Source organism: Saccopteryx bilineata, chromosome 2, assembly GCF_036850765.1.
Source record: "Saccopteryx bilineata isolate mSacBil1 chromosome 2, mSacBil1_pri_phased_curated, whole genome shotgun sequence".
Lineage (NCBI taxonomy): Eukaryota > Metazoa > Chordata > Mammalia > Chiroptera > Emballonuridae > Saccopteryx > Saccopteryx bilineata.
This window is the reverse complement of record NC_089491.1, coordinates 168,143,142-168,363,903: the sequence shown is the minus strand read 5'-3', so window position 1 is coordinate 168,363,903 and position 220,762 is coordinate 168,143,142. Positions and strand designations below refer to the sequence as shown.

General features: G+C 38.3%; 1 protein-coding gene, 1 non-coding gene and 1 pseudogene across 3 annotated transcripts; 1 reads left to right on the top strand and 2 right to left on the bottom strand.

Annotated features, from left to right (window-relative positions):
* The first annotated feature begins 85,948 nt into the window (after positions 1 to 85,948).
* Positions 85,949 to 200,996, top strand: LEMD3 (LEM domain containing 3). Of its 2 annotated transcripts, XM_066258343.1 has the most exons (13): positions 85,951 to 87,570; positions 127,011 to 127,048; positions 134,198 to 134,264; positions 137,513 to 137,580; positions 153,787 to 153,866; positions 153,953 to 154,098; positions 155,602 to 155,703; positions 155,810 to 155,912; positions 156,565 to 156,743; positions 196,808 to 196,889; positions 198,351 to 198,456; positions 198,542 to 198,620; positions 198,832 to 200,996. In XM_066258343.1, exons 1-13 carry the CDS (start codon positions 86,037 to 86,039, stop codon positions 198,993 to 198,995), a joined length of 2,748 nt encoding a protein of 915 aa, XP_066114440.1. In that variant the 5' UTR covers positions 85,951 to 86,036; the 3' UTR covers positions 198,996 to 200,996. The 2 variants fall into 2 exon arrangements, with proteins under 2 accessions (XP_066114441.1, XP_066114440.1); XM_066258344.1 differs by lacking the exons at positions 134,198 to 134,264; positions 137,513 to 137,580 and having other exon boundaries at positions 85,949 to 87,570.
* On the bottom strand, positions 120,330 to 120,405 carry TRNAG-ACC (transfer RNA glycine (anticodon ACC)). Its single transcript has one exon. It is a non-coding gene; the product is annotated as a tRNA-Gly (tRNA).
* A 15,414-nt stretch (positions 200,997 to 216,410) lies between the features above and the next one.
* On the bottom strand, positions 216,411 to 217,558 carry LOC136323032 (small ribosomal subunit protein uS15-like; annotated as a pseudogene).
* Between the last annotated feature and the right edge of the window lie 3,204 nt (positions 217,559 to 220,762).

Sequence of the window (220,762 nt, the reverse complement as noted above, 5' to 3'; positions counted from 1 at the left end):
AGGGACAGACAGGAAAGAAGAGAAATAAGAAACATCAACTTGTTGTTGTGGCACATTTAGTTGTCAAGCTAGTGACCTTGGGCTCAAGCCATCGACCTTATACTTCAAGCCAGTGACCTTTGGACTCAAGCCAGCAACCATGGGATCATGTCTATGATCCCACACTCAAGCCGGCAACCTCAGAGTTTTGAACCTGGGTCCTCAGCATCCTAGGTCAACACTCTATCCACTGCACCACCACCTGGTCAGGCTAAAATATTTTTAAAGAAATAAAAAATATTGATGTTTCATCAGGACACAAAAAGCACTAGCCATAAAAAAAAAATTGGTAAATTGGATTGTATTAAAATTAAGAACTTGTTTTTATCAAAAGATAACATTGAAAGTGAAAAGAGAAGCCATAGAGTGGTAGAAGATACTTGGATATATAGGACTCTTATCCAGAATATATAAAGAAATTCTACAAGTTTATATGAAAAAAGAAACTCAGAATACAAATGTGTTATTTCAATAACAACTACATAATTCATTTGAAAGCACTTTGCAAACTGTAAAGCCTCACCAGTAGCTGGTATTTTATGACTTCTAGAAGGCATGGTCTGAATAGCTGACTCTAGGCCTGGGAATGAAGCTGCTCACTCTGAGGTCATTCTCAAAACAGACAAGTGGGAAGGTTTCTTGTTTTGATCACTGATATCTGAAGTCTCCAAAGCACTATGAATCTTCCCTCCTGATTCTTCTCTTTGACATATTGCTGATTTGAGTTCTTTTCCTTCACCTAGTCCATATACAGAAAGTTATCACAGACACAGGCATCCTAGAACACAGACACCTGAGGCACTGGAAAATTCCAGGAGTAACAGAAGTACTACATAATGAAGCTTAATTCAGAATAAGTTTCAAAAAGACAGCAAGATAATTTTGACATATAGCTTTGATAAGGCCTAGAACAGGAAGAGGTATACCATCCTCACCCATACTTTTGAGAGGATTGTTTTGGTGTCTATGTGACTGCTACCTCCACAAAATAACCCTTATTCCTTCTGTCCCTGAGCCTTTTTCTCTCTGATGAGGCTGAGGTGCAGCAAAGACCTAAGGGGTGGGGTGAAGACATTTAGTTTGCATATCAGTTCATAAAAGAAAATCTTAAAAGGGTGATGATTCACAAATATTCTAGAAAAATATTTTAGTGAGTACTCGGCAGTTTTTCTAAGAAAAACACCAAAGATATATATGCTACCTATCTTTATCTTTATATGATCTTTATATACATATAGCTATGAATATTATGTGTATCTATATATCTATATTCTATATGCTCAATGATACGAAATACAATATTTAAAAATAAATAATATGTTAATGAGATCCAAGATGGTAGCAGAGTAGGTGGAAGTTACACTCACCTTGTCCTAGGACCAAACTGAAATTACAACTAAAATATAGAACAATCTACCTGCATAACCAAATGAAGACAAGTTGAACAAAAGTCTTACAACTAAGAATTTATAGAAGAAAGCATATCAATACTGGTAGAAAAGGCAGAGACGCAAAAAGGTTGGTCCTGCTCCCACACACAGTGCCTAAGAATATGGAGGACTAGCTCAGATGCAAATATTCCCCCTGAGGAGCATGGAGTCTCAACCCTGCACAGGTTCCCCAGCCCAGAATGTCAAAGCCCAGAAGAGGCACCCATATAACAACTGGCTGTGAAAATCAGTTTGGATTCTGTCTATCAGGGAGAGAAAGAAGTCTGCTAGATACCCATGTATCCTCTTAAAATCTCATTTCCAGCCATTCACTGGGGGCTCCAACAGAGGGAGGGTGGAGCAGAGGAGAGTTGTGTGAGGAGAGATGGGTTTGTAGCTCCATGAAGCAAGCTGAAGGGATAGCCTTTAAGGTCTCGGTGCTGAGTCCCTTTCCCACACTGTGGATGCCATCTTTCTTGAGTGGAGAACTCCTCTTCATGGGCATTAGCCTGGGGGAATGCAATAGCCCCACCTTCCAGGCTCCCCGTTGCCCCACCCTGTAGAGCTCACACCCTGTGGAAGTATCAACTGCCTGAGCATAGGATATAGAGGTACAGGCAAACTCGGGGAGGGGGAAAATCAGTGACTAAGTTCTGTGACTCTGAGGAAAGAGCCATTCACCCCAACCTCCTGTGATACTGAAAAGTAACCCTGCCTCACAGGAGAACCACTAGCCCCACCCTCTTGTCTCCCTATTGCCCCACACTCCTGACTCCTGGTAGGCCACTCTGCTGAGCTTGGGCTTGCCAGGAGGTCTGGGAAGAATCTGGGACAGACTGAGTTGTGTGGCTTTGAGATCGGGACCATTCCCTTTACCTACCCCTCGAGGCTGACCAGTAGGTAGATTTACTAGCCTCACTTTCCAGATACCCTGTGGCCCTGAGCTGCGAAGCTCTGGTTCTCCAGAAAGTCCAGGCAGACGCCAAGACAGACTGAGTTGTGTGGCTCTAGGACTAGGGCCATTTTCCCTCACACACTAACCAGTTCAGAACCCTACTTTCACATGGCCAAATCTTGGTCTATTTGGGCCTGATAAACCTTGCTGGCCTCACCCTGACAACTTCCTGGAACCCCGCCTTACCACAAAGGTCTGCAAGCACCCAGTGTGGGTGGCAGCTAGTCTTGGTGTATCCTGGGACACCTACTGAGTGGCTTCAGACCCAGAACTAATACCAAGTTTGAATCTCTATCAATTTGGTGAACATCACTCACCCCTATCTGGTAACTCACTGAGAACCTAACTTACGCAATTCAAGTGTCACCAAAGGATCTTCCAATGACTGAGCCTAACAGGCAGCCAGCAAGCAGAGGCAGGTGGAGGCAGTCAGAGGTGGATCTTGGGGTACTTTGGGCTATTTATTGACCTGCCCCTGGGCTCAGTGATGGTGGAAGCCAGCCTTGGTGTGCAGCTTGGTCTTTCTCAATAACACCCCAGTCAAGCAGAGGCAGCCACAGACTGTGGATTGCTTTGTAGCACCAAACAGGTTACTCAGGGCTAGTCATAGGCAATGTCTAACAGTGACCTGCACCAGTGTCCCTCCAAAGAGGCCCCAGAATGAACAGAACAGGATCCAATTAGCTTCACAAGTGGCACATCCAAAAGGAGATCTCAGCAGGCTCCAGACCTCACTGAAGTGAATTCTGCCTCATGTGGTCAGTACCTGCAGAGGAGCTCATACATAGTGGTCAAAGTCAATCTTCACAGTCAGCCAGCCTGAGGGTAAACCCCACACACAAATGGGTCAACAACTATCAAGACTCAATTACAACAAGAGGTCTCTCATACCCAAAGAAGGGACATTTCTGGAGCACCCAGCACAAGTGATAGAGGAGGCAGGGCCACTGGGTCCCTAGGACACCTACGACATAAGGCCACCCTATGAAGACTGGGTGACATAGCAGATTTACTTAATATACAAAAACAAAAAAGGCAGCCCAAATGGAGAGACAAAGAAATATGCCCCAAATGAAAAAAAGGAGAAATCTCAAACAAACAAACAAAAATGCTAAATGAAATGAAAGCAAGCAATCTATCAGATATAGAGTTCAAAACAATGTTTATAGGGTGCTCAAGGAACTTAGGGGAAGAATGGATGAAATCAGTAAGAACTTAAACAAAGAGAAAGTAAGCATGAAAAAGGATATAGAAATCATAAAAAAGAACTAGTTGAAAAAGAGGAATACAAACTCTGAAATGAAGAATGCATTAGTGATTTGTATGAAAAGTAGCAGAAAATACCTAATCAGCACAGTGATCAAAATGGCTGTGCTCCAAGAGCAACAATGGATGGTCATAATGAGAACTTAAAGAGATAGCAAGTATTAAAAGACATTGGAGAGAAATGGCGCCATGAGGAGCACAACCGACAAATCTCCCCAAAATTTCAAAAAGTTCATCAACCAGAGACAGTAAAATCTATCCTTGGAGCATCTGGGAGTTCCACACACTGAAAACAAAGGTAGGATCAAGCAAAAAATTGACTAAATATATAATCAACCTTGAAGGAAATAAGTCAGACAAAGAAACACTCTGCCTTCCTCATTAATCTGAGCAAAGGCTGCATTCACTTGGAACTGAGGGTGGGGGGTGGGGTGTAAGGGAGTGGAAGAAACTAGGCTGCGGAACGAACATTCATTCAAGCCAAGGAAAGAGTGTGCCTGTGGTGAATCAGCCCATGCGAGCAGCAGCTGCCAGCAGCACGCAGGGAGTGCGCCAAAGCAAACTTCCCTACACCCGAGTTTCTCTGGATGGGTGGGGCACCTCAACCAGCCATTCAAGCTAACAATCAAGCATCAGTGGAGGGGCACGCGGGCAGCTTGCAGTCCTTTCTGAAGCAGATCGGTGGATCCAATCGCTGAAATTAGCTTAACCCACAGTCTGCTCACCTCCCAACTGACCTACGTGGCTCTAACTGACGAGATCTCTCTCAGTTTAGTAATCTAAGACAAGAGGCGTGATATTATTTTTTAATTAATTTTAATGGGGTGACATTGATAAATCAGGGTACATATGTTCAGAGAAAACATCTCTAGGTTATTTTGACATTTGATTATGCTGCATTTCCATTACTCAAAGTCCAATTGTCTTCCGTCACCTTCTATTTGGTTTTCTTTGTGCCCCTCCCCTTCCCCAACCCCCTCCCTCTCCTCCCCCCCATCGCGTAACCCCCACACTCTTGTCCCTGTCTCTGAGTCTCATTTTTATGTACCACCTATGTATGGAATCATATAGTTCTTAGTTTTTTCTGATTTGCTTATTTCGCTCAGTATAATGTTATCAAGGGCCATCCATGTTGTTGTAAAAGATCCAATGTCATCATTTCTTATGGCTGAGTAGTATTCCATAGTATATAATAAGTACCAAAGCTTTTTAATCCACTTGTCCTCTGACGGACACTTGGGCTGTTTCCAGATCTTTGCTATTGTGAACAATGCTGCCACAAACATGGGGGTGCATTTCTCCTTTTGGAGTTGTTCTATGGTGTTCTTGGGGTATATTCCTAAAAGTTGGATAGTTGGGTCAAAAGGCAGTTCGATTTTTAATTTCTTGAGGAATATCCATACGGTTTCCCACAGTGGCTGCACCAGTCTGCATTCCCACCAGCAGTGCAGGAGGGTTTCCTTTTCTCCAAATCCTCACCAGCACTTATTCTGTATTGTTTTGTTGATGAGCCATTCTGACTGGTGTGAGGTGATATCTCATTGTGGTTTTAATTTGCAATTCTCTAATGATTAGTGATGTTGAGCATTTTTTTATATGCCTATTGGCCATCTGTATGTCCTCTTTGGAGGGCATTTCTATTCATTTCTTTTGCCCATTTTTGGATTGGATTGTTTGTCTTCCTGGTATTGAGTTTTACAAGTTCTTTATAAATTTTGGTTATTAACCCCTTATCAGACGTATTGTCAAATATGTTCTCCCATTGTGCAGTTTGTCTTTTTATTCTGTTCTTAATGTCTTTAGCTGTGCAGAAGCTTTTTAGTTTGATATAGTCCCATTTGTTTATCCTGTCTTTTATTTCACTTGCCAGTGGAGATAAATCGGCAAATATATTGCTCCAAGAGATGTCAGAGAGCTTACTGCCTATGTTTTCTTCTAAGATGCTTATATTTTTACTGCTTAAATTTAAGTCTTTTATCCATTTTGAGTTTATTTTTATGAATGGTGTAAGTCGGTGGTCTAGTTTCAATATTATGCAGGTGGCTGTCCAATTTTCCCAACACCATTTGTTGAAGAGGCTGTCTTTACTCCAATGTATGCTCTTACCTCCTTTGTCAAATATCAGTTGTCCAGAAAAGTTTGGGTTTATTTCTGGGTTCTCAGTTCTGTTGCATTGATCTATATGCCTGTTCTTATGCCAGCACCAGGCTGTTTTGAGTACAATGGCCTTGTAGTACAACTTGATATCCAGAAGTGTGATACCTCCCAGTTTATTCTTCCTTTTCAAGATTGCTGAGGCTATTCGTGTTCTCTTTTGGTTCCATATAAATTTTTGGAATATGTGTTCTATATCTTTGAAGTAAGTCATTGGTATTTTAATTGGTATTGCATTGAATTTATAAATTGCTTTGGGTAATATAGACATTTTAATGATGTTTATTCTTCCTAACCATGAGCACGGTATGTGCTTCCACTTGTTTGTATCTTCCCTGATTTCTTTTAACAATGTTTTATAATTTTCCGAGTACAAGTCTTTAGTCTCCCTGGTTAAATTTATTCCTAGGTTCTTAATTTTTTTGGTTGCAATGGTAAAGGGGATTGCTTCTTTAATTTCTCTTTCTGACAGTTCATTGTTAGTGTATAAAAATGCCTCTGATTTTTGAGTATTAATTTTATATCCTGCCACCTTGCTGAGTTCATTTATCAGGTCTAGTAGTTTTTTGACTGAGACTTTAGGGTTTTCTATATATAATATTATATCTTCTGCAAATAATGATAGTTTTACTTCTTTTATAATTTGGATGCCTTTTATTTCTTTTTCTTGTCTGATTGCTGTGGCTAGGACTTCCAGAACTATGTCAAATAAGAGTGGTGAAAGGGGGCACCCCTGCCTTGTTCCTGATCTTAAGGGGATTGCTTTTAATTTTTTCCCATTGCGTATGATGTTGGCTATGGGTTTGTCATTAATGGCCTTTACCATGTTGAGGCATGTTCCCTGTATTTCCACTTTGCTGAGAGTTTTGAGCATGAATGGGTGCTGGATTTTATCAAATGCTTTTTCTGCATCTATTGAAATTATCATGTGGGTTTTCTACTTCTTTTTGTTTATGATATGAATCACATTGATTGATTTGTGAATATTGTACCATCCTTGCCTCCCCAGAATAAATCCCACTTGATCATAGTGTATGATTTTTTTCATATATTGCTGGATCTGGTTTGCTAATGTTTTGTTGAGGGTTTCAGCATCTAAATTCATCAGGGATATTGGCCTATAATTTTCTTTCTTTTGTTGTCTTTGCCTGGTTTTGGAATCAGAATTATGCTCACCTCATAAAAGGAGCTTGGAAGTCTTCCTTCCTATTAAATTTTTTGAAATAGCTTGAGGAGGATAGGAGTTAGTTCTACTTTGAATATTTGGTAGAATTCACTTGTGAAGCCATCAGGCCCAGGACTTTTCTTTTTTGGGGGTTTTTTGATAACTGTTTCAATATCATTTTGTTGTAATCAGTCTGTTTAGGTTTTCTGATTCTTCCAGATTGATTTTTGGAAGATTATATGTTTCAAGGAATTTGTCCATTTCATCCAGGTTGTCTAGTTTTTTGGCATACAGTTCTTCATAGTATTTTCTTACAATATTTTGTATTTCTGTTGTGTAAGTTGTTATTTCTCCACTCTCATTCTAACTTTATTTATTTGAGTCCTCTTTTTGTGTTGGTCAGTCTGGTTAAAGGTTCATTGATCTTGTTTACCTTTTCAAAGAACCAGCTCGTGCTTTTATTGATTCTCTGTATTGTTTCTTTAGTCTCTATGTCAGTGTTTCCCAACGTGGGGCCAACGCCCCACAGGGGGGCAATTCGATAGTTAAGGGGGGCAATTTGAAAATGGACTCGACATGACTTTAACTCTTTTCGCCCCAGACCATTTAAATGCAATGCTAGATATCGGTGCCAAATTTAACAAAAAATGCAATTCTTAAACAATTGCAGTAAATAATTATTAAGTATAATTTCATTTGACGAGACCAAAATATCAACTGGGTGATTGGCATCATCAAGTAAACTTCGTCCTGGGTTCACCGGGAGCGTGCCGTCTGACGCGGGGAACCACGGACGTTTTAAAAATTCGCTAAACAACGCAGTTATTCTCACCTAATTGGACCATCGCAACTTCTGTAGTGTTTCACATCATTCAGTTGGTGTTAATTTGAAATAAGTGTCAGTCAAAACTGTTGTAAAAGCTCGTTGATCTAATAAATATACATATATATATAGTATAGATATAATTGGTAAGTATTTGATTTTATTTTTATCAATATTAAACTCTTTATTAAGTACTTCTTGCATCGGGGCTAGAAAGCACTAATATTTTATAAATATTATTGGGGCTATAATAGTGCATGCATGACAATTTTAATTTTAGAAGCATAACTTTCCAGAAAATTTTGTCAAGTGGAAAAAATATAGATACCTTTTGATTTGTGGTGGTAGTGTAGTAAATGTGTTATATACATTTAAATAAATATGAACTTTTAGTATATGTATACTCTATGTCACATTGAATATATTTTAACACATATTTTAATATTAGTTTTTAATTGATCTTATTTTTATTATAGCCCATAGTAAAATGAGTGGTGCAAGCAAGAAAAAAACTCATCAATATTCGGAGGAATATTTAAAATTTGGGTTCATACCCGCTGTTCACGATGAGCGGATTCCTTTTTGTCTTTTATGCCACCAATGCTTGACCAACGAATCAATGAAACGAGGTCATCTTGAGGCTCATTTGAAGGTGAAACATAGTGCTCATATTAATTCAGATTTGAGTTACTTTAAAACTTTAAAGAAAATTTTTGAAAAAAGAACAACATTAAAGTCTCTATTTACTGCTCATACTTCAACTAATAATCGTGTTCTTGAGGCTAGTTATCAAATTTTTTTATTCATCACTAAAACTGGAGAAAATCACACTATAGGAGAGAATTTAATAAAACCATCAATATCAGCATTTCTTAAAACGGTTCTTGAAAAAGATGACAAAGATGTAAAAGCTATGCCACTCAGTAACAATTCTGTTAGCAGAAGAATAGACAAAATGAGTGAGGATATTGAAAACAACTTATTGAAAAGCTGAAAACAAGAAAATTCTCCTCGCAAATGGATGAATCAACTTTGAGAGACAGTGAGGCAGTATTGATAACTTACGTAAGATATATTGATAAAGGACATTTTGCTGAAGAAATGTTGTTCTGTAAAAGATTAGAAAGCACCACTACCTCCAAAGATATCTATAATAAGCTAAAAAACTACTTAGATGTCAATGATATACCAATGAAAAATATAACATCTTGTGCTGCAGATGGTGCTCCCAATATGATGGGCAAGAAAAATGGCTGCTTAAAATTGATGAAAGATGCGAATCCAGAAATGATTCTTGTGCATTGTGTTATTCATAGGGAAAACTTGGTAGCTAAAAACATCTCGCCTGTTCTGAATGAAGTATTACATACAGTAATAAAGTGTGTTAATGCCATTAAAGCTAGTGCCAAATGCAAGCATCTTTTCAAGCTATTTTGTGAAGAACAAAATGAAGACCATGTGAGACTTTTACTTCATACTGGAAGTAAGATGGCTATCTAAAGGAAACTGAAAAGATTTATGGAACTGTTTGATACTCTTAGTGATTTTTTTAAGCGACAAACCTGAAATGAAGTAACTGTTAACAATAGGTGGTAAAGCATTTGTGAGTTATTTAGCCGATATCTTTGAAAAACTAAATATGTTAAATAAGCAACTTCAAGGAACAAATAAAACTCTTGTCGATGCAAAAGCAAAGATAATTGGTTTCATTACCAATATTGAGTTATGTCAGAAACATATTAACAACAAAAACTTTAAACAGTTTCATTGGCTCCAAAAATGTGAAGTAACTGATACCGCTTTACTTGTTATTGTCAATCATTTGAATATTCTATCGGCTGATTTAAAAGAAAGATTTTCTGATTTAAAACAAATTGATTTCCCAACATGGATGATGCAGCTAATGTTAGTGGATTTGTCTGATATATCAAATATGCAGTATCAAGAAGAACTCGCAGAATTGCAAAATGATGAGTCAGTTAAAGCTTTATTTAATATCAAAGGAGCGATGGCATGGCTTTGTGAGGAAACAGAAATCAAATACCCAAATTCAACCAAATGTGCAAGAAAACTATTGCTACCGTTTCCATCTTCATTTTTAGCTGAATGTGGATTTAGTGCTGTAAATGATTTACTGGTAAAAAAATAAAATCAGCTGGATATAACACAACGTGGAGACTTGAGACTAAAGCTAACCAAATTGGAACCTAATATAAGATCTCTGTGCAGCAAGCAGCAAGTGCAAGGATCACACTAGATTAAAATAATAAATTAATATAGAAAAATCTGCATTAAAATTATTTGGAATTTAAATTTCTGTTTTTCATTATATGTTTTGAAATTTTACTTACTGTGTTTTGTTAACAATTTCATAGTGATTTCTTCCTAGAACCTATCATTTATGTTTATTAAGTGAACAAATCAATTTTTTAATGTTAAAAATTATGTATGTTACATGGGGGGGGACATAAAAATTTTAGAATGGTTAAGGTTGGGCATGGCACAGAAAAGGTTGGGAAACACTGCTCTGTGTCATTAATTTCTTCTCTGATCTTTATTATTTCCTTCCTTCTACTAGCTCTGGGCTTTACTTGCTGTTCTTTTTCTAGTTCTTTTAGATGCACGGTCAAGTTGTTTATTTGAGCTCTTTCTAGCGACCTGTGGTATGCCTGTAATGCTATGAACTTCCCTCTCAGGACTGCTTTTGCTCTGTCCCATAAATTTTGAGTTGATGTATGCTCACTATCATTTGTTTCTAGGATTTTTTTTTATTTTTTCTTTGATCTCATTGTTAACTCATTCATTTTTTAATAACATGCCATGAGGAGTGCGACCGACAAATCTCCCCCAAATTTCAACATGTTCATCAACCAGAAACAGAAAAATCTATTCTTGGAGCATCCAGGAGTTCCACACACTGAAGGCGAAGGTAGGATCGAGTGAAAAATTGACTAAATATATAATCAACCCAGAAGGAAATAAGTTGGACAAAGGAACACTCTGCCTTCCTCACTAACCTGAGCAAAGGCTGCTTTCACTTGGAACTGAGAGTTGGGGGGGGCTAAAGGTGTGCAAGAAGCTAGGCTATGGAATGGACATTTGTTCAAGCCAAGGAAAGAGTGTGTCTGTGGTGAATCAGCCCAAGCGAGCAAACTACCACACCCCGTGTGCAAACGCCCGGGCACCACGAGCAGCAGCTGCCAGCGGCTTGTGGAGAGTACGACAAAAAAAACTCCCCTATGCCCAAGCTTCTCTAGGTGAGTGGGGCACCTCACCCAGCCATTCAAGCTAACAATCAAGCATCGGGGGAGGGGCACGTGGGCAGCTTGCAGTCCTTTCTGAAGCAGATCGGCGGATCCAGTCACTGAAATTAGCTTAACCCACAGTCTGCTCACCTCCCAACTGACCTACGTCGCTCTAACTGACGAGATATTTCTCAGTTCAGTGATCTAAGACAAGAGGCATGATATTATTTAGTGCCTCTTGCTAAAGGGGTGGGGGCAACTTCTGGTTGGCAGAGCTTTCATAATCAGGGATATATGCTAAAAAGAGGGACTTGGCAGATGTTAAGACCTCCTGTACTGCAGGCAGCGACTAGGGCATCTTCTTCCCAGCCAAAACAGGTTACAAAGTGTGGAAAGCCCAGGGAGAGTGGTCCCATAGAGTGCTAGGCATGCTGAACAGCCCTAGAGGCTCATAGAAAGTCACCTTGAGAGCAACTGGTTCCCAGCCCCGCCTGATTACACTGGCGACTCTGACTGCCAGAGCCTTACCCAGAGCCCTGCGTTGAGTGGGGATTTGCCAGCTCTTTGAGCCTCTTACTCCCCAGGCAGAGGCAGAGGCAGAGGCAGTGGCAGCCTCATAGCTGGATCATCAGGTTGCTAATTCAGGAAGGAGAGACTAGGAGAGAGGCTCTGGGAAAACAGACTCTCTCATTGTTGGAGCCTGCAAATGCTAACAAGCCTTGACTACTACTATATGACATCGCCATAGAGTTTCATCAACTGTAAATATCTACCTAAGCATGCCACAGGGGCAGAGCCTGGGGTAGAGTCACCAGCCAGGAAGAGGGAAAAGAAAGAAAAAGGAAGAGGAAGTTAACCTCTCAAAATCAAGAAAAATCCACAGACTTTATAACTTGTTCCACTAATTTTTTTATTTCTTTCATCTTATTGCCTTTATTATTATTATTTCCATTTCCTCCACCTTGGTCCTTTTATTCTCTGCCCATCTTATTCTTTCCTCTTCTTGAACTACACTACCCATAAGTGTTACATTTTATTTCTTTTCTTCTTCCTTACTCTCCATGAGGATTACACTCCCAAATCTTAACTCTCTCTCTTTTTGTTTTTTTTCTTCTTTCTTCTTTTCCTTTTCCCCTTTTTCTTATTTCTCCTTCTCTATTAGTTTCTTCTTTTCTCCTATTACTTTTCCTCTAATTCAATCTTCAATCACAAACAAATTATTTAATTTGGGACTCAAGATTTTTTTATGTGTGTGGCATTTTGGGTGCTTTTTACTTCGCTTTTTAACTCATTAGCATTCCTCCTAACCCAGGATCTCCATTCTATTTAGTTTTTGCTCCACTTAATACAATAGTTATTTTTTTTACCTTTTTCCTCTTTCCCTCTATCCCTCTCATTATATCTCTTAGTCGACCATCACTTACAAGCAAATCATTTTATACTTGATCCAAATTTTTTCCTTTTTTGCATTTTGTGGGTCCCTAATTCCCTTTTTTTGCCCCTTGAACACTTCCCCCCAACTCAGGCCCTCTGTTATAGGCAGTTTTTGTTCCATTTAAGCATAATATAATTCACAGTTCATCACAATATTTTCCTAAGGAGCAGGGGAGAGCAGGGGAAGAGAAGAAAGGAAAGGGGGAAAAATAATAAATTATTATTGGATTTTTTTGTGTTTTCCAGATTTTTCCATTTTTTTAAACTTTTTATTCTTTATTAATTCTCATTAGTGCTCTCAACAAGACCACCCTCAGATGCCATTACGAAAAAAGAAATCAAATATCATGGATACAAAAGATAGAGAAGTAGCACAGACAGATGTGGAAAAATCTATGGAGAAAAGACTTAACATATTGGAAGCCTTGGAGCTAAATGACAGAGAATTTAAAATAAAAATCCTAAAAATACTCAGAGATATACAAGAAAACACAGAAAGGCAATTTAGGGAGCTCAAACAACTCAATGAACACAAAGAATATATTAGCAAGAAAATTGAAACTATAAAAACAAATCAAACAGAGATGAAAAACTCAATTCATAAACTGAAAAATGAGGTAACAAGCTTAGCTAATAGAACAGGCCAGATAGAAGGTAGGATTAGTGACATAAAAGACAAGCAACTTCAGGCCAACAAAGAGAAGAAGAGAGACTCAAAAATTTTAAAAAATGAGAACGCTCTACAAGAATTGGCTGACTCCATCAAAAAGAATAACATAAGAATAATAGGTATATCAGAAGGAGAAGAGAGAGAAAATGGAGTGGAGAACATACTCAAAGAAATTATAGACGAGAACTTCCCAAGCCTGTGGAAAGAACTAAAGCCTCAAATTCAAGAAGCAAACAGAACACCAAGTTTTCTTAACAACAACATACCTCTTTCAAGGCACATCATAATAAAATTGGCACAAACCAACGACAAAGAAAAAATTCTCAAGGCAGCCAGGGAAAAGAAGAATACAACATATAAAGGAAGGCCTATTAGTTATCATCAGATTTCTCAGAAGAAACTCTACAAGCTAAAAGAGAGTGTACCTCAATATTTAAAGCCCTGAAAAAGAGGAACTTTCAGCCAAGAATACTATACCCATCAAAGCTATTCTTCAAATACAAAGGAGAAATAAAAACATTCACAAATACAGAAAAGATGAGGGAATTTATCATCAGAAAACCCCCACTCCAGGAAATACTAAAGGGGGTTTCTCAACCAGATTCAAAGAACAAAACAAAACAAAACCACAAGTAAAAGCTCCACCAAGGGATCTTGATAACATTATACGAAGTGAAATAAGTAAATCAGAAAAAACCAGGAACTGCATTATTCCATACGTAGGTGGGACATAAAAGTGAAACTAAGAGATGTTGATAAGAGTGTGGTGGTTACAGTGGGAAGGGGGAAAGGGAGAGGGAAAGGGGGAGGGGGAGGGGCACAAAGAAAACTAGATAGAAGATGACAGACGACAATCTGACTTTGGGTGATGGGTATGCAACATAATTGAAAGACAAGATAACCTGGACTTGTTATCTTTGAATATATGTATCCTGATTTATTGATGTTGCCCCATTAAAAAAATAAAATTATATATATATATATATATATATATATATATATATATATATATATATATATAAAAAGCTCCACCAAGAACACAATAAAACCAAATTGAAAACAGTGACAACAAAAGTAAAAAAAAGGGGAGAGGACAGAGATTAACAGTAGCAAAGGACAATGAAGTGCAGAAACACTCATAAGATAGGGTACTACAATGACTATGGTAGGTACCCTTTTCATTACTTAATGTTAACCACCCTTGAAAAAACCACCACAGAAGCACATGACTTAAAAAATGTAGCAACAGAGGAAAAGAATATTGAATACAAACAAACAAACAAAAAACCTCAAATGATAGAAAAACAAAAGAGAAGAATCAAACAAGATAAAAAACTAACAGAAAGAAATTTATAAAATGGCAATAGGGTGCCCTGGCCGGTTGGCTCAGCAGTAGAGCGTCGGCCTAGCGTGCGGAGGACCCGGGTTCGATTCCCGGCCAGGGCACACAGGAGAAGCGCCCATTTGCTTCTCTACCCCTCCGCCGTGCCTTCCTCTCTGTCTCTCTCTTCCCCTCCCGCAGCCAAGGCTCCATTGGAACAAAGATGGCCCGGGCACTGGGGATGGCTCTGTGGCCTCTGCCTCAGGCGCTAGAGTGGCTCTGGTCACAACATGGTGATGCCCAGGATGGGCAGAGCATCGCCCCTGGTGGGCGTGCCGGGTGGATACCGGTCGGGCACATGCGGGAGTCTGTCTGACTGTCTCTCCCTGTTTCCAGCTTCAGAAAAATGCAAAAAAAAAAATGGCAATAGGGAACCCACAAGTGTCAATAATTACACTAAATGTAAATGGATTAAACTCACCAATAAAAAGACACAGAGTAGCAGAATGGATTAAAAAAAGAAAATCCAACTGTATGCTGCCTACAAGAAACACATCTAAGCAACAAGGATAAAAACAAATTCAAAGTGAAAAGCTGGAAAACAATACTCCAAGCAAATAACATCCAAAAAGAAGCAGGTGTAGCAATACTCATATCTAATAATGCTGACTACGAGACAGAAAAAGTACTCAGAGACAAAAATGGTCATTTCATAATGATTAAGGGGACACTAAATCAAGAAGACATAAAATCCTTAATATATATACACCAAACCAAGGAGCACCAAAATATATAAGACAGCTACTTATTGACCTAAAAACAAAAACTGACAAATATACAATCATACTTGGGGACCTCAATACACCGCAGAGAAACGGTCATAGATCGGTCATCCAAACAGAGAATCAATAAACATATATAGGCCTTAAACAAAACACTAGAGCACCTGGATATGGTAGACATCAACAAGACACTTCATCCCAAAGCAACAGCGTATACATTTTTTTCTAGTGTACATGGAACATTCTCAAGAATTGACCATATATTGGGCCACAAAAATAACATCAGCTAATTCAGAAAAATTGAAATTGTACCAAGCATATTTTCTGATCATAAAGCCTTGAAACTAGAATTCAACTGCAAAAAAGAGGAAAAAAACACCACAAAACTGTGGAGACTAAACAACATACTTTTAAAAAAATGAGTGGGTCAAAGAAGAAATAAGCTCAGAGATCAAAAGATATTTACAGACAAATGAAAATGACAATACGACATACCACAACCTCTGGGATGCAGCAAAAGCAGTAATAAGAGGGAAGCTCATATCACTTCAGGCCTATATGAACAAACAAGAGAGAGCCCAAGTGAACCACTGAAGTTCACACCTTAAGGAACTAGAAAAAGAAGAACAAAAACAACCCAAAACCAGCCGAAGAAAGGAAATAATAAAAATCAGAGCAGAAATAAATGAAATAGAGAACAGAAAAACTATAGAAAAAATTAATAGAACAAGGAGCTGGTTCTTTGAAAAGATCAACAAAATTGACAAACCCTCGGCAAGACTCACCAAGAAAAAAAGAGAAAGCACTCATATAAACAAAATCCAAAATGAAAGAGGAGAAATCACCACAGACATTATAGATATACAAAGAATTATTGTAGAATACTACAAAAAACTATTTGTCACCAAATCCAACAATCTAGAAGAAATGGATAAATTCCTAGAACAATACAACCTTCCTAGACTGAGTCATGAAGAAGCAGAAAACCTAAACAGACCAATTAGCAGGGAGGAAATAGAAAAAACTATTAAAAACCTCCCCAAAAATAAAAGTCCAGGCCCAGATGGTTATACTAGTGAATTCTATCGAACATTTAAAGAAGACTTGGTTCCTATTCTACTCAAAGTCTTCCAAAAAATTGAAGAAGAAGCAATACTTCCAAACACATTTTATGAGGCCAACATAACCCTCATACCGAAACCTGGCAAGGACGGCACAAAAAAGAAAACTACAGACCAATAACTCTAATGAATACAGATGCTAAAATACTAAACAAAATACTGGCAAATCGAATACAACAACATATTAAAAAAATAATACATCATGATCAAGTGGGATTCATCCCAGAATCTCAAGGATGTTTCAACATACGTAAAATGGTTAACGTAATACACCATATCAACAAAACAAAGAACAAAAACCACATGATCTTATCAATAGATGCAGAAAAGGCATCTATTGTGTTGTATTTGATAAAATACAACACAACTTGATGTTTAAGACTCTCAACAAAATGGGTATAGAAGGAAAATATCGCAACATGATAAAGGCCATATATGATAAACCATCAGCTAACATCATATTAAATGGCAGAAAACTGAGGACTTTCCACCTTAAATCAGGAACAAGACAGGGTTGTCCACTCTCTCCACTCTTATTTAACGTGGTGCTAGAAGTTCTGGCCAGAGCAGTCAGACAAGAGAAAGAAATAAAAGGCATCCATATCGGAAAAGAAGAAGTAAAGGTATCACTTTATGCAGATGATATGATCCTATACATCAAAAACCCCAAAGATTCTATAAAAAGATTACTAGAAACAATAAACCAATACAGTAAGGTTTCAGGATATAAAATTAATGTACAAAAGTCCATAGCCTTTCTATATGCCAACAATGAAATATTAGAAAACGAACTCAAAAAAATAATCCCCTTCACGATTGCAACAACAACAAAAAAATACCTAGGAATAAACATAACAAAGAATGTAAAGGACCTATATAACGAAAACAACAAAGCATTGTTAAAGAAAATCGAAAAAGATACAATGAGATGAAAAAATATTCCTTGTTTGTGGGTAGGAAGAATAAATATAATCAAAATGGCCATATTACCCAAAGCAATTTATAAATTTAGTGCAATTCCCATCAAAATTCCTATGACATTTTTTAAAGAAACGAAACAATAAATCATCAGATTTATATGGAACTATAAAAAACCCCGAATAGCCAAAGCAATCCTAAGGAAAAAGAATGAAGCTGGGGCATTACAATACCTGACTTCAAACTATATTGTAGGGCCACGACAATCAAAACAGCATGGTGTTGGCAGAAAAATAAACACTCAGACCAATGGAACAGAATAGAAAGTCCAGAAATAAAACCACATATATATGGTCAAATAATTTTCGATAAAGGGGCCAACAACACACAATGAAGAAAAGAAAGCCTCTTCAACTAATGGTGCTGGGAAAACTGGAAAGCCCCATGCAAAAGAATGAAACTCGACTACAGCTTGTCCCCTTGTACTAAAATTAATTCAAAATGGATCAAAGACCTAAATATAAGACCTGAAACAATAAAGTACATAGAAGAAGACATAGGTATTAAACTCATGGACCTGGGTTTTAAAGAACATTTTATGAATTTGACTCCAAAGGCAAGAGAAGTGAAGGCAAAGATAAATGAATGGGACTACATCAGACTAAAAAGTTTTGCTCAGCAAGAGAAACTGACAACAAAATAAACTAACAGCCAACTAAATGGGAAGTGATATTTTCAAACAACAGCTCAAATAAGGGCCTAATATTCAAAATATACAAAGAACTCATAAATCTCAACAACAAACAAACAACAATCCAATAAAAAAATAGGAAGAGGACATGAACAGACACTTTTCCCAGGAAGAAATACAAATGGCCAACAGATATATGAAAAGATGTTCATCTTCATTAGTTATTAGAGAAATGCAAATCAAAACTACAATGAGATACCAACTCACATTTGTTAGATTAGCTATTATCAACAAGACAGGTAATAGCAAATGTTGGAGAGGCTGTGGAGAAAAAGGAACCCTCATTCACTGTTGGTGGGAATGTAAAGTAGTACAACCATTATGGAAGAAAGTATGGTGGTTCCTCAAAAAACTGAAAATAGAACTACCTTATGACCCAGCAATCCGTCTACTGGGTATATACCCTCAAAACTCAGAAACACTGATACGTAAAGACATATGTAGCCCCATGTTCATTGCAGCATTGTTCACAGTGGCCAAGACATGGAAACAACTGAAAAGCCCTTCAATAGAAGACTGGATAAAGAAGATATGGCACATATACACTATGGAATACTACTCAGCCATAAGAAATGATGACATCAGATCATTTACAACAAAATGGTTGGACCTTGATAACATTATATGGAGTGAAAATAAGTAAATCAGAAAAAAACAAGTACTACATGATTCCATACATTAGTGGGACATAAAAAACGAGACTAAGATACATGGACAAGAATGTCGTGGTTACCGGGGGTGGTGGGGTGGAGGGACGCGGGAGGAAAGGAGGGAGAGGGGAAGGGGGATGGGCACAAAGAAAACTAGATAGAGGGTGAGGGAGGACAAGCTAGCTGACTTTGGGTGATGGGAATGCAACATAATTGAATGACAAAATAACCTGGACATGTTTTCTTTGAATATATGTACCAGATTTATTGATGTCACCCCATTAACATTAATAAAAATTTATTTAAAAAAATAAAACATTGTGAACGCTTTTGTTGAAAAAAAAGAGATATTGAAGTGATAAAATAAGAACCAGTCAGAAAGGACAAATGGAATATCGGAAATGAAGACTGCACTAGAAAAAGGGCTCAAAAAGACTGAACTCGAAGAAACCTCTGTGACAACATGCAGAGAACAACATCCACATCATAAGCGTTCCTAAAAGGGAAGAGGATGAACAAGGGATGGAGAACCTGTTTGAAGAAATCATAGCTGAAAATTGCCCTAACTACATGAAGGAAAACGTCACACAAGTTCAGAAAGCAGAGAGTCCCTTCCCTTAAGGATGAACCCAAGGAGGCCCACAGCAAGACACATTATAATGAAAATGCCAAAGTTAAGAGACAAAGAAAGAATACTAAAAGTTGCGAGAGAAAAGCAGTTAATTACCTACAGAGGATCCCCATAAGGATGACATCTGACTTCTCAAGAGAAACACTTGAGGCTAAAGAGATTGGCAAAAAAATATTCAAAGTGATGCAAAATAAGAACCTACAACTAAGACTACTTTATCTAGCAAGGCTATTGTTTTAAATTGAAGGAGAAATAAAAAGCTTCTCAGAACAAAAAGTGACTCAAGGAATTTATTACAACCAAACCAGTACTGTAATAAATGTTAAGGGGCCTGCTATAAAAAGAGCAAAGGAAAACGAAATAGAGGATTGTAGATTTAAGGAATAAAATGGCAATAAATAAGTACATTTCAATAATAACCTTAAATGTACATGGATTAAATGCTCCAATCAAAAGACATAGGGTAGCTGTATGGATAAGAAAACAGGACCTGTGCATATATGCTGTCTACAAAAGAACCACCTCAAAACAAAAGATACACATAGACTGAAAGTGAAGGGACGGAATGAAGTATTTCATGCAAATGGAAATGAAAAAAAAGCTGGGGTAGCAATACTTATTTCTGATAAAATAGCCTTTAAAGCAAAGAAGAGATAAAGAAGGTCACTACATAATGATAAAGAGAGCAATCCAACAGGAGGATATAACCATTTTAAATATTTATGTGCCTATTAGAGGAGTATCTAAATATATAAAGCAGATTTTGATGGACATAAAGGACAAGATCAACAGCAATACTATACTAGGAGGGGATTTTAATAACACACTAACAACAATGGACAGGTCCTTCAGACAGAAAATTAACAAAAAAACAGTGGCCTTAGATGACATATTAGATCAACTGGATTTAATTAATATCTTCAAAACATTTTACCCTAAAGTAGCAGAATATACATTCTTTTCAAGTGCTCATAGTATATTCTCTAGGATAGACCATATGTTAGGACACAGAACAAGACTCAATAAATTTAAGATTTAAATTGTATCAAACATCTTCTCTGATCACAATGGCATGAAACTAGAAATCAGCTACAATAGAAAAGCTGAAAAACATTCAAAAACTTGGAGGCTAAATAACATGTTATTAAGTAACGAATGGGTTAACAATGAGATCAAAGAAGAAATAAAAAATTTCCTTAAAATAAATGAAAATGAACATACAGCTACCCAAAATCTATGGGACACAACGAAGGCAGTCCTGAGAGAGAAGTTCATAGCATTACAAGCATACCTTAAGAAGCAAGAAAAAGCTCAAATAAACAACTTAACCTTGCACTTAAAAGAACTAGAAAAAGAACAACAAATAAAGCCCAGAGGATGTAGAAGGAAGGAAATAAAAAAAATTAGAGCAGAAATATATGGCATAGAGTCTAAAACAAACAAACAAACAAAAACACTACAAGAGATCAATGAAACCAACTGCTGGTTCTTTGAAAAGGTAAACAAGATTGACAAACTTTGAACCAGACTCATCAAGAAAAAAAGAGAGTCTCAAAAAAAAAAAAAGAAGAGAGGACATAAATAAATAAAATTAGAAATCAAAGTGGAGAAGTGACAACTGACAATGCAGAAATACAAAGGATTGTAAGAACATACTATGAAGATCTATATGCCAAAGAATTAGACAACCTAGGTGAAATTGATAAATTCCTAGAAACATACAATCTTCAAAACTCAATCTGGAAGAATCAGAAAACCAAAATAGACCAATTACAACAAATGAAATTGAAAGAGTTATCAAAAAACTCCCAGCAAATGAAAGTCCTGGACCAGATGCTTCACAGGCGAATTTTGCCGAACATTCAAAGAAGAACTACCCCTATCCTTTTCAAACTATTTCAAAAAATTCTAGAGGAGGGAAAATTTCCAAGCTCATTTTATGAGGCAAGCATCATCCTTATTCCAAAACCAGGTAAAGACACTACAAATAAAGAAAACTATAGGCCAATATCCTTGATGAACATAGATGCTAAAATTCTCAACAAAATATTAGCAAACTGGATCCAGCAATACATCAAAAAGATCATGCATTATGATCAAGTGGGATTTATTCTGGGGAGGCAAAGCTGGTACAATATTCACAAATCAATAAATGTGATTCATCATATAAACAATATGAAGGATAAAAATCACACGATTATATCAATAGATGTTGAAAAAGCATTTGATAAAATTCAGCACTCATTTATGATTAAAAGTCTCAGCAAAGTGGGAATACAGGAAACATACCTCAACATAATAAAGGCCATCTATGACAAACCGACAGCCAATATCTTACTTAATGGGCAGAAATTAAAAACAATTCACTTAAGATCAGGAACAAGGCAGGGTTGCCTCCTTTCACCACTCTTATTCAGCATAGTTCTGGAAGTTCTAGCCACAGCAATCAGACAAGAAAAAATAAAAAGCATCCAAATTGGAAAAGAAGTAAAACTATCATTATTTGCTGATGACATAATACTGTACATAGAAAACCCTAAAGTCTCAGTTAAAAAATCAACTAGACCTGATAATTAAATTCAGCAAGGTGGCAGGATATAAAATTAATATTCAGGAATCAGTGGCATACTTATACACCAGCAATAAACTGTCAGAAAGAGAAATTAGGGAAACAATCCCCTTAACTATTGCAACAAAGATAAATAAATAAAGCATCTAGGAATAAATTTAACCAAGGAGATAAACAACTTTTACTCAGTAAATTATAAGACATTGAAAAAAGAAATCAAGGAAGGTACAAACAAGTGGAAGCATATACCGTGCTCATGGATACAAAGAATTAACATCATTAAAGTGTCTATACTTTCCAAAGCAATCTACAGATTCAGTACAATTCCTATTAAAATACCAATGGCATACTTCAAAGATTTAGAACTAATATTCCAAAAATTTATATGGAACCATAAAAGAACACGAATAGCCTCAGCAATCTTGAAAAAGAAGAATAAAGTAGGTGGTATCAGACTTCCTGATATCAAGTTATACTACAAGGCCATTGTAATCAAAATAGCTTGGTACTGGCATAAGAACAGACATACATGTCAATGAAATAGAACAGAAAACCCTGAAATAAACCCACACCTTTATGGTCAACTGATATTTGACAAAGGAAGCAAGAGTATACAATGGAGTAAAGACAGTCTTTTTAATAAATGAAGTTGGAAAAATTGGACAGGTACATGCAAAAAAGAGAAACTAGACCACCAACTTACACCATTCACAAAAATAAACTCAAAATGGATAAAAGACTTAAATGTAAGTCATGAAACCATAAACATCTTGGAAGAAAACATAAGCAGTACACTCTCTGATATCTCTCATTGCAATATTTTTGCCAATTCATCTCCATGGCAAGTGAAATAAAGGACAAAATTTACAAATGGGACTATATCAAACTAAAAAGCTTTTGCACAGTAAAAGACACCATGAACAAAATAAAAGGACAACCCACTGAGTGGGAGAACATATTCACCAATAGATCTGATAAAGGGGTTAATAATCAAAATTTATAAAGAACTTCTAAAATCAACACCAGGTAGATAAACAATACAATTAAAAAATGGGCAAAGGACCTGAATAGACTCTTTTTCAAAGAGGACATACAGATGGTCAATGGGCATATAAAAAAATGCTCAACATCACTAATCATCAAAGAAATGCAAATTAGAACCACAATGAGATACCACCTCACACCTGTCAGAATGGCGCTCATTAACAAATCAACACACAAGTAAGTATTGGAGAGGATGTGGAGAAAAGGGAACCATCCTGCACTGCTGGTGGGGATGCAGACTGGTGCAGCCACTGTGGAAAACAGTATGGAGATTCCTCAAAAACTTAAAAATGGAACTGCCTTTTGACCCTGCTATCCCACTTTTAGAAATATATCCTAAGATCCCTAAACACTTATTCAAAAAATACATGCACTCCCATGTTTATTGCAGCATTGTTTACAATAGCCAAGGTCTGGAAACATCCCAAGTGTCTGTCAGTGGATGAGTGGATTAAAAAACTGTGGTACAGAATGGAATACTACACAGCCATGGAAAAGAAGGAAATCTTACCTTTTGCAATGACATGGATTGACCTGGAGATTGTTATGCGAAGTGAAATAAGCCAGGCAGAGAAAGACGAATATCATATGATCGCACTTATATGTGGAATCTAATGAACAAGGTGAACTGAGGAATGGAATAGAGGCGCGGAGTCACAGGGACCAGAGGGACAGCTGTCAGAAAGAAGGAGGTTGAGAGGATGGGATCAGAGAAGGTGAAGAGATTAGTGAAATTATATATATATAACACATAGATACAGATAACAGAACAGAAAATCCCAGAGGGAAGGGGGGAGGGAGTTAGGAGGAGAAGGACAAAAGGGGTGTAATGGGGGGCACTTGGGTGGGGGTGAGTGTGTTATATTAAGTGGGACACTTGAATACACGTTAACATAATAAATTAAAAATTAATTAATTTAAAAATTACATCTAGCTATTTAAAGAATATACTTGTATAGAAAGCAATTCGTATCAAGTTTATAAAAGGCAAATTTTAAAACTATATTATCAATTCTATTTTTATAAATATACATGCATACAAGTATTTGAATAAAAAGATTGAGTGATTTAAAAATAAATTTCAAGTTGTGTACTATCTACTATTCCACATTGCATCTTTATTTGTGTCTTATGTGCCCTTCAAGACTGTAACTTTCTTGAGGTCAGGCACTCACTATATTTGTACTTTAAATTTTCCTAAGTCAGCCTGACCTGTAGTGGTGCAGTGGATAAATTGTTGACTCGGAGTGCTGCAGTTGCTGGTTCAAAACCCCAGGCTTGCTGGGTCAGGGTATACACAACAAACAACTACTATAAGTTGATGCTTCCCACTACACTCCCCTCCTGTCTCTCTCTCTCTTTCTCCTCTCTCTAAAATCAATAAAATCTCTTAGAAAAGTAAAAATAAGTAAATAAATAAATTTGCCTGAGTCCACGTGTTCAAAAGGACTTATATAGAAGGAGGTTGTAAACTGAAGAATTAATTTCATTACCAGAAGATAATTGTTTTATTAATTAAGTATAACATTTAAATTAATTAATTAAATGTGGTAGTAATACTAAAACCCATGGGAAATAAATGACAAAAAATTTAAATTGGAATATACCTGTGATTCAAAATGTTCTATCAGAAAAATGTAAATATACCAGCAAATCAAATTCTGTTTTAATAAACTACTTGTGTAATCATTGCCATTTGACCTACTCTTTCCAATTTTCACCTCAACTTGAACCTTATTCCAAGCACACCCACATATAATTACAAAATTGGAAACATTCTCTAACTATGGTTTTCTATTTTATTCTCAAACACTGTATCTTTAGCATTCCCTATATTAATCAGTATAGGTATGCAGTTAGTCATGGATAACTGTGTAATAGCCTATCGTATCCACTGTTAAACATGTACTTGTTTCTAGTGTTTTTGTTACTGTAAATTATACTGCAATGAAAACTCTGGCACCTAAGTCTGATCTGTATCTTTGATCATTTCCCTGGGATAAATCCTTACATCAGCCAGGATTTTAACAGGAAGTTGGTGGCATATTCAAAATGCTTACTTTAATTTAATGCATATTTCTTCATTTAATACAGGGACAGATTACAAGCAGTGTGGGCAGGGTTAAGGCAATGAACAAGGAATGGTGAAGCCCTCAGGGACTGGCAAACAAGCCCTTACCATTCCTGAGGGAGAAGAGAAGGTGGAGGTGGGAGATATGGTATTTGTGGAGCACAGAGAAAGCCTCAGTGGAGCAATACTGGCTGCCCCACAGGGAACTCTAACCTTAAGGCTGTGCTTCTCAAAGTATGTCCTTTGCACCCACAGCATCAGCAACACCTGGGAACCTATTAGAAATACAAAATCTCAGGCCCTACCCCATCCCACTGAATCAGAAACAAAGCACCCAGATGGTTCTGATGTGCTAAAGTTGGGGAACCGTTGGATTCAAAGAACAAAGTGACTCATGAAACCATGGAAGCAGGAAGAGAACACATGGCAGGAAGTAATGTTCCCAAATTTCCCTTATTCTGCCCTCTCTTGCCTTTCAGTATCTTCATTGGCTAAACCCAACTAGAAGCTAGAAAGCAAAACAGCCCTGGGATCTAATTTATGAATGACAGAGTAGGACAGAGATGGGTAGAGCTTGATATAAATGGGCAAAAGAAGAATAAAAGCCCAATCCCTAAATGTAGAATCACTGGACAAAAATATAAAGATTTTTAAAAATACATTTTAATACATATTAGCAAGTTGTTTTTCCTAAAACCAAAACAAAACCTCATAAATACACACTTTTACCAACAGTGGCTAAGACTGCCAGTCTGGCAGAATTCTTGCTAATTTTGAGTATGAGTTTTTAAAAAGTCTGTTCTGAATTTGTAAATTAAAAATGGTATCTCAGTCTTTATTTGCATACAGGGGTCCCCAAACTTTTTACACAGGGGGCCAGTTCACTGTCCCTTAGACCGTTGGAGGGCCTCCACATACAGTACTCCTCTCACTGACCACCAATGAAAGAAGTGCCCCTTTCGGAAGTGTGGCGGAGGTGGGGGTGGGGGTGGGGGGGTGGGGGGGGGCCGGATAAATGGCCTCAGGGGGCCACATGCGGCCCGCAGGCCGTAGTTTGGGGACACCTGAAGGTGATTTTTAAAAACATGTTTATTGCCATTTGCATTCTTCCTGGGTATTATCTATATGTTCTTTGCCCACTTTTCCATTGGGATGCTATATTTTCTAATTTGAAGGAGTTCTTTTTCAATACTAAGATGATCTCTTTTCTCTGTCATGTTTGTCGCAGGCATTTTTTCTCAGATTGCCACTGGTCTTTTATTTTGGATGTATGGAAATTTTAGGTTGTCAAATTTATTATTTTTATTCTTTGTGATGTGTTCTTTTAATTGATTAGCCCTTTTCTTCTTTAAAAAATATTTCTTTGGACCATGATGATGATTCATAAGTTGGCTTCTATATTAGTTTCCTATTACCACTATAACAAATTGCCTCACAATTTGTGGCTTAAAATAATAGACTTGCCTGACCTGTGGTGGTGCAGTGGATAAACTGCCAACCTGGAATGCTGAGGTCGCTGCCTTGAATCCCTGGTCTTGCCTGAGATACAAGAAGCAACTACTGCAAGTTGATGCTTCCCACTTCTCCCCTCTCTTTCTTTCTCTTTCTCTTTCTAAAAATCAATTAAAAATTAAAAATAATACTAATTTGTTATCTTACAGTTCTGGAGGTCAGAAGTCCAAAATGGGTCTCATTGGATTAAAATCAAGGTGTAGACAGAGCTGTGTACCATCTGGAAGTTCTGGAGGAGAAACTGCTTCCTTGCCTCTTCCAACTTCGAGAGGCTGCCTGCATTCCTTGGCATGTGGTCCTTCTCTCTGTCTTCAAAGTGCATCACTCTAATCTCTGCTTCTGTCATCAAATCTTCTCTAACTCAGACTCTCCTGCCTCCATCCATCTTTCACCTATGAAGACCCTTGTGATCAAATTGGGCCCACCTGGATAATCCAGGAGAATCTCACCATGTCAAGATTCTTAATCAAATGGGCACAGTCTCCAGTCTCTTGCCATATAAGGTAACATGTCCACAGGTTCTGGGGATAGGGCATGCATATCCTTGGGGGCCATTATCCTGCCAACTATAGTGCATAACTGCCCATCCTAGCCTCCTGTCCAGTGTAGAAACCCACCTAGGTACATTGCCTTTACCTCTTCCAAGAGATATTTTCTAGACACTCTATTCATTTATGTTAAGGACCATTTTATTATCCCTTTTCTTTTTTAAATCACCCACAGAATATTAAACTATTTTTTTGACAATAATAATTTTTACCCCATTAGCCCGAAGAGAGTTGCTATGACCAAATTCCCCATCCTCATAACTTATATTCCCTTATACTTACCATTTGGATGAATCTTATGAACTATTTTGAACACCTATAGCTAATTTTTTTGTAAAGCTAAATATGTATCTGTCAAATGTCACACTATCTCTTTATTTATGGTAACTTCCTTTTTTTTTTTTTTTTTTTTTTTTACAGTAACAGAGAGAGAGTCAGAGAGAGGGATAGATAGGGACAGACAGGAACGAAGAGAGATGAGAAGCATCAATCATTAGTTTTTCGTGGTGACACTTTAGTTGTTCATTGATTGCTTTCTCATTTGTGCCTTGACCGTGGGGCTGCAGCAGACCAAGTAACCCCTTGCTCGAGCCAGCAACCTTGGGTCCAAGTGAACCTTGCTCAAACCAGAGGAGCCCGCACTCAAGCTGGCGACCTCGGGGTTTTGAACCTGGGTCCTCCGCATCCCAGTCTGACGCTCCATCCACTGCGCCACTGCCCGGTCAGGCGGTAACTTCCATTTTTGCATCACACTCAAAACATAAAACCTTAATTTCAGAGGAGTTCATCATATTCCAATATTCATGATTTAAGAAGTATATCCCTATTCATTGGAATGAACATTTATGTTTTCACTCACCAACATTATGCTTAGTGTTGGGGATATAAATAAAAATAGGGCATCCTCTTTGTCCTCAAGGTCAAGGGGAAAATATGGTTCCAATCATCTTGGTCATATATTTTCAAATCAAAAATAAAATAAGTTCCTATGTTTGCTTGTCTTTTTTCTTAACACATAAGCTCATTGAAAACTTAGGATCTGTGTCCTGTATGTGTATTATATATGCATGTTTATAGATGCACTAGATATTCTGAAAAGAGAATATGATATAGTGAGTTTATAATAGTACAATTATTATATTGATTCAAATCTTGGTTCTACCACTTATTTGCTCCATGATCTTTCATGAGTATTTAATTCTGTGAGCCTTAATTTACAGATTTGTAAAATGTGGGTGAGAGTACTCATCTCACCAAGACTTTGTAAGGATTAAATGAGGTAAATATGTAAAAGTGCTTAGAATAACTTGGTATACAGTCAATTTTAAAATGTGTGGGTGAAGTCAGAATGCAAAGTAGAGCTAGTTGCCCTTATATCATAGATTGATTAACAGCATACACTCTATAGCCAAGCTACTTGGTATAAAATGCCAGCTCTATCATTTACTAGCGGTGTGACCTTGACTATAAAGTGGAGATAATCATACTTATTATTATTAGAGTCATCACAAAAATCACATGAGTTACATGCTCTAACACATTTAGCACGCTCAGAAGAATGCCTGTTAACTGGCATAATTGTTAGCTATAATTATATAGCTCCTTAAACTTATAGTTTTGCAAATTAGGGTATTGTATATATTAGTTATATTAATTAACACAGGTATATTAATTTTATGAACTAAACCTACAGTTTCTCAACATCAGGTATTTCAGCTTCTAGTACAGTATGATACAATGGAGTGAACAGTGTCCTGAGCTGACCCACACATATAAGCAAAGCTGAACAAGGTACCACTCCAGTGAGCTGGTGTCCTCCTCTGTGAAAGGGCAACACTATTCTCTGTTTAACCCAGGATTCTTTTATCATCAACATGCTAAGAAATATAAGTATCACAGATGATCAAAATTTAAATTCTGATTACTGGATATTTTACTTTGGATGAGTCACTGGACCTTTCTTTCCTTTCATTGTATATGAATGTTTTTAAATAGAAAAAATTATTTTTGTAGCTTGCATCATGGTTTTTCTTAAGGTAAGGGAGAGCTGTTTTAATTTGGGAAAGGATCTTTATGGTGAGTTGAAATGCAAGTGGGACCTAACAATATCTAGTGAAAAGGGAAATTTTAACTGCTTAATGGAGAAATAAACAGAAATTAGGGATGAGGGAGAACATAAGAGAAGAGAGGATAAAAGGGGCATGAGAACATGGCAGGAGGCTGGAGGCTGGAGAAAGCTGGCCAGTAGAAGTCTAGGATGAACAAATAAAGAACTCATAGGAAAAGGCATGTCTATGTTCGCATTTCTTCTATGTAAACCCTCTTTTCCTCCCAAAGATGTCACTGAGGTCTGTTATGTCAACACTTACATGTAAGTGTGTGAGTGAGGAATGAAGAGCCAGCAATGGAAATACAGTCTACCCCACAATCAATTCTTCCTGACACTGTGTGAATTTAAAAACATCACAAGACAATTACAATAGATTTGGAATTTCAGGTGGTCACGAGGAACAAAATGCATGGTGGCCCAGAGAATCATCCTTCTATACCATATTAGAGGGAGGCTGACTTCAAGAGATTGAAAAAACAGTGTACCAATATCTTATTTCCTGCTGTTGTAAAGAGTAACTGGAATTTCTCAAATATAAAGTTAAAGGGTTTCCTATATAGGATTGTTTTATTTTTGTTTTAGGGTTTGTTACTTTGTTTGTTTTTTGCTCTTTTTTTTTTTAAAACGGGGGTGGGGAGGAGGACAGACAAGGACAGATAGACAGGAAGGGAAAGAAGTGAGAGCATAAACTATGATTTGAAGCTTCTCACTTCTCTTAGTGCTCATTGATTGCTTTCTCATATGTGCCTTGACTGGGGGGCTCCAGCAGAGCCAATGACCCCTTGCTCAAACCAGCAACCTTGGGCTTCAAGCCAGCAACCTTTGGGCTCAAGCCAGGAACCATGGGGTCATGTCTATGATCCCACACTCAAGCCAAATGAGCCTGGTGCTCAAGCTGGTGACCTCAGGGTTTTGAACCTGGGTCCTCAGCATCCCAGGCCGATGCTTCATCCACTGCGCACCACCTGGTCGGCTGTTTTTTTGCTCTTGACTTAATAAAGATGCAGAGAGTGCCGAATAAGTGCCAGGCACTCTCCTAAGTGCTGGGGATACAGCACTGAACTGAACAGAACTTTTGGGGTAGTGCTGACATGGGAAGAATAGAGACCATTACAGGCATAAGTAAAATATACAGTTTGTCCGTAAAGTCATGGTGCACTTTTGACCAGTCACAGGAAAGCAACAAAAGACGATAGAAATGTGAAATGTGCACCAAATAAAAGGAAAACTCTCCCAGTTTCATACCTATTCAGTGCAGTTCGATGTGGGCTCATGTACAGATTTTTTAGGGCTCCTTAGGTAGCTATCCCGTATAGCCTCTACAGACTCGTCACTGACTGATGGCCTACCAGAACAGGGTTTCTCCACCAAACTGCCGGTTTCCTTCAACTGCTTATCCCACCGAGTAATGTTATTCCTATGTGGTGGCACTTCATTATAAACACGCCGATATTCAGGTTGCACTTTGGTCACGGATTCTAATTTAGCGAGCCACAGAACAACACACTGAACTTTCCTCTGTACCGTCCACATCTCGTCTGGCATGGCCGTGGGCTGCTCCGCTGTGTACACGGTGTTACATCATCATCTGTGCATGCGCACATGCTGCCACATCATCCTACAGAAACTGTGAGGGTTTTCCTTTTATTCGGTGCAGATTTCACATTTCTATCGTCTTTTGTTGCTTTCCTGTGACTGGTCAAAAGTGCACCATGACTTTACGGACACACTGTATATCAGATGGCGATACATGCCACCGAACAAAATTAAGGAGAAAGGGGAGATCAAGAGTAGCAGAGCAGGGTGGGGAAAGGGTATGATTTAAAGCAGAGGGGGACAGGAAACCCTTACTACAGAAATAAAGTTGAGCAGAGACCTGAAGAAGGTGAGGGAGCAAGCCTTGTGGATGTCTGACATCCAGAAAAACATTTCGGGAAGAGGACACAACGGATGTACTGGCCTTGAGCTGGGAGAGTGATGGGTTGGAAGCTCAGTGGGGAGCCAATGTGGCTACAGCAAAATGAGCTAGGGGAAATTTGTAGAAGAGGCCAGACAGTGTATGTGCTGGGGAAAGCATGATTGTACAAGCAGAGGCTCTGCACCCTGACTGCATACCGTAATCACCTGGAAAGCCAGCTGTGTCTGGGCTAGGACAGGACCTTAGCATGGGTAGGTTTTAATCCCATGTGATTCCAGTATGTAGCCAGGATTGCCAACCACTAATGTGAGCACTGTAAGCAACTGCTGTGCTTCATCCTGAGAAGGAAAGGAGGCTTCTACAGGGTTTGAAGCAGAGAAGTGAATTATGTTTTGAGTTAGACTTTAGATTCCTGGTTGAAAATGTGTGCCGTCCAGTTATATTTAACATATTTTTTTAAACCACTTTAAAATTTCTTGAAACAGCCAGTGTAAAAAATTTAAACAAATACCATATTTCCCTATGTATAAGACATACCATTTTTAGAAAAATCTGGGAGTCTAAAAAATGGGTGCGTCTTATACAGTGATTGTGGCATTTCAAATGCCATAGATAGAACTGAGGATGAGGCAATATATGAAGACAGTGATTCGTCATCAGACACAGATGAGGACAAGCTAATGGATGGGAGTTTTGACAGTGATGAGAAGTTGTATAAATTTTGTGTTGAATAAAACATGAGTTCAATAACTTTATGTAATACATTTTTTTTTTCAAATTTTAGGCCCCCAAATCAAGGTGCATCTCATACATGCGAGCGTCTTATACATGGGGAAATACGGTATGTAATGCCAGTGCCCAAGGCCAGGCAGGTCCACATTGGATTCAGGCAGAAGGTAGAGAAACTGTGGAGCCAGAAATTGTTGGGCCGTTCCGTTTAAAAAAGTCTCACAACAGCGGACAAGCACACAGGCAGGGGAAAACTGCTTCTCAGGCAAAGAGACAAAGATGACCCCTCACAGTGGCGGGCAGGCAATCTGCCATCTGCAGTCCCCAATCTCTCTGAGCACAACCACCCAAATAGCCTTATATAAGCCACACACACACAAGTGGCACAGCCACACATTCACATACCAATCAGGCAAACTGCTTGCAGCCGGTAAACCAGCGAGCAAGCCTAACACAGCTGCCTCATGTATAACTATTTGAGTTCATAAAAGTAACTGGCACATGACAGTTGCTAAATAAACATTAGTGTATTGCATGTTTAAATGTTTTGTTATGGTTTCATAAAAATATAATAAGAAAAGTATAGCAAAAATGCTGTATGTTTATAGGGTACTTGGTAAAATTCTGTTTAACCCTTTGAGTAGTGAGTTTTTTTCATGCTCACTGACCCCTGGGAGTGAGTTTTCTTTCAAAAGATAAAATTAGTTAAAGTTACAGTTTTATTAACTTAAAATTATGTTTGTTTGATAATCAATTTATGGAAACAAGAAGAACATACATTTGCCTTTTTTTAATGTTGCCTTACACATTTTTAAAATAAATCGATCATACTCTGGATGGTCAGGAGGCACAAGGACATACATAAATGTTTGTACTATCAAACATTTGTAATATCAAAGAGTTAATATTATCCTTCAGTTTCTCATGGAATTTTTGTGGGGAAGCAGCTTTGTTAGGCTTGCTCACTGGTGTACCAGCTGCAAGTACTTTGCCTGACTAGTGTGTGAACACATGGCAGTGCCACGTGTGTATAGCCTATGTAAGACTATGGATGCTGGCACTCAGGGTGGCAGATAGTGAATTGCGGATGGCGGATGGTGAATTGCCTGCCCACCGCTGTGAGGGGACATTTTGCTGTTTCTTTGCCTGAGAAGTGGTTTTCCCCTGCCTGTGTACTTGTCCCCCATTGCGAGACTCTATTAAATGGAATGGCTTTCTGGCTCTGCAGTTTCTCTACCATCTGCCCAAATCCAACGTGGACCTGCCTGGCCTCGGCCACCAGCATTACATCTGGCATAATGGGCAGGATTCAGAGCAGGTTGGGATGGAGCTGCCTACACCCTTGAAGGGTGGAATAAAGGAGTGGCTGTTCCTGTTGGGGACCATGGGCAGGGTGTTTTTTACAATCCTATGAGAAGAAACCGAGAGCTCTGTGCAAGAGGCTGCACGAGGTCAAAAGCTCCAGGATGAGCTGCAGACTGAGCAGTAATGACAGCATGAACTGGAATGAGTGCTGGAGAAGGTGGCCAACCAGGTTTGAGAGCTGCAGTGTGAGATGCAGGCTGAGCACCAGCAGCACCTGGAACTGGAATGCTCTCTGGAAAAGGAGTTATAGGTTCATGAGCTCCAATTTGTCCTGGAAGCAGAACATTGGCACTGGCAGTTGAAGAAACAACTGCAGGTTCAAGAGCTCGAGTTTCAGCTTCAGGTCAAGAGCCAGCAGTCACAGGAGTCAAAATGGTCCCCAAAGCAGCATCTGTGTTGGCGAAGTGATTCTGAGTCAGCAGAAGCAGGCGTTTCCAACTCTTACACTTGTGAGGGGGAGGCTCAGGCTGAAGTTGCCCTTCACAGACTCAGAGCCTGGCCAGTGATCACCCAGAAGGTAAAAACCCAGCAGCCAAGAATCCCTCAGGGACAGGCACAACCCCCTCCACAGGTAGTGGAACACCCTATGGTCCAGCCCAATACCCAGACAAAGCTGATAGGTTTGGCAGTGAAATTCAGGCAGAAACCCACTGAGCTCCTGGCAGCCTGGTTGTTGTGGTTGTGGGACATACGGGTGGATGGCATCATGCTCTCTGGAACAGAGATGGACTATAAGGCTGTGAGGGCTGCTGCCTGTGCTGCCCTCCAGACTGCCAAGAGAAATGAACCTGTAAAAGTTAATCAAACACAGATGTGGGTAGATTTTATTGCAGCCAGGGAAGATAGGAAGAATTAGATGGCAAGTCTACTAAAGTCTTGTTGAAGCTGTGGTGGCAGCTTGAGTCAGAACAGAGGTTCCAGACACTGAAAAAGTGGGGGAAGCAGGTGGCCCCAGCATCTACAAGGAAAATGGCTGGTGTTCAGGTTACAGAATCCCAAGACCCATTATCTCAGTTTGAATAGAGGGAAGGCCGAGGGACCCACCCAACAAGGATGGGTGAGGGGCCAGAGAGCCCATGTGAAATTCACAATCCACTGGTCCACTTCTAATGTGTAGCAGGTGTTGGCATTTGTAGGTAATAGGTGCTTTTTTTGCTGTAGCAGCAAAGAGAACTATGAAGGCGGCACAGGCCTTGAATGTGTTTGACTTCATCAGGCCTGTGGGGGGCTGTGTTAGGTTTGCTCGCTGGTGTACTGGTTTGTGGCAATAAACAGTGCACTTCTGGAAAGGTGCTGAGGTCCATTAATAAATGGAATGGCCCAATGCTTTCTGACTCCAAAGTTTCTCTACCATCTGCCCAAATCCAATGTGGATTTGTCCTTCCTGACCTCAGCCACTGGCATTACAATTTTATTAAATGATACATAGTAAATAAGAAAAGAATACACATATACATATTTTGTTTCTGAGTTCTGACTATGTGAATAATAACTTAATGCTTATCTACAAAACCTTGCCTGGGATTGTATATAGTGCCTATCTGTGATAAGCGGAAATTCCTGTAAGGATAGTAAATAAGAATCATCCTCTTTATTTATCAGGATAGTTACATGACAAAAAATTTTTTCTCTTTTAGGCTAAATGCCATTTACAACAATTCCCTGCAACGTGTTTTATTGTCATGTAAATTATGTGCCATTTTCAATCTTTTATTATCAAGAGAAGGAGGAGGAGGAGGAGCAGGAGGAGGAGGAGGAGGAGAAGGAAGGAAGGAAAGAAAAATATTTTGTTGATAGTGGAAAACATTCTTTTCTGTTTATGGAGTATTTGACAAAATAGCTATAAAATGTGAATTTCAATACAGTGTTTTAAATATGTAATAACTCTGGGAACTCTATAAAACTGAGATCCATCCCCATTCACTAGGAGTAATACTCCTAGGGATCATTATTTTTAAAATGTATGTATTATAATCATAAGAGAAATTAGATGAACAAAAAAGGGAAAATTAGATCTTTCTAGTATGAAACTGGTAACATAAATCCAGAACAGAAGATAGTTTTGTTTCAAAATGAGTAACTGAAATAAGTGATAGGTATATTTGGTTTATACTGAAAAAACAAAATTTTTTTTTCCATTTTGAACAACTTTTATTATATGTTTAGTGTTCTCTATACAAAAGAAATCAGTTAAAAAACAAAACTTTTTAACATATATTTCTCCTCTTTTAATTTGTAATGTTTTATAATGAAACGTATCAAGGAGATGCAAAAGCAGAGAACATAATATAATGAACTGCCATATAACTATCATCCAGCTTCAACAATGATCTCTGCTAATATTCCTTGTCCTGAAATCAATTCTTTTCTGATTTTAAAATGTCTCTCCAGCTTTATTATGAATAGTGTCTGCATGGTATATATTTTTCTGCCCTTTTATTTTTAACCTACCTGAGTCTTTATATTTAAAATATTTTAAAAAATAGACAAATCTGTTGAGTCTTCCTTTTTTAGATCCAATCTGACAATCTCTGCTTTTGAACTGAAATATTTAAGCATTTATAGTTAATGCAATTAAAGATATGATTAGCTTTAAGTCTACTATTTTGCCATTTGTTTTCTATTTACTAGATTTCCTTTCCCCTTCTTTTAGATGGTATATTCTATTTTATCTCCATTATTAGCTTATTAACTATACCTCTATTTTTATTTTTTAGTTTTTTCAAGAATGTACAATATTCCTCTTTAATTTAGTACAGTCTACTTTCAAATAATACTGTAACAATGTATATACAATGAAGAAACTTATTACAGTATACTTCTATTTCCTCCTTCTTATTCTTTGTGCTATTGTGCTATATCTCTCTATTTTTTTTATTTAAGCATAGTTAAATCCATTTACTTTAGCTTGAATTGTTTCTAAAGAGAAGTCTTAAGCTTATTCCTCTGTAAGTAATGTGTCTTTTACTGTTTACCTGCTTTAAAGAATTTTTTCTTTATAGCTCATTTTTAGCAGTTCAGTTAAGATATGCTTTGGTGTAGTTTTCTTTGTGTTTATCATGCTTGTGGTTTGTTGATTTCCTTGGATCTATTACTTTATATAGTTTTCATCTAATTTGGAAGTGTTTCAAATATTTCTTTTCCAAATATTTTTTCTCTCCTCTTTCCTCTTTCTGGAACTCCGGTTACATATATGTAGGCTGCTTAATATTGATTCACAGATTGTGAGGGTATTTTCCCCCGGGTGTTTTTTTTCTCTCTCTGCTTTTGGTTTAGAAAATTTCTAATGCTGCCTAGTCTGTGATGGTGCAGTAGTTAGAGTGTCAACCTGGAATGCTGAGGTCACTGGTTCAAAGCCCTGGGCTTGCTCAGCCAAGGCACATATGACAAATAATCAGTGAACAAAAAAGTGCAGCAACAATGAGTTGATACTTCTCATTCCTCCCCTTCTCTCTTCTTTCTCTGTAAAATCAATAAATCTGTTTTTAAAAACTCTTTAAAAAAAGAAAATTTCTAATGCTATGTCTTCTAGTTTATTGATCTTCTTCTCTTTTTTTTATTTTTTTATTCAGGCAGAGAGACAGACTCCGGCATGTGCCCCAATTAGGATCCATCTGGCAAGCCCACTAGAGGGCGCGGTGCTCTACCTATTTGGGGAGTTGCTCAGTTGCTCAGCAACCGAGCTCTTCTTAGCACCTGATGCAAAGGCCATGGAACCATCCTCAGACCCTGGGACCAACTCGCTCCAATCGAGCCATGGCTGCAGGGGGGGAAGATAAAGAGAGAAAGAAAAGCGAGAGGGGTAGGTAGGGGTGGAGAAGCAGATGGGTGCTTCTCCTGTGTACCTTTACCAGGAATTGAACCTGGGACATCCACATGCTGGGCCGACACTCTACCACTGAGCCAACCAGCCAGGGTGATCCTTTTTCTATAATACCTAATTTGCTCTTAAGCCCATTCAGTGAATTTTTCATTCCAGAGACACTTTTCAGTGTAGAAATACAATTGTATCTTTTTTTAAAGCTGTCTTCTTTCTCCTCATTATATTCATGTTTTCCCTTATGCCTTGAGCATTTTTAAAGTGGGTGCTTGAAAGCCCTTATCTTTGCATTCCAGTATTTCTGACATTTCTTGATTTTTTCCTATTGACTCATGCCTTCTAATATATATATTATCTTTCTTCTTCACATGCCTGGTAATTTTTTATTAGAAGCTAGAAAAAATAAATTTAGGTTTTAAATGTCTGGATTTTAATTTCTTTCTTTAAATATACATATCTTGTATCTGATATCTTGTTAAATATCTTTAAATATCCTGTATCTTGTTTGGAAGGAAATTAACTTACACATTCTTTTGAATCTCGTTATTAAGCTATATTAGAGTGTATCTAGTGTATTTTTTACTCTAGAGCAGGGGTAGTCCACCTTTTTATACCTACCGCCCACTTCTGTATCTCTGTTAGTAGTAAAATTTTCTAACCGTCCACCGGTTCCACAGTAATGGTGATTTATAAAGTAGGGAAGTAACTTTACTTTATAAAATTTATAAAGCAGAGTTACAGCAAGTTAAAGCATATAATAATAATAATTACTTATCAAGTACTTTATGTCGGATTTTCACTAAGTTTGGCGAAATGAATCTCTATAAAACAACTTCCTATAGTTAAATCTATCTCTTTATGGTAGAGCGTCGGCCTGGCGTGAAGGAGTCCTGGTTTCGATTTCCAGCCAGGGCACACAGGAGAAGCACCCATCTGCTTCTCCACCCCTCCCCCTCTCCTTCCTCTCTGTCTCTCTCTTCCCCTCCCGCAGCCAAGGCTCCATTGGAGCAAAGTTGGCCCGGGTGCTGAGGACGGCTCCATGGCCTCTGCCTCAGGCGCTAGAATGGCTCTGGTTGCAACAGAGCAATGCCCCAGATGGGCAGAGCATCGCCCCCTGGTGGACATGCCGGGTGGATCCCGGTCGAGCGCATCCAACTTCAGAAAAAAATATCTCTTTTTATTTATACTTCGGTTGCTCTGCTATCGCCCACCATGCAAGCTGGAATGCCCACTAGTGGGCGGTAGGGACCAGGTTGACTACCACTGCTCTAGAGCATGCTTAAATCTCCCATTAAAGAATTATCCTTTTGGGGTCTCTACCAAGTGCCTCAAGTGCTCAACAAGATCTCATCACTTTGACTGGTTGAAACTCAAATGTCTCCTGGCTCTGTGTGAGCTCTGGGAATTTTCCACCTTAGAGCTTGTCAGTAGTTCTGTTTCTAGCCTTCTAAAGATTCCCCCTCTGAATTTTCAGCTTAGTATTCAGAAACAGATTCAAGGGGACTTCTATGAAGACTTCTTGAGATTTTTTTCTCATCTGTCCTCTAAGTCTTTTGCTCTACAAATTTTGGCTGCCTTAGTCTCCCCAGCCTCTGCCACCTCAGAAACTACCTTGCTGTACTTACATTCCCTTACCCTTATCCACAGTCAGGATGCTTCCAAAAGAAATCCAGAGTGATCACTGGACTAAGTAAGCAATTTTTTTTCTTTCTTCTAGGGTTTACAAACTTGCACTTCCTATTGTCCAATATCTTAAAACAGATGCTTCTTATATTGTCTCTTGTCTCCAATTTTTTAGTTGTTTGCAAGGGAGAAGTCCAGTACCAGTTACTTCATCATAGCTGGCAGAGGAACTTTCAGCTTCCATAAATATCTACTCATGGCCAACCTTGTTTCATCTATATCTCCAAATCCATTCCCATCTTTCCTAAATAATCACTGATACTACCAATTTTAAATTGATGGTGGGTGAGATGATTGCAAGCTCAATTATGAGTGATTACTTGAGGGAGTACTATTTGAAAGTTGGTTTTGTGCTACAGATGCTAGAATGTACACTGGGCACCAGTGCCCTCTTACATCTTGTCTTCTTCAAATCTATGGTTCAAATGACAGTAAATAAAGGGGTTTTTGTTTGTGTTTTGGCGTTGTTTTTATTTTATTTTAAATCATTTGAATTCACCGTGAGGCAGTTTTTTAAAGTGATATTTATTTTGTTCTTTTTTAGAAAGACAGTATACTGGATTTGAGTGACATATTCTTAACATAGCCATCAACTAATTATTATCTCAATGTTATATATTCTTGTTACTTATCTGTGTAGCTTAATTGGTTGAATAGCTGTTAGGCAAGAAAATTTAAGAAGCTAATAATCATTTTGACAATTATTATTTGAAGTTTTTCCAAATTAAGGCATTCATTAGTATAAGGCCAGGGACGAGGCTGTGACCATACAGTTTCCCATTGGATTCGAGCACATGGTAAAGGAACTGTGTAGTTGAAGAATGGTGGGCCATTCTATTTATTAAAGTCTCGTAACAGTGGACAAGAAAACAGGCAGGGAAGACCGCTTCCCTTTTTCTCTAGATTCCCCTGCAAAACAGGCTAGGGAGGAAAAAACCCTTCTCCAGCAAACAATGCCCCCTCCCAAGCAGGAAGGCAGTCCGCAATTTGCAATCTGCTGCCCTGTGAGCAAGCACCCACAGCCTTCCATAAACTACACACACATGGCACTGCCCCAATACAAGTGAGTAAACCTAAAAGAAACCCACACACACACTTGTTTATCCAACAATTAGTTAATGTTTCTCCTTTAACCATTTTAGTTGCCTACAGTAAGTGAACTAAATATTTCTACATGTTAAAATTTCCCAAAGTAGCCTGACTACGTGATGGCACAGTGGATAGAGCTTCGGCCTACTGAGGACCCAGGTTCAAAACCCTGAGGTTGTTGGCTTGAGCATGGGATCATAGACATGGTCCCGTGGTCACTGGCTTGAAGCCTAAGGTCACTGGCTTGAGCAAGGGGTCACTGGCTCAGCTGGAGCTCCCGGTCAAGACAATATAAGAAAGCAATCAGTGAACAACTAAGGTGACCCAACGAAGAATTGATGCTTCTCATCTTACTCCTTTCCTGTCTGTCTGTCCTTCCCCCACCCTCTCTCTTTCTCCCTGTCTCTCTAACTTAAAAAAAATTCCTGAGATGACGTCAGAGTAATGGCACTGTAGGAAGCGATACCAATAAATCTCCCCCAAAACTCAACAAGATCAACCAGAAACAGAAAAACCTATCCTTGGAGCTAAAGATGTTTCGCAATACACCCGAAGGTATGGTTGAGCGAAAAATTGGCTAAATATATAATCAAACCCCAAAGGAAATAGGGAGTAAGAAATGCTCTGCCTTCCTCACTAACCTAAATAGGGCTGCTTTCACTGGGAGCTGAGAATATAGAAACTAAGGCGGGCAAAGGGGGTGAATAGATCCAGGCCGCAGCACAAACGGCCGAACCAGGCTTTGGCATGGAGATCCAAGCCGAGGAAAAATTGACTGTGGCAACCCAGGCAATAAAAGCTAACACTTGCGCCAAACCCAGACAAAGAAAGACAAGTGGGGCAGCCATTTTCCCCGATCTTCTGGTCGGCACGCGCAGATAGTGGGCGAGAGATTCCTTCAAAAGCCCCGGGAGTGGGCTCCCATGTTATCCCACAGAGAGGCAGAGTCAGAGGCCTTTGTGTGGGCCGAAAGCGGAATCTCCGGGCTGCCCCAGTGCCCTGAAAAAGCTGCGCATGGGAAGGGAGCGAGAGCCAATTCCAACGCTGGAACTTTTCCGTGCAGGCGGGGGTTTCACTCAGAGGGTGAGGCGGCTGGCCTGATATCCTGGTCTGCGCGTGCACATAGTGACCGAGAGATTCCTCCGAGTTTCTCGGCAGTGGGTGCCCGTGTTATCCCACAGAGGGGCAGAGTCAGGGGCCTTTGTGTGGGCCAAAAGTGGAATCTCCAGGCTGTCCCAGCTCCCTGAAAAAGCCGGGCACGGGGAGGAAGTGAGAGCCAATTCCAACACTGGTACTTTTCTGTGCGGGAGGGGGTTTCACTCAGAGTATGAGACTGCAGGCCTGATATCCTGGTCTGTGCACAGATAGTGAGCGAGAGTTTCTTCCAAGCGCCCCGGGAGTGGGCGCCCGCCTGTGTTACCGGACAGAGTGGCAGAGCCAGAGGTCTTTGACTGGGTGGAAGCCCCGCCTGATTATGCTAGCAGCTCTGACTGACTGAGCCTTACCCAGAGCCCTGTGCTGAGTGGGAATAGAGTGGGGAGTTGCCAGCTCTTTGAGCCTCTTACTATCCAGGCAGAGGCAGCAGCAACCCCATAGCTGGATTATCAGGCTACTAATTTAGGAAGGAAAGACTAGGAGAGAGGCTCCAGGAACACGGACTCACTCACTGTTGGAGCCTATAAATGCTAATGAGCCTCGACTGCCAACGAGACTGAAGCACAATACATGACATCACCATAGAGACTTATCAACTGCAAACCTCTACCTGAGCGTGCCAAAGGGGCAGAACCCGGGGTAGAGAGTCACCGACCAGGAAGAGGGAGAGAAAAGAAAAAGCAAGAAGATAACCTCTCAAAATCAAGAATAATCCGCAAACTTTATAACCTATCCCATTTTATTATATTTGTTCGTTTGTTTCTCTTATCTTCATTCCTGATTTTTTTTCCCTTTCTTCCTCCAATTTGGTCGTTTAACTCTCTGCTGCTCTTACTCTCTCCTCTCCTTGAACTAAACTACCCATAAGTGCTACATCTCCCATTATCTTTTCTTTCCTCTTCCTTTCTCTCTATGAGGGTTGCACTCCAAAACCGTTAACTCTCTCTCTCTCTCCTCTTTTTTCTTTATTCTTCTTTTAGTGGTACACTCTTTTTTTTCTCTCTCTCTCTCTCTTTCTTTTCTCCCTCTATATTAGTTTCTTCCTTTCTTCTTTACGTCTTCTCTCATTCAAACCTCAATAACAAACAAATTATCTTATCTGGGACTCAAACTTATGTTTGTGGCATTTTGGGGGGTTTTTACTTCACCTTTTTAACTCACTAGCAGTGCTCCCATCCCTGGCTCTCCATTTTATCTAGTTCTTGTTCCACTAAATACAATAGTAATTTTTTAATTGGCCCCCCATTTTCCTGTTTCCCTCTTATTCCTCTCATCATAACTCTTAGTCAACCAACACCTAAAAGCAAATCATCTTATCCTTGACCCAAATTTTTTCCTTATTTGCTTTTTGTGAGTCCATACCCTTCTTTTTTTTCCTTTTTTTTTTGCCCCTTTATTACTTCTCCCCAATTCAGGCCCTCCATTACAGGCATTGTTTGTTCTATTTAATACAATATAATTTACAGTTCACCACCAGATTTTCTCAAGAAAGAGGGGAGAGGAGAGAAGAGGAAAAAAGGAGGGGGGGGAATAATTTCCTTTTTTAAATTTTAATTTATTTTATTTTTCTTTATTTAATTATTAACTTTTAAAAAAACAACTCTTTTTGATTTTTTATTTTTTTAATTTTTTATTCTTTATTAAATCTCATTAATACTATCAACAAAAACACCCTCAGATGCCATTAAGGAAGAGATAATTGAATATCATGGATACAAAAGAAAGAGAGGTAACACAGATAGATGAGGAAAAATCTATGGAGAAAAAAATTAATGTATTGGAAACCTTGGAGTTAAATGACAGAGAATTTAAAATATAAATCCTAAAAATACTCAGAGGTATACAAGAAAACACGGAAAGGCAATTTAGGGAGCTCAGAAAACAACTCAAAGAACACAAAGAATATATTTCCAAGGAAATTGAAACTATAAAAACAAATCAAACAGAGATGAAAAACTCAATTCATGAGCTGAAAAATTCAATTCATGAGCTTAGCTAAAAGAACAGGCCAGATAGAAGGTAAGATTAGTGAAATAGAAGACAAGCAACTTGAGGCACAACAGAGAGAAGAAGAAAGAGACTCAAAATTTTTTTTTTTTCTTTTTTTTCCTGAAGCTGGAAACGGGGAGAGACAGTCAGACAGACTCCCGCATGCGCCTGACCGGGATCCACCCGGCACGCCCACCAGGGGCGACGCTCTGCCCACCAGGGGGTGATGCTCTGCCCATCCGGGGCGTCACTCTGCCGTGACCAGAGCCACTCCAGCGCCTGGGGCAGAGGCCAAGGAGCCATCCCCAGCGCCCGGGCCATCTTTGCTCCAATGGAGCCTCGGCTGCGGGAGGGGAAGAGAGAGACAGAGAGGAAGGAGGGGGTGGGGATGGAGAAGCAAATGGGCGCTTCTCCTATGTGCCCTGGCCGGGAATCGAACCCGGGTCCCCCGCACGCCAGGCCGACGCTCTACCGCTGAGCCAACCAGCCAGGGCGAGACTCAAAATTTTTAAAAAATGAGATAGCCCTACAGGAATTATCTGACTCCATGAAAAAGAAAAACATAAGAATAATAGATATATCAGAGGGAGAAGAGAGAGAAAATGGAGTGGAGAACATACTCAAACAAATAATAGATGAGAACTTCCCAAGCCTGTGGAAAGAACTAAAGCCTCAAATTCAAGAAGTAAACAGAACTCTGAGTTTTCTTAACCCCAACAAACCTACTCCAAGGCACATCATAATGAAATTGGCACAAACCAACGCCAAAGAAAAAATTCTCAAGGCAGCCAGGGAAAAGAAGAATACAAAATATAAAGGAAGGCCCTTAGATTATCATCCGATTTCTCAACAGAAACTCTACAAGCTAGAAGAGGGTGGACCCCAATATTTAAAGTCCTGAAAGAGAGGAACTTTCAGCCACGAATACTATACCCATCAAAGCTATCCTTCAAATATGAAGGAAAAATAAAAACATTCACAGATACAGAAAAGATGAGGGAATTTATCATCAGAAAACCCCCACTCCAGGAATTACTAAAGGGGGTTCTCCAATCAAATACAAAGCACAAAAAAAAAACAAACAAAGCCACAAGTAAAAGCTCCAAGAAGAACACAATAAAACCAAATATAAACTGTGACAACAACAAAAAGAAAGGGGGGAGAGGATGGAGATTAACACTAGCAAAGGACGATGGAGTGCAAAAGTACTCACAAAATAGTGCACTACAATGAACAGGGTAGGAACCCTTTTCATTACTTAAAGGTAACCACCATTGAAAAAACCACCACAGAAGCACATAATTTAAAAAAGATAGCAACAGAGGAAAGATGTATGGAATACAACCAAATAAAAACAATAGAAAAACAAAAGAGAAGGATCAAACAAGACACAAAACTAACAGAAAGCAATCTATAAAATGGCAATAGGGAACTCACAAGTGTCAATAATTACACTAAATGTAAATGGATTCCACTCACCAATAAAAAGGCACAATAAAAATGGATTAAAAAAGAAAATCCAACTGTATGCTGCCTACAAGAAACTCATCTAACTAACAAGGATAAAAACAAATTCAAAGTGGCCTGACCTGTGGTGGTGCAGTGGATAAAGCGTCGACCTGGAAATGCTGAGGTCGCCGGTTCGAAACCCTGGGCTTGCCTGGTCAAAGCACATATGGGAGTTGATGCTTCCAGCTCCTCCCCCCTTCTCTCTCTCTGTCTCTCTCTCCTCTTTCTTCCTCTCTGTCTCTTTCCTCTCTAAAAATGAATAAATAAAAAATAAATAAAAATTAACAAAAAACACTCATCACTTAAATATTCTGAGGGTTTGGATCTTAAAAAAAAAAGCAAAAACAAAAAAAACCCAAAACAAATTCAAAGTGAAAGGCTGGAAAACAATACTCCAAGCAAATAACATCCAAAAAAAAAGCAGGCGTAGCAATACTCATATCTGATAATGCTGACTACAAGACAGCAAAAGTACTCAGAGACAAAAATGGCCATTTCATAATGGCTAAGGAGACACTGAATCAAGAAGACATAACAATTCTTAATATATATGCACCAAACCAAGGAGCACCAAAATACATAAGACAGCTACTTATTGACCTTAAAACAAAAACTGACAAAAATACAATCATACTTGGAGACCTCAATACAATGCTGATGGCTCTAGATCGGTCATCCAAACAGAGAATCAACAAAGATATAGTGGCCTTAAACGAAACACTAGAGCACCTGGATATGATAGAGTTCTACAGGACATTTCATCCCAAAGTGACTGAGTATACATTTTTCTCCGGTGTACATGGATCATTCTCAAGAATTGACCATATGTTGGGCCACAAAGACAACATCAGCAAATTCATAAAAATCGAAGTTGTACCAAGCATATTTTCTGATCATAAAGCCTTGAAACTAGAATTCAACTGCAAAAAAGAGGAAAAAAATCCCACAAAAATGTGGAAACTAAACAACATACTTTTAAAAAATGGGTCAAAGAAGAAATAAGTGCAGAGATCAAAAGATATATAGACAAATGAAAATGACAATATGACATATCAGAATTTATGGGATGCAGCAAAAGCAGTGATAAGAGGGAAGTTCATATCACTTCAGACCTATAAGAACAAACAAGAGAGAGCCCAAGTGAACCACTTAACTTCACACCTTAAGGAACTAGAAAAAGAAGAACAAAGACAGCACAAAACCAGCCGAAGAAAGGAGATAATAAAAATCAGAGCAGAAATAAATGAAATAGAGAACAGAAAAACTATAGAAAAAATTAATAGAACAAGGAGCTGGTTCTTTGAAAAGATCAACAAAATTGACAAACCCTTGGCAAGACTTACCAAGGAAAAAAGAGAAAGAACTCGTATAAACAAAATCCAAAATGAAAGAGGAGAAATCACCACGGACATCGTAGATATACAAAGAATTATTGTAGATTACTATGAAAAACTTTATGCCACTAAATTCAACAACCTAGAAGAAATGGATAAATTCCTAGAACAATACAACCTTCCAAGACTGAGTCAAGAAGAAGCAGAAAGCCTAAACAGACCTGTTAGTAGAGAATAAATAGAAAAAACCATTAAAAACCTCTCCAAATATAAATGTCCAGGCCCAGATGGCTATACTAGCGAATTTTATCAAACATTCAAAGAAGACTTCGTTCCTATTCTATTGAAAGTCTTCCAAAAAATTGAAGAAGAAGCAGTACTTCCAAACACATTTTATGAGGCCAACATAACCCTCATACCAAAACCTGGCAAGGATGGCACAAAAAAAGAAAACTACAGACCACTATCTCTAATGAACACAGACGCTAAAATACTAAACAAAATTCTAGCAAATCGAATACAACAACATATTAAAAAAATAATGCATCATGATCAAGTGGGATTCATCCCAGAATCTCAAGGATGGTTCAACATACGTAAAACGGTTAACGTAATACACCATATCAACAAAACAAAGAACAAAACCACATGATCTTATCAATAGACACAGAAAAGGCTTTTGATAAAATACAACACAATTTTATGTTTAAGACTCTCAACAAAATGGGTATAGAAGGAAAATATCTCAACATGATAAAGGCCATATATGATAAACCATCAGCTAACATCATATTAAATGGCAGAAAACTGAAGGCTTTCCCCCTTAAATCAGGAACAAGACAGGGTTGTCCACTCTCTCCACTCTTATTTAACGTGGTGCTAGAAGTTCTGGCCAGAGCAATCAGACAAGACAAAGAAATAAAAGGCATCCATATCGGAAAAGAAGAAGTAAAGATATCACTTTTTGCAGATGATATGATCCTATACATCGAAAACCCCAAAGAATCCACAAAAAGACTACTAGAAACAATAAGCCAATACAGTAAGGTCGCAGGATACAAAACTAACATACAGAAGTCTATAGCCTTTCTATATGCCAACAATGAAACATTTGAGAACAAACTCAAAAGAATAATCCCCTTCACGATTGCAACAAAAGAAATAAAATACTTAGGAATAAACATAACAAAGAATGTAAAGGACTTATATAATGAAAACTATAAACCATTGTTAAGGGAAATTGAAAAAGATATAATGAGATGGAAGAATATTCCTTGTTCTTGGTTAGGAAGAATAAATATAATCAAGATGGCCATATTACCCAAAGCAATATACAAACTTAATGCAATTCCCATCAAAATTCCAATGACATTTTTTATAGAAATGGAGCAAAAAATCATCAGATTTATATGGAACTATAAAAAACCCCAAATAGCCAAAGCAATCCTAAAGAAAAAGAATGAAGCTGGGGGCATTACAATACCTGACTTCAAACTATATTATAGGGCCACGACAATCAAAACAGCATGGTATTGGCAGAAGAATAGACACTCAGACCAATGGAACAGAATAGAAAACCTAGAAATAAAACCACATATATATAGTCAAATAATTTTTGATAAAGGGGCCAACAACACACAATGGAGAAAAGAATGCCTCTTCAATAAATGGTGCTGGCAAAACTGGAAAGCCACATGCAAAAGAATGAAACTGGACTACAGTTTGTCCCCCTGTACTAAAATTAACTCAGAATGGATCAAAGATCTAAACATAAGTCCTGACACAATAAAGTACATAGAAGAAGACATAGGTACTAAACTCATGGACCTGGGATTTAAAGAGCATTTTATGAATTTGACTCCAAAGGCAAGAGAAGTGAAGGCAAAAATTAATGAATGGGACTACATCAGACTAAGAAGTTTTTGCTCAGCAAGAGAAACTGATAACAAAATAAACAGACAGCCAACTAATTGGGAAATGATATTTTCAAACAACAGCTCAGATAAGGGCCTAATATCCAAAATATACAAAGAACTCATAAAACTCCACAACAAACAAACAAACAATCCAATAAAAAAAATGGGAAGAGGACATGAACAGACACTTCTCCCAGGAATAAATACAAATGGCCAACAGATGTATGAAAAGATGCTCATCTTCCTTAGTTATTAGAGAAGTGCAAATCAAAACTGCAATGAGATACCACCTCACACCTGTTAGATTAGCTATTATTAACAAGACAGGTAATAGCAAATGTTGGAGAGGCTGTGGAGAAAAAGGAACCCTCATCATACACTGTTGGTGGGAATGCAAAGTAGTACAACCATTATGGAAGAAAGTATGGTGGTTCTTCAAGAAACTGAAAATAGAACTACCTTATGACCCAGCAATCCCTCTACTGGGTATATACCCCCAAAACTCAGAAACATTGATACATAAAGACACATGCTGCCTGACCTGTGGTGGCGCCGTGGATAAAGCATCGACCTGGAAATGCTGAGGTCGCCGGTTCGAAACCCTGGGCTTGCCTGGTCAAGGCACATATGGGAGTTGATGCTTCCAGCTCCTCACCCCCTGTCTCTCTCTCCTCTCTCTCTGTCTCTCTCTCTCCCTCTCTCTCTCCTCTCTAAAGTGAATAAATAAAATAAAAAATAAAAAAATAAAAAAGACACATGCAGTCCCATGTTTATTGCAGCATTGTTCACAGTGGCCAGGACATGGAAACAACCAAAAAGCCCATCAATAGAAGACTGGATAAAGAAGATGTGGCACATATACACTATGGAATACTCCTCAGCCATAAGAAATGATGACATCGGATCATTTACAGCAAAATGGTGGGATCTTGATAACATTATATGAAGTGAAATAAGTAAATCAGAAAAAAACAGGAACTGCATTATTCCATACGTAGGTGGGACATAAAAGTGAGACTAAGAGACATTGATAAGAGTGTGGTGGTTATGGGGGAAAGGGGGGAAAGGGAGAAGGAAAGGGAGAGGGGGAGGGGCACAAAGAAAACTAGATAGAAGGTGACAGAGGACAATCTGACTTTGGGTGATGGGTATGCAACATAATTGAACGACAAGATAACCTGGACATGTTATCTTTGAATATATGTATCCTGATTTATTGATGTCGCCCCATTAAAAAAAATAAAATTATTTTAAAAAAATTCCTAAAGTAGTTTCAGAAGGCTTTAGAATAAATATTATAAATAGCAAAAAGCCTTTAATGCCCAAACCAAAACACTGACCTATAGTAAACACCTTATAAAAAGCATAAGAGACATATTTTATGTCAATAGAAGTGACAATTGCAGTACATTTTTCTTCTGGGAATGTAAATGATGTTATTAAGAAAACATTTTTTTCTTAGTAAATTTAGGTGGTAGTATAATATGAGTAATGGTATTTTATTTTATTTTATTTTACTTTAGAGGTATAATGCCAGCAATGAATGGAAAAACTTAAATATTCACAGAATTCTTCCATATTAGTATAAAATTAGTAAGGTGGTTGTAGTAAAAGTCAGTAGAATTAACTGGCTAGTTTTTCATCTTAACTGCCAATAACTTGCTGGTTGAAATATAGTTCGTTTATTGTCATGAATTCCACAAAAATATTTTTCTCTCTACATATCTGACACTTATCACAGGGGAATTATGAGAATGATTAGTCAGTCTAGATGTGAACTATACTCTGGGGGCATGAAAGTCATCAATGGTTTCTATAGCCTCTGTGATCGCAACACTGAGACCCAACACTGCTATTTTGGTTATCTTATTTATTGTATTTTATTTGTGTGTTTTTCCCTGTGCTTTTAAACATTTTAAAATTTTAAATGCAGTAAAATTCATTTTCTTTTTTCTTTTCTTTTCTTTTTTTTTTTGGTGTGTATGTCTATAAGATCTGACAAATGCATTGAGTCATGTAATCACTGCCACAGTCAAGGTTCAGAAAGTTAGCACCCCACCCCCACCCCAAATTCCTTCATGCTGCCCTTCTGTAATAAACCTTCTTGGGAACCCCTAGCCTCTGGCAATCATTGATGTGCTCCCTGTCTATAATGATTTTCCAGAATGTCACATAAATGGAATCACAGAGTGTCTAGACTTTATGACTGACTAAAAGCTGCTTTTTTTGTAATAGATATTCTGGTATTCCCACTTCACTATCCTCAAATAGAATACAAAGACAGTTTATCTACTCTGACAAATATAATTTCAAAATAACAAATAGTGCTCTAACATGTTTAAGGGAAGCAAAAAATCAACTATTAAATAATGTGTATTCAATATGAAAATGGTTGAGCAAGGCTATTCTTGACTTAATAATCAGATGCTGAATCTACTTTAATGAAAAAGCTTGGTCTTAATGGAAGTTAGAAGATCAGAAGCTATTACATATATAAAGTACAGGGAAATGAAAAGAAGCAGAGGTGTGATGTAATTTTTCCAAATGTAAATAATTCTTGGTAAAGATCCAAACAAAACTAAATATAATCTTACCTCTCACAGAATATTACTATTCCCAGTAGTTTCATTTCTGGAAAATTCAGTATACAATAAAAACTATGTGTTATAAATGAGTTTTCATCTACATGAATCAAAAGATATGTAGACTGTGGGACAATTCATGTGTGGTCTGGTCTCGTGCATAGGATGACATCGACCATCCCTGGCTTACACCATGTAAGAGCTCAAAGTACCCTCCAATCATTGTAACAAACAATAATATTCCCACAAATTTCAAAAGGCCTCCGAGTGGTTGACTATTGAGACTCACTGGCCAAGATGAAGTAACTCTCATGCTATCCAATATTGTCCATTGAGTATTAATGTTTGCCAATCTTTTTTTTTTTTTTTTTTTTTTTAAGCAAGAGAGACAGAGAGAGGGACAGGAAGACATAAAGGGAGAGAGATGAGAAGCATCAATTCGTTGTTGCACCAGTGACCTCAGGTTTTGAACTTGAGTCCTCAGTATCCCAGGTCAACTATCTATCCACTGCGCCACAGCCTGGTTGGTCAGTCTGTTTATCAATCTTTTGATTATTGATTTGTTTCTGCAAATATCTTCATAGTAGGAAAAAAGAAGTCTTGGAGTGATAACTTTTGCATTCTAGTTCCCAGAAATATATTCCCCTTAATGGAAATTAATAAAGTATCATTTTAGTTTATCCCAGTTCTGTTTTGAGTTTGCTTGGTCTGAAACAGTCTTTGAGATCCTGATCAGCTTAGAAGTAACAAAATTGAGATTTGTCTGCCCAAAATTAACTTCCTATTATATACTAACTCTGCCAAGGTATTGATCCCACAATAAATCTTACCTTCACAATGAGTTAATCCAGTGGTGAGATTCAAATAATTTAACAAACGGTTCTCTACCCTAATGACTGTTTTAAGTATAAAAAAGACAGTATACCAAAAGGTAGTTTATTATTTCACGCATTTAATACTTAAATAAGAATAATAAAAGAGGTACACAAAACCAGATTATGTTATAGAAAGAGTTTTAATATAGTAATGAAAAATACTAAATAATACCTGACAAAAAGCAATACAAGTTGTTGTCCCCGGTTGTTTGGCACTTTTCAGTTTTACGTTATACGTTTATTTACTGAAGTAACAAAACAATGTAATTAAACTGTAGTATTTTATCAAAGGTATAATGAATTTTATGAAATGAACAAATATTAGTTTCATCAATTTCTTTTTCACCTATGGACAGAAGAAACATTACTACAGGGGTTTAGAATGCACTGTTGCACAGATGAACGTTAAAACAAAGTAAGGAATGTAAATTTGTGATTTCCACATTGAGTGGCTACCCAGGCACCCACTTTAGATAGAACCCTGACTACAAGTGCCATTTTAACACTCAGTTTGCCGAACTCAACAAAAAATTAGGTATTGGTTCTACCGAACTGGTGTGAACTGGCTGAATCCCACCACTGAGTTAATCTCCCTTGAAATTTTGAATGTGTTCTTTTAAAAACTCATGAGTGCACATTTTTAAAGTTACTATGGGTACAAATGGTATTTTGTATTTTAGCTAAATAAAGCCAGTCACATAATCTGGCAATTTATTAAAATTTTGATTACGTATTCCCACAAGTGAAAAGAAAATGTATCATGCTGAGATAGTCCAGGGAAAGATGCCTCAGGAAACTTGAGTGTTCTCAACAATGAGTGCAAGATAGAAGAATTCAAATTTTATTTTGATTATCAGTTATCAATAAGGCAACTTCCACAATATATCTTATAGAACCCTTGGTAAAATTTTTTAAATGATAAGATTTTTGTTTATTTGTATATGGAAAGAGTTTTTAGTCACAATGCTGTCTGAGCTTCTAGTTGTTACTGCTAGGGTAGCACACAGATGAGGAAGCTAGACCTATGCCCCCATAGTCCTTTAATGGGAAAGTTTTTATTGCAATAGCCAAAGGGAAAAACAAAATTTTCTCCTAGGAATAAATTATATTAGTGATAAAAGTCCAAGGCATTCATGCCATTAGGACAGTCTGAGTTAAGAGTTAATTTTTGCAGACTGCCTATAGTAAGTTGGAAGAGACTAGTAACGTATAAGAAGGAAATAACCATAGCCATTTGGCCCCAAATATTGCATTTCTATCAAAGTAGATTTAACAGACACTCATAAAATACCTATTATATTTCAGTTACTCTAAAGAGGGAAATATTACTTATACTAAATCTGAGTTGAAGTAGCTAATCAAAGTGTCCTCAAATACATGTACTCAATTGATTGGGTAGAGTGAGGAAGAACCGTCGTGATTCCACAATCTGCCTTCTTTCCATTAATGTACATTGCTTCCCAAATGGTACTAAAAGCCAAAAAAAAAAAGGGGGGGGGGACAAAGCTTATGGATATGATAAATATTGTAAACAAAGTTCCAAACAGCATACAATTCCTTGGTATTATTGCAAACAATGAGAGAAGTTTTTGTAAAACTTGATTTTATCAAGTTAATTGGTAGCTAACCTTTAATAACATACTACTGCAGCTTCCAAAGCAGTCATCATTCATGGGGAAACATGACATTTTGATTCAATCTCTTTGCTTAAAAAAAAGAAAGCATTAAATATCTTTCAAATAAAGAGAAATAACTTCACTACTTTTCTTTTCTTTTTTAAAAATGTTTCAGTGAGAGGAGGGGAGTCAGAGAGACAGACTCCCACATGTACCCCAACCAGGATTCACCTGGCAAGCCAGCTAGGTGGTGATGCTCTGCCCATCTGGGGCCATTGCTTTGTTGCTCAGCTGCTCAGCAACTGAGCCATTTTTTTAGCTCCTGAGGTAGAAACCATGGAACTATCCTTAGTGCCCAAGGCCAACTCTCATGAACCAGTCAAAGCATGGCTGCAGGAGAGAAAGAGAGAGAGAGAAGAGGAAGGGATGGGGTGGAGAAGCAGATGGTCGTCACTCCTGTGTGTCCTGACTGGGAATCAAATCCAGGACATCCACATGCCAGGCTGATGCTCTACCCCTTAACCAACTGGCCAGGGCAACTTTTTCTAATTAATACATGTTTATTATAAAAGATTTAAATAATACAACCAAATGATATCAAAAAGAAAGTAATGTTCACATAAGCAGTGTCCTGATATAAACCAAATATGTTAAATACCTAGACATATTTAAACCATAGTGTAATTATACCGTTGCTTACACCACAATAATCCATGCTGGTTTGCAGCTCTTTTTAAATTTAAGATAATGAGGACTTTTATGTCAACAAATTCCATTTTAACTCGCAGCATGACATTCCACTCATTCAATTTTAATGATCATTGTTTCTAATTTTTTAATACTTTAAAGTTTGTCAAGAACATTCTTGTGATATATTCTATGCAAACCTAATTATTTCAATAAATTCTCAGAAGTAAAAATTCTTGTTAAAGAGTATACCTATTTAAATGTTGATACAAGATACCATGTTTCCTTCTAGAAAGGTTGCACCAATTCCTACATTCACCAAAGCATATGCTATCAACTATCTTCATCTTTAGTAAAAGGTAGAAGAGACTATCTCATTGTTTTTATTTGAATTTCTGTGATTATCAGTGAAGTTGGATACTTTTAAAATGTTAAATGACCATAGTTTCCCATTTATTTGTATGTGTAAGTCAATTACCTAAAGCTTTACTCAATATATTTTTTTATTTTAAATATTTTAATTAAAAAATGATTTCAATTACAGCTTACATTCAATATTATTTTGTATTAGTTTCAGGTGTACAGCATTGGGTTTGATAATATATACTTGATAAAATGTTTCCCCTGATATTTCCATTACCCAATAACTATGTATAGAACCATACATAGTTATTGCATTATTATTGACTTTATTTCCTATACTGAACTTTACATCCCCATAACTATTTTGTAATTACAATCTGTACTTCTCAATCCTTTCACCTTTTTCACCCAGTCCTTCAAACCCCCTCCCCAGCTATATTCAGTCTGTTCTCTGTATCTATGAGTCTGTTTCTGTTTTGTTTGTTCATTTATTATTTTTCAGATTTTTACATATAAGTAAAATCATATCATATTTGTCTTTCTCTGACTTATTTCACTTAGCATAATAACCTCTAGGTCCATCCATGCTATCACAAATGGTAAAATATTCTTCTTTTTTTCTTATAGTGGAGTAATATTATATTGTATATATGTACCTGTACTTTTTTATCCACTCTTGTTGATCACTTGGTTTGCCTCCATAGCGTGGCTATGGTAATTAACATTACAATGAACATAAGGGTGCATATATTCTTTCTAATTAGTATTTTGTGTTTTTTCAGGTATATGCTCAGAAGTAGAATCACTGGGTTATAAGGAAGTTCCATTTTTAATTTTTAAAAAATATTTTAAATTGATTTGAGAGAGAGAGGAAGAGGGAGAGAGAGAGAAAGAGAGAAACTGATTTGCTGTTCCACTTATTTACACATTCATTGGCTGGTTCTTGTATGTGCCCTGAGCAGGGACTGAACCCATAACCTTGGCTACTGAATCAATGCTCTAACCAATTGAGCTACCTTGCCAGGGACCATTTTTAATTTTTTGAGGAATCTGCATATTGTTTTCCACAATGGCTGCACCAATCTGCATTCCCACCAACAATGCACAAGGGGTTCCTTTTCTCTACATCTCCACCAACATTTGTTTTTTTTATTGATGGTAGATATTCCAACAGGTTTGTAGTGATATCTCATTGTGGTTTTAATATGCATTTCTCTGATAATTAGTGACACTGAGCATCTTTTATAAGTCTATTAGTCATCGTATGTCCTCTTTGGAGAAGTGTCTATTCAAGTCCTTTGCCCATTTTAAAAAAGTTAATTGTTCCTATTTATGAACAGTATATGCTTCCATTTGTATGTATTTTCTTCAATTTCTTTCTTCAGTGTCTTACAATTACCAAGTACTGGTCTTTTACTTCCTTGGTTAAGTTTATTTTTAGGTATTTTATTTTTTGTATGCAATTGTAAGTGGGATTGTTTTCTTAGTTTTCCTTCCTGATAATTCATTATTGGTGTATAAAAGTGCAATCTATTTCTGGAGATTTATTTTGTATCTTGCTACTTTAGTAAATTTATTTATCAGTTCCAGAAGTTTTTTGGAATCTTTAGGGTTCTCTATATACAGAATCATGCCATCTGCAAATAATGACAGTTTTAGTTCTTTCTTCCTATTTGGATGCCTTTTATTTCTTATTCTTGCCTGATTGTTGTGGCTAGGACTTCCAGTAGTATGGGAAATAAGAGTAGTGAAAGTGGACATCCTTGTCTTGTTCCCGGTCTTAAGGGAAATGCTATTAGTTTTTCCCCATTGAATCTGATGTTAACTGTGGGTTTTATTAGGTTGAGATATAAGGCCTTTATTATGTTGAGATATGTTCCCTCTATTCTTATTTTGCTGAGAGTTTTTATCATAAATGGGTGCTAAATTTCATCAAATCTATTGATATGATTATATATGATTTTTTATCCTTAGTTTTTTGTCTTTGTGATGTGTCACAGTAATTGATTTGCAGATACTGCACCAACTTTTCATCCCAGAAATAATTCCCATTTGATCATGGTATATGATCTTTTTTAATGTACTACTGGATTCAGGTTGTTAATATTTTGTTGAGTATTTTTGCATCTATGTTCATCAGTGATATTGGCCTATAATTTCTTTTCTTTATAGTGTCTTTATCTGGTTTTAGAATTAAGATAACGCTAGCCTTGTAAAATGAACTTGGAAGTATTCCCTGTTCTTTAATTTTTTGGAATAGATTGAGAAGAATAAATAGTATTTTTTTTAATCTTTGGTAAAATTCACCTGTAAAGCCTTCAGTCCAGTACTTGTTTGTTGAAAAGTTTTTGATTACTGCTTTAATAGCTGTAATCAGTCTGTTCAGATTTTCTGTTTCTTTTTTATTCAATTTTGTGAGACTATATATTTCTAGGAATTTATTCATTTCTTCTAGCTTGTTTAATTTGTTGGCATATAATTGTTCATAATATTTCTTTATAATACTTTGTATTTCTGTGGTGTCAGTTGTTATTTATCCTCTTTAATTTCTAATTTTATTTACTGAACTCTCTTACTTTTTTTCTAGATGAATCTGGTTAAAAATTTATCAGTCTTGTTTATCTTTCCAAAGAACCAACTCTTGGTTTTATTGATCTTTTGTATTTTTTTTACACTCTATTTCATTTATTTTTGCTCTGATATTCATTTTTTCTTTTCTTCTACTTACTTTGGGCTTTTTTTTGTTGTTCTTTTCAAGTTCCTTTAAGTGCAAAGTTAGAATGTTTATTTGAGATTTTTGTTGATTTTTGAGGTAGGCTTATGCATTTTCCTCTTAGGACTGCTCTCTCTGTGTCCCATAGATTTGGGGTTGTTTTGTTTTCCTTTTCATTTGTTTCTTTTTTATTTTTTTATTTATTCATTTTAGAGATGGGGAGAGAGAGAAAGAAGGGAAGAGGAGCAGGAGGCATCTACTCTCATATGTGCCTTGACCGGGCAAACATGGGGTTTCAAACCAGCAACCTCAGTGTTCCAGATGGATGGATGCTTTATTGACTGTGCCACCACAGATTAGTTGCTTTTCATTTGTTTCAAGGTATCTTTTGCTTCCTTCCTTGATCTCATTGTTAACACAATCATTATGGAAGAAAGTATGGTGGTTCCTCAAAAAACTGAAAATAGAGTTACCTTATGACCTAGCAATCCCTCTACTGGGTATATACCCCCCAAACTCAGAAACATTGATACGTAAAGACACATGTAGTCCCATGTTCATTGCAGCATTGTTCACAGTGGCCAAGACATGGAAACAACCAAAAAGCCCTTCAATAGAAGACTGGATAAAGAAGATATGGCACATATACACTATGGAATACTACTCAGCTATAAGAAACGATGACATCAGATCATTTACAACAAAATGGTTGGATCTTGATAACATTATACGAAGTGAAATAAGTAAATCAAAAAAAACCAAGAACTACATGATTGCATACATTGGTGGGACATAAAAACGAGACTAAGATACATGGACAAGAGTGTGGTGGTTATCGGGGGTGAGGGGAAGGGGAGACACTGGAAGGAAGGAGGGAGAGGGGCAGGGGGAGGGGGAGGGGCACAAAGAAAACTAGATAGAGGGTGACAGAGGACAATCTGACTTTGGGTGATGGGTATGCAACATAATTGAATGACAAGATAACCTGGACATGTTTTCTTTGAATATATATAACCTGATTTATTGATGTCACCCCATTAATATTAATAAAAATTTATTTATTTAAAAAAATAACATGCTATTTAGTTTCCAAGTGTTTGAGTATTTTTCAGTTTTTCTGTTGTTGTTGATTTCAAGTTTCATGGCATTGTGATCAGAGGAAATGATCAATATGATTTCAATCTTCTTAAATTTGTTGAGACCGCTTTTGTGCCCTAACATGTGGTCTATCCTAGAGAATGTATCATGAGTGCTTGAAAAGAATGTATATTCTGCTGCTTTAGGGTGAAAGGTTCTGAAGATATCTATTAAATCGAGTTGATCTAGTATGTCCTTTAAGTCTGCTGTTTCTTTGTTAATTTTCTTTCTTGAGGATCTATCTAGTGATGTTAGTGTGGTATTGAATTGAACTGCTTTTAGTTAGAAAGTTTCCATTTCAGACCATCCTGTGTGGTTACTTTAGGTCTCTGCATCTGCAAGGCCACAATGCAGACTTTCCCTGAGCTTGTCAGTTTCAGTATGTGGCCCCTTTTTGTCCACAGATTTTGTCACCATTTGTTGAAAAGATTATCACTTTCTTTACCAAATTACCTTGACTTTTTTTTTTTTTTTTTACAGAGACAGAGAGAGAGAGTCAGAGAGATGGATATATAGGGACAGGCAGGAAGGGAGAGAGATGAGAAGCATCAATATTTTGTTGCAGCACTTTAGTTGTTCATTGATTGCTTTCTCATGTGTGCCTTGACTGTGGGGCTACAGCAGACAGAGGAACACCTGGCTCAAGTCAGCGACCTTGGGCCCAAGCTGTGAGCCATAATCAAACCAGATGAGCCTGGACTCAAGTTGGCGACCACAGGGTCTTGAACCTGGGTCCTCCGCATCCCAGTCCAATACTCTATCCACTGCACCACCGCCTTTGTAAAGAGGCAACTGACCATATATGTGTGGCTCTATTTTGGAAATGACTGTTTTGTTCCATTGATGTATAACTCTATTCCTATACTGATAATCATACTATATTGATTATTGTAGCTTTAGATTATATCTTTATAATATTGTGATTTATAATAATGTTACCAGTGAATCGATGAAACTTTGATTCTTGCCTTGCTTTAGAGAAAGAATTCAATCAAGTGACAAAGTATAGCAAGCAAAGAAAGCAAGGGTTTATTGGCCATGCAGGAATATACTCAGAAGGCCTGAGCGGGCAACTCACTTATGAGAATGAGTGTCCCAATTAGTTACAGAATTTAGGTATTTATGAGTTTTACTTCCTGGACTTCCCCATTATCATTTTTTCTCTTTCTAGCTTCTTCTCACTTACCTATATTCATTGTATTGCTATGTGTCTGATACCATATCAGGGAGCTGGCGACCATCAGTCTGGGTGTGGTGAGGTAGATTCTGCATACCTGGAATGCATGGTGGCAATTCATCTCTCCCCCTCCTTTGCCTGTCCTGATTCATGTCTAACTAACTACCTAACCTAACAGTAAGAAATAAGAAATATATACATTTATTCTTCATCGCCATTTCTGTCACAAAGCTCTTAAAACACTTGGAAGGTCACAAGTGACTAGAATAAAAAAAAAATAGTGTCTTTTGTTATGTTAATGAGGTGACAGGAGAATGCCCCTAGATCTTCCAAGAGTAGGGTAGGGGTTGGTCACCAGAGGAACCAAGCAGACATGTGATTATAGGGTGAAACTTTTAGTTCTTCCAGCTTGCTGAGAGGGGCTGGAGGCTGAATTAATTGAAATGATTTAATCAATCATGCATATGTTAATGAAACCTTCATAAAAGCCCAAAAGGATGGTATTTGAAGAGCTTCCTGGTTGGTGGGGTCCTGGGAGAGTTGCTCGCCTAGAGAGATCATGAAGTTGCTCACCCTCTCCCTATATCTTGCCCTATGCATCTCTTCCATCTAGCTGTTCCTATGTTATCTGCTATTATAATAAACTAAGGCGAACAATCATCCTCCTTTAGGGAGGACAGTCCTTCTTTTGTAAGTTCCATCCTCCCTGGAAAAGTGTCCTCCTACATGTCCTCCTTTTTGATATTGGAAGACTAATCTGTAAATGTCCGTATTCGATTGATGCAGAGTTGATCCATTGTGTGTAATGTGACGTATATTTGTATTTGACATGACTATTCATCAAAGATCAGTACAGTGCAGGGAGACACAATTATGAAATGCATACACTCCGCACAGGAGACCTTGAGAGAGCACACAATATACCAAACACGCAAATAGCTTTGTGTATTTCTTACTAAAACACAACACAGCACATACGATATTTTAGACTCATGATTATTCTTTCTCAGTGAATATTCAATCATAGACAGGTAAGCACAATTCATGTTTTATTAATTCATTATTTATTTAATAATATCCAAATACATATAATTTTATTTAAAAGTATTTTCCCAAAATTCAAGTTTTAAAGTGGAAATCTAACCTCAAACCATATCTATTAATAACGCATTTTGATTAAATAGTTGCATAAAACAGACATTTTTTAATTAGGAAATGATAAATACACCCAAATATCACTCCAAATTAGTGGTTTTGTTTGCTATTTAGTTTTACTAAATGAGTACTTTTTTCTACAATTATTAAAAGTTAATAAGCATGTAAGCATAATTACAATATAAAATATTACAAATGTTTTTATTATGCATTTATCATCTTATAGTTGCAATGTATAAAATGTTTCTTTTATTTACGATATTATTTTCTTCAATTTATTTTTGTCCTCCCTTTCATTGTAAAAAAGTTGGTCATCTTAAATAAACCGGTTACCAAGTAAGTAAAATGTGTTTCTGAGTTCTGTGAACCACCCTAGAAAGTGAATCAAACCAAAGGAGATTGTGGGAATCTCTGATCCAGTAGTGGGATTCAGTCACTTTGCACCAGTTTGGCAGAACCAATAGCTAAATTTTTGTTAAGTTCAGTGAACTGATTGTTAAAATGGCACTTGTAATCAGGGTTCTCTCTAAGGTGGGCACCTGGGCAGCCACCAAATGTGGAAATCACAAATTTACACTCCTTACTCTTTCTTAATGTTCATCTGTGCAACAGCATATTCTAAGTACCCGTAGTGATGTTCATTCTGTCCGTAGATAAAAAATATTTGACAGAACTATGGTTGTAATATTTATTCATTTCATAAAACTCCTTATTCCTTCAATGAAATACTACATTTTAATTCCCTCGCATTTCTTACTTCAGTAAACAAACATATAATGTAAAGAGAAAAAGTGCCAAACAATCAGGAGGTGACAAGCTGTTATTTTTTTAGCTTTGTGTTGCACCCAAAATTCACCCGAGATATTATGAGTAACTGGTGTTCCCCAAATGGTGAAACCAATAGGAAGCTAGAACACAATGAACCAATAGAAATATAGATTTCAAGGGTTATCATGTCGCCCATGGAAGTATTAAATGTATGAAATAATAAACTACCTTTCAGTATATTGTTTTTTATACTTAAAATGATCATTAGAGCAGAGAACCAGTTGTTAAATTATTTGGATCCCACCACTACTTTGATCTATAGCCAGCTGGCTGAAGTGTGAGGTGGGGGACAGTGCCAGTCTTGTGGGATTCAGTCATTTTTCTGTGGAATCTGATGCTATCTCCAGGTAAGTAGTGTCAGAATTGAGTTGAATTTTCAGACACTCTGCTGATGCCAGAGAATTTCTGGGTTTTTATGACAGTACCCCTCAATACACACTTTGGAATTGGGTCCAGGAAACCGAAAAGAATCTTTTTTTAGCAAGAGAAAGACTGAAAGGGAGAGAGATAAGTAATATCAACTTGTAGTTGCAACACAAGTTGTTCGTTGATTGTTTTCTCCTATGTGCCTTAACCACGGGGTTTCAGTTGAGCCAGTGACCCATTGGTCAAGCCAGCAACCTTGGGCCTACGCCAGTGAGTGAGTGACCTTGGGCTTTAAGCCAGTGACCATGGGGTCTTGTCTATGTACCCATGCTCAAGCTGGTAAGCCTGTGCTCAAGCTAGCAACTTTAGGGTTTCAAACCTGGATCCTCAGCATCCTAAGTCAATGCTCTGTCCACTGTGTGAGGTCAGTTGTCAATGGGGGAAGGTCACATGAGGTACCAAGTCTGGAGACTTTGAGTGAAACCATTCACACCAATGACCACCAAAAGAAATGGCCCAGGAGCATTTTGAAAAAAAATCTGTCAACCAATGAAATTTCGCCATGACATATCCACCCACCACCATCTTACCGATGCTATAAATTACCCCCGGGCAAGGGAAGCTGTGCAACTTCTCTGGCACCTGTCTTGTGGACCAGTGAACCTCACCTGGGATGTGCTCTAAATAAAGCTTTTGCTCGTCCACACTTGGTGGCTACATCCTTCTTTCTTTCTCGGTGGAAAATACCTTACATTTGGTGCTGAAACCCAGGAGGAGCTTGAGTCCACAAGTGCCACTCCTCTTCCCTTCCCTTCTGAGGAAGACCAGGACCTCTGACCTCCCACCCACTTCGGCACATGGTGCAGTAAGTCCCCTGCCTCCAGCCTCCCCTCAGTTCTTTCTGACTCTGAGACTCCCTGTCCGTAATTGCAGCTGTGTCAGGGACCTCCTACTCATTCCAAGTGTGAGTGTGCCTGTGGGGATGTCCCGGACACTCCCATTCTACCTGACTGTCCAGTGGCCAGAGATTGAGTTGCGGGATGCCAATTCTAATCTCTGATCACCTCGAGATTGAGGGCGGCCATGAGGGGCACAGGAATCTAAACCTGGCTCAAAAACACCCCTGGGGTGCCTTATCTGGAATCTCTCAAACATTGATCCCTCCCTAAAGAAGAAGAAACTAATCTTCTTCTCCACTATGGCCAGGCCACAGTACCCATTAGACAATCAAACCAGTGGCCTCCTGAAGGAACTTTTGATTTTAACACCCTCACTGATTTACAGAACTATTGCCAGAGAACTGGGAAATGGTCAGAGACCCCTTACATTCAGGGCTTCTAGTATTTGTGCTCCCATCCTAATCTCTGTGCTGCCTGCTCTACAGCTCAAGTCCTTTTAGCCAAAGAAACCTCAACTAAACTCTCCACTCCTGATCTTTCCTCCTTTGCCGACCCCCCTGAGGAACTCTCTTCTTTTCCTTCCCCTTGCGCAGTGCCATTACTGTGCATCCCATCCAAATCTCTTCCTAAAACTTCTTCTGTATCCTGCCTTCATGTCTCTATGTAAACCCATGGAACACTACTTTACAACATTTGGGGGCTCACCTGAAATGCCACTGTTCTTGTCATTGAATAGAGACACCTGAATTGGTTGGTCTCTCCAGAAGGTTGCCTGACCCCGCTGGAATCTCGAGGAAAGGTGCCACTTGAGACACTCAGGGCTCCTGTTTTACTGTGGGGTTCAGCAGACACCTCTGGTTCCCAAATTTGACAATCTGGCAGAAATCGAGGAGTGTAAATTCTGAACTCCAAAGGTAAGTAAGACAGATCTTTTGCTTTGCTGAATTCTGTTTAGGACTAGTCAATTTGGAACTATTGAGTGGGGACATTTGTTTGTGCTCTCAGGAAGAGATCTGAGTGGAGACTGAGTTAATCAGTCCTGTCTCGAACTTCCAGGGACACTTTTGTGTTTGTTGAGATCTCATCCTTTGCTTTTAATGTTTCTGTCTAAAACCCCTGAGTGATTGGTGTGTGAGTGAGGATCTCTGGTGCCTGAGCCTAAGTTACAAAGGGACGTGGCTAGGCAAGCACCTGAGAGGCCCCTGATGGGGAACTCCTTCCTTTGTCTGTTGAGTTGTGTACCTAAAAGTCAAGTGTAAGTGTGAATAGTAAATGATCTGTTTTGTAAATTCTCTGTATTTGTCAGGAAAATCTCTGGTGTAATTTTAATCAGAATAAGTAAAGCATGCTCATTTAAATTTCTTGATTTATGATTTGTGTATGTGAAGTCTTTGTTTAATGTCTCAATGTGTCTGTTTTTTAAGGCCTGAATTAAGTTCTTGCATGCAAAAATTGGAAATTTCTGGCTTAAAATCAAAGGGCAAAAGCCAAGGGACATTCTAAGGTTCTGAACCTTGAATACTGACAGGGCCAAGGTGGGTGTTGGGTCCCCTTCCAAGTTTCTCCTCCCCTTTCCCAGTTCTTTCATGTGGCATGGTTGTTGTCTGACATGGGAGGCATTGGGTTCATGGGGGAGATCCACTGCTTTAGCCATAATGGTGGAAAATTGTAAAGGAGGGTTCTCAGGAAATGGCAGGGTTGCTGTGTTCCTGAAGAAATTAAAAACCTCATGGGGGCTAGAGTAGCCCACTGTTTGGAAGGTGAATTTGTGAAATTTGTATTTTTTTTTTGTTTTGGCTTGCTGCTTTTGTTGTGAGAAATGGCTCTAGGCAGCTGCTCAGAGTGGGGCAGTTGGTTGCAGGTGGTGGATTGAATTGCGTTCCTGCTTGGGAGGGGCCATTGTTTTGCTAACGGCTGCATAAAAAACAGTGGAGAAAAAAATAAATAAAAGGGGCAGGCTCCTTTCACAGCTCCCAGCACCTGCTCCCGTTCTGGCACCTGAGTCCTCAGGCACCCTGACTGATTCCCTTATATTGACTTCATAGTGTAAAGCACTGTGGGCCAAGAAGAGGATTAGCATCTTTTTTGCCAGCTGGGTAGTTATGAAATAGTGAGTGCATTATTACCATTCCTTATTTTTCTCAGTAAATCAGTGGTTCATTGAGGATAGTAGTTTACAATCTTCCTATTATAAATTGTACTAAAATTGTACTAATGATAAGGCATATAGAATTGTATAGTCTGCCAAATCCAAAGACTTCCTTTTGATACCAAGGATCCCTTGTTGTGTAAAAAGTATTTTCTATGTTGGAAATGTATTATAAGTTTCTAAAAAGGTAGCATCATCAGCTGCTAAAATAAATAAATAAAACTAAGCATTTCAGAAGGGACATTGCTCCTCCCTCAATCACATAATTCTGTTTGGCCCCTAAGATGGCTGATTAGTCAACGACGGGTAAGATTCCTGAAGGCAGGAACGACCTAAGACAGGCATAGTCAAAAAGGGGCCATCAGGAGAAGGCTTAAGAACTAACAAGGGTGAGGCTCAAACCCTACCCCAACAATGCAGGAGCCTGCTCTCCTGAAATTGTGGCTTCATCTACTGTCCAGGGCACCAAAACAGGGGGACTCTGCCCCCATACCCCACTCATCAACTGAGGGGGTACTTACTGGGCCAAGATTGGCAAATTGACTCCACTTATTTGCCCCCTCACAAAAAACTCCATTATCTCTTAACTTTTATTGATACATTTTTAGGGTGGATAGAAGTCTTTCCCACTTCTTGAGAAACAGCAGACACTGTTGCCTCCATTCTCGTTGAACGTATCATCCTGCAATTTGGACTGCCTACTACCATCCAGTCAGACAACAGCCCGGCCTTCACTGCCCAAATAGTCCAGCGGGTTGCCACCTCTGTCAACATCACCTGGAAGCTCCACATACCCTATCACCCTCAATCATCGGTAAGATGGAAAGGGCCCATGGCATCCTGAAGGGTCAGCTAACCAAACTTTCCATCGAGACCAGACTCTCCTGGCCAAACCTCCTTCCCCTGGCACTCACCAGAATCAGAGCAACCCCACGAAACCCCAGTGGACTCAGGGCCTTTGAGCTGGTTTATGGTAGACCATTCCTAATCAATCACAACTTACCTGCCAACACCCCCCTCTTGCCACATACTTCTCCTTTCTGTGTTTACTCCACCATCTTCTTTGGGAACATGAGGACCAGACTCTCCCTCCCATAAGGGATCCAAGTGAAGCTCACCCAGCGGTCCCCCTCCAGCCAGGAGAGAGGGTTCTTCTGAGGGAGCTCCAGGCTGGCTCCCTACAGCCTAGGTGGACGAGACCCCACATGGTAATATTGGAGTACCTACCGCAGCCAAACTCCTAGGGCAAACACCTTGGTACCTTGTGTCTTGCCCCAAGCTTGCCCTCATGCAGAACCACTGGCAGTCAGAACCACTGGGCCCCACCCGTCTTCAGCTCACCAAACATTGGGCACTGAAAATCCTCCTGTTACTTACTCCTGTCCCTCTCACTGAGAACCTGCCACCAGAGTGAGTTAAAGCAGGGAGCAATACTCTTACTATATCAATGAGACTGGCCTGGTGGAAGAAAACATCAATGTCCTCAACCATCTGCAAGAGAAACTGCACAAGGATCTCTCTTCCTACAACCCACTTAACTCCTGATGGCAGTCACCCACCCTCATCTGGGATGCCCCTATTCTAGGTCCTCTTCTAATTATCAGCATATTAGTCATGTTTGCTCCTTTTTTTTAGATTCTTACAGGGCTGCATCTGTGAGGTTTCTCGAGTCACGGTCAACCAGATGCTTCTACACTCATATATACAGCTCCCCTCAGAGCCAGATCCTTCTGACTTCCCTTCCCCACGACGCCCCTACCCAGCAGGAAATAGCCAAATAGAGGTGCCCCTATCTAACATAAAAGGTCGGAATGTGAGTCAGTTGGCAATGGGGGAAAGTCACATGAGGAACCAGGTCTGGGGACTTTGGCCAAAACCACCCACACCCATGACTGCCAAAAGAAACGACCCAAGAGCATTTTGAAAAAATCTGACCCTATAAATTACCCCCCACCCCGACAAGGGAAGCTGCGCAACTTCCCTGCCCCCTGTCTTGCTGACCAGTGAACCTCGCCCGGGATGAGCTCTAAATAAAGCTTTTGCTCACCCACACTTGGTGGCTACATCCTTCTTTCTTTCTTGGCAGAAAATACCTTACACACTGCACCATCACCTGCTCAGGCATTAAGTCAAGTAGTGTAAGACATTTCATTTTGTGATGTTTCTTCTTAACATTATTTTGACTATTCTGGGTCCTTGCATTTCCATATAAATTTTAAATCAAATTATTGGTGTCTTTTTTTGTTTTTTGTTTTTGTTTTTTGGTGTTTTTTTTTGTATTTTTCTGAAGCTGGAAACGGGAAGGCAGTCAGACAGACTCCCGCATGTGCCCGACCGGGATCCTCCCGGCATGCCCACCAGGGGGCGATGCTCTGCCCATCTTGGGGTGTCGCTCTGCCGCAATCAGAGCCATTCTAGCACCTGAGGCAGAGGCCACAGAGCCATCCTCAGCGCCCGGGCAAACTTTACTCCAATGGAGCCTTGGCTGCAGGAGGGGAAGAGAGACAGAGAGGAAGGAGAGGGGGAGGGGTGGAGAAGCAGATGGGCGCTTCTCCTGTGTGCCCTGGCCAGGAATCGAACCCGGGACTCCTGCACGCCAGGCCAACGCTCTACCACTGAGCCAACCGGCCAGGGCCTATTGGTGTCTTTTTAAAAACTTGCTGAGATTAAAAAAATTATTGGTTGATTTTAGAGAAAGACAAAAAGAAAAAAGCAAGAGAGTGAGAGAGAAACATTATTTTGTTGTTCCACTTATTTATGCATTCATTGGTTGATTCTTGTATGTGCCATGACTGTGGTTCAAACCCACAACCTTGGTATATCAGGATAATGTTCCAACCAACAGCATAACTTAGCCAGAGTTTGCTGAGATTTTGATTGAATTTACATTGAATTTAAACATCAATTTGAGGAGGACGTACATCTTAATAAGTCTTCTCATATCTGAATATGATACAACTCTCCATTTAATTATGTCTTCTTTCAATTCTCTCAGCGGTATCTTATAGTTTTCAGTGTACAAATTTTTTTTTCGTAAGTGAGAAGAGGAAAGACACAGAGACAGATTCCTGCATGTGCCCCAACAAGGATCCACCTAGCAACTCCCATTTGGGGCTGATGCTCAAATCAACTGAGCTATCCTCAGTGCCCAGGGCTGACACTTGAACCAATCAAGCCACTGGTTGCAGAAGGGGAGGAGAGAAAGAAGGGGGAGAAGGAGGGAAAGAGAAGCAGATGTTTGCTTCTCATATGTGCCCTGACCAGGGATCAATCCTGGGATGGCCACATGCCTGGCCGATGCTCTATCCACTGAGCCAACTGGCCAAGGCCTTCAGAGTACAAATCTTACACATATTTTATAAAATCCACTCTGAGTATTTTGTGTTCTTTAAATGCTATTATAAATGATACTAAGATTTTTTATATTTCCAGATGTTCATTGTTCATATGGAGAAATACAACTGAACTTTATAATATTGACCTTATATCCTAGACCTTGATATATGCACTTAATTCTTCCTGAAATTTTTTTGTAGGTTTGTGATGATTTTTCAATGGATTTTCAAACCATATAATTTGTGACTAAGAATAGTTTCTCTTTCTTTTCTGATTATATGCCTTTTATTGTTTTTCTTGCTTTAATACAGTGGTTAAGAATTCTAGTACAATGTGGGCATGATGTATTGGACTAGGCACTTAGTACTTACTGCCACTTCCTTCTAGAGTGACCTTCCAAACTGAAGAAGATAGGAAAGCAAAATACTAAATTTCCCAGACTTCCTTACCACCAGAGTTCTATGTTCGATTAAATTCTACCATTAGATGCACCTACACACATTTTAAAAGATGGTTCTAAAGTGGAGACTTTCTTACTGCTGCTTTTGGCTATTGATTGATGGCAAACTGTGGGAGGTTTTCTCTAGTCTTCAGTTTCATGAATTTCAAGAGACAGTTGCAGTGGCAGTAGCATCAGCTTCCTGGCCTTTGAATTGCCAGCTACACTGTTTTGTTTGTGTGTGTGTGTTTAATGCAATAATTGTAAGGGAAAACTCCTGATTCTCTATTTTCCTGTTAATGGCAAAGGAGGTAACTTCCCTAGCAGGTCATTTTTCCATGGTGTTCAAGGAGTCATCCCTGTACCTCAGCTTATAACCCACTCTTCCAGCACTTCCAATGATTTTGTAACGATTTAATTCTCTGTATTAAATCTCTTTCTACTTAAAATACTTCCAGTGGTATTTGTTTTCATCATTGAATTCTGCATGATACATATAGTCAAGACATTCAACAAAGGCATAATCAGCAAGAACAGAAATAGGCAGTTTAGGGACAAGAAATTAAGTCCTTGGGGAGATAGGTGTGTCAAACAGAGTCTCCATCACAAGAAAACAGCACACTACCCTAGTCATCAGGAAACCAGAATAGATAGCAACATCAGGACAGGCTGTGCTGCAACATAGCTTGTGTGTTGAGTTGACAAACCTCTATCCTGGGTCTCTTGTGACTCTTATTCCCTAAGTCTGGGAACACGCTTGGTCCCAAAGTGCAGGGAAACATTATACCTTTAGTTCAAGGTGAGGCCATTTCAGCATGCCAATTAGAGAGATGCAAAAACAGGGAATAAGGAAGGCAGTTTAAAATTTAAAAGTATAAGTCCCTGGCTGGTGGCTCATTGGATAGAGTGTTGGCCCAGCCTATGGACGTCCCAAGTTTAATTCCAGTCAAGGCACACAGGAGAAGGGACCATCTGCTTCTCCCCCCCCCCTCTTCCCCTTTCTCTCCCTTTTTTCCTCCCACAGCCAGTGGCTTAATTTGTTTAAGCATGGGCCAGGGTGCTGTGGATGGCGTGGTTGGTCCGAATGTTGGCTTCAGGTGCTAAAAATAACTCAGTTAATTCGAGTATATACCCAGGAGGGGTTGCTGGGTATATCCTGGTCAGGGAGCATGCGTGAGTCTGTCTCACTATCTCTCTTCCTCTCATCCTAAAAAATAAAATAAAATAAAATTTAAAAGTATAATTTCAAGACAAATGAAAAACAGGGCTACTTCATAAAGCATTTAGTAGCTATATGCTACTTTTACTCAAGATGTGAAATACAAATATATAACTTTAAAAATATTTTCTTTATATACTATTAAGAACTGTAAATAGGTAGACACACCATTGAGCCCATTTATCATCCAATTTAGAAATCTCTTCCATGTTGTGGACTAACAGTTATCTAACTCTTGAACAGTTAGAGTGACAGGGAGGTCATTATTTCACAGACTTGGCTATTCCATTTCTCTAATAATCAGAGCATTATTTTTTTTAATGTTGAATACCAAATCACCTCTCTGTAATTTTTTCTGTCTGAGAGTAAACATAGATCTCTTGCTAGTTATTTCTGTTTTGAAGCATCTCTGGTATCCATTCCCACCACAAATGGCCTCAATTTCCTTTTAAGAATTGCATCTCTTCTATGGTGTATGACTTTCAGAGGAGACCTGTGTGCCTGCTTCCCACTCTGGAAGGAAAAGGCATATCCTTCCTTTCCTAGCCCTCATAAAGTCAGACATGGGTATGTGTCCTAGACTTGGCCACTTACATAACTTCTCTTTAGTTTTTTAATGAATAGGAGTGGTTAGAAATCATTCAACACAGAGGTCGTGTGCCAACTACACATTCGAGTTATAAGACCATAGCTATACTTCCTACTTCCAAATCAATTTATGTTTCATAGACTATTGTTCATTTCAGAACATGGTCCTCTAATCTCAATTCTAAGTGCCCCTAGTAGCTTTCCATTAGTTTAATTATTATCGAGTTTGTTTTTCGATAGGCACCGCTATTGGCCCACCATAAAAGCTGGAATGCCCACTAGTGGGCCGGAGGGACCAGGTTGACCAGCCCTGCAAAAGTGGACGGTTTTTATAAAAAAGTTCACCATCACAGGAGACTCTGGTCTTTGCTTATCTTAGGGATAATTTGGTTGCAATGGAAAGAACCCACGTTAGCTGACTCAAGAAATGAATTTTATTGAAAGGATATTCAAGGCATATAGGATAGGAATTAGACTGAGCCTTAGAGAAATGAAGCTGGGACATGCAAAGTCAGAATCTATGGTTATTCTTTTGATCTTCAGGGATCAAATGCTCTACTTCATTTTGTGTCTCTCTTGTGACTGCACTACTATTTTCTGCACATATATTTTGGTCTCTATTCTTGCTGGTTTCCTGTTTAACTATCACATATCAACTGTTCATGACCTATTAGATTAATCTCCAATCAAGTGACTACAATTCTATATCTCTAAGTTCTGATTATTAAATGAGAAAAATGTCCTCTCTGACAAGCCAGTAGATTAGCTGGCTTTGGATTAGTATTCACCCTTGGTCAAATCAGCTAGAGAAAATGTAAGGGCAGGTTAATTATACATTTCTCTGTAGACAGGGGGTGTGACAGGTCAAGGTAGAAGGTAAAGTTGGGAGTACCTAGCAAATTGACTGATGGATAAATGACTCCCACATGGCCAGACACTTTGGAAAAGTGCAGCCAGGGAATTAATTGGAAATTATTCTCTTCTAATATCCATCTAAGATTTCCTACTCACTAAGAATCATATTTCTCACCAAAGGATACCTGCTTGTTTGTAAGTAGTCATCCTGACTCTAGTCACCAGTTGTCCCTCAGAGGCTAGTAGATATGTAGTCTCTTCTCAGTCACACTCCAGGATTTCTCAAAGTGATGTCTATAGAAGTTTATTTAAAATCAATATTGATTCTTGGGATTCATTCCAGATCTACTGAGCTAGACTATAAATGACTTGAGAACAATGGACAGTGTTTGTCTTGTTCAGGATTATATCCCTGACACTTTGCCTGGCACATAGAAGACAGCTGATAAATAAATATTAAAAAATAAGTAAACTATCCCTCACATCAACAACGTAATTCTGTTTATATATAAATGTATAACAAAAGTGATGAGGCTTAGCTTATGATTACTGATTGAATCATAAACTCATAAGTGTATTATAATACCAAGTTATTTCGGCCCTGGCCGGTTGGTTCAGTGGTAGAGCGTCGGCCTGGCGTGCGGAAGTCCCGGGTTCGATTCCCGGCGAGGGCACACAGGAGAAGCGCCCATCTGCTTCTCCACCCTTCCCCCTCTCCTTCCTCGCTGTCTCTCTCTTCCCCTCCCGCAGCCAAGGCTCCATTGGAGCAAAGATGGCCCGGGCGATGGGGATGGCTCCGTGGCCTCTGCCTAAGGCGCTAGAGTGGCTTTGGTCGCAACAGAGCGACGCCCCGGATGGGCAGAGCATCGCTCCCTGGTGGGCGTGCCGGGTGGATCCCGGTTGGGCGCATGCGGGAGTCTGTCTGACTGCCTCCCCCCCCCCAAAAAAAAAACCAAGTTATTTCTATCAATTACTAAGAATACTTATAAAGTGTTAAAAAAATCAACCCATTATTGTGACACTTCTTATAGGTAGGGTTTTCCTTTACTTTTACATTAGTCTTGTTTTAGGTTCACATTCCAATTCTTCCCCAAAAGGCATAGGTATGGTTTTTATGTCCTTTAAGTCTAATTTCAATTACTTCCCATCAAACCATTTTGAGGTAGAGAATACAAGAAATGATTATAGGGTGAATGAAGATGTGAAGTGGTGGTGATCATGAAGACTACATAGATGTAAAATTTTAAGTTAATCCTCAAGCTAGTAATAGGTCATAGTCTTTTTTTAATTAATTTTTAATTTTTTAATTTTAATTTTTTTCCTTTTCAAAGTGGGAGGGGAGATAGTGAGACAGACTCCTGATGGGGCCCTGGCTGGGATCCCCCCAGAACCCCTTGTCTGAGGCCACTGCTCTGCCCATCTGGGGCCATGCATGCAATGGAGCTATTTTTAGCACCTGACGCTGATTCTGGAACCAACTGAGCTATCCTCAGTGCATGGAACCGACACTCAAACCAATCAAGCCACTGGCTATAAGAGGGGAATAGGGGAAGAAGGAGAAGACAAGGGGAAGAGAAACAGATGGTTGCTTCTCCTGTGTGCCCTGACTGGCAATCAAACCCAGGATGTCCATATGCTGGTCCAATGCTCTATTCACTGAGCCACTGGCCAGGGTCGGTCATAGTCTTTTTTTATACTCCTTTTATATATTTTTTTAAATTCTGGGCCTAACCTATGGTGGTGCTGTGGATATTGACTTGGAATGCTGATGTTGCTGGTTCAAAACCCTGGGCTTGCCTGGTCAAGGCACATATGGGAGTTGATGCTTCCTGCTCCTCCCCCTGCTCTCTCTCTCTGTTTTTTTCTCTCTCTTCTCTAAAATGAATAAATAAAAGTCTAAAAAGATAATTAAAAAATAAAAATTCTGTTGTTTTTATAATATTGTATAACAAACATAATAACAGTTTTATGTGTTGCAATTTGTATTGCTAATTTCATAAACTTTTTTTAATGTTTATTAATTTTTGTGAGAGAGGAATGGGGAGAGAGAGAGAGAGAGAGAGAGAGAGGAACATCAATCTGTTTCCACATGTGCCCTGACTGGGGATTGAACTGGCAACCTCTGCACTTTGGGACAATGCTCTAAACAACTGAGCCATCTGGCCAGGGTGTTATTTTCATAAACTTTTTGAAATTCTGTAATAGTTCTGAAAGTTATAAACTTTTTCTCTCTCTCTTACACTGTGTAAAATGATAGATATAACATTGGAGGGAGAGAGACATGTTCCAGCTCTTCCTACCCCACACCTATTTCCTCTCTCATCTGTTGAAAGGTCTAATAACTGGCAAATTCCTCCTCCTGCTCCCATTCCCCCTACCAACTTCATCCCTGAATTCCAGTGCCATCCTCTGAAAACACAGAAATTAAGTAAAGTTTAACCTTTTTTTCTTTAATCTTCTCATCACTTATATGAATATATTTCAAATTCAAAATCTGTCCAAATTCCAATCACTTCTTTTTTTCCTCCACTGCTACCACCTTGGTCCAAACAATATCTGCTTTTGCCTGAATTGCTGCAATAACCTTTTGCTTCATCTCCATTGTCCACACTTGTCACACCCCTACCAGACTATTCTCAGTGTAACTCCCAGAATGATGCTTGAAAACATGTGAGATACTGTCACTCCTCTACCTAAAATCCTCCACATGGCTCCCCAATGCATTCAGGTATTGGCAAGCTCTTTGTAGTCACCTAAACCCTACATGCTCTGACATATAGTGGGCATTTGATACATTTTTGTTGAATGAATGAATAAATTTAAAGAACCTTTAATTCTTCCTATTTTCAAATTAATACTTTAGTTCTTCAAAAGGTCCTCCAAGGAAATGGCTTCCAGATTTCCATTCTGGTCATCTTTCTCTATGAAGCTTAGTTTTTTATCATCTGTGGCACCAAGATGTGAACATAATTCCACATTTTTATAACCAGGAAGTTTACTCCATACATCCTTTATCAGTGCAGCCTATGGATGCATTCACTTTTTTGACAGCTACGTCATGACATTGGATCACATTCTTTTTGCAATGAACAAAAATTCTCACATCTCACCCAAAAACTGATGTTAATTCAAATCTACTCATCCTTGCATTTGTATAGTTGGTGTTTTGAAACTATGTGAAGACTGAACAAAAATCATCTTCTTTCACAGAATTTAATATTTTTGTTGTTATTCAAAGAAATTTGCATAAATGCCTGTAGTTGCTCAGTTTTGCTACTATGGCAACACTGTTAGTTACTATTTTTTCAGGCATTACATTTCTCATCATCAGCTTGTCCCCCTTGTCATCCACCTGATGTAGAAAACAAAAGGTTTTTTTTTAATTCCACTGAGATTATTTCGCTAGATTATTTAAATATTTTTCTTGATAAGACTGATTATAGAAAGACACATTAAATAAGATTCAGAAGACCCAGGTACTGTCCCACGCACTAGCTCTGTGATCTTGGAGAAGTAACTGAAACTCCATGCCTCAATTTTATCAAACTATATAAAATGAGAATGGTGAAAACTTGCATCTGTCACTTAGTAGGGTTATTTTAAAGTTCAGTGAGATCATGGAAGTATTAAATCAAAGGAATAGTGATATAAAACCAGAGAAATAGACAGAGATCCTAAATTGGGTTACAATCAGACTAGCTTCTCTTATCCTGACACTTTTTTCCTTTAAAATATAGCTCCATAGTATAGAAAACGGATCTTAGTTCTAAGCCTAATTTTCTCCCTAACTAGATGAGACACCTTAGAAAAATAATATAACCAGATAGGCTTCATTTTCTTAACCTAAAACAATAGAATTTGCCTACATACATTTTAAGATCCTTTTCAGCTTTTTGAATTTTTAAAAATCTGTTATGCTGGCTCACACTCAAGAATAACACAGCTTATTTGCACATTTGTCTTCATCAAAGTACATGTCTGGTGGCTTTTACGATGTGCTACATTTCAAATAGGGGCAAAGGTGCAGTGCCTGTAAGTGCCAAAGGCTTTGAAATGAGTCATAACATGCCAAGTGGAAATCAACATGGTTTAATTCAAGTAACTAAAGAACCACTGGAGCTAAACTAGAAAAGAATTTCTATTTGCTAAATATAAGTTTTATAACTCAGGTCCCCACCCAAACCCATGGGTATTAAAGACTTTACTAACAATAATGCATCTTGCTTAAATAAAAATGGTTAATCTTTTTTAAAAAAGATTTTATTTGTTGATTTTAGAAAGAAAGAGAAAGAGGGGGTAGGAGCGATAAGCATCAACTCAGAGTAGTTGCTTCTCATATGTGCCTTAACTGGACAAGCCCAGAACTTCAAACCAGTGACCTCAGCATTCCAGGTTGATGCTTTGTCCACTGCACCACCACAGGTCAGGCTAAAATAGTTAATCTTTTTATGTGAGTTTTAAAAGATGTAGACATTAGTAATCAGTTATTTCTTCTTTCCATTAGAATATAATGTACTACTTGGACTTTTACATAAAAATATCAAAATGCTAAGAAGAGAACCTAACCAAATATGCACAATAGAAAAGAATGAGAGCCTGACTGGTAGCGCAGTGGATAAAGCATTGACTTGGAACACTGAGGTTGCCAGTTCAAAACCCCGGGCTTGCCTGGTCAAGGCACAATGGGAGTTGATGCTTCCTGCTCCTCCTCCACTTCTTTCCCTCTCTCTTCTCTCTCTAAAAAATAAATAAATAAAGTCTAAAAGAAAAAGAAAAAAATAGCAGATTGGGAAAATAGTTCAAATTTTTGTAGTAAAGCTCATTTTTATGGAAAACATGATTGAACATTTAAGATGACTAAAATTAAATTATATATTTTATTATAATCCCAGTGCTGTAAGGCAACTTAAAAATTTTTTTTATTACTTATTAATTTATAGGAATCTATTTAAGTTCCTCAACTTTTTGGAAATAAGTAGCCATAGGCTTTCATGGGAAGAATCCTTACCCACAAGGATAGCGTATGATTGAGGGAATCTTTCAAAATTTGGCATAGCAGCTTTTAAGACACTATACTCTCTTGGCTTTTTCTCCATTGCACCACCAGCTTCTTTCAGTCTCCTTTGCAGGTTCCTTGTTATCTTCTCTATCCCTAAATATTACAATACTTCAAGGCCCATTTTTCATCTTTTCTCCTTTCTAGCCTGCTAATTTCCTTGCCTTTAAAATTTATCTATCTGCTGCTGAGAACTTTAGAACTTTAACCCAAAGCTTCCCCTTTGAACTCCAGACTCATGTATACACCTGGTTACCAGTCTGCTTTACTTGGAAGACCCCAAAATAACATATCCAAATGAATCTCTTGACTTCCCCCAAAATTTACTGTATCCTCAGGCTGTGTGTGACATATCAATAAATAGCAACTCCTTTCTTCTGTATTCTTAATCCCCAAACCATAGAGTCATTTTTGCCTTTCTTTCATATCCAATGTCCAATTTGTAAGTAACTCCTGCCTAGCTCTACCTTCAAAATATATCCAGAATCCAAATGCTTCTCACTTTCTCATACTACTGCTCCTTTCCAAACCATGATCTTTTCACCTAACTTTTGCAATAGCTTCCTACTTGTCTCTTTCCTTTCCATTTTTCCTCCTAAAGTCGATTCTCAACATGAAAGATTTAAAAAGTAAATTAGATTACATTGCTGTTCTCCTCAAAACCCTACAACGGCCTGATCAGGCAGTGGTGCAGTGGATAGAACATTAGAACAGGACGTGGAGAACTCAGGTTCAAAACACCAAGGTCGCCAGCTTGAATGAGGGCTCACCAGCTTGAGAGTGGGGTTGCTGGTTTGAGTGTGGGATCATAGACATGACCCATGGTCACTAGCTTGAGCCCAAAGGTTGCTGGCTTGAAGCTCAAAGTCGCTAGCTTGAGTCCAAGGTCACTGGCTTGAGCAAAGGGTCACTCGCTCTGCTGTAGCCCCCAGTCAAGGTACATATGAGAAAGCAATCAATGAACAACTAAGGACCTGCAATGAAGAATTGATGTTTCTCATCTCTCTCCCGTCCTATCTGTCTGTCTTTATCTGTCCCTCTCTCTGATGCTCTCTCTGTCTTTGTCATAAATAAGTAAATAAATAAATAAATAATAAAACCTGACAATGGCTTTCTATCTCGCTCATTACACCTGGCTCATGTCCCATCCCAGCCCCCTACATCAGCTATACTGGCCTCCTTTCTCTTCCAAGTATGACTCCACCTTACACATTCCCACTTGTGGTTTGACCCTTGCCATTCTTTTCTTCCTTAGATATCCACCTAGCTTACTTCCTCCTTTCTTTCAGATATCTGCTCAAATTTCACTTTATCAGGAAGATCTTTCTAACCACCCATATAAAACAGCATCATCTACCTGTCACCTTTACTCTCCCATTTGCTTTGATTTGTTTTTCTTCCTAGTTCCTATCACTAATTGACATATTATGTGTTAGTTGTTTAATGTCTTTCTTATCATCTAAGCTAAAATGTAAGGTCTATGATGCCTATTTTATTCATTGTAGTATCTGCATTAACTAAAACAATGCTTAGTCCACAGTAAGCACTCAATAAATATTTGATGAACAAATAAATGAACAAACCGGGTAGTCCTAATCAGAGATTTGACAAAATATACATGAGCAACTAAAAAGTAAATGTGCCATTTATTGATTGAATACAGTAAAAATGATTGAACTAGAGTTACATATGATTGAATCTCATAAACAGAATGTTGAACAAAAATATAAGTTACAGAATAATGAATATGCATCATAAATAAAATTTTAAAAGAACTTAAACATGTTTTATATTTTATGTGTTTACATATATATTTATATATATAACTGCTCACAAAAATTAGAGGATATTTTATAGCTTCATATTCATTTTGAAATATCCCCTAATTTTTGTGAGCAGTATATATATATATATATAGAGAGAGAGAGAGTGAAAGAGAGAGAGAGAGAGAGGAATGAAATGATGCGTTAGAATGATAAATACCAAATTCTGATGACAAAATGGTAGTTATCTGAAAGAGGTAATATCAACACAGGTGTTTATGGCATTACCCTTTTTGTATGTTAAAACAAAAAATTAGTTATGACTAGTCATATTAGTAGACTTTTCTGAAGAATTGTTGGGGGGTAAAAGAAGAGAATTTTTACATCTTAATGATAATATAACCAAACAAAGTTCTCATTACACACTACTGTTTTACTTCAAAAACCTTCTGTACCATCAGGCATTATATTTTGGAAAATTTCAAACACGTAAAAAATGTAAAGAGATTAGTATATTAAACCACTTTCCTTTTACTGGGACTTATGCTCCTCCTCAAGATGGAGTAATAGGAATTAGATTACCCTCTAACCTGAAACAACAGCATCATAGTAATGGACATCAAGGAACAAAGAACAGTGTTTACCCAAGAGAAGGAGAAAAATTAGGTAAGCCTAAGATAGTTTCAATTTTTTCTGGAGAGAAGTTTCAGGTCTGTAGCACGGAGAGTAAACCATGGAACATTGCTGCTCATGTGGACCTGTTCTTCAGGAGCCAAATGAACAATGAAAAGACACACATCATTCAGAAACATTTCTCTTACGTGGACAGGCAGAGAATGTTCTCATGGAGAGGCAAGTAGCAGAGATCAGGAGCAAATTCTCAATCCTATCAATAAAAACCAATAGTGGCTTTCTCCCCAGCTTGTCCTCTTGTCTATGTTTAAGCCTCTGGGAAGAATAGCCAGGAAACATCAGAGGATACATAAACCAAAGTCTGAAGGTAGTATAAAACACAAACCTGATGATTCTCTGTGCCTTTTACATATGAAGTTCTCTTACTTAAAATAAAAGGACATTTAAAGAAAAGATTGAATTGAAAAGAAGAAATAATCAAACTGAGGAATTTAGACCTCTTTGTTTTACATTATTGTTATATGATGTGGGACAGGAAATTATTGGTATTAAAATGCCTTTTGCTGCTTAAGGAAACCAAATCTCTAGAGCAGCTTGGGCCAAAAGCCTCTTCACAGGTGTATTCTTTAAACTTCATGCTCAATTTAGACTAGCTTTTCTCTTCTATTTTTTGATAATCCCACAGGAATCCTATCCCTAACATAATTCTTGTTTGTGTGTCACTGTAAAATCTCCCCAATGCTATTTTGTAACATGTGGTATCACTTTACTTCTCATTCAACACATTCAACAAAAAGCTAGGAGCTAAGAGGGGTACAAATTTCAATAAGACACAAACCCTTGTCTTATTATTAAAAGACAAATGATTGAAATTTCTAGAGCCTTAGTTTTCTCATCTAGAGAATGAGATAATAATGATTGTCTGTTGGGGTTGGTATAAAGATTAAGTGAGAAAATTAAAAGGTTTTATAGACTATGAGATAAAATAAAAATGTAAAATAGTGCTACAATTAATTACTTGCAGAATTGGGACTAGAATTCAAACCCGCCAACTTTGAGGTTTTTGTCCATCAATTATGAAATGTTCTCCATGATTTCCAGCATATGATTTAGCAATTTTTCTTCTTGCATAGAGTATAATTATCAACCCTAATTATGTACTTTACTTGAGTCATATAACTACTCCTTATCTGTTTGAGTCGGATACAGAAGAATAAAACAGATGCTCTTGCTATGAAACTTTTTGGCTGATTCTCACAGTAACATAGGAGAAGACTTTTGCACAACATTTCTCAATACCACGTTGTATTTTCAGTCTGTTTATATTGGCTTCTTTAGAAGCAGTGTTAGTGTTGAATAAAAGTTGATCAATTAAAAAGAAAAATAAATAACAGGAATCTTATAGATCAAAAATTGTGACTATATCATTGAGTCACTTTAAGAGAAGTTAAATGATAACATCATTATAATATTGTATTAATTTTTTTGTATCTTCTAATTCATATTTATTTCTCTCCATCATTTTCACTTATACCAACAGTTTTTTACTGGTCTCCCTGAAAATCATGTTTTTCTTCAGTGTCACTCTTTTGATATGCTAAAAAGTTGTGATATAATCACTTTTATATTTCTGAGTTTTCTTTCCACTTGCTGCATATAGCAACAAAACTAAGAAACTGAATGACTGTAGAGGCTTTTTTGTCTTCTTCCTCACTCCATTTTAGACTTTTCCCTCTTTAGGGTGGTTGGCAAAAGAGAGAACTAAGTTTATTTTTACACATATTATTGTATGATTTAAGAAAGATAGTCAAGAGATGGTATACTATAGTAAAAAGAACAAGGAATTTGGAGGTCATGGGTTTCAGTTTCCCATCTGACTCTTTTGAATTTTTTTTTAAGTGAGAGAAAGGGAGATAATAGGCAGACTCCCACATGTGCCCTGACTGGGATCTATCTGGCAACCCTGTCTAGGGCTGATGCTTGAGTACAGAGCTATTTTTAGCACCTAAGGCTGACCCTCTCAGACCAATCAGGGTATCCTCAGTGCTCTGAGCCACACTCCAACCAATCAAGATACTGGCTGTGGAAGGGGAAGAGGTAGAGAAGGGGGAGAAATATGCGGGGGAGAAGCAGATGGTTGTTTCTCTTGTGTGCCCTAATTGGGAATTGAACCCAGGACGTCCATATGCTGGGCCAATTCTCTACCCACTGAGTACCTAGCCAGGGCCAAATAACTTTTCTAGACTCAGTTTTTTCATCTGTAAAAGATGAAGATTAATAAAACCTATTTCTTGGATTGTCAGAGGAATTATATGGTTTTCACAAAATAATTAAAAGGTAGCTAAGAAGATGCATGTCATATTAGGAAGATAAAATAAAATGAAAACAATTTTATAAAAATGAAGCATACAAAAATAAAGTTAAGTAATGTAGGTGGAGTCAGCAATGTGTATAACATAAAATATATGTAATGCAGCCCAGAGCGCTTTCTACATTTGTGCCACATGCTTGAGTCTGAACTTTCTGGCTTGTTTCTCAAAGAGGAACATGGCAAATCAACAAACCAACCTTGTTCATTCATAAAGTTAAAAACAAATTAGTAGTTTTGTGATTCCTCAAAATACTTGAACACAGAATTACTATACTATCTGTAATTCCTAGGGACATACCCAAAAGAATTAAAAACAAGTATACAGATACAAGTACACCAATGATCATAACAGCATTATTCACCTTAATCAAAAGGTGGAAACCAACATGTCTATCAATGGATGAATGAATAAACAAAATGTAGTGTATCCATACAATGAAATATTATTCAGCCATAACAATAAATAAGTACTGACAGATACTGCAACATGGACAAATCTCAGAAACGTTATGCTAAATTAAAGGAGTCAGATACAAAAGGTCACATATTGTATGATTCTATTTATATGAAATATCTGGAATAGTTATATCCATAGAGACAGAAGGTAGATTGGTGTTTGCCAGGGGCTGCAGGAAGGGAGAAACAAGGAATGATTGCTTAATGGGTACAGAGTCTACTTTGGAAGGGATTAAAAATGTTTTGGAAGTAGGAAGAGATGATAGTTACACAACATTGTAAATGTTATGTGAATTTCACCTCCATTAAAAAGAAAGCAAAGCAAAAACAAAACAAAACAAAACAAAAAACAAAAACAAAAGAGTTGTTTGGAAAAGGGAAACTATTTATAATATTGAGACCAGAAATTTAAGAAAATGAATCCTCAGCAATATCTTTATTTGAACACATCATTAGGTTTCATCTCATTCTTTAGAACAGAGGTCCCCAAACTTTTTACACACAGGGCCAGTTCACTGTCCTTCAGACTGTTGGAGGGCCAGACTATAAAAAAACTATGAACAAATCCCTATGCACACTGCACATATCTTATTTTAAAGTAAAAAAAAAACCAAAACGGGAACAAATACAATATTTAAAATAAATAACAAGTAAATTTAAATCAACAAACTGACCAGTATTTCAATGGAAACTATGGGCCTGCTTTTGGCTAATGAGATGGTCAATGTCCACCAGTGAAAGAGTTGCCCCTTCTGGAAGTGTGGTGGGGGCCGGATAAATGGCCTCAGGGGGCCGCATGCAGCCTGCAGGCCGTAGTTTGGGGACCCCTGCTTTAGAAGGTCCTTCAATTTAAGCTGATGTCATGACTGTAAAGGGCAACATAGGGAGAGATATTTTACTGGGAATCAGGGTAAATATGGTATTAGTAATGTGGCCCAAGCTATCCTGGTTTCTGATGAGCAGGCTTAAGGTACAGATAAAATTAGAAAACATGTAGAAGGAGAGATGGACTAGTTATCCTTCTGAAATTCCTCATAATGTTTCCTTTATTCAAATTTTTGGAAGCTGGAGTGAGTTTGAGATTGCATTCCTTGTTAATATGTGGTTGAAGATTGCCTATTTACAGCTTTGTGCTTTTAAAGTTAGCCAATCCGAAGCAGGAGTAAGCTCCATTGGTAAATGAGAAGAATATAGGAAGTGAGTAGTGACAATGATGAGACAGTGAAGGTGCTCCTGAGAAAGTGTCAGGTCTGTTCAAACATCTGAACAAAGGGTAATTATAACCCATATAGTTCTGTGCAATAAACCATGCCCTTAAAATTTTCAGAGGTAAGATTTCTTGTAGACTGCGATCATGTATAGGAAAGCTCTTTGTAAAGTGTAAAGTTCATACCGATTGTAGTTTTTATTGTTGCTAACATCTGATTATAATACATACCATATAAACAACATATTTAAACATTAAACATTTTCACAAATGGTATTATTCATTCATCATTCTAAATAAATACTTATTAAATACTAATTATGTGCCCAAAAAGGTAGGCAATATCAACATTTCAGAAAATAATAAACTGAGGTTCACAGAGCCTATTATTTGTCACATAATTTGGAGATTCGAGACCTCTGATTTCTAGTTCATTACAAAACCTCTGTCCCCAAGGGTTAAAATGACCAAGAACTATGAATGCCAAAGGCCTTCATCTTCAATAACTTAAATCTGATTATTTAATTCCTTGGGCAAAGTTTCACCATTTATATTTCTGTCTGTGCAGTGGCATTTTCTTTCATTGCTGTTACATGGAGTTTTCAGGAACCATGCTACCGAACACACACACAATGCTTGCTTGGGTTTACATTACTGGCTAACATTTATTGAGTGCACATTCTGTGTTAGGCGTGATGTTAAGCATTACGCGGACATATTCTTATTTAATTCTTAAAATAGCCTTCTGAGGAAGGTTTATCATTCCTCTTTTGTTTATGCAAAAACTAAGGCTCAGAAAGATTAATAACTTGCCCAAAGCCACAGACAGAAATACAAATGGTCTTACAGTCCTCACAGAAGGGTTCAAGAAAATCAGATACTGAACCAACCGACTTCTATGATTCCTACCCAAAGAATCAGTAGGTTATGGAACAAATGTTGAACTAAAAGTAAAAGTAAGAGACAGGGCTGTGTCTATATTGTTTTAATACCAAAGCTCACAGCTTAACCACCCTACTATACTGAGACACAGGTCTGGTAAATTTATCATAATTTGATTCCCCACCCAGATGATTATGGCAATAAATTCTGGATCATTATCATCACAGAGGCTAAAATTTACTGTGCTGAACATCTTAGAAGTGCTTAACAGTCTAGATTCAAGAACATCTGTGAATTTTAAAATCTTCTGATAAAGAAGATTTTATGTGGAAAGAAACCTTTCCACATAAAAGGTTTTTCGTTTTTGTTTTTAAGGAGATGGCAAGCTTTTGCTAAAAGAAGTTGAAAGTTCCAATTACTGAGTATTGTTCTGCTGTTGGATTCAGGACATTGAAAAGCTAGTATCTAAATTTTTAACTAACATTTTTCTGTACAGATGTGTATAATGTTATATAGTAAAATAATTCATTTGACCAAAAATTACTAGTGTGCAAGACATTGTGCTAGGTGCAGCTATGTAGCAACTAGGGTTTTAGTACTCACAAATCGTCAATTCTGCCAGTATGAGGAAAAGGGAAGCAATCTTTACCAAATTGGGCAAATTTCACCTCTCTGGCATTCATTACTTATTTTGTAAATGGGGGGTTGGATATCTAGGTAATTTTTTTTTTTTTTTACTTTGTATGGTTTATCCTCCTCATCTGCCACTATGCCCATGTCAAAATATTTCTCATGCTAACCTAGCTTTACAATTCATTAATTATTTCAACGTGTTTATTGAACTTCTAGGCACGATAGGGCTGAAGTTGAAAATAATAAAACAAGACTCCTCTACTCATGAAGCTTACAGCCCAAAGAGCTAAGACAATAAAAAAATAAAATAACAAATCCATAGAAGTACTCATAACAATTAATCATTATATAACTATAGGTTGGAAAGTTGCTAAGAAGGAAATACGTAGGATGGCATTATGTATGTATGTCTTGAAGTCATAGGATGAAGCAAATGATAGGCTCTCTTTACAAAAGGCTCTCATTACAAAAATAATGACCCATTGAGGCCATCCGATTTTTTAAAATTAATTTTAATGTGGTGACATTGATAAATCAGGGTACATATGTTCAGGGAAAACATCTCCAGATTATTTTGACTTTTGATTGTGTTGCATACCCCTCACCCAAAATCAAATTGTCTTTCGTCACCTATCTGGTTTTCTTTGTGCCCCTCCCCTCCCACCACCCTCTCTCTCTCTCCTTCCTCACCCCCCCTTACCCTCACATTCTTGTCCATGTCTCTGAGTCTCATTTATGTGTCCTCTCTATGTATGGATTCATATAGTTCTTAGTTTTTTCTGATTTACTTATTTCACTCCGTATAATGTTATCAAGGTCCATCCATGTTATTGTAAATGATCTGATGTCATCATTTCTTATGGCTGAGTAGTATTCCATAGTATATATGTACCAAAGCTTTTTAATCCACTCGTCCTCTGACAGACACTTGGGCTGTTTCCAGATCTTTGCTGTTGTGAACAATGCTGCCATAAACATGGGGGTGCATTTCTTCTTATCAAACAGTGCTATGGTGCTCTTGGGGTATATTCCTAAAAGTGGGATAGCTAGGTCAAAAAGCAGTTCGATTTTTAATTTCTTGAGGAATCTCCATACTGTTTTCCACACTGGCTGCACCAGTCTGCATTCCCACCAACAGTGCAGGAGGGTTCCCTTTTCTCCACATCCTAGCCAGCACTTATTCTGTTGTTTTGTTGATGAACGCCATTCTGACTGGTGTGAGGTGATATCTCATTGTGGTTTTATTTTGCATTTCTCTAATGATTAGTGATGCTGAGCATTTTTTCATATGCCTATTGAGGCCATCATTTAAAAGGGGAAAACCACAATGTGGGCAGTTCTGTTAGGCTTGCTCATGGGATTATCAGCTGCAAGCACTTTGCCTGTATGGTGCATGGGGGCGTACCAGCTATGGCCTATATAAGGCTATGGGTGCTTGCGCTGGAGACTGGGGATTGCAGATGAGTGGACTGCCTGCCAGCCACTGTGAGGGGCCATTCTTATTGTTTGTATGCAGGAGAAGAGTTTTTTCCCCTGCCTGTGTGTTTGTCCTCGCTGTGAGACTTTATTAAATGGAATGGCCCTAATGGTTTCTGGCCCCACAGTTTCTCTACCATCTGCCCGAATCCAGTGTGAACCTGCTTGACCTTGGCCACCAGAATTATATTCGATAACACCTCACAACCAACTAAGGGAATAAATAGCCCTTACTCTTGAAGAAAACTGCATTGTGACTAGCCTGTATCTTCTCTCTAGAACGGAAGCCGAGAGGCTTCTCAAAAAGAATAGCAAGAGGAACCTCCCGCCTTTTTTTTCTTTTTTGGAGGTGAAGTGAAAAGACAAAATGAAAAGAGAACTTGGAATCAGGCAGGGAAATCACCTATCTAGTCTGGTCATTTCTTTTTCAATCTTGGTAGGCTTCTCTCACAGAAGAAATCTGAACGAAAAGCAAAGGAATGCCACTTAATTCAAAGGAGATTTTATTTCAGATCCTGTGCAGTGGCAGGATCCTGGGAGGAGGTCAAGGTGTGGTTTAGCAGAAGGCGGCTACCAGGAAACACACTTGGAAAGGCAGGACAGCGAACAGCTGAAACGATGAAGAAGGAGATGCGAAGAGAGTGCGAGAACCCAAGGTGAGAGCGTAGAAAACCTCGCTGTCGCGGAATCCCCACGGCGCTCAGGTGGCCCTTTCCCGCTCAGGTGAGCTCCTCCCGCGCCTCCCATTGGCTAAGGCTTCCGCGGCGCTAGGAGGGCGACGCAGCCCGGTCTAGTTCAGGGTCTAGGGCGGCGCGTCACTTCCGGTAGCGCGGAGCTTCTAAAACACCCTAGAGAGAAAATGGCGGCGGCGGCGGCTTCTGTTCCTCAGCAGCTCTCGGATGAAGAGCTTTTCTTTCAGCTCCGCCGTTACGGCCTGTCTCCCGGTCCAGTAACGGAGAGCACCCGCCCCGTCTACCTCAAGAAGCTGAAGAAGCTTCGGGAGGAAGAGCAGCAGCAGCACCGGTCTGGGGGCCGCGGCCACAAGACGCGGAACAGTAATAACAATAACACGGCAGCCGCTACGGTTGTCGCCGCGGGACCGGCTCCAGCGGCCGTTGGGATGGGGGTTAGGCCGGTGCCGGAAGATCTCGCTCACTTTCGGACTCCTGAGGGTCGGACTCCTGAGGGTCTGGGCCGAATCTCGGTCTCCGGCCCGGAGAGCCCCTTAGGAGGGCCCGCGGGCGCCTCGACCGTTCCCACGGCCGGCAGCAAAGTGCTGCTGGGCTTCAGCTCGGACGAGTCGGATGTAGAGGCCAGTCCGCGGGGCCAGGCCGGCGGCGGCAGGAAAGACCGGGCTTCTCTCCAGTACCGCGGGCTCAAACCGCCGCCGGCGCCCCTGGCCGCCGGCGAGGCAACCAACAGCACCGCGGCCGAGCGCAGGAAGCCCCACTCGTGGTGGGGGGCCAGGAGGCTGGCGGTCCCGGAGCTGCATGCCCCGTCGGGGAGAGACGGGGCCGCGGAGGACGAGGAAGAGAGCGGAGAAGACCGCAAGGACAGGGAACCGGAGGCCGAGGGGCCGCTGTGGTCAAGCCGGACCGTAAATGGCAGCCGGCTTCTCTTCTTCAGCTGCCGGGAGAACTATTCGGACTCAGAGGAAGAGGAGGACGCCGACGCGGCCTCCGGCAGGCAGGTGTTAAAGGACGACTCGCTCTCCCGGCCCCGGCCCCGACGGAGCCACGGGAAGCCTCCCCCTCCGCCGGCTGCGAAACCGGCGGCCGGCCGGCCGGATCCCTCAGTGCAGGGAGGGGGCGGCATCGCGATGAATGACGGGGCGGCAGCCGCGGGGAGTCCAGACTGGAGTCGAAACCTCGCAGAGGCCGCGGCGGCGGCGGAGCTGGGAGAAGGTTGTGATCCGCTGGCCTCCTGCCCCGTTCCTAGATACCGTGTTACTGCGAAGAAACTGGCTCCTCTCTCGCCCCCGCCGCAGACTGACATGGACGCTGCCTTGGATTCGTCCACAGGGTCCCTTCTTAAAACTAATAATCACATCGGCGGCGGGGCCTTCGGCGTGGACTGCCCCAGGATGTTTCCCAACAGCCTCCCTCCTAGTGCGGCTGTGGCCGCCTCCGGGTCACTCAGGATCAATCATTCCAACCATACAGGCTCCAATCATACCTATTTGAAAAACACGTACAGCAAACCGAAGCTTTCCGAACCCGAGGAAGAACTTCTCCAGCAATTTAAACGGGAGGAGGTGTCCCCAAACGGGGGTTTCAGTGCCCACTACTTGTCGATGTTTCTCTTAACTGCTGCCTGCTTATTTTTCTTACTATTGGGGCTGACTTACCTAGGAATGAGAGGCACAGGCGTGTCCGAGGATGGAGGACTCAACAGTAAGTATGCAACCCCCTGGATAAGGTAACAAAGGGAATGTTGTTAGTAATCTGCTCTGACCGCACTGGACATTTTTTACATGGGGCGGCTTCTGTCTGCAGTAACATGATTTAATAGTGAAGGGTACAGATTGACTGCATTTGTATCATCTCGTTTTAAGAAAGAACAGTATTATTGTCAGAATGATAGTTCCATGGCCGATTTAAAAGTCTTCTGTATGATACATTGGGAAATCCAGAACATATAAAAAGGAAACAAAATATTACAAGACTGTTAGTAGATTGTATTTATTTAAATTTCCTTTAGCCTTAAATAACTGTATGGACAAATGCCATTTACACAACAGTTTTGAAGTATTTTGATTGTTAAAGGCATCATAAATGCAATGTTTTTAAAATTAAGTTGTGATTCTTAAAGGCAATGTAAGATCACTTGAAATTCCGGTTAAATATTTTGTAGTAATAAGTATACGTGTAGGTAGTTCTGTGATTTTTAAAAAGTAAATGAATATAGAAAGGAAGACACACCTCTAAATTGATTTCCTACCCCAAAGTATTTCCTCTTCTCACCAGGGAAAAAAGTAGTGTTTGCAAACTTGTAAGAGTTTGCAGTCAGATTTATCTGGATTGGTTTCCAGGCCCTACCCTTTACTTGTTAAAATGACTATAGGGAGAGGTGTGTGTGCATTCATTCATTAAGCTAGCATCATCATCTATGCTGAGCATTCAGGATACTGCAGTAAAAAGTCAAAGTATTCCTGTCCTTCAACACAAGAAGAAGATGAATATAGATCATTTTGTGTTTATGTATGAAATAAGGATGGAGTTACTGGTGTATGCTACTTTAGAGTTGGTAAGAGTAGGTACCATTTGAGGTGAAACCTGAAGTAGGAGGAGACAGCATTGCAGGGAGACCGGAGAGCATTCTGGGCTGAGATTATAAGAGGAAAGGCCTTGAGTTGAGCAAGAAAGAGCCTTCCTGTAGGTTAGGGGTGGTTGGAAGGAGCACTTTGAGCCCAGGGGAGTGAGCAAGAATTTGAGCTTCCCTTTTCTAATCTGTAAAATGATGCTAATATTGATTAGAAAAATGCCCATGAAGATTAAAAAAGAAAAAAAAAGTAAATTTAGTGCATGGTAGATCGCTGAATTCAGGGTTTCTCAATGTTAGCTCTCTTTTCTTCCCTTGAAATTTCCTATCCTTCCACCCAACATGAATTCACTGTATCATTATTTGCATTTCTAACATTGGCTTAGTATTATATTTATTTCAAAATAGTGAATGATGCAGTTAGATTTAGATAAAGAATAGGAGTGAAAATAGTGTAAACTTGGATTTGGATACAGCCAATTCTAAGGTAGTCAAATAATAGATTGTAACTATTACTATATTGCTTAAATAGAGGGATTAAAAGAGAATTGAAATACAGCTCTCACTGTAATTGGTACTGTGGGAACAAGTGTAATATATTCTGTCCTGCCCTAGATACTGGGGAGAGAAAAAATTAAGGTCATTCCAGGAGTTAAACTAGTAAAGTTCACAGAAGTTAAATGACATTACCTATCATCAGATTTGCATCTGTTTGTTTCTCTAACAACTGTATGACCTGGATCTTTTCTAAAAGCTAAATGCTTTATACATACTAACTCATTGATTCGTCCCAACAACATACAGAAGCAGGTGGTGTTTATCCTCATTTTATAGATGAGGATAGTGAGACTCAAGGAAGTTAAGAAATGTGCTCACAGTTGAACAGCTAGTGAGTAATAGGACTAGCATTTTGTTTTATATTTTTTCAACTACAAGCCCATATTCTTAACACTATTTTGGGTATTGTGTGAAGAGAGCTTTTTAAATAAGAGGGTATTTTTTATTTTATTAAGATTAAGAAAACAATTGACTATTTGGTAGGATTTCAGACAGAATTGCTGATGAGCCCAGTTCTCAGTTAAGATTACTGTCTCATCTTTCTCCTCACTGTTAAGAAAAAATGGCTGATATTTTCCTAGAGACCTAAATTTCTAATGGAATAGAAAGGGATAGGACTGCTAGGGTTTTGGTACCCTCTTCACCTCCACCAATGTGGAAGGAAGGAAATTATAAGGTGTTTTGCTTTTTAATACATAGTAAACATGAGATAGCCTGAGGAATGGAAAGAAGAGTGTCTTAAGAGGTAGAAGATCTGGTTCAAAATGACCTTATTCAAGTTCCTTAACCTTTGAGCTTCATTCTTATGTAGTAAATGGGAATAATAATTTCTGCTGTCTAGGCGGCTCTGAGAATCAAACGAGATAGTTTGTTAAACAAAGAGTGATATTATTTAGAGGTGTAGATAAAACTTGTATTTCTGCTAATCGACAGTATATAAGCAAAGAGAAATAGTTAAATCATTTCTGTGACATTGATGTATCTCTTACCTTTTCAGCATTTAATTTTTATTAAATTCACACTGTAGACATTGATACAGAAATTTGAATCTAAGTATAATGAATCCTTAAATGTATTATATACTGGACTTATTGTATACTCTGGTGGAAAGCCATGCCTGTGAGTTCTGTTAGTCTTGTATACCTAACAGTGACTAATTTATACTCCCTATATTTATGTATTCTGATCCTTTGTCATATTATAATTGTTAACTGATGCTTAACTATAGGGCTCATTGGTCAAATAGTGTGCTTAAGGGGATAGTTTTACTTTGGGTAATTATTCACCAGAAGATTTTAGGTTATATGTGAGAGTAAGCTTTTGTAGGCTTTTATTAGTTACTTAAATTATGTATAACATGTAATAGATGAGCCTTTTAAGTAGCTCTTAATCATTGCTCTTTGGAAAATTTTCATCAATGCCTAGTTTTATTAATTACTCTGCATTTCTGCTTTCTCATCTGTAAAACTATGGGGTTGTATTAGATGATCTCTAAGCTGTTTTCAGTTCTAAGGTTTAAGATTCTAACTTTGAACTGCCCTACCAAAACAACTCAAGGGTCAGTCAGTCTACAGTCAGATCATGACAACCCATCAAAAGAAAATAGGCAGAATAGATGGACTACCCTAGGTTCATATAATCATTATTTAAATATACAAAAGACATAATTTTCTAGAAAATATGGATGGAGATTTATGAAGCAAAAAATGAATGATATTGTATACCTTTCCTCCTAGTCTAGTCTCATAATCACCCCGCTACAAGTTCAAATAATGATCCCTTCAGAATTTTTTCAAAATGCTTTTCATGTAATACATACATTTATATATACATGTGTGCACATTTTCATTCAACAACAGAGTGCCCACGAAAGACCCTGAGGCAAAAACAAGCTTGGCATGTTGAAGTGTCAGAGTAAAATAGCCAGTGTGGCTGGAGCATGGCATATGATGAAATCAGAAGTAGGCAGGGGCCAGGTCATAAGGGGCCTAAAGGCCTTGAAGGCCTTAGAAGAGGAGTCTGAATTTTATTTTAAGTGATGTTATAGTATACATATTCTGCAGCTTGATTTTTCACTTAACGTTGTATCATGGGTAACTTTCCACATACTAAGTGTAAGTAAAGAATTTAAAAATCTTACTCTTAACTAACCCCTCTCTCATCCTATAAAAATTCTAAAATCTGCCATCCTGAAAATGTTGTTCTTCAACCCTCTGTTTGCCTCTAGCTGTTCCTGGCTTCTCAGCCAGGATTACTCTCTTTCCTCCGCTGCCATTCACTCAACCCCTGTCTAGTTTAGCTTTATTTACCATCCATTTCTCTCTGCTTTGAGTCACTAATTACTCAATTGCCTAATCCAAGAAAGGGTTGAAGTTCTTAACTTCATCTCTTTGATACCTTCAATACATTGAGAACACCCTTCGTCACAAAACTCCAAACTTCTGTCTCGTCACTCTTGCCTGCCTTGTTTTCATTTACTCTTGTCACCTGTGTTTTAAATATGGTGGTCTCTGGAATACTATTTTTGGCTCTATTATTTTGTTCAGTTTCCCTAGGCGGTTTCATCCACTCATTTGACTTATAACTCCCAGTTTTACATTTTCACATTAGATTTTCTCTCCTGAGTTCTGAATTTACCTGTTTGTTTATTAGACAATGACTTTTGAATGTACCAGCAGTACTAAAACCATCGGTACTCCTCAGCTTTCCTTACTTTCACCTTGTTTCTCCCCCTTTGTTTCCTGTTTTAATTAATGGCACCTCCATTCACTCAGAGTTCAAACTAGAAACCTTCAGTGCCTGGATATTTTCTTTTATCTTCCCACCAAGCCTCAAACCTCAATCTAATTGGTTACTGAACCTGGTAGTTCTACCTCCTTTATATCTTTTAACTCAATCTATTTTCTTACTGTCTAGGTTAGTCTCTTGTTTCAGTAACCTTCTAACAGGTGTTTCTGCTTCTAGGCTGTAGCTCTTCCAGTCCATTTTTTCTGTGCCAGAGCAGTATTTCTAAAACATAACTGCAGTAATTAATTCACTCCCTTGCATAAAATTACTCAATGACTTTTCCTTACTGGATAAAATCTAAATTCCTTGCCTAAACAGTTTATGATCTGACTATGCCTGCTTCATTTTCTGGCAGTCCCCCTTATCACACTTTTTGAAACACTGCTTGATATTCACTGAATCCATCATGAAATTTTGTGCCTTTATGCTTTTGCACATTATTCCCATCTTTGGGAAGATTGTTTCTTCCTCTCTGTTAACAACTATTTATTCTTTTTTTTTTAATTTTTTTTAATTTTTATTTTATTTATTCATTTTAGAAAGGAGAGAGAGAGGGAGAGAGAGAGAGAGAGAGAGGAGAGAGAGACAGAGAGAGAGAAGGGGGAGGAGCAGGAAGCATCAACTCTCATATGTGCCTTGACCAGGCAAGCCCAGGGTTTCGAACCCGCAACCTCAACATTTCCAGGTCGACGCTTTATCCATTGCGCCACCACAGGTCAGGCAACAACTATTTATTCTTTAAAAAGTGTTGCCTATTGATATTTTCTCTCCCTTTTCTCTTTACTCTAGAGTTTGGCTCATCTTTCTCTGCTTAAATATAATCTCATAGCATTTATTATAGTTTATTATAATTGTGTATGCCCTTGAGTTGATATTTCTGTGTAGGAGGAATTGAATAAAGGGCACAGGCTTTTCAGTAATTTCTGAGTTTGAATTTCATTTTTCTCTTTTATACCTGCCCTGTGACTTTACTAGATACTCAGTTGCCTCATATTAAAAATGAATGTGATAATATCAGCCTTAAGGTGGCTTTAAGTATTACATGAAATAATGTATGTAAAGTTTTAGTGTTGTTGCCTGGCATATGGAAATCACTTAATAGATGAAAGTCACATGTATCATTGGCACAAATTTATTACTTAGTAACTATTTGTTGAGCAAATTATCACCTATCAGGTACCCAATATACATGCACTGATGAACTCATCATTTAACTCAGTAATTGGTTAACTACTCTAAGTAGTGGGAAGGATACAAAAGAAATCTCATTCCTAGTAATAGTCACAGGAGATGGTTAAGAAACATACAAGATGTGTGATTACGTGCTGTACATGTACTTCTGTAAGTGGGGAGAATTCACTGTGAGTTAGATCAGTCTCAAAAAATCAAAAGCCTGATTCCAAACTTGGACTTTTTTCTGTAGGTTGAGCAGTGAGAATCCATGGAGTTTTTAAAATAGAGGACTAGCACAATCAAATTGATTTTTTTTTAAGAAGGATATACAGGTGATGGTGTAGATAATGGGGTGACAGGATGGGAGAGAAGGTGGGGTGATAATGCACTAGAGCAGTGTTTCCCAACCTTTTTTGTGCCATGCCCCACCTTAACCTTTCTAAAATTTTTATGTCCCCCCCTATGTAACATACATAATTTTTAACATTAAAAAATTGATTTGTTCACTTAATAAACATAAATGATAGGTTCTAGGAAGAAATCACTATGAAATTGTTAACAAAACACAGTAAGTAAAATTTCAAAACATACAATGAAAAACAGAAATTTAAATTCCAAATAATTTTAATACAGATTTTTCTATATTAATTATTTTAATTTAGTGTGATCCTTGCGCTTGATGCTTGCTGCACAGAGATCTTATATTAGGTTCCAATTTGGTTAGCTTTAGTCTCAAGTCTCCATGTTGTGTTATATCCAGCCGATTTCTCTTTTTACCAGTAAATCATTTACAGCAAAAAATCCACATTCAGCTAAAAATGAAGATGGAAATGGTAGCAATAGTTTTCTTGCACATTTGGTTGAATTTGGGTATTTGATTTCTGTTTCCTCACAAAGCCATGCCATCGCTCCTTTGATATTAAATAAAGCTTTAACTGACTCATCATTTTGCAATTCTGCAAGTTCTTCTTGATACTGCACATTTGATATATCAGACAAATCCACTAACATTGGCTGCATCATCCATGTTGGGAAATCAATTTGTTTTAAATCAGAAAATCTTTCTTTTAAATCAGCCGATAGAATATTCAAATGATTGACAATAACAAGTAAAGCGGTATCAGTTACTTCACATTTTTGGAGCCAATGAAATTGTTTAAAGTTTTTGTTAATATGTTTCTGACATAACTCAATATTGGTAATGAAACCAAATATCTTTGCTTTTGCATCGACAAGAGTTTTATTTGTTCCTTGAAGTTGCTTATTTAATATATTTAGTTTTTCAAAGATATCGGCTAAATAACTCACAAATGCTATTGTTAACAGATACTTCATTTCAGGTTTGTCGCTTAAAAAATCACTAAGAGTATCAAATAGTTCCATAAATCTTTTCAAACAGTTTCCTTTAGATAGCCATCTTACTTCAGTATGAAGTAAAAGTCTCACATGGTCTTCATTTTGTTCTTCACAAAATAGTTTGAAAAGATGCTCACATTTGGCACTAGTTTTAATAGCATTAACACACTTTATTACTGTATGTAATACTTCATTCAGAACAGGCGAGATGTTTTTAGCTACCAAGTTTTCCCTGTGAATAACACAATGCATAAGAATCATTTCTGGATTTGCATCTTTCATCAATTTTAAGCAGCCATTTTTCTTGCCCATCATATTGGGAGCACCATCTGCAGCACAAGGTGTTCTATTTTTCATTGGTATATCGTTGACATCTAAGTAGTTTTTTAGCTTATTATATATATCTTTGGAGGTAGTGGTGCTTTCTAATCTTTTACAGAGCAACATTTCTTCAGCAAAATGTCCTTTATCAATATATCTTATGTAAGTTATCAATACTGCCTCACTGTCTCTCAAAGTTGATTCATCCATTTGTAAGGAGAATTTTCATGTTTTCAGCTTTTCAATAAGTTGTTTTTCAATATCCTCACTCATTTCGTCTATTCTTCTGCTAACAGTATTGTCACTGAGTGGCATAGCTTTTATATCTTGATCATCTTTTTCAAGAACCGTTTTAAGAAATGCTGATATTGACGGTTTTATTAAATTCTCTCCTATAGTGTGATTTTCTCCAGTTTTAGCGATGAATAAAGAAATTTGATAACTAGCCTCAAGAACACGATTATTAGTTGAAGTATGAACAGTAAATAGAGACTTTAATGTTCTTTTTTCAAAAATTTTCTTTAAAGTTTTAAAGTAACTCAAATCTGAATTAATATGAGCACTACGTTTCGCCTTCAAATGCGCCTCAAGACGACCTCGTTTCATTGATTCGTTGGTCAAGTATTGCTGGCATAAAAGACAAAAAGGAATCCGCTCATCGTGAACAGCGGGTATGAACCCAAATTTTAAATATTCCTCCGAATATAGACGAGTTTTTTTCTTGCTTGCACCACTCATTTTACTATGGGCTATAATAAAAATAAGATCAATTAAAAACTAATATTAAAATATGTGTTAATATATTCAATGTGACATAGAGTAAACGTATACTAAAAATTCATATTTATTTAAATGTATATAACACATTTACTACACTACCACCGCAAATCAAAAGGTATCTATATTTTTTCCACTTAACAAAATTTTCTGGAAAGTTATGCTTCTAAAATTAAAATTGTCGTGCATGCACTATTATAGCCCCAATAATATTTATAAAATGTTAGTGCTTTCTAGCCCCGATGCAAGAAGTACTTAATAAAGAGTTTAATATTGATAAAAATAAAATCAAATACTTACCAATTATATCTATACAATATATATATGTATATTTATTAAATCAGCGAGCTTTTACAACAGTTTTGACTGACACTTATTTCAAATTAATACCAACTGAATGATGTGAAACACTACAGAAGTTGCGATGGGCCAATTAGGTGAGAATAACTGCGTTGTTTAGCGAGTTTTTAAAACGTCCGTGGTTCCCCGCGGCAGACGGCATGCTCCGCGGTGAACCCAGGATGAAGTTTACTTGACGACGCCAATCACCCAGTTGATATTTTGGTCTAGTCAAATGAAATTATACTTAATAATTATTTACCGTAATTATTTAAGAATTGCATTTTTTGTTAAATTTGGCACCGATATCTAGCATTGCATTTAAATGGCCTGGGGCGAAAGAGTTAAAGTCGCGTTGAGTCCATTTTCAAATTGCCCCCCTTAACTATCGAATTGCCCCCTTGTGGGGCGTGGACCCCACGTTGGGAAACACCGCAGAGGCAGACATGGAATTAAGCAAACCTGAAGGAGGTTGATGGCTGTGGAATAGAGTAGGGTCTGTGATTGAGAGAATCTATTTGAAGTAAGAGTCACAATACTTGGTGACTGGATACAGAGAATAAGGGAGAGGAGTCAAAGATTATTTTGTGGTCATGAGCCTGGATGATTGATAGAATAGTGATACCATTGACAAGAATTAGAGATGTGGAAAAGGGATCTTACTTGGTGAAAGGTAGTACAGAGAAAATGGGTTTATTGGGGTTTGTTTTTTGAATTATTCAAGTAGAAATATTATTCTACAGGCTATCGGCGTTACATAATTGGATTAAAGAGAGTCTGGTGCTCAATGTGAGTAGTAGAACTGTTTACTAAAGGAATAGATAGATACCTTTGCATTACAGAAGGGAACCATAGTATTTGTAAAATGTATTTTAACCCATTTTCCCCCTTCTTTTCCAAGTGAGAGGAGGGGAGATAGAAAGACTCCCACATGTATCCTGAGCAGGATCCATCTGGCAAGCCCCGTCTGGGGCTGATGTTCTGCCCATCTGGGGCCATGCTCGCAACCGAGCTGTTGAGGTGGAGGCTCCATGGAACCATCCTCAGTGCTTGGGGCTGATGCATTTGAACCAGTTGAGCCATGGGGTGCAAGAAGAAAAAAGGAGAGAGAGAGAGAGGGAGAGGGAGGATGGAGGAGGGGGAAGGATGGAGAAGCAGATGGTTGCTTCTCCTGTGTGTCCTGACTGGGAATCAAACCTGGGACATACACAGGCTGGACCAACACACTTAGCCAACCAGCTAGGGCAGTGGTCCCCAACCCCCGGGCCGTGGACCAGTACTGGTCCGTGGGCCATCCGGTACTGGTCTGCAGAGAAAGAATAAATAACTTATATTATTTCCGTTTTATTTATATGTAAGTCTGAATGGTGTTTTATTTTTAAAAAATGACCAGGTTCCCTCTGTTACATCTGTCTAAGACTTACTCTTGACGCTTGTCTCGTAAGTTCGACAATTATATTTAAAAATACCACAGTTTTTACGCCGGTCGCATAATTTTATTTTGTGCATTTATCAGTCCCACCCTAAAGGCCGGTCCGTGAAAATATTTTCTGACATTAAACCGGTCCGTGGCCCAAAAAAGGTTGGGGACCACTGAGTTAGGAGGGCATATTTTAACCTTTTCAAGCAATTAGAATGGCCAAAAGGCCCAGCCCTTGGTATCTATAGAGAAATAGACATAAGGATATTGAAAAATAGTTGTTGCTCTCATTCTTAGAAGATGAAAGCTGTGTTACATTTGAAATTTCTCAAATTTGACTATAAGGAAAGACCTCTAAAAATATTCCTGGAAACACCAGGGTATGAATATCCCAGTTTGATGATTTAAGAAATTAAAGTCTATTCTGAAATTGTCTTGCATTTAAAACTTATCTCTAGAATAATTTAAAATAAACATCATCAGAATGAAAACATGTGAATTCCTCATGAGAATATCCGTGGAGCCTAGTTTGAGTAATAGTTATGAGGGTTCAGATTATTAAGGAGGCAGACCTGGGTTTGATTATTGGCCCTTCTACTTGCTAGCCTTTTTTAAAAAATTAAAAGCAAGTTATCGAACCACTGTGAACTTCAGTGTTCTCATCTGTAAAATAGTTAAGTGAGAAATAATGTATGTAAAGTACATGGCTCAACATGAGAGATAATATAATAGTAGCAGCTAACCTTATGCAGCACCATGTGTCGCTTACTGAGCAATTAAAATTGTTATATCATCTTCATGAGACAGATAAGTATACTTATTTTGTAGATATGAAACAGACACAGAGAAGTTAAGTAACTTACCCACTGTTATGTAGCTAGTAAGTGCAGATGCAGTATTTTGACTCAGATAGTGGCGTTTAACCACTCTGCTAGATTGCCTTGTAAGATGTGTAAGTACGTAAGAATTTTATATATGTTCTCTACTATTACTATATAAAAAGTTATGGAAGATATGGATGGTTGAAGCAGATTAATACTTGAAATTCTAGTTATACCAGAAATAATCTGTGAAACCTAGCAACGTTAGGACAAGGAAGTACAAATTTATACTCTTCAACAATTAGGTTTTAGATATATGAGGGGGGACAATCTGATATAAATTACAATATGTAATATGTAAAACTTAATAAACATATGGTACTATTTCTAATTTTTAAAAGATTTGCACAGTCTCAAACTTGGTGGGGAAAGTAGTCCTCTGATGTGTATTACCACTTTAAAAGTTGTGTTTTCCATTGTTAATTTTCACGAAGTAAAGACCTATAAGAATAGTATATTTATTTTCCCTTTTTTGCCCCTTTTAAATAAACATATATATTTTTTCCCTATTCATATATTTGTTTCAATGGGAATGAATCAGTCTACAGTTTCGAGGATCAGGGAGGGATACTTTAAAAAATTAGATATTTTCATAATTTCTCAGTAGATTTGTGATGTTTTAAAACTAGCTTCTCCTTGCTGCTTTATTATTTGGTATTAGCTTTACCTATCTGAAAAATATTTTTTATATAAATAAAAGGAACCTCAGTGCAAAGGGATATTTAACCTGGTTTATGAGTAATTTAAAAATGAAGTATAATATAAACTATCAGAAATATCCTCCAAAATATTTGGTAAACAGTAGTAGTAACTTTTTAATGAAAATTATATAGTTAATGCTATATCTTTATTCTAATCCTGTATTTATTGATTATACACTAAAAATTGCTACTGTTTAATTTGGAAACCCAGTCTATTATTAATTATGGGCATTCTTATAATTATTGCCTCTTAACTTTAGATTTTGACTTTCATAGTCAATTTATTTTTAAAGGATTTCTTTTTTTTTTTGTGATAGCGATAGCGAGAGAGGGACAGATAGGGACAGACAGGCAGGAAAGGAGAGAGATGAGAAGCATCAATTCTTTATTGCAGCTCCTTAGTCTCCTTAGTTGTTCACTGATTGCTTTCTCATGTGTGCCTTGACCCGGGAAGCTACGGCAGAGCGAGTGACCCCTTGCTCAAGCCAGTGTGACCTTGGGCTCAAGCCAGCGACCATGGGGTCATGTGCATGATCCCATGCTCAAGTTAGCAACCCTGTGCTCCAGCTGGTAAGCCCCCACTCAAGCCAGATGAGCCTGCGCTCAAGCTGGCGACTTCGGGGTTTGGAACCTGGGTTCTCCACATCCCAGTTTGATGCTTTATCTACTGTGTCACCATCTAGTTAGGCTATTTTTAACAGATTTTCAAGTGAACCAGTAACAGTATATTTGAATAACCACTTTGGATTTTGTTGTTTTAATATGCATACTTTAACCTGAATCACACAAGTGATGGGTTAAAAAAACACACCAAAAAACAATATAAACAGGGTTTACTTTCTAATATTTATCTAATATTTTATAGTTAAGTTTTATATGTTTGCCATCATCACTTTGAAAATGTATTTCTAAGGAAATTAACTTTGTAAAAAGATTATAAAAATTTATATCAACAGAGGTAATAATGTCTGAAAATAGGATAATTTAGTGTGTGGAAGCCATCATGTATTACTTATACTGTCAATTCATTTTTTTTTTTTTTTTTTTTTAGAAGTATAGAGTGTAAAATTATACCACTACTTTTGTTTGGTTAGCAGACTTACTGCTCTGTCCCTATAGTTTTGTGCTTAAAATGTTTTTGTGAGATGACTTCTGAATTCTTCTTTACAGCTATGTTGATATCAAATGGCAAGCTAATACTCAGGAACAAGGCTTGGGTGCAAAACGAGGCAAGAGTTAAGTTCAGCTATTCTAAACTTATTGAGTGATAAGTATGCACCAGCAGTTATTCTGCCCTGAATGTGACATGAATAGAAAAAACATCCTTAAGTAGCAATGGGCATTTTAACACACAGCAGAACATAATTTTGTTTTGCATTTAGAGACCCTTTTTATATGTATATACTATATGTACAAAAGGAATTTGATACTGTGGCTAATTCCTGAAAGCAATTTATTACTTATAAATGAAGCTTTTGCTCGGTAGGAATTTACCTAGGTATAATTTTTTAAGCTTACATATAGAGAAGGCCACTAAAATTAATTAGGAGGGGGGAAATTTTAGAATATCTGTTTCTTCTATTCCCTGGGCTATGGCTTAGTACCATGTTCAGTCTTATTAATGACTTCCTAGGTTTATAAGAGTAATAACTCCCATGGTATCACAAATGTTTCCTTGTTTTAGTTCATTTGAAAAAATTTATTAAGTTTCTTCCATTAATTCATCTATTTACTCACTGATACATTATTTATTGAGCAACTATTACCTTGTGCAAGTAATACCAGAAGATGAGTATATACTTTCTAGAATGACAGGAATGATACTCTTCCCCCCGACACACTGCCTCCTTTCCCCTTACATTGTAGTGGCATTTTCTTCTTAGAAAAAAAAAATCTTATGAACTAGCTAGGCTTCAGAATTGAGATTTGGTTACAGTGCTTTTTTTATTTGTATATTTTGACTTGGGAAATAACTTTAAGGATTAGATTCTGCAAATTTGAGTATGACCTATATAGTGAAGTTTACCAAATGTGTGTGTTATACAAAAGAAATACACAGTTCCATTTCTTGCAGATTTTTAGAAATAATTTAAAAAGTAAAAAAAGGAGGTGATATGCAGAATGAGTTTGCCAAAATTAAGATGTTAGTCTGAAGTGTTTATGATTATGGTTCAAGATGTTCTAGAAATATCCTTATGCTTATGGCAAAAAATCTTGTTTTGTTTTTTTAAAATGTCATCTTTAAATTCCCTTCTTTCAGATTCTAAAGCTTTAAATGATAAAAGATTTGTTGAGAAATTTTTATATATAAGCAATTTATCTTAATTTTCATGAGGGAAACTATTAATATCTTCATTAGAGAATTGAAATACAGTGTGTCAGTAAAGTCATGGTGCACTTTTGACCGGTCACAGAAAGCAACAAAAGACGATAGAAATGTGAAATCTGCACCAAATCAAAGGAAAACTCTCCCAGATTCATACCTGTTCAGTGCAGTTTGATGTGGGCTCATGCACAGATTTTTTAGGGCTCCTTAGGTAGCTATCCCGTATAGCCTCTACAGACTCGTCACTGACTGATGGCCTACCAGAATGGGGTTTCTCCACCAAACTGCCGGTTTCCTTCAACTGCTTATCCCACCGAGTAATGTTATTCCTATGTGGTGGCGCTTCGTTATAAACATGCCGATATTCACTTTGCACTTTGGTCATGGATTCTAATTTAGCGAGCCACAGAACACACTGAACTTTCCTCTGTACCGTCCATATCTTGATGGGCGTGGCCGTGGGCTGCTCTGCTGTATACATGGTGTTACGTCATCATCTGCGCATGCGCACATGCTGCCATTTTGTCCTACAGAAACTGAGAGTTTTCCTTTTACTTGGTGCAGATTTCACATTTCTATCGTCTTTTGTTGCTTTCCTGTGACCGGTCAAAAGTGCACCGTAATTTACAGACACACTGTATAGAGCGAATCATGTTACAAATATCTTGTCCATGATCCCATGGCTACTTTTTAGAGCCAGTACTTGAACCCATGATCTGATCTCAAAGTCCACAATCTTAACCACCAGACAGCAGTAGATATTTTTATGCATTTTTTTTCTCACCTACTAACTTGATTTGGGCAGGTAAGTCACTTTATAACCTCTGGGCTTTGCTTTTTTTTTATCTGTCAAATTGGGGGATAGGGAAATCAGCTTATTTCCAGCCAATGACTTTTCTAGGGAACAAAGGTGATAATGCCTGTGGAAATGCCTTGGAGAAACTTGAAGTGATAAATATATATATATATATATATATATATTTTTTTTTTTTTTTTTTTTTTTTTCCCCATTCTTTCCGAAGCTGGAAACGGGAAGGCAGGCTGACTCCCGCATGCGCCCGACCGGGATCCACCCGGCGTGCCCACCAGGGGGTGATGTTCTGCCCCTCTGGGACGTTGCTCTGTTGCATCCAGAGCCATTCTAGCGCCTGAGGCAGAGGCCACAGAGCCATCCCCAGCACCCGGGCCATCTTTGCTCCAGTGGAGCCTCGGCTGCGGGAGGGGAAGAGAGAGACAGAGAGGAAGGAGAGGGGGAGGGGTGGAGAAGCAGATGGGCGCTTCTCCTGTGTGCCCTGGCCGGGAATCGAACCCAGGACTCCTGCACGCCAGGCAGACGCGATAACTATATTTTTAATACTGTCAATTAGAATTTCCCAGCTATAGCAGTTTCATTTAAGCAACACATGCTCAGCACTCTGACATGTCCTGTCAGAATGGTAATAAATGATAGAAGAGTGGGTTAAATTTATAGTTCTTATTGGTATTTTTATACCTTTCTCTCAAGCTATCCAAGCAGATAAAAGGAATCATCTTTTTATATTACCAGTTGGTGTCTTATCTCTAGGCACTGAAAAAGAATACTCTTGTTTTTTCAGCTACATTTATTTAATAGGTTATGCAGCACAATTTAAAACTAGATCTTATTCTCATTGTCCACTCAAGGTAGACTTGCTAATAGGGAAATCAGAGATGGAATAAATACATTGCTTTAGTCTAAACCAGGGGTTGGGAACCTATGGCTCGTGAGCCAGATGTGGCTCTCTTGATGGCTGCATCTGGCTCGCAGACAAATCTTTAATAAAAATAATAATAACGTTAAAAATATAAAACATTCTCATGTGTTACAATCCATTCATTTCCTACCACTCATGTTCATGGTTGTGGGTGGCTGGAACCAATCACAGCTGTCCTCTGGGACAATACCAAATTTTTATTGGATAATGCATAATGTACATGGGTCGTTGAATGGCTCTCACGGAATTACATTTTAAAATATGTGGCGTTCATGGCTCTCTCAGCCAAAAAGGTTCCTGACCCCTGGACTAAACAATAGTAGTGAATTTGAGACAGAAAGACATTTCTTAGGAATATGGATGAGTCTTAGAGTAAGCTTGTGTTAACATCTGAAGAACAGACAGTGCATGCAGCTGGTAGAAAAGATGGCCTGTCACATGCTTCAGATAGTTTGTAAGCTACAGTGAATACTATTATTACTAAAGTATGCCTGACTGATTGGTGGTGGTACAGTGGATATAGGGGTTGACCTGGGACTCTGGAACCTCTCCCACCCCTCTGTCAAGGCAGGTATGAGAAGCAACCACAACTCTGAGTTGATGCTTCCTCTCTCTCTCTCTCTCTCTCAATACTTTTATTCATCGTGCTCTTTGAACTATAAAAATTATCTTAGTTCTTGTACAAGGTTTCTTTTTATGGTGGATTTATACTTAGCAACATCTAATGAATTTGAATAATTTCTTTTAATTACATTTGGATTCCTAGTGAATGTTTGTTCACAAAGACAGGCTGTTCACTTCCAATAGGAAAAATGGGTAGCCCTTAATTTTTGAATGGGTTGTCTTCCAGATCACATATAAAATAGTTGTTTGAATTTAGAACATGTTTAACTATACTGTTTTAAGTTTAGGTTTCTAGGCTAGCCTATAGAAGCCTCATTAATTTAGTATGGTTTAAGTTTTGGGGCCCCAGAGCAGAGGATCATGTTCTGTGAGAGTTGGATGAGGAGGAAGCAAGTTTATTTGTGGCTTTTTAAATGTTTGTTTGTGGCCCTGGCCGGTTGGCTCAGCGGTAGAGCGTCGGCCTAGTGTGCGGAGGACCCGGGTTTGATTCCCGGCCAGGGCACACAGGAGAAGCACCCATTTGCTTCTCCACCCCTCCGCCGCGCTTTCCTCTCTGTCTCTCTCTTCCCCTCCCGCAGCCAAGGCTCCATTGGAGCAAACATGGCCCGGGCGCTGGGGATGGCTCTGTGGCCTCTGCCCCAGGCGCTAGAGTGGCTCTGGTCGCAACATGGCGACGCCCAGGATGGGCAGAGCATCGCCCCCTGGTGGGCAGAGCATCGCCCCATGGTGGGCGTGCCGGGTGGATCCCGGTCGGGCGCATGCGGGAGTCTGTCTGTCTCTCCCTGTTTCCAGCTTCAGAAAAAATAAATGTTTGTTTGTTATTTGTTTTGATCTCTTAATACTTTTTCTTGTTCTGGCCAAAGCTTCCTACTGTTCTATAATCTTTGCTAAACACATAAGTGCTCTCAGTAGTTCAATTTTTTTAAAAAAATTGAGATAATTATTGACAAACATTAATTTTAGCAGCATAATGATTGGATATGTGTGTATTGTGAAATGGTTGCCACAATAAATTTTAATTAACGTCTATCACTGCACATAGTTATTTTCTTGTGATGAAAACTTTTTTTTCTTTTTATTAAATTTAACAGGTTGACATTGATCAGTAAGAGCACATAGGTTTCAGATAAATGTTTCTATAGCATTTAAACTGTTAATTATGTTTGATACCCATCACCCAAAGTCAGATAATTTTCTGTCACTGTATATTTGTCCCTCTTTACTCCCTTTTCTCACTGCTCCCCCATATACCCCTCCCCTTGGTAACCACTTCACTTTTATTTATGTCCATGAGTCACCCATGTGTGAAATCATACAGTTCTTAGATTTCTCTGATTTATTTATTTCACTCAGTATAATGTTCCTAAGGTCCATCCATGTTGTCATAAATGGCAATATGTCATCATTTCTTATGGCTGGGTAGTATCTCATTGTATATATGTATCACATCTTCTTTATCCAGTCTTTTATTGAGGGAAACTTTGGTTGTTTTCATATCGTGGCCACTGTGAAGAATGCTGTGATGAACATGGAGTAGCACATGTCTTTACATACCAGTATTTTTGAGTTTTGGGGGTAGATACCAGTAGAGGGATTGCTGGGTCATATGGTAGTTCTATTCTTAATTTTTTTGAGGAATCACCATAACACTTCCCTACCCCACCTCAGGCAATCACCAGTCTGTTCTCAGTGAGGTCATTATTTTTCTTTCTCTGTCTGACTTATTTCATTTAGCATAATGCCCTATAAATAGTAGGTTCATTTATTAGGTGTGTGGCAAGTATAAACAGTCTTCTTAAGCATTTTTTACATCATTTTATAAATGAGAAATGTTAATCGAGAATTAGGTTAATAACTTTGTCCAAGATTATAGATCAGAGAGGGGAGTTATGTTGGTTAAATATGACTTGAAAGCTCATCTTCCATTGCACATACTGCATTCCACTTTCATATACCCTCCCTTTACCAAATGCCAAGTCCTTTTATTCCTTCAACTACTTTTAGCTAAATTTTAGAGAAAGCCATTTGATTAAATTAATTATAGAATTCTGATAATAAAAATTATATGATTTTATGACAAAATTTGCTAATGTAATTGTTTTTAATGAGGATTGAGCCAGTGGAATCAGTTTAGCCCAGCCTCTCTAAATCATCCTTCAGTGTAGTAGTTGGGTTGCCTACTTTTTTAGTTGCAGTATATGTCAGTAGTTTTTTGGGCTGAGAACATTCTGCAAAGTACACCCCTTACAAAGTATTGTCTGAGGACCTAACAAATGATTTGCCCTTCTCATGGTACAATTATTTTTCAACTGTATATCAATATTGCTATGATTAGAACACAAAAAATTTACTGTATTTATGGTAGAATGTTGTCATACTCTCTTAGTAAGTGAATAATATCAGTAATACTATGGGGATATAAATAAAAAGGTTCTTTTATTTAAAGTAGGAAGAACCATTGCTTAAAGCATGCTATAAAGAACATATTCATATTAGTTATATTTTAAAATTTGTTTTCAAAGCATTTATAGTGAATGTCAGGGAATCAGTTAATTATGTTTAAATGATTGAGCCGTTTGCCAACTGGTGAAAGCCTTTAATCTCAGAGCTGATTTTACTTCACATACGAGCTTTGTTAACCAAAATTGTATCTCTGATTAGTGAAATTTTTGGCGGTTATTGAAAATAAAGGCATTATAAAAGATTTTTGTTAGGAGCCTTGCCTTGGGGTCTTCTTCCCTTTCATCTCTTCATAACTCAGGTTTTCTAAGAACTCTTTATTTCTTTTCAGTTCCTCTGTGTCAGAGACAGATGAGGAATGGAGTAGTGATGTATTGTGTTAATTTGTAAACTGAAGGCTATTTTTAAAAATTTTCATGCTAGGATTTGAAAGAAGAAAAAACTAGGATGCATTAACCCTCACCCCACCCACCCCATATTGCTCTGCATAGTCACAAAACATCCCATTTTGCATTAGGTTACTAGAGTCCCAGAAAAGGAGAGAAAGTGACTTGCCTCAAGATCACTAGTCATAAATGTTAGAGAGCTAATATTCTTTGCTCCAGAGATCTTTGTTTGTTTTTCCATTTTACCGCACTAGCTTTCAGGGTGGAGAGATACTTTTGATTTACCTAAATGACATCATTTCGCAAGTAAACATAACTTAGAGGAAGTTTTGTACTGTTGTTTAAATTTTAAATTTTAATTTGTAGTTTAAACTTTAAAAATTGTACTAGGTTGAAATTAATGTAAAACAGGTATCAATTATACTAATACTCTGCTATCCAAGGAGGAAAAAGGTGCCTTTTAAAAAGTTCTGTAATTTGGGGTAGGAAAATGAGAGAAACTATGGTAGTTTAGTGTACTTGCCTGAATTTTGTTTTAGGCAGAATATCAATCCAAATACACTGCTTACATAAATTAGGGGATCAGGGAACATGCAGATATTCCAGTACTTCCAGCCTTTTTTGTATAGTGCATTTTCACCAGTGAAATAAAAGTTGATTTTGCATCTCATTTGCATAAACGAACAACTTTCTTTGACTTGTCATTTGCTTTTCTGACATTCTTGTTTAATAAAAAAAAATCAAATACTGCTTTTTTTCATTGCTTCATATTCATTTTGAAATATCCCCTAATTTTTGTGAACAGTATATATCTTTTAAAATATGGGTAACATTCTGTTGGGTTGGTTTAGATTATTTTATTTATTTTTTCAAGCAAACAATGTCCTGCTTAAAACATTTTTTTTTTTGGTTAAACTTTGTTGGGATTATAATGTGGAATAAAAGATGCTGGAGGTTCATTAATAACTGCTTAGTGATGAAGAACCATAGTGTAAATACTAGAGTTTAATAAAAATACATATACGTGTTTAGCAAGAATAGCCTACAGTAGGGTATACAGTTTGGGAGGAAAAAGAAATGGACTGCTTATAGTAGTAAATCAGAATTCTGGTAAGTCAGTTTACTAGCTATAGCATGAATGCAAGTACAAATATTGATCGATTTAACGACCTATGCAACTTAACGACCATTTGACTTTACGACCACAATCGCTAGCCACAATTGTTCTGCGTCTGGCAGTGCATGCGTTGCCCAGCTGGGCTTATGACAGTGTGGACCAGCTTCTGGCAGCACTACCATCTCCGTGTGCACCATTTCAACTGTTATCCCAGACTTGGTACAGCAATTTGTGTTTTGTGTCTTGGATATTTTTCATCAAAACTTCTCCTAAGATGTCTACCAAGAGGAAATTGTCTTTGTAAATATTAAACCAGTTTTACTGGTAGTGTTTTACTTAAACCTGACAAATGTAAAAATAAGAAACAAAATGGTGTAGAGATGATACAAATGGCATAAAATGAACAAAGAATTATGATATATAACAATAATGAAAGAAAATTATGATAAAATATGACTTAAAGATTTTTATAACATCATTTCACAGTACTGTACATATAGCCTTAAAGTCAATATTTTTGCACATAAAATAAGTCATCAGAGTTAAAGCAGTTTTAGAAGTCAGTTGCTACTTTGGACAATGGGGTTTGAGAAAATATGTTTTAGTTGGGCTCTTTTACTCTGAGAGTACTTACTTGGACTGGGAAGGTAAAGCCTTCAGGAAACAATAAAATTCAAGGGACTGTAGGTCTGTACTTGTGAGTGTGCCTATAAGTACTGTGCTAAATTTGCATGCGTGCTTTCATAAAACAATCCTAAGAGCCAGGAGTTGTTATCATTCCCTTTAGATGAGGAAACTGAGGCTTAGGGAGGTTAAGAAACTTGTCCAAAGTCAGTAAGTGGCCCAGCCAAGATTTGATTTGAATGTAGATAACCTGACTCCCAACATGGGATATTTATTTGTATACTATACTGCCTATATGGTCTGTATCATCTCAATGTATTTAGATTGGATTTCCTTTGGAATTACCCTCATCTTCCCATTTTTAAAAAGTCTTATAGACTATGAGTTATTAACCCCAGTGGCCCATGAATCTTAAAGAAGCCATAAATGGAGGTGAATAGGAATGTCTTGAAATTTTATGCCCTTTTTTTTTTTTTTTGAATTTTGAAGAGTTTTATTGAAGGAGAAAATTTGTTAAATATGCCGGCTGCATATGGCTGACACGGGGCATAGCAGGCCCAAATCGTGCGCCTTTATGCCCAATTTTTATTTTTTATTTATTTTTTTATTTTATTTATTCATTTTTAGAGAGGAGAGAGAGAGAGAGAAAGAGAGAGACAGAGAGAAAGAAGGGGGAGGAGCTGGAAGCATCAACTCCCATATGTGCCTTGACCAGGCAAGCCCAGGGTTTTGAACCGGCGACCTCAGCATTTCCAGGTCGATGCTTTATCCACTGCGCCACTACAGGTCAGACTATGCCCAATTTTTAATGTGTATGCAGTTTTCTGGGGAGAGAGGGTCCATAGATTTTATCAGTTTCTCAAAAAGGGTGTGTGATCTGCCAGATTGGGCAGGATCATTATACTATTAGCTGCTCCAGGGAAGGTGCAGTGAGTTTTCATCTTGTATTCCTTAGCACCTTGTTGAATGGAATTTAACAAATAAGAGGTAGTAGGTGGGGAAATAATCTTCAAATTAGTAATAATTTGGGAATTTTAAGATGTCTTGAATGTTTACTAAATTCCTGTTTTTGAATTTTTTTTTTTTTTGTATTTTTCTGAAGCTGGAAACGGGGAGAGACAGTCAGACAGACTCCCGCATGTGCCCGACCAGAATCCACCCGGCACGCCCACCAGGGGCGAAGCTCTGCCCACCAGTGGGCGATGCTCTGCCCCTCCGGGGCGTCGCTGTGCCGCGACCAGAGCCACTCTAGCGCCTGGGGCAGAGGCCAAGGAGCCATCCCCAGCGCCTGGGCCATCTTTGCTCCAATGGAGCCTTGGCTGCGGGAGGGGAAGAGAGAGACAGAGAGGAAGGAGGGGGGGGGGTGGAGAAGCAAATGGGCGCTTCTCCTATGTGCCCTGGCGGGGAATCGAACCCGGGTCCCCTGTACACCAGGCCGATGCTCTACCGCTGAGCCAACCGGCCAGGGCCTAAATTCCTGTTTTTAAAGCATCAGTTTTATTTATTTAGTTCAGGAAACTTTTGTTAATGACTGGTTCAAATTGAGAACTCTAGTATATAGTTGTTTTATGAATTAGGTTTTTGGAGTCAGAACATAAAGCAAACATTAAGCATGGTCAAAAATGGCATTAAGTACCCTAGATTTAGAGACTGTCATATGGCCTCTCATAAAGACCATGTTCTCTCCTTCTATTCTCCAGTGTAAGAATAGACTGTTTTAATACCTGATGTGAAGTATTAAGGACCACTGTACATCTTAAACTTTTCAGTTGTACTCAGTGTTAGAAGTATTTACAGTATAAGAGCCACAGGGAAATTGAGATTAGGTGAGCATTGTCATTTCACTCATCTCACGTTTTGTCTAGGACATATACTTATTGACCATAACAGCCAATAGAATGATTGTGGGGGATTGCACACATTATTTCTTAGTATTCACTCATGCTACAAGTAGAAGTTGTAGAAGTTAGAAATAGATATTAGGTGAAAACGTGTTATGATTTTAGTGTGTATTATACTTTCTGGCCATTTTGTTTATGTGGAAACAAGGGTTTTTACTCTTTTTATTTTAAGAAAGACAGAGAGAGGGACAGGTGGAAAGACAGGAAGGGAGAGAGATGAGAAGAATCAGCTCTTCAGTGCGGCACCTTAGTTATTCATTGATTGCTTTCTCATATGTGCCTTGATGTGGGGGTCAGGGGGGTGGGATGGGCTCCAGCTGAGCCAATGATCCCTTGCTCAAGCCAGCAACCTTTAGGCTCAAGCCAGTGACCATAGGGTCATGTCTGTGATCCCATGCTTGTGTCCCAGGCCAAGGCAATGCTCTATCGCAGTGTTTCCCAACCTTTTTTGTGCCATGCCCCACCTTAAGCTTTCTAAAATTTTTATGTCCCCCCTATGTAACATACATAATTTTTAACATTAAAAAATTGATTTGTTCACTTAATAAACATAAATGATAGGTTCTAGGAAGAAATCACTATGAAATTGTTAACAAAACACAGTAAGTAAATTTTTTATTTTTTTTTAATTCATTTTTAGAGAGGAGAGAGAGGGAGAGAGAGGAGAGACAGAGAGAGAGAAGGGGGGAGGAGCTGGAAGCATCAACTCTCATATGTGCCTTGACCAGGCAAGCCCAGGGTTTCGAACCGGTGACCTCAGCATTTCCAGGTCGACGCTTTATCCACTGCGCCACCACAGGTCAGGCTAAAATTTCAAAACATATAATGAAAAACAGAAATTTAAATTCCAAATAATTTTAATACAGATTTTTCTATATTAATTTATTATTTTAATTTAGTGTGATCCTTGTGCTTGATGCTTGCTGCACAGAGATCTTATATTAGGTTCCAATTTGGTTAGCTTTAGTCTCAAGTCTCCACGTTTTGTTATATCCAGCCGATTTCTTTTTTTTACCAGTAAATCATTTACAGCACTAAATTCACATTCAGCTAAAAATGAAGATGGAAACGGTAGCAATAGTTTTCTTGCACATTTGGTCGGATTTGGGTATTTGATTTCTGTTTCCTCACAAAGCCATGCCATCGCTCCTTTGATATTAAATAAAGCTTTAACTGACTCATCATTTTGCAATTCTGCGAGTTCTTCTTGATACTGCATATTTGATATATCAGACATGCTTGTATTTTGTTTTATCTAGTAGTGCTTTTATTTTGTACCTAATGACGACATACTTAAATTCCTCTATGTTTAAGTGTGTTTTCATTTCTGTCTGTCTGGTTTCTTCTCGAGCTAAAAGTCAAGGTGTAACTTTTAAACACATTGATCATAAAGTAAATGATGGGACTTTTTTTAATCTCCAAATTGAGTTTGTGTTTGTTTCAGTATACTCCAATCTCTGCCTTGCCTATACATATAATGTCCTTTTCTCTTTTATCAGAGTTTTGTACCTTATCCCCATTTGATGAATGGAATGAGAATTCCTATTAAAAATTTTTTTTGCTCTGTTTGCCTTTTTATTGCACTGCAGGTTTTCTCTTTTCAGTTTTGTTATTTGTGTCTTGTCTTTGTGCTACACAAAATTATGCTGATAGAATATATTATTTCTAGTCATTGAAAATGTTAAACGTGCCTTTTTTTAAAATTTTTTTTATATTTTATTTATTGATTTTTAGAGAGAGGGGGGAGAGAGAGAGAGAGAGAGAGAGAGAGAAGGGGGAGGAGCAGGAAGCATCAACTCCCCTATGTGCCTTGACCAGGCAAGCCCAAGGTTTCGAACCGGCATCCTCAGTGTTCCAGGTCGTCGCTTTATCTCACTGCGCCACCACAGGTCAGGCCTTAAACGTGCCTTTTGATTGAGAATGTTACTAAGTAGAAGACGGCTTGTATTTAACTGTATGGGAAATTCATGTTGCTTTATTGTATTATGCTGAAGGTAGGTTATACAGTGTGTTACAGATCCTTTTTGGATCTTCAAATTCTCATTTAGCAGGATTATCTCTGAACAGACCTTGTTATAATACCGTTTCACTTGTATTCTTGGCAGGGTAAAGCTTGAGGAAGTGTTACAGCCAATCTTTAGTGTGTAACAGTTAATATTTAAAATCTGTTAATACAGTGAGCTGTCACCATGTTTAATAAGTTACAGTATTATTATATTAGCATAAATTCCTTTGGGTGCCAGTAATCTGCACAGATACTTGGTTTTATTTATAGGTTTGTATAACCTTTGTGGGTTGACTTGGTTATTTTATTTTTTCTGTTCTTGTCAGTATGCAGTAGCATAATTCTTTAATTGTCATATGTATAAAAATAGTTTTTAAGAGTTCTGAAAACCCAGCATTCTAATGGAAAAGCCACGTCACTCAAACTTCTGGACTTTGAATAGTATAGTAAGATAAAGCTTCCATAATTTACATAGACATACTAATTTGTCTTTATTTGAATGTGTTCTTATACTATCTTTCCTCCCAACATTGGGGAAACTACAGAAGTGTCTTTAGCTGACAAAATAAGATGGAGGCAGCATGCTAAAGGTTTCCTTCTGAAGTTTTGAGCCACTAAAGACTTGGGGAGGTGTGTGTGTGTGTGTGTGTGTGTGTGTGTGTGTGTTGAGGAGAGATTTATTATTAACTTCATATTTTATCTTAAAGTAAGCTGTTGATTGTTTCTTAAAGTCTTCTCTTGGATTAAACAGTTTTTTTGAAGGGGACTTCAATTTTAGTTACTAGTTAGATTCAGTAATCAATAATGCTATCAAATATTCTTTGAATTATGGGTCTCTATTAAAAAATCAGAGTTCAACCTGACCAGGTGGTGGCACAGTGGATAGTGTTGGCTAAGTACCCAGGTTCAAAACCAGCTTGAGCACAGGGTTGCTGGCTTGAGTGTGGAATCATAAGACATGACCCCTTGGTAACTGGCTTGAGCCAAGGGGTCACTGGCTCTGCTATAGCCACCCCAGTCAAGGCACATATGAGAAAGCAATTGATGAACAACTAAGGTGCCACAACAAAGAAGTGATGCTTCTCATCTCTCTCCCTTCCTGTCTCTCTCTCTAAAAAAAAATTCATTTTTGGAAGAGATAAACTGTCATGAAAGTCTTTTAAATTGTGTAATATTTTGAAATTTTCTTGATTTGCTAGTGATCTAATTTTCTAATTTAGAGTTGGGCAAACAAGTTCATAACAAGTGGTTTTTAGGTTTGCGTGCTTGTATTGGGGAGCGCCATATGAGTGTAGTCTGAAAGGCTGCTGTGCTTGCCCTCAGGGCGGCAGATTGCAAATTGAGGATTGCCTGCCCCTGTGGGCAGACGCTATTGTTTGCTGGAGAAGGGTCCCCCCCCCAGCCTGTTTTGCTGGAGAGAGTAGGGGGGGAGAGAGAGAGAGAGAGTGAGGGAGAGGGCGAGAGCTCTGAGGACTTTGGGAGCCCTGCTGAGGCTGGTGGGGGGGGAGGGGACTGTGAGTCCGAGCAAGAGAATGAGTTGGGGCTTTGGGAGCCCTGAGTGAGAGGGAAGTGGTCTTTTCTACCTGTTTGCTTGTGTGCCATTACTGGACTCGAGTAAATGGAATGGCCCACCATTTTCTATCTCTACTGTTCCTTTATCATCTGCCCTAATCCAGTGGGAACCTGAACCTGCATAGCCATGGCGGTGGCCACTGGATTTACATTTAGTAATAATTTTATTTAAGGTATACGAAACCAGTCTTGTTAAATTAGTGGTAGGTGAATTATCTCTAGCTCAATAGGTTAAGCATGTTAGAAAGTCATTTTGAATACAGTATTTGTTAAACATTGGCATTTTAAAAGTTATTAGACACATAAACTCCCATATTTTGGCTACTTTTTTATTTTTATTTTTTTAAGTGAGAGGAGGGTAGATAGATTCCTGTACGTGCCCGACCAACGTCTACCCAGCAACCCCTGTTTGGGGCCAGTGCTTGAATCAACTGAACTATCCTCAGTGCTTGGGCATATACTTGAGTCAGTCAAGTCACTGGCTGTGGGAAGGGAAGAGGGAGAGGGTGAGGAAGAGAAATAGTTACTTCTCATTCCTGACCAGGTATCAAACCTGGAATGTCCGCATGTCGGACAGACACTCTGTCCTCTGAGCCAACCAGCCAGGGTGACTATTTTTCTATAAGCTGTTAGATTCAGGAAGGGGTGCTGAGACTGCCAGAGTGTAATTATTGAAGGAGCCAGAACAGGGAGGTGTGATAGAGCCCCTGTGAGGCTGAGAACAAAGAAGATCAGCACAAAGGAGGAAAAACGTTTGCATTCCATTGGTCAGAGACCCTTATCAGAAGTTTATGTTTGAAATTCACCACTAAGCTAAACCCAGCCCCTGTTGCTATGCTGCGTGCGGGACCCCTTAGCGAATAGGTAACTGCCACATCTGCTTCTGTATAATGCTTGTTTACTTAGGATATATAAGGACCTGGCTGTAAGTGCCAGGGGTGACTCCCATTTGCATCTCCCTGTGAGAGTGGTGTCTCAGGACATCTTGGGAGTTCGCCCCTGCGCAGGTTAAACTTGGCCAATAAAGTACCATCTAAGCTCCTGAAAGTCTCTGATGTTTGTTCTTGTACCCGGTGGATCCAATATAAGCCAAGTTTCTGACATTGTTTTAGTAAAAGAGATAACTTAAAATCTTATTTGTAAATATAAATTATATGAATTTTAAAAAATAAGACTATTATTATCCAGGTTTTTCTAAAATAAAATAATACATTATAATAACTCTTCTATTTCTTTTTGCAGGAAAAGAGGAACTTTTTTTTTTTTTTTCTGTATTTTTCTGAAGTTGGAAATGGGGAGGCAGTCAGACAGACTCCCGCATGCGCCGGACCGGGATCCACCCACATGCCCACCAGGGGGCGATGCTCTGTTGCAACCAGGGCCATTCTAGCGCCTGAGGCGGAGGCCACAGAGCCATCCTCAGCGCCCAGGCAAACTTTGCTCCAATGGAGCCTTGGCTGCGGGAGGGGAAGAGAGAGACAGAGAGGAAGGAGAGGGATGGGTAGGGGTGGAGAAGCAGATGGGCGCTTCTCCTGTGTGCCCTGGCTGGGAATCAAACCTGGGACTCCTGGACTCCAGGCCGATGCTCTACCACTGAGCCAGCGGGCCAAGGCCGAACTTTTCTTTTTTATAGTTTTTGATTTGTCAAGAATTTAGATTGAATTGAAAGAAAGAAAATATTTCTTTTCCTATACAGTAGCTTACAGTTTTTAAAATCGTTTTTCTTACGTAATGTACCTAGGTATAGAAGTGAAGTGATCATTCATCACTTCTCTTGTAGGATTTTAGCACTTCCAGCAAATACTTTTTTTTTTTTAAGTGAGAAAGAGATGGAGACAGAGACAGGGACAGACAGGAAGTAGCGAGATGAGAAGCATCAACTCATGGTTGCCACACGTTAGTTGTTAATTGATTGTTTTCATATATGTTCCTTGACCTATGGGCACCAGCTGAGCCAGTGAGTGACAGTTTACTCAAGCCAGCAACCTGGGATTTTGTGGGGGTTTTTTTGTGTTTTTTTTTTGTATTTTTCGAAAGCTGGAAATGAGGAGAGACGGTCAGACAGACTCCCGCATGCACCCGACCGGGATCCACCCGGCACGCCCACCAGGGGGCGACGCTCTGCCCCTCTGGGGTGTCCCTCTGTTGCGACCAGAGCCACTCTAGCGCCTGGGGCAGAGGCCAAGGAGCCATCCCCAGCGCCCGGGCCATCTTTGCTCCAATGGAGCCTCGGCTGCGGGAGGGGAAGAGAGAGACAGAGAGGAAGGAGAGGGGGAGGGGTGGAGAAGCAGATGGGTGCTTCTCCTGTGTGCCCTGGCCGGGAATCGAACCCGGGACTTCTGCACGCCAGGCCGACGCTCTACCACTGAGTCAAACGGCCAGGGCCTAACCTGGGGTTTTGAACCTGGGTCCTCAGGATAGACTGTCAGTCTAGACAGTCTATCCACTGTGCCACCACCTGGTTTGGCTGTTTTGTTCTTTATACTTTTCTTGCCCTAGCATTTTAGTTTGAGAAATTTTAACCAAAAAGCCCTTCAATAGATGAAAGGATAAAGAAGATGTGGTACATATATATATATACTATGGCAGGCGTCCCCAAACTATGGCCCGCGAGCTGCATGCGGCCCCCTGAGGCCATTTATCCAGCCTCTGCCGCACTTCTGGAAGGGGCACCTCTTTCATTGGTGGTCAGTGAGAGGAGCACATTGAGCATCTCATAAGCCAAAAGCAGGCCTATAGTTCCCATTGAAATACTGGTCAGTTTGTTGATTTAAATTTACTTGTTCTTTATTTTAAATACTGTATTTGTTTCGTTTTTTTACTTTAAAATAAGGTATGTGCAGTCTGCATAGGGATTTGTTCATAGTTTTTTTTTATAGTCTGACCCTCCAACTGTCTGAGAGACAGTGAACTGGCCCCCTGTGTAAAAAGTTTGGGTAGCCCCTGTACAATGGAATACTACTCAGCCATAAGAAATGATGATGTCGGATCATTTAACAACAAAGTGGATGGATCCTGATAACATTATATGGAGTGAAATAAGTAAATCAGAAAAAATTAAGAACTGTACCACATAGATGGTACATAAAAATGAAACTAAGAGACATGGACAAGAGTGTGGTGGTTACGGGGGGGGGGGTGAGGAAGAAGAGGAGGGCAGGGAAGGGCACAAAGAAAACCAGATAGAAGGTGACAGAGGACAATTTGACTTTGGGTGACAGGTATGCAACATAATTAATGACAAGATAACCTGGAGATGTTTTCTTTGAACATATGTACCCTGATTTATTAATGTCACCCCATTAAAATTAATAAAAATTTATTTAAAAAAAAGAAAATTGAAAGAATTGTGCTGTGAACACTCATATACCCACACCTATATTCTATAGTTAATATTTTCTGTAGTTGCTTTATTATATATCTTATCCATCACTTTATTACTCTTTTTTTTTAAATGTATATCAGAGTAAGTTGAAGATATTACAGTACTTTACCCTTACATACTTCATGCATGGTATTGATTAGTGGGGTGGGCTTTTTATTTTTTTTAGGGTAAATTTGCATAAAGTCAGATGCATAAATCTTTAATATACTATCAGGTAGTTTTTGACAAATCATCCAGCTGTATAACTTAAATCTCTGCAGATATAGACCAAATTTCCTCATGTCTGGTTAGTGTTGCATCACAATTCTGTTTTTTTCACCATGTATTAGTTTTGCCTGTCTGAAACTGCATATAAGAGGACTCACAGAATAGAATACTCTTTTATAAAGCTTTTCTCACTCAGCATGATATTTTTTATCTTCATCAATGTTGCCTTTTCCAGTAGTTCATTCCATTTTATTACTCTTGTTTTATTTTTAAGGCTCAAATGTAATTTAGGCAGAAATTATTTGTCCTTTCCTGAATTCTTAAAGTAGGTTACAAAAGGCCAAGGTGGTATTGATCACATTATATATCATCTCTACTTGTTTATATCCACCACTGCTTAAGAGGCATGCTCTCAGAACACAGTATATAGAATATGCTCCATAAATACTTTTTGGCCCATTTGCTCTTTTTATAGTTGTTGTTACAGAGATCCCAAACTTGGGGTACAGCTACAATTGTAATTAGAATTTGAATGAAGACATTTCAGTTACAGTCTTTTACATTTGTGGTTTTTTTTCTCTAGAGAATCATTTTTACAGTGAATAACTGTGGGACTTTCAAGTGACCACAAAGTTGACAGAGATCATAGTTCTCTTTATCATAGATGAAGAATAAGAACCAACCATATAATAAGGCTATTGACAGTAATCAGTTTTGACCTTTTATTTCCTTGGTGTTTTCATTATGTTGTTAGTATTTTGATGTCCACACTTAAAGCCCTTTTTATTTTTGTTTTATAGAATCACTATTTATTTCTTTTTTTTTGTATTTTTCTGAAGCTGGAAACGGGGAGAGACAGTCAGACTCCCGCATGCGCCCAGCCGGGATCCACCCGGCACGCCCACCAGGGGCGACGCTCTGCCCCTCCGGGGCGTCGCTCTGTCATGACCAGAGCCACTCTAGCGCCTGGGGCAGAGGCCAAGGAGCCATCCCCAGCGCCCAGGCCATCTTTGCTCCAATGGAGCCTTGGCTGCGGGAGGGGAAGAGAGAGACATAAAAGAAGGGGGGGGTGGAGAAGCAAATGGGCGCTTCTCCTATGTGCCCTGGCCGGGAATCAAACCCGGGTCCCCTGCACGCCAGGCTGACGCTCTACCACTGAGCCAACTGGCCAGGGCCCACTATTTCTGTTCTTTAAGTACAGCTTATTTGGAAGTAGTACAGAATTGTTGCCTCTTAAAACAGGACAAGTGAAAAGTTGGGAATCCTGTAGGATATGTATGAGAAGTGGAGGAATGTTTGAATTCCTGCTTTCCTTCCCTTTTATTCATTATCTCCATATAGGTCTGTACCTCTGTAAATTCAGATCAGTGGGGTTAAAATGGAAAAGTTATTTATAAGTAGAACAGGGTTGTACAAGAGTTTACCTTAGGTAAGTGTTATAGTTGACAGTTTTTCCATAAAACTTTGTTTTGACTGTTGATTTAATCTCAGTATTCATAATAGTTTATTAAGTATACTTGAAGTGAATTGTTTCTGTATTTTAGAATGACCATATATTTAATAGAGCCATGAAACAACAATTAGAGAACTTTCAGAGAACAAATGCACAATGTGGTGTGTTGCAAAAGAATGTACTGTCATGAAGAATGTACTGTTGTGTTCAATCTGTCCATTTTTAGATTAGTCTGGTTGATTGTGTAATGCAAAAGTGCCACACAGGTGCAGTGTTCTACAGCTGCTGGAAACATTTGTCTCCCTACCTCCCACTTTTTCACATAAAATGTTTTGTTTAAACCATTAGTGCTAGGAGATGGGATTTGAGAATTTGAATGTCTGTTTACAGAGGTATAACTCTGAGGGAATTGGTCAGTTAAGCAGGTATATTTAACTGTCTAGATGACTTGAAGTTTCCAAAGGCTAAAACCTACATTTAATGTCATGGAGTTATGAAATAACAAGAGACTGCCTGTGAATGTGCATGTCTGCAGTTACTGCCTTTGAGACCGAACTTTTTGAGGATAGGGCTTACATAATTTTATTATTTTAAATCTCCTGTAACTAAGATAATGCCTGGCACATGGAAAGCATTTGATACATGTTTGTGAATATCTTAGATTGGAAGATGAAGCCCAAATGTTATTTAGTTGTAGTATGGTACTAAATAAAAAGAATTATGATTTTTTTAAGAAAATGAATGCCTTGTGGTAAGTTATATATCATTCTTATGAAAAGGGGCCACAGTAGCAGAGAGAAGAGGAGTGATTAATGCTGCCTGTGGTGGTCATGGGACACTTTATATTTTGATATATCATGGAAAATCCTTTCCTGTACTACAGTTAGAGAACTTGGTTTTGAAGTTTTCCTCATCTGGTATACAAGAGTGTATTCTACAACAGCAGTGTCTTTTCCTCCTTTTCCCATTTGGGGCATTTTTCATACATTACATCATAAGGAGATTAAAGTGTTTCTTTTTTCCTTAAGATTTTATCTATTCATATTTTTAGAGAGGGGAGAGAGAAGTGGGGAGGAGCAGGAGACATCAACTCCCATCTGTGCCTTGACCAGGCAAGCCCAGGGTTTCATACCGTCTACCTCAGATCAATGCTTTATCCTGGCCATAGGTCAGGCCAGGAGATTCAAGTTTAATGATTCCAAATCTGAAGATTCAGAAGAAGAATTCTTTCCTTAAATCAAGTATTTTTTTTCTCTAGTTATTTTTTCTATAATGTAAAGACTGTAGGCTTTGGAGTCAGACATAGGTTTGAATTCCATCTTTCTGAAGCCCAGCTTTGTGAACTGCATTTATCTCAAGGAAACAACTTAATCACATTATACATCAGATTATTTTTTTTAGTAGGTTTTTATTTTATTTTATTCATTTTTATTTTATTTTATTTTTTTATTTTTTCATTTTTCTGAAGCTGGAAACAGGGAGAGACAGTCAGACAGACTCCCGCATGCGCCCGACCGGGATCCACCCGGTGCGCCCGACCGGGATCCCCCCGGTACGCCCACCAGGGGCGACGCTCTGCCCACCAGGGGGCGATGCTCTGCCCATCCTGGGCGTCGCCATATTGCGACCAGAGCCACTCTAGCGCCTGGGGCAGAGGCCAAGGAGCCATCCCCAGCGCCCGGGCCATCTTTGCTCCAATGGAGCCTCGGCTGCGGGAGGGGAAGAGAGAGACAGAGAGGAAAGTGCGGCGGAGGGGTGGAGAAGCAAATGGGCGCTTCTCCTGTGTGCCCTGGCCGGGAATCGAACCCGGGTCCTCCGCACGGTAGGCCGACGCTCTACCGCTGAGCCAACCGGCCAGGGCATTTTATTCATTTTTAGAGAGGGAGAGAGAGAGAGAGAGAGAGGGAGAGAGAGGAGAGAGAGACAGAGAGAGAATGGGGGAGGAACTGGAAGCATCAACTCCCATATGTGCCTTGACCAGGCAAGCCCAGGGCTTCAAACCGGCGACCTCAGCATTTCCAGGTCGACGCTTTATCCACTGCGCCACCACAGGTCAGGCTACATCAGATTCTTTATCCATCACTATTCCCTCTGCTATCTCAGGTTTCCATTCAAATGCAATTTTCTTGGTATGGCCTTCTCTGACCATCTTATTTAATATTACTTACTTCTCATGTATCAAGCACCATTCTTACTGTTTTATCGTTAAAACACTAGAAGCATTTGATATACTATACATCAGGGGTCCCCAAACTACGGCCCGCGGGCCACATGCGGCCCCTTGAGGCCATTTATCCGGCCCCTGCCGCACTTCCAGAAGGGGCACCTCTTTCATTGGTGGCCCTGGAGTACTGTATGTGGTGGCGCGGGCAAAGCTTGGCATCACTCACGTACAGTACTACTTCCGGGATGCACGCATCATGGCTCCGGAAGCACGTCATATCACTTGTTACGGCTAGCAGTGACAAATATGGAACTGGACATTGACCATCTCATTAGCCAAAAGCAGGCCCATAGTTTCCATTGAAATACTCGTCAGTTTGTTTATTTAAATTTACTGGTTCTTTATTTTAAATACTGTATTTGTTCCTGTTTTGTTTTTTTACTTTAAAATAAGATATGTGCAGTGTGCATAGGGATTTGTTCATAGTTTTTTTATAGTCCGGCCCTCCAACAGTCTGTGGAACAATGAACTGGCCCCCTGTGTAAAACGTTTGGAGATCCCTGCTGTACATTTTTAAGTGTATTTGTTCAGTGTCTCTTCTAACCTCTCTAGAACAGTGGTCCCCAACCCCCGGGCCGCGGACCGGGACCGGTCCATGGGCCATTTGGTACTGGTCCTCAGAGAAAGAATAAATAACTTACATTATTTCCGCTTTATTTACATTTAAGTCTAAACGATGTTTTATTTTTTTAAAACAACCAGATTCCCTCTGTTACATCCGCCGAAGACTCACTCTTGATGCTTGTCTGGGTCACGTGATACATTTATCTGTACCACCCTAAAGGCCAGTTCGTGAAAATATTTTCTGACATTAAACCGGTGTGTGGCCCAGAAAAGGTTGGGGACCACTGCTCTAGAACATAAGCTACTTGAGGGCTGGGATATATTTTTATTTTTGTCACTGCCATATTTCTGTTGCCTAGCAGAAAAGTACTTAAGATATTTATTAAATATTTAAGTTGTAAAAGAACTTTGGTCACCACAGACTTTACTTCCATTTACTGCCACCCTCTGACCAAAATTGATCCTTTCCGAGAACAACCTATATGGTCAAGATTAAACATATATTTTGTGAATACATTTATAGGTTGATATACTTCATTTGCCCCTTTTTAACTGGGAATTCACAATGGTTGATAAATTTGATGTTAGCCTAAGGGATCAAATAAAGTTTACATTTGATAGGATCAGTAAAACTAGTGACATTTTTGAAATAGTGAGAGATGTTTGGAGGAGAGTCAGCGTGTCTTAGTAGTAAAGTGTCACAAAACTATAATTAGTTGCTTGAAGCAAAATGTGGTGGGAAAATATTGTACAATTTTGAAGAGTGTAGTGTAATTGAAACATTTTTAGGAGTTTGACTTTTACAGTCATTTGTGATAGTTTAAATGAAAGAGAAGTCAAAGTATTAAGAACATTTACAAAGAAAAGTTGGTATATTTGAGGTTTGAAATAATCTGATCAAGAAAATTGAAGGCAAAATGTCCAAGGGGAGAACTTGAGAAAAAGCAGTAATATTGGGGTTCTAGGGTATAAAAGAGAACAGTAACAGGGCTACAATCACTTGACCGTTGTCCTCTGAGGAATTGGAAGAGTAACATTTGAAATAACAACTTGGCATTATCATTGCTTTAGGATAAGGAATAAGAACTATGATTATTACTCTCAGATCCATCCCAAGAAAAGGGACTCATAAATGAAGTGGCAGTGTTTTGCTGTGAATGCATTTGGAATATGGTTTCTCCTCTACTGTTGCCTGATGGGCAGGGGAGGGAGGAATATTTCATTAGGATTAACAACAGATGTTGCTCCCGTTAAAAAGTGTAGGGGCCCTGGCCGGTTGGCTCAGCGGTAGAGCGTCGGCCTGGAGTGCGGGGGACCCGGGTTCGATTCCCAGCCAGGGCACATAGGAGAGGCGCCCATTTGCTTCTCCACCCCCACCCCCTCCTTCCTCTCTGTCTCTCTCTTCCCCTCCCGCAGCCAAGGCTCCATTGGAGCAAAGATAGCCCGGGCGCTGGGGATGGCTCCTTAGCCTCTGCCCCAGGCGCTATAGTGGCTCTGGTCGCGCCCCTGAGGGGCAGAGCATCACCCCCTGGTGGGCAGAGCGTTGCCCCTGGTGGGTGTGCCGGGTGGATCCCGGTCGGGCGCATGCGGGGGAGTCTGTCTGACTGTCTCTCCCCGTTTCCAGCTTCAGAAAAATACACACACACCAAAAAAAAAAAAAAAAAAAAAAGTGTAGGTAATTTGGATGAGATAAAAGATATTGATGTGCTTTCAGAAATACTGAAAAGATTTGGCAGAATAAAAGTTAGATATATAAAGATGCTTTTTTTAGAAATATGAGGGCTTCACTTGACTAGGCAGCAGCGCAGTGGATGGAGCATCAGCCTGGGATGCTGAGGACCCACGTTTGAAACTGAGGTCGCTGGCTTGAGCATAGGATCATAGACATGACCCCATGGTCACTGGCTTGAGCCCAGGGCTGTTGGCTTGAGCAAGGGGTCACTGGCTTGGCTGGAGACCCTCGATTAATGGACATACAAGAAAGCAATCAGTGAACAACTAAAGTGCTGCAACTATGAGTTGATGCTTTTCATCTCTCTCCCTTCCAGTCTGTCTCTCTTTCACTAAAAAGAGAAAAAAATGTATGACGCTTTTTGCTTGTTAGAATTGCTGTTTTTAGGTGGAATTTCTTTTCTAAAACAACCATTTTACTTCTGTTGTTAATTCTGTAGGTCTTTCTGTTAATAGGTGACAGTTTTCATAAGAAATAAATAGGAGGGAATCATTTTTAACAGAAGATGCGTAAGATGGAAAGTATATTGTTGGCTTTTTAGATATGTTATACTCTTGGGTATTTTAGCCCATTAGACAAGAGAGAAAAATCTAGGAAGATACGAAGAACAGAGCAATGTTTTTCAACAGAATTATTGTTCTGCTCTTTGGTTTTGTGTTATCAACGCCCGTCCCCCCCCTCTTTCCAGTTGCCCAGAACATAGTTAGCCTTCTCCAACTTCCTGCAGAATTTAACACTTTCCCTTCAGTGTTAACACACAGAGTAGAATAAAGAACGGTGGATTTTACCTACATAGCACAACCTGCACTTTTCAAGCACTAGCTGTATGTTCACTACTGTGCTCGACTCTGGGCAAACATTAATGGCATATGGTCCCCATCTTGAGAAACTCACAGTAGAGCAGTCTAGTGGGAGAACATCTATAATCTGCAGCAATACTGTCATAATACTTGAAGAGCTAGTTTTCCATTTAAGTATTTTGAAAAAAAATTCTTTTGTTTATAGTCAAAAAATAATGCTATCTGGCTTTTCTTTATAGACGTTAAAACCTGTGTTTTGGAATTGCATGTTTTAATATATTTTAGAATTATTATTATAGTATAAAGAGAAAATACAAGATCTGTTTTTTAGTATTGTTTGACCAATTTTAACCAGATATTTATTTATTTTTTGTATTTTTCTGAAAGTGAGAAGTTGGGGAGGCAGTCAGACAGACTCCCGCATGCGTCCTACTGGGATCCACCCAGCATGCCCACCAGGGGGCGATGCTTGGCCTCTCTGGGGCCGTTGCTCTGCTGCAATTGGAGCCATTCTAGCTCCTGAGGCGGAGGCCATGGAACCGACCTCAGTGCCCAGGCCAACTTTGCTCCAATGGAGCCTTGGCTGCAGGAGGGGAAGAGAGAGACAGAGAGGAAGAAGAGGGGGAAGGGTAGAGAAACATATGGTTTGTGTGCCCTGGCAGGGAATTGAATCCAGGACATCCACACACTGGGCGGACGCTCTATCGCTGAGCAAACCGGCAAGGGCCTTAACCAGATTTTCAACTAGATTGACAAGGCATCTTTTGGTAGTATATTTAACTAATTTTAGCATTATTTTAAATTGTTCAGTTAACATTAATAAAAATTAATGTTATTTAAAACTGTCTTTTTAGTTCAAGAATGTTCCAATTTGTAACATTTTATTTCATCTGTAAGCTATATTATTTCCTCTTTCTATTCGCCTATTAAGTGCTTTTGATCTTTGAAAATTTTTTCTTTGCCAGTATTAAAACTTGTTACTCTATAGAAAGAATATTGTCTAAAAATCAGTTAGCAAAACCCCTTTAGATGATAGCAGGATACCTTTTTTTTTTCTTGTTTTTTTATTGTACCTTGTTAAACCAGTCTCACTTGTGAACTTTCTTAGAATCAGGCAGTTCCTGGTTCCTATGGGACATCCTGTTTTCTCAAATATAAATAGAAAAGCACTTCAGAAAGGAAATCTGATAAGTGTGAAGTACTTTGTGGGCTCAGTTAGTCTTAGTTGTGACCTGAATTGTAGAGATCCGGGTATCAAAACTGAATATTTTCACACGTGTTTTTACAAATAGATGATATGGTAGAGATTCTAAATAATAATTATGAGAGGTGCTATATAATTCAGCCATAAACTTGTTTGTGTATCTTTTAGGGGCTTGTGGGTACAGGGATGTTAGATACAAAGTGCTAAAACCTTATAATAATTATTGGGAATCCAAAATTGTTTAATACTGAGATTTAATTCCTAGCTACTTTGATCTGTTTATTTGTTTTTTGCCACTTTTCCAAATATTAGGAAGGTCTAGGAAGGTTTTTTTAAATTATTAGAAGTCAGAATTCTACGTAAATGATTTTTTCATTTTTAAAGCATGTTCTAGATTCCACAAGTAGTAATTGCTTTTAGAAGTTTTTTGAAGAGAAACCAAATTAAGGTGGAAACAAAGATAGTCATTAATAGTGACAGTAATAGATAACATGTACATATTAAGTGAGGCTATGCCAGGTATAAGGCCAAGGGCCACCACCATCATGACCATGTACATGCAGGTTTTCATTGGATTCGGGCAGACTGTAAAGAAACAGTGGAGCCAAAAATGGTGGGCCATTCCTTTATTAAAGTCTCGCACTGGCTGACTAGCAAACACACAGGGCTCCCAAAGCCATTGACGCATTCTGTGGCTCCACAACCAGGAGAATCTTCTCCGGTTTCTCCTAGAATCAAAGGCCCCACCAGTCTTTGTGGAGCTCGCAAAAGCCCCTCCCTCACCTCTGGTTCCCCATCTGCACACCTTTTCTCTCTCTGCACAACCTGGCTTCTTCCTCAGCACCCTGCATTGTCTCTGCTCTCACTCTGCAAACGGCTTCTTTTCTGCCTCTTCTCCTTCTTCTCTGCTCTTTTCAAAACTTTTTGGCTTGAAACCTCTCCTCCAGCAAACATTAGTAAAACAATGGCCCTTCCTAAGCAGGAAGGTAATTTGCAGTTTCACAGACCACATGACATATACCTGGTGCTGTCCAGCCCCCAATGCAAACTATAGGTGCGCAAACATGAAAATCATTTTGTACAAACTTATTTCACCAACAGCAGGCACTTTTTATGATTTATTTCATTTAATCCTCACAACAACAATATAAGGTAGGTGTCATTGTTTCATTCTTTCTTTTTAGTAGAGGAAACTATAACTTAGAGTGGCGAGCGGTAAAGTAGATGTTAGTTCAAGGTCACGTCGCCAGTGATGGAGCTGGGACTTGAGCCCAGCAGCTCTGACATTACAGCATTTGCTTTTCTTTTCTTTTCTTCTTTTTTTTCTTCTGAAGCTGGAAACGGGGAGAGACAGTCAGACAGACTCCCGCATGCGCCCGACCGGGATCCACCCGGCACGCCCACCAGGGGCAACACTCTGCCCACCAGGGGGCGATGCTCTGCCCCTCCGGGGCGTTGCTCTGTCATGACCAGAGCCACTCTAGCGCCTGGGGCAGAGGCCAAGGAGCCATCCCCAGCGCCCAGGCTGTCTTTGCTCCAATGGAGTCTTGGCTGCAGGAGGAGAAGAGAGAGACAGAGAGGAAGGAGGGGGGGTGGAGAAGCAAATGGGCGCCTCTCCTATGTGCCCTGGCCGGGAATTGAACCCGGGTCTCCCGCACTCCAGGCCAACGCTCTACCGCTGAGCCAACTGGCCAGGGCCTACAGCGTTTGCTTTTAATTACAGAGAACACCACAAATTCAATGAGACTTTTAGGTATAGTAGTATGAAAAAATACTACCCCAACTGTTATTTTCATTAGTTTGCTTTACATTTTATTTGCATGTTTACATTGAGTTTTAGCAAAGTACATGCTGGCATTTCAGAGGACTTGTTTAGGGGATTCTACTTCTCATTTTTAAATGATGCTAATAGTTCTCTTTTTTTTTTTTCTTCCCTTGATAGTAAAAAACCCTTTTGATGAAACATTTGGAGAAATACAAGTAAGTAAAAGATCATAATACTGATATTTTGTCTCATGTTTTATATGATAAACGTATTAAGGTGATTATCAACTAAAAATAGTAATTTTAAAAAGTTTTTTAGGTTGAAGCAATAAATATTCTTATTTGGAGTATTCCTTAACTATAGTGTCATTAAATCTGACAGAGGACAAAGATGTTTCCCTAAGAGCTAAACTATTTATCACTTTAAGGTAAAAACCAACTTTCTAATAAAATGGCAATGGTATGTTGTCTGGCCTTACCCTTAAAAGTATTCATGTTTTCATAAGTTGTTGTTGGATACCCTAGTAGTTTTTGTCCTCAGTCACCTTATCCTGTCTGTCTCTCTTTGGATTCTTTGCTCATTGGCATGCCTGTTTAACCACCAGGAAGGCAAAGGATTTAGAAAGAAACATATCCCTTAGGCTGCCTATTTATGATTCCTTTTCCTTTTAAAGAGTCTAGAAAGTTAATTTTAACCTAAATTTTATTCACATTTTTCATTTGCCATCATTATGTAGGCAGTTCAAAGAGTAAGATATTTGAGTTGTAATACACAGTTCTTAATTTTAGGAACTGATAGTAATATAGAACTATATAGAAAACATTTGTTGTGTTGAGGGATGTGTAATAATATATAATCAGATTCACAGAATATCACTTTAGATTGTTAGAGTACGACTTTAATGATTATTTTTAGTAATAGTCTATTGTGTTGATATTTGTTTTAAAATAGTTGACTATCAGTTATGCTATAAACTCTAATACTGCTACTGGCTTTGTAACTTAAATTTGTACAGTGTACTTACTGAACATGAGAAATACAAGTCTTTATTTTCTTCTGTATAATTTTCCATGGGGAAACTGAAGTTCTGAACCTCTATGAAATACTAATAACTGTAATGAAGGTGATGGCAGTTCATTTACATTACATACTTATTTTGTGCCAGGCACCATTCTCGGTGTTTAAAATCCATTATCATTTAATCAGAGACTTGATATAAACAATTGAAAATATTTTTGAGGAAAAAATTGCCTGAGGATAGAAGAGGGAAATATTTGAAGTGATGACAATATGTGAGAAAATTTGGTAGAGTCTCTACAGTTTGATCCCACCCCCCCCCCCCCAAGAATAAGAACTTGGCTTTAGAGAATATGTGTTACTAAGAGAAAATCTAGACCTTATCAAAACAATTAGAAGGTAGCTGTCTCAAACTGTAAAATTACTTTTGTTTAATGATAGGTAACTTGAGAGCTTTAAATATGGATTTATTGGTAGATCTTTAACTTGTTTTCAGAGTGATAAGGGAAGCCACTAGTTAGGCACATTCAAGCTAAATGTTAGTCTGAAAAGCAGAATGGAAGAAGACTGTAATGAAACTATAAGCCAATGTAAGTTTCTATAAAGAAAGTAACTTTAATATTTGATTTATATACATCTCAGATTTACTTCTAATTTAGTGTATTGCTGCTAAAACTGATTTGTTCACATTACTAACATAGACCATAAAAACTACTTAGATCAGCCCTGGCTGGGTGGCTCAGTGGATAAAGCATTGACCTGGGGTGCCAGAGGTTTTGAGTTCGACTTCCAGTCAGGGCACGTACAAGCAGCAATGAGTACACAACTAAATGGAACAACTTTAAGTGAAATAATGAGTTAATGCTTTCTCTCTCTTTCTCCTCTCCTTCCTGTCCTCTCTCAAACTTCCTCTCAAATCAGTGGAAAAATTTTAAAAAATTTATCATAACTTAGTTGGTCATTTGAATGGCACTTGAGACCCTTCTTATATATAAAGATATATTTTGAATAAATTGTCATTGGAAAAATAATTCTTGAAAGAATTATAGTTGAGCTTTTTGTGTGCTTAAATGCTTTGTGTGAGAATGTAACAGTACGTATGTTATCCACTATGAGATCCAGTTATATCTGATTAGGTTTTGTTATTTTTTTCTACTTAACTAGTCCAGTATTAATATCTGTTAATCAATAGATGAAGTATATTCCTAGGTCTCTGATGTTCATTGAAGATGTAATCACAGAGGGCAAGTGTCAAAATTTTGGATTTAGTTTTATTTTTGAAGGAGGAATGGAAATGGGTTTGATTAGGATATATATATAAAACAAAAAGGGAACCAGTTACTTTTCCAGTTGAGGGAGGAAGCAGACTTTAAAACTCTACTGTGTTAATCTCAGCGCCTAATCAAATTTACCTTGTTTTTTTGTATCAGGTCCACAAGCTACACTATCATTGTAATTCCTTCTCGTCCTATTATATTGAACATACTTATTAAAAATGACTTTATGGTTTAATATATCACAAGTGCATAGCTTTCAAAATCCTGGATTCCAACCCCTTCAGTTACTTTAAGCGAGAGGGAGTGAGCAGGAGGGACAGACAGACAGGAAAGGAGATTGATGAGAAGCATCAACTCATAGTTGCAGCACCTTAGTTGTTCATTGATTGCTTTCTCATGTATACCTTGTGGGGGGGGCAGTAGAGGGGGACGCTTCAGCTGAGCCAGTGACCTTGGGCTCAAGCCAGTGACCATGGGGTCATGTCTATGATCCCACACTCAAGCCAGAGATGCCTCCTTCAAGCTGGTGAACCTGCACTTAAGCTGGTGACCTTGGGGTTTTGATCCTGGGTCCTGAGTGTCCCAGGCCAATGCTCTAGCCACTGCATCACTGCCTGGTCAGGCCCTGTGCAGTTGCTTTTTGTTTTTTTTTTTTTTTTTTTTATTCATTTTAGAAAGGAGGAAGAGAGAGAGAAGGGGGGAGGAGCAGGAAGCATCAACTCCCATATGTGCCTTGACCAGGCAAGCCCAGGGTTTCGAACCGGCAACCTCAGCATTTCCAGGTCGACGCTTTATCCACTGCGCCACCACAGGTCAGGCCTGCAGTTGCTTTTTGATATTTAATTTTTTGCAGTTTAGATTTTTAAGCTTATGCAAAGATAAGGACTGGCTTGATTCAGAATCTGGTTGAGATAAAGTTGCGGGTGGGGGGAGTAAAAGGACTGAAAAGCAAGTAGTCAGCAGAAGGAAATGTCACTTTTCTCTTATCAGCCATCACACCTAAAACCAGGGACTCTGGTGGTAGGATTGAGGAGTCTTTGATAAGTATTCTTTTTTCATTAGTGTCACTAATTAAAGCTGCTTTGACAAAACATGCACTTACAGTGTCCAAACTTTTCTTCTGTCCCTGAACATACAGCATGAAAATAAATGGATGAGGTTGTACATTATTGGGCATATAATTGTTACTTTCCCAGCTTTTTCTATCTTACCTGAATTTGCTCTTGGTCATATTTCAGTAATCCTGTTTTGATAGATACTTTAGGAAAAAAGAAAATAATAATAAAACACAGCCTCCTCATGAATCACAAATATATTTCAAATAGTGTGATAAGCTGTTATTACCCCCTCTTCCAACCTACCCTTCCTCATTGCTTATATTGGTCGCTCTTAATTGTGATTACTCTTAAAGGTGGGGAGGGTTCTCACTGCTTTAGACTAGTTGGCAGGATACATAGACGTTGTAAAAATCTCCTCTCTGGTTTTTTTCTCATGTAATCAGAGTAATAGTCCTAATGTACAAGTCTGTTTTACTTTCTTCCTCCTAAACTTTCAGAAGGAAGTCAAACTTTTTGTTTTGCTATCTAGGGCTCTTCAGCAGTTTATTTCAAACTGCTTTTCCAGCAGGTTGCTGAGTCAAAGTAGGCTACTGGTTATGTAAGAAATATAACAGTGCTTTTATGTCGTCATGCCTTTGCTCATGCTGTTTCTTATGCTTGGAATGCTGGTTAATTCTATTTTTCTGTAAAGATCAACTCAGATATTCTCTCTTTCATAAATAGATCTTTACTTCCCTCCCTCCTCTGTATTTACATTATATTTGTTAGCATCTATAATGTAATACTTAATACTTGCTCTTGAAAACAGGAGCCATCTTGTTCACTGGGTCTCTCACTTTGCTGAGAACAGTCTTACCTCTTGGTAGATAACTCATTAAATGTTTTAAGTGAGGAGAGGGGGATAGACAGACTTTTCTAGTATGCCTTGGGATCGACCCAGCAACCCCTATTTGGGGTCAATACTCAAATCAGCTGAGCTATTTTTGGCACCTGAGGCTGATGCCCTGGGACCAACTGAGCCATTCTCAGCGCCTGAGGCCACTGACTGTGGGAGAGGAAGGGGCAGGGGGAGAAGCAAATGATTGCTTCTCTTGTGTGCCCTGACTGGGAATGGAATCCGGGATATCCATATGCTGGGCCAGCACTCTATGCACTGAGCCACTGGCCAGAGCCAAATGTTTGTTTTACATTAATGATTTATAAATTTGTACAGGGCCACTTTGGGAGCCTAGGAAAGGTTGAGGGTCAAAGTGAGTGTCAGACTCATATTCTTACTATTGTATGGTTGAATTAGATTAAACAAAACACGAAGGGCAGCCTGAAAGAAAAGAGTGTCCTAAGAACAATATACAGTGTGTCCATAAAGTCATGGTGCACTTTTGACCAGTCACAGGAAAGCAACAATAGATGATAGAAATGTGAAATCTGCATCAAATAAAAGGAAAACTCTCCCAGTTTCATACCTATTCAGTGCAGTTCAATGTGGGCTCACGCACAGATTTTTTAGGGCTCCTTAGGTAGCTATCCCGTAGAGCCTCTACAGATCCGTCACTGACTGATGGCCTACCAGAATGGGGTTTTTCCACCAAACTGCCGGTTTCCTTCAACTGCTTATCCCACCGAGTAATGTTATTCCTATGTGGTGGTGCTTCGTTATAAACGTGCTGATATTCACGTTGCACTTTGGTCATGGATTCTAATTTAGCGAGCTACAGAACACACTGAACTTTCCTCTGTACCATCCACATCTTGACTGGCATGGCCGTGGGCTGCTCCGCTGTATACACGGTGTTACGTCATCATCTGTGCATGCGCACATGCTGCCACATCGTCCTACAGAAACTGAGGGTTTTCCTTTTATTTGGTGCAGATTTCACATTTCTATTGTCTTTTGTTGCTTTCCTGTGACCGGTCAAAAGTACACCATGACTTTATGGACACACTGTACATAAGCATGCAATTGGATGAGGGTGGTAGGGGATTGTGAGAGCATTGCTTTGGGGGTTGGAAGAGTTTGTTGTGTGTAAGACCTTTTTAGCACTTAACTTTAGAGTCAATTTCCTAGTCATCCTCTAGAAAGTAAAATATTTAAATGATAATTAGAATTTTAGGTTTGAGTTTCTCTAAAATATGGTAGCCATTGTTTAAATATGAATTTGTCCTTTAGATCAGTGGTTTTCAACCAGTATGCGTGGCACACTAGTGTGCCGTGAGACATGGTCAGGTGTGCCGTGGGGAAATTAAACATGGGTCCCCAAAATATGGCCCGCGTGCTGGATATGGCCCGCGGAGGCTATTTATCCGGCCAGCTGCCAGCCGCCTCCATCCGAACATAAACATTCCCCTCACAATCCCTCCAGCTATCAGTGACAGGAAGAGTGGAGGCACAGGGAACGCTTACTGACCAATCACCTTCTAGGATTCATCCTGACCACTAGCGATGAACCAATAGTAGGCCGCCTCTCATCCAAACCCAGGAAGGTCCCCGCTCTGGCTGCCGCGCACTTGTTATTGTGTGGCTGCAGCGAGTAGTTGAAACTGCTACTCCTCCCCATGGTCCCGATTTCTAATCCTGGTCAGGACTGGAGGTAAATGTTGCCACCACTAGATGAAGCCTCAGCCTCAGCTGGTTATGTCTATCCTGATGGTATATATAGATATTTGACCTTTTTCTTTTTAAAAGAGTCCCCCCCCTCCCCCCCCCCCCCCCCCCCCCCCGCAGAGGGTGTTATACAATGTATTACAATGTTATCTATATTGTATACGGCCTCCTGAAGGGTCATCTTCTTAAAGAGCTCAAATCTCTATATGCACCATCAAAACAGACAGAACCAAGGCCCCTGCACCAGCTGACCATGGGATTTGAACCCATAGCCTCAGGGAGAACTCTAGTATTTATCAGAATCCTTACCTAGAAAGCAAACTTCTCAATCTGACAATAGAGATGCTCTGAGGACTTATGATGTTACACAAGTACCCAACATTTTCTAAAATTGATCTTGTCCAGTCTATATAGAGAGAGTATTTGTCAAATTGATTTGAACCCACAACCTTGATGAAAGCTCCAGTATCTATTAGCGGGACTGTATATATGAGGGGATACATGGGACTGTATATGAGGGGATGTTACGTGGGACTGTATATATGAGGGATGTTACATGGGACTGTATATATGAGGGGGTTATCCTTTTTTATTTAACTTTTTTTTAATAAATGTAATTTATTTAAACTTTAAATAAATTCTAACAGAGTGTCATTTTGTGTCATTTTGGTAGGTGGTGTGCCCCAAGATTTTGTAAATGTAAAAAATGTGCCGCGGCTCAAAAAAGGTTGAAAATCACTGCTTTAGATCAGTGGTCCCCAACCTTTTTTGGGCCACTTACCGGCCTTTACGGTGGGATGGATAAATGTATCACGTGACTGAGACAAGCACCAAGAGCAGGGGTCCCCAAACTTTTTACACAGGGGGCCAGTTCACTGTCCCTCAGACTGTTGGAGGGCCGGACTATAAAAAATACTATGAACAAATCCCTATGCACACTGCACATATCGTATTTTAAAGTAAAAAAACAAAACGGGAACAAATACAATATTTAAAGAACAAGTAAATTTAAATCAACAAACTGACCAGTATTTCAATGGGAACTATGCTCCTCTTACTGACCACCAATGAAAGAGGTGCCCCTTCTGGAAGTGCGGTGGGGGCCGGATAAATGGCCTCAGGGGGCTGCATGTGGCCCACGGGCCATAGTTTGGGGATACCTGGTCAAGAGTGATTCTTAGACGGATGTAACAAAGGGAATCTGGTCATTTTTAAAAAATAAAACATTGTTCAGACTTAAATATAAATAAAACGGAAATAATGTAAGTTATTTATTTTCTCTGAGGGATGGGGTCCACTGCTTTAGATTATATAGCTTCTGTGATTTTAAATTTACTTACGAGTTTTTTGATTATTTGGTATGTGTATTTTTCTTGGAGTTATATATTTTATAATTTCTTTTAATTTTAGGAAAGTGAAAAAAATCTTATGATGAACACTTTATACAAGCTTCATGATCGATTGGCACAGCTTGCTGGTAATTACTTTAACAATCATAGTATCTATAATGTTTTGAAGATTAATTTGTATATATAGTATATAGTAGCAGTAGAAATCATTTTTCCCATGTCTAGTGTTATGTTTGTGAAATAGTTTTTCTTTAGAAGTTTTTATTACCTATATGGAATAGGTTTTTATTTTTGTAGATATATTTAATCAAGGTATTTTTTCAGCCTGTGACTGTATTGGATGAAATATATATATGTATATATAAGGTCTACTGGAAAGTTCTGTCCATTTTTGGAATAAAACAAAATACAAATTTTTCTTACTGTCAATAAACTTATTAAATAATATAATTGCCATTATTATTAATGATTTCTTACCAGCGTGAGGGCAATTTGTATATCCCATTTTTGAAAAATGTTTTATCTTTTGATGCGAAAAATTGAACCAGTGCTTGTTTAATATCTTCTTCATTTTTGAATTTTTTGCCCTTCAAAAAATTTTGTAAGGACAAAAACAAGTGATAGTTGGAGGGTGCTAAGTCCGAGGAATATGGTGGATGCAACAGACATGCTTCTGTAGCATTTCTTCCTTGTTGAAATTTGTAAAAATTACAGTGGCGTAAATGAACTTTATCAGTAGCCATGGATACACTATCGCTTCACACATAAGACTAATGTGAATCAACTTTGTTTTAGTTAACTTGCTACGTCAGTATGTATACATTAAGTGATAAAAATAGAGAGGCACACGTGCGCCAAATAAACATGTGCTTACATATCGAAACTTGTGATAGAAACGGACAGAGCTTTCCGGTAGACCTTATAATATTATTCTAAAGTCAGATTTCTTTTCTGCATTAATAGTAACAAAATTCTGAAAGTTTAAGTATTAGTTGAATTGAGTAAGCATTGAATTAACTAACATCCTTAGATTAAATAGGAAAGTGTAGATTTTCCTTTAGTGGTCGTATAGATGCCATAAAATAAAGATACAGTCGTCCCTCGTCATATCGCGGTTTACTTTTTGAGGTCTCATTGTGTTGCGTATTTTAAAATTGTATATGTCTAATTTTGTATCACAGATTTTTCGCTATATCGCGGGATTTTGTGTATATGGGTATTTTTATATATTATTTTAATTATTTTTGCGGTAAAATAAGCCTTTTCTGGTCTAAAAAATTGAAAATATAAAAATATTAATTAAGACCTATTAAAAGAATATTAAATAGAAATAAAATGCATAGTTTACAACAGATGAGTAGACAAATACTCGCATGTATGGAAAACACAGCTGCCGCTTCCACTTTAGCTAGTTTGACCATGTGAGATCGTACACAGCACACTATTGGCTGATGGACAGGAGGCGACCAACCAGAGCATTGTGTTTTGTACATGTATATAAATAATAAAATAAATATAAGGTCGCTACCTCATGGATTTTCGCCTGTCTCAGGGTGTTCTGGAACCTAAGCCCTACGATAGACAAGGGATAACTATTCTAGAATTTTTTTCTCCTGATTAATTGCTTTTTCCTTATACATATTCTGCTTTTAGTATCTTTGAGAGCTCTCAAGTATTAACATGTATGCAGTTAGAATAATAATATAGGTGAATTGTTATCAAGTTTAGCACCTATATGCTGTAGTAGCAGCTCAAAAGTTTATTACTTTTTAAGTTATTCTTATTATACATAATCCAAAGGAAGAGACTTTGGATTTTCTTCTTATAAACAGTTACAAGAAAAGAAAAATGTATTTATTCAAACTTTTGTATGTAGCATATTCCTTTTTAGAAACCAGATCATTAGTAGCAGCCTGGTAGGTAAGTGTGGAATGGAACTTTCATTTAATCAAATGGAGGCACTTAGAATCAATCCTGACAGTTCCCTATCCTCTCACCAGACTTTGTTTTTTTAGTTTAAGTCTTTAATTTTGGTCAGTTTTTTAGGCTTGTGTTTCTGTGTATATCACTAAAAGCCTTCCTTGCATTGAGTGATGAACTGTCATATTTATATACACTGCAAGCTAATGACATTTATTTGGTATGCTGTAGCACCCAGAAATAGGTTAAGAATGTAATTTAGCCAGAAATTCCTGATGTTGCTACAACAAGCATCTGTAACTCTATAGCATTGTTTTATGAAAAAGTGTGCTCGAGCAGCATAATCTGAAGTGCTTTTAAAGATATGTGGATTCATTCTTCTAGAGCAGGGGTTGGCAAACCTTTTCTGTGAAAGGGCCAGATAGTAGTATATTTATAGGCTTCGTGGGCTAGACTGTCTGTCACAACTACTCAATTCTGCCATTATTTTATGAAAGCAGCCATAGATAATACATAAATGAATATGGTTGTGTTCAAATAAAACTTTATTTATAGAAACCAGAGGTAGGCCAAATCTGGGCTATAGGTTGTAGCTTTCTGACTTCTGCTGTAGATATATGGCATCTGAATCTCTGAGGATGCATTGTAAAGTTTGAAGACTTGTTCATCTAGTAGGTATTTCTCTCCCCTTTTTACAACTATGTAGAACCATGAAACTGGCTACTTGGACAAAACTATAAATAGGAATGTGGTTTCTTTTATGATAGAATAATTTGCTAAGGATTTTACTTTAACTGTTGTACTATTATGTTAAAAAATTTTAATTATTGAAAGAAACAGGGTCAGAAAAACTTATGTTTGAAGTTAAATATAGGATAATTGAACTCTAATAACCACAGATAGCCTGAAAGAAAAGGAAAATGTAGTTTTCTGTAGAAACTAGATTATAACTAGAAGCTTCTATATAATTTCATTGTTGATATAATAATTTGTAATGCATGTGCACTCCTTGTTAAAGATAGGCTCTGAAAATGTATATTTTAATTAAAACTTAAACTGGGACACTTGAATTACTAGTTTTAGTGATAGATATGTTAGCACAATGAATTTCCCCCCGTGAATAATAATACATCTATGGAGAGTCTTCTGTGTGCCAAGATTTACAAGTAGGCATTAATGTGATATAGTTCCTACTCTGGCTAGCAGTTTTGTTGGGAATATAAGAGGAAGATATGTTCTTTAAACAACCTTTAAACGGATTTTAAAGGTTGTTGTTTGTATAAAGATAATTATTTATATTACTTACTGGAATTTTTTTCTTAGAAAATATAAATACTGTTTGTCTTTCTTTATTGATAATAACAATGTCATTGTAATTTTAAAAATATTTGATTAATACTTGTTTTCCATTGAACACAATAGTGATTCAAAATTAATAATATGCTAATCTTTACAGGAGATCATGAATGTGGCAGTTCTAGTCAGAGAACACTTTCTGTCCAAGAGGCAGCTGCATATTTAAAAGTAAGCTGTAAAATTATAGTTTTATTAGCTATATTCTTAAAGTTTATATAAATCATTACAACTTACCAAAAGTACCATGCATTTGATTAATTGCTCTGTTAATAGCTTCGGCCTACTGTTTGGTGTAATGTGAACAGATAGAAGAAGCAGAATTATTCAACATTTTTTGTTTTAGTTTGCTTTGGAACATTCTCTCTGAGAGAATGCACATTAATTTGGAAAGGAAACAACAGTGGTGAGAGAGAAATTGACATAGGTAAGTAGCATATAAGAAAGCAAGTATGCATCTAACCAGTTGTCATTTATTTCAAATCTTCTGCCTCAGATTAATTTCATCCCAGGGTACTAATTTGCAGATGAATTTTTTAAAGCACTGTAAGTAATCTTTAAGAAATCCTAGATGAAAGAAAAGGTTAAGATGGACAAGTGTCATTCTGATATCCAAAATGAAAGTGAATATTTAGACCCATACTGATAAGCTTCAATTCTATAAAATAATTCCATAAATACAGTTTCGTAAAGATGTACTTACAAGTGGAAATGCTGATTCCTAGAAGCTGTCATGGTTCATGATGAACAAGCTGTGTTATATAAACTCCATTTTCACCTTTGTTTATTGTGGTGGAAAAAACAAAAGCAACATGTGATCTAACCTATTAGCACATTTTTAAGCGTGCAGTACAGTATTTTTAACTGTATACATCATTGAACTTAAGATCTCTAGAACTTTTTTATCTTGTATGACTGAATCTTTATCTGCATTGCCCAGCAGCTATTATTTCTCTCTCCCAGTCCCTGGCCACCATCATTTCACTATGTACCTTTTACGAACGGGATTATGCAATTAATTATGCAGTATTTATCCTTTTGTGACTGGCTAATTTAGCATAGTGTCTTCAAGGTTCATCAATTCATCCATGCTGTAACATGACTGGATTTTTGTTTTTAATGCTGAATACTATCCCATTGTGTGTGTGTGTGTGCACGCACGCACGTGTGTGTGTGTAAAAACCACATTTCTTTATCCATTGATCTGTTAATGGACATTCAGGTTGTTTCCACTTCTTGGCTGTTGTGAATAGTGTTACAGTGAGCATGGTGCTGCAAGTATCTCCTAGATCCTCTTAAATTTTTTGGATAAATATCAATAAGTAGGATTGCTGGATCATACAATAATTTTGTTTTTAATTATTTAAGTAACCCCTGTACTGATTTCCATAGCAGCCACACCATTTTACATTCTCACCAACAATTCACAAGTGTTCCTTTTTATTTCTTTTTTTTTCTTTCTCTCCTCTTCCTCTTCCCCTCTCCAATTGAATTTATTGGGGTGACACTGGTTAACATAATTATACAGATTTCAGTTGCCCAATTCTATAATACATCACTGTACTCCGTATTATGTTCACTCACACTCCCCAAGTCAAGTCTTCATCCATCACCATTTATCACCTTTATACCCTCCTACACATGCCCCAACCCCCTTCCTTTAACCTGGCAATTGCTACACAGTTATCTGTGTCCATGAGTATTTCTCTCTCTCTCGTTTTTGGTCCACCTTTGCTCAGTGCCTCAGCTAGCCCCCACTGCCGACTGCTGTTTTCCTGCTCTCTATGTATGAGTCTGTGTCTGTTTTGCTTGTTAGTTCACTTTGTTCATTAGATTTCACATATCACTGAAGTCATATGAAACTTGTTTTTCTCTGACTGGCTTATTTCACTTAGCATAATGATCCCCAGGTCCATCCATACTGTTACAGAAGGTAAGATTTCCTCCTTTTGTTATGGCTGCATAGTATTCCATTGTGTAAATGTACCATAGCTTTTTTATCCACTCATTTTACTGATGGGCATTTGGGTTGCTTCCAAATTGACATATTAAAAGGATGCTCTACATCACTAATCATCAGAGAAATGCAAGTTAAAACCACAGTGAGATATCACCTCACACTTGACAGAATGGCTAGATCGATAAATCATCAAACCACACGTGTTGGTGAGGGTGTGGAGAAAGGAAACCATTGTGCACTGTTGGTGGGAATTCAGATTTGTGCAGCCACTATGGAAAGCAGTGTGGAGTTACCTCAAAAAATTAAAAATGGATTCCACTTCTGAGGATTTGTCCAAAGAAACTCAAAACACTAAATCAGAAGAATATATGCATCCCTTTAATTCAGATTCTTGAAAACTGGTCATACTAATAGTTGTAAGGTGATGATATCTCATTGTGATTTTAACATTGATATTACTGATAATGAGTGATGTGAGCAACTTTTCATATACTTACTGGACATTCTTCTTTACAGAAATGTTTATTCAAGTCCTTTGCCCATTTTTCAATATTTGATTTTTTGTTATTGAGTTGTAGGAATTCCTTATATATTGTATATATATATTTTGGATATTAACCCTTATCAGATATATGGTTTGCACATATTTTCTGCAAGTTCTAGAGGTTGCCTTTTCTCTTTTGAATGTTTCCTTTGTTGTACAGAAGCTCTTTCGTTCGATAGAGTCCCACTCATATGTCTTTGCTTTTTTTGGTGTCATGTTCAGAAATCATAGCCAAGACCAATGTCATGAAGCTTTATCCTGACCCTGTGTTTTTTGTTTTTAGTTTTATTGAATATGTCTTATGTTTAAGTCTTTAGTTCATTTTGTGTTGATTTTTGTGTACAGTGTAAAGGGATCCAATTTTATTCATTAACATATGGAAATTCCGTGTTTTTCAATACTGTTTGTTGAAGAGACTATCCTTTTCCCATTGTGTGTTCTTAGCATCCTTGTCTCCAAAAATTATTTGACCATATGTGCACAAATTTCTGTACTTTCTTCCATTAGTCTATGCCTGTCTTTAGGCCAGTACCATACTGTTTTGATTACTGTAGCTTTGTGATATGTTTTGAAGTCAGGAAGTGTGAGAACTCCAGATTTTTTTTGTTCTTGCTCAAAACTGTTGGACTATCATTGCATTTCAGGAATAAACCCATTTGGTCATGGTCTGTGATACTTTTAATGTGTTGTTAAATTTGGTTTGCTAGTACACAGCTCACAAAAATAAGGGATCAGGGAACATGCACATACTCCAGTACTTTCAGCCTTTTGTATAGTACATTTTCACCAATGAAATAAAAGTTGGTTTTGCATCTCATTTGCATAATCAAACAACTTTCTTTGACTTGTCATTTGCTTTTCTGGTGTTCTTGTTTAATTTTAAAAAATCAAATGCTTCTATTTTATTATCGCTTTGTATTCATTTTGAAATATCCCCTAAGTTTTGTGAGCAGTTTATTTTATTAAGAATTTTTTTACATTTATTATTCATCAGGGATATTGATCTATATTTCTTTTCTTGAATCTTTGTTTGGCTTTGGTATCAGAGTAAAGCTTGCCTCATAAAATGAGTGTGGAGCCTGACCAGGCAGTGGCGCAGTGGATAGAGCATTGGACTGGGATGCAGAAGGACCCAGATTCGAGACCCCGAGGTCGCCAGCTTGAGCGCTTGCTCATCTGGTTTAAGCAAAAAGCTCACCAGCTTGGACCCAAGGTCGCTGGCTCGAGCAAGGGGTTACTCGGTCTGCTGAAGGCCCGTGGTCATGGCACATATGAGAAAGCAGTCAATGAACAACTAAGGTGTCGCCACGTAAAATGAATGTGGAGGTGTTCTCTTAAATTTGGGTGAAGAATTTGGGGAAAGATTAGTGTTAATTCTTATTAAATGATTAGTAGAATTCTCCAGTGAAGCCATTGTGTTCTGGACTTTTTCTTATTTGGCAGATTTTTGATGATTGGTTCAACTTCCTTAGTAGTAAATAGGTTTGTTCAGATTTTGTATTCCTGTGTGATTCAGTGTCAGTAGATTATATGTTTCTAAGAATTTATTTACAATATTTTTTAGGTTATCCAATTTGTTGGCAAATAATTGTTCATAATAGACTCTTCTGATCCTTTGTATTTCTGTAACATCAGTTGTCATACTCTTCATTTCTAATTTTATTTGATTCTTCTCTTTTTCTTTGCTAAGGGTTTGTCAGTTTTGCTGATCTTTTGGAAAAAAACCCTGTTTCATTTATATTTTTCCTCTATTTTGTTTATTTCTGCTCTAATTTTTATTTCCTTCTTGTAACTTTGGGCTTAGTTTATTCTTTTTCTAGTTTCTTGGGATGCAAAACAGGTTGTTTATTAGAACTTGAGTTGTAAAATAGTGTTTAATTTTTAATGTAGGCATTTACCACTATAAACTTCTGTCTTCATATTGCTTTTCTTATACTGCGTAAGACGTTTTTGGGCTTCCTGAATATGCCCCAGATTTGGGAAGTTTTCAGATATTTCTTCAAATATGATTTCTCCTTTTTTCTGTCTTCCATAATGCAAAAATTGATCTGATTGATGATATCCCCTAAGCTCCTTAAGCTTCCTTCACTCTTCTTTATTTTCTTTTTTGTTTCTCTGACTGGATGATTTTAAATGACTTACCTTTGAGTTCCTTGATTCTTTCTTCTGCTTAAGTCTGCTGTTGAACCCATCTACTGAAATTTTCAGTTCAGTTATTATATTGTTCACCAAAATTTTCATTTTTAACAATATTTTTCTTTTTGTTGATATTCTCATTTTATTCATGCATTGTTTTCCTGAGCTTGTTGAGCATATTCATAACAGTGATTTTGAATTTTTTGACAGGTAATTCATAGTTTCTTTAGGATCAATTTCTGGAGATTTATTTTTTTCTTTTAGTCAGGCCACATTTCCTCATTTCCTTTGTGTGCCTTGGTACTTTGGGTTGTGATGTATGCATTTGAATACAGCCACATCTCTCAGTCTGTATGCAGGGGAAAACCTTCAACAACCAGCTCAGAGATTCTGAGGTCACCTCAAACCTTTTCTGTGGCTGCATCTTGTGAGTATATATTTCCCACTAGAGAGGTTTTGCAGGTTTCTTTTCAGGAACTTGTCATTTCTTGCTCCCTCTTGTGTGTGTCTGCTGTACCACAGATCCTCTGGAGCAGCAGCAAGCTATCCTGTTCTTTTTTGTTCTCAGCAGCCTCTTCCTCATCTAGACTGTGTCAGGTCTTATTAGTGCTCTAAGACAGGTGCTACAAATACCATTCCCTTGGGAAGCTCCCTGAGAAACTGCAACATTGGACATATGCTCCAACTCTTTTCTCAGGGAAGAGCTAGAAATTTGGTGTTTTCTCCCACTCATTCTGTCCTGGGCTGTGGGGAGGAGCAATGGTGAGTGAGCTTGTGCTAGTTCAAACCGTTGCCTTTGGTCTTGGCAGCCCCCGACTTGGTGCCCTTACCTGTCAGTGCCTACACTTAGAGAAGACTGAAACCAGTCCCTCCTGTAGCCCCCTGAAAAGTCTGAACATGAGACATATGTTCTATCTTCTCTTTTTGTCCTCAAGGAGAATCCAGGAATTGGGAATTTGTTCCTGACTGCACCATGCTGTGCCAGGAGCAGGGGCTCTGCTGAGTGAGTGCTATACATTTTCTTATGGGCTTCCATGCAGCTAGTTTCTCTTGGGTCTGTTAGGGATGCAGGAGCCTCTTAACTGGTTTTTGTATGAATTACAAAGGGATTAGTCTGTCTGCTGTTGAGTTTCTGTTTCCTGGGGGAGGGGGCTCTGGGGTTTCCTATTCTGTCATCTTGCTGATGCCATCCCCCTCTAAAAAATCTAGAATGTAGTTTAGTTCTAAAGCTTTCATCAAGATTTTATTGACAGTTTCTTGATGTGCCTGCCAAAGAAGAGGACTCGGATTTTAACTTAATTAATGACTTACATATAGATAGTCAACAGAGGTTAAGACAATATAATATCATGGAGATTAGATGTGGATTCAGAGTGTAGCAGTCACATAGAAGCTGTGTGTTTTGGTCAAATCCCGTCACTTTTCTGTACCTGTTTCTCAGTGTGAATGTGGGACTCTTATTAATACCTGTCAGAGTTGTTGAAGTCTTAAGTGAGTATGTTAAAGTACTTTGCTCAGTGCCTGATGATTATAGTAACTTTCCCAATGTGGTTTTTTAAAATTTATTTTTCTGTGTTTCCTAACTAGTTAAATCAGTGTCACGCAGAGAGAGGTTCCTATAACATGCTACAAAATTTCTCTCTCAACCTTGTTCTTTCCTTCATTTCAGTTTTGACCTAGATTACAGGCAAATTTGTTGGTAGTAAAATAGCTAGTAGATTGGATGACTAAAAGAATCAATATCCAAGAATCAGTATCTTAAGTAAGGAGGGGCTATGATTATGGGATTTTGTCTTAAGGGATGAAAGAAGTATTGCTAGATGGATTGTGGGGGTAGGGACAAAGAAGGGATTGGGTTGAGTAGGCTAAAGAGGTTATAGAATAAAATACTGCAGGAAGAGGCATAGCATGTGGGAATCCAAAGCAAGCAAGTGGTTTCTTATGAGGTACTTGACAGTGTTTTTACTTCTAGCAGTAGGAAAAACTGAGCTCAGCTAGTACTTCCTTCCTGCTTTCTCTTTTTGTTTCAAGTTAAATCTTTTATATAATGGCACAGATATCTGTTGGTAATAAATTCCTGCAACAACATTTCAGAAGAACGCTGAGGCTCTTAAAACCTATTGAATACTAAGGATTAAAGTGATAGGACACAGGGCTTGGGGTCAGGGTAAGGCTTGATCCAGCAGTTAAGCTGGAGCTGAGAAAGAAGGAATGTTAGTGTGGAAGGATGATTAGCCCTCTTCGCTTTCTCCTCCCCCAGTCATTAGATTGCAGCTGTGGGTCAGCAATAGGATAAGGTACAATAAAAAGAAGGGACACAGAACCAGGGTTGGGACAAAGAGTCTAAACTAGGCAGCAGTCGCGTACAAGAAATAGTTCTACACAAGTGCAGCAAAGGAGTTATGAAGGCACCCATGCATTAGTTGAATTGGAACTGCTTATATTGAGTTTTAAGAAAAAATATTAATGAACTTTTAATCTTAAAAGATTTTTATATCTTTTCCCTGGAATTATTTTATGTTTCTGATTAGGTTTAAATATATTTTTTTAATTTAGTAGATTTCTTATGTATTTACCAAACATTTTGGATTGCTCAGTTTTATTTCTGAAATAGTTAAGTAAAATTATTTTATGTAGAAATGGTGGCTCAGTGGATAGAGCATTGGCCCAGCATACGGACATCCCTGGTTCCATTCCTGGTCAGGGCACACAGGAGAAGTGACCATTTGTTCCTCTCCCCTTCTTTTTCCCCTTCTCTCTCTCCTCCCCTCTGGCAGCCAAAGGCTCAGTTGGTTCAGGCATGGCTCCAGGCACTGAGGATAGCTGGGCTGGTTCCAGCATGTCAGCCTCAGATGCTAAAAGTAGCTTGAAAATGAGCATCGACCCAAGATGGGGTTACCAGGTGGATCCCCCGTCAGGGCACATGTGGGAGACTGCCTCACTATCTCCCCTTCTCTCTCCTTAAAAAATAAAGAAAATGGCAGTATACTTTTATGTTTAAATGTGTGTGTGTATGTGTGTGTGTGTGTGTGTGTGTGTGAACATTTTCTTTTTGGAATCCCGTTTTCAGATGCTGTAAAACCTGGTCTGGCTTACTGCCACCAAAGACGTAGTTGGTATGCCACTGGTGGGGGGGGGGGGTTATAAAAAAAGCATTCAGCAGGAATTTTTCCCCCAAAATAAAGTTTTATGGTCTAAGCTTTTAAATATTATTTAATAATGCTTATTTTGTTTTCAATATAATACTAACTCATGCCTATGATTTAACTTATATGAAAAATAAAAGGAAAAAAAGACATTTCAAATTTACCACCTAAAGTTAACCACTAATTTTGATCCATTTTCTTCTAGTTTAAATTTTTTTCCTCTAAAATTAGTATCACTATAAATATTTCATATTACAAATATTTTTTTCTTAAAATTATAAACATTTTCCTATGTTATTCAGATTTTTGAAAACTTTCTTTTTACCACTTGATAATAATTCTTTATAGGATTGCATTGTATTGTTATTGCATTGTGGTTTTTTAGTAGTATGGAAACACTCTAATCTTTGTATACATTTGATTTTCCAATTATTTCCTTAGGAAATAGTCTTAGAAAGGAAATTATTTGTTCAAAGAGCATGAACTTTGTTAATGCTCTTGCTATATACTGTCAAATTATTTTCTAATTTGGAATGATGGAATTAGGACAGTCTAGCTATTTTATTTTATCCAGGTTCCAGCATAAATATGGAAGAACCTCATGCTAAGCTGGTATCAAACAGTAATAATGCATGCATATATTGTAGGTGTTCTGTTTATGGAGAGAGAGATGGTACATTTTTCATGTATTTGTCCTGTGGTTTCACCAGCAACACAATTAAGAACTCCTATAGGTATAAGCTCATTTCCCCCTAAATTGTAGTACATTATAAGCACAGTATTAGTAAATGTTTAATGGAGTAAAACAACTGAATAAATAAGCCTTAGTAAAATTTTATTTTCTTGAATTTGACTTTTTACATTTTTATTTTTCACCATTTTCCCCTTCAGAGGAAATTTAAATAAACACAACAGTTAATTTAAATAATTTAACCCCTTTTTTCTAATTCCCCCACTGTCTTGAGCATTTTATTTGTTATTTTTGAGATTGAAAGCTTTTTGAGATTGATTTCTGAAGTTAAGAGGGCCCTCTGATGGAACATTAAGGAAATAACATAGCATTATATTTATAAGGACATAATTTGGTGTTTTGTTTTTTGTTTTCCCTCCTTTTTCTGTTCCAACCTAAGACCTTTCAGTTTTATTTTTGAAAAGAACAGTCTAGAGCATCTAGGAAAGTCTCAGAGCTTAACTGATATAAATTGGTTTTTTAGTTAAATGGTGGGAGCCTTCCAATAGAATGATGTAATGACTGGATGGCTCATTTTTTAGGTCACTTTCAAAACCTATTTAATCTTTAGAACAATGAATATATTTAAGATTTGTGAAAAAAATAGGAAAGAAGATAGGTATAAATATGCCAAATTTTGGAGCTGGATCAACTTTTATAGCCTAGCTTAGAATGCTAATAATCACTGTTAATAAAAATTTTGTTTTTATGGAAAAACAAGTGTTCTTGGAAATAGAATATGGGAGAAGTTTCATAATAATATACTTTATCCAGTGCAGCAGGTCCTTGAATAATGTCATTTTATTATAAAGTTGATGAGATGCCAAAGGAACTTTTAACTCTTGTTTATATCACTTAGTCTAGGTAAAATTGGTTTCATTATTCATTATTTCAGAACCTATTTATGACACTGAGGACTTACTCTACAATTTATCTTAGTACTCTCTGTTACTTCTAATACAACAGTGATCCATTGAGGTAGGTAGTATGAGACCAACTTTATAAAGAAACTAGCATTGCCTGACCAGTGGTGGTGCAGGTGATAGAGTATCGACCTAGGATGCCAAGGTCTCAGGTTTGAAACCCGGAGGTTGCCAGCTTGAGGGCGGGCTCATCCATCTTGAGCATAGGCTCACCAGCTTGAGCATAGGGTCACTGGCTTGAGTGTGGGTCATAGACATGACCCCATGGTTACTGGCTTAAGCCCAAGGTTGCTGGCTCAGCTGGAGCCTCCACCCCAGTCAGGGCACATATGAAAAGCAATCAGTGAACAACTAAAGTACCACAACTATGAAATGTGATGGTTCTCATCTCTCTCCATTTCTATTTGTCGCTTTCAAAAAAGAAAGAAAAAAAGAAACTAGCATTCTGTGGGGTTTAATGATCAGGTCATCCAGCTAGTAGGTGATAGAACTGGAAATAGAATCACTGTACTGTTTTGCTTCTTAGATGGAAGGAATGGTTTCATAACCCCTAACTCCATCTATTGGGTGGACGAGGGATTCACCATGAACAATTTGTTGGGATCTAAAGAAGTGACCAAAGTAGGTACATCTACATAGATGAATATTTTCCTTTATTCTCAGTTAAGATTATGCATATAGCTAGTCAATAATGGAGTCATGATTTGATCCCAGACCTGCTTGATTCTGAGTACTTTCCATTATTCCTGGAGGTAAAAGATCAGGTGTTAAATCATATTCACTATTGTATTGATTTCTTTGTGTCATATATTTTACTTAATTTAAAAGGTAACATTTAATATATAGTATATATCATCTCACAGTTAACCAGAATATTCACTAACTGGAAAGCCACATAGCTTTTTTTTTTTTTTTACAGGGACAGAGAGAGTCAGAGAGGGATAGACAGGGACAGACAGGAACGGAGAGAGATGAGAAGCATCAATCATCAGTTTTTTGTTGAGACACCTTAGTTGTTCATTGATTGCTGGAAAGCCTCATAACTATTATTAACATGTAAAATACCCATTTTGTGAACTGTCTCCAGTAGGTTTTTAATAATTTACTTGACTTTTTCCCATACCAGTATCTTTTCCCCTTCTTATTAATGTTTTATTGTTTTTTTTAAAAATGAGCTTAGTCTTTTATAGGAACAGTATTATTTTTATACTTTGAAACTGTAATACAAGTTCAAAGCATCTAACATGGATTTTAAAATACATATTTTAGCCAGTTATTTTGAAAATAATGTAAATTTGGGATTGGGAATCATGATTGTGTGTGTGTGTGCACGCACGTGCACATGTACACACACAATTAGTTAAAATAGATTTGTTAAAGATTTGGGAAAACATGCTTTGAATTCAGAAAGATTTATATGAAACAGTCAGTAGTTTGTTGACTGAACTATTGCCTATTTGTAAATAATAATAAGTAATAATAATAAACCTGCTTTGAAAATTAAAAACTTAGTTTTATCCTGATTTTTATCATCAGTGATTAGAAAATGGGTGTTTTATGAGGTGGAAATGCTTTAACTTAGGGGTTGGCAAACTATTGCCCATGGGCCTATTTTTGTATGGCCTGCTAACTGTGGTTTTACAATGTTTTTAAATGTTGTTTATTTTGAAAATATGACAGAAGCCTGGCTGGATAGCTCATTTGATTAGAACATTGTCCTAATATGCCAAGATTGCAGGTTCATTCCCTGGTCAGGGCACATACAAGAGTCATCCAGTTTCTCTTTCTCGTTTTCCCCCTCTCGCCCTCTTTTCTTCTCTCTCTCTCAAATCCATAAATTATTATTTTTTTAATGTCACAAATGTATATGGCTATGAAGCTTAAAATATTTTCTCTGGCCTTTTACGGAAGTAGTTAGCCTACCCCTGCCTAACTTAACAGCTTTCCTTTCCATGTGGCTACAAAAACAGAATAATAATACACTAGGCTCTTAAAATTAGGTAGATGCTTTTTATGCTACAATGATAGTATGAACTGTTTAATTTAGCATAAGCCAGAAGAAATTTAGTAATAAAATAGAATAATTATTAAAATGAACTTAATAAAAGTCAAGTGAATGTGGTCACTATTTTCAGAGGATCATTTGCTGAAGGCTTTATATAAACCAGTGGTTCTTAAATGTTTTGAAGTCGGATTGCATTTAAAATCCTACAAATAATTGTAGGCACACTATATACAAATTTCTGAGAAAGATGTTATAGTAAGTCAAATATTAAAGAAAAAATATAAAGTCCAAGTGTGCTTTTATGGTAAATGAAATAAATACGACAAAATTAAATTTATTCTGACATTAAAAAAACATTTTTATGTTACATTTTTTGAGTTACGCTTTTTAGAATTTGTAAAAAAGGGATTAAAAAATTAACAAATGACAAAAAAGATATCTTTTTATATATAAAGATACATTGTTACTAAGATTTAGTAAATTCAACAGGTCCCCCTGTGAATGTATTAAGTTTTTTCATTCTTGTGTTTATAAGAAACATGCCCTGGCGCACACTTTGAGAACCACTGGTATAAGCTCAATGCTTTCTCGTGCAATATGTTGTTATCAATCAGTACGTGTTTTCTGTTCATGTCTTCCACCCACAAATTAAATGCCTTTTTCATTTTACTGTGAAATGACTTATACACTGTGGCCATAGTGAGGTGTGACAGCAAAATTAGCATGAATTTCTTTTTCCTTTTTCACATTTTTCATGAAGAGATTTGTTTTTATTACAGATCTTAGCAACCTCACCATACGATTTTTTTTCTTACTAAGTGGAGAGCTTTCACCTTTTCAGTTAAAGGAAGCACTTTATGGCTTCTCTTTGGCATATCCCAATTGCCAGCATCACTACTCTTGTACTTTGGGGCCACTATTAAGTAAGTTTACTTGAACACAAGTACTGCAATACTGTGATGGTTGATCTGATCATTGGAAAGGCTGCTTAGCGACTTGAGTGGCAGGGAACATATGTATCATGGATGCACTGGACAGAAGGATGACTCACATCCTGGTTGGGACAGAGTGGAGATGGCATGAGATTTCATCACAGACTCAGAATGGCAGGCAGTTTAAAACTTATTAAATGTTTATTGAATTGTTTATTTCTGGAATTTTCCATTTAATATTTTGGATCAGGATTTACCGCAGGTTACTGAAATTGAGGAAAATGAAGCCGAGGATAAGGGGAAATGCTGTAGCTGGTGCTTTATAGCAGTGGTCTCCAACCCCCGGGCCGTGGACCGGTACCTGTCCACAGAGAAAGAATAAATAACTTACATTATTTCCATTTTATTTATATTTAAGTCTGAACGATGTTTTAATTTTTTTTAAATGACCAGATTCCCTCTGTTACATCCATCTAAGACTCACTCTTGACGCTAGTCTAGGTCACGTGATACATTTATCCGTCCCACCCTAAAGGCTGGTCTGGGAAAATATTTTCTGACATTAAACCAGTTCTTGGCTCAAAAAAGGTTGGGGACCACTGCTTTATAGTATATAATCCTGATCCATGCAGTTTAGTTAGAAGTATGTTCTCTTGATGCTGCTTCATCAGAGTTTTTCTTTTCTTCTCTAGTTTTAGAGCAGTGGTCCCCAACCCCCAGGCCACGGACCGGTACCAGTCCGTGGGCCATTTGGTACCGGTCCACAGAGAAAGAATAAATAACTTACATTATTTCCGTTTTATTTATATTTAAGTCTGAACGATATTTTATTTTTTAAAAATGACCAGATTCCCTCTGTTACATCCATCTAAGACTCATTCTTGACGCTTGTCTCGTAAGTTTGACAATTATATTTAAAAATACCACAGTTTTTACACCAGTCGCATAATTTTATTTTGTGCATTTATCCGTCCCACCCTAAAGGCCAGTCGGTGAAAATATTTTCTGACATTAAACCAGTCCATGGCCCAAAAAAGGTTGGGGACCATTGTTTTAGAGCAATGATTATGAATGCTGTTTGATGTTTAGTTATACACAGTGATTTCTAGTAAAATATTTATAACAAAACAATAATTGCCTGGAAATTTTTTAAAATTTATTTTAGAGAGAAGAAGGGAGAGAGTGAGAGAGATAGAAACACTGATCTGTCCCTTCATTTGCCCTGACTGGGGATTGAACCAGGAACCTCTGTACTTGATAATGATGCCCTAACCAACTGAGCTGTCCAGCCAGGGCATCCTGATTATTTTTATAATCATTTTATTGTGTAATATTTCAAAGCAACATAAAAACTTAAAAATTACTTCATTTTCTAGTTTTTACTCACAAGTACATATCTTTTGTAGTTATAAATAATTGAATGTTGTGGTTTTGCTATTTTAAACATATAGCTATTTAGTTCTCGGCGTGATTATTTCTTAATTCATATTATCTCACTGAAATTATTTCATTTATAAACCATTTCTCATTTGTTAAATATTTGTAAATAATACTGACATGATCACACTTTTTCTTTTTTCAAATACTAGCCTGTAGTTATCTCTGCCATCTAAAAGTCCTGGTAGTAGTTACATATAAATAATAATGCCTAGCAACATTAGTTCGTTTATATAACTTTTATTACATTTTCAAAATTTATACATTAAATTATTACCAATTTCATATTAGGAAGTAAGTTTACTGATAAATGAAAACTTTGTGATTTCCAGTGCCATTGAAGAATCTGTTGAAAAAATGTAATACCGGTATCTATTACTTACAAATATTCTTTTCTTAAGGGATTTTTAAAACTGACTTCTTATTTTTCTTTTAGAAATTCATTTTTTTGCACTTCAAAAAGTACATGAAGTTATATCTTTGAAAAAAACATAAGCTCTGCATGCATAGGGATTTTGGGTTTTTTTTTGTTTTTTGAGAGAGAAATACAGGAAGGGAGAGAGATGAGAAGGATCAGCTCTTGGTGAATCACTTTAGTTCATTGATTGCTTCTCATACATGCCTTGACTTGGAGGGGTGTGGGGGCTCAAGCTGAGCCAGTGATTCTCTTGCTCAAGCCAGTGACCTCAGGGTTTCGATTATGGGACCTCAGTGTCCCAGATCGACACTCTGTTGTTCACTGGCCACCCCTGGTCAGGCACAAGCATAGGGAATTTTAAGTGTTTTGTTTAGTGCTACATCTTTAGGTCCTAGAACAGTACCGAATGCATAGTGAATCCTCCATAAATAATGAAAGAAAGAATTTTCAAGGTGTTTGTTACAGTATTATTTGAGATATTAAAATAACCGGAAACACTAAATGTTCATTAATAAAGGGTTGATTGAATAAAGTTTAAGATAAGTATATGGAATACCATTTTGTTGGAAAAATGGAATTGTACCATCTGTACTGACAATGACACATTACCTAATTCTGTGAAAAACAGTAGATACAGTATGGTGCCACTTTTGTTTTTAACAATTTGATTTAAAAAATGCATAATCCACCCATGTACAGCAGTTTTCAAACTCTTTAATTTCAGGATCCTTTTGCACTCCTAAAATTACTGAAGTCCCTTAATAATTTTTGCTTGTGGATACACACACACACACACACACACACACACACACACTTACGTACATATTTCCCGTATTAGAAATAAAAACAATATAAACTGTTTAAAATGTGAATAGTGAACTATTATATGTTAATGTAATATATTTTTATGAAAAAAATAACTACTTTCCAAATAAAAGTTTAGTGAGAAGTGGCGTTATTTTACATTTTTTGCAAATTTCTTTAATGTCTAACTTAATAAAAGACAAATTGTCCGACCAGTGGTGATGCAGTGGGTAAAGTGTCGACCTGGAATGCTGAGGTCACCAGTTTGAAACCCCAGGCTTGCCTGGTCAAGGCACCTATGAGAAGCAACTACTATGAGTTGATGATGCTTCCTGTTCCTCTCCTTCCTTTCTCTCTCTCTCTCTCTCTCTCTCTCTCTCTCCTCTCTAAAATTAAAAAAAAAAAAGCAAATTGTTTCTCATATATGCTTCTGCATTCAATCTGTTATGACGTTGTGGTTGAAGTACATCAAGAAAATCTAGCCTTACGCAGATATGTAGTCAGAACAGGGAAAAGTATTTCAGATAATTGTAGATATTTTTTGATACCACATTAATTCTCTACAAGTAGTACTTTCTTAAAAATTAGTTTCAGTGTGGAATTTGAAACCATATTTGAAATTTTTCATACTCAGTCTTTCAAGTCTATTGGTCTGTTTTGCACTAGAATGGATCTTTTAGCTGTATAAGATTTTATAACTCGTGTATTGGCCATTTGGAAAATACTGGTTACCAGGTTATGTAAATCTTCCAAATGTTGGCCCATTTTATTATGCCATACCCAAATATCATGGTTGTTAATATCACACCAGTTTTGTTGCAAGGGTTTTCAAGTATTGTAAAACTGTTAAGCTCATAGTTATGGATACAGTTTTTCAAACTTCTACTTAGCACTTCAAAGCTTGAATTTTGTCATTATTAATATATGGTCAGGTGTTTTTTGAGTTGACAGGCCTAGTTTATTCACTTGAGAAAATGTCTGTGAAATGGACCAGCCTAAACATTTTGTAATTTGTTCATCTAAAAATAGTTTTCTATTTTTTAAAAAGTGACGAACTCTTTTGATAATGCTTTAAAAAACAAGTTACTACAAAAAAGTATCCAAATCTGTAAATGTGAAAAAACAAAAGAAAATAGCAAAATATTAATACAGGTTATCGTAGGGTGGGGGGAAATGGTAATTTTTTTCCTTATACTTTTCTGTAGTGAATAATAAACTTTTGCTGTCCTATGTAATTTAAAGTGTTATGCAAAGTATGTTAATTATAGGATAGCTTAAATATAGAGTCAAGAAAATGTAAATTATTAAGAATAGTTAGTTGTGTTCTCTACTTTTTTATTAGGATTTAGGTCCTGAATATGAAGATATATTTAACGTCTCATTACAGTGGATTTTTGAAAATGGAAAAGATGTTGGAATAAGGTAAAGGATTTGCTTTCCACTTTGATAATTTTGTAATGTAAGAAGTGATTTTGCCTCTAAACTCTCCCTTAATTATTTTTAAATAGGTGTGTCGGTTATGGCCCTGAGGAAAAATTGACAAATATAACTGATGTGCAGTTTTTACAATCCACAAGACCACAGATGTCTTTCTGGTGTCGTTTTCGACGTGCTTTTGTTACTGTCAGTCACAGGTTATTGTTGTTATGTTTGGGTAAGTTGTTAGAATGAGAAAGAAGATGCATTGTATTCTAGAATTTTTGTGCCTGTATATCATCAAATGCCAGGGTTGAGAATTTATTTCTTTGATGATAATGTCAGTACCAATTTAGAAAATAGTACTTATACGGAGAAGTGGGAATAAAACTTTGCCATACAAATGTCAAAGAAAGGCAGGTATAGTAAATATACTTCAGAAAATAGAACAGGAAAATATAAAAATTAAGCTTAGTTTTTAAATTAAATATTATTAATTAAGTTTATTAAAATTATTTTTTAAAACCCTGGCCAGTTGGTTCAGTGCTAAAGCATTAGTCTGGCATGTGGATGTCCTGGGTTTGATGCCTAGTCAGGGCACACAGGAGAAGCGACCATCAGCTTCTATACCCTTCCCCTCTCCTCTTCTCTCTCTCTCTCTCTCTCTCTCTCTCTCTCTCTCTCTCTCTACCTCCTGCTGCCATGGCTCGGTTGGAGCAAGTTGGCCCTGGGCACTGAGGATGGCTCCATGACCTCGCCTCAGGTGATAAAATAGCTCAGTTGCTGAGCAACAGAGCAACAGCCCCAGATGGCAGAGCATTGCCTGGTAGGATGCTGGTTGGATACTGGTTGGGGCACATGTGGGAGTCTCTCTGCCTTCGTATTTCTCACTTAATAAAAATAAATAATAATAAACTATTTTTTAATTTAAGAAATATTATTTATTTGAATTAAAATTTTTATTTAGATTCCTAGATTTTGTGTGACTATTTTCATTGATAATATGAATTTAGGAGGGTTTCTTCTTTTTTTCTGTTCCAAGTCCTTAAAAATAATGTAAGATATGGTATGTTCACAGTTTGAATAGACTCACTTTTCTAATAGTTTAAAGCTGTAAAGGAAAAAGCGTGTGAAACATAGTTATGCTATTTTGTTTTTAAAAATTTATAGTTAGAATTTAAATGTTCAGTTTCGAAAATTGAAAAAGAAAAACTTAAATTAAGATTGAAAAAACAGCCCTGTTTGGTTGTTCAATGGATTGAGCATCAACCTGGTGTGCTTAGGTTGCTGGTTGGGTCCCTGGTCAGGGCACATATGAGAAGCAACCAATGATGCACAACTAAATGGAAGAATTGAGTAGAATAACAAGTTGATGCTTCTCTCTTCCCTCTCCCTCTTCTCCTCCCGTCATGTCTCTTCCTCCCCCTTCCGTTTTTTCTCTTTCTAATCAATGAAAAAATTTTTTAAAAGGATTGAAAAATAATGTTCAGTTGTCAACATAGCAGAAGTGACATTAAGCTAAATTCTGGATTGTGTTTAATATTAAATTTTTCTGTGTAGTTTTAATTATGTAGCAAATGCCATGCACTATCTTGAAGGCTCATTTTATTATCCCGTTATGGCAGTTAAAATAATTACTGTAGAAGCTGTCCTAAGTTTTCTTCTTTTTTTTTTTCTGCAATGAATTTTACTGAACGCTCCTGACCACAATTTTTAAAACGCAAATATATGATTATTGCAGGTGTAGGGATGGTTTGTGTCGTTCTGCGTTACATGAAATTTCGCTGGACAAAAGAGGAAGAGGAAACAAGACAGATGTATGATATGGTGGTAAAGATTATAGGTATAGTATTTTTGAATAAACTACTTCTAGAATACCATTATGTGATAAACTATAACATGATAACCAGTGATTGATTTATTTGTAAAATTGTTTTATTTACTTTTAGATGTTTTACGAAGTCATAATGAAGCTTGCCAAGAAAACAAAGATTTACAACCTTTCTTGCCTATTCCACATGTGCAAGATTCCTTAATACAGCCTCGTGACAGGTGTGTTCCAAGCAAAATGAATTGAATGTTGATGTTTTCTGTACTTGTGGAAATTATATTCAGAGTTGTGACCCTTCTTAGCTAGACCTCTTTTGTTCTGCAGGCTTTTTTTGTTCTTGAAATTATTCTTTTTTTTTTTTTACAAATTCTCTTCTGTTATCTTCCTGATTTTGAGTGGCAAAATAGAAAACTAGGTGTCTAAACCATTCTTACACATTCAATTCTCTGTTTTCAATCCCTACCTTATTTCTTTTACTTTCATCTTGATAGAAAAACAGAGACAGTAGCCAGTGATGTTTTACTAGTAATGTTTTTAAATACTTTACCTTGATAACAAAGCTTTTTAAGTAAAAGAACTAACTTCTTGAAAATACGAGAGGATGTCATATGTTAAAGCAGTGTTCTTAACTCTAGTAACACATTAGGGTCATCAGTAGAACTTTTAGGGGGAAAAAAGAATGATGCTTATGCTCCACCTCTAGAGATCAAAATTCAGTAAATCTTAGGTGAGGTTCAAGCATCTATATATTTTTCTTTTTAAACTTTGTAAGCATGATGAGAACAGCCAGAGTTACAATAACCACTACCTTCAATTACTAATATTTGAAAAGGGTGAAAAGCCAAGATGATAGTCATTTTGTTCACATAATAGGAAAAAAATGAAGAAAGTCTGGGATAGAGCTGTTGACTTCCTTGCTGCTAACGAGTCTAGAGTTCGAACAGAAACACGAAGAATAGGTGGTACGGATTTTCTAGTTTGGCGGTGGATTCAGCCTTCTGCATCCTGTGACAAAATATTAGTAATACCTTCTAAAGTGTGGCAAGGTCAAGGTATGTATTTTTGAATAACAAAATACACAAGCATAAATATTTTTCTATTTTTCAATTACAAAAGTCTTATGTTGTTTAAAGTAAAATAGTACAATTGAACAAGGTATGAAGCAAAGATCCCTTTCCAGTTTCATCCCATTGGAAGAATGAATATTAGCTTCTTTCACTTTTTTCTCTTGCCTGATAAAAACTTAAATGGTTTCTCTTTCCTGTGATAGAATACTGTATGCATTTGTGGGGGTTTTTCTTTTTCATTTAATAATGCAGCTATTATAGATTTAATTGCATACTTTTCCCCTAATTTTTTATGCAAATAAGACACTTAACATGTTTTATATCTGTCTATATATATTTTACATATATAAGTGGAACCATAAGTTTTTTTATTTTATTTATTTTGGAACCATAAGTTTTTTTGTTTTTGTTTTTGTTTTTTAATAATTTTATTTTTTTAATGGGGCGACATCAATAAATCAGGATACATATATTCAAAGATAACAAGTCTAGGTTATCTTGTTGTTCAATTATGTTACATACCCATCACCCAAAGTCAGATTGTCCTCTGTCACCTTCTATCTAGTTTTTTTTTGCCCCTCCTCCTCCCCCTTTCCCTCTACCTCTCCCTCCTCCCCCCCGGAACCACCACACTCTTAGCAATGTTTCTTAGTCTCACTTTTTTTTTTTTTTTTTTGTATTTCTCTGAAGCTGGAAACAGGGAGAGACAGTCAGACAGACTCCCGCATGCGCCCGACTGGGATCCACCCCGCACACCCACCATGGGGCGACGCTCTGCCCACCAGGGGGCGATGCTCTGCCCATCCTGGGCGTCGCCGTGTTGCGACCAGAGCCACTCTAGTGCCTGGAGCAGAGGCCACAGAGCCATCCCCAGCGCTTGGGCCATCCTTGCTCCAGTGGAGCCCTGGCTGCGGGAGGGGAAGAGAGAGACAGAGAGGAAGGCGCGGCGGAGGGGTGGAGAAGCAAATGGGCGCTTCTCCTATGTGCCCTGGCCGGGAATTGAACCCGGGTCCTCTGCACGCTAGGCTGACGCTCTACCGCTGAGCCAACCGGCCAGGGCCTCTTAGTCTCACTTTTATGTCCCACCTACATATGGAATAATGTAATTCCTGGTTTTTTTCTGACTTACTTATTTCACTTTGCGTATCAATGTTTCTGAGTTTTTAAGGTATATACCCAGTAGAGGGATTGCTGGGTCATAAGGTAGTTCTATTTTCAGTTTTTTGAGGAACCACCATACTTTCTTCCATAATGGTTGTACTACTTTACATTCCCACCAACAGTGTATGAGGGTTCCTTTTTCTCCCCAGCCTCTCCAACATTTGCTATTACCTGTCTTGTTAATAATAGCTAATCTAACAGGTGTGAGGTAGTATCTCATTGCAGTTTTGATTTGCATTTCTCTAATAACTGAGGAAGATGAGCATCTTTTCATATATCTGTTGGCCATTTGTATTTCTTCCTGGGAGAAGTTTCTGTTCATGTCCTCTTCCCATTTTTTTATTGGATTGTTTATTTGTTTGTTGTTGAGTTTTATGAGTTCTTTGTATATTTTGGATATTAGGCCCTTATCTGAGCTGTTGTTTGAAAATACCATTTCCCAATTAGTTGGCTGTCTGTTTATTTTGTTATCAGTTTCTCTTGCTGAGCAAAAACTTCTTAGTCTGATGTAGTCCCATTCATTAATTTTTGCCTTCACTTCTATTGCCTTTGGAGTCAAATTCATAAAATGCTCTTTAAAACCCAGGTCCATGAGTTGAGTGCCTACGTCTTCTTCTATGTACTTTATTGTGTCAGGTCTTATGCTTAGATCTTTGATCCATTCTGAGTTAATTTTACTACAGGGGGACAAACTGTAGTGCAGTTTCACTCTTTTGCATGTGGCTTTCCAGTTTTGCCAGCACCATTTATTGAAGAGGCATTCTTTTCTCCATTGTGTGTTGTTGGCCCCTTTATCAAAAATTATTTGACTATGTATATGTGGTTTTATTTCTGGGTTTTCTATTCTGTTCCATTGGTTTGAGTGTCTATTCTTCTGCCAATACCATGCTGTTTTGATTGTCGAGGCCCTATAATATAGTTTGAAGTCAGGTATTGTAATGCCCCCAGCTTCATTCTTTTTCTTTAGGATTGCTTTGGCTATTTGGGGTTTTTTATAGTTCCATATAAATCTGATGATTTTTTGCTCCATTTCTTTAAAAAATGTCATTGGAATTTTGATAGGAATTGCATTAAATTTGTATATTGGTTTGGGTAATATGGCCATCTTGATCATATTTATTCTTCCTAACCAAGAACAAGGAATATTCTTCCATCTCATCATATCTTTTTCGATTTCTCTTAACAATGGTTTATAGTTTTCATTATATAAGTCCTTTACATTCTTTGTTATGTTTATTCCTAAGTATTTTAATTCTTTTGTTGCAATCGTGAAGGGGATTATTCTTTTGAGTTCTCAAATGTTTCATTGTTGGCATATAGAAAGGCAATTGACTTCTGTATGTTAATTTTGTATCCTGCAACCTTACTGTATTGGCTTATTGTTTCTAGTAGTCTTTTTGTGGATTCTTTGGGGTTTTGAATGTATAGGATCATATCATCTGCAAAAAGTGATACCTTTACTTGTTCTTTCCTGATATGGATGCCTTTTATTTCTTTGTCTTGTCTGATTGCTCTGGCTAGAACCTCTAGTACCACATTAAATAAGAGTGGAGAGAGTGGACAACCCTGTCTTCTTCCTGACTTAAGAGGGAAAGCCTTCAGTTTTGTGCCATTTAATATGATGTTAGCTGATGTTTTATCATATATGGCCTTTATCATATTGAGATACTTTCCTTCTATACCCATTTTGTTGAAAGTCTTAAACATAAAATTGTGTCGTATTTTATCGAAAGCCTTTTCTGCGTCTATTGATAAGATCATGTGGTTTTTGTTCTTTGTTTTGTTGATATGGTGTATTACGTTAACCGTTTTACGTATGTTGAACCATCCTTGAGATTCTGGGATGAATCCCACTTGATCATGATGTATTATTTTTTTAATATGTTGTTGTATTTGATTTGCGAGTGTTTTGTTTAGTATTTTAGCATCCGTATTAATTAGAGATATTGGTCTGTAGTTTTCTTTTTTTGTGCTCTCCTTGCCTGGTTTTGGTAAGAGGGTTATGTTGGCCTCATAAAATGTGTTTGGAAGTATTGCTTGTTCTTCAGTTTTTTGGAAGACTTTGAGTAGAATAGGAACCAAGTCTTCTTTGAATGTTTGATAAAATTCGCTGGTATAGCTGTCTGGGCCTGGACTTTTATTTTTTGGGAGTTTTTAAATGTTTTTTTCTATTTCTTCTACACTAATAGGTATGTTTAGGCTTTCTGCTGCTTCTTGACTCAGTCTAGGAAGGTTGTATTGTTCTAGGAATTTATCCATTTCTTCTAGGTTGTTGAATTTAGTGACATAAAGTTTTTCATAGTAATCTACAATAATTCTTTGTATATCTATGGTGTCCGTGGTGATTTCTCCTCTTTCATTTTGGATTTTGTTTATATGAGTTCTTTCTCTTTTTTCCTTGGTAAGTCTTGCCAAAGGTTTGTAAATTTTGTTGATCTTTTCAAAGAACCAGCTCCTTGTTTTATTAATTTTTTCTATAGTTTTTCTGTTCTCTATTTCATTTATTTTTGCTCTGATTTTTATTATCTCCTTTCTTTGGCTGGTTTTGGGTTGTCTTTGTTCTTCTTTTTCTAGTTCCTTAAGGTGTGAAGTTAAGTGGTTCACTTGGGCTCTCTCTTGTTTGTTCATATAGGCCTGAAGTGATATGAACTTCCCTCTTATTACTGCTTTTGCTGCATCCCATAGATTCTGATATGTCGTATTGTCATTTTTATTTGTCTGTATGTATCTTTTGATCTCTGCACTTATTTTTCTTTGACCCATTCATATTTTAAAAGTATGTTGTTTAGTTTCCACATTTTTGTGGGATTATTTTTCTCTTTTTTGCAGTTGAAGTGTACTTTCAAGGCTTTATGATCAGAAAATATGCTTGGTACAACTTTGATATTTCTGAATTTGCTGATGTTGTTTTTGTGGCCCAACATATAGTCAGTTCTTGAGAATGATCCATGTACACTGGAGAAATATGTATACTCAATCACTTTGGGATGAAATGTCCTGTAGATGTCTATCATATCCAGGTGCTCTAGTGTTTCGTTTAAGGCCACTATATCTTTGTTGATTCTCTGTTTGGATGACGGATCTAGAGCCGTCAGCAGTGTATTGAGGTCTCCAAGTATGATTGTATTTTTGTCAGTTTTTGTTTTAAAGTCAATAAGTAGCTGTCTTATATATTTTGGTGCTCCTTGGTTTGGTGCATATATATTAAGAATTGTTATGTCTTCTTGATTCAGTGTCTCCTTAGCCATTATGAAATGGCCATTTTTGTCTCTGAGTACTTTTGCTGTCTTGTAATCAGCATTATCAGATATGAGTATTGCTACACCTGCTTTTTTTGGATGTTTTTTGCTTGGAGTATTGTTTTCCAGCCTTTCACTTTGAATTTGTTTTTATCCTTGTTACTTAGATGAGTTTCTTGTAGGCAGCATACAGTTAGATTTTCTTTTTTAATCCATTTTTAATGTGCCTTTTTATTGGTGAATTGAATCCGTTTACATTTAGTGTAATTATTGACACTTGTGAGTTCCCTATTGCCATTTTATAGATTGCTTTCTGTTAGTTTTGTGTCTTGTTTGATCCATCTCTTTCATTTTTCTATTGTTTTTATTTGGTTGTATTCCATACATCTTTCCTCTGTTGCTATCTTTTTTAAATCATGTGCTTCTGTGGTGATTTTTTTAATGGTGGTTACCTTTAAGTAATGAAAAGGGTTCCTACCCTGTTCATTGTAGTGCACTATTTTGTGAGTACTTTTACACTCCATCGTCCTTTGCTACTGTTAATCTCCATCCTCTCCCCCTTTTCTTTTTGTTGTTGTCACAGTTTAAATTTGGTTTTATTGTGTTCTTCTTGGGTCTTTTACTTGTGGCTTTATTTTTTCTTGTTCTTTGTATTTGATTGGAGAACCCCCTTTAGTAATTCCTGGAGTGGGGGTTTTCTGATGATAAATTCCCTCATCTTTTCTGTATCTGTGAATGTTTTTATTTTTCCTTCATATTTGAAGGATAGCTTTGATGGGTATAGTATTCGTGGCTGAAAGTTCCTCTCTTTCAGGACTTTAAATATTGGGGTCCACCCTCTTCTAGCTTGTAGAGTTTCTGTTGAGAAGTCGGATGATAATCTAATGGGCCTTCCTTTATATGTTGTATTCTTTTCCCTGGCTGCCTTAAAAATTTTTTCTTTGGCGTTGGTTTGTGCCAATTTCATTATGATGTGCCTTGGAGTAGGTTTGTTGGTGTTAAGAAAACTCGGAGTTCTGTTTGCTTCTTGAATTTGAGGCTTTAGTTCTTTCCACAGGCTTGGGAAGTTTTCATCTTTTTTTTTTTTAGTATGTTTTCCAGTCCATTTTCTCTCTCTTCTCCCTCTGATATGCCTATTATTCTTATGTTATTCTTTTTGATGGAGTCAGATAATTCCTGTAGGGCTATCTCATTTTTTTAAAATTTTTGAGTCTCTTTCTTCTTCTCTCTGTTGTGCCTCAAGTTGCTTGTCTTCTATTTCACTAATCCTACCTTCTATCTGGCCTGTTCTATTAGCTAAGCTTGTTACCTCGTTTTTCAGCTTGTGAATTGTTTTTCATCTCTGTTTGATTTGTTTTTATAGTTTCAATTTCCTTGGAAATGTATTTTTTGTGTTCATTGAGTTGTTTTCTAAGCTCCCTAATTTTCCTTTCTGTGTTTTCTTGTATATCTCTGAGTATTTTTAGGATTTATATTTTTTTTTTTTTAATAAATTTTTATTAATGGTAATGGGATGACACTAATAAATCAGGGTACATATATTCAAAGAAAACATGTCTAGGTTATTTTGTCATCAAATTATGTTGCAAACCCCTCGCCCAAAGTCAGATTGTCCTCCGTCACCCTCTATCTAGTTCTCTGTGCCCCTCTCCCTCCCCCTAACTCTCTCCCTCCTTCCCTCCCATGTCCTCCCTCCCCCCCCACCCTTGGTAACCACCACACTCTTGTCCATGTCTCTTAGTCTCATTTTTATGTTCCACCAATGTATGGAATCATGTAGTTCTTGTTTTTTTCTGATTTACTTATTTCACTTTTTATAATGTTATCAAGATCCCACCATTTTGCTGTAAATGATCTGATGTCATCATTTCTTATGGCTGAGTAGTATTCCATAGTGTATATGTGCCACATCTTCTTTATCCAGTCTTCTATTGAAGGGCTTTTTGGTTGTTTCCATGTCTTGGCCACTGTGAACAGTGCTGCAATGAACATGGGGCTACATGTGTCTTCACGTATCAATGTTTCTGAGGTTTTGGGGTATATACCCAGTAGAGGGATTGCTGGGTCATAAGGTAGTTCTATTTTCAGTTTTTTGAGGAACCACCATACTTTCCTCCATAATGGTTGTACTACTTTACAGTCCCACCAACAGTGAATGAGGGTTCCTTTTTCTCCACAGCCTCTCCAACATTTGCTATTACCCGTCTTGTTGATAATAGCTAATCTAACAGGAGTGAGGTGGTATCTCATTGTAGTTTTGATTTGCATTTCTCTAATAACTAATGAAGCTGAGCATCTTTTCATATATCTCTTCCTGGGAGAAGTGTCTGTTCATGTCCTCTTTCCATTTTTTTATTGGATTCTTTGTTTGTTTGTTGTTGAGTTTTATGAGTTCTTTGTAAATTTTGGATATTAGGCCCTTATCTGAGCTGTCGTTTGAAAATATCAGTTCCCATATAGTTGGCTGTCTGTTTATTTTGATATCAGTTTCTCTTGCTGAGCAAAAACTTTTAATTCTGATGTAGTCCCATTCATTTATCTTTGCCTTCACTTCTCTTGCCATTGGAGTCAAGTTCATAAAATGTTCTTTAAAACCCAGGTCCATGATTTTAGTACCTATGTCTTCTTCTATGTACTTTATTGTTTCAGGTCTTATATTTAGGTCTTTGATCCATTTTGAATTAATTTTAGTACACGGGGACAGGCTGTAGTCGAGTTTCATTCTTTTGCATGTGGCTTTCCAGTTTTCCCAACACCATTTGTTGAAGAGGCTTTCTTTTCTCCATTGTGTGTTGTTGGCCCCTTTATCAAAGATTATTTGACCATATATATGTGGTTTTATTTCTGGGCTTTCTATTCTGTTCCATTGGTCTGAGTGTCTATTTTTTTGCCAATACCATGCTGTTTTGATTATCGTGGCCCTATAATATAGTTTAAAGTCAGGTATTGTAATGCCCCCAGCTTCATTCTTTTTCCTTAGGATTGTTTTGGCTATTCGGGGTTTTTTATAGTTCCATATAAATCTGATGATTTTTTGTTCCATTTCTTTAAAAAATCTCATAGGGATTTTGATGGGAATTGCATTAAATTTGTATATTGCTTTGGGTAATATGGCCATTTTGATTATATTTATTCTTCCTATCCAAGAACAAGGAATATTTTTCCATCTCATTGTATCTTTTTCGATTTCCCTTAACAATGCTTTGTAATTTTCATTATATAGGTCCTTTACGTTCTTTGTTATGTTTATTCCTAGGTATTTTATTTTTTTTGTTGCAATCGTGAAGGGGATTATTTTTTTGAGTTCGTTTTCTAATATTTCATTGTTGGCATATAGAAAGGCTGTGGACTTTTGTATGTTAATTTTGTATCCTGCGACCTTACTGTATTGGTTTATTGTTTCTAATAATCTTTTTGTGGAGTCCTTTGGGTTTTCGATGTATAGGATCATATCATCAGCAAAAAGTGATAGCTTTACTTCTTCTTTTCCGATATGGATGCCTTTTATTTCTTTGTCTTGTTTGATTGCTCTGGCCAGAACTTCTAGCACCACGTTGAATAAGAGTGGAGAGAGTGGACAACCCTGTCTTGTTCCTGATTTAAGGTAGAAAGTCCTCAGTTTTATGCCGTTTAATAGGATGTTGGCTGATGGTTTATCATATATGGCCTTTATCATGTTGAGATATTTTCCTTCTATACCCATTTTGTTGAGAGTCTTAAACATAAAATTGTGTTGTATTTTATCAAAAGCCTTTTCTGCATCTATTGATAAGATCATGTGGTTTTTGTTCTTTGTTTTGTTGATATGGTGTATTACGTTAACCGTTTTGCGTATGTTGAACCATCCTTGAGATTCTGGGATGAATCCCACTTGATCATGATGTATTATTTTTTTAATATGTTGTTGTATTCGGTTTGCCAGTATTTTGTTTAGTATTTTAGCGTCTGTATTCATTAGAGATATTGGTCTGTAGTTTTCTTTCTTTGTGCCATCCTTGCCAGGTTTTGGTATGAGGGTTATGTTGGCCTCATAAAATGTGTTTGGAAGTATTGCTTCTTCTTCAATTTTTTGGAAGACTTTGAGTAGAATAGGAACCAAGTCTTCTTTGAATGTTTGATAGAATTCACTAGTAAAACCGTCTGGGCCTGGACTTTTATTTTTGGGGAGATTTTTAATAGTTTTTTCTATTTCCTCCCTGCTGATTGGTCTGTTTAGGCTTTCTGCTTCTTCATGACTCAGTCTAGGAAGGTTGTATTGTTCTAGGAATTTATCCATTTCTTCTAGATTGTTGTATTTGGTGGCATATAATTTTTCATAGTATTCTACAATAATTCTTTGTATATCTATGATGTCTGTGGTGATCTCTCCTCTTTCATTTTGGATTTTATTTATTTGAGTCCTGTGTCTTTTTTCCTTGGTGAGTCTTGCCAAGGGTTTGTCAATTTTGTTGATCTTTTCAAAGAACCAGCTCCTTGTTTTATTGATTTTTTCTATAGTTTTTCTGTTCTCTATTTCATTTATTTCTGCTCTGATTTTTATTATCTCCTTTCTTCGGCTGGTTTTGGGTTGTCTTTGTTCTTCTTTTTCTAGTTCCTTAAGGTGTGAAGTTAAGTGGTTTACTTCGGCTCTCTCTTGTTTGTTCATATAGGCCTGAAGTGATATGAACTTTCCTCTTATTACTGCTTTTGCTGCATCCCAGAGGCTCTCATATGTCGTATTTTCATTTTCATTTGTCTGTATATATCTTTTGATTTCTGCGCTTATTTCTTCTTTGACCCATTCATTTTTTAGAAGTATGTTGTTTAGTTTCCCCATTTTTGTGGGGTTTTCCCCCTCTTTTTTGCAGTTGAATTCTAGTTTCAAGGCTTTATGATCAGAAAATATGCTTGGTACAATTTCAATTTTTCTAAATTTGCTGATATTGTCTTTGTGGCCCAACATATGGTCAATTCTTGAGAATGTTCCATGTACACTAGAGTAAAATGTATACTCTGTCGCTTTGGGATGAAGTGTCCTGTAGATGTCTATCATATCCAGGTGTTCTAGTATTTCGTTTAAGGCCACTATATCTTTATTGATTCTCTGTTTGGATGACCGATCTAGAGCCGTCAGCGGTGTATTGAGGTCTCCAAGTATGATTGTATTTTTGTCAGTTTTTGTTTTAAGGTCAATAAGTAGCTGTCTTATATATTTTGGTGCTCCTTGGTTTGGTGCATATATATTAAGGATTGTGATGTCTTCTTGATTCAGCATCCCCTTAATCATTATGAAATGACCGTTTTTGTCTCTGAGTACTTTTTCTGTCTTGTAGTCAGCATTATTAGATATGAGTATTGCTACACCTGCTTTTTTTTGGGTGTTGTTTGCTTGGAGTATTGTTTTCCAGCCTTTCACTTTGATTTTGTTTTTATCCTTGTTGCTTAGATGTGTTTCTTGTAGGCAGCATATAGTTGGATTTTCTTTTTTAATCCATTCTGCTACTCTGTGTCTTTTTATTGGTAAGTTTAATCCATTTACATTTAGTGTAATTATTGACACTTGTGGGTTCCCTACTGCCATTTTATAAATTGCTTTCTGTTAGTTTTGTATCTAGTTTGATTCTTCTCTTTTGTTTTTCTATCATTTGTTTTTGTTTGTTTGTGTTCCATACTTCTTTCCTCTGTTGCTACCTTTTTTAAGTCAAGTGTTTTTGTGGTGGTTTTTTTAAGGGTGGTTACCATTAAGTAATGAAAAGGGTACCTACCATATTCATTGTAGTATCCTATCTTATAAGTATTTCTGCACTTCATCATCCTTTGCTACTGTTAATCTCCATCCTCTCCCCCCTTTTTTTCCTTTGTTGTCACAATTTAAGTTTGGTTTTATTGTGTTCTTGGTGGAGCTGTTACTTGTGGTGTTGTTTTCTTTTGTTCTTTGAATCTGGTTGGAAAACCCCCTTTAGTATTTCCTGGAGTGGGGGCTTTCTGTTGATAAATTCTCTCATCTTTTCTGTATTTGTGAATGTTTTTATATCTCCTTCATACTTGAAGGATAGCTTTGATGGGTATAGTATTCTTGGCTGAAAGTTCCTCTCTTTCAGGGCTTTAAATATTGGGGTCCACTCTCTTCTAGCTTGTAGAGTTTCTGCTGAGAAATCTGATGATAATCTAATAGGCCTTCCTTTATATGTTGTACTCTTCTTTTCCCTGGCTGCCTTGAGAATTTTTTCTTTGTCATTGGTTTGTGTCATCTTTATTATGATGTGCCTTGGAGTGGGTTTGTTGGGGTTAAGAAAACTTGGTGTTCTGTTTGCTTCTTGAATTTGAGGCTTTAGTTCCTTCCACAGGCTTGGGAAGTTCTCGTCTATTATTTGTTTGAGTATATTCTCCATTCCATTTTCTTTCTTTTCTCCCTCTGATATACCTATTATTCTTATGTTATTCTTTCTGATGGAGTCAGACAATTCCTGTAGGGCTTTCTCGTTTTTTATTATTTTTGAGTCTCTTTCTTCTTCTCTCTGTTGTGCCTGAAGTTGTTTGTCTTCTATTTCACTAATCCTATCTTCAATCTGGGCTGTTCTGTTAGCTAAGCTTGTTACCTCGTTTTTCAGCTCGTGAATTGAGTTTTTCATTTCTGTTTGATTTGTTTTTATAGTTTCGATTTCCTTGGTAATATATTCTTTGTGTTCATTGAGTTGTTTTCTGATCTCCCTATATTGCCTTTCTGTGTTTTCTTGTATATCTCTGAGTATTTTTAAGATTTCTATTTTAAATTCTCTGTCATTTAGCTCCAAGGCTTCCAATATGTTAAGTCTTTTCTCCTTACATTTTTCCACATCTATTTGTGTTACCTCTCTTTCTTTTGTATCTATAATATTCGATTTCCTCTTTCTTATCGGCATCTGAGGGTGGTCTTATTGATAGCACTAATTAGAATTAATAAAGAGTAAAAAGTAAAAAAAAAAAAAAAAGGTAAAACACCCCACAAAAAAAAACAGTAATAATTTATTATTTCCCCGTTTTTTTTCTCTCTTCTTTTTCCCTCCTCTCCCCTCCTCAGGGAAATATCGTGCCTATAATGGAGGGCCTGATTTGGGGTGAAGAGTTCAAGGGGCAAAAAAAAGGGAGTAGGGACCTACTAAATGCAAAAAAAAAAAAAAAAAAGGAAGAAAATCTTAGACAAGCATAAGATGATTTGCTTGTAAGTGATGGTCAACTAAGAGATATAATGAGAGGGATAAGAGGGAACCAGAAAAAAGGACCAAAAAGAATAATAAAGAAGAAAAAATAAAAATAATAAGTAAAAATCTGTTGTATTAAGTGGAGCGAAGACTAAATACAATGGAGACCTTGGGTTGGGAGGACCCAAAATGCCACAAAAATAAACAAACTAGAAAAAAAAAAAAAAGCAAAAAAGAGAAATAAAGCCAAAAAAAAGCCTTGAGTCCCAAATTAACTAATTTGTTCGTGATTGAGGATTATATGGGAGGAAAGTAAAATGAGAAAAGAAAAAACGTATAGAAAGAAAAAAATAAGAAAAAGAGAAAAATGAAGGAAGAAATAAAATAGGAAGAGAAAAAAACAAAATAAAGCAAGACAAAAAAAAAAAAATAAAAGAGGAGAGAGTGAGAGTTAAGTGTTTTGGAGTATAACCTTAAAGGAGGGTGAGGATGAAGAAGAAAAATAAAATGCAACACTCATGGGTAGTGTAGTTCAAGAAAGGGGAAGCATAAGATGGGCAGAGAATAGAAGGACCGAGGTGGAGGAAATAAAAGCAAAAAGATAGAAGAAACAAACAACAACAAAAAAAATTAGTGGATCAAGTTGTAAAGTCTGTGGGTTTTTCTTGATTTTGAGAGGTTAACTTCTTCCTTTTTCTTTTCTCTCCCTCTTCCTGGTCGGTGACTCTGTACCCCAGGCTCTGCCCCTGTGTCACTCTTAGGTAGGGATTTGCAGTTGATGGGATTCTATGGCAATGTCATATAATTGGCTTTAGTCTTGCTGGAAGTAAAGGCTTGTTGGCGTTTGCAGGGTCCAACGATGAGAGAGTTTGCTTTCCTGGATTCTCTCTCCTAGTCCCCCCTTCCTGAATTAGCAGCCTGGTGATCCAGCTATAAGGCTGTAACTGCTTCTGCCTGGGGAGTAAGAGGCTCAAAGAGCTGGGAAATCCCCACTCTATCCCCACTCAGTGCAAGGCTTTGGGAAAGGCTCTGACAGTCAGGGCCTCCAGTGTAATCAGGCGGGGGTGGGAGTCAATTGTTGTCAAGGTGACTGTTCAGCGCCTAGCATTCAGTTGGACCTCTCAACCCAGGCTTTCCACACTTTGTAGTCTGTTTTTGCAGGGAAGAAGAGGCACTAGTCTCTGCTTACGACTAGTGTAGTATAGACCTTATTATCTGCCAAGTCCTTCTTGTTAGCGTTTATCCCTGAATATGGAGGCTCTATCAATCAGAAGTTGCCCCCGCCCCTTTAGCGAGAGGCACTAAAAAATATCACGCCTCTTGTCTTGGATGCTGAACTGAGAGAGATCTTATCAATTAGAACCGAGGGTGCGCAGATTTCATGGGTTAAGCTAATTTCAGTGATTGGGTCGCAGCTGTGCTTCCGAAGGTATTTTAGGCTGCCTTCGCGCGCCCCTCCCCCAACGTTTGATTGTTAGCTTGAATGGCTGGGTGAGGTGCCCCGCCCACGGAGAGAATCTCCCAAGCCTCTCCCGCTCGCCCCGCCGCTGGCGGCTGGACCGCACCAGGCGTAGGATAATGGAGCCCCCTGGGTGTGCGGGCCAGCAGGCCGCCCTGGGCGCGTGGAATGCCCAAGGCACGCGCGCGAATGGGGCGCTCCGGGCACCGGTGGTCGGCGACCCCCACTCGCAGTGTGCGGGCCGCTGGGAATGTCAGCGGTGCTCAACCGGACCGGGCGTGCGTGGCTGCTCGCGGCAGCGGCTCGCGGCGGCCGCTCGCGGTTCCCAAGTATATGGGCTGACTCACCACAGGCGCACTTCCTTGCGGTTTGAAAGAACGTCCCTGTGGTCGATTCCTCCACACCCTCGTCTCTCAGATTCAAGTGATAACAGTCCTTTCGCTATCAGTTTGTGTGGAACTCCGGAATGCTCCGAGGATAAATTTTTCTGTTTCTAGTTGATAAATTGGTTGTGATTTAGGGGAGAGCTGTCGGACGCGCTGCTCACAGCGCCATTTCTGTGACGTCACCACAGGTGTGTTAGGATTTGTATTTTAAATTCTCTGTCCTTTAACTCCAAGGTTTCCAATATATTAAATTTTTTCTCCATAGATTTTATCTCATATATCTGTGTTACCTCTCTTTCTTTTGTATCCATAGTATTTGATTTTCTCTTCCTTAATGGCATCTGAGGGTGTTTTTGTTGATAGTACTAATGAGATTTAATACAGAATAAAAAGTTAAATAAAAAATCGAAGGTTTTTTTTTAATTAACAATGAAATAAAGAAAAATAAAAATTAAAAAAAAGAAAATTATTCCCCCCCCTCCTTTTTTCCTCTCCTCTCCTCTCCTCTCCTCTCCTCTCCTCTCCTCTCCTCTCCTCTCCTCTCCTCTCCTCTCCTCTCCTCTCCTCTCCTCTCCTCTCCCCTCTTTCTTGAGAAAATTTGGTGGTGAACTGTGAATTACACTCTACTAAATAGAACAAACAATGCCTGTAATGGAGGGCCTGAATTGGGGAGAAGTAATAAAGGGGCAAAAAAAAGAAAAGAGAAAAAAAGGGAGGTATAGGCCCACAAAAAGCAAATAAGGAAAAATTTGGGTCAAGAATAAAATGATTTGCTTTTAGGTGTTGGTTGACTAAGAGTTATGATGTGAGGAATAAGAGGGAAACAGGAAAATGGGGGGACAAATTAAAAAATTACTATTGTATTTAGTGGAGCAAGAACTAGATAAAATGGAGAGCCAGGGATGGGAGCACTGCTAGTGAGTTAAAAAGGTGAAGTAAAAACCCCCCAAAATGCCACAAACATAAGTTTGAGTCCCAGATAAGATAATTTGTTTGTTATTGAGGTTTGAATGAGAGAAGACGTAAAGGAGAAAGGAAGAAACTAATGTAGAGGGAGAAAGGAAAGAGAGAGAGAGAGAGCAAAAAAGAGGGAACCACTAAAAGAAGAAAGAAGAGGAGAGAGAGAGGGAGAGAGAGTTAAGGGTTTTGGAGTGCAACCCTCATAGAGAGAAAGGAAGAGGAAAGAAAAGATAATGGGAGATGTAACACTTATGGGTATTGTAGTGCAAGGAGAGGAGAGAGTAAGACCAGCAGAGAGTTAAACGACCAAATTGGAGGAGGGAAAAAAAAAATCAAGAATGAAGATAAGAGAAACAAACAAACAAATATAATAAAATGGGATAGGTTATAAAGTCTGCGGATTATTCTTGATTTTGAGAGGTTATCTTTTTGCTTTTTCTTTTCTCTCCCTCTTCCTCGTTGGTGACTCTCTACCCTGGGTTTTCCCCCTTTGGCACGCTCAGTTAGAAGTTTGCAGTTGATAAGTCTCTATGGCGATGTCATATATTGTGCTTCAGTCTTGTTGGCAGTCGAGGCTCATTAGCATTTATGGGCTCTGACAGTGAGTGAGTCTGTGTTCCTGGAGCCTCTTTCCTAGTCTTTCCTTCCTCAATTAGTAGCCTGAGAATCCAGATATGGGGTTGCTGCTGCCTCTTCCTGGATAGTAAGAGGCTCAAAGAGCTGGCAACTCCCCACTCTATTCCCACTCAGCACAGGGCTCTGGGTAAGGCTCAGTCAGTCAGAGCTGCTAGCATAATCAGGCTGGGGCTTCCGCCCACTCAAAGACCTCTGGCTCTGCCACTCTGTCTGGTAACATGGGCGGGCGCCCAGTCCCGGGGCGCTTGGAGGAAACTCTCACTCACTATCTGTGTGCAGACCAGGATATCAGGCCGGCAGTCTCACTCTCTGAGTGAAACCCCCGCCCGCATGGAATAGTTCCACCGTTGGAATTGGCTCTCGCTCCCTCCCCGTGTGAGGCTTTTTCAGGGCACTGGGGCAGCCTGGAGATTCCGTTTTTGGCGCAAAGGCCCCTGATTCTGCCCCTCTGTGGGATAAGACGGGCTCCCACTCCTGAGGTGCTCGGAGGAATCTCTCGCTCACTATCTGCGCGCTCAGACCAGGATATCAGGCCGGCCACCTCACCCTCTGAGTGAAATCCCCACCCACACAGAAGAGTTCCAGCATTGGAATTAGTTCTTGCTCCCTCCCCATGCGCAGCTTTTTCAGGGCACTGGGGCGGCCCGGAGATTCCGCCTTCGGCCCACACAAAGGCCTCTGACTCTGCCTCTCTGTGGGATAACACGGGTGCCCACTCCCGGGGCTTTTGAAGGAATCTCTCGCCCACTATCTGCACGTTCCGACCAGGAGATCGGGGAAAATGGTTTCCCCACTTGTCTTTCTTTGTCTGGGTTTGGCACGAGTGTTAGCTTGTATTGCCGGGTTGCCACAGGAACAGTTTTTCCTTGGCTTGGATCTCCGTGCCACAGCCTGGTCGGCTGTTTGTGCCGCGGCCTGGATCTGTTCATCCCCTTTACCTGCCTTAGTTTCTATATTCTCAGTTCCCAGTGAAAGCAGCCCTATTTAGGTTAGTGAGGAAGGCGGAGAATTTCTTACTCCCTATTTCCTTTGGGGTTTGATTATATATTTAGCCAATTTTTCGCTCGACCATACCTTCGGGTGTATTGCGAAACATCTGTAGGCAACAAGGATAGGTTTTTCTGTTTCTGGTTGAAGATCTTGTTAAGTTTTGGGGAAGATTTATCCGTATCGTTTCCTACCGCGCCATTACTCTGACGTCATCTCGGAACCATAAGTTTTTAAATGCTCTTTTTTCCAGTTTTTGCTTGCCTGCCTCTTTCCCTTTCTACCTTCATGTGTCCCATGTCATGTCACTTTTGTGGGCATCTTTCTCTTTTGTTTTTTTTTAAATGCTTGCATAGTTGCAAAAGCTTGTATGTGTAAGTGTATTAGGAGAGTTTGGTGATTTATGTAACCAGAACTTTGCTAATGATAACTGTTACCTCACTTGAGTTTTTGTTTTCTAATGGTTAATAGAAAAATGAAATCTCATGGTGAGTGTATTTTGCATTTCAGGACTAGTAATGAGTTGAGTTTTTTTAAATTTTCTTGTATGTAAACAATTACCAATGTTTGCTAAGCATAGCATTTATGGGAAAGGTAAGTTATTTTGAGATTGCGATCTAGTTCAATCTTTCTTGTTTTTTTTTAGTTTTCACTGTCGAAGAGCTTGAATAATAAGCTTACAAAATCATAGCGTAACTTTTTACGCTATGGTTGTTGCCGAAAATGACACTACCAGGGGTCCCCAAACTTTACACAGGGGGCCAGTTTACTGTCCCTCAGACCGTTCGAGGGCCGCCACATACAGTGCTCCTCTCACTGACCATCAGTTAAAGAGGTACCCCTTTCGGAAGTGCAGCGGCCGGATAAATGGCCTCAGGGGGCTGCATGCGGCCCGTGGGCCATAGTTTGGGGACGCCTGCACTAAACAATAAACTATTTGCTTTAAAGGGTGCAATACAGAAGGACCATTTGAAACTGAAAACAGAATTCAGCGCCAGGCAGATCTGATTACCTTAATGCCTGTTAATAATGGGGGTAGAATAGAGTCTTAGCCTGATTTCTTCATAGAGCTAGCAACTGGTACTCATGTATTCATTTGACATTCTTGAAAAGGCCATTATTTTGTTCATAGAAAATTTTTAATTATTGTTGTTTGTCTCATTTTAAAAATGTGAGTTTAAGAGGAATGTAAAGACTGTTTCTCGACCCAATAATAATCTATGTTCTTACATATTAATCATGCTATGGTTTAGGTGTGTTAAATTGGATTTTATGTATGATTTAAGTGTGTTAAATTAGATGTTCTGTAAACTCTAGGATTTAAAACCTCAACTGTTATTTTTATTTTGTCATATTTTTTAGCTAGGAAATGACTGTGCAAGTTTGATGAAATATAACTTCATGTCACTTATAGTAGTGGTAATACTCAACATGAATTGATACAATATTTTTAAAATGTTCTACTGCTTTTCATATTAGTATTCTTTTAAGGTTCCAGTATAAAAAATGTTCATAAACTATATGCCCAGTACTAAGCAATCTGAATTAGAATATTTCTAAATAGGCCATATAAATAATGGTACATTTAATCTCCCTTTATTTGACAGTCTTTGATAAATATTATAGTTACAGGAATTAGAGGTTTTGGAACCTAGAAAGGAATTGAGAGTAAAGGAAGATACCTGTTCACTGAGTTAGCAGATAGGAAAAACGTCTAATGATTGTGGTAGAACCTAGTAGCTATTTGTCTGAAGCATACCAGTTCAGTTTTGGGATGGTTGTGATATAAAATAGTCTATAGACTTATAGAAAGAGAGATTTGAATTCTTTTAAGATTTCATTGTAAGAATTCTTACAGGAGGCTAATAAGGTGGAATAATATTCCTTAATGATAGTTGTACATCTTTTGCCTGGGCTAAGAACTTCTGGCTCTAATATAGAGAGCATTTAGTTTTAGTATTACATTTTTGACAATAAATGTATAGTCTTTCTAAATATAATTAAATCTCACCTATCTTTTAAAATTACTATTAATACATAAATAAATACATAAATAAGTTTTACTTTCATTAAAATAAATATGGATGCAAATGTTATGTTGTATAAATATGGCTTTATACTGATGGTTTTTGTAGTTATGTAAAAAGATAGATTAACTTATTGACAAGCTTAATCTTTTTCCCCTTATAAATGCTGTGATTTTTATTTTAAAGTAAGAGGAGGGGAGAGAAAAAGAGATGGACTCCCAAATGCGCCCCGACCCGGATCCACCTGACTAGTCTCCTAGTGGCGATGATCTGCCCATCTTGGACTGTTGCTTGGCAACCGAGCTATTTTTAGTGCCTGGGGCAGAGGTGCCATTGAACCATCCCCAGTGCCCCGGCCAGCTCTCTCAAACCAGTCAAGCCATTGCTGCAGGAGGGGAATAGTGAAGGTAGTGAAGGAGGGAGGAGAAGCAGATGGTTGCTTCTCCTGTGTGCCCTGACCAGGAATTGAACCTGGGACAACCACAGGCTCTACCACTGAGCCAACTGGCCAGAGCCTATAAATGCTATGATTTAATTAAAAGATACTTGGTTAGAAGGTTAATAATTATTCTAGTGTTATAAATTCACTACCACATTGAGCTGTCATTTAATAGTATTTTTCCCAAGTAATTGTGAAATAATAAACCTCTAAAGGTATTTTAAAGCACTGGTTAAAAATCAAACAAATACTTGCTGGGAAGCTAGAGAACTATTTTATGCTCTAACAGATGTAGTGTTTGAAATAAAGAGCATTCATTTGAAGGATCCAAAGGTAGTTCCTGAGGTATTTAAATGTATCATTTGGAGACAACTCTATTGCTGCTTGGCACAGAAGGTGATTACAGTTTAGTTAAGGAGACAAAGCGTATATTTTAAAAATCAGTTTGATCTTTGGGACTACATTCTGAATAGAAAGGGCAGGCATAGCTTCTCCCAGCTCTGTTATTTTGTAGAAACTTGGGTCTTAAGCTAGCATAAGGTGGTATGTCTGGGTTTTTTTCTTTTGGTTCATACCCTGCTGGTTTAGGCCAATATTGGAATTTCAAGGAAGTCAGGTTGCCTGCAACTATTTGAGAAGTCTGGAAAGTACTAAAAGCTTACAGACTTTCTTCTATTTTTTTTTATTAATTTTAATGGGGTGACATTGATAAGTCAGGGTACATATGTTCAGAGAAAACATCTCCAGGTTATTTTGACATTTGATTATGCTGCATCTCATCACCCAGAGTCCAGTTGTCTTCCGTCACCTTCTAACTGGTTTTCTTTGTGCTACTCCCCTCCCCCAACCTCCTCCCTCTCCTCCCCCCATCCCGTAACCCCCACACTCCTGTCCATGTCTCTGAGTCTCATTTTTATGTCCCACCTATGTATGGAATCATATAGTTCTTAGTTTTTTCTGGTTTATTTATTTCGCTCAGTATAATGTTATCAAGGTCCATCCATGTTGTTGTAAATGATCCGATGTCATCATTTCTTATGGCTGAGTAGTATTCCATAGTATATAAGTACCAAAGCTTTTTAATCCACTTGTCCTCTGACGGACACTTGGGCTGTTTCCAGATCTTCGCTATTGTGAACAATGCTGCCATAAACATGGAGGTGCAATTTTTCTTTTGAAACAGTGCTATGGTGTTCTTGGAATATATTCCTAAAAGTGGTATAGCTGGGTCAAAAGGCAGTTCGATTTTTAATTTCTTGAGGAATCTCCATACTGTTTTCCACACTGGCTGCACCAGTCTGCATTCCCACCAGTAGTGCAGGAGGGTTCCCTTCTCTCCACATCCTCGCCAGCACTTACTCTTGTGTTGTTTTGTTGATGAGTGCCATTCTGACTGGTATGAGGTGATATCTCATTGTGGTTTTAATTTGCATTTCTCTAATGATTAGTGATATTGAGCATTTTTCATAGGCCTATCGACCATGTGTATGTCCTCTTTGGAAAAGTGCCTATTCATTTCTTTTGCCCATTTTTTGATTGGATTATTTGTCTTTCTGGTATTGAGTTTTACAAGTTTTTTATAAATTTTGGTTATTAACCCTTATCAGACGTATTGTCAAATATGTTCTCCCATTGTGTAGTTTGTCTTTTTATTCTGTTCTTATTGTCTTTAGCTGTGCAAAAGCTTTTTAGTTTGCTATAGTCCCATTTGTTTATCCTGTCTTTTATTTCACTTGCCCTTTGAGATAAATCGGCATATATATTACTGTGAGAGATGTCAGAAACCTTATTGCCTATGTTTTCTTCTAAGATGCTTATGGTTTTACAGCTTACATTTAAGTCTTTTATCCATTTTGAGTTTATTTTTGTGAATGGTGTAAGTTGGTGGTCTAGTTTCATTTTTTTGCAGGTAGATGTCCAATTTTGCCAACACCATTTGTTGAAGAGGCTGTCTTTACTCCAATGTATGCTCTTACCTCCTTTGTCAAATATCAGTTGTCCATAAAGGTGTGAGTTCATTTCTGGGTTCTCTGTTCTGTTCCATTGATCTATATGCCTGTTCTTATGCCAGTACCAGGCTGTTTTGACTACAATGGCCTTGTAGTATAACTTGATATCCAGAAGTGTGATACCTCCCACTTTATTCTTCCTTTTCTAGATTGCTGAGGCTATTCGTGTTCTCTTTTGGTTCCATATAAATTTTTGGAATATATGTTCTTTATCTTTGAAGTAAGTCAAATTGGTATTTTAATTGGTATTACATTGAATTTATAAATTGCTTTGGGTAATATAGATTTTTTTTTTTTTCCTGAAGCTGGAAACAGGGAGAGACAGTCAAACAGACTCCCGCATGCGCCCGACCGGGATCCACCCAGCACGCCCACCATGGGGTGACGCTCTGCCCACTAGGGGGCGATGCTCTGCCCATCCTGGGCGTCGCCATGTTACGACCCAGAGCCACTCTAGCACCTGAGGCAGAGGCCACAGAGCCATCCCCAGCGCCCGGGCCATCTTTGCTCCAATGGAGCCTTGGCTGCGGGAGGGGAAGAGAGAGACAGAGAGGAAAGTGCAGTGGAGGGGTAGAGAAGCAAATGGGCGCTTCTCCTGTGTGCCCTGGCCGGGAATCGAACCCGGGTCCTCCGCACGCTAGGCTGACGCTCTACCGCTGAGCCAACTGGCCAGGGCTAATATAGATATTTTAATGCTGTTTATTCCTCCTAACCATGAGCACGGTATATGCTTCCACTTGTTTGTATCTTCCCTGATTTCTTTTATCAGTGTCTTATAATTTTCCAAGCACAAGTCTTTAATCTCTCTGGTTAAATTTATTCCTAGGTACTTTATTTTTTTGGTTGTAATGGTGAAGAGGATTGCTTCCTTAATTTCTCTTTATGACAGTTCATTGTTAGTATATAAAAATGCCTCTGATTTCTGACTATTAATTTTATATCCTGTCACCTTGCTGAATTCATTTATCAAGTCCAATAGTTTTTGACTGAGACTTTAGGGTTTTCTATATATAATATCATATCATCTGCAAATAATGATAGTTTTACTTCTTTTCCAATTTGGATGCCTTTTTTTTTTTTTTTCTTGTCTGATTGCTGTGGCTAAGACTTCCAGAACTATGTTGAATAAGAGTGGTGAAAGGGGGCACCCCTGCCTTGTTCCTGATCTTAAGGGGATTGCTTTTAATTTTTCTCATTGAGTATGATTTTGGCTGTGGGTTTGTCATAGATAGCCTTTATCATGTTGAGATATATTCCCTGTATTCCCACTTTGCTGAGAGTTTTGATCATGAATGGGTGCTGGATTTTATCAAATGCTTTTTCTACATCTATTGAAGTTATCATGTGGTTTTTCTTCTTCCTTTTGTTTATGTGATGAATCACATTCATTGATTTGCGAATATTGTGCCAGCCTTGCTCCCAAGAATAAAGCCCACTTGATCATGGTGTATGATTTTTTTTCATATATTGCTGGATCTGGTTTGCTAATATTTTGTTGAGGATTTTTGCATCTAAATTCATCAGGGATATTGGCCTACAATTTTCTTTCTTGTGTTGTCTTTGCCTGGTTTTGGAATCAGAATTATGCTCGCCTCATATAAGGAGCTTGGCAGTCTTCCTTCCTCTTGAATTTTTTGAAATAGCTTAAGAAGGAAAGGAGTTACTTCTTTTTTGAATATTTGGTAGAATTCACTTGTGAAGCCTTCAGGCCCAGGACATTTCTTTTTTGGGAGTTTTTTAATAACTGTTTCTATCTCATTTGTTGTAATGGGTCTGTTTAGGTTTTCTGATTCTTCCAGATTAATTTTTGGAAGATTATATGTTTCAAGGAATTTGTCCATTTTATCTAGGTTGTCTAGTTTTTTGGCATACAGTTCTTCATAGTATTTTCTTACAATATTTTGTATTTCTATTGTTTCAGTTGTCATTTCTCCATTCTCATTCTAATTTTATTTATTTGAGTTCTCTTTTTTTCTTGGTCAGTCTGGTTAAAGGTTCATCGATATTGTTTACCTTTTCAAAGAACCAGCTCCTGGTTTCATTGATCCTCTGTATTGTTTCTTTAGCCTCTATGTCATTTATTTTTGCTCTGATCTTTATTATTTCCTTCCTTCTACTACCTGTGGGCTTTACTTGCTGTTCTTTTTCTAGCTCTTTTAGGTGCAGGGTCAAGTTGTTTATTTGAGCTTTTACTAGCTTCTTAAGGTATGCCTATAATGCTATGAACTTTCCTTTCAGGACTGCTTTTGCTGTGTTCCTTAAATTTTGAGTTGATATATGCTTATTATCGTTTGTTTCTAGGAATTTTTTAATTTCTTCTTTGATCTCATTCTAAACCCATTTGTTATTTAATAGCATGCTATTTAATTTCCATGTGTTTGAGTATTTTTGAGTTTTTCTGTTGTGGTTTTATGCCATTGTGATCAGAGAAAGTGCTCGATATGATTTCAATTTTCTTAAATTTGTTGAGACCGCTTTTGTGGCATAACATGTGGTCTATCCTAGAGAATGTACCATGAGCACTTGAAAAGAATGTATGTTCTGCTGCTTTAGGGTGAAAGGTTCTGAAGATACCTATTACATCAAGTTGATCTAGTGTATCCTTTAAGTCTACTGTTTCTTTGTAAATTTTATTTCTTGAGGATCTCTCTAGTGATGTTAGTGGGGTATTGAAATCCCCTACTATTAATGTATTACTGTTGATTTTGCCCTTTAAGTCCATCAGTCTGCCTCGTATATTTAGGTGCTCCTATATTAGGTGTGTAGATATTTATAACGGTTATGTCTTCCTGTTGTATTGCTTCCCTTTATCATTATGTAGTGACCTTCTTTATCTCAAGGGGCCTTTGTTTTAAAGTCCGTTTAGTCTGATATAAGTAATTCTACCCCAGCTTTTTTTTCATTTCCATTTGCATGAAATATTTTTTTCCATCCTTTTATTTTTAGTCTTTGTGCATCTTTTGTTTTAAGGTGTGTCTCTTGTAGACAACATATGTATGGGTCCTGTTTTCTTATCCACGCAGCTACCCTATGTCTTTTGCTCAGATCATTTAATCCATTTACATTTAAGGTTATTATTGATATGTATGATAGTTATTGCCATTTTATTCTTTAAAACTGTATTCCTCTTTTGCTATATTCTTTTTCCCCTTTGATCTGTTACAACAGGCCCCTTGGCATTTCTTGCAGCATTGGTTTGGTTGTAGTGAATTCCTTGAGGTTTTTTTTTTTTTTTTGTCTAGAAAGCTCTTTATTTCTCCTTCAGGTTTTTTATTCATTTTTAGAGAGGAGAGAGAGAGACAGAGAGAGAGAGAAGGGGGGAGGAGCTGGAAGCATCAACTCCCATATATGCCTTGACCAGGCAAGCCCAGGGTTTCAAACCGGCAACCTAAGCATTTCCAGGTCAACGCTTTATCCACTGCGCCACCACAGGTCAGGCTCCTTCAGTTTTAAATGATAGCCTTGCTGGATAAAGTAGTCTTGGTTGTAGGCTCTTGTTTTTCATTACTTTGAATATTTCTTGCCATTCTCTTCTGGCCTCAAGTGTTTCTGTTGAGAAGTCGGAAATCATTCTTAGGTGGAGCTCCTACGTAGGTGATAGCCTTTTTTTTTTTCTTTAGCAGCTTTTAATATTTTTTCTTTATCACTTAGCTTTGGTATTTTAATTATGATGTGTCTTAGTGTAGATTTCTTTGGGGTTCTCTTTAATGGAGAACTTCTTGAACTTGTAAGACATTTTCCTGCCTTAATTTAGGGAAGTTTTCATCTATGATATGTTTCAACAAAGTCTCTATCCCTTGTTCTTTCTCATGTTCTTCAGGAACCCCTATTATGTAGATGTTATTTCTCTTCATGTTGTCACAGAGTTCTCTTAGAGTTTTCTCAGACTTTTTGTGTCTCTTTTTCTGCTCTGCTTCTGTGCCTGCATTTATCTTGTCCTCTAACTCGTTGATTCGATTCTCAGCTTCATCCATCCTGCTTTTAATTCCTTCCATTATGTTCTTCATTTCTGATATTGTATTTGTCATTTCTGACTGATTCTTCTTTACTATTTCAATGTCCTTACTATCTCTTTATTCAGGTATTCGTAATGACCATCTATTGTTGTTCTAATATCTTTGAGTATTCTTACAATCGTTATTTTAAACTCTGCATCTGGTAATTTGGTTATATCTGATTCATTGAAGCCGTTTCCTGGGGATTTCTCTTGATTCAATTGTGTTGCATTTCTCTGTCTTCTCATTTTGTCTGTAAAAGAAGATTTTGGCCACTGGAGTCCACTGGGTGTGGCCTCTGTTCCCTAGGTATGGTCTGTCTTCAGGTCCGCCACCCCCTCTGCTGCTGCTGCCTAGGGCTTTGGGGTATGGGTATTACCGGTGACTACCCACTGGGGCTGTTGCTGTGGTTTTCACCTCTCCTTCAAGGGAGGGACTGTGATCACATGCTCGGGTGTACAAGCCTTGATGGCCTCGTGGGTGGGGTTATGCTCTGCCTTGAGGGCAGGGGTGAGCACCTTTGCTCAGCTGTGGGTCTCTGACTGATTCTGGGCTTTCACCCCGCTCCTGCAGGAGGGGCCGCTCGCACAACAGCTGCAAGCCTTGGCTCCACAGGCTGGGCGGGGCTGCATGTACACGCTCAATTGTGGGACTCCACCTGTTCTGGGCTTTCGTTCCACCCCCACAGGGGGATCTGGCTTCTGCGTCAGGCCACAAGCCTCGGTTCCGTGGATAGGGTGGGGCTGCGCTCCTACACCCTTGCTCAAGGGCGGGTCTCTGCCCCTTCCGGGGCTCCCGCCCTTCCCCCCACAGGCTGGGTTGCAGGCGGCCCGCAGCTGGGCTTGACCACTTTCACACATCCCCTCCTCCCCAGCCAGGCAAGACTGAGCTCACACCTGGGCTTCAATGGTGGCCAGCCGGCTTCCACCCTTGCCGACAGAACCGTGCTTCCGCATTCTGCTGCCGCGCACCCCTGGGCGAGCCCTAGCCGTGTGGGTGGGGGCACTGCAGCTCAGACCATAACACTACTGTAGCCCCTAAAGCTCCCTCCTTCTAAATGACTATGCTCTTAAGTACTGCGGGAGAGCTTGTTTGGCTGGTGTCCTGGTTCCCTTTGCTGGTATTGCTGTTTCCAGGGGAAATATTCACTTCAGATTTGGGGAATGACTCGTCCCAGGCGTTATGGTCGCTGTCTCAAAATGTTTCTCCCTTTGCCTCCTAGATTACACTTTCTTCCTGCTACTCCGATCCTCTCCTCTCTCCTCATCCCCCAGAGCCCTGGTGAGTGGTTCTGAGAGAGGTTTTCTGCGCGGTCCCTTTAAGAAGAATCCTGGGTCTGCAAAATCAGTCTCTTTCTCACAAACAGTATCCTGACCTGTTTCCAGCTAAATACTGTCCATACGCCTCTTCTAGGCGCTGGGGCTTTGTTCCTGGGACTCAGGACCCTCCCCTCTCTGCTAAACTCACTTCCCGCCACACGAGTCTCTCCCGGCTGCTGTTCTCTCCGGGGAGCTGGGCAGCCCTCTCCATGTTTCTGCTTTTCTTACCAGTCTCAGTGTGGCTTCTTCAGTGTTCCTTGGTTAAGAGTCCTCATAGTTTAGTCCAAAGTTGGTTTTTCCAGATATTGTTTCTTTTTTTTCCCTTCAGATGTTTCTTAAAATGAAGTTGTAATCCACTTTGGTTCTCAAAGGTGGAAGTTGGTACGCCCGCCTACTCCATCACCTTCTTGTCTCCCAGACTTTCTTGATCTGGGGTTTGGCCAAGATTTTTCATGTCCAATGACTATTCCTCTTTCCTGTATCAGGTACTGTTCAAGGACATGACACCCCAGATATTTCTTATCTCTAGATACTTCTGAAATCCTATTTGATATACAGTCTGGTCTTTAGCCATAAACTCATTCTTTTAACTTTCCTACTTTATATATTTGGATTTTTGTTTTTAAACTCCTCGGAATCTCAGTTTTCAATGTACCTACTTTCTTTAGGTCTTCATCCTTCCTCCTATCCTCCTTTTTCTGTCCATTTTAGTTTCCGTGAATCATCTTTCTAATCACCCTTGCCAGTACCCTTAAGTCATTACTTATCCTTCATCCTACCCAGATAAAGACCAACCACAGATGAAGCTGTTTTATTTCTGCCTGTGTGCAAGTGGCTGAGCACAAGAGAAGAAAATCATACAACTTGGCTAACTACTAGTACCTTCATAAATGGTCAAGTTCAGTTAGGCCCTCAGTACTACCAGACTTTCATATTCTTACTGTAGTTTTAGTTATTTTACTTTCCTACTCTACTCAGTAACAATTTTAGGTTTCTTCCCTGTTTTCAAACCTTTGCTCTTCTTTCCTCTGTCCTAAGACATTCTCATTGATGACTCAAATAGAATCAATGAGATTGTACCTACCTTAAATTTCTACCACCAAATCCATAAAATTACCAGGATCCATATGCTACCCCACTTTCTATTGCAGTTGTGGAGCTGTCTCATTTAACAGAGACCTGAGCCTGCAATTCTAGTCTTCTCAGGTATCTTCCCTTAGTGTTTTACATTCCTGCCTCTACTGAATCTTTTTATCAGCACTTACACATGCTGTTGTCTCATCTTTAAAACAGTGTTGGACTCTATGTTGTCCTGTAGCTATTACCCTGTGTCTCTACCTATTTACAGCCAAATAGCATTAAACATTTTATTCAGTTTTTCCTTTTTCACCTCTCAGCTGAGTCTGATAATTTGTTTTCTGTCCCATCATTCTAAGGAAACAGCTCTTGAACGTCCATATTGGTAAATCCAGTGGAATTTTTTTTTCTGTCCTTATTTTACTGGGAACTGTTAACAGTTGAGCCTGCCTAGAACTTTCCCCTCTCAGCATTGAGGATGCCACTTTCTTCTGGTTTTCTCATACCTCTGACCATTTCTTCAATCTGTTTTTCTTCTTTTCGTGGACCTCTGGATGTTAAGTTTCTCAAGACCATCTTCTTTTCTCATTCTACCTGTCTCCCTAGATCGGTGTTTCCCAGCGTGGGGCCATTCGATAGTTAAGGGGGGCAATTTGAAAATGGACTCAACGCGACTTTTAACTCTTTCGCCCCGGGCCATTTTTATGCAATGCTAGATATTGGTGCCAAATTTAACAAAAAATGCAATTCTTAAATAATTGCGGTAAATAATTATTAAGTATAATTTCCTTTGACGATACCAAAATATCAACTAGGTTATTGGCGTCCTCAAGTAAACTTCGTCCTGGGTTTACCGCGGAGCATGCTGTCTACCGCGGGGAACCCCGGACGTTTCAAAAACTCGCTAAACAACGCAGTTATTCTCACCTAAATTGGCCCATCGCAACTTCTGTAGTGTTTTACATCATTCAGTTGGTGTTAATTTGAAATAAGTGTCAGTCAAAACTGTTGTAAAAGCTTGTTGATTTAATAAATATACATATATATTGTATAGATATAATTGGTAAGTATTTGATTTTATTTTTATCGATATTAAACTCTTTATTAAGTACTTCTTGCATCGGGGCTAGAAAGCAGTAATATTTTATAAATATTATTGGGCTGTAATAGTGCATGCATGACAATTTCAATTTTAGAAGCATAACTTTCCAGAAAATTTTGTCAAGTGGAAAAAATATAGATACCTTATGATTTGCGGTGGTAGTGTAGTAAATGTGTTATATACATTTAAATAAATATGAATTTTTAATATACGTTTACTCTGTGTCACATTGAAAATATTTTAACACATATTTTAATATTAGTTTTTAATTGATCTTATTTTTATTATAGCCCATAGTAAAATGAGTGGTGCAAGCAAGAAAAAAACACGTCTATATTCGGAGGAATATTTAAAATTTGGGTTCATACCCGCTGTTCACGATGAGCGGATTCCTTTTTGTCTTTTATGCCACCAATGCTTGACCAACGAATCAATGAAACGAGGTTGCTTGAGGCACAGTTGAAGGGGAAACATAGTGCTCATATTAATTCAGATTTGAGTTACTTTAAAACTTTTAAGAAAAATTTTGAAAAAAGAACAACATTAAAGTCTCTATTTACTGCTCATACTTCAACTAATAATCGTGTTCTTGAGGCTAGTTATCAAATTTCTTTTTAATTATAATTTTATTTTTTTAATGGGGCGACATCAATAAATCAGGTTACATATATTCAAAGATCAACAAGTCCAGGTTATCTTGTCTTTCAATTATCTTGTATACCCATCACCCAAAGTCAGATTGTCCTCTGTCACCTTCTATCTAGTTTTCTTTGTGCCCCTCCCCCTCCCCCCTTCCGTCTCCCTATCCTCCCTCCCCCCGTAACCACCACACTCTTATCAATGTCTCTTAGTCTCACTTTTATGTCCCACCTACGTATGGAATAATGCAGTTCCTGTTTTTTCTGATTTACTTATTTCACTTCATATAATGTTATCAAGATCCCACCATTTTGCTGTAAATGATCCGATGTCATCATTTCTTATGGCTGAGGAGTATTCCATAGTGTATATGTGCCACATCTTCTTTATCCAGTCTTCTATTGATGGGCTTTTTGGTTGTTTCCATGTCCTGGCCACTGTGAACAATGCTGCAATAAACATGGGACTGCATGTGTCTTTAATTATCAATGTTTCTGAGTTTTTGGGGTATATACCCAGTAGAGGGATTGCTGGGTCATAAGGTAGTTCTATTTTCAGTTTTTTGAGGAACCACCATACTTTCTTCCATAATGGTTGTACTACTTTACATTCCCACCAACAGTGAATGAGGGTTCCTTTTTCTCCACAGCCTCTCCAACATTTGCTATTACCTGTCTTGTTAATAATAGCTAATCTAACAGGTGTGAGGTGGTATTTCATTGCAGTTTTGATTTGCATTTCTCTAATAGCTAAAGAAGATGAGCATCTTTTAATATATCTGTTGGCCATTTGTACTTCCTCCTGGAAGAAGTGTCCGTTCATGTCCTCTTCTCATTTTTTTATTGGATTGTTTGTTTGTTTGTTGTTGAGTTTTATGAGTTCTTTGTATATTTTGGATATTAGGCCCTTATCTGAGCAGTTGTTTGAAAATATCATTTCCCATTTAGTTGGCTTTCTGTTTATTTTGTTATCAGTTTCTCTTGCTGAGCAAAAACTTCTTAGTCTGATGTAGTCCCATTCATTAATTTTTGCCTTCACTTCTCTTGCCATTGGAGTCAAATTCATAAAATGCTCTTTTAAACCCAGGTCCATGAGTTGAGTACCTATGTCTTCTTCTATGTACTTTATTGTTTCAGGTCTTATGTTTAGATCTTTGATCCATTTTGAGTTAATTTTAGTACAGGGGGACAAACTGTAGTCCAGTTTCATTCTTTTGCATGTGGCTTTCCAGTTTTCTCAGCACCATTTATTAAAGAGGCTTTCTTTTCTCCATTGTATGTCCTTGGCCCCTTTATCAAAAATTATTTGACTATATATATGTGGTTTTATTTCTGGACTTTCTATTCTGTTCCATTGGTCTGAGTGTCTATTTTTCTGCCAATACCATGCTGTTTTGATTGTCGTGGCCCTATAATATAGTTTGAAGTCAGGTATTGTAATGCCCCCAGCTTCATTCTTTTTCTTTAGGATTGCTTTGGCTATTCGGGGTTTTTTATAGTTCCATATAAATCTGATGATTTTTTGCTCTATTTCTTTAAAAAATGTCATTGAAATTTTGATGGGAATTGCATTAAATTTGTATATTGCTTTGGGTAATATAGCCATCTTGATTATATTTATTCTTCCTAACCAAGAACAAGGAATATTCTTCCATCTCATCATATCTTTTTCGATTTCTCTTAACAATGGTTTATAGTTTTCATTATATAAGTCCTTTACATTCTTTGTTATGTTTATTCCTAAGTATTTTAATTCTTTTGTTGCAATCGTGAAGGGGATTATTCTTTTGAGTTTGTTCTCAAATGTTTCATTGTTGGCATATAGAAAGGGAATTGACTTCTGTATGTTAATTTTGTATCCTGCAACCTTACTGTATTGGCTTATTGTTTCTAGTAGTCTTTTTGTGGATTCTTTGGGGTTTTCGATGTATATAGGATCATATCATCTGCAAAAAGTGATACCTTTACTTCTTTTTTTCCGATATGGATGCCTTTTATTTCTTTGTCTTGTCTGATTGCTCTGGCTAGAACCTCTAGTACCACATTAAATAAGAGTGGAGAGAGTGGACAACCCAGTCTTGTTCCTGATTTAAGGGGGAAAGCCTTCAGTTTAGTGCCATTTAATATGATGTTAGCTGATGTTTTATCATATATGGCCTTTATCATATTGAAATATTTTCCTTCTATACCCATTTTGTTGAGAGTCTTAAACATAAAATTGTGTCGTATTTTATCGAAAGCCTTTTCTGCGTCTATTGATAAGATCATGCAGTTTTTGTTCTCTGTTTTGTTGATATGGTGTATTACGTTAACCGTTTTACGTATGTTGAACCATCCTTGAGATTCTGGGGTGAATCCCACTTGATCATGATGTATTATTTCTTTAATATGTTGTTGTATTTGATTTGCTAGTATTTTGTTTAGTATTTTAGCATCTGTATTCATTAGAGATATTGGTCTGTAGTTTTCTTTTTTTGTGCCATCCTTCCCTGGTTTTGGTATGAGGGTTATGTTGGCCTCATAACATGTGTTTGGATGTATTGCTGCTTCTTCAATTTTTTGGAAGATTTTCAGTAGAATAGGAACCAAGTCTTCTTTGAATGTTTGATAAAATTTGCTGGTATAGCCGTCAGGGCCTGGACTTCTATTTTTGGGGAGGTTTTTACTGTTTTTTTCTATTTCTTCTCTACTAATAGGTCTGTTTAGGCTTTCTGCTGCTTCTTGACTCAGTCTAGGAAGGTTGTATTGTTCTTGGAATTTATCCATTTCTTCTAGGTTGCTGAATTTAGTAACATAAAGTTTTTCATAGTATTCTACAATAATTCTTTGTATATCTTCGGTGTCCGTGGTGATTTTTCCTCTTTCATTTTGGATTTTGTTTATATGAGTTCTTTCTCTTTTTTCCTTGATAAGTCTTGCCGAGGGTTTGTCAATTTTATTGATCTTTTCAAAGAACCAGCTCTTTGTTCTATTATTTTTTTCTATAGTTTTACTGTTCTCTATTTCATTTATTTCTGCTCTGATTTTTATTATCTCCTTTCTTCGGCTGGTTTTGCGTTGTCTTTGTTCTTCTTTTTCTAGTTCCTTAAGGTGTGAAGTTAAGTGGTTCACTTGGGCTCTCTCTTGTTTGTTCATATAGGCCTGAAGTGATATGAACTTCCCTCTTATCACTGCTTTTGCTGCATCCCATAGATTCTGATATGTCGTATTGTCATTTTCATTAGTCTGTATATATCTTTTGATCTCTGCACTTATTTCTTCTTTGACCCATTTTTTAAAAGTATGTTGTTTAGTTTCCACATTTTTGTGGGATTATTTTCCTCCTTTTTGCAGTTGAATTCTAGTTTCAAGGCTTTATGATCAGAAAATATGCTTGGTACAACTTTGATTTTTCTGAATTTGCTGATGTTGTGTTTGTGGCCCAACATATGGTCAATTCTTGAGAATGATTCATGTACACTGGAGAAAAATGTATACTCAGTCACTTTGGGATGAAATGTCCTGTAGATGTCTTATCATATCCAGGTGCTCTAGTGTTTCGTTTAAGGCCACTATATCTTTGTTGATTCTCTGTTTGGATGACGGATCTAGAGCCGTCAGCAGTGTATTGAGGTCTCCAAGTATAATTGTATTTTTGTCAGTTTTTGTTTTAAGGTCAATAAGTAGCTGTCTTATATATTTTGGTGCTCCTTGGTTTGGTGCATATATATTAAGAATTGTTATGTCTTCTTGATTCAGTGTCTCCTTAGCCATTATGAAATGGCCATTTTTGTCTCTGAGTACTTTTGTTGTCTTGTAGTCAGCATTATCAGATATGAGTATTGCTACACCTGCTTTTTTTTGGATGTTATTTGCTAGGAATATTGTTTTCCAGCCTTTCACTTTGAATTTGTTTTTATCCTTGTTACTTAGATGAGTTTCCTGTTCGCAGCATACAGTTGGATTTTCTTTTTTAATCCATTCTGCTACTCTGTGTTTTTTTATTGTTGAGTTTAATCCGTTTATATTTAGTGCAATTATTGACACTTGTGAGTTCCCTATTGCCATTTTATAGGTTGCTGTTAGTTTTGTGTCTTGTTTGATCCTTCTCTTTCGTTTTTCTATCTTTTGTTTTTATTTGGTTGTATTCCATACATCTTTCCACTGTTACTATCTTTTTTATCTCATGTGCTTCTGTGGTGGTTTTTTCAATGGTGGTTACCTTTAATGAAAAGGGTTCCTACCCTGTTCATTGTAGCGCACTATTTTGTGAGTACTTTTGCACTCCATCGTCCTTTGCTACTGTTAATCTCCATCCTCTCCCCCTTTTCTTTTTGTTGTTGTCACAGTTTAAATTTGGTTTTATTGTGTTCTTCTTGGAGCTTTTACTTGTGGCTTTATTTTTTTTTTGTTCTTTGTATCTGATTGGAGAACCCCTTTTAGTAATTCCTGGAGTGGGGGTTTTCTGATGATAAATTCCCTCATCTTTTCTGTATCTGTGAATGTTTTTATTTCTCCTTCATATTTGAAGGATAGCTTTGATGGGTATAGTATTCTTGGCTGAAAGTTCCTCTCTTTCAGGACTTTAAATATTGGGGTCCACTCTCTTCTACCTTGTAGAGTTTCTGCTGAGAAATTTGATGATAATCTAATGGGCCTTCCTTTATATGTTGTATTCTTCTTTTCCCTGGCTGCCTTGAGAATTTTTTCTTTGGCGTTGGTTTGTGCCAATTTCATTATGATGTGCCTTGGAGTAGGTTTGCTGGGGTTAAGAAAACTTGGAGTTCTGTTTGCTTCTTCTACTTGAGGCTTTAGTTCTTTCCACAGGCTTGGGAAGTTCTCATTTATTATTTGTTTGAGTATGTTCTCCATTCCATTTTCTCTCTCTTCTCCCTCTGATATACCTATTATTCTTATATTCTTTCTGATGGAGTCAGATAATTCTTGTAGGGCTATCTCATTTTTTTTAAATTTTTGAGTCTCTTTCTTCCTCTCTCTGTTGTGCCTCAAGTTGTTTGTCTTCTATTTCACTAATCCTCTCTTCTATCTGGCCTGTTCTATTAGCCAAGCTTGTTACCTCGTTTTTCAGCTCGTGAATTGTGTTTTTCTTCTCTGTTTGATTTGTTTTTATAGTTTCAATTTTCTTGGAAATATATTCTTTGTGTTCATTGAGTTGTTTTCTGATCTCCCTAAATTGCCTTTCTGTGTTTTCTTGTATATCTCTGAGTATTTTTAGGATTTCTATCTTGAATTCTTTGTCATTTAACTCCAGGGTTTCCAATATATTAAATTTTTTCTCCATAGATTTTTTCCTCATCTATCTGTGTTACCTTTCTTTTGTATCCATGATATTCGATTTTCTCTTCCTTAATGGCATCTGAGGGTGTTTTTGTTGATAGTATTAATGAGATTTAATAAAAAATAAAGTTAAAAAAATAAGAAATCGAAAAAAGTTTTTTTTAAAATTAATAACGAAATAAAGAAAAATAAAATAAAATAAAAATTTTAAAACCGGAAATTATTTCCCTCTTCCTTTTTTCCCCTCCTCTCCTCTCCCCTCTTTCTTGAGAAAATCTGGTGGTGAACTGTGAGTTATATTGTATTAATAGAACAAACAATGCATGTAATGGAGGGCCTGAATTGGGGAAAAGTAATAAAGGGGCAAGAAAAAAAATAATAATAATAAAAAATAAATTAAAAAAGGGGCGTATGGACCCAGAAAAAGCAAATAATGAAAAAATTTGGATCACGAATAAAATGATTTGCGTTTAGGTGTTGGTTGACTAAGAGTTATGATGAGAGGAGTAAGAGGGAAACAGGAAAATGGGACAAATTCAAAAATTACTATTGTATTTAGTGGAACAAGAGCTTGATAAAATGGGGAGCCAGGGATGGGAGCACTGCTAGTGAGTTTAAAAGGTGAAGTAAAAACCCCCCAAAATGCCACAAACATAAGTTTGAGTCCCAGATAAAGTAATTTGTTTGTTATTGAGGTTTGAATGAGAGGAGATGTAAAGGAGAAAGGAAGAAACTAATATAGAGGGAGAAAAGAAAGAGAGAGAAAAGAAAGAGAGAACCACTAAAAGAAGAAAGAAGAAAAAAGAAGATAGAGAGAGAGAATTAAGGGTTTTGGAGTGCAACCCTCATAGAAAGGAAGAGGAAAGAAAAGATAATGGGAGATGTAACACTTATGGGTAGTGTAGTTCAAGGAGAGGAGAGAGTAAGACCGGTAGATAGTTAAACGACCAAATTGGAGGAAGAAAGGGAAAAAAAAATCAAGAATGAAGATAAGAGAAACAAACGAACAAATATAATAAAATGGGATAGGTTATAAAGTCTGCGGATTATTCTGATTTTGAGAGGTTATCTTCTTGCTTTTTCTTTTCTCTCCCTCTTCCTGGTCGGTGACTCTCTACCCTGGGTTCTGCCCCTTTGGCACGCTCTGTTAGAGGTTTGCAGTTGATAAGTCTCTATGGTGATGTCATGTGTTGTGCTTCAGTCTCGTTGGCAGTTAAGGCTCATTAGCATTTATAGGCTCCGACAGTGAGAGAGTCCGTGTTCCTGGAGCCTCTCTCCTAGTCTTTCCTTCCTCAATTAGTAGCCTGAGAATCCAGCTATGGGGTTGCTGCTGCCTCTTCCTGGATAGTAAGAGGCTCAAAGAGCTGGCAACTCCCCACTGTATTCCTACTCAGCACAGGGCTCTGGGTAAGGCTCAGTCAGTCAGAGTCGCTAGCATAATCAGCCGGGGCTTCCGCCCACTCAAAGACCTCTGGCTCTGCCACTCTGTCTGGTAACACGGGCGGGTGCCCACTCCCGGGGCGCTTGGAGGAAACTCTCGTTCACTATCTGCGCGCGCAGACCAGGATGTTAGACCGGAAGTCTCGCCCTCTGAATGAAACCCCCCGCCCGCACGGAAAAGTTCCAGTGTTGGAATTGGCTCTTGCTCCATTCCCGTGTGCGGCTTTTTCAAGGCACTGAGGCGGCCTGAGACTCCGCCCTCGGCCCACACAAAGGCCCCCGACTCTGCCCCTCCGTGGGACAACACGGGCTCCCACTTCCGAGGTGCTGGGAGGTTCTCCTGCCCACTCTCCGTGCGCGCAGACTATGATGTGAGGCCGGAGTCTTGCCCTCTGAGTGAAACCTCCCGCCCCCACTGAAAAGTTCCAGTGTTGGAATTAGCTCTCACTCCCTCCCCGTGTGCGGCTCTCTCAGGGCGCTGTAGCGGCCCGGAGGCTTTCGGCCCACACAAAGGCCTCTGACTCTGCATCTCTGTGGAGTAACACGGGCGCACCCTCCCGGGGCTTTGGAAGGAATCTCTCACCCACTATCTGCGTGCGCTGACCAGGAGATCAGGTAAAATGGCTGCCCCGCTTGTCTTTCTTTGTCTGGGTTTGGCGCAACTGTTAGCTGTATTGCCCGGGTTGTCACAGGAACAGTTTTTCCTTGGCTTGGATCTCCGTGCCACAGCCTGTCTCGGCCGTTTGTGCCGCGGCTTGGATCTATTCACCCCCTTTGCCCGCCTTAGTTTCTATATTCTCAGTTTCCAGTGAAAACCGCCCTGTTTAGGTTAGTGAGGAAGGCGGAGAATTTCTTACTCCCTATTTCCTTTGGGGTTTGGTTATATATTAAGCCAATTTTTCACTCGATCATACCTTTGGGTGTATTGCGAAACATCTGGAGGCTCCAAGGATAGGTTTTTCTGTTTCTGGTTGAAGATCTTATTGAGGTTTGGGGGAGATTTATCAGTATCGCTTCCTACCCTGCCATTACTCTGACGTCATCTACCCAAATTTCTTTATTCATCACTAAAACTGGAGAAAATCACACTATAGGAGAGAATTTAATAAAACCGTCAATATCAGCATTTCTTAAAACGGTTCTTGAAAAAGATGACAAAGATATAAAAGCTATGCCACTCAGTAACAATTCTGTTAGCAGAAGAATAGACGAAATGAGTGAGGATATTGAAAAACAACTTATTGAAAAGCTGAAAACAAGAAAGTTCTCCTCGCAAATGGATGAATCAACTTTGAGAGACAGTGAGGCAGTATTGATAACTTACGTAAGATATATTGATAAAGGACATTTTGCTGAAGAAATGTTGTTCTGTAAAAGATTAGAAAGTACCACTACCTCCAAAGATATCTATAATAAGCTAAAAAACTACTTAGATGTCAATGATATACCAATGAAAAATATAACATCTTGTGCTGCAGATGGTGCTCCCAATATGATGGGCAAGAAAAATGGCTGCAAAAAAAAAAAAAGAAAAAAAAAAGAAAAATGGCTGCAAAAGAATGATGAAAGATGCGAATCCAGAAATGATTCTTGTGCATTGTGTTATTCATAGGGAAAACTTGGTAGCTAAAAACATCTCGCCTGTTCTGAATGAAGTATTACATACAGTAATAAAGTGTGTTAATGCTGTTAAAGCTAGTGCCAAATGTGAGCGTCTTTTCAAGCTATTTTGTGAAGAACAAAATGAAGACCATGTGAGACTTTTACTTCATACTGAAGTAAGATGGCTATCTAAAGGAAACCGTTTGAAAAGATTTATGGAACTGTTTGATACTCTTAGTGATTTTTTAAGCGACAAACCTGAAATGAAGTATCTGTTAACAATAGATGGTAAAGCATTTGTGAGTTATTTAGCCAATATCTTTGAAAAACTAAATATGTTAAATAAGCAACTTCAAGGAACAAATAAAACTCTTATTGATGCAAAAGCAAAGATATTTGGTTTCATTACCAATATTGAGTTCTGTCAGAAACATTAACAACAAAACCTTTAAACAATTTCATTGGCTCCAAAAATGTGAAGTAACTGATACCGCTTTACTTGTTATTGTCAATCATTTGAATATTCTATCGGCTGATTTAAAAGAAAGATTTTCTGATTTAAAACAAATTGATTTCCCAACATGGATGATGCAGCCAATGTTAGTGGATTTGTCTGATATATCAAATGTGCAGTATCAAGAAGAACTTGCAGAATTGCAAAATGATGAGTCAGTTAAAGCTTTATTTAATATCAAAGGAGCGATGGCATGGCTTTGTGAGGAAACAGAAATCAAATACCCAAATTCAACCAAATGTGCAAGAAAACTATTGCTACTGTTTCCATCTTCATTTTTAGCTGAATGTGGATTTAGTGCTGTAAATGATTTACTGGTAAAAAAAAGAAATCGGCTGGATATAACAAAACGTGGAGACTTGAGACTAAAGCTAACCTAATTGGAACCTAATATAAGATCTCTGTGCAGCAAGCATCAAACGCAAGGATCACACTAAATTAAAATAATAAATTAATATAGAAAAATCTGTATTAAAATTATTTGGAATTTAAATTTGTTTTTCATTATATGTTTTGAAATTTTACTTACTGTGTTTTGTTAACAATTTCATAGTGATTTCTTCCTAGAACCTATCATTTATGTTTATTAAGTGAACAAATCAATTTTTTAATGTTAAAAATTATGTATGTTACATGGGGGGGACATAAAAATTTTAGAAAGGTTAAGGTGGGGCATGGCACAAAAAAGGTTGGGAAACACTGCCCTAGATGATCTCATGCTGTGACTTTGTTTAATATATATATATGTTGATAACTCCCAAATTTATATTTTAAACTAAGTCTTCTGTTCCAGTTTTCAGATTCTTATACCCTGCTACATATAGTTACCTTCTCTACTGGGAGATGGGCACCACAAATTCAACATGTGTACGAACTCAGTATCTTCTCTCCTCAAACTGACATCTCCTCCAGTGTTCTTTTCTGATTAATGATACCTCTCCTGAGTTGGTTCTGCCATAAATCTGGGAGTCATTCTTAATCTCTCTTTTTCTTCTTCCATTTGAATCTTTCAGTGAGTCACATCAGATCTACTCCAAAATATGTTTCAATTCTATCCACTTATTTTCATCTGCATGTTTGTTCTGTGTTATGCACATTATTAGCATTTTCCTCTTACACAACTATAATAACTTTCTAGCTGGTCTCCTTGCTTCCATCTAATTGAATCTCCACATGGCAGTCATATAATATAAAATTTGTAACTTTAAAAGACAGATCTCATCATCATATTCATTCCTCTCCTGAAAATATTTGAGTGGCTCTGTTGCACTTATGGTCATGTCTAAATACTTGAATGTGGCTGACATAGTCCTGAGCAATCTGACATCTTTCCAGGTTTTTTTCTGTTGTCTTCACTTTAGGCACAAAGGCTGTCTGTTAGTTACTTAAAGAGACCAAGCTCAGCCCTGGGCAGTTGGCTCAGCAGTAGAGTGTCGCTCTGGTATGTGGATGTCCTGGGTTTGATTTCTGGTCAGGGCACACAGGAGAAGCACCCATCTGCTTCTCCACCCTTTCCCTCTCCTTTCTCTCTCTCTCTTTTTCCCTCCTGCAGCCAAGGCTCTGTTGGAGCAAGGTTGGCCCAGGTGCTGAGGATGGCTCCATGGCCTCCACCTCAGGGGCTAGAATGTCTCCAGTTGCAATGGAGCAATACCCCAGATGGACAGAGCATTGCCCCCTACTGGGCTTGCCGGTTGGATCCTGGTTGGACGCATGTGGGAGTCTGTCTCTCGCCACTTCTCACTTCAGAAAATTCCAAAAAAAAAGAGACCAAGCTCCTTCTTGCCTCAGGGGCAGTGTACAAGCTATCACCTTTGCTTGAAATGTCCTTTATGGCCCTGGCCGGTTGGCTCAGCGGTAGAGCGTTGGCCTAGCGTGCGGAGGACCCGGGTTCGATTCCCGGCCAGGGCACATAGGAGAAGCGCCCATTTGCTTCTCCACCCCTCCGCCGCGCTTTCCTCTCTGTCTCTCTCTTCCCCTCCTGCAGCCAAGGCTCCATTGGAGCAAAGATGGCCCGGGCGCTGGGCATGGCTCTGTGGCCTCTGCCTCAGGCGCTAGAGTGGCTCTGGTCGCAATATGGCGACGCCCAGGATGGGCAGAGCATCGCCCCCTGGGGGGCAGAGCACCGCCCCTGGTGGGCGTGCCGGGTGGATCCCGGTCGGGCGCAAGCGGGAGTCTGTCTGACTGTCTATCCCTGTTTCCAGCTTCAGAAAAAAAATGAAAAAAAAAAAAAAAAAAAAAAAAAAAAAAAAAAAAAAAAAAAAAAAAGAAATGTCCTTTATGTCTCTCTCATTCTACTGTTTTTCATTTATTCTTTAGGTCCCAGCATTAATTTCACTGCCTTGGTGAAGTGTTTCTGATACTTTCAGGCTTAAATTACTTAGCTTTCTATACTGTTCTTTTTTTAGCATTTATCATAACTAATTTCTTGGGTGACACTGTTTTTCATCTTTCTCCCCCACTAAACTAAATTCTATGAGAGCAATGACTGTTTTATTCACCTTAACCAGTGGTCTGCCTCATAGTAAAAGAACACAGTGAATATTTTTGAATGAACTGAATGATTAACTACCCTTTCAATAAAGTGGATCAATGGCAAATAGTAAAATTAATTCTTTTTTGTAGCATTTCATTTAGATAGAAGAAATTCACCACCAAGTAGTTTGACACCATGCCTCAAGATTCGAAATATGTTTGATCCAGTTATGTAAGTATTATGGTCAGGGATATATGTAATTTTTATTTAGAATATTTGGCTGAAAAGTCAGTGGTACAGTTTTAATGCTATGCCTGTAATTGAAAAAATGTTTTTATTTCTGAATCTCTAATTTTCTCTTCTGTTATATTCAAGCAGAGGTTTGGCCAAAAGACATGGATGTATAATGATGTGTAAAATTTTTATAAATTTTTGTGTTCACTGCAAATCTCTATCGCAGATGAATGCTTGAGTAAAATTAATGACACGCATGATATAAACAGTACTCTTTATTAAATGTAGGAGTAATCTTTAGAATTTGCTTCCTGGAAGCAACTGCTTATCTGTTCAATGATTGACAAAATCTGTTGTGGGTGTTTTGGGTTTTTTTTTTTTCATTCTCATAGTGGAAATTGTTTACATATAAAATATCCATAAGTTTCATCTAATAACTCATTTATTTCAAGAAATAGTTGATATGGGATTCCAAATAAGTGACAGAAAATTGAAAATGGGGAAGCACTAGCCTCTGTTTTATAGAGATAGAAACAATTAGCAAGGCGGTAATCTTTCTGTTTGGAACCTTGCCTCATACCTTAAGGGTTAGGAAATCAATACCAGTCCAGTATTTTATTACATAAGATGGAGATTTACCATTTAAAGTGCAGCTGCCTTCCCCTCTGCCCCATGATCTGTATCTCACAAGACAAATATGCATTACTGCAGCAGAATGTCTTAAAGTTCTCTTTATAGTGAGGTGACTAGTTTTGCAAAATGTTCTGTATTATTTTTGGAGAAGACAAGCTCAGACTACACAACGGCAGGTCCTTGAATATTTGTTTTGTTCACTGTTATTTTGTTTGGTAATGTGATAACCACTACACTGTGGAAACTTGCTAATGTCATTTTGTTACAACGTGGGTGACATGTGTAGGAACTTAACCCCCGTTTATATCAATTAGCCTCTGGTACAGTTGGTTGTTGTGCATCATTTCACTTGAAGTCACAGAATATTGACAATGTTAATTGAAGACATACTGTATTTACTAAGAATTTTCCTTAAGTTTAGGAATCTGAAAATGTTAAAATATTCTACTGTTATCAATTCACTCCCAACTCATTGAAGTGCTTAACACTTGTGTAGAAAGAAAAAAGAAATTGCAGAAGGTACATAGGATTTTAAACATAAAAGTGACAGCACATTTGTTCTGATATTGTGTGGGCTAATCCTTCATTGCCTCAGTTTTGGGCGTTCTTACACTGGGAAGTGAGAAAAAGGCAGAAATTTCTGAATGCTAATACACAGAATCTACCTACTATTAGTACCAAGCATTTATATATTTGCTACTACCTTTAACAATATGTAGTTTTTAAACTATCCCCGTTCTAGAAGGATTTAAGTATGTTTTAACAAACAAAAAGACTTACTGAGTATGAATATGGTTGTTGATTATTTTTTCCATTAATTTTTAGGGAAATAGGAGATCAGTGGCATTTGGCAATTCAAGAAGCAATTTTAGAAAAATGCAGTGATAATGATGGCATTGTTCATATTGCAGTAGACAAAAATTCACGTGAGGTAAAGTAACTTTTACTGTTGAATTCTAAGTTTTAACTTATTGCTATTAAACTCAGACTGTTTTCTTTCTTTTTTAATATCACAGGGCTGTGTATATGTTAAATGTCTGTCTCCAGAATATGCTGGAAAAGCTTTTAAGGCATTGCATGGCTCTTGGTTTGATGGTAAGAAATTAGAGCATTATAAACATTTTGAAGAGATAAATTATAGCTTACTATTTAAACTATACCAGATTTTAAGTTAAAGAATTTTAAGCTGTCATTTTTAGAATAATAAGTTTAGATTATTTTGTCTTATGTTTATTTTTTACTGCCTTTTTTCTATAAATTAAGCACATTTTTACAGATCTAAAATATTATTTTTATCTTACAACAGGGAAATTGGTTACAGTAAAATATTTACGACTAGATAGATATCACCATCGCTTTCCCCACGCTCTTACTTGCAACACTCCCTTGAAGCCATCAAATAAACATATGAACTCTATGTCTCATCTTCGTCTGCGGACTGGCCTAGCCAATTCTCAAGGAGGTTCCTGAAAAGACTTTCTTCCACTCCTAGGACTGTTATTTACAATAGGAAAATTCCTGTTTGGCTTCCTGTCTTCCTTTTTAAATGCTTTTTGTATGTAATATTTTTATTGAATACAGCTCTGTTTGAACGTTCCAGAAATCTTAAGGTTCCAAAGGGACTTAGCGGTGAGGCAGCAATTTTGAGTAGATAAATAATTGTTTCATTCAGTTCTTGGAGCTCATTTAAACCAATGCATTTAAAGTTTTGCATGAAGAACATTGACTTTATTAACGTATTTTCCTATTTGTTGGTGGTATTTTTGCACCAGGAAGTGTTCTGATAACCACACAAAAGCATGGTGAAGAGGCTTCTTATATTTCCATAATTTCCTGTGAACTAATGTGAATTCCTGTATACATACAGTAACCTGCATAGTTCCTTACAGGCTAGTGTGGGCAAAACTGTTCATTGCCCAATTTAACCTTAGGTTTTTATTGCTTGTGAGAGATTCATTTGCTACAGCTGGAATATGGGAAAACTAATTTGGGTTTAGTAGTTACATATAAGTGGATGTACATGTACTTAAACTGGCTTTTGTATATATATGTATAAATGCTGGTGGTGTCAAAAGTAGCCTTGTTTTGTGAAAATGTCTGCATTAAAGCAGTAAAATAAGCTTCTTATTTTATTCATAATCTATTGTGTATATCTATCTATGTATGTGTATATATGTGTGTATGTGTATATATATATGTATATGTGTATGTGTATATGTATACACACATATATACATATGGCTGTACTATAACATAGATCAAACAGCCAAACACCTGGAAGTATTAGATACAAGTTTCAAATATCTTTTATAGGTTTTATATAAAAATGTTTGGAGTATGAATATGTGTGAGAAAGTTCAATACCAGTTGTAATGGATTCAAATTTATGTGAGCAATAAAGAAGCAATTGGCAGATACTGGAAAAGTATTTTGTGAAAAGCTGTAGTTATTATAAATACTAGGGCTATGATATAGTACCATTGGGATTAAGTCATTTTCCCAGTCTATTTATAATTTAATAAACTGTTAGCTTCCCTATTATTTGTCAGGTTTAAAGCAGGGCACAATGTTTCAGCAAAATGTGTATTTGAAAAATTATACTTACCGTTTAGGGTCATGAAAGTTTTTAATATGATAAATGCACAGTGACTATTGCTTTGTGCCTCAATATTTACTTCGTTTCAGTAAAATTACTTTATTACTGTTTTTTATTTCAGATTAAAGTATTTGTGGAGCAAAGTTTATTTGTAATGTAACAACTGGCTTTTGTTTTTAAATAATCATTGTCAGTCCAAATGAATATGTGAAACAGCTGAAATTGTACCAATTTTTATTTTGTTTAAAGATCAGTTTCCTTTTTGGTTTTTATTGTATTGGGTTTGCAGCATGAACTTGCACAGATAATGATAATGCATGTTTTCTGGTTAAATAAACATGATGCACACTGTTCTGTAACAGAAAACCCTATTGTGCCTTACCTATGTGCTTTTGTGGGCACCATGTTTATGAAGAATAAAAAATGATTTGTTATCTGAAGAGAATAAATTTTTAAGTTCTCAGTTTATGTCTCAGATGTTAAAGTGTGAAAATATAAATATATAATATATAATACAGCCATTTTATGTGCATCATAGTGATTTATCTGAGTTTAGTGACTCCATCTTGTGACCTGTTGCAAGAGTGAATGTAAAAAATAGTTGTGGCATTTTAAAAGGTCGCCTTTTGATGCAGATGCATCTCTGTCTTGCTTCTAAAACATATTTTATGTAAACATTGTACATTTATTATTGTAATATATCCTGTTATGCAGCTTATTTTACCTGAAACTGTTAAGCTGACCAAGATCCCTCCCTGCAAGACAGAAGGGAATGTGTATAACTACATATTTGAGAAGTTCTGAAGTTTGATGTAATCTGTTACTTGTCCTGTTATAAAAAAGGAAAAAATTAAAAATTTATTAGGTTTTTTTTTAATGCGTCTTGGCTTTTAAAAAAACTTTTTAAGTGCCCTTTGTCTTTATTTTTTACCAGTGAAAATAGGTGCCTTTATTTTAAATCTTTTCGGTGATATGTAAATATGTGTGTTTATAAAGATGGATAGAGGCCCTAAAGTTAATTTTAACCATCCAATCCTCATGAAAATGTTTTCTTTATGAAAAATGTTTTCTAACTCGAGTGTTGAGATCAAAGTGGAGTGAGAGTGGAAAGCGGCAGCATCACTAAAGTACTGTTTAGTCTAGCTAGACATTGTTTTCATAGCAAGACGTTCTCAAAAAAAGGAATCCATGCATTTACACATTCTGCTTCAAACCCCTTATCTCATCATAAATAGTTTATGAGCTGGTTACTTTGAGTAGCATTGGTTTAGATATTTTGATGGTTCAATCATGTACAAAGAAGATTTGATCAGTCAGTTGGTAGACATAGCACTATTACAGAAGGCACAAGTGTTTGTGCCTAAAAGATGAAAAAACATACCCACTCCTCAAAATGGTTACAGTCTAAAGAACATTGGGCAGATAAGTTTAAAGTATAGTTTGGAAAATACAATGAGAGAGAAAGGAGCAGAAGAAAGTCAGGGAGAACAGAGAGGCACCTATGATCTTAAATGAAGACATTAGGGCAGATGAGGTAAGCTGAACCATATTTTAATTTAGCTTAACATTAAACTCTTCTTAACTAGTATAGTATAGATACAATGATGAGCTCTCAGAGGAGTTCTATTTTTGTGATAAGCTCATACAAATGTATGGAACCTGACTTATTACACAATCTATTTTCATACTCATTAGTCTATGGATTCATGAATATCTTGTGGATATTGTAGCCTGATGTTGGACTTTGTTATATTTTCCTTGTATGATATTCACTGAATGACAAGTTATGATTTCCAAGTGAACAGTGTTTTGATGTATCATGTGCCCAGAACATAATATTGACCTTGTAGTCTCACTCCCTGCTCCTAATACATCACTTTAGTATAGGTCACCTACATGGCTTGTTCGCCCTTTTTTTCCTAGAGTGATCTTGGCAAGTCACTTCTTCCAGATGACTCAACAGAGGATGCTAAATCAAGCAAAATTTTGGCAGCCACTCTTTTGGAAATGATGCTCAAGAACAGGTACTTAATTGAAAATAGCCTGACCAGGTGGTGGCACAGTGGATTGAGCATTGCCCTGGGACACTGAAGACCAGGTTCAAACCCATAGGTTGCCATCTTGAGCACGGGCTCACCCAGCTTGAGTGCAGGCTTACCAGCTTAAGTATAGAGTCACTGGCTTGAGCATTGGATCATAGACATGACCCTATGGTTGTTGGCTTGAGCCCAAAGGTCGCTGGCTTGAAGCCCAAGGTTGCTGGCTTGAGGATGGGGGTCACTCTGCTGTAGCCTCCTGGTCAAGGAACATGAGAAAGCAATCAATAGGTGCAATCAAGGAACAACAAGGTGCAACAACTATGAGTTGATGTTTCTCATCTATCTACCTTACTGTCTGTCCCTCTCCTCTCCCTCTCGCAGAAAAAGAGAGAGAGAACTGAAAATTGTTAGAAACCAGAAATTTAAAGAAACTAAATGTCCAGGATGCTCATTTCCTTTGTCCAGTATGCATGACTAGCTATACTGCCTTTAAGCCCCACTGGAGCATGTTTATGACTAGAAATGCTGGGTAGATTTCTATACCTAAGAACCTCAACTAGGGGATAGACTCATTGTGTTGATCCTTGGATTTTAAACCAGTAGAATCTGTTTACTTAGATTTACCTTTTCTTTCGCAGGTGGGCATTGGAGACCTTCACATGCCCTTGAAATTAGAATGGTGGTGCTCTAGGCATAGAGAACACATGAAAAAAGATAGATTGGGCCCTGACCAGGTGGCTCAGTGCATAAAGTGTCATCCTGGCATGCTGAGGTTGCAGGTTCGATCCCCCAGTCAGGGCATGTATGAGAAACTGCACAACTAAGTGAAACAGTGAATTGATGCTTCTTTCTCAACCCCACCCTTTTCTCTCTCTTCACACTTCACTCTCTCTCTCTCAAATCAATGGAAAATTAAAAAAAAAAAAGATTGATGGAGAAGCAACCTGCTGCATTTATAAACAACAATCAGTTTTTGTGAGTGCAAGACAATAAAATAGGCAATGATCAGATCATCAAAGGCTTCATAGGTCACATGAAGTTTGGATATTGGTTGTTAAAGGGAGTTTAGAAGAGGATTTATTGGGATGGAAAATAGAGAAAAGATTTGAATATCTAAGACAAAATGGAAAAGACATGAGTAATTGAATATTTAGAGAATTGTCTATTTTTCTATTGTGAGAACTTAATCTTAACATTTGGACAGTAGGTGGTAAATAAATTGGATAGGAAAGATAGTAAATTTTATTTTTTACATTTGAGATTGGGGTGCCTATGGAAAGCAGGTGGATGTTTCTAGCAGGTGGTTAGATTTATAATTCTGAAGTATTTTGAGAAGGAGCTGAGCTAGAGACACAACTTGGGAGTTAAAAACCACAAAAGTGAATTAAATGAGCCAGAAAGAGTCCCTGTAGAGGCAGAAATTTAACTGTGGCTATTAGGTGGGGGTTAGTAGTGGGGTAAAGTATTAATGAAAATTTGAAACAAATTAGGAAGGTGTAATTTGAAAAGATCTCTTTAAGTGGGTTGAAGAAGTGGAAATTTTGTATAACGATCACATTTCTAGTTTGGGCAACTGGTTAGATGGTGACATTTTCTAAGTTGTGGGTTACGGGATTAGGGAAACCGAATTCTCAGACTGCTGGGTAAGATTTCCTAGAATTAAGGAAGTTGAACTAATCCGTTTGTTGGACATTATTAGAGGAAGGGCAAGAGGGAGCTGTCTTTGAGGATCTATCCTCACCAAAAAACAGTTGTTAACAATGTTCTAGTGTTGTTTAAGATTCTCTGATACTGATTAGAAATTTGACTGACTTGTAGGAAAATAAGATATTGAGTGGATCTCAATCTGTGACTGTCAAAAGAAGGAATAAATAAAAAAGTTGGTCACTAAATAGGACTTTGGATCAATGTTTGCCTTCCCCCCAAAACTAGAAACTTGTTTGAAGCTGTGCATTATACACTATCATAAACTAGGCAAGCCTTACAGTTCTAGAAACCTTGTTTTATTTCCCAGCAACTTCATTTCTGCTTTGATTTATTGTTAATTTAAAATTTTAACCTTTAACAGGCAGTTTTATTTTTATATTTTCGTATTCTGCAGTACTTTATTTTACTATTAAAAAAACTATTGATATATATACATTTATAGATATTAGGGGTTATTTCCTACTGAATAGAAGCCAAACTGAAGTTGATGTTCAAGGCCTGTCCAACAGATATATGTCAGCCATGTGTAATTAAAAATTTTATGATGGCCACATTAAAAAGAACAGCTGAAATTAACTCTCATACATTTTATTTAATCTTATATATCCAAGATACTATCATCTGATCATGTAAGTAAAAATTTTATTAATGAGCTATTTTATCAATATATGCTTTGAAATCTAGTATATTATGCTTACAGCCAGGATAACCCTGTGTTATATGACCTTCATTGCTAAAACTTGTACGGTTGGTCGCTTTATAGCTCATCTCAATTCAGATGCTACATTTTCATTGAAAATACTTGATCTATATTAGATTTTATAAAATCTATAGTTGGGAAAAAGATTCACATACCCCCCCCCCAAGTTCTTCCAAATGTACTTAAAAGTTTTTTATAACTGAATCAGTTATCAGTTTTTAAATTTACATTAATTCAAATTAAAACTTCAGTAGTTCTTCAGTAGTACCAGCCACATTTTAAGTGCTCAGCAGCCACCTGTAGCCAGTGACTATCATGTTGACAGTGAAGGACTAGGCCAGCTTGGACCTTTCTAGTTAAATTCAAGTTAGGGCTCCAGCTAAACTGCACTGCTTGCCTTTTCCATGCATATCTAACTTTTGCTTAAATCTGCCTTTACTGGCATTGTTCATATAGGGTTTATTTATTTGCCTGAAATATCTTTCATTTCCTTTTACTGTATACCCAAATCTTTCCAAATGCCTCCTCTAGGAGGTGGTGTTGATGGCCCCTGGCTACAAGTAGTCCTATTCTGCATTTCTGACTTTTGATTTGCAGTTCTCTTATGGTTTCAGCAGTTTCTATTTTGTATTACAGTATTCCCAATCTGCTCTAGTTTGGCTTCTACTGCTCTAAAATTGTTCCAGAAATTACCAAAAAATTTATTTTTCTAAATTCAAGTCATTTCTATGTCCTTATCTTTTTTGAGGTCTCAGTCCCACTTACCATAGCTGGTTGGTCATTACTTTTTTACTTAAAATATTTTATTATGAAGTAATTTACACATATAAGCACATATATAAAGCATACACGTTACTTCAATTTTGAAGTACACCATCATTTAAGACCAACATTAATTTTGCAGCACATCCGTGTGCCCTTGCATGATGCTTCTTCCCAACGCCTAGATACCCACTATCCTGAATTGTGTTATAATTCAGTGGTTTTCTACCACTGATGCCAGTCAGTGAAAGAGTTAACAACTCTGATGTGGAGTGTGTTCATCTGAATATCAGTATGCAACATGAGTACTGCTATCTTAACAATATTAAGTGTTGTGATACATGAAAATGAGGTGGCTTCCCATTTATTTAATGAGGCTTGTAATTTCAACAATGGTAGAGTGTAAATTCTGTACTTTTGTTAAATTTATTCCTAGGTGTGGTGTTATTTTCAATGCTATTACAAGTGAAATTTTTATAATTTTTAGCTTGTTCATTACAAGTAAATAAATAGTTTAGGAAGTAAATAAGTTTTGTATATTGATCTTGAGTTCTCCCTCGTCCATTTGTTCATTGCTTTTAATAGGTAGTAATTTTCATAGAGTGCTCTTTGAGAGGAGGGGAGGTAGACTCCCACATGTACCCTGACCGAGATCCACTCAGCGACCCCTGTTTGGGGGTGATGCTCGAATCAACTGGAGGAAGGGGAAGAGAAGCAGGTGGTGGCTTCTCATGTGTGCCTTGCTGGGATCAAACCCAAGGTGCCTGCATACCAGGCTGATGCTCTATCCACTGAACAAACCGGCCTGGGCCATTTCCTGAGTCTTAGAGCTGGAGAAAACTCTAGCCACCGTGTTTTGACTTTGTACCCAGTCCTGGAAATCCCTTTAGTTCTTCTAACAGACCATTTTCTAACATTTAAGTAACTGTAGGGCAAGAGCTTTAGTCCTTGACAGAAACGTTTATCAGTAGTGAGGAAAATGCCTTTCGCTCTCCGCAGCCCACTGCCAGGCGTTAAGAGAATCTTGGAGCTTTGTGGTCTCTTGGCAGGCGAGTCTGCATATTATTTGCCTGAGTTCACCAGATTCTCAAAAGTTAAGTGTGCACATTTTTATGTCTAGACCTTGTGGCTGCACCTTGATGGTGGGGTGGGGGCTGGCCTTCAATTCAGTGGAGTAGGATATGCCTAATGAACGTCCCAAGGTCTGTGGACACCTTGAATTTGAGCTGTCACATCCATTCCTTGCCCTCTGCTCAGCATAAATAAATGTTCTCAAGAACCTTTAGGTCCTGGCCAGGTGGCTCAGTGTGTAAAGTGTCATCCTGGAGTGCCGAGGTCTTGGGTCCAATCCCTGGTCTGGGCATGAGTGAGAAGCAACCAATGAGCGCACAGCTGAGTGGGACAACGAGTTGATGCTTCTCCCCACCAGCTCCCTTCCTCTCAAACCAACAGAAAAATTAAAAAGAATTGATATCTCTCTCTCTCTCTCTCTCTCTCTCTCTCTCTATATATATATATATATATATATATATATATATATATATGGACTTTTAGCAAACTTTTTTCTTTTTTATGATATTATTTGATTTTAGAGATGGAGCCAGATAGCTCAGCTGGTCAGAACATCACTCAGAAGAACTAGGGTTGCTGGTTGGATCCCTGGTCAGGGCACATACAGGAACAGACCAATGCTCCTGTCTCTTAGTATCAATAAATAAAATTTTTTTAAAAATTGAGAGAAAGAGGGGAGGAACGAGAAGCTTCAACTCGGAGTAGTTTTTCGTACATGCCTTGACTGGGTAAACCCAAAATTTCAAGCCACTGACCATAGCACTCCAGGTCCACAGCTTTATCCACTGTGCCACCACAGGTCAGGCCTTTAGCAGACTTTTAATGATGCATGGGTTTCTCCACCCACCTTTTTAAAATTAATTGAATTATTTATTTCATGTCTTCAGTTTTGCTCTCATCAGCTATTCACATCTTCGTGGTTGCCGGCACTTTGCTGGCGCTTTCATTCTCTTCCATGGGGTCTCAAACCTCCAGGAGTTCTGTTTGATGGTGGGCGGAGGCTGCAGTGAAGAGAATGCCCAGTGACATCTGCAGTTGCTGAGGACCGCAACCCTCAACCTTTCCTGGCCACTGATGCCAGTACCAGAGGAGCCCCCAAACTTTGATAGCCTCGTGGCCTTGGTGACTCCTCGATGCTCCATGTAGCACGTGACTAAGAAGAGAAAACAAATCATAGCTCAAAGGGTGGAGTGCATCAGTTTGGAGAAAAGTAGAAATGGCCCAAACCTGACGTATTCTTGGGATGTACTGACTGAGGGCTCTGGAAGACCCTTGGCAGACTGGCTTCTGATCACATTGTATTTATTTGTAGGAGGTGGGGAAGCAGGTTAGCTGGCGGTTCATTCTCCCTTTCTCCTTGAAACAGCAATACAGACCAATTGAGGTGAACATTTATATCTTATTAAGGGGTGATAGTGTGATTTTAGATGCTCTTTTGAAAGAACAAACAAATTAATGTAAATAATATTTCTACTTACTGTTTAAATGGAAATTTATATAAATGTTTAAAACATAGGGTTGGGGAAGAAGGAAGAATTTTTGTATAATGAAACATGCAAGTACCACACACTGTTTCAGTTTTGCACAAAGTGACTGCAGGAGGATCAGGTGGCAGCCCGGAATGTATAATGCCTTGGTGCACCGAGGTGCCCTCTGAAGGCTGACAAACCTTGGGCCCTGCTGGGGCGGCGAGTACAGCCCCAGCCCAGTGATCATGTGACCACTCATGCCCAGCACCTTTGGGAGTCCTGAGGTGGAGGCAGTGGTGTGTGTTCTCTGAGTGGGAGCAACACATGAATGGCTAACAGGATGTTAGATAAAGGCTCTAGTTAAGGCGTCCTTTGAGACCAACTTTTTCATGCTGAAGACCCTCTAAGAAATAGAGCCACCTGCTTCAGAACATCAGTTTTGCTGGCAGAAGGGTGGTGGCGACTATAGGAGGAGCTCTTACCTGGCTGCAGGAATGTTGACAGTTCTCTATATCCTTCCTTGTCATGGAGCTTTGGAATACCCTGGAAATTCCCTCTATTAAAATCACTGCCCCAACTACCCTTCCTCCTCCTCCTGGGAATAGAAATGGACCCTTCCCTGACATCACTGTACTTGGCTTGGAGCCAGCCAGAAGAGTGCCTTGTCCAGGTGCCTCCTGATGGGAGACGCTTCCTTTGGGTTAGGAAAGACGAGTCTCACCTGGCACACCATCTTGGTGAGCCTCAGTATGACAGGCATATCAGCTCTCCTTGAACAACAACAACAAAACACAGTAGAACTCTTGTAAAGCAGGGCCCCACACCTACCGTGGAGTACTAACATTCCCGGAAACCCATTTTTAAAGGATAGTGTGGTGAGAAGGTGTAAAAGGAAATTGTATGATATTGTCAGGAAGTCTGGTAGAAGCTTGAAAGCTGTAGTTCTGAAGAGCAGTCAGAAGTGAAAGAAAGGGCCCTGGCTAGTGGCTCAATGGATAGAGCATCTACCCAGCATGGGGGTGTCTCAGGCCTAATTCCTGGTCAGGGCACACAGAAGTGACCATCTACTTTTCTCTACCTTTCTCCCTCTTCTCTCTTCCCCCTCCACACCCCCCCTGCAGCCAGTGGCTCAATTGTTTCAACAGTTTGGCTTGGGTTGGTCCCAGCGCATCAGCCTCAGGTGCTAAAAATAACTTGGTACTCTAGCATCAGCTCCCGATGGGGTTGCCAGGTGGATCCTGGTCAGAGTGCATGCGGGAGTCTGCCTCACTATCTCCCCTCCTCTCACCTAAAAATATGAAATAAAAAAGAAGTGAAAGAAAGATTATTTCTTGGAAGTACCCTGTGATGGTGTCACAGAGCGTTAGGGGAAGGCACTTGTTCATAGAATTCTTGGCTTCTAGGCGAACCACCCAAATAACACTAGAGTCTCAGTTATTGTTATCCAAGGCGTCGAGCGAGTGTGTGTCCTGGGGATGGTGGGTATCAGAACTAAACACCAAGGCCCTCAGCGTGGGGACTGGCATCCTCAGCTGGGTGTTTGGGAATATGGGAAGGGCTTCCTATTCCCTACTGGGTTTTCTTGCTTTTTCTCACTTCCAATCTCCAGCATAAGCTGGAAACCAGGAAGAATCAGTTGTAGAACTTGAGAAGAACTTTGGAGTATTTTGGTTCTGGATAAGGTCACTGCCCTGGGTGCTGGGCAGACCCAGTGGGTGACCTGGTTCAGTGCCTGACAGAATAAAGAACAGTGTTCCGTGAGGAGACCGCTGAGCTGGACAGTGGCTCCCCCGGAAGGAAACATGTAGTTCCATGGGAGCAGTGGCACGCATCAGAAGCCAGACTTGCTCTTCAGTCCTACACTTTGGGAAACGGGGTGTAAGATGCTGGCTTGGAACATCACCAACAGAGGCAGCAGTCTCTGAGCCCAGTCACCCGTCCCAAAGGAGGAGCCGTATCTGGTTCAACATAGCACAAACCCTATACATCCAGGGTAAAGTAAAGTATAATCCAGTAAAAATCTTTTTAGGCTGTGTATGTGTCTGTGGGGTATTGTGCCCATGTATACGTGTGTGTGTGCAGCTCACTACCAACAGCCTCGCTGCACTTGCTCTTACAGTGCTCGCTGAGAACTCCCCAGGTTGGCGCCTGAGTGCCTTACCCTCAGCAGTAGAGGCTTGCTCGCTCTGCAGATTTTTTATTTTCTTTTTTGGCCCTAGGCTGATTAGGACCTTTATAGCTTCATTCTATCACCATTAAATAGTGGCCTTTTTCAGGACTTTTCCCCTTACCCTTTAAAAATCGCTGAAGCCACAAAGCACATCTTGGGGAATCATAGAGGTTGGGGTTTCAGAAAGTCATCTGTGCGGTAGTTCCACTCACCATGGGATTTCTGTTTTACTGACTTGGCTTACCTCTCAAAGCTTCTGACATTTCTTACTTGAAGTTTTAATTTCAGTACTGAAGTTTAAGGAATGTTCAGAACCTTTCCAATCTGAATTAACTAACCAAAGAGCTATGCTCAACTCACTTTTTTTCACCCTTTCTGACCAGGTTTAGAATGAAAGGAAGGGCTAACTCCAAGGGGGAGGCAGTTCCTAATTTATTATTAAAGTTTATAAAAAATAATATGTACTATAATGAACAGACCTCTGTTATGTACAGGGGTCTGTTAATGGACTTTTATAAATGTTATTGATTTTAGAGAGAGAAATATCAATGTTTGTGTTCACTTATTTATGCATTCATTGGTTGGCTCTTGTATGTGCCCTGACCAGGGATTGAACCCACAACCCTGTTGCATCGAGACAACACTCGAACCAACAGAGCTGCTGGCCCGGGCTATTAAGGACTATTGATGTCTCGTGACACCCTGTGAACTAGTCAGCCCACTCTCATCTCCTAGGTGCAAATCCTGAAGCTCAGAGAAGCTACGGCCGCCTCTGCTGACACTCTAAGAAGAAAACTCAGATTAAGTAGTCTTACATATATTGACTTAAAAGTTTTAGGGATTGTTAACCCTTTTATTTAATTAAAGAATAGGAATCCTAACCCTTCTGTCTTAGGTAAATTTAGTTTTTGCAGGGGAGTTTTCAGTGCTGGGATTGTATGTCCACTCTGCGTTCTCATTTTCAAGTACAGATAAAACTTCAGTGTTTCCCAGATGTTTTCTGGGGTATATAGAACACCGGATGGCATTCTGCTCTTGAAAAATAAGCTGAGGCCCACAAATAACACACTACGTTTTTTTCCCTACCCTTTTCCACAAGCTGTCTGCATGTTCTGTTTCTCAGGTGACGTCTGGATATTGTAAAGGAAATAGATAAGGAGAAGTTTGAATTCTGACGGGAGGATGCCAGGGCTCTGGGTGCCCTAGAGAAGCCTCCAGGCCATGGGAATAATTACCTTGTTTCTGGAATATTTTGCCTCAGTCATAGAATATCTGTATTTTCCTCCCTCAGGGGGCTCTTCCTTGTACCCTAATGTACGCACTTTTTTGTCCTTCAACTAATGGATTGGTAAAACAATGTCAGTCTCGCATTTGGAACTTCTGCTGGTGATGACATGGAGGGGGCTCAGGGACCCAAGGAAGCCGAGGACCCAGCTGTGTGTCCATGAAAGCCTCTCAAACACCCCCCCACCCCCCACCATCCCTGCAACTACAATGACCTGGAACCAGAGCTGCAGGTTCAGAGCCCAGCGCTGCCATGTGCCAGGGGACATAGGCAAGAAGTCATTTGTTTCCCCACCTGTTAAAGTGAGGTTTATAACATCCTTTGCATCCGTCAGCGCAATGCTTTTACAGATCAACATTTCTTAAATTTCCTGTCATGATTGGCTGGCGTTTCTGCCAAACTCTTGCTCTTCCATTTGTGGTCTGTGACTCCCCTCCTCCCACATTTACTTGTCTCCCTTGCCCTCCGGAATCAGAACTTCACTTAGCATCAAGAAGCAGCTGTAGAAGTACTTTTACCTGAAAGCTCTTCTACTGAAACACACAGTTACTAGGTGGACTTAGGAAACATCTCCCTGTACTGAGGAAGAAGGATCTCACAGCAGCCGTGAGTCCTTTGTCTTCCAAAGGTGTGCAACATTTATAAGAAAAGGGATTTCAGAGTTCTGTACCTCAGATTCTTGTCACTTAAATGACTTTGGTTTGCACTTTTTTTTCTCTAGAATCAAGGTGAAAGCTCTTTAGCTTGAACCAGGCTGCCCCCTGCTTTCCTTCAGTGATTGTGTCAAAAGTAGAAAGAGGAATGATAATTCTGACATCTGAAGGCAAAACTCAAAAGAATATTCTGTTCTCCCATGTGAAGAGAGCAAGCTAGTTTATCGGAAATGGTCTTTTGTTCCACTGGTTCTGAAAGGGGTGTGCAGATCTTACAGTCCACTGCGGGCCACGCAGAAACATGGGCATTAAGCAAACAAAGTGAGGCCAGGATCTGCCAGAGCACTAAGCTTGGTTTTTAAATTACATAGCTAAAACAGTTGATAAATTTGCCTGAAAATGTCCTTTCTGGTTGGGTAGGGGAGATAAGCCTTTCAAAAGACAACTCTGGATTGCCCTGGAGAGAGACTAGCAGTCGCTGTCTGGGAGGCAGTAGTTGAGGTCAGATGCTATTGGAGGCCTGAACATTCAATGGCACAGGAGGGCATGTGGGTAGCCATGGGCCTTGCAGGGAGGGGCAGGAGCATGGTGAGAAAGTGCTCATGCGGCCATGCCTGTCACAATGAGGTCTTTGTGACATAACGGTGGGAAAGCTCTGAGCCATGACAGCCATTGGGGCTGGAGAAGGGGCTTCCTGCTGCTTCCTGCACTGGGTAGACAACTGTGACCTCTGCCTACTGTTCCTGGCATTTAAACTGTCGTTTCTCCATCCCTCCTCCAAGAAACAAGGTAATAGTTGGGCACATTATTATGAATATCACATTCAAACCTGAAAATACTCTTCCAATAATTTTGAGCCAGTTTTCAACTGTGTGCTTTAGTTTCCTGGCCTATAATATGGGCCTAGGACTAGTAACTACTTCAGAGAGATGATACATAGGTTAAATAAGTTAACACCTGTTTTTACCTGACACATGTGAACCTTAGCTGTTCCTGGCATTATTCTACCACTTAAGCTGGTTGAGTGAGCTTGAGTGGATCCCTTATCTTCTCTGAGGTTCGATTTCTTCAGCTGTAAACAGGCTGTTAATGCCTCACAGGATTGTTGTGAGACTTCAGTGGTAATGGAAGTAACACTGTGTACTGATAATAGAGGGCTTTTTACAAATACAATATAATGAACGTGTTTCATTGAGTTGGCCTACTCTAGAGAGAAGTGGGGACAATTGCTGGTGGGAAACTTGTACTTCAAAGTGTGGAGGGCTGAAAAGGGTGCCCAAGGCCCTTGCCTATGGTTATGGGGCTTGGCTAGCTCTCTTCATTGGAGGTTGGTTCCCCAGAATTTCTACACAGTTCTGCTTTACTGTTGCTGCTCTCACCATGTTGCAGTCTCTGAGGAGCCAGGTCTGAGGGAGAGGGAGGAGAAAACCTCAGGGCCTCAAGACCCTGGGGGGGTGCATATGTGGAGAGTAAGTCCCCAAATACAGCTTCCTTTCCGGCAGACTCTGCCTGGAAAATTGGAACCTTCCCAAAAGTTCCAACCCCAGGACCAGAGCCAGGTGGTCTCTTCCGTAGATCAGTGGCCAGTAAAAGACCATCACGGGGGCGGGGACCTCATGGTGAGTGTGGAGCTTGCCCTCTGGAGACCGCCCCCCAGCACTGTGAGGCACTGCTCTTGTCCCTGGGACCTCTGCTCCGCTGCAGCCACTCCTGTTCCTCTGCTGGACACGCATTGTCCTCTCGTGTGGCAGCTGAATAGCTCACCCTTTGGCTTTTCCTTAGAGAGAGGCGAAAGTTCCTGTCTGTGTGTGTGTGTGAGAGAGAGACAGACAAAGAGAAAGGGACAAACAAACAGGAAGGGAGAGAGATGAGAAGCATCAATTCTTTGTTGTGGCACCTCAGTTGTTCACTAATTGCTTTCTTATATGTGCCTTGAAGGGGGGGGCACTACAACAGAGCAAATAACCCCTTGCTCAAGCTGGTGACCTTGGGCTCCAGCTGGTGACCTGGGGCTTCAAGCCTTTGATTTTTAGGATCAAGGCAGAGATCATGGGGTCATGTCTATGATCCCACACTTTAGCCAGCAACCCTGCATTCAAGCTGTAGAACCTGCACTCAAGCTCGTGAGCCTGGGCTCATCGGATGAGCCTGCAATCAAACTGGCAACCTTGGGGTTTTGAACCTGGGTCACCTACTTCCCAGTCCAACACTTTATCCACTGTGCCACCACCTGGTTAGGATGAAAGTTCCCTTTTGGTAGGGCTTTGCAAAGATGTTCTTAGCAGTTTTTTTTAAATAGCAATTGTTTGCAGACCGCATGCAGCCACACTGACATAAAAGGATCCTGGGTCTTTCTCATTATTATTCACTTCCCTGCCTCCACACCACCCCCAGCCCCCCCCCCCCCCCACACACACACAGTTAGAACTTTTTTGAGCAGCAGAAGGAAACCAAACTGCCCCCACAATACATCTCACTCTGAGGCAGCTATGTTTCAAGTGGGGCCGGCCCTTGCATTTGCCTCATTTCCGCTGCAGGTATTGTTGGTCTCAGTCTGCTCCTCCTTCTCAGTATCTTTCTGTCCCTGGGTTCTACTGAAGACCAACCAGAGTCATCAGAAACAGCTGAGCCTTTCCTAGGCTGGGTCTGAACTTCCTGGAGTAGATTTGTCCACATTGAACTCATGCTGGACTCCCGAAGAGGAGGAGGAAGGGTGGGGAAATGCCCCCTGAGATGGGGTGGATAGGTCCAGGCACCCTGGAAGGTCTTTGGGAAGTGGTTTCTGGTTCCGTCCAGCAGTTTCAGTAGGCAGAACCAATAGCTCAAGATTAAAATGAGCACAGGCCTGGGCGACAACCCATATGTAGTAAGCTGGTCCCCACCTCAGGTGCTCACTCTTTAAAAGGTCTCTGGAAAGACCCCCTGTCAGCAGAGGTCAGACCAGGCGAGTGTCCCCGCAGTAGCTGGCGTGGCAGCAGCCAGGCACACAGGCAGCAGAAGCAGGGGCAGCGAGGCTGAGGTCCCCGAGGTGCCACCACAGTCCTGGGCATTCTCCTGGGAAGCCAGAGCAGAGATGGGGTAACCCCTCCAGCCAGAGGAGGTGAGGAGCAGGGCAGGGGTCTCTGGGACTAATAGGGGCCAAAAACTTGGGGAAAGAGGGAAGTTTCAGAAAGTGGAGGAAGCATTGCCACCTTTCTTGCCCCCTACCCTTTAGGAGAAAGTAGAGATTGTACACTGAGCCCCAGAGCTGGGCTCTGTTTGCCCCCAGTCTTGGAGCGGCTATGGGGTCATCCTTAGAATGACTTCAGGGAAGCCATCAACTTTGGGAGCTCCTTCGATGTGGATTATGTGGGAGCATATCCAACAAAGATGATACTGTACATAAAGCGCCCAGCTCAGGGCCTGCCACATGCTGGGTGCTCAATAAAAGTCATTATTAGTATTTAGCACATAATGGTTTCCTCCTGTTTGCTGAAATCACATGCAGCTGAGTGAGCGGCCATGAGGACAACATGGGGAAGCTGCATGTTGATTCATGAGGGCCCAAACCCTGGAAACTGAGACTCTGTCTGTAGAAGCCCCTTAGGTGCTGGCTGACTTGGTATTTGATGCACGTGTATGAAGGTGTTCGGGTGCAGTTGCATCCTGTGCCTAGATGCATTCATGTGCAGGCACAGCCGCAGAGCAGAGGACTGGGGAGTGAAAAGCAAGCCCACACCTCGCCCCCTCCAGCACCCACCTCTGGATGGAAGGCGTGACAGGAATCTGGTTTCCAGCGGAGCTCCTGGGAGCACATCCTGTCACACTTGATAGAGGCATGATGTGCAGGATGCACCGTTAAGGCAAACACCTCATGACAGGAGCTGATTCCGGAGGCTAAGTTCTGGGAGAGCCCCACCCAGGTAGGACCAGCTGTCTTGCAAGTGCTCCCAGGATCAGGAGGCAGCCCCCAGAGGCCTGGGGAAGGGCTGGGGAACAAACAAGGGTGCTCTGTGGGAGAGGCTGGGATGTTGGTGGTGAGTGAGGTTGTGTGATACCTCCAACCCTGTTTTTCTATCAGGATTGCTTTGGCTCTTCAGGGTTTGTGGTTCCATTTAAATTTTAATATTTGTTCTAGTTCTGTGAAAAATTCTGTTGGTGTTTTGATAGGGATAGCATTCAATCTGTAAATTGTTTTGGGTAATATAGACATTTTAACAATGTTAATTCTTCATATTCGTGAGTGTGCTATATCCTTTCGTTTATTTGTATCTTTAATATATTTCTTCAATGTCTTTTTTTTCAGTACAGATCTTTTACCTCCTTGGTTAAATTTTTTCCTTGGTATTTTTTTTTTGATGCATTTGTAAATGGGATTCTTTTCTTAAGTCCTATTTCTTTTCTAAATGTTTTCTAGTTAAATAATAATTATATTGCTTGAGTCCACAGACATTTTATGCAACCAGGTTAGAGGCTGTGGATGACTTGTACTTTTAATTGCTGGGGAGGACTCATTTAGTGTTATAATATCAAATTAACCAGTGGCTATGGCTCTTAATCAGAACCAGACAGAATTTAGTATCCTTACCCTTTCTGTTTCTCTCAAGATACTCTCTCTCTCTTTTTTAAAAAATTATACTTAGAAAATTAAATTTAACAGAGTGACATTGATCAATAAGAGTACATAGGTTTCAGGTAAATATTTCTATAACATTTGATCTCTTATGTTGTATACCCACCATATATTTGTCCCTCTTTACTCCCTTCCTCCTCTTACCTCCCCCAAAACCTCCTCCCCCTGGTAACCACTTCACTTTTATCTGTGTCCATGAGCCTCAGTTTTATATCCCACCTATGTGTAAAATCATAGTTCTTAGCTTTTTCTGCTTTACTTACGTATTTCACTTAGTATAACATTTTCAAGATCAATCCATGTTGTAAATGGCAATGTGTCATTCAAGATGCTTTAAACAGCAACAGCTTTCTTAATTAAATGGTAGAGAGTTCAGGAAGATCAGGAGCCAAGTGCTTTGCTTTTAAGAAATCTTAAGATTTGCCTGACCAGGCAGTGGCGCAGTGGATAGAGCAGTGGACTGGGATGCCAAGGTTTGAAACCCCAAGGTCACTGGCTTGAGCGTGGGATCATAGATATGACCCCATCATCACTGGTTTGAGCCCAAAGGTCACTAGCTTGAAGTCCAAGTTTGCTGGCTTGAGCAAGAAGTCACTTGCTCTGCTGTGGCCCTGGGTCAAGGCACATATGAAAAAACAGTCAATGAACAACTTAGGTGCCACCACAAAGAATTACTGCTTCTCATCTCTCTCCCTTCCTGTCTGTCCCTATCCATCCCTCTGTCTCTGTCTCTGTCACACACACAAAAAAAATTCTCAATATTTTATTGCCTGTCACAAAGCTTATTTGTGCAATGCCATGTGAGTCTCTCAGAATCACACTAATCTGTGAGGGAGTCAGGCCCTTTGTGGCCAGTTTGTAGATCTGCTCTTTCATGGCATCAGATGTCATCTTCAGCCAGGTGTGGACACTGCTGCTGGGCAGAACTGACTGGGACAGACCCTTCCTGGGAACATGCAGGCAACCCATAATGGCGACAGGTAGCAAAAAAGATTAATTCCACTTTCTGATAGTTTGTTATTGGTGTGTAAAAATACAACAGATTTCTGAATATTTATTTTGTATCCTGCAACTTAATTGAATTCATTTGTTAGTTCTAACAGTTTTTGGTGTCTTCTTTAATATTCTCTCTACATAGTGTAAATAATGTAAATAATGACACTTTTCCTTCTTCATTTTCAATTTGGATGCCTCTTATTTCATTTTCTTGTGTGATTGCTACGGTACTGTGTTGAATAAAAGTGGTGAAAGTGGACATCCTTGTCTTGTTCCTGATTGTAAAGAAAAAGCTTTTAGCTTTTCACCATTGAGGATGACATTAGCTGTGGGTTTGTCATATATGGCTTTTATTGTGTATATAGAGGTATGTTTCCTCTATCCCCCCTTTGCTGAGAGTTTTATTATAAATTAGATGTTGGATTTTGTCAAAATATTGTTTTGCATCTACTGATATAATCATATGAATTTTGTATTCATTTTGCTTATATGGTATATTATGTTAATTGATTTGAAGATATTGAATCAGTCTGACATCTGGAAATAAATCCCACTTCATCATATTGCATGGTCTTCTTAATATGTTGCTGAATTCAATTTGCTAATATTTTATTGAGAATTTTTGTGTTGATATTCATCAGGGATATTGGCCCATAATTTTCTTTTTTTGGAGTGTCTGTGTCTGGTTTTAGTACTAGGGTAATGCTGTCTTCATAAAATGAGTTTGGGAGCCTTCCCTACTCTTCAAGTTTTTGGCATAGTTTGCAAAGGATAGGTATTAATTCTTCTTTGAATGTTTGATAAGATTCACCTGTGTGCCCCTGGCCGGTTGGCTCAGTGGTAGAGCGTTGGCCTGGAGTGCAGAAGTTCCAGGTTCGATTCCCGGCCAGGGCACACAGGAGAAGCACCCACCTGCTTCTCCACCCCTCCCCCTCTCCTTCCTCTCTGTCTGTCTCTTCCCCTCCCGCAGCCAAGGCTCCAATGGAACAAAGTTGGCCCGGGTGCTGAGGATGGCTCTATGGCCTCTGCCTCAGGCACTAGAGTGCCTCTGGTTGCAACAGAGCAATGCCCCAGATGGGCAGAGCATCGCCCCCTGGTGGGCATGCCCAGTGGATTCCGGTTGGGCGCACGCAGGAGTCTGCCTCCCCGTTTCCAACTTCAGAAAAATACAAAAAAAAAAAAAAAAAAGATTCACCTGTCAAGACATCTGGTCCAGGGCTTTTATTTGCTGAGATTTTTTTTTTATTACTGATTTGAATTCATTAGTAGTTATCAGTCTGTTAAGATTCCCTATTTCTTCCTGACTCAGCCTCAGCAAATTGTATATGTCTAGGAATTCATCCATTTCTTTCAGGCTGACCCACTTGTTGGTACTTAAGTGTTCCCAATATTTCCTCATAGTCTTTGCATTTCTGTGGTGTTGGTTGTTACTTCTCTTTGCTTTTTAATTTCATTTATTTAGGCGCTGTTCTTTTCTTGGTAAGTGGCTAAAGATTAATCAATTTTGTTTATCTTTTCAAAGAACCTGCTCTTGTTTTCATTGATCTTTTCTAGTGGTTTCTTTTAGGTGTTATTTTATGATATTTATTTCCACTCTGATCTTTACGTTATCCTTCTATCACTTTGGGCTTTGTTTGTTCTTCTTTTTCTAGTCCCTTTAGGTGTAAGGCTAGATTGTTTATTTGAGATTTTTCTTGTTATTTGAGATAGGTCTATATTGCTGTAAGTTTTCCTCTTAGAATTGCTTTTGCTGTGTCCCATAGATTTTGGGTCATTTTGTTTTCATTTTCACTTGTGTCAGGTCTCTTTTGATTTCTTTCTTGATCTCATTGTTAACCCATTTACTGTTTAGTGCCCTATTATTTAGCTCCCCGCTTGTCTGTGTTTTTCAGTTTTCTTCTTGTAATTGATTTCTAATTTTATACCATTGTGGCTAGAGAAGATGGTTGATATGATTTCCATCTGTTCAAATTTATTAAGACTTTTTTGTAATCTAGCATGTGGTTCATTCTCAAAAATGTTTCATGAGCATTTGAAAAGAATGTGTATTCTGCTGCTTTGGGTGATATGTCCCAAAAATATCAGTTAAGTCCATCTGGTCTAATGTATCATTTAAAACCACTGTTTTCTCTTTGATTTTCTGTCTGGATGCTCTATTCATTGATATCAATGGGATATTAAAGTCCTCTACTCTTCCTACATACTGTTGCTTTCTTCCTTTATGTCTCTCACTATTTACTTTATATATTCAGAGGCTCCTACATTGTGCACATAGGTATTTATGGGAGTCACATCTTCTTGTTGGATTGATCACTTTATCATTGTGAAATGCCTTACTTTGTCATCTGTTATAGCCCTTGTTTTAAACTTTACTATGTCTATCTCTTTTTTAATTTAAATTTTTATGAAATATATTTCTTCCATTCCTTTATCTTCCATCTGTGTGTATCATTCAATCTGATGTGGGTCTCTTGTAGGCACCATAGGTATAAGCCTCTATTTTTTTTATCTGTACAACCATCTTACCTCTTTTAATTGGAGCACAGTCCATTTACATTTAGAGCACACATTGATAGACAGGGAGTTACTGTCACTTTATTGTTTTCTGATTGTTTTTGTTCTTCTCTTTTTCTTTTCATTCTCTTGCTCTCTTCTCTTGCATGTAGATGACTTTCTATAGTGTCCTACTTATATTTCTTTCTGTTTATTTCTTATATATCTCTGGCCAATTTTTGGTTTGTGGTTACTATGGGCTATACCAAGCTGTTGATAACCGTCTGTTTTAAGTTGATGGTCACTTATACTGGAATACATTCTAAAATCACAACCATTTTTACTCACCCCCTCTACATGTATGTTCCTGTAATATATTTAGTTCTTGTGTGTGTCCCATAATTTCTATTGTATTTACACATGATGTTACTATGTTTGCCTTTTAACCTTTGTACTAGCTTTATGGTTGGTTAATTTACTGCTTTTACTCTTGCCTTTGTTGGTGAGAATTTTTTCTTTTCTATATTTTCTTACTAATATGTTTTAGAGAAAGAAGATAGAGAAAGAGAAAGGGGGGCAGAGTGGGAAGCATCACTCATAGTAGTTGCTTCTCGTATATGCCTTGACCAGGCAAATCCAGGGTTTTGAACTGGCAACCTTAGCATTCCAGTTGACGCTTTTTCC

Bases quoted from the DNA above. Each gene is read 5' to 3' on its own strand.
- LEMD3 (XM_066258343.1), top strand. From the start codon at position 86,037: ATGGCGGCGGCGGCGGCTTCTGTTCCTCAGCAGCTCTCGGATGAAGAG. The intron at 134,265-137,512 runs GTAATTACTTTA...TAATCTTTACAG, and splicing joins TCGATTGGCACAGCTTGCTG to GAGATCATGAATGTGGCAGT. The intron at 198,621-198,831 runs GTAAGAAATTAG...ATCTTACAACAG, and splicing joins GCATGGCTCTTGGTTTGATG to GGAAATTGGTTACAGTAAAA.